The sequence below is a fragment of the Schistocerca nitens genome, chromosome 2 (genome assembly GCF_023898315.1).
Source record: "Schistocerca nitens isolate TAMUIC-IGC-003100 chromosome 2, iqSchNite1.1, whole genome shotgun sequence".
NCBI classification, from domain to species: Eukaryota; Metazoa; Arthropoda; class Insecta; order Orthoptera; family Acrididae; genus Schistocerca; species Schistocerca nitens.
The window spans coordinates 825,779,594-826,039,105 of NC_064615.1; the positions used below are offsets into that span (position 1 = coordinate 825,779,594).

The following is a 259,512-nucleotide window of genomic DNA, read 5'->3' on the forward strand; positions in this document are numbered from 1 at the left end:
CGAGTAGTTGATCGGAACTTGTGTAGTGTGAACACACCACATTTTGCAGTCATTTATTCCATGCACAGGCGTTTACACAGATATCTGCATAGAAAGATAGTTGCATTTGAAAGGGGCTTCAGTTTCTACTGACGATCATGTCAGGGTGTTTTCAGAGTTTATTTATTTATTTGTTTATTCGACAGCTTTGGATGTACATATATGGATCAGATCAAAGTACATATTTGCAATGTAAGTTTATCGAGAGTAACGATCATATACACTAATTAATTATCAAGGTACATAATTTTTAAATACAGTAGCGTCAGACATAATTATATAGTTTGTGTCTACTTTGCATTCCACCTACACCTATTTTATTTCTATTCTATCATACATAAGAATGCATCTCCAATTTATTACATATCTATCTATGCACATTTGAGTTCCATTACAGAGTATGCGTATTTCTTTTTTTGCAATTAGTATGTATTCATTGACTGAACAGAAAGGACTTTCTATAGGCAATAGTTTTATTGTTTGCTCTTCTCTTTCAAGCTAATTTTGTCAATATGAGATGGTAAGCAATTGTATGGTTTTATTGCCACTTCTTTCTAGTTTAGCTGTATTGTGTTGTGAAGATCATAAGTTCATAGAGCTTCTGGTCACATTATAACGTATTTCTTCATTTTTATTGAACTTGTTTTCATGTTTCCACACAAGCTGTACTATTGTATATACATATATATTGTAATAATTTAAAAATTACAGTTGTTTGAATAGTGGACTACAGCTATTTGTTGTTCTTGCATTACCATTATTCTGTTGGTTACTTTTTGCGGGTTGAATTTTTTTTTAACTCAAATGACTCTATATTTCTATTCCATAGTGCACAATGGCATTAAAATATGAGAAATACACCATTTGCGCAGCACCTTCTGTTACTAATGGTTTGATGTCTCTGAGAATAAATATACCTGGACTGAGTTGGCTTGTTACAGTAACAATGAGGTCTTTCCAGTCACTGGCGAGCCCTACGAATTTTTTGACTTGTACTGCATTCATATCCAGTTTTTGCGGTTGTGTAATTACTCTATACTGCTTCTATTGTCATTCCTAAATAGTATTATTTTAGTTTTCTTTTGATTGAGAATCAGGCAATTGGTTCTGACGCCCTAAGTATCAACTTGCCTTTTGTTATGATGTTATGTAAATTTGCGTCAATGGTTATGCCAGTGCTACCATCTGTAAAAATAATAATTTTGTTTTCAGTGTTAATTCATATATCAAAAACAACAGGGGTCATAATATGCTGCCTTGTGGTACACCATGACTTATTTGTTGAAATTCCGATAAAAATTTCTCTCGTTCAAATTGTATTTCTGCTACTTATTACTATTTTGCAGGTATAATGTAATGATATTAAAGCTGTTCCTCTAATTCCTTAGTGATCAAAGTATTATGGCCAACCAGATCAAAAGCTTCCGATAAAACACAGAATAAATCAAGAGCCTCTTAGCTTTGATTTAATTTGTCTGAGGTTATATTTAAACCCTTCAAATGATACTGAAGGTGTCTACCAATTATGATGCCTTGTAAATCTAGTGTATATTATTTCTTCAATAACTTTTGTGAAAATGGGCAGTAGGCTAATTGTTCTATAGTTTTCAGAGTGCAGTAGATCTCCATTTTTGCATTGTGGTAAAACTCTAGCTATTTTTATTCTATCTGGAAACTACCTTCTGTCATACAAAAATTAACGAAGTGCTAGAGCAGTTTGGCCATTTCATATGTCATTATCCTTAAAATTTTATTAGAAAGCCCATTTACGTCAGTGGAGGTTTTATTAACGAATTTCTTTATCATTGCTATGTTTTAGGAAAGAAATAATAAGAGTTGATGGTGGAGTCTTCCTTATTTTTAAGCAGCTGTAGAACTTGCTGAGGATCTTTTTTGTCATTTTGTGTAAGCCCTTGGCATATGCTGGTAAAATATTAATTGTAAGTGCTACTAGCAGCAAAGGGATCTTCTATTTTTCTATTGTCTAATATCAGCTTTAGGCACTTGCTGTTATTGTCTGACAGTTTTCCTGTTTCTTTGTTAATTAGCTTCCATGCGCTCCTGGCTGTTCAATAATTGAGCAGTCATGCTTCTTACAAAAAATTTTTGCAGCTTTAAGCATCTTGTTATAAATATTTTTGTAGGGTTTATTATATTCATCAAAATGATCTGATGTGTGCTTATTTTTGCTAACTGTATAAAGCTGTTTTTTACAGTATACAAGTAAACCCTTCATCAGTCATGGCACATGCCCTCTGTTTTTCTTTCACTGTCCTTGTTTTACTCCACTGGATTTGGAATGCTTTTCTACAGAATATTTGTCAATGGGAACTTTTGCCACTGGGCTGTTCAGGCTTTCCTTTACCAACGTGCAACTGCTTCCATTACTGATCTGTTTCCCACAAAAGTGTGATATTAATTTGTGGTTTTCTAGATTTATTTATTTAATTTCATTCTCAATGACTCAGTGATCTGTTACACATAGATCTGTGAATATTAATTCGGTAGCAGTGTTATTTATGGCTGCCTATGAGTTCAAAAGTTCATTTTATATGGACTACATATTTCGACATATTATTACAAGCACATCTGGTGAGGCTTTTATTATCCTTGTATTTATTTTAGTGTTGTTTTCCTGTGGTTGTGGACTAAAAAAAATCGATGAAATAGGATGGCACTGATTCTTTCTCTTTCTACGTTGATGGCCATTTGATGGAGCTTTTTCTTCCTCTGCAGGTGACGTTAAGCCTGTAGGTTTCGCTTTTCCTGTGGTCTAAGAAAAGTTGTTGAGGAATTCAGGAAGCACTGTTTCCCTTTCCCCTATTGAACTTCTTCTTCAAATTCATCTTCAGTTGAATATTCTTCTTTGACTGGCTTCCCTATTTGTTCAGTTGCTTCTGTTGAATTCTTCTTGATTTGGGATGAATTAATTGCCATCCTTAAGCGCTCTTTTGCTGCAGCAGGTTTCGATTTTTATTTGTTTACGACATTTCTGCTACAGAGATCGCACAGTTCACCTTATTTTTCTGAACTATATTTTGGGTAAATGTTTGGTTTCCATACATATGTTTGCTGTTCTTTATGAATTTTTCTCTGTTACGTAGATCAGCTCTATTTTCTGTCTATTACAAAACGCTGTTTTTCCTTCGTACACCAGATGTGGCCCTTGCCTTTTACAATCGTTTCTGATGAGAAGTGATGAGGCTAAGATGGGTGAGGGTAAAGACAGGTGGGAAGTGGTAGCAAGGAAGAGGGGCCACAGAAATAGAAGAGTATGATAGTTTCATCATTCGCACAAAAAATAGATTTGCCTGCTACCTCAATAACTAAGGAAGAGGCTCAAGTGGATGTAAGTGTAATCAACACTCAACAGAATTTTACTAGGAAACTGTTTAAAAAAGTAGAAAGTAGGAGGAAAGTTCTATTGTCAGGTAGTAGCCATGTGAGAGGTGTGGGCCAGATCCTGCAGGAAAAATTAGGTGACAGGAACCAGGTCACAAGTATTTTCAAGCCCAGTGCATGTCTTATCCAAGTGTTTAGGATCATTGTGCAAGGGTTTTACAAAGCAGAATCATGTGGTAGTGGGTGGAGTGGGAAACAGTATTTATAGGTATCAGAGCTACAATATTGAGTGTGAACTGCTAAAATAGCATCTGCCACGAAACATTCAAATGTTGGCTTGGATCCTGCTTTCATGCGGTATGATCAGCCGTAATTGAACAGCTCTGGAGCTAGATCAGCTCCTTCAGGTAGCTACTTTGTCAGGCACACGTTTGGTTCCTGTTGATGGTATTGATAGGTGGGACTTCACAAGACATGACTTGCTTCTTAATAGGAAAGGGACAGGTGAGTTGGCTAGGACGATAGCAAAATCTTTAAAGGGGGCCACTGAAACTCTTAGGAGTACTTCTTTTTTAGGCTAAGATCAGTGTCGAATCATCCAGCATTCATTGAAATTAAGCTTAATGAGAAGCCCAGAAATAGAGACACTAGAGATGTTAAAATCGCACAGTATATAAACAGTACAGTGAAAAATAATGTTAGCACGCCACAAGATTCTCATAAAAGCACAGTGAAAAATAATGTTAGCATATTGCATCAGAATATCATGGAATTAAAAAAACAAAGCAGATGAACTTCTTGTTTGTTTACAAGATTTAGAAAGTGGAATAGATGTACTATGGCTGTCTGAACATCATATAGTCACAGGTATGGAAAAGGTAAATGTAGGTAGATATAAAATTTCAGCACACATAAGTAGAGACACTACGGAGAGAGGAGGAGTTGCCATATATGCTAAAATATGCCATAGTGAGAAAAATTTGGAAACTAAAAAATGTTGTGTAGAGCAACATATAGAAGCATGTGCATGTGGGCTTAAACTAAATTATAGTACTTTTATAATTGTGGCCATTTATAGGTCCCCATTGGGAAATTTTCAACTATTTTTAAAAAAACTTGCATCCTTTGTTGTGGTATCTGCCAGATAGAGGGAAGCAAATTATTATTTGTGGGGATTACAATGTAGCCTCTAAAATAGTGCATTCAATTAACGATTTAACAAATCAAAAATTTAGGGGAAGCTTGCAACAGCTAGACTAGGATGAGGTGTACAGGGAACCAGACACTCATTTAAAATTTAATTTGTTTCATGATACCCTTGTGAGTATATTTGAAAACAGTTTCCCTAAGAAAACAGTAAAATATAATTTTAAGAAACGATGTAAAAAGCCATGGATTACGAAAGGGATAAAAATAAATTGTAAGTGGAAAAGAGAAATGTATCATATAGCTAATAGGAGTAATGATCCCAAGACAACGAAACATTATAAAAGCTTTTGCACTGTATTAAGAAAACTTATTAAAAAGTCCAGAAGTACAATATGAGCATTACATCTAAGATTAGCACATCTGATAATGAAAGTAAAACGGTTTGGAATATTGTTTAAAGGAAAACAGGGCAACTGAGAACACAGGAAGACTCTATTTCCATCAGACCCAATGAAAAGTTTGTTGACAGGAATTCATAAATAGAAAATATTTTTAATAAGCATTTTTAAGTGTTGTTTAGAAAATAGACTCCACCTATTCAGTAGGAAATGAAAGGTAGTATATGGAATAGGCAATACCTATGGAGTTTGATCAAATTGAAAGTCAGCCCACCATTCCAACTGAAATTAGGTAAATAATAAATTTTCCCAAAAGTAAAAGCTCACATGGAATTGACGGCATTTGCAACAGAGTACTAAAAGCTTGTTATCAACAAATAAGTAGGATTCTCTGCCACACATGTAGTAGCTCACTGAAACAGTGTATTTTTTCAGGTAGACTGCAATACTCTATTGTTAAATCTATTTTTAAACCATTTCATAAAAAGGGGATACTTCTGATGCTAACAACTACCACCCAATCTCACTTCTGACAGCTATATCCAAAATTCAATAGTAGTATTACATATCTGTAAAAATGAACTACTAAGAAAATGTCAGTTTGGTTTTCAGAAAGGCTTTTTAAGAGAAAATGCTATACATGCTTTCACTGATCAAAGATTAAATGCCCTGACTAACCAAACATCACCGACTGGGATATTTAGTGGTCTCTCAAAGGCTTTTGATTGTGTTAACCATGAAATTATTCTAGATAAGCTTAAGTATTGTGGTATGAGTGGGAGAGTACACAAATTGTTTGAATTAGAAGGTTGAAATTAACAGTACAGATAGTCTGCAAACATCAGCAGAGTCCTCTAACGGGGAGGTATCAAGAATGGTGTCCTACATGATTCAGTCATGGGTCCCTTGTTTTTAATATACATTTATGATTTGCCACTCTGTATTCATGATGATGCAGAGTTAGTTCTTTTTGCTGATGATACAACTATAGTAATCACACACAACAAACAAGAATCAACTAAGGAAATTGTAAATAAAGTCTTACAGAAAATTATTTGGTGGTTTTCTACAAAAGGACTCTCACTCAATTTTGATGGAAAACAAGATGTACAATTCTGTACAGTAAATGGCAAAATACCATCGATAAATACAGACTTTGAACAGAAGTCTGTCGCTAAGGCAGAATATTCAAAATATCTGGGTGTGTACACTCTTGAGAAATTGAACTGGAAGAAATAAATTAATGATGTGCTGAAACGGTTAGTTTCAGCTCTTATGCTATTAGGTTTACTGCAAATTTTCGTGATAAACATATCAGTAAATTAGCCTACTGTGCCTATTTTCATTCACTGCTTTCATATGGCATCATGTTTTGGGATAATTCATCATTAAGAGAAAAAGGATACATTACATAAAAATGTGTAGTCAGAATAATAGCTAGTGCCCACACAAGAATTCCTTGCAGACATTTAGTTAAGGAACTCCAAATATTCATAGTACCTTCGCAATACATATATTCAGTTATGAAATTTGTTATTAATAACCCATCCCAATTCAAAAATAACAGTGAAGTGCATGGCTATAATACTAGAAGGAAGTATGATCTTCACTATTCGGGATTAAATCTGACTTTGGCACAGAAAGGAGTAAATTATGCTGCCAAAAAATCATTGGACATTTTCCAAATAGGATATAAGTCTGACAGATAGCCAACCAATATTTGAAAATAAATTAAGAGAATTTCTGAATGACAACTCCATCTACTCGGCAGATGAATTTTTAGATATGAAGTAGTAACTGTAAATATATATATATATATATCATTTTGAGTAAATAAAACTTATGTTAAAGTGACACATTCCACACCATTGCGAAATGTCATATTCATGATCCATGATACAGTATTAATGCATGTAATCTGCATATATATTTGTTTTTGTTTGGACTGCTGTATCTGCATAAGATTGTATGCATCATTAAATTTGTCTGAACTATAATGTGTATTATTTCAGTAACAAGTTGTTGAAACTGCTACACAGTTTCTTCACTGTCCATAATTAGCTTAGCCCAGTGCTGAAGGTTGAAACTGAGGTTATGAGTTACCATCTGTGAAACAGAAAGTCTGAGGATAGTATTGCATTGAGGAACTAACAACGATTAAGTTTTTTAACAGCTAAAGTAATCTTCATAACGTATGTTCTTGGTCAGGTTTGTGTGGTAAAGGGCAGCGAAGTGAAACAACATGTGAAAACAGCGACATTTATTTGCTAGTGAACTTGTTTACATAATAGCATATCAATCAATATTTGTAAGAAGATAAATAGAGTCTGTTTATGTGATCCATCATGTTTTTTTCCTTATGTAAATAATAACATCAGTAACAACTATATTTTTCTACTTCATTAGAGCTGACTTTTACCTAAAACATTATTCAATGACCATTGCTTCACCAATGTTGGTTCTTATTTACTTCAGTGTGGGCATCAGCTATGTTCTGTTATTGTAAAATCTAATCAACTTTTGCTTTCAGATCTCTAAACATTCAATAGAAAAATATCCAGTTCATCAAGGAATGTTTGCAATTTGCCACGAAAACAAAACATAATGATAAAATATCGGTTAGGAAGACATAACAGCACAATAGCACAAAATCTACTACTGTATCATGCATAAGTGCGACACTACATCACTACAACAGCAGCAGCAGTGGCACACGATATATTTGGGTACGACATACAAGAACTCTTCTTCCAGAATTTAGAGTTCCGCTATAACCATTCCCTGGACTGTTACCCTGGCATACCTTGTCTATCTAGATGATGTTATTCTTTGTGTCATAAATCCAAGTGTAGTGGTAGTAAACGTGTGGTTATGGGCAAATCTCCAATGATGAGTTCAACATATTGATACTGTATAAATCCCCGTTTTAAAGGCGTGAGAGTGATGCTTTCAGGCTTTGGATGGTAGGAAATAAGCAAGAATTCGGCATAGACAATTATAATGTCCAGTACTCAAATTGATCCAGGTGTTACTGGTATGTCAAACACTTTGCATTTGGGGCTACCCAAAAACGAAACATCTAGCAACGAAAATATCACGCAATGTACTCAGTTTTAGGAATCAACGTTCAGAAACTTGATGTGTGTGGGCTCAGCCATCCAGTGTGCTGTAAACGAGCGTCTCGAATGGTGGGAGTATGTGTATGGATTTTTTTGGAAACGTATGGTCTGTGTGTACAAAGCTCATCCATCAGAACAATTCAGAAGACGTTTCTGCTACTAATCGTTGCCCTGATTGGAAACTCCAACTCTTTTTTGGTCATCAATATTCTGGTTGGTTTTGTGAGACCATAAGTTCTTTCCCTGTGACCATCTCTTCACCATGGAGTAACATCTTTATACCAAATGTTTACGATTATTTGTTGGGTATATTCTAACCTATATCTTTCGCTACTGTTTTTATCTTCTATAGTTCTTCTTACACCCATGGAAGCTATTCCCTGATGACTAAACAGATGTTTTAACCTTTAAATATAACCGTGGGGTCCAGCGGACCCCACCCTTTCCTTTTTAAGTTATTTCTATTTGAAAACAGAAGATAGGGATATTTTACTCCTATGTAAATTCTATTGGCATCCATGTGATGATTTTGCACTATTGCCTGCCAGCTGTCAGTCTGCTCCTGGCTGCCTGCAGAGCAAACAACCTGCTGTGGGGTCTGCTGGACCCCAGTGTTATGTTAACGTCTGCGTTTTTTAAGTTGTACGTTTTTCATCATTTTGTACTATCAAAATGGCAGAAAATCTAGGTGATAGGCCACACTTAATTCTAGCTTTGTTAGAAACAAGTGAGGAAGAATATTCAGAAAGCCTATTTGGTGATGACAGTGATTCTGATCCAGATGTCGTTCTTGAAGATGAGGATTTAGATGATGAACTGGTTGCCAGTAATCCTAATGATGCGCTGAATAGTGGTGAGCCTCATGAAATAGAAAATGAAGATAGTCAAGAAGATGGTGAAGAAGATGATAGCAGTGAAAATGAGGAACACCAACGACATAGACATCTGATTCAGGGGAGGAACAAAAAGACGCCATATACTTGGTCCACCTAAGAGCCAGTACGCCTTGGAAGAGTTGCAGAAAGAAACCTGGTAACGCATTTATCTGGTCCTAAGGGAGCTACTGAAGAGGTAGGAACACCTGAAAATGCTTGGAAGCTTCTAATTGATGGTGCGATGCTAGAAGAGATAACCATGCGAACTAATGAAGAAATAGACCGACAAGTATGTAACATTGTAAGGCAGTTGTATCAGCGGAACACACGTAAAAACGAAATGATTGCGTACATAGGGCTTTTGTACTTGGCTGGTGTGCACAAAGATTCAAAAAGGAATTTAGATGAACTTTGGTTAACTGAGTTAGGGTTTTCTATTTACAGAGCTACTATGTCCTTACCTCAATTTCGCTTTATAACTACTTTCTTGCGCTTTGATGACAGAGCCACTAGACAAGAGAGAAAAAGAGACGATCGTTTGGCTGCGATACGATATTTGTGGGACACTTTTGTGGAACACTGTCGTGCTTATTACACACCATTTCAGCACTGCACCATTGATGAACAATTTATAGGCTTTCGTGGTAGATGTGGATTTAGGGTATACATGAAATCAAAACCAGGCAGGTATGGTTTGAAAATAGTTATGCTGAACGATTGTAAGGCCATTTACATGTTAAACGCAATTCCTTACATTGGAAAAGAAAAACCCTGAACAGTGAATCTGTACCCACATATTATGTGAGAAAGCTGTCTGAGCCACTATATGGGACAAATGGTAATATTACGACAGACAACTGGTTCATGTCCGTCCCGTTGTTCAACAAAATGCTTGTCGACCAGAAACTGACGATGGTTGGAACAATGAGGGCTAACAAAACTGAGATACCTGCAAAATTTTTGTAATCTAAACCTGCAGGAGAATCGTTATCCGCTTTCGACCATAACAAGACCTGTTTTCTATAGCCCAAAAGAGAAGGAAAATGTTATTTTGCTCTTGACAATGCATCACAGTGCAAATGTAGGTGCAGAGACCAAGAAACCAGAAATAGTTCTAATCTATAACTGAACAAAAGGAGGGATTGATACTTTTGACAAATTGTGCCATGGTTACAGTGTCAGCTGGAGAACGAAACGTTGGCCAGTAAGATTCTTTTTCGGGATGTTGGATCAATGTGGCGTCAACTCTATGGTTTTGATCCTTTTGAATGCAAAAAATCCTAAACTCAGCCGAAAGAAGTATTTGGAGATACTGGCAAAGTACTTGATAAAACCATGGCTCTATGAACGACTGGAAATTCCAACGATTCAGAGAGGAATCAAACTTGCTATTCGAGAAATACTGTAGATTCCAGCAGAACGTCATGTTGCAAATGACGTCGAGCCACTTAGAGACAACGCTGCTCCTTCTGCCCTCGGGCAAGAGATTGGAAAACAAAATTCCTCTGTTCATCATGCTGATCTGCTATGTGTGATGAACATCGTGCAATGGTTTCCAGAGATTTTACAGAGTAGAAAAAGGACATAAACCACTTCAAGGAAAATAATTAAGTTCTCTTACATTTTTCACAACCACTTCAAGGAAAATAATTAAGTTCTCTTACATTTTTCACTTAATGGTTAATTTATTTTGTTAGAATTCAATGATCTAAAATTTATTTAACGTTGTGTGGAATAAATGTAGTTTATAGTGTGTAAATAAAAGTCCTGGCAACAGATTTAATTAGTTTTCAATTTATGCCTATTTTATAAGAGCCTATAACTATGATGTAAGAGGATTTGGGTAATTTTTGTAGTAAAAAGTATCTTTATACTGTGGTATTATAAGAAAACCTTTAAATACTTTCACTGCACCAAAAACACTAAATTATTCTACTTTTTGTGCACTTTCTGAAAATATAAGTAGATTCAATCCAGTTTCTAAAATTTCAAATTTTATTTTTTGGAAATTAATAAGTTTTAGTAAATAAGAATCTAACATCTTTGAAAATTGTTACTAATTCGATAAGACAAGTTTTCAAACCAAAAATTGTTTCAGCACGTTTAAATGTACGTGAGAAATATGTAAACAAAATATTTTCAAAAATTTCAAAAAAATGTGGCAAATATAAGAAGAAATACATTGGGGTCCACGAGACCCCAAGGTTATATTTGTGTATCTTCTAATAAGTGTTATATTTAAAGGGTTAAGACCACATCCTGCACCCTCCAGCAAAGATTATGATGAAGTAGAATATTGAGAGCACTTACGGAGAGTACAGTATCTGAAGGAAACAAGAGGAAACCGTAATATATGTTCCACAAAATACCGTTTGATATGCTCATAGTGACTGGCAAAATGAAACTGCAATGCTGTGCAAGGCATTATGCAACCATCTGTATATATGTTGTCTTACCCATTTTATTTTCTGAGTTTAACAGGCTGCTGTGACTGTATACTGTGAAGCGTAATATACTTCAAAACAATTATATTAACAGTTTTGACAGTTAATTACTGTTACTGTTTTATTACGAATTCTACGTCGCTGCGCGAAAGACATTTGTCCAGTTTTCCGTCTTTGTCTTACCAAACTAATCTGATCTTTCCTGTATTGATACAAAGTACGATACAAAACGTCAAAATACAGCCAAAGATTACAATGTTGTCATGTAGTATGTACGAATTTGTAAGAGCGCTGCCGGCAACAATATTCTGAGAGTGACGTGCGGGTTATTGGGAGTAGAAAGTGGTCACGAATGTGTGATTTATGTAATTTATGGTTGGGATGCATAAGTAGTTGTTTGTTGTACTAATGGAAATTTTGTGAATGGAAACAAACGTAAAAACTGTATTGTCTGTAGGTAGGTAGGAAATAGATGTGAGAGGAAATCATTCGAAGACAAGCTATCTCCTTGAACATGCCCCGCAGACAACGGACAGAGGTATCATAATTTTTTTATGTATAACAAACCGTTTTTTATGTCTGACATTTAACTGTCTAGGAGTTCAGGTTTGATCAGAAATGTTGAATAACAACACAATATATTGCCTTGATCATTCATGCTACTAGGATATCTGCGAAACCTACGGAGAGCGTATCATAGAGGGGGAGAAAACAGCCACTTTCCACGAACAGAAATATATTTTTGGCAGTGTGAATTCGTCATAACATTTCCCCAGAATAAAATAGAGCGCACAAGTCTTATAGCGCGTGTCGCGTAATTAATCACACGTTAGTTGGCTCATTTTATTTCTCACCTCGGATATACATCGACAGCATTACAATCGGTGATACCCGCATTGCTACTGTGCTTGTACATAAGCATTCATATGTACCAAAAGAACACTTTTCTGTTAAACACATTATCTGGTTAGCACAGATTATTATCAACAAGGTTTGATTTGGGCTTTTATCTGTTGCCAAAGTAGAGTATTATTTGATGTTCGTATTTATGTTTTACTATTGGAGCTTGATGTCTTGCTGCACTTTTGCAATATTTGATGATGGTTGCAGGGATAGCAGTCTACTAGAATTTTCCCAATGTTAGAAGTTTACCAGTAGATTGCTTCCACATTGTCCATTTACTCATTAAATCAAAGGGATAATTAATTACTTTCATTGCGCATCTGAATTTTAGTGCCATATTGTACCATATAATGATTATCTAGGAAGTATACAGTTTCCATCTGTGGGACAACTAGCCTGTCAAAGATATAGTAATAGTGAGTTATTGGTTTTATGAGAGCTGTGTCCAAGTAAAAGTCTTCTGCAGTTTTCATTTACGAATAGATGACTTCTTGTCCAGCTTGAACACCCCCCCTGTACTGACAATGTTGTTGATAATCCTGAATGTGGGAAGCCAACATGTATATGAAAATATATCTACATGCTTTCAGTCACCATGTCTCAATTCGGATGTAGGCCTATACAGTTGAGGAGTTCACTGTACTGACATAAGACTCCTGCTGTAACAGGGTATCTGAGATAGGCATAGGTCAAGTTGAGTAAACTATTCAGAAAAACATCAGAATTCATCAGCAAACCTCTCCTGCCATCCTAAGAATGTCATACAGTGTGAACATGTTGAATAACAGTGCAAGAAACTTGTACGTCTTCCATATTTAAGGCTCGTTGATGGAAAACGTTATATATTTGGAAAAAAGTAAGACCAGCCTTTAGTCCTAAAAACGAAGGGGAGCTTATGTAAAGTTTGGACGGTAGGGGACGAGGTACCGGCAGAAGTGAAGCTGTGAGGATGGGGCGCATGTCGTGCTTGAGTAGCTCAGATGGTAGAGCACTTGCCCGCGAAAGGCAAAGGTCCCGAGTTCGAGCCTCGGTCCGGCTCACAGTTTTAATCTGCCAGGAAGTTTCATACCAGCGCACACTCCGCTGCAGAGTGAAAATTTCATTCTGGAAACATGTCCGTGTGTTTGCAGTTCAACAAACAGCATTTCCGAAAACCTGGACCACATATCCTCTTGTAGATCTTCATTTCCCCAGTCAGAATCAGCATAACGGAGAAGAGCATTTGAATTTCCTCTTTTTTTAACACAGACCAACATAAAGTGCTCCTTTAATATACCGAAGAATTCATTTCAAACCTTTCCAGTAGAATTCTGTTGGTTTATTTTGATGTGTACTAAAATATTTAACTGAAGCACTTGTGTCTGGTCTTGTAGTTGTCATTTCATACATTAAGCAACCTATTAATTCTCTGTGTGGTCTAGTTTCAACCATTTCGCCACAAACACCCTCACTGAGTTTGACTTCCATTGACGTTTTAAAGGGTTTACAGTCTTCCTTGTTGAATCTTTTCAATACGTTTTCGAGATAAATGTATTGCCTAAGAAACATTTTGTATATTTATTCCAAGGAATAGTTTTAGTTCTCAAAGTTTTCACAATTGAAGTCTAATTTTGACTTCTTCTTAACATGTGTGATTTTGCTTTTACAATTCAAAACAATTAGAATATAATCCATGAACAGTAGCAAAAAAAGTGTTATAATCATCAGTGTATTCAGCATGGAGACATCCACGGACTTCAGTTTATTGAAACATGATTTCCTTCATAAATTTATCAGATGTAGAGTTCCAAGTCCTTGGTGCCTGCTTCAGACCACATAAAGCTTTACTGAGGTTGCATACCTTAATCTTTATACCTTGAGGAACTTTCATACAATTTTTTTTTTCAGTCAGTTCTCCATGCAAGAATACATTCTGTACATCAGTTTGTTTCAAATCATGCCCATTCACCACACTAAGAAAAGTCCTCAGTGTTGAGAGTTCAGCGACAGGAGCACGTGTCTCCTCATAATCATATCATTTTACTTAAACACCGTCTTCAATAACTAAATGTGCCTTATGCCTTTCAGTATTTCCAGATGCATCTCACTTTACTTTGAATATGCACTTATTGTCAATGATTGTTTTATTTGTTGTAAGTGATGAATAAGTCTAAGTTCCGTTAGATGACAGAGAATTCAATTCTCCCTATATTGCTTTTGTCCTTTCTTCTTTGTCATGCCAACTATTCGCAGCTTTGTCATTCAAGGCTAATCCTCCAAGTATCTAGGTTTTCTTGTTATTGTATTATTTTTCCATAGAGGCTCTGCTTCCATAGTTTTTTTTCTGAAGGCACAGACTTTGATTTATCTTCAACACTTTGTTCAGTTTCCTCTGAGTTAATTTCATTCTGATGATGCCCTTGATCTTCTGTTATGTTCTGCATTATATTGTCCATTTGAACAGTTGCCTTCAAGATCCTATCACCGCTACTTTCACTTTCGATTAGAAACTCATCTTCTCAAAAAATTACAACTCTTCCAAACACAATCTTGTGTTGTTTGGGGCATCATAATCTGTAACCATTGGGCCAATATCCAGTCGTGAACCATTTTAGTGATCTGCAGTAAAACTTAGTTGTCAGTAGTGCCTTTGGAATGTGCAAGTATGCAACACATCCGAATATATGTATTTTCTTCAAATTTGGCTTTCTTCCAGACCATAGCATTGCTGAGATTTCTGTATCTAAAACTGAAGTATGACTACAATTAACGATAAAAATAGCTGCCAATACCACTTATGACCAAAACTTCATCCTAAATTTGCATTCAAGAATCATACAATGAACCTTTTCAATGATGTCTGATTTAGTAGTTTTATCAATCAATTTTGCTGAGGTGTGTACCTTGTTATAAACTTGAACTGTACTCCCATTTCATCAAAGAAATGTACTCACGGCCATTGGCACTTCCGATCTTCTGATTTTCATGTTAAAATGAGCAGTAGCGATTCCATAGTATACTGTGAAATAAACGAACACTTCAGTCTTCGACTGAAGAGTATAAGCTGCTATAAAGTGAGTATGATCATCAGTGAAAGTCACTGTATATTTCTTTCCATCAAAAGACACAGGCATTTATAGGACCAAGTACATCTCTTCGTTTCAGTTAAAGTAGTTGCTTGGCTCATTTCAGTTCAGCTCAAGCATGAGACTGTGTATGACATAATCATGTTGGTTTACCCTCTGTGTATGTCAAATATTTATTTACAAGTTCAGAAAAGTTTATTTTGTCCAATACCTTGGCTAGATAATGAAGCTTCTTCATATTTTCAAGGTTCAAATATCCTAAATGTTTATGCCACAAGTCTACATCACTGTTTGAAACATAGACACTATATATAGAACTCTTAATACATATGAATGAAAGGGTATACACACCTGGATCTTTTGTGTGTGATAGAACTCTTAGTACCTTTGAACGAGAGGATATACATGCCTGAATCTTTTCTGTGTGAGCTACAGTGATAACTGTTTTACCCTTTTAGTTTGAACGTACAGAATTTTCAGAAGTAATGCAGTATCCAGTCATTTCTAGATTAAACACTGACAATATGTTACTTAATAAACCTTATACTACATGCACATCTTTTATTTATTTCTTTCCTCAAAAAATGCTTTCAGCATCAACTTCTCCAGCATTTCTGGTAAAGAAAAATGTATCTGTTTGGCAACCCTTATTCTTTTTGGATTTTCTAGTTCCCTCACATTCTCCAAAGGAACAGATTCATTAATTAAATGTTCTGTTGCTCCCCCCTTCCCTCCCCATGTGTCTAGAAACCAATCGACCTTGCCATGTGGAAAATTTCCAGTAGCAACTGAGAAAGAAAAATTATTTTAACTGCCATCTATTTCTTGCACATTTTTCACTAGTTTTGCAGAATTTATACTTTTATGCTTTGTGACAATTTAACTTTGTATTGTTCCCTAATATGACCCAGTTTCTCGCATCTGAAACAAATAATTTAGATCGATATGAAGCCTAAACCCAGAAGATATGATAATCAGTAATGCTAATATTATGACCATACCCCCCCTCCCCCCCCCCCCCCAGACTTCCCCGAACCAGATCTCCCACTACTCCCTCTACTGTGGTACCTTCTCTGGGAACCACTTCCTGTACCTTGCTGGAATGTGTTGTTCTTTGGTGCCTACTAATGACGCCAAAGAGTGGCTGAAGGAGCCACGGCCGCTGGTTCCCTGGGCTGTCTGCTCTTCACATGTCCCTCCCTCTACGTGGATAGCCCCTTGAACACATCTTGCCCAACAAAGGTTACAAAGGAAGAAAAGAAGAAGAAGATTCGGGACAAGGCTCCTCTGATGTCCCTGGAGGCTTCACACACCCCACACAGTTGGAATCTGAGCCAGTGTTTGTGGATGTGGTTCCAGCCCCTCTGGTGACAGGCAGTGATCCTGTGGCATGGCCAGTCCTCCTAGCTCCTTAATGACTAACCTGGCCATCAGTCACGTTATCATTCAGTGGAACTGTAATGAGTACTTCTGTCAACTGTTGGAACTGCAGCGCCTTATTTCCTCTTCTTCCACAGTTTGCATTGCTCTCCAGAAATGCACTTCACTTCTCCAACGCTCCATAGCTATTGTGCATTATGTCGGAACAGTGCTGGTCCTGAGAGGGCATCTGGAGGGGTCTTTACATTTACATTGGTACGTACAGATGGCATCCCCCTTTTGAACTTGTTTGAAGCAGTAATGATACAGGTGCAAATGACTTCAGAGTCACAATTTGCAATGTTTATGTGGCTCCAGACAGACCTTTTACTTCTGTTGAAGTGACCACACTAATCAAACAACCCCCCCTCAACCACCACCACCACCACCACCACCACCACCACCACCACCTCCCCACCCTCCCCCTTTTCTCCTGCTTGCAGACTTCAGCGTGCACACCACTTCATGTGGTAGGAGCCTTCTAACCTTCTAGCTTCTCACAGACCAATGCCTCCTCAGTGATGGTTCTCCTATCTACTTCAGTGCTGCCCACGGCTATTTCAGCTATAAATTGAATTATGTCTCCCCCTAATCTTGTGGCTTCGCTACGTTGGTCAGTAATGATGACCTTAGTGACAGTGACCACTTTCTGGTGATACTGTCATTTACTTGCCACTGCTGGACAGATCAGCTACCACACTGCACACTTCACAGAGCCAACTGGCCTTTGTATGACTATGCTGTTATATTCACTGCCTCTCTGTCAGATTTTATTAATGAGGTTGTGCAAGGCGCCTCGGATACAATCATCCACACATCTGGAATTGCTATTCCTCTTTCTACAGGTTCCATCCCGGCCCCCACTCCCACCCCATCATTGACTAGTTCTGTGATGGACCAAAATCGACAGTAGCTGTGACATACCTTGCAGACCAACCTGATCACTTTTAAGCTACTTCTTGCTAAGACTCACTATCTAATCAAACACAGTGTAAGAAGCAATGGTAAGAGCACTGTGTCTCCTCCCTGGGGATGTATGCCTCTTTATCTTGTGTGGGCTAAGCTCCGTAGTATTATGGGCCTCCAATGATAAACAGCTGTTCCAGAGCCTGTCCTAAAGAGTGCTCTTTGTATGGACTCATCAATTCTTGCAGAACAACTTGCGACAGCATCAGCATCCTCTTCATTTCCCGCTACCTTTCTACTGCAGAAACATGAAGTTGAAGATATCCTCTTAGTCTTTACTCCCCGCCAAGCTGAGTCCTATTATAATGAATCCTTCATTGACTGGGACTACTTCAGGCTCTTGCCTCATCCCATAAGACAGCTCCAGGCCTTGATTCAGTTCATAATCAGATGATCCAACACTTGAATGTTCCCCAAAGGCAACATCTCATCAGGGTCTTCAACTGTCTTTGGCTCCAAGACATCTTCCCCTTGCAAAGGCAAGATAGCATAGTTATTCCAGTCCTTAAGCCAGGCAAGAACCCAATATCTCTGGACATTTACTGGCTGATTAACCCAACCAACATACTCTGTAAGCTACTTGAAAGTATGGTTGCCCAAAGGTTGTGCTGGATTCTCGAATCTTGGGGCCTTTTCCCCCTATCAGTGAGGTTCCTGGGAAGGACAATCCACAACCAACCATCTGCTTACATTAGAAACGGGAATCTTTTTTGACCTGCAGAAGGTGTATGACACTGCTTGGCACCATTACATTTTACTCATCCTCCCATGACTGGGGCTTTTGTGGCCCTCTGCTGATTTTTTATTTGTAAGTTTTTATCCCACTGCTTGTTGCAGGTTAGAGTTGGCAGTTTACTCAGCTCCCCACAGGTCCAAGAGAATGGCATCTGTAGGGCTCTGTCTTGAGTATCACTCTCCTCCTCATCACCATCAATGGGCTAGTGACCTATGATGAGCCATCGGGCACCCCTGCATTGTATGTCATCAAATTTTGCATTTGGTACAGCTCCAGCTCAGTCACCTCTGCTGAATGCCATCTTCCAAGGTGTCAAGTGGTGGGCCTCTGCATGGGCTCTTTCCCATGGTTTCTAATTCTCTCATACAAAAATGCAGGTCTTGCATTTCTGCTGTCGTACTATGGTCCATCCTTATCCAGGACCTTACTTAGGTACACAGCACCTAGACGTTTCTTGGGGCCCCTTTCTGATAAAAGGCTGACTTGGCTGCCTCATATTTGCCACCTGAAGACAAGCTGAACGCAGAAGCTTAAAGCTCTCTGCTTCCTTGCCAACACATCTTGGAATGCAGAGCATGCTACTGTTATCCATATTTATGGAGCATAGTTTCATCCCGACTGGACCATGGTTGCCAGGTTTATGGCTCGGCGGTTCACTCAGCTTTGAAACTGTTAGACCCAGTCCACTGTCGTGGCGTGCATCTGGCCACTGGTTGCTTTCAGATTAGTCCCATAGACAGTCGCTTCACCAAAGTGGGAATCTTCCCTCTGCAAATTTAACTGTTCCAGCTCTTGGTCTTTGCGCAATCACTGTTCAACAATACTGTGACAATCCCATCTATCCCACTCCTTTTTACATATGAGGAGTGTTATCCTGCTGATTCCCGCCCTCTGGTGGTACTACGAATTGGAATGTGCTTCGCTTCCCTGTTTAAGATCTCCATCTTGCGTACTCTCCTTTGGAGGGTACCCAGGCCACAGATTAGGACTGATCTCTTCCAAAGTCCTAAAGTCTGTCATCCCCAAGACCTTTCAGTGTCCATTATATCCTTTTCTTCAAGAGTTGCAGGGTGCTACCATCTTTTACACTGATGGCTCTAAAACTGTGGATCAGATAGGATATGCTTTTACATCTTCAGCTGGTATGGAGCATTGCCGGGAACGTGTAGTGTGCTTATGACAGAGCTGACAGCACATTTTATTAACTGTGCCTCCATTGACAATGTTTTTGTGTACTGACTCAGTGAGCAGTCTCCAGACTATTGACCGATGCTATTCTTGCTACCCTATGGTCTTTGCTATTGATGACCTCCTTGCTGACCTTCATCGCACTGCCTGTTCAGTTGTCTTTCTGTGGGTCCCAAGTCATGTAGGTATCCCGGGCAATGAACTGGTCTACCGTTTGGCTAGAGGAGCACTTGCTTGCTCCCTGTTTGCTGTGCCAACCCCATGTGTGGATTTGTTGGTTCACATGAGATCTCTGCTTGCTTGGAAATTTAATAACATCTGATGGGCTACTGCAAGTGTGGCACTCTTCATTCCATTGCTCCTCGAAGGAATCCACAGTCCTCTGTCATCTCCACAGCAGTCATACCAAGTTTAACGTGTAATGAGCCACCCCTTCACATCATGGTTGTGAAGCCTTACAGACAATAGCTCATATCTTGGTGGAATGCCTGCTCCTTTTGGACCTCGATGCTAAGTATAGACTTTCAGACTCATTGCCTCTGATGTTGGCGGATGATTCACGAGTGGTTGAACAGGTACTCAGTTCTCCTTGAAAGTGGCTTTTAATCTCAGTTATTAGGTTTTAATTTACCTCTGGAGCAGAGCACGATGGTTGGGGACGGGACGGGCGGGACGGGGCGGGACAGCACAGCACATCACGTCTCCCACTATATGCTAGGTCTGGGGGATCCCCGGACCTATCTCCTCGACCAGGATACTCTCTCATCCCTCTTTTACTCTGTTGTAATCACTTTTAGAATCGGTTTGTGTGCTTTCTGGTTCGCCCAATTTTCTATTCGGAGTGTTGCACTTCGTTGTGTAGTCGGCTGTCTTGAGTATAATGGATCAGGAGTGGGACTGATGTGGGTGGAATGTTTCTTGTTGCATGCAGAGCCCCGAGGCTGCCCACCTGCTGACTTCCCTGTTTCCTTCATATAGCTCTTATTATTGATGGTGCAAAAGATGTCCATTACAGTTTGAACCTTTTCGCTTTTACTGTTATGAATCCCCCGACTAGATTAGAAAACATTCTTAGTGGACGTCACTACCTCCGATGCACCACTCTTGGATCGAGGGACTGATGACCATGTTATTTGGTCCCTTACCCCTTCCCCCCCCCCCCCCCCCCTCCACCCCTCTTGCCCTTCCACCAATGAACCAACCAATCAACTAGTGTACTAGACTACCCTTTATGAAGCTCAGTTTCAGTTGATCACTTGACAAGTTTTCCAGAACAGTACCAACAACTTTGTATTCTGGAGGCATTGTTTGTAACTAATTGCACACTATATCAGTTTCTTCAGTATTAGCACTCAGTTCTTACAAATCATGTATTAACTTATCATACTTAAAATAATTACTTTCAAAAATATTGTCATTTGGAGTAAACTTTATAGTCAGAGTCTTTCTTGATATAAATCCCAGAAACTAAGCCAGTGAAGTCCTCCCGGCCAGGGAAACCCAAGGAGCAGCAAGAAAAATCCAAAAAGAAAACCCCTAAGACCAAGGAAATTGCGGTGGCATCCACACCACCACTACCTACAAGCTCTGCGGCTGAGGATGGGGTGGAGATTTTGGCATCTGCTGAGGACCTAGATCTCGCCAGACTCTGACACAATGGATTTAGACTGCTCAGGCATAAATCAGTGGCAGCAGGTGACTCTGAGGCGTAAACTGCCTAATTGAATGTTCCATGCCTTCCTAGTCACACGATGTCATCCTCCAGTGGAATTGCGGCGGTTTTTTCCACCGCCTGGCTGAGCTATGACAACTGTTAAGCTTTACACCTGCTATCTGCATTGCCCTCCAGGAAACCTGGTTCCCAGCAATGCAGACCCCTGCCCTCCGTGGCTATAAGGGATATTACAGGAACTGTAGCGACTATAATCGAGTGTCAGGTCTCGGTCTGTAGTGAACATGTGACACTTCAAACCCCTCTTGAAGCTGTGGCTGTCCGAGTAAGGATGACGCAGGAAATAACTGTGTGCAATGTATATCTTCCTCCAGATCGTGCAGTACCCCTGAATGTATTAGCTGCACTGATTGATCAACTCCCTAAACCTTTCATACTTCTGGGAGATTTTAATGCCCATAACCCCTTGTGAGGTGGTACCAGGTTTACTGACCGAGGCAGAGATTTTGAAACTTTACTGTCGCAATTTGACCTTTGCCTCTTAAATACTGGGGCTGCCACACATTTCAGTGTGGCTCATGGTAATTACTTGCCCATTGATTTACCACTTTGCAGCCCAGGACTTCTCCCATCTATCCACTGGAGAGCATATGACGACCTGTGTGGTAATGACCACTTCCCCATCTTCCTGTCACTGCCCCAGTGTCAGGCACGTGGACACCTGCCCAGATGGGCTTTGAACAGGGTGGACTGGGGAACTTTCACCTCTGCTTCCACTGCTGAATCTCCCCTACATGTTAACATCATTGTGATGGTTGAGCAGGTGACTACGACAATTGTTTCTGCAGCAGAAAACGCGACCCCTTGCTCTTTATGGTGCCTGAGGCGTAGGGCAGTCCCTTGGTGGTTGCCAGAAGTCGCTGAAGCAATTAAGGAGCTCGGTGAGCTCCACAGTGGCATAAGTGGCACCCTTCCCTGGAGTACCTCATAGTCTTTAAACGGCTCCGTGCCCGTGTTCGCTACCTCATGAAACAATGGAAGTAGGAGTGTTGGGAGAGATACATCTCCACTATTGGGTGCCACACGTTGCCTTCCCAAGTCTGGGCAAAGATCAAAGGTCTTTTCAGGTACCAGGCCTCAACAGCTGTCCCTGATGTTACCATAAATGGCGAGTTAAGTACCGACGCAAACGCGATTGCCGAGCACTTTGCTCGAGCCTCTGCATTGGAGAATTACGCCCCGCCTTTTGCACACTCAAACGGCGGCTGGAAGGGAACGTCCTCTCATTCACTACACGCTGCAGTGAATCCTATAGCGCCCCATTTACAGAGTGGGAGCTCCTCAGTGCCCTTGCACATTGCCCCAACACAGCTCCTGGTCCTGATCGCATCCACAGCTAGATGATTAAACATCTATCATCTGACTACAAGCGACATCTTCCTGTCATCTTCAACGGGCTCTGGTGCGATGGCGTCTTTCCATTGCAATGGCTGGAGAGCACCATTATTCCGGTGCTCAGACCCGCTCAAAACCCGTGTGATGTGGATAGCTATTATCCCATCAGTCTCTCCAACGTTCTTTGTAAGCTGCTGGAACGTATGGTATGTCGGCGGTTGGGTTGGGTCCTGGAGTCACGTGGCTTGTTGGCTTCATGTCAGGGCTGCTTCTGCCAGGGTCGCTCTACCACTGATAATACAGTTCCGCACTGTCGCCTGATAAACAAAGTAAGAGCCTATGGAATATCAGACCGGCTGTGTGGCTGGATTGAAGAGTTTTTAGCAAACAGAACACAGCATGTTGTTATCAATGGAGAGATGTCTACAGATGTTACAGTAACCTCTGGCGTGCCACAGGGGAGTGTTATGGGACCATTGCTTTTCTCAATATATATAAATGACCTAGTAGATAGTGTCGGAAGTTCCATGCGGCTTTTCGCGGATGATACTGTAGTATACAGAGAAGTTGCAGCATTAGAAAATTGTAGCGAAATGCAGGAAGATCTGCAGCAGATAGGCACTTGGTGCAGGGAGTGGCAACTGACCCTTAACATAGACAAACGTAATGTATTGCGAATACATAGAAAGAAGGATCTTTTGTTGTATGATTATATGATAGCGGAACAAACACTGGTAGCAGTTACTTCTGTAAAATATCTGGGAGTGTGCGTGCGGAACGATTTGAAGTGGAATGATCATATAAAATTAATTGTTGGTAAGGCGGGTACCAGGTTGGATTCATTGGGAGAGTCCTAGGAAAATGTAGTCCATCAGCAAAGGAGGTGGCTTACAAAACACTCGTTCGACCTATAGTTGAGTATTGCTCATCAGTGTGGGATCCGTACCAGATCGGGTTTACGGAGGAGATAGAGAAGATCCAAAGAAGAGCGGCGTGTTTCGTCACAGGGTTATTTGGTAACCGTGATAGCGTTACGGAGATGTTTAATAAGCTCAAGTGGCAGACTCTGCAAGAGAGGTGCTCTGCATCGCGGTGTAGCTTGCTCGCCAGGTTTCAAGAGGGTGCGTTTCTGGATGAGGTACCGAATATATTGCTTCCCCCTACTTATACCTCCCGAGGAGATCACGAATGTAAAATTAGAGAGATTCGAGTGTGCACGGAGGCTTTCAGACAGTCGTTCTTCCCGCGAACCATACGCGACTGGAACAGAAAAGGGAGGTAATGACAGTGGCACGTAAAGTGCCCTCCGCCACACACCGTTGGGTGGCTTGTGGAGTATAAATGTAGATGTAGATGTAGAATCTTGTGTCCATCGAGTCTGCCATCCGAACAGCCTTTTCCAGACGGCAACACCTGATTGCCATCTTTTCTGACTTACGTAAAGCATACTACATGACTTGGTGACATCATATCCTTGCCACATTGTATGAGTGGGGTCTCTGGGGAAGACTCCCGATTTTTATCCAAAAGTACTTGTCACTACATACTTTCCGTGTCCAAGTTGGTGACTCCTATAGCTCCATCCATATCCAGGAGAATGGAGTCCCGCAGGGCTCTGTATTGACTGTCTCTCTATTTTTAATGGCCATTAATGGTCTAGCAGCAGCTGTCTGTATGCAGATGACTTCTGCATTTCGTACTGTTGCTCCAGTACTGTAGTCGCTGAGCGGCGCCTCCAGGGAGCTATCCACAAGGCGCAGTCATGGGCTCTAGCCCATGGCTTCCAGCTTTCAGCCTCAAAGTCGTGTGTCATGCACTTCTGTCGGCGTTGTACCGTTCTTCCAGAACCCGAACTTGACCTTAATGATGATCCACTTACTGTAGTGGAGACATATCAGTTCCTAGGACTGGTTTTCAGTGCTCGATTGACTTGGCTCCCTTATCTTTGTCAGCTTAAGCAGAAGTTCTGGCAGCACCTCAATGCCCTCCGTTGCCTGAGCAACACCAATTGGGGTCCAGATCGCTGTACGCTGCTGCAGCTCTACAGAGCCCTTGTCCAATCCCGAATTGACTATGGGAGTGTGGTTTATGGTTCGGCAGTGCCTTCAGCATTGCATTTACTCGACCTTGTGCACCACTGTGGGGTTTGATTAGCGACAGGAGCTTTTAGCACGAGTCCAGTGACCAACGTACTGGTGGAGGTTGTGTCCCTCCACTGCAGATGAGACGTGCGAAACTGCTCGCCAGTTACGCAGCTCACATTCGTAGTTCCTCTGAGCATCCGAATTACCGCCTCCTTTTCCCACCCGCGGCAGTTCATCTCCCGCATCGGCGGCCCAGATCGGGGCTAACGATTGCAGTTCGCATGCGGTCCCTTCTCTCCGAACTGGAGTCGTTCCCTTTACCACCTCTGCTTGCAGGCCATTCATTTACGCGTCCATGGTGTACACCTTGGCTGCAGCTCCGTCTGGACCTTTTGCATGGCCCTAAGGAATCCGTTAACCCCACCGCTGTCCGCTGTCACTTCCTCTCGATTCTTGATGTGTTCCGGGGCTGTGAAGCAGTTTACACCGATGGCTCAGTGGCTGATGGTCACGTAGGCTTCGCATATGTTCATGGAGGACATACTGAACAGCACTCCTTGCCAGATGGCTGCAGTGTTTTCACTGCAGAGCTGGCGGCCATATCTCATGCTCTTGAGTACATCCGCTCACGCCCTGGCGAGTCATTTCTCCTGTGTACTGACTCGCTGAGCAGCCTACAAGCTATCAACCAGTGCTACTCTCACAACCCTCTGGTAGTGTCCATTCAGGAGTCCATCTATGCCCTGGAACAGTCCCACTGTTCCGTGGTGTCTGTGTGGACCCCAGGACAGGTCGAAATCCTCGGCAATAAAATTGCCAATGGGCTGGCCAAACAGGCGACCCGGAAACCGCTTCTGGAGGTTGGCATCTCTGAAGCTGACCTGTGTTCTGTCTTACACCGCATGGTTTTCCGGCTTTGGGAGACGAAATGGCATAACAGCATACACAACAAACTGCGTGTCATTAAGGAGACTGTGAATGTGTGGAAGTCTTCCATGCAGGCCGCTCGCAGGGAATCAATTGTCCTCTGCCGGCTCCGCATTGGACATATGTGGCTAACACATGGTTACCTATTCCGTCACGAGGACCCACGTCAGTGTCGCTGTGGCTCTCAAATGACAATTGTCCACCTCTTGGTGGTCTGCCCACTTTTAGCTGCTGTGCGGCAGACTTTTAACTTTCCCAACACCCTGCCTTTGGTGTTGGGCGAAAATGCCTCCACAGCATCTGTAGTTTTACGTTTTACCTGTGAGAGTGGGTTTTATACTTCCATGTAGGTTTTAGCGCATATTCTTTGTCCCTCTGTGTCCTCCACCGTAGTGCTTTTTGGGTGGAGGTTTTAATGTGTTGCAGAGTGGCCTGGCTTTTCCTTTTTATTCTCGTGGTTGGCCAGCCACTGTAATCTGCTTTCATGTTTTACTCTCTTCTGTTTCTAGTGTGTCTCTGTTGTTTTCTTGTCCTCTTTCGTTCCTTTTAGTGTTCGTTGCCTTCCCTTCGTTCTTGTGGCTTTTTCTTTCTTTCCGTTTTGTGTTATATGTTTCGTCCATTTTATTCTCACACTTGTGGCATTGTTTTATTAGGAACAAGGGACCAATGACCTCGTAGTTTGGTCCCTTTTCCTGCCTTTAAACCAACCAACCAACCTTTTTCCACCTTTATTTGTTGTACTGTAAAACCTGGAACTTGTGTCCATAACTGTTGTTAATGCTAGAAATTACCAGGCATTTAGATAAGTATCAATTTATTACGTATCACAATAACAATTAAAACCACAGTGCAGCCATAAAAACAAGATACAGACAGAAAAGACAAAACAAGTATTGTCGTACATGAATTTTTTCGTTGTTTGAAAACAGTAGCTGGTTCTTTTGCTGTTTTTATTTGTGCTCTGCCAGCTACATTTTCTAGGGAAAAATGTTGAGTAGTTTCTGTGGCTAGTTCTCAATTTATTTAGTATTTTATGTCATGACTATATTATAGTTTTGTTTAAGTGTGAGGGAAGGGCTTTAACATGCATTTAGACATACACACTCTCATGGATGATTTTTATTTTTCATTGCAGTATGTTGTTAAGCAACCATGGGCCATTGTCCCAACAAGATTGCTTACAAGGAAAAGCTTTATTCTCACTAATGTTTAGTCAATATTCTGCAAGAGTGCTGAGAACCATGCTTTTGAGTGCTCTGAGATCATCATCATCAACAACAACACATGAACTTGTCTTGCAGCATTCTTAAGTGTTGGTTGAATCATACCTAAAGTTCACTCTTCTGGGTTTTTACCGTGCTAATTTTATGGATACACTCTTGGACAGTGGTTACGCCTTCTTTTAAACAGTTATTTCATCATTTGACATTGCTTTGTAATTTGCAGACAGCTCACTACCTTCAATACTTCTGCTAAGATGGGGGCTCCTCATCTTTTGGCTCGTGGTGTAATAGGGTAGCTACTCACTTGCAGTGTAATTGCTTTCAAAACTCTAGTAAAATACTGTATCCATCTGTTCAGACTATTTTGTTTATTTTTAATCAAATTTTCCTTTTTGTGATTAAATACTGTTATTTTGTGTCTATATTTTTGGGTTCTTCCTTTAATTTTCTTAGAAAATTTTCTTCTTTTGTTCCTATGGTAGGCTAAATGTTTTTTCCCTCTCTCTCTTTTTCCCTGTGGCTTTTCTGTTTTCCCTATGTACATACTTCTGTTGCCTATCTTCTCTTGCTTTGTATACTACCTGATTAGATCTTGTATTTTGTCATAAGCATTTCAATTTTGCTATGTTTTTCTGTTCCACACCCAGCATCATACAAGTCTTCATTTGTAACTCTCCTTGATAAGCCCAGTATTTCATGTGCCATTACCAGAACAGCATTTTTAACAAAGTTCCATTCTCTCTCGATATAGTCTCTACAGTCCTCTGTAAAAGATACTCTTGAACTATAGACCTGCCTTTCAGTTGTTGTATTTTCCATGCCTTTATTTTTGTGCTGTTTCCCTTTGCAACCATGATAAGTTTCTAATGGTCAACTCCCGAGACAGTGCACACAATTCCCGTATAAGACATCCATCTTTTTGATACCAGAACATGATCTATTTGTCTTACTTTATCCAGTCCAGATTGTTACAGGTCTTTTTGCAGACATTCGTGCTTGGGGAAACTGGTACTTTCTACCTTAAAATGTTTTTGGCAGTGAACTGTGTAATTCTCAGACCATAACTGTTAGTTTCATCATGCACATTTACTTTACCAGACACACTGTTGAAAGCCTCTTTCTTGCTCAGTTGGCATTATAGTGACAAAGGACTGTTTGAGGTCGTATCTAGTTTCTTTATCACAGACCACCTACCATCTGCAGATGATCATAAAAACAATCTGTCACATCACATGATTCTTCTATTGGAGAATATACACTATTTGACCAGAAAGTATCTGGACATCCCTATGTAATGTAAAATTGACCGTTAGAAGTACAAGAGAAGGACCTACCAGTATTAGAGGAGGAGGGAAGTATTGTGTTGCCAGTAGAGAAGCAGGAACAGCAGAATGGATCGGTTAGATGACATGAACTAGTGATTGGATGTCACCTGATTAGCAAATTGATGACGGACATTTCATCTCTTCTAAAGCTGGCCAAGTTAACTGTTGGTGATGTAATTATGAAGTGGAAATGCGAAGGAACAATCACAGCTAAACAAAGACCAGGCAGACTTCATATACTGAGGGACAGGGGCAATTATATATTCCAAAGGGTGTTTGTAAAAAATCACATTAAATCAGCAGGAGGAATGTTTCATGAGTTCCAAAGTGCTACCAGTTGTCTTGCTACCACAATGACTGTGCATGGGGAGCTAAAAAGATGGGTACATATCTGTGTTCATTGCTAAGTGACTCTTGAGGTGGTGTAAAGAGTGATGCCACTGGACAGTGGATGACTGGAAACAAGCAATTTCGAGTGATGAATCACGTTATATCTTGTGGCAGTCCAATGAAAGGATTTGGGTGTGACAAATGTCTGTAGAACATTACCTGCCATAATGTGTAGTGCCAACAATGAAGTATGTAGGAGATGGTGCTATGCCATGGGGTATTTTCGTGGTTAGGGTATGATCCCCTTATTGCATTTTACAGCATTGTGTACTGCATATTGTAGACAAACAGTTCATGATACTTGCATGAAAATGCATCCTGTCATAAAGCAGCAGTTGAGAGTTAATGGTTTGTGGACAGTAACATTCCTAAAAGGGACTGGCCTGCCCCAAGTTCCAAGCTGAACTCAATGGAAAACCTTTGGAATGAGTTTATAACATCGGCTTCACTCCAGACTGTGGTGTCCCGACTTTTGTAGTTTTGACTCTTGAGGAAGAACAGGCTGTCATTCCTCCACATACGTTCAAATAAGTCATTGGAAGTCCCTCCTCAAGCTGATACAAAGGCATAGGATGGACAGACCCCATGTTAAGGTCCACTAATAAGTGCCCTGATACTTTTAATCAGATAATGTATGTTTATGAATGTCATATCAGTTTCCTTTTGATACATAAAGTACGTATGCTTTCGTTATTTGAAGTAAAAGCAATAACAGCTCGAAGCATGCTTTGGGCTCTTTAAACCTTAACCTATGCTTCCTTCTCTCCCCTCCTTTCATGAGTAATGTAGGTAGAATTTCTGCTTATGTATCTCTCCATTTCCTGAGCTACAATAACTCTTGTTCAGCATCCTTGTATGGTCGGCCAACCACCGTCACTCTCTGTGTGTTTTAATTTGTTTTGTCTGATCTCTGTCGGAGTCTTTCTTGTCCCGTGTCGTCTGATGTCTTTCCTGCTGTTCGTTTTTCTTCTCTTTGGGCGGTTTTAATTTTTTTTGGAAAAAGGGACTGATGACCATCGCAGTCTGGTCCGTTTAATCCCACAAACCAACCAACCAATCAGCATCCTTGTACCAATACTGTAGCTTTTGTCTGCAATGAGGTACAGTCATTCCATATACCAAATTTAAGCATAGTTAAGTTCATATTTCTCTTCCTTGCCACGGATAGTCTATGTAAGGACAGACTGACTTTCCTCGTTAAAGTATTCACGACGGTGGACATTTTACGAGAAAGGTGTATGAACCCTGTGCTCAAACTCAAAAATGAATGACCGGGCTTTCATTTCTGGGATAGCTTCCCATAAAGTGTTGATAACAAAGTGTATAAAGCCTTCCCTTGTCCTGTGTTGTAGGATACACTTCATGTGGCTCTTCAGCTGAGACCACCCTAGCAAGGGTGACCATACCAGTAGCCATACTATTGTCAACTTACACGCAGCTTCTGCATAACTCACGAGCTTTGTTGCCCAACACTGAAGATGCCTTTGATAAGGTGGTGTCCCTTAGTGGACAATGAAAACTTGATGGTGCCCCTTAGTGGACAATGAAAACTTGAGTAATGTCACTTCAACAGTTCATTCTGTTCTTGACCTTTGCACTTGAAGTACACCAGTTGTCCTCTTTAGTAATTGCAAAGAATTTTTATGGTTGGCTGATGTAGTACATTTAAACGTCCAGCACTCATTACCATTTAATTTCTTGGACTTACCAGAGGAGTAATTAAGTGTACCCCCCCCCCCCCGCCCCCCTCCGTGAGCCATGGACCTTGCCGTTAGTGGGGAGGCTTGTGTGCCTCAGCGATACAGATAACCATACCGTAGGTGCAGCCACAACGGAGGGGTATCTGTTGAGAGGCCAGACGAATGTGTGGTTCCTGAAGAGGGGCAGCAGCCTTTTCAGTAGTTGCAACGGCAACGGTTTGGATGATTGACTGATCTGGCCTTGTAACACCAACCAAAACGGCCTTGCTGTGCTGGTACTGCAAACGGCTGAAAGCAAGGAGAAACTACAGCCATAATTTTTCCCAAGGGCATGCAGCTTTACTGTATGGTTAAATGATGATGACGTCCTCTTGGGTAAAATATTCCGCAGGTAAAATAGTCCCCCATTCGGATCTCCGGGTGGGGACTACTCAAAAGGACGTTGTTATCGGGAGAAAGAAAACTGGCGTTCTACAGATCGGAGCGTGGAATGTCAAATCCCTTAATCGGGCAGGTAGGTTAGAAAATTTAAAAAGGGAAATGGGTAGGTTAAAGTTGAATATAGTGAAGATCGGTGGCAGGAGGAACAAGACTTTTGGTCAGGCGAATACAGGGTTATAAATACAAAATCAAATAGGGGTAATGCAGGAGTAGGTTTAATAATGAATAAAAAAATAGGAGTGCGAGTAAGCTACTACGAACAGCATAGGGAACGCATTATTGAAGCAAAGATAGACACGAAGCCCACGCCTACTACAGTAGTACAAGTTTATATGCCAACTAGCTCTGCAGATGACGAAGAAATTGAAGAAATGTATGATGAAATAAAAGAAATTATTCAGATAGTGAAGGGAGACAAAAATTTAATGGTCATGGGTGACTGGAATTCGGTAGTAGGAAAAGGGAGAGAAGGAAACGTAGTAGGTGAATATGGATTGGATTTAAGAAATGAAAGAGGAAGCCGCCTGGGTAAATTTTGCACAGAACACAACTTAATCATAGCTAACACTTGGTTCAAGAATCATAAAAGAAGGTTGTATAGATGGAAGAAGCCTGGAGATACTGACAGGTTTCAGATAGATTATATAATGGTAAGACAGAGATTTAGGAACCAGGTTTTAAATTGTAAGACATTTCGAGGGGCAGATGTGGACTCTGACCACAATCTATTGGTTATGAACTGCAGATTAAAACTGAAGAAACTGCAAAAAGATTGGAATTTAAGGAGATGAGACCTCGATAAACTGAAAGAACCAGAGGTTGTAGACAGTTTCAGGGAGAACATAAGGGAACAACTGACAGGAATGGGGGAAAGAAATAGAGTAGAAGAAGAATGGGTAGCTTTGAGGGATGAAGTAGTGAAGGTAGCAGAGGATCAAGTAGATAAAAAGACAAGGGCTAATAGAAATCCTTGGGTAACAGACCCAGTTCTAAGCAAAGAAGGGAAATCAGAAAGATGGAAGGAGTATATAGAGGGTCTATACAAGGGCGATGTACTTGAGGACAATATTATGGAAACTGTAGAGGATGTAGATGAAGATGAAATGGGAGATATGATACTGCATGAAGAGTTTGACATAGCACTGAAAGACCTGAGTCGAAACAAGGCCCCGGGAGTAGACAACATTCCATTGGAACTACTGACAGCCTTAGGAAAGCCAGTCCTGACAAAACTCTACCATCTGGTGAGCAAGATGTATGAGACAGGCGAAATACCTTCAGACTTCAAGAAGAACATAATAATTCCAATCCCAAAGAAAGCAGCCATTGACAGATGTGAAAATTACTGACCTATCAGTTTAATAAGTCATGGCTGTAAAATATCAACACAAATTTTTTACAGATGAATGGAAAAACTAGTAGAAGCCGACCTAGGGGAAGATCAGTTTGGATTCCTTAGAAATATTGGAACACATGAGGCAATACTGAACCTACAACTTATTTTAGAAGCTACATTAAGGAAAGGCGAACCTACATTTCTAGCATTTGTAGACTTAGAGAAAGCTTTTGACAATGTTGACTGGAATACTCTCTTTCAGATTCTAAAGGTGGCAGGTTGAGGGGCATGAAAGGGAAGCAGTGGTTGGGAAGGGAGTGAGACAGGGTTGTACCTCTCCCCGATGTTATTCAATCTGTATATTGAGCAAGCAGTGAAGGAAACAAAAGAAAAATTCGGAGTAGGTATTAAAATCCATGGAGAAGAAATCAAAACTTTGAGGTTCGCCGATGACATTGTAATTTTGGCAGAGACAGCAAAGGACTTGGATGAGCAGTTGAATGGAATGGATAGTGTCTTGAAAGGGGGACATAAGATGAACATCAACAAAAGCAAAATGAAGATAATTGAATGTAGTCGAATTAAGGCTGGCGATGCTGAGTGAATTAGATTAGGAAATGAGACACTTAAAAGTAGTAAAGGAGTTTTGCTATTTGGGGAGCAAAATAATTGATGATGGTCGAAGTAGAGAGGATATACACTCCTGGAAATGGAAAAAAGAACACATTGACACCGGTGTGTCAGACCCACCATACTTGCTCCGGACACTGCGAGAGGGCTGTACAAGCAATGATCACACGCACGGCACAGCGGACACACCAGGAACCGCGGTGTTGGCCGTCGAATGGCGCTAGCTGCGCAGCATTTGTGCACCGCCGCCGCCAGTGTCAGCCAGTTTGCCATGGCATACGGAGCTCCATCGCAGTCTTTAACACTGGTAGCATGCCGCGACAGCGTGGACGTGAACCGTATGTGCAGTTGACGGACTTTGAGCGAGGGCGTATAGTGGGCATGCGGGAGGCCGGGTGGACGTACCGCTGAATTGCTCAACACGTGGGGCGTGAGGTCTCCACAGTACATCGATGTTGTCGCCAGTGGTCGGCGGAAGGTGCACGTGCCCGTCGACCTGGGACCGGACCGCAGCGATGCACGGATGCACGCCAAGACCGTAGGATCCTACGCGGTGCCGTAGGGGACCGCACCGCCACTTCCCAGCAAATTAGGGACACTGTTGCTCCTGGGGTATCGGCGAGGACCATTCGCAACCGTCTCCATGAAGCTGGGCTACCGTTAGGCCGTCTTCCGCTCACGCCCCAACATCTTGCAGCCCGCCTCCAGTGGTGTCGCGACAGGCGTGAATGGAGGGACGAATGGAGACGTGTCGTCTTCAGCGATGAGAGTTGCTTCTGCCTTGGTGCCAATGATGGTCGTATGCGTGTTTGGCGCCGTGCAGGTGAGCGCCACAATCAGGACTGCATACGACCAAGGCACACAGGGCCAACACCCGGCATCATGGTGTGGGGAGCGATCTCCTACACTGGCTGTACACCACTGGTGATCGTCGAGGGGACACTGAATAGTGCACGGTACATCCAAACCGTCATCGAACCCATCGTTCTACCATTCCTAGACCGGCAAGGGAACTTGCTGTTCCAACAGGACAATGCACCTCCGCATGTATCCCGTGCCACCCAACGTGCTCTAGAAGGTGTAAGTCAACTACCCTGGCCAGCAAGATCTCCGGATCTGTCCCCCATTGAGCATGTTTGGGACTGGATGAAGCGTCGTCTCACGCGGTCTGCACGTCCAGCACGAACGCTGGTCCAACTGAGGCGCCAGGTGGAAATGGCATGGCAAGCCGTTCCACAGGACTACATCCAGCATGTCTACGATCGTCTCCATGGGAGAATAGCAGCCTGCATTGCTGCGAAAGGTGGATATACACTGTACTAGTGCCGACATTGTGCATGCTCTGTTGCCTGTGTCTATGTGCCTGTGGTTCTGTCAGTGTGATCATGTGATGTATCTGACCCCAGGAATGTGTCAATAAAGTTTCCCCTTCCTGGGACAATGAATTCACGGTTTTCTTATTTCAATTTCCAGGAGTGTAAAATGCAGACTGTCAATAGCAAGGAAAGCGTTTCTGAAGAAGAGAAATTTGTTAATATTGAGTATGGATTTGAGTGTCAGGAAGTCGTTTCTGAAAGTATTTGTATGGAGTGTAGCCGTATGGAAGTGAAACATGGACGATAAATAGTTTGGACAAGAAGAGAATAGAAGCTTTTGAAATGTGGTGCTACAGAAGAATGCTGAGGATTAGATGGGTAGATCACATAACTAATGAGGAGGTATTGAATAGGATTGGGGAGAAGAGAAGTTTGTGGCACAACTTGACTGGAAGAAGGGATCGGTTGGCAGGACATATTCTGAGGCATCAAGAGATCACCAATTTAGTATTGGAGGGCAGCGTGGAGGGTAAAAATCGTAGAGGGAGACAAAGAGATGAACACACCAAGCAGATTCAGAAGGATGTAGGTTGCAGTAGGTACTGGGAGATGAAGAAGAATGCACAGGATAGAGTAGCATGGAGAGCTTCATCAAACCAATCTCAGGCCTGAAGACCACAACAACAACAACAATTAAGAGTAATGCTTTCCTGTCATGTACCATTCCCAGGGACATTGTTAACATTGGCTTAGGCATGTGTAACTGTTCTGAAATTTCTCTAATAGAATGTGTGAATTTATGGACCCCCTAAAATTGTTTCATTTGAACTCCCGGTTATCCCCTTGACTCATCTGACGGTATGGTCATTTATCACAGTGAAGTGTAGTGCCTGCACTTATTATTCAGTGTTGATTAGCAAGATTTCACACAGAGGGAATACACTGTGATGCATAGACATGATTGACAATACAGTGTATATAACAAAACAAGCAGCCACATTTCTGCAATAGTGTCAAACAGCCTGCCCACTAACAAACTGGATGCTCCTACCTCGGACCATTTGCCTGTTATCTCTTGAATTTAATGGTAGATGTGGCAGATGTAGAAAATGGGAAGATATTTGCACATTCAGTTCCAACTCCTCCCCCCCTCCCCCTCTCTCCCATAGCCTCAACCTTTTTGTTTTTGTGTCCCTCCAGCTGCATGTGTGTTTTGAAGTATTTACATTTTTTAGGGATCTGGGAAGATCAAAAGTAGCAACATAAATTTGTATAATTTCAGTTCTGTGGTGTGCTAGTGAAAATAAAAGTATTTCATCTGCCACAGTTTATACCCATGTGTTGTGAAATTTGGGTAGGAGTCAGTTTTCATGTGTAATGATAGACAGTAGAATGCTGCCAGCCAACTCGTGTACATAATTTGAAGGTAAAATAGGAATGCTTCTTTCGCAATGGATCACTGTCATATCATCTGCTACTGATACTACTCAAGGTCATATACAATCAGCTGTCATTCTTATACGAGCACTTTAAGATTAGCTTCTGTAACTTTTGCTTCAGATTACACCCAGTTTCAACTTATTCTATCTGTTATCTAATGAATGGACTCTGATCAGTGGAATCTGTGCGTGTAATATCCTGTACCATTAAAAAGAAAACCGGAATACACATTCATGAAAGTTGTTACACCTGCAGGGTTTGTTGTTTTTGTGATGTGATTTAAACTGAAGTACAGTTTCATCAATGAAACTTACATATGTTGAGGAGGTACATAATTATTAAAGGGAATATTCTTGTGGGAGCAAAAAACATTTACAGAAAGTAAGGTAATAACAAATGTAAGACTTGTGTGGCCAAAATCTGTGTTAACGGAAATATTTTATAGTTGGCCTACAATGTGTTGTGTGTTCATTGCTGCAAATGACATAAGTGTTTTGACATTCACTCCTGTTTGTTTGCAGTGTTTAAAGTAGCTCTGAGTAATAATTTTGTAATGTTTATACACAGATCAGCTTGTGTGCACCTTCTTATCCATTTTGCTTGTACATGAATGATGTTTCTTCCAGTCCTGATCAGATATTATAAGTGCAGTATGATATGTTTAAGGAAGATAGAGTCCAGACTATAAAAGCGTTGTGTAAGTTTCTTGTTTACTGTCGTCATTTAGGCCAGGCTGTTTTATACAGAATATTATGCAATACCTACAGGAACACTCATACAGATAGTCACAACTTAAGTTGGTAAATACAGGAGAAGGAGCTTACTATATTAAAGAATTCTGGGCAACTTGATATAAAAGTTTTTCTGAAAGTAACATTTTTGACATTTGTGGGAAGTGTAACACTGCACATAAAAGCTGCTATTCATCCTCATACTTGTAAAGAAAATTATACAAGAACAGCTAAATTATAATCATGTCACCTATTCTGAAGGCACCAACTTCGTTAATAGTGAGCTTCCAGGTGTTCAGCTGAGTTTTCCCATTTTCTGCTCAATATTTTGACAACTGAACCAGCCATCTTCTTTAGCTGTTTTTTCGAGCCAGGCAGCGAGTACACATAGCAGCAAAGCTCTCAGCACCTGAAGAAGATGACTGGGTTGGTCATCGAAATATTGTGCAGGAAATGGCACAACAACTCAGCTGAACACTTGGAAGTTCACTATCAATCAGTCACTCCGAGAAAACCTAAGAGCACCAGCATTATGTTTGAATTTACTAATACTTGCCACTTGCCATTGTTGGACAAGATGTGTTACTACATTTTTTGTATCCAATTCATTTCATATCCAGCAGTGTTTTATACCCTGTGTGATCTATTGGAAATGTGTGTGTGTGTGTGTGTGTGTGTGTGTGTGTGTGTGGGTGTGTGTGGGCGCGCGCGTGTGTGTGCGTGTGTTAACTTTTTGTGAAGTGGGGTGCAGCAGGGCAAGATGGGGCAGTATGTACTTAACTTTTTATTGATTAGTAAGTGGAAAGTTATTTTTTTTATATGTTTCAGATGTCTGAAGTCGCAAGAAGATTACAAAAAGCAGCTATTCGCCTGGTGTTTAGGGTGTTGGAATTAATTGTATCAGGATTTTTGCAGTTGGTTTATCATGGGAAAGGTGAAGTAGTTCCTCCCATTAACAACCTGTTGCTTTTAGAGCCTGCATCCACACTTGCACTGAAAATAAGAACTAGAAAGGTATTTTGACAGTCTGTATTCCTTATAAAAATTCCCATTAATTGCTATTTGAGAGTAATAAATTGGGAAGTACTTTTATTTTACGCTATAAAGAAATTTGGTTCTTTGATATGATTATCCATAGATGAAACTTAAGTTGTTGATACTGTTTGTTTAGAAATAAAAATGAAGTGTCAACTAGATCTAATATTCAATAGCTGGACTGTTAAATCAAAGGCTTCATTTGTTGATGAATGAATGGCAAGAGAAAGGAGGTGAGTAAGGTACCATAGAACAAAATTGTACCTACTCCTGTTTTGTGTTTGTGTTATATTTCCTGCAACTCAGGTTTACCTGTGATTAACATCTACATCTGCATCAATACATCTACATCTATCTCTACCTACATTTGCATTAAGGCGAGCCATTGTACAGAGCACTGACAAAGGTAATGCATACTAATGTTAGCATTTTTCTGTTCTGTTCCATTTTGTGTACTGAACAAGGGAAAAATGACTATCTGTATGCCTCTCTCCTCCTCCTCCTCCTCCTCCTCCTCCTCCTCTTCCTCCTTTGATCTCTACACGAGATATACAATGGTCGCAAAAGAATGGGCACACAGCCTTCATTAAATACAGACTCTAAAACTTCTGCCCCTAACCCACCATTGCCCTCTTTCTAAAAACATGTCTTGTTTCTTTATGCATACCCCTCTGATGATGCTGAAGATTAGATGGGTAGATCACATAATTAATGAGGAGGTATTTAGTAGAATTGGGGAGAAGAGAAGCTTGTGGCACAACTTGACAAGAAGAAGGGATCAGTTGGTAGGACATGTTCTGAGACATTGAGGGATCACCAATTTAGTATTGGAGGGCAGCGTGGAGGGTAAAAATCGTAAAGGGAGACCAAGAGATGAATACACTAAGCAGATTCAGAAGGATGTAGGCTGCAGTAGGTACTGGGAGATGATGAAGCTTGCACAATAAAGAGTAGCATGGAGAGCTGCATCAAACCAGTCTCAGGACTGAAGACCACAACAACAACAACAACAACAACAACAACTTGATGATTTCAACTATTGGCAAATTTTATGCTTTCAGTTATTGGCAAATAAAAGTGTAACAAAGTGTGCATATTATTTAGAACTACAATATTGTATGGGATAGTAGAGGAAAGTGTGAACTAATAACTCATGTAAACTAGTAAAACAAGTTTCCTTCACTTCACATCTATCGTCATAAATTTTTATGTCGTCAGTCTACTGGTTTCTGTCTATAATGACCAACTTCAGATCTGCAGTAAAATATACACATACAACTAGCAGATATATCTTAAAACAAGAAAATAGACCGTCATGAAAAGTATTACTGACATACTTGTGAATTTGTGCGTTTTAAATATGATGACACATATCTTTTTTATAAAAACATGTCCTAATATACTGGAGCCGTAGTGGCATTGTCAAACATATATAAATCATAGTAAACACAATAGTCATCTTGTCAGCAGCACTGCTGTTCAAAACAAGTGTTAGTAAAAAATATAACCTTTGGTTTTAGATTGCTTCCCATAAAAAAGTCATGCTGCCACTGTCAGTTTTACATGTCAACAGCTTGGAAAAAATTTCATCTCTATAACATGCTTAAGAAATATGAACTTTTTTTGGTGTTTAAAACTGCCTTTTTTTTTTGGCACAAATTGTCATAGCAAGTTAGAAAAAATTGAATGTGTACAAAGTACTGGCATAGCTATCATCAGTGAAAGTGAAGAAGAATTACAGGATCTATCGAGTGGAATGAGCAGTCTAGTGAGTATAGGCTGTGAAATGAGAGTAAACAGAAGAAAGAAAAAATTAATGAGAAGTAGCAGATAAGAGAACAGGGAGAAACTTAAAATCAGAATGGGGGATCAAGAAGTAGATGAAGTTGAGGAATTCTGCGGTGTTTCCCCTCTAAGTTTGTGTATGGTGACCTGACTGTCACACCACGAGCAGGGAACACTGCATGACAGATCTGTCAGTTTGATGTTACCTAAGTTGCCTTTAACTGTCCTTTTTCAAATACTGTCAACTTTTCGTTTTTTTCTCGTGGTCTTTTTAGCCTGTACTACGGCCGTGCATTTGCTGGCCAAAAAAGGTCGCTTCTATTTTTGTGTTAGCAGATGGTGTTTTGTTTACTGTTAACCTAACCTCACTTTCCCATTCCCTGTACATGTGCTCAGTACAATGTCTAATCATGGTTATAAAAACTCTTCTGACAGGTTTTGTTATATTTGTGGCGAATTTGTGATTAAAAAACACCAAAGAAACATTACAGACTTTGTGAGAAAGGTGTATTTGTCATACTTTGGATCTAAACTTGGTGATCAATATAAATCTTGGGTGCCGCATAAGGTATGTTATGTGTGTGTTGAAGATCTGAGAAAAGGGTCCAAAAAGGAGAAAAAAAGCCTTTAGATTTGCTGTTCCTACGATATGTAGGGAGCCAAAAAATCATTCTGATGATTGCTACTTTTGCAGTGTTGATAATACTGGTCATAATTCGAAAAACAAGAAGATAATAAGCTACCCTAACCTTCCCTCCGCCATCCGATCAGTAGGGCATGTTGTAGATTTGTCGGTTCCTGAACCACCAGATGATTTAAATTCTATTCCAACAGAAGTATTTTCTGATGTACAGTCTGATTTAGATGAACCGCTGGAACACCAACATGATGGGGGACTACTGTTGGTCACTTCACCGAGAAGTTCAGCAAGCAACTCATCATAGAAAAAGCTACACAAGAAGCTTTTTTAAAAAAAGAAAGAAAATACAAACCAATTCCAGCTGACAAGTGAAACCTTTATTAACACACATCATTGTTTTAAGTAGCTTACTGTAAATGCAAATCATGCTTATGTTGTAACAAAGCGTTTCATTAATTTTCCCATTTACCGTATAGCATAGGATTTTTATACTCTAAAATAAAAAGCATACTGCTTGAAAACAATGGGTTATATATAAAAAAAACATAAGGCTAGATTTGGATTCAGCTCATAAAAGTCTATCAATATCAGCTATCAAAGTAAAAAAAGTTTTTGAAAAAAATTTTTTTGTTGGCCTGTGTAATCACCTGTATTGTTTCAGCTGTGTACATTAATTGTGAAGAAAGATCTAATTATCAATGACTCGTAACTTCAGATACATTATTCAGTACATATGACCACACCAAACTCAACTTCAGATCTAAGATTTACAGTCTTCATGTGGCTTGAGTTTTTACATTGTAATATGGCCGTTTTCTCTGAGATGTTCATGACATCTTCAAGGGAAATTGTCAAAGAATAAATGCATGTTCAGCAAGCGTTACCACACTCACCATGCTGCACCTTATCCCTCTTGTCACGTCACTGCAGTTGCACCATCTGCACAGATCACAGATCAGGGCACACACAGTATATTTCACATGCTACATAAAACATTTATGAAAGACTCAACCACCTTCCTTCAGCATGAGGGTTCTCTGTGGAACATGCATCATTCTCGTGAATAACTTGTGTTACATTACAGATTCCCCCACTGAGAGAAAGATGTCATTTAAAACTCCTTTAACACACTATTTACAATTAAATGTCACATATTTGATTAATTACAATTTGTTATCCATTTCAGTTTTCCTTGCTAAATATAGTGAATGTTTTCTTAAATGTTCTTACATGATTATTTATTTGGTCTCGAAGAGTTAGCATGAATTATTTCTCCAGTAGTGGACCACACCATTGTGTTCAGGCTTGTTTGTTACACACTCTGAAACAATAATTGTGCTTTTAGGTTATAAGAGCGTGTGATGTGTGTTCTTCATTTAAACTGAAATACATTGTTAGGCTACAGCAGTGGTTTAACATTAGTGATATGATATACTTAGCTTCATCCTTAACCATCCAAATCTCAGATTTGAAAATGTCAACATACATGGAATGAATATTACCACACATTGGTTCCTGAGTAAATTTGTTTGCCACTAACTAGTTTGGATACCCCCTTTGACAAAGTGACCAGTTGTCACTTAACATGTCATCCCAACTTTAATAATTGAGTTCAACCTTTTCTTTGAGCAAGTACTGTACACCCATTCTTCCTTTCAGATGAAAAGTGTCCCCTATTCATTTCCTAAGAAAAACTGTTCAGGTTATCACTCTGTGGCTTCATCTAACCAAAGGACTAGGCACCTCTGTTTGGTATACCCATCCGCAGACTCCTCTGCAGAAAATACGGTACAGGCCATTCCTTCTTGAATGTACCTGACCTTAGGTGTTGGATAGCTTCTCTATAGGTGCCTACCCATTTCAGCTCCCTCAGTTTACCTAATGCTGGATATACTTCATATATAAAATCTGTCTGCTTAATACCTTAGTTTCATTTCTCACATCCTGACAGAAAGGGGGTCCTTTACTTCTGGCTTGCCTTTATCTCAGTTTTAAAGCATACCGCACCATACTTCCTATACAAAATTGCTTTTACCCACATATTTGCACTAAACGAAAACACATCTGCATTAGTGTACAGCTTTAGGTAAAGATATTTCCAAGTTCATTTCTTTTTTCTTAGGATCATTTAGATCTACTGTTATGTTTGTACTTAAAATTATTCCAAGCCAACACATATAGCTCACTTCATTATTAAAAATTCCACAAGGCATCCTAAGTAAGGACTGAAATTGCCATTTTCATCTGGATTGTATATTTGATGACAAAACCTGCTAGGGTAGGGGAGATAATTATATTTTCTTTTCTCTGTTGTTGCTTATTTTGTAAAATATTTACATTATAATATATATCTGTGTGATTAAATGTTGTCTGTCTTCTGACACTGTTTGAATGTTATGTTACTTAAATGTAGCCTAATTTTCGTGTCTGCTGCTAAAATGATCTTATTTTACTTATCACGCAACTGTGCTAACCATTAATTGATTTCTCACTAGATGACATTGTTATCTTCTTCTCATTACACTCACATTTGCACGTCATATTCCATACTGTTGTGCTGCATGCAAGGGCTTTCCCTCTTTACCATCCCCCACAATGTGTGACATGCCTAACATGCAGTGTACTGATACCATACACAGTGTATGTATGGTGTGATAATTGCGTCCACTTCTCCATGTCATATTGTCACACATGTATTGCTCCGCTCAGCCATCCTGTGACAACAGGTTGTGATAGAAATATGTGGAAAAGAGACGGGTTTCACCGATAGAAACTTATGAATATGTATAGAGGGAAACAGAACTGGTACACCTGGCAGAGAAGGAAGAAATGGAAGTAATGAATAGATATATCAAGTTCGAAGAAGGAAAGAAGGTAGCCGTGAAAGACAGAATCTCTTACCACCACCTACCCTAAGAAATTCCTGCTTATGCTAAAGTCATTCGTTGTGAAGCCGGAGGGAAAGTTGTTCAGCATTTAATGCAGAATGGACTTGTCACAACTTTAATGTCACAGACCCCCGAAACTGACATTAGCATATCTCTATTGCAAGTGTGGAAAGAACAACAACATGGGAAGAAGGGGGGGGGGGGTGTAGGGGGAACTTAATTAATCATCAGTTGCCACCATCACAAGTCAGTCTTTCTGTTGTCATCTCCACCATCTACCTGTAAAGAACCTCCCGTATGAAACCAATAGAAACAATATCATTTTATATTGTTCTTCTTAAAAAAATATAAAATTGTAATTGTACAGAAGTCTTTCCGCTCCCGGGATTGGAATGACTCCTTACCCTCTCCCTTAAAACCCACATCCTTTTGTCTTTCTCTCTCCTTCTCTCTTTCCTGCTGATGAAGCAACCTTGGGTTGCGAAAGCTTGAATATTTGTGTGTGGGTTTGTGTGTGTTTTTTTTAATTGTGTCTATCAACATACCAGCACTTTCTCGTTTGGTAAGTTACAGCATTTTTGTTTTTTATATATATTTTTCCCACATGGAATGTTTCCCTCTATTATATTCATATCATTAATTTGAACCCAACAATTACGTTTGTTATTGTCACTGTTGCATTTCGAAATCTTTTCTGTCATCTTACTTTCTCTTTTTGTTTGTGCAAGTAGTTTCACTTTGTATTCACCTTCCCTTTTTACCGTAATCTACCATACAATTTTATCCTGCCTATTACACTCAATAATACGTACTTCCAAACAAAAAAAAAAAACAAAAAAAAAATTACCGCTTTCAACACTATCGCTGCTATAAAATCCACCATTCCCAGTATACAAACAATTCTCGTGTAACCTCGTGAATACTATTTCACAGCTTCAGTTCCTTTCACCTATTAAACAACCATTTCAGCTAGTTCTAACAACTTTCGCTTTATTTCCATTCCCGTTTTTCCCACATCACCGATCATTTTTTAGCAGCTTTCCACAGGTTTTAACGTTATTATTTCTTCGTCAGACAATTGTTAGCCTCATTTTCATAATCTGCCACCACATAACCAGTCCTTTTAATACATTTACACGCATTTTTTTCGAAATTTTCCCGAATTTCTCCACCCTTTAACGTGTTTTGGAGGCAATACAACTCCTTAACCTTTGTGCACATCGTTGTTTACCAACCTAAGTTCACCACAGGATCAACTTAGCTCAGCTTTAACCAACACTTTTTCGACTTTTTTCACACCAGAACTCCAGTTGCTTTCTAGTTCACCTTTATCTCTCCCCATATACTTTAATTTTTATTTTCATTTTAGCTTCATGGTACACTTTCCACCTTCTAAATAACATGTCACCCTCACAACATCCCCACAACAACCCCATTAAGTTTTATTTACATTCCCTCCGCAAACATGCCTTCGCCCTAGCCAGATTACGCTCCCATATTTTATTTACTCAGGCTTGTCTGACATTTGGCATTACCCCCAAATGCCTCACACTTAAAGTTCCCATCTCTGGCTGTAACCCTTCTTTCCATCAGTCCCTATACCAGTTCCAAACCGAACAATCCATAGCCCTCACCCGCCTAATCCTTCACCTACACATCAACTCAGCCAATGAACCCACCTGTCAACTCCTATCCCTAATCAAAGTCCTCAATCTTTCCCCTCCCACATCCACACCATCTGTTCAGAGCATCCTCCTACAGGCCAACCGCAAATTAGAACAGCATGCCACCCTTCACCTCAAAAAACTATCTAATATCCTGGTTTCCCACCTCCGGAAAGGCAACTCACTCACCCTCCACAACCTTTCCAGCAAACCTCAACCTCCTCTCATTGCACACAAACCCAGTCTCTCCCATCTACTCAATCTCCCACTTCCAGCTCCACTCCCTCCAAAACCTCAAAATTCCAATCAACACAATCTGGTACCACAACACCCTAATTCAGTAGTTAACCTTTCCTCCAAACCTCTCTCCCAATCCGAAACCTCTGTCCTATCCAAAGGCCTCACCTTCAGCCCCACTCCCAGATTCAACCAAACAGCCCTCGTCAAAGATTTACTGTCCTACACTCGTACTCTCTGCTGGAAGTATCACTTTGCCACGAAGAAAAATGATCCTAATCCTACCCCTAATGATCCAACTCCCCAAGACACTATCCAAATTCAACCCTGCCTGGAACAGTTCCGTCCTCCGTCACAGCGGGACCCACCTCCTCTTCCTCAAAATCACCCTCTCCAAACCTTCCAGGAATTTCTGACTTCCAGCCTTGCCTCTCAATCTTTCTTGAAAAACCTTAATCCTACTCCCAACATCACCACAGCTGAAGCCCAGGCTATCCATGATCTGAAGGCTGACCGATCCATCGTCATTCTTCCGGCTGACAAGGGTTCCACGACCGTGGTACCTGATTGTCGGGAGTATGTGGTTGAGGGACTGCGTCAGCTTTCAGACAACACTACATACAAAGTTTGCCAAGGTAATCCCATTCCTGATTTCCAGGTGGAGCTTCAAGGAATCCTCAGAACCTTAGGCCCCCTACAAAACCTTTCACCTGACTCCATCAACCTCCTGACCCCACCGACACCCCGCACCCCTACCTTCTATCTACTTCCTAAAATTCACAAACCCAAGCATCCCAGCTGCCCCATTGTAGCTGGTTACCAAGCCCCCACAGAACGTATCTCTGCCTACGTAGATCAACACCTTCAACCCATTACATGCAGTCTCCCATCCTTCATCAAAGACACCAACCACTTTCTTGAACGCCTGGAATCCTTACCCAATCTGTTACCCCTGGAAACCATCCTTGTAACCATTGATGCCATTTCCTTATACACAAATATCCCGCACATCCAGGGCCTCGCTGCGATGGAGCACTTCCTTTCACGCCGATCACCTGCCACCATACCTAAAACCTCTTTCCTCATCATCCTGACCCACAACTTCTTCACTTTTGAAGGCCAGACATACCAACAACTAAAGGGAACAGCCATGGGTACCAGGATGGCCCCCTCATACGCCAACCTATTCATGGGTCGCTTAGAGGAAGCGTTCTTGGTTACCCAGGCCTGCCAACCCAAAGTTTGGTACAGATTTATTGATGACATCTTCATGATCTGGACTCACAGTGAAGAACTACTCCAGAATTTCCACTCCAACCTCAACTCCTTTGGTTCCATCAGATTCACCTGGTCCTACTCCAGATCCCATGCCACTTTCCTTAACGTTGACCTCCATCTGTCCAATGGACAGCTTCACACATCTGTCCACATCAAACCCACTAACAAGCAACAGTACCTCCATTATGACAGCTGCCACCCGTTCCATATCAAACGGTCCCTTCCCTACAGCTTAGGTCTTCATGGCAAACGAATCTGCTCCAGTCCTGAATCCCTTAACCATTACACCAATAACCTGAAAACAGCTTTCGCATCCCGCAACTACCCTCCTGATCTGGTACAGAAGCAAATAGCTAGAGCCACTTCCTCATCCCCTCAAACCCAGAACCTCCCACAGAAGAACCCCAAAAGTGCCCCACTTGTGACATGATACTTCGCAGGACTGGATCAGACTCTGAATGTGGCGCTCTCCAGCAGGGATACGACTTCCTCAAATCCTGCCCTGAAATGAGATCCATCCTTCATAAAATCCTCCCCACTCCACCAAGAATGGCTTTCCGCCGTCCACCTAACCTTCATAACCTCTTGATTCATCCCTATGAAATCCCCAGACCACCTTCCCTACCCTCTGGCTCCTACCCCTGTAACCGCCCCTGGTGTAAAACCTGTCCCATGCACCCTCCCACCACCACCTACTCCAGTCCTGTAACCCGGAAGGTATACACGATCAAAGGCAGAGCCACGTGTGAAAGCACCCACGATTTACCAACTGACCTGCCTACACTGTGAAGCTTTCTATGTGGGAATGACCAGCAACAAACTGTCCATTCGCATGAATGGACACAGGCAGACAGTGTTTGTTGGTAATGAGGATCACCCTGTGGCTAAACATGCCTCGGTGCACGGCCAGCACATTGTGGCACAGTGTTACACCATCCGGTTTATCTGGATACTTCCCACTGACACCAACCTATCAGAACTCCAGAGATGGGAACTTGCCCTTCAATATATCCTCTCTTCCCATTATCCACCAGGCCTCAACCTCCACTTATTTCAAGTTGCCGCCCCTCGTACCTCACCTGTCATTCTGTACTTCCGCCTCGACTGACATCTCTGCCCAACCTCTTTGCATTTACATATGTCTCCTTGTGTCTGTATATGTGCAGATGGATGTGTGTGTGTGTGTGTGTGTGTGTGTGTGTGTGTGTAGGCTTACCTGTCCATTTTCCCCCTAAGGTAAGTCTTTCCGCTCCCGGGATTGGAATGACTCCTTACCCTCCCCTTGAAATCCCATATCCTTTCGTCTTTCCCTCTCCTTCCCTCTTTCCTGATGAAGCAACCTTTGGTTGCGAAAGCTTGAGTATTTTTGTGTGTGTGTGTGTGTGTGTGTGTGTGTGTGTGTGTGTGTTTTCTATTGTGTCTATCAACATACCAGGACTTTCTCGTTTGGTAAGTTACAGCATGGTTGTTTCTTACATATAATTATACAGAACAATATACATATGCATGTATGTTTTTCTGTAAGAAACAAACTATGTATTATTAATACCTAAAAAAATAATTCCAGTTATATTTTTGTTTTTACAATGTAGTTATTAAAAAAGATAGAGTAGTAAGAGGTCCAGAATACAGAATAGCTTAAGGGCAAGGAATTGCTTCGGAGAAAATGAAAGAAGAAATACTGAAGCTATTAACTCGGACTTCCAATGGGAAAGTGTGCAATCTCCTGGGGATGTACATTTCTTAACCTTATCAACATTGTATAGTCCCTTTTCCTGGCCTTCAGCTGTATCAACCAGGAGCAGTGCTTTAGGATGTGGTATTCCTACCAACTTAGAAGGTCCACAATACCATTGAAAGAACTCACTTTTCTCTTTCCTTAAGTTGGAACTATCATGGACATCTTTTACTAAAACTAAGTCATCTGTGCTAGAGACCACGTGGCCCAAGCCATGCCTTATGTGATGTCAGTGCAGTACTGTGCTGCCGCTCACAGAGATGTCCAGAAGTTCCACACACAGAGAGCATCCCAGGGTACCAATGTGTAGACTGATAAGATTTTTTAAAATTTTTTCATTTGAAAAAAAAAAAAAAAAGAACTGATAGGGTATAAAGAAAGGAGAGGTACTGTATTTCAGCTTCTATAATAAAAAGACTTTAATTTTGCTGCAGACTCCACCTCCTTTAAACCACATAGCAGTCAACTCACACTCATTTATTTTACAATGATTCCTTGTCTTCACTACAAATTGCATCTCATTTTTGTTTGTTGTTTCCATCCAGGAATTTCTATTAGTGATATTTAATGACATGAAGGATGAGACTGTGTAACTGTATTATTTATTCCACAAATAGAATAGAAAATGTGCACGAATATCCACTCTATTGTCGCAAACCAGTAATCACTACTACCTTCACCATCACCATGAAGCTAAAGTGATTCTATGTAGCTGAAAGGTAAAATGTGGCCATAGGATGGCAGTTTTTTTTACCAGCCAGCTGTTTGCTTTGTTTTAGATTGCCTGTTTTCTTTCTTCTGCTTCTATACAGTACATGATATTGTGAAATTCGTAATATTTTTAGATGGTTAACAGGGCCTCTTGGTTCTACTGAGCAATGTATTCTTTCTCATGAAAATTTCAATTGTTCACTTATTTGTGTGAAATGAATACTCTTCATGGAGATTCCTTTCTTGCAGAGCACATTATTCTAACTGTATTTATATAATTTTTAATATAAGCCCTGCCACATTCATTATGTATTATGATGTGTTGCATTATTTGGAGAACTTTACTTTGTTCGAGTCTTTGATGCTACTTAAATTCTGTAATTTATTTTTAATTGAGTGGAAGTAGGGACATAAAAAGTAGTTTACACAGTGTGTCCACTGTTTTCTGATTCGTCCTGTAATGCAGTGCACTAGTGTGCAATTTCAAAACATAATATTTTAGTGCAGTGGAAAAGATGAAAATAAGAAAAGGGGGCTGGAATTGGAACATCCAATCCTTTGAGGAAACAGAGGCAGTGCATTCAGTTGTAGCAGTTGTAGCAAATTTAACACAGAGGTATAATGTTTTCCATATGCTTGCATGGACTGAATCTGATGTAAAAGGTAAACAGACAAAGGCTGTGTTTATATAATTCTAATATTCCTATTAGACTAGATGTACTTTTCATTCTTGTATCCATAATGAGGAGATCCTCAAGGATGTAGAACATGTCTGGAAACAAGGATACACAATTTGCATACACAAAGAAAAAAATATATGCTAATGTACCTTCCACAGATCCCAAGTGAAATGAGCCTAGTAGATGTGGAATAAGTCAAAGAAATGTTCAGTTTAGAAGGTAATAACAAACTTGTTACAAAACATGTAAATGTACAATACACTGATGTGCTTATGTAATTGAAATCTGATTTTTCATAATACTCACTTTATTTGGCATTATTAATAATGTATGCACAGCATGTGGTTTTATTAAGAAATTCGTCAATGGAGAGGGAGTTGGCCACCAATTAATCGTTTAGGCTCCTCTTAAATTGAACTTTACCAATAGTTAATTTTTTTACGGCTGATGGCAAGTTATTGAAAAAGTGTGTTCCTTAATATAAAATTAGAGAGAGACAGAATGGCAGATCGATATTTACTGCCAGGAGACAAAATTCAAATACTGCTGATACAGACATTTCACAGTGAAAAAACTATTCTGATAACACCCCCACCCCCTAATCCCCATTTTCATCTTTGTTTCCCTCACCTTCGCAGTAGGTAAGTCTCTCTCACACTGGGGTCGATATGACTTGCTGTTCCTCCCGTGTATCCCTCTTTCCTCACTGAGGAAGGAACCAATAGTTACAAAATTTAGGAATAGTTTCTTTCCACTTTAAAGTGTTTATTGGCAAGACACGAATTTCCCCCACTAAAGGTAAGTACTGGCTAGTCATTCTGCCTCTTCGTAATATTTTACTTTTCTCTTGTGAATTTTCCTTTTGGCACAATTAAACTGTGTTGTGGCTACTTTTGCTGACTTGGCAGCTTAAGCCAACACTGTATGCAAATCAGGTTTGTTTTCATCAGGAACAGTGTGTTCCACGACCATGTTAATGAGATCCAAGATAGTAGGAATGGCAGCATCAGTCATATTTTTAATATGTTTATTGCAGATCAGTTTTAGCTAGCTGTAATCTGTCATATGAAGTGGTACCAAGTGCTGTTACATTTATGATGAGTCATAATGACTTAGATATAATGCACTGAAGACAGCTACACAATAGGTGAAATTGATCTGCAACAAACAGATTGAAAATTTACTTCCAATGCTGCCCCTCCTTCTATTTTGGCTGTACATATAGATAATATACATAAGTAAGCAAAACAGTAAACTAATCCAAAGATTGACTGCAACACCATTCTGTTACTGGCTGCTGCACTGTAGTTTACTGTGTGAACAAACATGTGCAGCCAAACATGTACAAACACAGGGGTAGAATACTCCTGCCAAAATGGAAGACTCACCAAGCTGTGGACAGTCATGTAAAAAAAGGATGGAAGCAATCCTTTTGTTCATTCTAGACCCTGTCTGTTGCTCACTGTCTCTCTTGTTTGATATCTAGTCTTGTATCCTCATATATATGTTATATTCCATCTGGTTTTTTCCTCAGTGTATACGTATTTGTAAATTCATACATTTATCTAAAAACAAAGATGATGTAACTTACCAAACGAAAGCGTTGGTATGTTGATAGAGACGCAAACAAACACAAACACACACACAAAATTCAAGATTTCGCAACCCACGGTTGGTTCATCAGGAAAGAGGGAAGGAGAGGGAAAGACAAAAGGATGTCGGTTTTAAGGGAGAGGGTAAGGAGTCATTCCAATCCCGGGGGTGGAAAGACTTACCTTAGGGGGAAAAAAGGACAGGTATACACATCCGCACATATACAGACACAAGCAGACATGTGTAAAGGCAAAGAGTTTGGGCAGAGATGTCAGTCGAGGCGGAAGTACAGAGGCAAAGATGTTGTTGAATGACAGGTGAGGTATGAGCGGCAGCAACTTGAAATTAGCAGAGATTGATTCCTGGTGGGTCACGGGAAGAGAGGATATATAGAAGGGCAAATTCCCGTCTCCGGAGTTCTGATAGGTTGGTGTTAGCGGGAAGTATCCAGCTAACCCGGACAGTGTAACACTGTGCCAAGATGTGCTGGCCGTGCACCAAGGCATGTTTAGCCACAGGGTGATTCTCATTACCAACAAACACTGTCTGCCTGTGTCCATTCATGCGAATAGACAGCTTTCGCATCTCGCAACTACCCTCCCGACCTGGTACAGAAGCAAATAACCAGAGCCACTTCCTCATCTCCTCAAACCCAGAACCTCCCACAGAAGAACCCCAAAAGTGCCCCACTTGTGACAGAATACTTTCCAGGACTGGATCAGACTCTAAATGTGGCTTTTCAGCAGGGATACGACTTCCTCAAATCCTGCCCTGAAATGAGATCCATCCTTCATGAACTCCTCCCCACTCCACCAAGAGTGTCTTTCCGCCGTCCACCTAACGTTCGTAACCTCTTGGTTCATCCCTATCAAATCCCCAAACCACCTTCCCTACCCTCTGGCTCCTACCCTTGTAACTGCCCCCAGTGTTAAACCTGTCCCATGCACCCTCCCACCACCACCTACTCCAGTCCTGTAACCCGGAAGGTATACACGATCAAAGGCAGAGCCGTGTGTGAAAGCACCCACGTGATTTACCAACTGACCTGCCTACACTGTGAAGCTTTCTATGTGGGAATGACCAGCAACAAACTGTCCATTCGCATGAATGGACACAGGCAGACAGTGTTTGTTGGTAATGAGGATCACCCTGTGGCTAAATATGCCTCGGTGCACGGCCAGCACATTGTGGCACAGTGTTACACCGTCTGGGTTATCTGGATACTTTCCACTAACTCCAACCTATCAGAACTCCGGAGATGGGAACTTGCCCTTCAATATATCCTCTCTTCCCGTTACCCACCAGGCCTCAACCTCCGCTAATTTCAAGTTGCCGCCGCTCATACCTCACCTGTCATTCAACAACACCTTTGCCTCTGTACTTCCGCCTCGACTGACATCTCTGCCCAAACTCTTTTCCTTTACATATGTCTGCTCATGTCTGTATATGTGCGGATGTGTGCATGTGCGTGTACGTGTGCGCCCGCTGAGTGTATACCTGTCCTTTTTTTTCCCCCTAAGGTAAGTCTTTTCGCTACCGGGATTGGAATGACTCCTTACCCTCTCCCTTAAAACCCACATCCTTTCGTCTTTCCCTCTCCTTCCCGCCTGACCTCAGGTAATGAGGTCCTTGTTGATCCTGTGGCTGTCTCCAACGCCTTTGGCCGCTTTTTCGCGGAGGTTTCAAGCTCCGCCCATTACCATCCTGCCTTCCTTCCCAGGAAAGAGGCAGAAGAGGCTCGGCGACCTTCCTTCCACTCGCTGAATCTGGAAACTTATAATGCCCCCTTTACTATGCGGGAACTCGAACGTGCGCTTGCACTGTCCCGGTCCTCTGCTCCGGGGCCAGATGCCATTCACGTTCAGATGCTGGCACACCTTTCTCCGGCGGGCAAAAGCTTCCTTCTTCGTACCTACAATCGCGTCTGGACCGAAGGTAAAGTCCCCATGCGTTGGCGTGACACCGTTGTTGTTCCTATACCCAAACCCGGGAAGGATAGACACCTTCCTTCTAGTTACCGCCCCATTTCTCTTACAAGCTGTGTCTGTAAGGTGATGGAGCGCATGGTTAATGCTCGGTTAGTCTGGATTCTTGAATCTCGACGACTACTTACTAATGTCCAATGCGGCTTTCGTCGCCGCCGCTCCGCTGTTGACCACCTTGTGACCTTGTCGACATTCATCATGAACAACTTTTTGCGAAGGCGCCAAACGGTAGCCGTGTTCTTCGACTTGGGAAAGGCTTATGATACCTGTTGGAGGGGAGGTATCCTCCGCACTATGCACAGGTGGGGCCTACGCGGTCGCCTGCCCCTTTTTATTGATTCCTTTTTAACGGATCGAACGTTTAGGGTACGTGTGGGTTCCGTATTGTCCGACGTCTTCCTCCAGGAGAACGGAGTGCCTCAGGGCTCCGTCTTGAGCGTAGCCCTTTTTGCCATCGCGATCAATCGAATTATGGATTGCATTCCACCTAATGTCTCAGGCTCTCTCTTTGTCGATGACTTCGCGATCTACTGCAGTGCCCAGAGAACATGCCTCCTGGAGCGCTGCCTTCAGCGTTGTCTAGACAGCCTATACTCATGGAGCGTGGCAAATGGCTTCCGGTTCTCTGAAGAGAAGACGGTTTGTATTAACTTTTGGCGATATAAAGCATTCCTTCCGCCATCCTTACATCTCGGTCCCGTAGTTCTCCCATTCGTGGACACAACTAAGTTTCTAGGGCTCACGTTGGACAGGAAACTGTGTTGGTCTCCACATGTCACTTATTTGGCGGCCCGTTGTACACGTTCCCTTAATGTCCTCAGAGTTCTTAGTGGTTCATCTTGGGGAGCGGATCGCACTGTCCTGCTTCGCTTGTATCGGTCCATAGTCCGATCGAAGCTGGATTATGGGAGCTTTGTCTACTCGTCCGCTCGGCCATCCCTCTTACGCCGGCTCAACTCCATCCACCATCGGGGGTTACGTCTTGCGACCGGAGCCTTCTACACTAGTCCTGTCGAGAGTCTTTATGCTGAAGCTGCCGAGTTACCGTTGACCTACCGGCGCGACGTACTGCTGTGTCGGTATGCCTGCCGGCTGTTGTCTATGCCCGACCACCCCTCTTACCAGTCCTTCTTCGCCGATTCTCTCGATCGTCAGTACGGGTTGTATGTGTCTGCCCTGCTGCCCCCCGGAGTCCGCTTCCGTCGCTTGCTTCGACAATTGGATTTTGCCCTCCCTACCACCTTTAGAGAGGGTGAGAGCCCGACACCACCTTGGCTCCAGGCTCCGGTTCATCTTTATCTCGACCTCAGCTCACTCCCGAAGGAGGGTACTCCGGCTGTAGTGTATTGCTCACGGTTTGTCGAACTTCGTGCTCGACTTGCCGGACACACCTTTATTTACACCGATGGCTCCAAAACTGACGATGGTGTCGGCTGTGCCTTTGTCGTCGGGGCCGCCACCTTCAAATACCGGCTCCTCGACCAATGTTCCAGCTTTACGGCCGAGCTTTTTGCTCTCCATCAGGCCGTTCAGTATGCCCGCCGCCACCGCCATTCATCGTATGTACTCTGCTCTGACTCACTCAGTGCTCTTCAGAGCCTTGGAGCTCCCTATCCGGTCCATCCCTTGATTCAACGGATACAGCAGTCCCTCCATTCTTTCGCTGATAATGGTGGTTCTGTCAGCTTTCTGTGGGTTCCCGGACATGTAGGAGTGCCTGGGAATGAGGCTGCGGATGCTGCAGCCAAGGCTGCAGTCCTTCTGCCTCGGCCAGCCTCCCATTGTGTCCCGTCATCGGACGTTCGGGGGGATGTATGTAAGAGGCTTGTGTCGTTGTGGTGGGATGCTTGGTCATCCCTCCAAGGAAACAAGCTCCGGGCAGTAAAACCGCTCCCAACTCCTTGGACAACATCCTCCCGACCATCTCGGCGCGAAGAGGTCCTTCTGACCAGGTTGAGAATTGGGCATTGCCGGTTTAGCCACCGCTACCTGCTCTCCGGTGACCCAGCCCCGCAGTGCCCTTGTGGACAGGCCTTAACAGTGCGCCATGTTTTATTGTCGTGTCCCCGTTTTAGTCAATTTCGTGTTGTCCTGTCCCTGCCGTCTACCTTACCGGATATTTTAGCTGATGACGCTCGAGCAGCTGCTCGTGTTCTGCGTTTTATAACTTTGACTGGCTTGTCCAAAGACATCTAACCTTTTTACTTATTTTATCTGCATCTTTGTCAGGTCTTTCTGGTGTCCCCCTTGAGTTTTACTAGATCCCTTGTGCTCTAACAACTGTGACTGGGCGCTAATGACCTCAGTAGTTGAGCGCCCTTAAACCCAATCCAAAAAAAAAAAAAAAAACTCTCCTTCCCTCTTTCATGATGAAGCAACCGTGGGTTGCGAAAGCTTGAATTTTGTGTGTGTGTTTGTGTCTCTATCAACATACCGATGCTTTTGTTTGGTAAGTTACATCATCTTTGTTTTTAGATATATTTTTCCCACGTGGAATGTTTCCCTCTATTATATAAATTCATACATTGTAATTTGTAACACTATTATTTTATTGTAGGTTTCAAGCGTCCAGGTGATAGAAGCTTACATAGCTCGTATAAAAGAAATAAATCCTATCTTAAATTGCATGGTAGATGAGAGATTTTCGGATGCCCTGAAAGAAGCAAGGGAAATAGACAGTTTTATTGCATCAGAAACAAAGAGTACTGATGAAATTGCAAGAGATACACCCTTTCTTGGTGTCCCGTTTACAACAAAAGACTGCATACAAGTAAAAGGTAACTGACACATTATCTTGCTTTGAAGCAGTTCTATCTTTCCAGTGCTGTTAAACCCATTAGTTTAAAAAAACACAAAAGTTACTATTTGTAATTCTAGAAATGGCAATGTTTCACATACTGTTTCATAAAAATTGTGTTGCATATTATCCCTACAAATTTTAGGTAAAGGAGAATGAGATTTTACTAAAAATGGGTAGTTGCCTGAGGTGTGGAAATGTGGGGTTGTTAAGAGACTCATTGCCAACATAGTTGGTTGATGGTACAGAGTCATGGGGTAAGAACTCTTTTAATTAATTAAATTTATTTATTGGGATGGGCGGTGGGGGGGGGATCATAATTTTGCTCTGCTGGACTGTTTGCGTTTCACATTTCTGTCCAAACTGTTAGTGTGCAGGTTTTGAGAGATAGTAATCTGTCTTCTTTAATTTATTATCATTCCATCTTTCAATCTCCCATTCATCATGCATCCAATTTTTTCAGTAGAAATGATAAATTTGGTCTACTCGTGATTATCTTTCTTTGCCGTAAAATGAAACTGTGTGTAATTGATGTACTAGTGTTTAGACTCCCATAGCTGTTGTCTTCAAAGACTTCAACTATATAGTAACAATATATGATCGCAGTGAAACCCCCATCTGATAAACATATTGTGTTTAATCTGAGGGGAAGGCTTCCAGCTATGTTGTTATATGCTGAAGGCAGATTTTTTCTGTCTTTCCTTCTCAGTGACGATTTTACACCCATGTCCTGCTGCCAACATGACAGGAAAGTGAGCTTTGCTCTACACTCTCCACAAGCTGCTTCAGAACTGATGAAAGTTGAAAAATGGTCACCACTGATATGAATAAGAATACTGCCTTATAATAAAGCAGAAATAGTGGTGTATATCCATTCTAGTTATGGGCTGTATGGTACTGCTATAGTTGATTGTGTATTGTACAACACAAGGTTATTATGAAAGATATCAAGAAGACTTTTGGTCAGGTCTGCACCCATATTAGAACATCTTAAGAAATCATGTAAATGGGTATTATACTCCCATTAAATGTAGTTTGGAACCTGGTAGGCAATCCTAATGAGCTTTAGGTTGGCTTTATTCATCTACTTAAGCTGATAAACTGTAAATTATAGAAAACTTATATTATTAATGATTGTGCTCGTACTATGGAGCCAGTCAACATTAGATCAATGTTTATTGCTGTAGCGAGTCTACACTTTAGAAACAGAATTTTAATTTGATTTAAACTGCAACTTCTGGAATAAAAGTACTGTTGTTTGATTCTGTGAGTAGTGATTGGATATGTGGAACTTTTCCTGAAATTCTTTTTTCAATTTTATTCTTTACTTCTACTGCTTCTAAGGGTGATTATACAAGAAAGTATTTGTTTACTCACATAAAAGAGTGATTTTTCTTTCCATACTGTAGGCCTGTCAAACACTGCTGGATTGTACAAAAGAAAAGATATAAAAGCTCTTGAAGATGCCGAAGTCATTGCCCTTATGCGAAAAGCTGGCGGAATTCCGTTAGCTGTTACAAATATTTCGGAATTGTGTATGTGGTGGGAAAGCTCAAACACAGTCTATGGGAGGACAAACAATCCTTACAATACAAACCATATAGTTGGTGGCTCTTCAGGTGGGGAGGTAAGTATTTTGATAGTTTACTATCGTAAATCTCAAAGTATTATGTTTATTTTTTGTCTATTCTTTCAACACGGGTTTTTACACTGTACTTAATTATTTTTATTAGTGAATTGCAAATAATAAGAACTTGCCAAAATAAATAGGATGAATACTAATTATGAAGTACAACTTGCACTAATGTCATTGCACTGGGCATAATACAATACTTTTGGTTTTAAAAATTCAACACCTGGCACAAGTGATCAATGCACATTCAGGAGGAACTAGCTTCAAAACTCAGTAGATTATTTAGCATTTCCCTGGAAGCATTTAATGTAAATGTTTGCACGATCCCTTGAAAAGGAATCAGTCAATTCATTTCTCCTTTATCGTCCGAATAACTAATTCTCAGTGTCTCATCACATCGTGGCTGTCGTGATGTTAAACCCTAATGTTACTTCACCCTTTCACAGATGACGATCATTTTATTCCAGGGGCACACTTCGCATTAGGTCTTGCAAGCCTGTGGCAAACAGTGCTGGGGATTAGATATCCTTCAAGGCTGCCGAGTAGAAGAGTGGTCCCTTCTCACAGTGGACCACACACTATGAAGATATTATAACTAAAAGTTTTTGGTGTGCAGATTTCTAATCCCAGTTGCAAAGCAGGCAGGTGCTGACAGGTGTGAATATCACCAATAATAGTTGAAGGACATAAAAGGATTGCAGCAGTTGAGAAAGGAGACAGGCAGGATTGCCCTCAATGCTATTCAGTCTGTACACTGAGCAAGGAGTAAGGGAAACCAAGAAGAAATTTGGAAAGGGAATTAATGTTCAGGGAGAAGATATACAAACTGTGAGGTTTATAAATGACATTGTAATTCTGTCATGGACAGCAAAGGACTTGGAAGATCAGTTGAATGGAGTGGATTGTGTTTTGAAAATAAATCATAATACGAACATCAACAAAAGTTACACAATAGTAACTGATGGAATGTAGTCAAATTCACTAAGCCAAAACTGAGGAAATTGTATTAGAAAATGACTCCAAAAGTAGCAGTTGAATTTTGGTAAAAACTAAGTGATGATGGCTGCAGCAGTGAGTATATAAAATGCATACTGGCAATAGCGAGAAAAGCCTTAGAGAGAAAGGGAAATTTATTAACATTGAATGTAAATCTAATTACTAAAATATAGTTTTGTGAACCATGACAAAATGGTGTTTTAGTTTGTTCACATCATATTTCACCAAGAACCCACAGTTGAACCATTTAAAATAAATTTAAGTGTAAGGAAGTTGTTTCTGAAGGTATGGAATGCAGGCTCATACAGAAGTGAAACTTGGATGATTGGCAGTTCTTATAAGAAGAGACTAGAAGTCTTCAGTGTGTAGTGCTAAAGGAGAATGCTGTAGATTAGATGGGTAGGTTGGATAACTTATAAGAAGGTACTGAATTCATATGGGGAGAAAAGAAAATCATGACACAATTTGGCTAAAAAAGGGGACCAATTGACAGGACATATCCTGAGGCATCAAGATAAGGGAAATGTCAGATTAGTAAAGGAGGGAAGTGTGGTGGTAATATATGTAGGGGGAGACCAAGGCTTAACTACAGTAAGAAGATTGCTGTAGTTACGCAGAGATGAAGATACTTATGTAGGATAGACTAATGTGGACAGCTGCATCAAACACATGTTCAGACTGAAAAGTGCAAGCCACATACTGTGATCTGCTTCCTACTCGTGGAAGGAATAACACCTATTGAATTTTTTTCACGAATCAAAATGATTTATGGCGAAGGTGCTATGGACAGAACAAGTATGTTCAAGTGATGTCAGGCATTTAGTGGAGGTAGAACAAATGTTCATGATGATTGGAGTAGTGGAAGGCCTTTCATTTTGACCGAAGGGTTGGTGCAAAATATTGAGGAAACTCTTTGTGAAAACCACTGATAGACAGGGGATGAAATTTCTATGATGTTTCCACAACTCTCCAGAACTGTCTCACAAAAGACACTTGCAGAAACACTGAGATACTGGAAACTGTGTGCAAGATGGGGCCTAAAACAACTGACAGGGAGGGCAGCACGTGAAAAACTGTAATTAGCACACGTGAGTTCCTGGGGCCACTTGAATAGGAAAATGAGGACTTTCTGAGATGTATTGTGTCTGGAGATGAAATGCAGGTGGCTTATTACATGCCTCAGACAAAAAGACAGTTGTTACAGTGGCATCACACCAATTCAACATCTGCCCAAAAACGCAGAACCACAATTTTGGGCAAAAAAAAAAGGTCATGGCCTCAGTGTTTTGGTCTGAAAAGGCATCATTTTGGCGAATTTCTGCCTCAGAAGGAGACTATCCACACACAATTATGTTACGAAACCCTAAAAAAACTCAAAAGTTGTATTCAAAACAGAAGAAGGTGAATGCTGATGAGAGGAGAGGGTGTGTATACATCTTTTTTTTCTGAATAGCTCATATATTGAACAGTTTCTTTATTGTTTGATTAAATATAGTAACTTCATTTTGTAGTTGAATTTGGTCTTTGCCAAGCCTATTTCCTGGTAGTCTTCTTCTGAAAGAAGAAAAGCGAATTTTGTTCTTCTCAGCATTTTCTGATACTGAATAACCTGTGCCATTTCTTGTATTACATCCAGTTTCCCATGGATGAATTATTCTGTAGTTTTCATATTTAAATTCTCCATTGTCAAATTGTTGTGTGATTAACTGTCATTTGTCAACTTTCTCTTCGCAAAGTCCTCATGTGCTTTATCATAATGTGAACACATTGGTGCATATACCATAGTAGCAAGAACTTCATTGTTGAACATGAGTGAGCTGTGTAGGCGACAGTTGCATGAACTGTGCGAATGCGCGCAGGTTGCCCAAACTCTTACGGGAATCGCCAAAGCGTGCGCGAATAATGAGTGAATGGGCAAATGTCTATAAGGTACATTACATATGTAGAATTGGTGGACAGTTTGGAATGTGAGTCTCACGGGTGGCGTGCAAGGGATAAGCCCCTGCAGTTGCGCTATTCATATGTGTCCTCGGTGGCTCAGATGGCTAGAGCATCTGCCATGTAAGCAGGAGATCCCGGGTTCGAGTTCTGGTCGGGGCACACATTTTTCAGCTGTCCACATCAAGGTATATCAACAACACCTGTCGGCAGCTGAGGGTTTCAGTTAGTCATCATTTATTCCAGGGAAAAGCTGCACGGTCATCAACAGTATTCTGTTCTTTCGAGAACAGTCACTGTCTTCATATATATATTATCAGAGTATTTATTAAACTGACATTCCTTAATGATTATCACAATTAATTCCTCTCGCTTAAGTTAACTTTCATTACTCACACCTCCTTCTTATGTATACTCGATGTGAAATTGTCACAGTAGATAGATAGAGAGAGAGAGAGAGAGAGAGAGAGAGAGAGAGAGAGAGAGAGAGAGGGGGGGGGGGTTGATGTAGAACCTGTGTACACACATTTTTTTCCCTACAACTCCTGGCAGTTCTCACATCGCGACAGGTTTCTAGTCAGCAATCTCATTGTTTGTGTTTAAATGTAATTTTGCGTGTATGTGATGTGTGTTCGTGTTGTCTGATTCTTCTGCCTTCTTATCTGAAGATAAGATTTAGGTTATTTGAAACTACGGAAACTATGTAGGACTTCTGCGATAGAAGTATGTGCATATGGATAGAGAGAAGAAATAAACAGCTTCTCAAATGAGAACTAAGAAAGGAAATAAATAAAAATGGTTGCTAAGATCGAAGAAGAGAAAGAAGATAGCCCCAAAGACAGGAAACCCTTCCCAACCCCCCTTCCCCGGGATCCCTACGTCGCCGGAGGATGTTTTGTGTTAAATCGTCTCCTACAGAACAGACATTTCCACCTTCACCCTTGAGGTCCCCGAAGGAAATTTTAGCATTCCTATGGAAACGGCAAATGATGAAGAATCAGGCACACTTGTTTGTAAGGGTTGTTTGTGAAAGGTGTGGTGTGTGTTTTGTGTTAGTCACGATTTATGTGTTCTCATAAACCGTGCTTTTATTCACAATACCCACCCCGTTCAAAACTGATTCAAACCCTCCCATCTACATCACGTCTCATAAAAGTATAAAATAGTCTGTAAAAAGTAGAAAATCTATATACTACGGTATCATAGTTGTTTAGCTCTTCATATTATACTTTATACACACGTAAAATACTCTGTCCATTTTATTTTATGCTGTATCACTTTCTTTCTTATTCTGTGATTTTCCTGAGTTGTAGTCATATCCAGTTTTCTGTTTAGTAAGATTATAGGATAGTTTAAGATTTTTGAAATAGATGACAGAATAGTTTCAGATTTTAATGGAATTCTGTGCAGGAAAACTATTGTGGAAGAAACACCGAAAACACCTCGGGATCCGACAGTCATCACTGCGCCTGTTAACTCAGAATGTTATCGCCCCTGGGGGTTAGATAACAGAATAGTTTGATAGGAATTCGGTGCAGAAAAACTATTACGGAAGAAACAACGAAAACAACTCGGAATCCGACGGTCATCACTCCTCCCGTTAACTCAGATCGTTAACATCCCTGGGGGATAAACAACTTTATGCCTTTTACTTTGTACTTCCCTTTCTCTGATCCAGTTGTAGGATCTACTAAAAATAAGGTCTTAGGAAGGATCACTGTTTGCACCCAGTATGGTCTTTCATATTTCTGGAAAAATTTACGGGTCTCCTCCTTTAGTGTTCGAGCTTTGAAGATGTTGTTTTATGAGAACCAGGTCATTCACTTGGTATTGAGGTTGCATAGCATTTTCATTATGCTTACTTAATCTTTGTTATGCGTTTTCAATTAAATTTTTTAAAACTATTTCCTGATTCTTTTGATAATCGACACTCGGTTGTTCAGGCCAATTAAAACATTTAATTAGAGGTTCTCCTATGAAAGGTTTACCTATAACTTCTAAAGGTGTTAACTCAGTTGATAGATGTGGTAATTCATTCAGAATAAGTTCAAAATCGTTAACCTTTGTTGCCCTCAAAGTATGTTTCTCATGACAGTAAGTACAGCATACGAGGTGCTTCCAAAATTTTCGGGACTGGTACTGCCATCTGTTGAAAACCTTACTTTTGGTCTAATGGTCACCATCAGCCTCGAAGTAGTTTGCATCCACACGTACACACCAGTCCCAGCACTTCTGCCACTGGTCAAACGTTTTCTGGAAGTCCTGTTATTTGAGGGTGTTTATCACCGCCAGCGATGCTTCTTGAATCCTCTCTAGAGTGTCGAACTGACAGCCTTTCAACTTGGGTTTCTGTTTTGGGAATAGTGCGAAGTCGCAAGGTGCCAAATCTGGCGAGTATGGTGGGTGGGGCACAACCACTATGTTGTTTTTGGACAAAAAGGTCCTGGTGAGCAAGAGCGTGTGACAGGGCGCGTTGCGCATTATAGTGATGCAGCAGCCAGTTCCCTTGACATCAAAGTTCGGGCAGTCATCGCCACATGTTTTCATGGAGCCGTCACAAAACGTCACAGTAGTATGCAGAATTCTCTGTTTGGTTGGGTTGGATGAATTCTTTGTGCACGATTCCCTTGGTATCAAAGAAAACGATGATCATGCTCTTCACTTTGCTCTTCACCTGTCTCGCTTTTTTGAGTCTTGGAGAGCCCGGGCGCTTCCACTGGGACGATTGTTGCTTTGTCTCTGGGTCATAACCGTAAATCCAGCTCTCGTCGCTGTTAATAACCCGTGACAAGAAGAAAGAATTTGATACACACGCGCTGTTCTTTTGTCGTAAATAGCCACACAGAGTATCACGGAAATCATTGTGGACATGCAACACGACCTCCCAGCTGAATGCCACTGCGCACACTGCCTCATCAGATATGCAGCTCTTGCCACCTAGCGGTACAAAGATCTACTACTACTTTCCAGATGGCAGCACCAGTTCCAAAAATTTTGGATTCCACCTGGTAACTTCCCAATTTCCTTCATTACTCTTTCACACGGGTTTGATGACGGGTTATAATTGGTTATTAACACCTGATGAATATCTTCCCATGCCAGGAATTCTTTAAATTCATTACTTACAAACTATGGTCCATTATCTGTAAGAAACCGTTTCAGTTTACCTACTTCTAGGAAGTATTGTTGTAAACAGTGTATAACTGTATGCGTATTTGCTTTTTTTAATAGGATATAGTTCAACATATTTTGAGCACCACTCTATGATGACCAAAATGTATGATACCCCTCCTTTTCCTTGTGGAATTGGTCCAAAAAAATATGCCGCTGTGGGGTCGTGGAATGACTTGGGAATAATAGGGTACATTTTGAACTTCACGTGAATGTTATTCTCTTTCCCTTTCTGACAAATTTCACAGGTTATAATTAAAGATGCTATTTTATGTCCTAGCTTCTTAAAATAGTAAGACTTATTCATATGAGTTATACACTTTTTGATTCCGAAGTATCTATATCCTGTATGAACATACCACTCCAGTTTGTCTTCCACTACCTTCGGAATGCATAAACACCAACGCTGTGATGTTAAGCTCTCTCTCCAAAACAAGTTATGACCTATAATTTTCCATTTTCCTATTTGATTAGGAGGCAATGAGTTCTGGATACACAGAGAAAATGTCTCTGTAAAGTAAGGATCATGATGGATATTTTCAGTTATTCTTTGCGCCATTTCGTGTAATCGGATGTTCGGATTCTGCCGATATAAAATTAATGGCAAAAATAACGCCAAGTCCTTCCATGCGTTTCAATCCTGCCATTCATGTGGGTAACCTTGACAAAGAATCAGGGACAATGTTCTCGGAACCTTGTATGTACTGTATCTTAATATTGTATTCTTGTAGGAAAAGCATCCATCGCATTAACCTACTATGCAGTAAATTGGTCTTTATAAATGCAGATTTCTGATCCACATACTAGTGTTTGAAATTTTTGAATACTCCACACAATTGCTAATAGTTTTGTTTCAGTAGCCATGTAATTTAATTCATGCTTATTTAGACTATGGCTAGCAAAAGTTATGGTTCGATGTTCTACATTATTCAGATTCCACTCTCCTTGGAAAAGTTCTGCAGCAATTCCATAATCAGATGCATCTGTTGAAATGTTAAATGGTTCGCCCATAACTGGATGATGTAAAATTGGTGATTCATCAAGCGCACTTTTGACGTTTTCAAATGCATCATTGGCACCTTGATCCCAAGTCCATGGCACTCCCTTCCTTAATAAATATAAAATTCTCGGGTCATTTAGTTTTTGCCCTCGTATGTACCAACGATATTATCTGGCCATCCCCATAAATCCTTTTAACTGTCTTAAATTTCTGGGCTATGGTCATTCTTAGATAGCTTTGATGCATTCAGGGTCTGGTCTAATTCCTTGTATCCCTATAATATGACCTAAGAACTTAAGTTCTTGGCACCCAAAGTACGATTCAGACAGTTTCACCGTAATACCTTTTTCTTTAAAGTTTTTCAAAGTTTTGCACAAAGTTAAACAATGTTCTTCCCAAGAAGCCGATATTATCAGGATATCATCTACATATATTATCAAGTCCTTCAATAACTCTCTCCCTAGTGCCTCATCTAATGCACGTATGAATGCGGCCATAGAGATATTAAGTCCGAATGGCAATACATTGAAATGATATGATTTACCATCAAACAAAAATGCTGTATACTTTTTGGATTTTGGGTGTAATTTTATTTGCCAGTATCCCGCAGTCAGGTCCATAGTGCTATATAATCTTGCCTTTTCAAATTTGGATAGCAATTAATCAATATTAATTGGTCGGTCTCTCTCTCTGTCTCTATATGCCGATTCAGTGTATGAGCGTCTAATACTAATCGTACTCCGCCTGTAGCTTTCTTTACCACGACCAATGGATTATTCATGATGCTAGAACTTCATTCTATAATATTATTATCAGTCATTTTATTGATTTCATCTCTACCCTGCTTCCTTTGAACTCACTGCTACTGGATACGGCTTACAGAAGAATGGAGAGTCATCTTTGATTTTAAATTTACAAATATTGTCGCTGATATTACCCGGATGATCGAAAAATACTACTTCATACTCCATTAAAATTTTATATAAATCTCGCTTTTGTTGATCGGTTAATATTAGGGACTCGTTAACTTTGTCTTGTATGTCAGTTAGAAGTGATACTTGATTTACATTATGGACCTTTGGTGACAATTTTGCTGTAGCTGTTAATCGCAGACACTTACACTCAGTTGTTTGTTTCCTAATGCAGTTATCTGTCACAAACTGTGTCCAATATCTACTGTCCCCTTTACCAAAACAAAGAAGGCTCTCGTCAAAGTTTAAGATGACTTTAAATTCTAATAACCAATCTAAACCAAATAATACATCTCTATTAATATTTTATACTGTTAATAGTGTTTGCCGAAATAATATATCTCCAATACGACAACTCACTTGAGTTTCATAGCTCACGATTTTACTCTTTGTTCCTGTTATCTCGACTATGTAAACTCCCGTTACTGGCAATAGCGGTAAGTGCTGTTTAGTCTGTAATGAATTAAAGAGTGCATTGGGGATGAGTGATACCTCACTCCCTGAATCTATAAATATGTTAACCTCCGCAGTTTCCACTGCCCGTGCTATTATAGGTTGTGGGTTATTGGTATCTAAACTCGGTTCTTCAAGTAGTAACTATTCCTTTGCGGGTATTTTGTGGGTAAAGTTAACATACTTATATGGAACAAGGCCTCCTAATGTATCTCCATGACCTGGGCCTCGGCCCTGGGTCTAGATCGCCTCGTGTTCTCCTCATTATTACTAATTACAGGCTGGTTACCGAAACAAGATATCACACATCCATTTGTGCTCTATTGTTACTCTGTACAAATTCCTGAGAAGTTACTGGACCTAAATTTGAAGGTGGATGCTTCTTCTGATAATTGTTCCATTTTTCCAGTTGCATTGGTGTACTCTTGCTAGGTTTGCCTCATGTTTATTGACATTATTCCCACTATTCCTTTTGTAGTTCAGATTTTCGCATTGGTGCAAGTTTTCATTGCGGTCCTTATTTAAGGCATCAAGTGCATCTACAAAGGACAACTACTCTTCTACTGTCTTCCACCTACTACATAAGTTTCCTCGCATATATGGGTAATCATCTAATTAAAATCTGCACTAATCCTTCTTCCTCCATCGGCTTATCTAAGTACTTTGCACGTGTTAGATGCCAATCGAAATACTTCCTCATTGTACCCCAAGTATTATTGTAATATTTTGGGTCCCACAAATCTGATATTAACTTCTCCTGGGCACTTGCAGACCAATACTTCTCTTTAAATTTCTTTTGAAAATCTTCCCAAGAGGAAAAGTTCTCAATATTTACTGTTCCCCTTTCGGAGGCTTCTCCTTGTTCCTGGATAAGTTTGAATTCTCTCCAGAGTTAGTCTATGCCCTTCCTGGTATCAGTAAGTTCAAAAGAAGCCATAGGTGACACATTCCCAGATGTTATTCTCTCAGTAACTCTTCTTTCTATAATTTCTTTGACTTGTCCTTCCAAACTACTTACATTTACGATATCAGAGTTTTGTCTTTTCTCTTTAAAGCTTCTTTCTACGTTATCCACTCGTGTACTTACACCTGTAAGTTGTGATTGAATTACAGGTATTAACTTGCTCTGCTTATCTGCACTTTCTTTTAAAGTACTCAGTCCCTGCTTTACAGCATTAAATTTAACATTACACACATTTTTGAAAGATCCTAATTTTTCATTGATTTCTGATTCTACATTATTATATCTGTCCTCAATCTCAAATTCTAACTTTTTTGATAGCTTCTAGAAATTATCATTCTGTTTACTACTAAGGTCAGTGAACATTTGATTTACTTGAGTGTGCAGGGAACTAGTCAATTCATTCTTTAAATCTATCTTAAAATTCTCTAGTTTATTAATTAAAGTGTCGAATTCATTCTTCAAATCTCCAATGCCTCCACATAGAGTACTAAATTTACTTTGTGAATCTATCTTGGCACTTATCAATCCTGAAGTTTAATTCTGAGCATCCAATTAATCATTTAAAGTTTCACTCTGAGCATCTAATTTAGCATTTAAAGCTGTACTATGTGTGTCTAATTTAGCATTTAACTACAGACTCTGAGCATTTAAGGCTTCATTTAATTGAGTTTTGATGACATTTACCAACTCGGACCAGTGTGGCCCTTCTTTACTAATTTTCATAGCCATGACTGGTTCTGAAGTTTCCCCAATTTGCTGTTCGTTATCCATATTTTTACCAGCTTTAGACCTTGTGAGCACTTAAAAATTAACTTTAAATATAATAACTACACTAATAAAGTTCACTCAATAGTTTGTATCACTTCTTGCGAAGGTACTAAAGTTTTGTTTTGTGCTCACCCGGCGGATGTGACGGCAGGTCAACATCGGTGAACAGCAGCTGGTGCCGACGACATGATACATAGGCTGGTTTCCACGTCTGCGTCCCCGTGATGCGTGTGAGAGCTGTATCCTCCCTGCAGCAGATCTTCTTAGTCGTATCGTTCTAGTCATATCTCTTCTAACAAGGGGAGGCCACGACGTTTGGAATGCGGATTAACTGCAAACTTCGTACACTCGTAGTACTCCATTAGGACAACAAAATGTGTAAGCACTAGTGTGTACTTCACAGCGTTATTGAGAAAATCGCAAGATAATTTCAGCCGTCACATGTCGTCAAATATATACACCTGTGCATGGCCATTTTTACCAGGAAGCACTGGCAGCCAAGTGGTTAGCGTTCAAGTCCTGTAATCGCTGGATCGAGTCCCACTAGTCAGTTTTTTTTTCCCTAACACAGTCATTTTCTTTACTATTTATATTACAATTGATGTAACAGGAAAAATACGTGTAATCGGATGAACTTTTATTAAATTTACAATGTTATTTGGCAGTCTACAAATTTTTATCATCACAAATAATGTAATGTTCATAACTACCGACTAGTAAATGACCAAACACATAAAGTGATACTGAAAATGTATGCTTGCTGTGTCTTCAAAATTGTTCGTATTTAATCGAAAGAGAACGAGAAATTGCTTCTCGTTAAGACGCTGTTAAAATACACCCGATACTGCATGACCAATGATCAGCACCGATATTTAAGGAAATACTGCGTTATGTATGGTTTGCTTCCAAATTATCGGCTGAAAGAGAGGTTTTAGAAAATGTTAATGAGGTTTGTTTTTCCACGGAAAACCTCAAAACACCTCGCGTGTGTGGAAACATAGCATTTATTCAATGCAGCTGGTGCCGTTTAACTTTGTTTTTCATGTTTTTATGAAAAATACCATCCCGCAACTTGTACTCGTAATGTCGAAAGCAACCATTAATTGTACATCTTTTGAAAGCCGTCTGTGCTGGTCAAACTTGGAGGTAACAAGTCGTTTCGGGCTCCTTCCAGGTATAAGGGATTTCTCAAATCACGGACAAGCATACATTTTCAGTATCACTTTATGCGTTTGGCCATTTATTAGTCAGTAGTTATGAATATTATATTATTTGTGATAATAAAAATTTGTATACTGCCAAATAACATTGTAAATTTAATAAAAGCTCACCCGATTACACATATTTTTCCCATTATAACAACTGTAACATAAATAGCAAAGAAAGTGACTGTATTAGAAAAAAAAAAAAAACTGATGAGTGGGACTCGATCCAGCGACCCAGCGACCCAGCGATTACGGGGCATGAACGCTAACCACTCGGCTGCTGGTGCTTCCTGGTGAAAACAGCCACACGCAGATGTATATATTTGACGATCAAAATTATCTTGCGATTTTCTCAATAACGCTTGAGAAGTACGTGCTACTGCTTATTGTGGCCTTCCCTTGTTAGTCTAATACATCGAGATCTTCTCTGCGGTTTTTAATGTAGTGACTTTCTTATGTCTTCTCCTTCTTTACATTCACAAATTTTCTCCATCTGATACTTTGGGTTTAATTAAATTTCTTGGAATGATTCTTTCATCTCATAATGCTTGGTTGCTATGGCAACACATGATATCTTCTTATCTCATTTTTGTCTCAAAATTCCTGTTTTCTTCTGTCCTTTCACACTGTTCGCCCAGTTCTAACGATTTGACGACTAAGAGTGTGAAGTGTATGTGCAAACGTCCCACTTCTCTTATACAAGTCAACTTACTTGGTGTGCACAGCCAATCTTCTTCTCTGGATAGCCGGCTGCTGGAATCTATAAACTTCTTCTTCAAAGAATAATGTTAGTTACAGGAACCTTAAAGACTCTCTCTCTACTTGAGAAATAATTAGGTACTCGAAGAATACTTTTCAACAATTATCGGTATATCTGAGCTTCATAAAGAACAAAATTATAATTTCTCATGTAAATATTTGACTTCTTGAAAGTCACCTGTATCGTCTCACATTAGACACAATTAAGATTCATTTACAACAGAGTTGGTTTAACAACCACAGAAATCATAAACAAGTCTTGTCTCTAGCAAGCCTGTGTTAAGAGGCTTTTTGACTTCCGAATCTCGATTGTTCTTGTTATTTTTAACAATGGTCACTGATATGATTAGCACAGAATAACCTAGAAGTTCCATGGTTCTTTTGTATACTTTTACTAGAACTTCCATGAATCACCAGACAAGTACTTGTCTGTGCCGTTTGTCCGCCGCGGCTACCTTTGCTCGCGACTGATTTCACACCTGCACACACAAACATGTGACGCGCAGTAGGTAGGGTTCTAGCATCCCACTCTCACTTCTAAAATATCGTGTGTTCAAGATGGTAGGAGGCCGAGTTCTAGAATTTACGCAGAAATTCTCAAGACACAACCTTTGAGCAAAATTTCAAACTTAACCATTGCAGGGTTTAAAAAAAAGTGATCCCTTAATTCTGTTGCACCGTGTGGTAAAATGTGAATAACTTAACATTCAAACTTCAGTACCAAAATAGTTTTAATATTCGTGGTGGCTATTCGTGTATTATTTATGTCCACTTTATACCTATTAAATATAAAATATCATATAATAATTTGTTGTTTACCAGTGTTTTTCTTTTGTGTTTTTCTTTATCACATAGGCCTGCATTCAAGCTGCAGCAGCTTCCCCAGTTGGAATAGGCTCAGATATTGGAGGTTCAATAAGAATGCCATGCTTTTTCAATGGCATATTTGGCCACAAGCCTTCTCGATGTAAGTGCAAAATCTCTCTGTATATTTAATAATGATTGTGATGACTGATAAATGGAAGTTGTTAGTGTTTCTGTTTGTTTATTTTGTCATATTTCATTATTCTAATTATGTGTGTGGAGCTCAAATTTTGACAAACTGTTGTTGCCCAGAGAACATTGTGTGCCTAGGAGAATAGATACTGCAAAACTTGTGGTACTGACCACATTGAGGTCCCGGGCATCAATAATCAAAGAAAATATGGGATTGCATTCTGTATTACCTTTCAGTGACATATAGTCGATGAAGAAAACTGCTTCAATATTTGCATTTAAGCATTGCTATTACGTATGCAGCTGCTTGTATTGAGGGTCACTTTGAAATATTGAAAGACACTTCCATTTTCCATTTCGGCTGTTACACAGTCTCTTTCATTTATATCACCTAATTTCAGCTGTCAGCAGCAGGAGCAATTCAAAACAGCCACTGGATGTAACCTTGAGTGTGCACGAGTGCGCGCTCGCGCGCGCACACACACACACACACACACACACACACACACACACACACAAACACAAATCACCTGTAAATTAGAAACACTAATAATTTGTAAATGTATTGTTCATGTCACATTACTCTTGCAGACTTTTGTGCCTACCTATGGTGGAAATATACTTACTGATAAATTTATGACTGCACATGGTTTCTTATCCTTTCTACATTAGCTGCTGCTGCTGCTGCACACTGAGGTTTTATCAAAATTTAAATTGAATGAGTAGTCCAGGATGGATGTTGATAAAGTGTAAATCGAAGATTTATGAAAGGGTCATAAAATACTGTACTCATTAACACGAATCTCAAGGAACTGAGAAATCGGAAGTTATTCTTAAATAAATTTTTGTTAACCAGGGAGTGCAGTTTTTTGTGTACATTAACAATTTACGGTATATATGTACATACATCCATACTACAGCATATTATCTATCTCATCATAGAAAACCATACAGTACCTACTATCTATTATCTCAGAAGATTAAAAAGAAACTTTATAGTGTTATCAGGTACATCAACCATATTTACAACATCAGTTTGCAATAATAACTCTGAAAATGAACAAGAGAAGGAAAAAGGTTTACATTAATTACTGTACCATAACTTTAAAAAATGTATTTAGAGAGCACTTTCTATGGAAAAAATCCTGTATATTGCACTGTCACAGATTGGAATAAACTGCATGGTAACTTCATGACCAACTGTACTCATCTCATGGTTTCCATAAAACTAACGGTAATCTCAGATGTTGCAGCAAAATGTTCTAAAGTGTCCAAGGCGTGTAGCAGTTCCTGATAGGTGGGTGGACTGCAGTTCAACAAGTAGACTGGAGTGAGGGATTGTTTTGAGTGAGGTGGGTAGAGGGGGAAAAGAGGTAGAAATGGCTGTGGTTGGGTGACTGACAACTCTGAGGGAGGCAGAAGGTATGGAGACAGGCACCACATCAGGTGTGTTTGTGCGGTGCTCAATGATGATAATGTGGAGCAGTGGACTGGGAGTACTTGATAGGCAGGGAATGGGTAGAGGTTGTGGGTGCAGTGGCTTAGCAAGGATTGAGGCCAGGAGAATTATGAGAATAAAGGATGTTTTGCAAGGATAATTCCTATCTTCATTGTTGAGAAAGGTTAATGTTTGAGGGAAGGGTCCAGAGGATATGGGTTGTGAGGCAGCCATTGAACTTGTGCATGTTGTGCTCAGCCATGTACAGTTTATTACCCACTGGGTGGTCACTTCTGCTCTTGGCCACGATTTGGAGGTGAACATTCATTCTGGAGGGCAGCTGGTTTCATTCCCATAAAAAATGCATTGCAGAAATTGCAGTGGAGCTAGTATATGATATGGCTGCTTTTGCTGGTGGCCCTGACTGATGGGCTGGGATAAACCTCTGCCAGGGCTAGAGTAGGACATTCTGTGTGGGTGAGTTGGACAGGTCTTACACCTGTCTCTCCCATTGTCCTTAAGAACAAGCTGCAAAGGGGTAACCTTCTCCCATTATCATCTTAGACTGGAGCAATGGAACCATATCTGTCTCTATGCTTTTTATTATCTTTTTATGATTTATCATCATGTCAAGAAATGAGGGACATCTTACCCTTCAATGTTTTCATCCCTCTAAAGTGGTATTCCACTGCCCACCCAACATACAACCTGGTCTGTCCCTGTGGAAGACCCAGAGGCAAGATGTGTCAAATTCACTCATCCAGCACATCCTACCCACATTCTATCATAGGGTTATTCTATGCCATCAGAGCCAGGACTATCTGTGAAAGCAGCTTGTCATATGTCAGCTTTACTGCAATTTCTGCACAGTATTGTATGTGGGTATGACCACCTACCAGCGGTGCACCAGAATGAATGGAGACTGCCAAACTGTGACCAAGGGCAGAATTAAACTCACACTGGTGCAATATACTGCTGTGTACAGCATGCTCAGGTTCAGAGGCTGCTTCACAGCCTGTGCCATATGGATCCTTCCTCCAACACAAACTTTTCTGAATTACATAGGTGGGTTTACATAGGTTGGGTTTAGAAAGGAGGAGCAGTTCACTCAGACCCCAGGATCAGAAGGACTCGCCTGTTGTGAGGATGAGGGGAAACAAATAGGAAAGGGAAGGCATCAAAAAGAGTAGAAGCTCTCTGACAGTATGTCGGAACATTCTTGATTCCTCTCCTGGCCTCAGTCTCTGCCAACCCACTGTGGCAGGGGGCTAGTGGATAATGAGACCAGTAGAATAACAGGAGTGAAGGATGCACTTTAAAACCAGTTACCATTATTAACATTCAGTAGTCTCTCAGATCCCATGGTATTGATACCAGGTAGAGCAAGTCTTGCAGCAGCTGTACCCTTAAGTTTGTGTATTGCTCCTGGTTTATTGTTTACATAAACACATCCTAGTATTGCACCTTATTCCCCTACTTCTTTTTGTCATTGAAGTACACCAATAGATGTGACTAGGTTTTGTGGCTATTGCCAGATCATTATGAAGGAGTTCATTTTTGTTTGTGTTAGCTGCTGTTAACTGGCTTCATATGGCCATTGTTAATTGCCCTGGTGGTGAGTGGTTAAGCAATGTCCCATTGTGAAACCATTGTGGAGCTTGTCAGCCCCTGTATTTATTGAGTTTTCTGTAGAGAACCTCAGGCTGGCACCAGGCAGGCATCTGATGATGGCTGATAGGATGTGCCCAGATCTGGAGTTGTTCTGTGAGAAGGGTAGTATGTGACTAATTGTCAAAAGGCTAGCCACTTATCTCTAATGAAGAGACAAATAGCTTTGAGACATTGCCTGCTGCTAATAATGGGACAGATAGGGGACTTGTGCATTGATCTCACCTTTTAATGTGGTCAGGGCATTTGTAGAGGGGGAAAAAAGATCCTATTAGTGGTAGGCAGTTCCAGTGTTAGATGTCTGATGGCCCCTCTTAGGAAAATGTCATCTTGAGAGTGGAAACAAACCAAATGTGTGCTTGATGTACCCCAAGATGAACTGCCTACCAGGTGGAAAAAGCCTTTATGGGAGCAGTTGATACCACATGTTGCAGTCAGATGCACATCTGCAGCTTACTCATGTTGGCACCATCTATGTCTGTCACTTGGATTTTGAGACTATTATCAGTTCTTTCTGGAGACTTGGTGAGGACAGCTATATTCACTTGTGAGGTCTCTGCACAAATGTTGATTAGCAGCATTGTTCTGAGGACTGAAAGGGCCCTCTGTTCTGGAGCTGAGAGGAGGGTCTAAGCCAGAAGCTTTCTGATGCTGTGACAAGACCGGCTGTGGCTTCGTAGGCCTACACACATAATGGATTCTTGTAAAGTTTTTCAGTATCAGACAGGTATACATCAGACACCGTAAGGGCACTAACTTAGTATTCCCCCCTCTAAATTAGATAAAACTCTGAGGCCCCCAGCTGATAAACCACAGTCGGACATTCACAGTAAAGTCCTAGAGCTCCTACTTCTTATAGCAAGCTGTCAATCCTCACTTAGTACTGTACTCAAGCAGCTGTAAGAAGATCCCTGACAGCTTGTAGAACTGTTGCCAGCTTTCAACTTTGAAGGGAAAAAGGCTGCAAGCGAAAAAAATTGCTATCTATAAAACTGTGACAACACTGAGGCTTTATGATGGAGATGTTTATAAAATCATGTCATATTATTGGTTGAGGTAGACGTGTGAAGCTTCTGCGTCCAGACTACCGCAGCTGTCAAGAGATCAACTTATACCAACTCAACTATAGGAACTAAGAGATGTTTAAAATCTCATGTTTTGACAACACATGGAATGAATATCCTAAGATAGATTTAACTCCCCCACGAAGAGGAGTGTTTGCTCTGATAAATAGAAGCATTACATTTAGTGAGGTGCAAAATGAATCCAACTGCGAACTGATATTGACGAGATTAAGCAGGATTGATGGATTTAATTGATAATCAAATATTCTGCCAACTATCAGATTCAGATCCATTGATCATAGAGACACTCCAAGATAGCCTAAGCCTGACAGTAGAGAAATACCCCAAGTATGTGGTAGTAGAAAGTGGTGACTTTAATCTGCCCACTGTCTCCTGAGAAAGCTTCGCATACATTGTTGGTGGTAAGAACAAACAGTGATACTTAATACATTGTGTGGAAATTGGCTCACTGCCCACACAGGAAAGAAATATTTTAGACATTCTGGCTACAAACAGACGTGATTTTTTATTTATTTATTTATTTTCGAGAGTGACACCAATACCAGAGCATGAAGTTATTATTGGAACAGTGGTCATAAAGGTGAAAAGATCATCAAGAAAGCTACGAGAGTATTTTTGTTTGGTTGAACTAATAGAAAGTCAACTTACTTAAATGTTGAATGAGAACACTTATTACAGGTCCACCAAATGCGGAAAAATTATGGTTGAAGCTAAAGATGTTGTAAACTGCAGTCTAAATGTGTACATTGCAAATAAAATTATGAAATATGCTAAAAACCCATGACAGTTTAATGATACCATTCAGAGGAATGTTGCAAAAACAGACTACTACAATCTCATTAAAAAAGAGACTGCAGGGAAGCTTATAGAGAATAGCAACTCAAGCATTTGTAGGGAGTGAGGTTCTGGCCACAGATCTGTCAGAAAATCATAGGAAGTTCTGGTCCTGTGTAAATTCAAAGAACAGGTCCAAACCTACTGTTAAATCTTTCATGTGTCTGTCTGGTGTTCTAACTGAAAACAGCAAACAGATAACTGAAATATTAAATTCTGCATTTAAAATTTTATTACACAGGAGGGCACTACTGTAACTGCCTCACACACTCACAAATTAGATTTTATTAGCACTTCCAGTATTAAAAACAGTGAAGACTACATACAGCAAAAAAGGCAATAGATTCTGACAGAATCATAGCTAGATTTTACATTGAATATACTGTTGATGATATACCTAGTGTTCCAGATATACTCCCATCGGAAGTCAAGTGTGCTCTAGATAGCATGAAGAAGGGAACAGTGCCGGGTGATGATGAGCTCAGCGTTGACATCCTCAAACTGGCAGGAGAGGTAATAATAAATCACTTGGCAAAAGTATTTACTTCCTGCCTGCACTATGCTTCAATCTCACTATCGTGGAACAAGGCTAAGATTTTTTTGATACACAAGAAAGGAAGTATTCACAATATTAAAAACTACCGTCCTATCAGCTTGCTCTCAATTTTGTACAAAATTTTCACAAAGATCTTGTTAAACCGAATTAGTTCCACCCTAGACTCAGCCCAACCTATAGAACAAACTGGATTCCGAAGCAATTTTAGCACTATTGACCACATTCTGACCGTTAGTGAAGTGATAAGCAGAGAGAATGAATACCAACTGCCTCTCTGCATTGCCTTTGTTGACTTTGAAAAGGCATTTGACTCTGTTAGCCATGTAGCTGTCCTCCAAGATTTGAGTGAGCAAGGAGTGGGAGCAGCATACATTGAAGTGCTCAGGAAAATCTACGAGAATTCATCAGCTTATGTTAACATCGGCGAATCAACTCAAGAATTCGGCATCATGAGAGGCGTCAAGCAAGGCGATCCCTTCTCCCCAAAACTGTTCTCTGCTGTATTGGAAATTGCTATGTCAAAGCTGAGCTGGGAAGGTAAGGGAATTAGAATCAATGGAAGAAGGCTTACCAACTTGAGATTTACTGATGATATTGCCTTACTGGCCAAAGACTTCACAGAGCTCCAAAACTTAGTTACAGATCTTGCATCGGAATGTCAGCTGGTTGGCTTGAACATGAACCTTTCCAAAACAAAAGTAATATCCAACAAATGGGTCCCAGCTGGAGATGTGAAAGTCAAGGACAGTCTACTAGAAGAGGTCAGTGAATATGTCTACCTTGGCCAGATTATAAATATGAAGGGAGATATAAGGCCAGAAATCTATCGACACATCAAGCTTGGCTGGCAAGCATTTGGGAAGAATTCAAAAGTATTCAGATCAAAAATGCCAGTAAATGTGAAGAAAGCAGTATTTGATCAATGCATTCTTCCTGTGATGACGTATGGCTGCGAGACATGGACACTGAGCTCATTCACAAAAGGGCAACTTAGGACAGCACAGAGAGCCATGGAGAGATCAATGCTGGGCTATACAAGAAAGGACAGGAAAAGGGCAGATGGCATCCGGTCTGTGACGAAGGTTAATGACATCTTAGAGTAGGTTCCTTGAAATGGCAGTGGGCTGGCCACGTTGCAAGAAGAAAAGACAACAGATGGTTGCAAGAAGAAAAGACAACAGATGGACGAAGCTAGTACTGGAGTGGGGTCCGAGAGAGCACCGGAGGCCTAGAGGAAGACCACCAGACAGATGGGACAAAGACATCAAGAAGATCGCTGCTAACACCTGGCAGAGAACTGCCCAAGACCATCCCACTTGGAGAAGACTTCTGAAAGCCTACCTGAATCCACGACTCGAAGAGGCCACATCATCTAATGATTGAATTGGCTGATGATGATGATGATGATACTGTTGATGAAATAACTCCCTTCCTTCATCATATTTATTGAGAACCTCTTGTGCAATGAATAATCCTATGTGACGGGAAAGAGTAAAAGATCAAATTTATGAATGCATGGTGTCTGTTCTTTTGGACATGATCAAGAAAACAGACACCACACGCAATCCGCAGCTGTGAAGCAGTTGCGATAATGCTGTGTCATGGCTGGTGCAGTGGTTAATGCACCTGCCTAGTAAGCAATAGATCCAGTACACATTTTCATTCATCGCCGTTGATTCTGCGTAATGTCTCACTGCAACTGACAGCAGTGATCCCATTGCAGTTTCTATTTAAGATCAAGTATTCAGAGCTACAGACGGCTTTCACCGATGTCCACCTGTTGCAGGATTGTAGAGCATAGTCTAAGCTCTAACATCACAAAATTTCCGGGGGAAATGGGTATTGACTGAGGAAAAACTGCTTGTAGGAAACGCAAGTTGCTGTTCGTACATGAAATCTTGCTAGCAGTAGATGCAGGTGAACAGGTAGATTCTATCTTCTTGGGTTTCCAAAAGATGCTCATCAACTGCTAACAAAGATATGCTGAAGTGGTGCATCTTCAGAAATATTTGAGTTTTTTGATATGTTATACTGAATGGCATATGTTCCTCAAAATGAAAATAATTTCAGGTTTGCCCCAAGGAAATGTTACAGGATCTCTAATGTTCTCAACATATGAAATGAATTATCAGATTGGATCAGAAGCACACTGTAAGTTTATTCACTAGTGATGTCGTTGCCTACAGAAATTCTGAAGGACTTGGTGTAATGAAGTTCTTTGCAAGTGTGGATAGCTGTAAGATAATGCCTATAATAATGGCTGTAACAGAATAAGGAACCAGGCTGTATCTGATTTCAGGATTAGTGGTTGAGCATCATGACCATGTCACTTCATATGAGTATTTAGGGTAATATTTGGAAGTGATATGAAATCGAATGATCCTGTAAAATCAGTATGAGGGAAAGCAAATCGAAGACTTAGGTTTGGTGGAGCGGTTCCGGGAAAATGCAGTGCATTTGAAGGAGAGTGCATACAATTCTTGGGTAATGTTTTCAGAGTCCGTATCGAATAGGCAGAACAACGGACATCAAACAAATGCAGAGTGCCACTAGGATCATAATATTCAGAATAACCCATGGGAAAGTAACAGAAATGCTTGGAGAACTTAAATGGGAAACCTTGGAGCAAAGATTATGTAATTCTCACAAAAAATATAAAAAGAAAGAAGACTCAATCTAGCAAACGAACAATAAAGCATAATCATTAAAATTAAGACCATAAAAACAAAAAAATTAGAATGATAAGAACTTAAATAAACTGAACCTCTAGCAGTAATTATTAAAGAACAAATTCAAAAACTAAGCAAAATCAAACTAAAACTTCTATTATATATATAATAGAGGGAAACATTCCACGTGGGAAAAATATATCTAAAAACAAAGATGCTGTGACTTACCAAACGAAGTGCTGGCAGGTCGATAGACACACAAACTAACACAAACAAACACACAAAATTCAAGCTTTCGCAACAAACTGTTGCCTCATCAGGAAAGAGGGAAGGAGAGGGAAAGACGAAAGGATGTGGGTTTTAAGGGAGAGGGTAAGGAGTCATTCCAATCCCGGGAGCGGAAAGACTTACCTTAGGGGGAAAAAAGGACAGGTATACACTCGCGCGCACACACACACACACACATATCCATCCACACATATACAGACACAAGCAGACATATCTGCTTGTGTCTGTATATGTGTGGATGGATGTGTGTGTGTGTGTGTGTGTGTGTGTGTGTGTGTGTGTGTGTGTGTGTGCGGGTGCGCGCGCGAGTGTATACCTGTCCTTTTTTCCCCCTAAGGTAAGTCTTTCCGCTCCCGGGATTGGAATGACTCCTTACCCTCTCCCTTAAAACCCACATCCTTTCGTCTTTCCCTCTCCTTTCCTCTTTCCCGATGAAGCAACAGTTTGTTGCGAAAGCTTGAATTTCGTGTGTATGTTTGTGTATGGCATCCTTGTCAGATTCTATACAGCACTTGTGGCTGAGTGAGTTCCTTTTCAACTATAATACACCATATATCCCTTGAACAAAAAACCGTGTCCTGTAATTTGGAGAAAGCACAAGTCACCCCATCTCCAAAACAGGTAGTGGAAATGACCCACAAACTACTGTCTAATACCTTTGACATCCATTTGCTATAGCATCTTAGAACAGAGTCTGAGCTCAAATATAATGAAGTATTTTGAACAGAATGATTTCCATTCCAACCAGCATAGCTTCAAAAAGCATTAGTCGTGTGAAATCCAACAAGCGCTGTTCTCACATAATGTCCTGAATTTCATGGCTCAGGACATCCATAGCAACACTTATTAAAAAAAGAAGAGTCATATAGGGTATCAAATGAAATTTGTAACTGGGATGGGAATTTCCTGTTCGGGACGTCACAGCATGTCATCTTGTATGGAGAGTCAATAACAGATGCAGAAGTAACTTCAATTTGACCCAGGGAAGGTTGTTGGTATCCTTGTTTTTCATATAGTGTATTAATGACCTGGCAGATAATATTAGTAGTAACTTCTAATGTTTTTTAGATGATGCAATTATCTGTAATGATGTACTGTTTCAATAAAGCTGCAGAAATATTCTGTAAGGTTGTGATAAGATTTCATGTGGTGAAAGGATTGGCGGCGTGCAGTAAATGTTTACAAATGTAAAATTTTGCACTTAGTGAACAGAAAAAAAGTAATATCTGAATGCAATATCAATGAATTACAGTTTGAATAAGTCAGTTCATATGAATACCTGCGTGGAACAGTTTGCAGGGATGTGAGTGAAATGATCACATATGCTCAGTTGTACATAAAATATGTGGTGGACATCAGTTCATTGATTTGATACTGGGAAAATACTATTAGTCTACAAAGGAGATTACCTACAAACACTTGTTTTTTTCATCCTAGGATATTTCTCAGCTGTGTTGTGCCCATAGGACTAATGGGGAATATTAATTATATATAAGAAAGGACAGCACGAATAATCACAGGTTCGTTTGACTCATGGGATTGTGTCGTGGGGACACTGAAAAACCTTGAACTAGCAGATGCTTGAAGGTAGACACACTGTACATCAAAAAAAGCTACTTACAAAGTTTCAAGAAGCAGCATTAAGTGAGGAACCTCAGAATATGCTACAACTCCCTGTAGGGAACATGAGATAAGGTTAAACTATTTACTATGTACACAAAGGCATTTAAGCAGAAAGGCATTTAAGCAATTATTCATCCCACTGCCCATATGTGAATCTTTTTCTTGTGTGCACTTCGCAGTTGTTTGCGGAATATAGCTGCAGATGTAAGAATTTTAACTCAGAAAGAAAATAAGCACAGGTTCTTTATGTAATCATTCTTATGATTAAATATAGTAACATTTTCTTTTAATACTGCACCTGCTTCTTTAAAAATGCCATGTATCCATATAACTTTTTTTATTTTAGGTATTGTATCTAATCAAGGAGAATACCCTGTGCCTTCTGAAGAACAAAATACCTTCCTGGGAACTGGTCCTATGTGTCGTTATGCAGTAGACTTGCTGCCTACCTTGAAAGTAATAGCTGGGAAAAATGCAATTCACTTGAAGTTGGAGGAAAAAGTAAATACTTAGTTAAAAAACATTCTTGTACTTAAAGCCACAGACAGTGAAAAGACTGGTATAGATTTTAGTTTTCAGCCTAAAGGCCTTCCTCTGAAGTAGAAAATACACATTCCCACAAGCACAAGTGTCGCAATCATTGTACCTGGCTGCTATGGCTGGATGCCACCCACAGCAACCAGACACAGTGATTATGTGTGAGTGAGTTGTGCTTGTGGGATTGTCTGTGTGGACTCTGACCACAGTGGCCAGAAATAATGGTCGTGTGTGTGTGTGAGAGAGAGAGAGAGAGAGAGAGAGAGAGAGAGAGAATCAACATCTCCTCTATATGGTGAGGAGCGATTTATCCTTTTCATAATATTATTATTATTATTATTATTATTATTATTATTATTATTATACCATCCTGGATGTTCCACTGTCAGATTGTGTACTAAAGGCATGATTTGTAACAATTTGTTGTGTTTCATGTATAAACATGTGGCTAGCATGTAGATACACTGCCTGACAAGAAAGTGAAGTGTCTAGAAGACATGGTATGATGACAGCATAACTTCATACACATACGCACCATTGGAAGATATGTTAAAGATTAGTGTTTCCATTCTCGGAGACAGAACTGCTGCGGAGTATGTTAGTGTAGTTTGTGTTTAGTGGTGTTATAAGACCTAGTACGGTATATAAGGGGCCTTAACAGTGTCAGATGTAGAGAGGTCACTAAGGAGGACACAGAGATGCAATGTTGTACTGCATGGGAATGTGACGGCAGAATACTTGTCATCGAGGTTCCAGTCAGCCGCGTCGGACCACCATGAGGGAGAACTGCCATATTGTGCAACAAGCACTTTGGAACTACTTCAAATCTGCAGCTGCCATCTGAGAACAAATAATGGGCTTCCAGCAAGATTCTGCATCATCTTGCACCATTGATCAGAGTTGAGCAACAGCCAAACAAGGGAATTACCGTCATATATGTAGGCTGCCACAAACACAACAACACAAATGAGAGCACTTGGAATGATGCTGTGACCAGGAAGTAAGGGTTTCTGGTGGATGACATCACATTGTGTTGTGATGAATCATGGTTTTGCATTATCCTGTATGACCATTGTGAACAAGTATGGTAGCGTGCTGGGGAGAGGTCCTATTCTTCCAATGTTTTTGAGGGGCACAGCGGTGTTATTCCTGGCATCAAGGCATAGAGACACATCGGGTATGACTTTACATAATGGCTAATAGTGGTTGAGGGAACTCGGCTCAGTGGTATGTCAGACATGCTTGCTTGCTTGCTTACTTAATTACTTAATTATGTACGTACTTACGTACCTACTGGTCAGTACTACAGTCATTGTAGAACTTCGGCATCCTTTTTCAGATGCCTTCATTTGTCTCTGTCCATTGCTTTCCTTCTTCCGTTTCTGATTCCCTTTGCTTTGAGGTCCTCTTCCATATTTTCAGTCCACATTTTCGTGAGTCTTCCTCTTCTCCTCCTCGCCTCGAGCTTTCCTATAAACACTTTTTTAACACACTGATTTTCTGGCATTCTCTGTATGTGACAGGCCCATCTTATTCTTCCTTGCTTGATTTTCACTACAATATTCATCTTTCCAAAAAGTCTGTAGTTTTGTGTTGGTCATTCTCCAGCTATTTTCCACTCGGGGCTCCACACATATCTTTCAAAATCTTCATTTCCTATCTAAGTAACCAGCCTTCTTCATGAGTAGTTATCACCCACCCCTCTGATCCATATCTTAATAAAGATCTTAATATAGTTAAATACACTTTGATTTTTATATTCCAACTAACATTTCTGGATCTGAATATATTCTGCAAGAAATAATAGCAGCAGTCTCCAAGTGCTATCCTTTCGTGAATTTCTACTGCTGTCCTATTGCCTCATTTTATTCTCAAACCTAGATACTTAAACACTTACACTTTTTGATGTTCTTTTCCAGTTATTTTTATTGAAGTCTCTTTTCCATTACAACCATGATCTCACATCATACGGTTTGTTTTGCCTCCATTCCTATTCCGAGCCACTACTTCAAATGCAACAAAATTATCGTTCAAAGCTCTGATATTCCTTGCAGTTAATGCTGCCATCAACATATGCCACAACGTAGTCCTTCCTGGATTTGTTGGCATTTGTCGAATTACCTTCTATAGCCAGCACAGAGTTCACATCTCCCGGTCGCCACCTCTTCCCTACATAGAACTCTCCTGACACCTCTTGTTCTGTTCTGGCCTTGCAGACTGTTGCTTTCATTGTCATTTCTGTCAGCCTTTCTAACTTTAGTGGGACTCTAAAATCTTTCTTACTTTGGAAAATTTTATTCCTGTGTAGACTGTCATATGTTTGTTTACAATCAGTGTACAACTGATGAAGTTGCGTGCAATATTCATAAAACTTCTGTAGCACTTCTCTAAATTGTGAATATTAAATGTGCTGTACAACAATACGAAAAGCATAGATTGCTACTTACTACATAGAGGATGTATGGGACAGGTCTTGCATCTAAGTCTATTGCAAGAATATGAGCCATGAGGCAAGTGATTGGGAGCAGGGGTGGAAAAGGGATGGACAAGGATATTTGGTGGGCGATGGTATCTCACTGTGGGATGTAGTAAGCGAGTAAGATATTCCTCATTTCAGGACACGCTAAGAGGTAGTCGAAATACTGGTGGAGATTGTGATATAGTTGCTCCAGTCCTAGGTGGTACTGAATCACAAGAGAAGTGTTCCTTTGTGGCCGGACAGTGGGTGTGTGGGAGGTCATTGGTGATTGGAGAGACAAGACACAAGAAATCTGTTTCTAGACACAGTTGGGAGGGTAATTACAGTCAGTAAAGGACTCGGAGAGACCCTTATTATGTTCGGAGGGGGACTGCTTGTCACTACAGATGTGATGACCTTGGGTTGCTGTGATATGGATGGAGGTACTGATGTAACCCATCCTTGACATGGAGGTCAACATTGAGGAAGGCAGCTTGTTGGGCTGAGGAGAACGAGGTGAGGCGATTGGGAGATGTGTTGAGGTTCTGGTAGAATGTGTATAGGGTGTACTCACTTGTATCCAGATCATGAAGATGTAATCAATGAATCTGAATCAGTTGAGGGAGTTTGGGATTTTGTTGTTTAGGAAGGATTGCCTTAGATGGCCTGAGAATAGGTTTGTATAGGATGGTACCATGTGGGTACACATTTCTGTACCACAGATTAGTTTGTAGGTGATGCCTTCAGAACTGTGGGTGAGGATTTAGTTGGTCATAGTGTCCAGAAAAGAGGTTATAGGTTTGGAGTCAGTTGGACACTGGGGAAGGTAGTGTTCAGTAATTGGCAAGGCTCCTCCATGACTGTGTTTTGGATCTGTTCAGGTTCTGGATTATGTCTGGTGGTGAGATGGAGTTTCTGAGGTTATGGTAAATATAGTTGGTCTGCGAGGCAGGTTGTCAGCTATGAGAAGGTATAGGGGAGGTTTGATGGAGGCTCTTGTGGTGGAGATGGATTGTGTTAGTCCAAGGCAGGAGTAGGATGTGAAAAGGTTGCTACTCAACTGCAGGGATTACCTGGCAGAGGGACTCAGTCAGCTGTCAAATATGTCCACCTACAAACACTGTCACAGTATCCCCACTCCAGAAATCCAGCTGGATCTCCAGTTCCTCGTCAAATCCATAGGCCCATCCCAGAACCTTTACCCTGAGTCTATGTCTCTTCCCACCATTACCTCTCCCTGCACTCTTATCTACATGCTTTTGAAGCCCATAAACTCAACCACCCAGGACACCCAATTGTGGTCAGAACTGTGCCTCTACAGAGAGAATCTCTGCTTTCATGGAACAATGCCTTCAAGCCTATTACCTGAACCAGCCCACTACATAAGACACCAACCATTTCCTCCACCAACTCTTTACAGTACGTGTTCCTTTACCATCCAGTGAACTGCTCTTCATTGTCAATGTCACCTCCATCTGCATTAACATCACCAGTTCATATGGTCTTGCTGTTATTGAATGCTACCTTCCTCAATGCCCGGCTGACTCCAAACCGTATCCTCATGTACAGTTACTTCTTATTTGAAGGCATCACCTACGAACTAATCTGTGGTACAGAAATGGGCACCCACATGGCACCATCCTATACACACAAATTCATGGACCATCTAGAGTAATTCTTCTTAACCACCAGAATCCAAGACCCTCTCAACTGGTCCAGATTAACTGATTACATCTTCGTGATCTGGATGAGAGTGAGGACATCTTATACACATTCCTCAAGAATTTCAGCACCTTCACCCCATTCGCTTCACCTGGTCCTCCTTAGACAAGAAGCCACCTTCCTTGATGTTAACCTCCACCCCAAGGGTGGTTACATTAGTACCTACATCCACATCAAACCTATGAACCACAGAAATACCTCCACTTCTGCAGCTTCTAATCGTTCCATAACAAAAATGTTCCTTCTATACAACCCAGCAACCAGAGGTTATCACATCTGTAGTGACAACTGCCTCCTTCCAGATATAATAAGGGTCTCACTGAGGCCTTGACAGACAGAAATTATCCTCCCAACCTTGTCCAGAAACAGATTACTGGAGCATTGTCTTTCCACTCACGTATCACCTCCCAAGTTCCTATTGTATGGCCACAAAGGAACACTTCTCTCATGACTCAGTAACACCCAGTACTGGAGCAACTGTGTTAATTCTCTGCCAGATTTAGGAATACCACCACCCACCAAACCCACACAATATTCTTGTCCATCTGTACTCCACCCTTGCTCATGGCTCATGCTCTTTATGCAAGACCTGTCCCATAAAGGGCAGTTCTACTTTTGAAGGCACCAATGTAATCAACAAACTAAGCTACAACAATTGTGCTGCTTTCTTCATAGGCACGACAACAAACAAGCTGGCTGTCCCCCCCCCCCCCCCCCCCCGCCCCACCCACCCACCCTTCCCCCTCACGGTTTTTCCTGAGTTTGTGCGTGGCGCACATGGGGCCCCGACCTATTGCAGCCAATTCTTCCTTCCTGGCTGCATTTCCTTCACCCTGCCCTCCCTCCCTATCCTCCCTCCTTCCCCGTTGCCCCCTTCATCCTCTCTGTCAGTGCTCTGATTTATATCGAAATGGGTATCCACCTGGTTTCCTGTATTGGTTGCAATTTTGTTCCTTCTGCCTGTTCTTTCATCCTTTTTGGCGTTTAGGTCCCTGCTTGAGGTTTGACCTCCACTTCAAAATTTCCTATTTCAGTGTGAGCCATTTGGGAAAGAACTCCCTCCCTTGCATCTATGGTGTGAATTACTCTGCCCCCTTCCTTCTCCTCTCCCTTCCCCACTGTAGCCCTCTCCCACCCTGCTATGTCACCAGCACGTGTAGCCAGCCGATGTGGTGGGGCTGTTATGTGCCCATATGGCTGAGCCCCCTGACAACACAGGTATCACACTACTTATACCTGAGCTGTTCCCTCCCCATATATGCCAAAGAGTGGTTGCTTGTCTTCTTGGATCGTCGGAACTCCCGGCAATGGCCGCTGTGCCAGACAGATCTTGCTGTGGCTGGGTGGCACTCGTGGGGAGAGCCCCTGGTCAAAGTGGGTAGTATCATGGTGGATGCTTGGTGCATGAAGCGTATCAAGCTGCAAAAATCAGACCGTTCTCAAATAGCTGTCTGTTCAAATGGTGAAGGCTCATTGAATGCTGCTTCATATGACCTGGCAACCTTCCCTTCCCTGGCTACACCATGGGAGGACTGCTAGCTTGCTGTCTTGGGATGAAACCCTTTCCTCGCTACCTCATCTGTACTAGGACGGATGAGGACACATTCACTGCCACAAAGCCATTGTTTTTTGAGGAAAATATTGAGGACAAGTTTGATGAAGTGGAGTCTCTTAGTAAGCTTCAGTGGGGCTCCATGTTGATCTAAGCTGCTTCTTCCACCCGATCCATGCCTCTTTATGCTTGTGATTGTCTTGGCAATGTCCCAGTGCCTATTACTCCTAACCAATCTCTGAATATGGCCCAGGGAGTGATTTTTCGGAGGGATCTCATCCTGCAAACTGATGAGGAACTCCGGGTTAATCTGGAGCGGCGTGGCATTCATTTTGTTCGACATGTGTAGAAGGGTCGCAAAGAAAACCGCATCGATACCGGTGCCTTCATTCTCGCTTTTGAGGGGGATACCCTCCTGGAGAAGGTCAAGGCTATGTGTTACAAATGTGACATGAAGCCGTACTTTCCTCCACCTATGCAGTGCCTCTGGTGCTTGCATTTTGGGCATATGTCTTCCCGCTGTACGGCGGACCCTCTGTTTGGTGACTGTGGGCATCCACTCCATGAGGGAATCCCCTGTGTGCCGCCACCTGCGTGTGTCACTCGTACTGATCACTAGTCACCTTGCTCACCAGATTGCCCAGCGTACAAGAGAGAATAGAGGATCCAAGAATACAAGTCCCTGGATCGCCTGTCTTATGCAGAGGCTCGCCAAAAGTATGAGAGACTCCATACAATGTCACTATCTTCAACTTTTGCCTCTGTTACTTTATTTTCTCCTCCTACCTCTTCCTTACTCCAGCCCTGTCCCCTTCTCTCCCCCCCCTCCCTCTCCTCCTCCCACACCCCCTCCCCTGCAATTTCCGTGACCTCCCATCCAGGAGCCATTCTCCCTCATTTTCCCTCCCCGCCCGAAGAACTGCCCCCTTCTTCGGCACCTGCCAGTGATCGGTCTTCCTCCTGGGACCCCTCTCCCCGGTGTCTCTCAGGCCGGATGACTCCTACCATCACTCGGCCACAGGATGCACCATCTGTGCGCCCCAAGGTTGCCCGCTCTCTTTTGATTCGAGATATTGCCGACGCCTGCAGTTGGTGACAACTACTGATAGAGTGCCATAACTTCCTCTTGGCTTCTTTATGTCTAACCTGGAGTCTCGCCACACGATTATCCAGTGGAATTGCAATGGATACTATTGTCACCTACAGGAAATGCAACATCTTGTCTCCTCCTATTCTGCTTTCTGTCTTGTTCTTCAAGAAATGCATTTCCGTGATGACCACTCTCCAACATTTCGTGGTTATTTGGCATTTCGTAGGAACCTTGCCAGCCCCAGAGTAGTCATTAATGACTGGATCCCCCTAAATACTAACATGGAAGCAATAGTGTTTAGAGTGCAAATGACTCTGGCAATCACCATTTGCAATGTCTACCTCCCTCCAGGCAGGCCACTTCCTTACATTGCACTGTACACCTTAATCCAGCAACTCCTGCCCCCATTTTTCCTCCTTAGGGACTTCAATGCCCGCCACCCACAGTAGGGTAGTGTCACTTCAATGGGTAGTGGTCCCCTACTAGTGTCCTCGGGAGAGGCCCTATTTTTCCAATGTTTTTGAGGAGCACAGCGGTGTTATTCCTGGCCTCAATTTGTCTCTCATCAGTGATGATTCCCCTACCCACTTCAGTGCCGCTTGGGCACCTTACTACTATTGATTTCACAATCTCCTCCCCTGCCCTCATGGCTTTTCTACATTGGTCATCCCATGATAACTTTCGTGACAGTGACCACTTTTCGGTGATTCTGTCATTTACCTCGCTGCTGCCAGGCAGACAGGCCCCCACGCTGGGCATTCCACAGAGCCAGTTGGTTTTATATATGTGTGCTCTGCACTTCGACACCTCCCTCTCGAATTCCATTGATGCAGTTGTGCAAGCCGTCTCTGCCTCTATTCTTCATGCTGCTGGCATTGGTGTCCCACTATCCACAGGTTCCCCTCATTGTTGACTGGAACCGTGGTGGACCAAGAATGTCGCATTTGCTGTCCAGGACCGCCTATGTGTGCTGCAGGGATTTAAGTGACACCCTTCACAGATCAACCTCCTCGCTTTTAAGTGTCTCCATGCTAAGGCTCGTTACCTTATTAAGGAGAGTAAAAAGGAATGCTGGGAGCACTATGTTCCTCCCTGGGGATGTATGCCTCTTCAGCGCAGGTTTGGTCCGAGCTCCATAGCCTTCTGGGCCACCAGCGACAGTCAACTGCCAAGGGTCTTAACCTCCAAGGTGCTCTGTGCACTGATCCCTTGGTCCTCTCAGAACAACTTGCGACACACTTCGCAACACCCCCTGGAATGCCGGTCGTTAATGACACCACAACAGGTCGAATCACCTGACTGACATACATATTTGCAGTCATTGTGTTTGGAGTAACCACTAGAGTGCTCCTGCTGTCATATGATATTGCACTCCAGACCATAATTCCAGGTGTAGGTCCAGTGTGTGTAGGCCCCAGACAGAGTGGTTGCCAGCTCTCACCTGGCCTCCTCCTAACCAACATACAGTCATCACTGGCACTGAGGCACCGATAACCTCACCATTTAGCGCCCGTCCACCCCAAAAAGAACAAAACAACTGCCACTGATGCTTTCCAGCTTTCATCAGAAAATACAACAGGCCTTCACTCCATCCTCAAATGAGCTCTCACTTGACACTACTGAAGTCACAAATGGTAGTGGCTTGGGGTCAGTGGAATGGATGCTACAAGACATCGGGCTTGAATCATTCCTTGAAGTAATTTATTTATAACAGTTCCTTGTGTCACTGTGGTGCCAACTGCTGCTCAAATTGTTGCTGCAAATGCAGTATGATGCACCACAGCTATACACTGATCACGACAGTCTCCTCTCTCGGTAGTGCCAAGTGACAGTCTCCTTGGACACTGATGCCAGCAGTCATGTACAGTGGCTACAGTACTGCCAAGTCTTTTTGAAGTATCATGTCCAACCTAAAAGGTAACTAATGCTCATGACTGTTACAGCGTGTGTTTAAAGGAAACCTGATTTGCATAATCATAGTTGGCACTACCAGTGCAAAATTTTAATAGACGTCATATTTCAGTTATAGAAATGTGCCTACCAACTTTTGTTTATCTTGCACAACTCCTTTTTTGTGTTGGCATTTTTTCCCTCCATTGTATAGCCACAGGCATTACACAAACACTTTGTTACTTTCAAATACAAAACAAAATGTGCCCCCATATCTACTCTTCAAATATAATACTGTTGTGGGACAATTTGTTAAAGATGATTCTGAATACAATTTGATAGAGACTTTTTTTATTAGATCTCATATCATATCACAACCTACTGAAGCAATTCTGAACCACTGTTACTGCTGCTGTTTTTGTCATTTATAGGTATGGTTTACCTCTCATTTTGATTTGTGATGATGCTATGTTTACTTTTCATTTTATCTTTAGTTATCTTTTTTCTATACTTTTTCATAATAATCTTTATTTCTTCATGCCATAAAATTAAATATAGGAACTGGAGTCACCATCGAGTGCACTGTTTAAGCCGCTTTTTTTACTACTACATACCAGGCACAGTTTGTTAATTAGTTTCTCCCACATTTTTACTTCAGAAGTTGATCATTATTGATGTTTTGTTGACATTGTTTTAACAATTTATAATTTAATCTCATTTGTTTCAGGTCAGTTATGATAAAATGAAATTCTATTACATGGAAAGTGATGGTGGTTCACCTGTAGTTTCTCCTGTACATCCAGAAATAAAAGACGTTTTACTAAAAGCTGTGAGTCATTTTGAAAGAGCATATAACATAAAAGCACAAAAGGTAATATCTAACTGAGCTTACTTTATTTACTAAGGCTACTTTTCTCTTTTAGTTGTGGCAGTTGCTCTAAATGTAAACTCTGTAAGTTGGTGAGCTGAAGAGATTTATGATCTATAACACAACAGAAAAAGGAGTGGGGAAAGATTTTCATATTATATTGAAACATTTTGTTACTTATAGGTTTGGTTTGCTGACAGAGTTAAATATTTAAGAATGATAATATTAATTTATTAGCTGCCAACAAATGTAAAGTTTGTGGAGAAAGCACTGTGAGACATAATGTGTCTGTCACACAAAAATATAAAATAGTAACAGTACCACTAGAGTCTTCTTCAAAAATACACACACACACACACACACACACACACACACACACACACACACACACACACACACACACGTGCCGCCCCCCCCCCCCCACACACACACACGCGCGCGCAACTCATACACACGACTACAGTCTCAGGCAACTGAAGCGATACTGCGAGCAGCAAAACCAGCGCATGATGAGAGTGGCGACTGGGTGGGGGTAAGGAGCAGGCTGGGGAGGAGAGAGGGATGGAAAGTAGAGTAGGGGTGGAGGACAGTAGGGGTGGAGGACAGTGCAGTATTGCTGGGGAGCACACAGGGATGAGGTGGAGAGAGGGTAGGGCAGCTGTGTGCAGTTGGGAGGTTAGACAGAGGGAGGGGAGATATGGGAAGGGGGGGGGGTAGCAGAAAAGGAAAGAAGAAACAAGACTGGTTGCGTTGGTGGAATGAGCGCTTTGTAGTGCTGTAATGGGAACAGGGAAGGGGCTGGATGGGTGATACAATGACTAATGAAGGTTTAGGCCATAAAAATAGGAAATAAGAGACTTCCTTTCTGGTTTCTTGAATAAGTGCCAATACCACTCTGATATTCATTTAATAGAGTTAATAATTAATGTTAAAGGGAAAATTTACTTAAGAAAACGGAAAATTACAAGGAGACAGACTGGCTGGCGATTTCTAGATCTCCAGGAGGCAAAATTCCTTGCACTTAGACAGAAATATGTAACATATAAAACAGTAATGCTAGCTTGTGGTACTCAATGTTCCTTCCTCAGGGAGGAATGTGGCATCAGTTGGTTATGTGTGAAAAGTGGGGCACGTCTTAACATACTCTAGGAAAGATGGAACCACCTATTGTGAGGATGAGAATGTTGTGTCGATTCCCTAAGGTCTCGACACAATGAGTGGCTAGGTGCACGCGAAACTAACGCAGACGGGCGTAAATTCTGAAACAGGAGACTGGATGAAAACTATAAAGAAAAGAAGAGAGATTTTAATATACTTAACTTTAATGTAGTCTTGTTCTTGTTGAAATACATCTCTTGCATAGTAGTAAGCAATTAGCAATGATACACATGGCGCCTTGCTAGGTAGTAGCGATGGACTAGCTGAAGGCTAATTAATCTGTCTCTCGGCAAATGAGAGGAATACTTGGTAGGTCTAGTCGCAAGCTATGTCGTCCGTACAACTGGGGCGAGGTCAAGTCCGTGTCTTGTGACCTGCCATGTGGTGGCGCTAGGTTTGCGCTTACACAGTGGCGACACGCGGGTCCGACATGTACTACAGGACCGCGGCCGATTTAAGTTACCACCTAGCAAGTGTGGTGTCTAGCGGTGACACCACATTCCTCCCCCGCAAATCGGCGAACGGTCGTGAGATAAGGCTTCCGCCCGCCGTGGGGAGGACCCCATGTTGACGTATGCGATGAGGTGGGGAGCCTAACAACAGGCGAGGCTGTGCCACCCGCACCCGGCCATTCGGTCCGAGGGGAGCTAGGAAACGCCTGCAAACCTAGTCCAGGGTGCACGTCAACATGAGGTGTATGCGCACGTAATGAGACAGAAGGGTCGACCTCCATGTGGTCGGAGCACCCGACGGGCGAAGACGACATCTGGTCCGGAGCGGGCAAGAAGTCCATGGCGGAGGACGGCTGGTCACGGGAAGCAAGCGGCGGCGCGTGACCCAGGGAGGCGCGAGGCGGCTGCAGCGAAGCGTCCGCTGCTGGCGGCGCCGGCGGCGGCTGCGGCGGCGCGACGCCATGAGGCAAAATGGAAGGCAGCGTCGGTAACACCTGGGGATGAGGCGAGCCAGTAGATGGGTCCCCAGGGCGCTGACCTGACGGCTCCGTCGCTGAAAGCAGACGGGGAGCGGCAGAACCCAGGCGACGACAGAGGCGCAGCTGATTGAGATGCCGACGCACCTCACCAGAGGCCCCCAAAACCAAATACATCGCGCGGCCGAGGCAGCGAAGAATGCGCCCTGCGAGCCAACGCTGTGAACCGCGATAGTTGCGATAATAGACAACGTCGCCAGGAGCAAAAGCAGGAGTCTGCCGCTGCACAGGAACCTGATGTGGCGGATGCAGCAAAGACATCAGAGTTCGATGAGGACGACCATGGAGCAATTCAGCCGGCGAGCGACCATCGCGGGGCTGAGAGCGATATGAGGACAAAAAGAGCAACAAAGCGTCCTCCCGAGAATGCGACTCTTTCAACTTCAACATCTGTGACTTGAAAGTTCGGACCAATCGTTCAGCGGCACCGTTTGACTGAGGCGAAAACGGCGCGGACGTCAGATGTTGAATACCATTGGCCTGGCAGAATGACTGAAATTCTGCGGACATGAATTGTGGGCCATTGTCGGAAACAATAGTCTGCGGAAGACCTTCAATGCAAAAGATAGCAGACAAGGCTTGGATTGTGGCAGAAGACGTCGTGGAAGACATCCGGACAACAAAAGGAAAATTACTGAAAGCATCAACCACAACCAACCATCGAGCATTCCAGAATGGACCAGCAAAATCGATGTGCAAGCGTTGCCAAGGGGAAGTGGCTTTCGGCCAAGCAAAGAATTTCCGCGGCGGTGCGGATTGTTGTTCGGCACACGCCACGCAAGAGGAGCACATATTCGTAATCGCAGCATCGATTCCGAACCAAGTACAGTGCTGTCGAGCAAGTTGTTTCGTTCGCACTATACCCCAATGTCCTTGGTGAAGAAGCCGTAAGACAGAGGACTGTAACGAACGTGGGACTACGACTCGGGATTGATCATTATCGGAACGCAACAACAAAACACCACGTCGTACAAAAAGTCTCTCCTTGTGAGCAAAAAAACGGCGAACCAAAGGATCCTCGATCCGTGACTTTGACAAGGGCCATTGCGTAGCAACAAAACGCAAAACGGAAGCAAGGACAGGGTCAGCAGCTGTGGCAGTAGCTACTCGACGAAAATCAATCGGAAATGACGCGACCACGTCATCGGCTTCCGAATCAATGAACATGCAAGCAAGTTCGGAAGAATCGAATGCTTTATCCTCAGCAACAGGCAAACGGGACAACGCATCAGCGTTGCCGTGCTTAGCAGTGGACCGATACAAGATATCGTAGCGGTACTGCGAGAGAAAAAGTGACCAGCGAATGAATTTCTGCGCTGTACGTGGAGGTACAGGCTTGTTCGGATGAAAAAGCGATGTCAAAGGTTTGTGGTCGGTGATGATTGTAAAGTGACGACCATACAAGAAGTCATGAAACTTGGTAACACCAAACACAAGAGCCAAAGCTTCCGTCTCTATTTGTGAATAATTTCCTTGCGCAGATGAGAGCAATTTGGACGCAAAGGCAATAGGGCGATCATGCGAGCCATCTTTGTGCGCAAGCACAGCACCGATCCCGAAATCCGATGCATCTACCATCAACAAAAGGGGTTTTCGGGGATCGAATGGCGTAAGGCAAGTATTGGAAAGTAACGCCGATTTCAACTGGCGAAAGGCGCGTTCGCATTCCGTCGTCCAGACGAACGGAACACCTTTACGGCGTAAGCGATGAAGCGGAGCTGAAATGGAAGAAGCATTGCGCACAAATCGGTGATAATAATATACCTTACCCAGCACACTCTGTAGCTGTTTTAAGTTCTGCGGTGACGGCAAGTCCTGAATGGCACGAAGGTGCTCTGGACTCGGATGTATACCTTGGGCATTTATGACATGCCCCAGGTACGGTAAGTCACGAGCAAAAAACACACATTTGTCCTTCCTCAAGCGAAGACCATTCTGACGCAATACCTGAAATAATGTTCGGAGATTCTGCAAATGTTCTGCTTCTGTCTTTCCTGAGATTACAATATCGTCCAGATAGTTCGCAGCTGTAGGGACCGACGCACAAATAGTTTGTAAATATTGCTGAAATAAAGCAGGGGCGGATGCACACCCGAATGGCAGTCTTTTGAAGCGATACAAGCCAAGATGCGTGTTGACCACTAAGACGCGCTGGGATTCTTCGTCCACAGGTAGTTGCAAGTACGCATCTGCTAGGTCCAATTTTGAAAAATATTTTCCCGGGCACAGTTTGTCAAAAAGATCTTCCGGGCGGGGCAAAGGAAAAGTAGCAGTCACAAGTTGTGGATTCACAGTGGCCTTGAAGTCCACGCAAAGTCTCAATTTTCCGGAAGGTTTTGGCAAAATGACTAAGGGTGAGGCCCAGAGAGAAGCCTGCACACGTTCAATTACACCTTGAGATTCTAAATCGTGCAATGTTCTTGCGACCTCATCACGCAATGCGTGGGGAACATTGCGCGCTCTGAAAAATTTCGGTTGCGCGTTATCTTTCAGTTCCAAATGCGCTTCATAGTTCTTAGCGCAACCAAGGCCCGGTGCAAAAATGTCTGCAAATTCTTCACAAAGACTAGAAACGCTGGCGGAAGGCACAGTCTGATTCACTGATAGGACCCGATTTACAATAGACATATTAAACAATTGAAACAAATCTAAGCCAAACAAGTTCACTGCACTAGAGGAACGAAGAACATAAAATGACACAAGTTTTGTCTGTCCCTTGTATGTTGCAAGAAGGCTGCACTGTCCTAACACAGGTATATGCTGTCCTGAGTAACTAGTTAACGTAACATTTGCGGCACGCAACGGCGGGGCGCCCAGTTGTTTGTACGTGTTGTGATTGAGCAATGAAACTGCAGCTCCGGTATCGAGCTGGAATGGTATCACTTTTCCTGCAAAGTCTAAGTCCACAAAAAGTTTATTGTCTTGTTGACGACAAGAGCGACTGTCTCGTGCAATTTGAATTGATACAGGTCCAGAAGCACTTGCAACTTTACGGGATTTCCGGCGACGTCGACGCACACTTTGGGTGGGACGAACACAGTCACTGTGAGCTAAAGTGTCACTGGACGGGTGGGAATGTACTACATGGATGTCCATGGGTGAAGGTCCACGAGCCTGATTGTCCTGGGTTCGATTCCGGCGCGAAGCAAAGGGCCTGGAATTTGCGTGATTGTCTGATCTTAACTTTTTCTGGCAAACACTTTGTACATGTCCTTTCTTGTGACAGTAAAAGCAAATAGCTTGGCGTGACGGGCAATTTTCACGCGAATGTCTAGTTGCACACCGCGGGCAAGATTTCACTGCATTTGCTTGCGTACGCGGCGCACGTGGTTGCAAGCTAGGCTGCCGCTGCGAAGTCGGGCGCGAGGGCCGCTTAGCGTCCCGTGCAGCGGGCCCGGCGGGCCGATTAACGTGACACACTGCTGGCGAAGATTCAAATGATGCCTGAGCAAAGTCAAGTGTGTCTTGCCTGTCCAATATGTCTATCACTTGTTGCAGGGAGGGATTAACGAGTTTCAAAATCTGTTCCCTTATGCGAACATCAGAAACGTTTTGTGCAATTGCATCACGCACCATAGTATCTGAATATGGGAGGCCACATTCACAGGCAAACGCGCAGTCTCTAGTAAGGCCTTGCAAAGTTGCTACCCACTCCCTGTTAGTCTGACCGGCCGTACGTTTTGTACGAAAAAACGTATACCGTTTGGCAACTACATTTACTGTTTCTTTGAAATAGGCATCTAAAGCCGACAAAATTTCCTCGTAGGTCAGAGTTGCTACGTCGCGTCGGGGAAACAATTTCACTATCACACGGTAGGTAGACACACCTACACAAGAAAGCAAAAACGGCTGCCGCTCTTTACCTTGAATTCCATAAGCTGTGAGGTGGAACCGGAACTGATCGGCCCACTCAGTCCAGCTCTCGGTTGTGGCCTCGAAGGGCCTAAATGGCGGTGCGACAGCGTTGTGTGGCTGCGGTAGCGAAGAAGCGGCTGCCGCCGCATCGGTTTGCAGCGCACGTTGACCCTGGACGAGCTGTCCAAGGGCTTCCAATAACGCCTGCGTCTGCTGATTCTGCAAGCGAAAAAATTCGGACAGTACATCTGGAGAATGCGGCGAAGCCATGACACAAGCAAATTAGAGCAAGTATAACACAAAGACTGCAACGTGGGCGCGGCACCACTCCTCGGCGCCAAAATATTGTTGTGTCGATTCCCTAAGGTCTCGACACAATGAGTGGCTAGGTGCACGCGAAACTAACGCAGACGGGCGTAAATTCTGAAACAGGAGACTGGATGAAAACTATAAAGAAAAGAAGAGAGATTTTAATATACTTAACTTTAATGTAGTCTTGTTCTTGTTGAAATACATCTCTTGCATAGTAGTAAGCAATTAGCAATGATACACATGGCGCCTTGCTAGGTAGTAGCGATGGACTAGCTGAAGGCTAATTAATCTGTCTCTCGGCAAATGAGAGGAATACTTGGTAGGTCTAGTCGCAAGCTATGTCGTCCGTACAACTGGGGCGAGGTCAAGTCCGTGTCTTGTGACCTGCCATGTGGTGGCGCTAGGTTTGCGCTTACACAGTGGCGACACGCGGGTCCGACATGTACTACAGGACCGCGGCCGATTTAAGTTACCACCTAGCAAGTGTGGTGTCTAGCGGTGACACCACAGAGAAAGTGTCTGAGAGAGTAGGTTGTTAAAAATGGATGTATTAAAAGAGGAAGTGAAATGAAAGGTAGACAGAATAATGCATTTAAAAAATAGGAAGAGAGGAGAGGAGAGGAGAGGGGTGGGGAGGGGAGGGGGGGAGGGGAGGGGAGGGGAGGGGAGAATGAAAGTAAATATTAAATACTAATTAAATTCTACCAAATCTGAAAAGAGGTGAGGAATGTTGTTAGGTAGACTGAGTGGAAGAGGAACATGGGACAAGAGGATGTGCATTTCTACAGAGTTTTAGGGAAACCAGTACAAGAAGTAAGGATCCAAGTGGTCCATATGGTGTAGGGTATCTTGAATCATGCTGCAGGGCATGGTCAGCAACAGGGATTGGTAGGCTTCAAGGCAGACACTCTTTCATTCATGCTTTCAGCCAATTTAGTGGTGGAAATTCCTGTATAAAAGGCCACGTAGTGGGCACATGTAAATTGGAGAGTGGCTTTTTATGTTTGTTCCATCCTTTGACATTGTAAAATTCACCAGTGATGGGGCTGGAGTTGTGGTTGTGAGTGGATGCATGGGGCAGATTGCAAGAGTAGGATTCTTGGAGGACAATAATGGTCTGGGAATATCATATGATTTGATAAGTTTGTTGCAGGAGAAAGGTGGTCAATGAGGGGTGGGATAGTTCGAGAATATCAACGAGGGATGATCTGATTATGATCTGATTTCAGAACAAGTCTTAAGAAAATAATAGCTCTGGAAGAGTAATGTATTGATCCATTCAACGCCTTTGAGGTACAGGGTGATGAAGCAGCACTTTTGGAATATTTGGAAGTGAGAGATACGTTTCTTGAAAGGCCAGAGGAGGAGAGTGCTTTGGAGAATTGTTTGAGATTCATTGTGCTTTTTAGTGTCTCATTCATCATGGAATGGTACTGAGAAGGTGAATGTGGCCAAATAGGGTGCTGTCGTAGACATCTCTGAGGAGATTCCTCCCGGGATCTGGGTGTGGCCTATACTTTCGTTACAGAATTCTATCAAAATTCTGACAATCATTATCTGCAACTTCACTAACCTGCAATTTAATGTTGCCAAATGCATCAAGAATACTGTAGCTTTACCAGTCACCACATATATCTTATTTTTCTTAGTTGTCACTCTGTTCACAGGAAATTATGCTGATTTCTTGGGGCCGCTGCACTTTCGACAATCAGGATGGGTGCAAACCTTTAGAGAATATTACTGAAATAAAATAATGACTTGAAGGTTTTTTTGCAGCCCTTACCATGCTGTAGTGAAGAGTCGGTCCATTTCCCATATGTATGGAATCCATTGCCAATTCCCATCACATCATAAACACGGCAGAAGCCTTTGTGCCAGTCATCTGTTCCCGATTCTCTTAATGATGCCCTTACATTACAGTGGAACACAGAGGTAGTTTGCCATTGTGTTTTTTACATGACAAAGCTACATATTGTAGTACACTCAGATGAGCAGACATGCCATAGTATAGATCTGTTTAGCTATATTTAATCTGTGGACCCAAACACATCAGTTGGAAACAGCAAAATCAATTTCTTGCTCTAGAAAAGAGGAGAAAAGATAGAAATTTCAAGGTGGAAAAATGTGCTCTCCAGGATTGGGTCGTTTTCAAAGTCTTTGAGTACAATATAGCACAACTTGCTGTCACAGAGCTATGAATTCTGCATCCCATTTGGCATAGCTGCACAATAATGTGACAAACTGGAGAGACAAGGATTACCTCAGTGCATTCCTAAGCACTTGAAAATTGATCCTGCTGGCTAATTTGAAGTTGGTTTTGGGAGTTAGTCACATCCACCTAGTAGTATATTGGCCCTGGACTACACTTCATCTAACTAACCCAAAAAATGTGGCTTTCAAATACACTTTGTTCAAATTAGTAATGCCAGTCAACATAGAAAATTTATACTTTGAATACTATTGAAATATGCTTACTGTTTAGGTACCATAGTAACTTACTTTAAAAATACAAAACAGACAACTGTTAATCTTTTGAAAAACAGTAAGTATTTTATACTTCGTGTCAAATATAGTTCTAGGGGCACAGTATGTTACCAAACTTACAAATCAGTTTCATCAAAAATGATAGTTTTGAATTTTGCTGCCCTTGTGGAAAAATTTTTGTAGATGCCTATGGATGCAGTCTCTGCTTCCATATTGTTGGAGATTTGATTTAGGTCTTATATCTGTGTACCAGCAATAAGGCGAGGTAAGAACATGTCACTAATCCAAATTATGTACCGTGACCAAAGAACTTCACTGATTACATTTAGTGACCAACAGACAACCTGTGGGTAGCTATAACATAAAACGTAAATGGTTCTTGCAGAGCTCACTATCATTCTAGTTCAAATTTTTTTGTTTAGTGAGAAGTGATTTACTAGTTTGTGATCTGAGCTTGCAGCTTGTGTGCCACTGTGTGGCTTGAGACACCATTCCTTTAAGCAACTCACTAGAGCACACATCCAAATCCAGTAATTCCAGGACATTCTTGTATTCATAGTTACATCCAAACTGTGATAATGAGAGTGCACATCTGAGTTTACTTGTTATCGTATGGCATGTTAAATTTTTCTCCTTGATTAATTATTGTTGAAGCTTGGGAAGAATTATTTCTTGAATACTTACGTGCAAACTATTATTAGTCTGGTTTTATATTCAGGTACACAAAAGAATATGAAAAGAATCATTTCTGAAAACTGGTTCTTGTTATTTTATAAGTATGTATCCACTGCAATATTAAACATTATTTTTTCTTATTGTCTGCCAATTAAAATTTTGCAGAGCTCACTATCATTCTAGTTCAGTTTCTTTTTTGTTTAGTGCCCATATATGCTCTTCATTTATCATCACGTTCAATGTGCCCTGTTAATCTAACATGATGTGGTACAGATGTTTCAACTGAAGATTTGGTACCTTAACTGTAGGATGGGAAGCAGGCTCTTTCCTTGCAAACATGATGATGAAAGACCAAAATAAGATATCAGTGATGTTGTGTACGTATTACCTGACATGTGCTTTTGGTTAAAAAGGTGCCACATACAAAGAATCTGATGGTACTCAAGTAATTTTCACCCTTGAAATCATAGTTGAGGTATGGCAGAGAGATTTGTTGTGTGTTGAACATACGTATTTTTTTAATGTAAATTGTTTTACAAAATTGTGCAATTTATGAATGCTGTGCCTCAGGTAATGACAGATGAGTGAAAAAGATCTCTGTTTGGTTCCTGATCAGTTCAACTATATTTGATGAAAAATAACAGAACTTTCAGCTCAGGCAGGTCTTAGAATACAATGAAAATGCCAAACTGCACCCCAGTTTGGATTCCACATTAAATTGTAGTCTCCCTCTCATCTGACTTGGTGAATTGGTTTTTGGGTGAAGGCAAAAATATACAGCGACTGATAAAAAAATGTGCAGTGAAACACTTGTCTCTTGTGAAGCAAAATAAAAAATGTTTTTTACTTAAATTGTGAAGCATTGAATAGATTTCTTATCACTCTTGTTTTGGACACCTGCATATATACTCCGTAAGCATTCATAGAGTGCATGGCATAGAGTATCTTGTACCACAGTTAGTCATTTCCTATCCTGTTGCACTCACAAATAGGGCAAGGAAAAAACTACTGTCTGTATGCTTTCGAATGAGCACTAATTCCCCTTATCTTTGTGGTCATTACGTGAAATGTACATTGACGGCAGTAGAATTGTTCTGCAGCCAGAGTCAAGTGTGGTTCTCTCGGTTTTCTTAATAGTGTTTTGCAAAAAGAACATCTTCCCTCCAGGGATTCCCATTTGAGATCATGAAGCATCTCCATAATACTTGAATTTTGATTGAACGTACCAGTAACAAATGTAGTGGCCCACTTCAGAGTTGCTTTGATGTCTTTCTGTAATCCAACCTGCAGGGGATTCCAAACATTTCAACAGTATTCAAGGATGCGTCACACTGGTGTTCAAACAATGGAAAATCCAGGATGGAATGTAACAGTATCATGAAAAGGATAGTTTCTACTCACCATATAGGGTGATGCTGAGTCACAGATAGGCACAACAAAAATACTGTTGGAAATTGAGCATTTGACCAACAAGGCCTTTGTCAAAAATAGGCAAAACACACACACACACACACACACACACACACACACACACACACACACACACACCCCTCGCACACACACCCCTCGCACACTCATGACCACAGTTTATGGCGGCTGAAGTCAGATTATGAGCAGCAGCACATGATGGGAAAGACAGCTGATTTGTGGAGATAAGGAGGAGGTGGGGAGGCAGAGGGATAGCACGGTAAGAGTGGGAGACAGTAAAGTGCTGCTTGTGAGAGCGAGCTGGGATGAGGTGGAGAGAGGTTAGGACAGTTAGGTGCATTCAGGAGATTAGACAGAGGGCAGGGAGAGGGAGGGCTAGCAGAAAAGGAGAGAAGTAAAAAATACTGGGTGCGTTGGTGGAATAGAGGCACGTTTAACGCTAGAATGGGAACAGGTAAGGCGCTAGATGGGTAGGGACAATGACTAATGAAGGTTGAGGCCAGGAGGTTTGTGGGAATGTAGTATATATTGCATGGAGAGTTCTCACCTGCCCAATTCAGAAAAGCCGGTGTTGGTGTGAAGGATCCAAATTGCAGTCTGTGAAGCAGTCATTGAAATGAAGAACATTGTGTTGGGGGTGTAATCAGCAACATGGTGGTTCAACTGTTTTTTGGCCACAGTTTGTCGGTGACCATTCATGCGAGGGTTTTTTTTTTTTATATAAGGGGGGGGGGGGCAGGATATCAAACCAGCTGACTGGGAGCAGGAGAGGCGCTACAGGACATTTTAATTTCCACTGTCCTGAAATGGTTTGATGGCATCCATTACAAAATATACACGTTTGAGTTCCACAGAGCAAAATATAGTGACGTGCGGTATAACAATGTTGTTTGAAGATGCGTGGCTCTCCACTGCACACTTAAGACCAAATAATGTGTCTTACATATCCTCAAAGATATATCTTTTATGTATCAGACTCTTCAGAAAGATGTGCGCTACAAAATGAACTTATTTTCGAAAAGTATTTTTTCTTAATTTTTGACGTTCTGATGTGCAGAGGAGTCTCAGTTATAGTTGAGGCGGGGGTAGTCTCCACGTGACCCGTTTTTGCATTTAGTGATATTTCTGTTTCCTTTTCGTTTACTGTTCTCACGTCAAATGAAAACGAGGGATTTCTGTGGCTGGGAGCTATCAAGTGAATTAAAATAAATTCACATAATTACTGAAGGGTATACTATGCTACTAGTTTCAGATTTTATTTTATTTCCACCTTTCTGACAGTCAAGCATTAATCGCCTTACAGAACAACGAAGTTGTTTTTGTGCCTACCTATGGTTGAAATATACTTACTGATAAAATTTATGACTGCACATGGTTTCTTATCCATTCTACATTAGCTGCTGCTGCTGCTGCTGCACACTGAGGTTTTATCAAAATTTAAATTGAATGAGTAGTCCAGGATGGATGTTGATAAAGTGTAAATCGAAGATTTATGAAAGGGTCATAAAATACTGTACTCATTAACACGAATCTCAAGGAACTGAGAAATTGGAAGTTATTCTTAAATAAATTTTTGTTAACCAGGGAGTGCAGTTTTTTGTGTACATTAACAATTTACGGTATATATGTACATACATCCATACTACAGCATATTATCTATCTCATCATAGAAAACCATACAGTACCTACTATCTATTATCTCAGAAGATTAAAAAGAAACTTTATAGTGTTATCAGGTACATCAACCATATTTACAACATCAGTTTGCAATAATAACTCTGAAAATGAACAAGAGAAGGAAAAAGGTTTACATTAATTACTGTACCATAACTTTAAAAAATGTATTTAGAGAGCACTTTCTATGGAAAAAATCCTGTATATTGCACTGTCGCAGACTGGAATAAACTGCATGGTAACTTCATGACCAACTGTACTCATCTCATGGTTTCCATAAAACTAACAGTAATCTCAGATGTTGCAGCAAAATGTTCTAAAGTGTCCAAGGCGTGTAGCAGTTCCTGATAGGTGGGTGGACTGCAGTTCAACAAGTAGACTGGAGTGAGGGATTGTTTTGAGTGAGGTGGGTAGAGGGGGAAAAGAGGTAGAAATGGCTGTGGTTGGGTGACTGACAACTCTGAGGGAGGCAGAAGGTATGGAGACAGGCACCACATCAGGTGTGTTTGTGCGGTGCTCAATGATGATAATGTGGAGCAGTGGACTGGGAGTACTTGATAGGCAGGGAATGGATAGAGGTTGTGGGTGCAGTGGCTTAGCAAGGATTGAGGCCAGGAGAATTATGAGAATAAAGGATGTTTTGCGAGGATAACTCCTATCTTCATTGTTGAGAAGGGTTAATGTTTGAGGGAAGGGTCCAGAAGGTACGGGTTGTGAGGCAGCCATTGAACTTGTGCATGTTGTGCTCAGCCATGTACAGTTTATTACCCACTGGGTGGTCACTTCTGCTCTTGGCCACGATTTGGAGGTGAACATTCATTCTGGAGGGCAGCTGGTTTCATTCCCATAAAAAATGCATTGCAGAAATTGCAGTGGAGCTGGTATATGATATGGCTGCTTTTGCTGGTGGCCCTGACTGATGGGATGGGATAAACCTCTGCCAGGGCTAGAGTAGGACATTCTGTGTGGGTGAGTTGGACAGGTCTTACACCTGTCTCTCCCATTGTCCTTAAGAACAAGTTATTTTTGTAGGTTTGATAAATAAATTTGGCTTTTATTAAGCTTTCCTGCTGAGGCAGTCAATTTATTCCACACTATTGGCTAGTTTCAACTGTTCGCTGCATGTCAGGTGCACGTTTTCATCTTCTAGCACGTATGGCATTATGCCATAATAAAGAATCAAACATGAGATAATACAGTACTGGTACTCCAAGAAAATTTACGTTCCAAAAACCACACTGAAAAGCTTCATAACTGGTCGAGGCCTACGTCATTGAGAATCTGGACATGCTAATGTGCACTGTAGTGCGAACTATGCATTTTAGTATGGTTCATGAAATTCTGATGCTCTTGCAGTATCCTCTGATATCTTGTGTCTTTTATGACGTAATGTATGCTCTTTCAATGTTTTACACGTACGAACATACGGGCTTCCTACATCACCGTAGCTGCGCAAGTGTGATGGCGTCTCTTATCTGGCGCTCTCTGACAACTGCTGAAATGAATCTATTTCTAACAGGTCACGGGAAAATATTGCGAATTTTTGTTAGGAAAGCGTTATTTTCAAAGTAAATTTCCTTTTACGCAGGATGAACTATGTGCGAGAATGTATGATGGATTTCTTAAACCACAGTGTGTTTGGTCTCTCTTAAAATACAAATCTTTGGTGACGAGCTATTTAGAAGAGTTTTGAGGCCAGAAGATCAGAGATTTATGTCGGTATTAAAAATTTTGCTGGCGTATTTGTGTGATGTATATTAAAGTGTAACATGCACTAAACAGATCAACATTATAAGTGAAAGCTTAGCTTCTCTTGTAGCTTATTAATCTTAGAGACAAATATTATATGCGAGAGCTTTGCTTTTCTTGTAGCAACACTATGTATATTAATTTAAACCATTAACTTTTCCTGTTGGTGGTATTCGAATTTACACTTTCGTAACACGAAAATATGCCGCGTACATGTTGCTGCACATCAAAGACCCCCCCCCCCCCCCCCCCCCCCCCCCCGAGTATCGTTTTCTAAATTGCCGGGAAATTCTACGCTGCTGTATAAAACCATATCCTATCAAAGGATAAGTTTTACAGTTCCAAGGGAAAGTATACTGTCACTTAGCATGGCAATAGTGTATTTTCACCCAGGAGAAAATGTAATTTTAACCAGGAGATCCGGGAAAAGTCTGGGAATTTTTTCTCCTTGTCCGCGTATACACCCTGTAGCAGTAAGGCCATCACTCTGCAGCGGAGTGTGCGCTGAAATGAAACTTCCTGGCAGATTAAAACTGTGTGCCGGACCGAGACTCGAACTCAGGACCTTTGCTTTTTGCGGGCAAGTGCTCTACCATCTGAACTATCCAAGCACGACTCACGAACTGTCCTCACAGCTTCAGTTCTGTCAGTACCTCATCTCCTAACTTCCAAAATTCACAGAAGCTCTTCTGCGAACCTTGCAGAACTAGCACTCCCGAGTTCGAGTCTTTGTCTGGCACACAGTTTTAATCTGCCAGTAAGTTTCATAAGGGATGTTAGTGTAAAGGGAGGTTGCGTCAGTAGTGATGAAGAGAGCACCTTGTGGTAAAGGAAAAGAAACTGTGGAGAGTCGGTGGAGGAAATGGTTGGTATCTTTTATACTGGAGGATAGGTTGCAGATAATAGGCTGAAGGTGTTGGTCTACGAGAGCAGAGATTCTCTCAGTGAAGACACAGTAATTGGTTACATGGAGGATCCTGGGTGGTTGTGTTTATGGATTTTAGGAACCATGTGGAAGGTAGGAATGTGAGGAGTGGTAGGGGCGAGGAGAGAGATGGACTCTGGGGAGAGGTTCTGGGATGGGCCAAAGGACTTGAGGAGACACAATGGATCCTGCTGGATTTCTGGGTTGATTTCACTGTGGCAGGTTTGTAGGTGCATGAATCTGATAGCTGGCAGAGTCCTTCTGCAAGATAATCCTTTTGCTTCAAAACAACAGTGGTGGAAACTTTGTCAGCACATAGAAAATAAGGTCTTTCTGTGGATGTAAGGTTAGTTTGCATGTTGAGAATTTTGGGGAATGATGGTGAGGCAAGGTTTGAGGTTGAGAAATTCTGGAAAGTTAACAAGGGGTGATTTGGGGGCAGTGGGGCGATCACTGTTGGATGAAGGAGTGAACTGAGTCAGGCAGTGTGATTGGTGGCATTGGTGATGGAAAAAGTGTTTCCACTGTAAGGACCAGGAGAAGAAGAGATGATCTTTAACAAGTCCTGCATGATTGAATTTGGGAATGGGGCAAAAGGTGAAGCTTTTGGAAAGGACTGATACTTCTGCGGGGCTAAGGCTTTTAGAAGAAAGGTTCATGACTGCGTTTTGGGTCTGTTTAGGTTCTGGATTCTGTGTGGTGGTGGGAGGGAGTTTTGGAGGGTGGGGTAAATGTGACAGGCCTGTGAGACAGGGTTTCTCAGCTATGAGGGGATGTGGGGGAGGTTTGGAGGTAGTTGTAGAGATGGTGGATAGTGGTAGTCCAGTGTGGGAGTAGGAAGTGAACAGTTTGGAGAGTTTTTTGAGGATGTTGTTGTGCATGCTTTTCCAGTTCCTGGAGGGTAAGAGTTTCAGTGTGTAATGTGAAATCTAGGAATTTGGGATCGCATAGCAGGAGAATTTAGTGATGGAGAGAAGCTATTGCAAGTAGGCTTGGGCCTAATTGATATGGTTTTGTAGGACTATATTGGTGAGGGTTAATGATTGGCAGAATCTGAACAGATGGAGATCATTGTGGTAGGAAGGGTGATTTGGAGATGGGTAATTTGATGGTAAGGATATTTATGGGGATTCCATGTGCCAAATAACAATACAGGAACATCATGTGGGACTGGGTTCTGGTTAGGGATAAGAAAATTGTTCTGTATTGTTGCAGATGGAAGGAGCAAGGATCCATGGTGGTGAATACAAATATGTAAAAATACGTAAGTAATGTAGAATTATGTCTGAAAAAATTTGCAAAAATACACCCAAACACATGGGAAAAATCACAAAAAAGATGAAACGAATGAAATAAGGGAAAACCAAGATGAAATCTGAGGAGTAGGCCGATAGTGAAAGGCGAAAATCGACTGGAATCGGCATGAAGACACAATGAGATAAAGGCAAAAACAAATAAAAAGATTGTAATGTGGGTTGCAGGTCTGTGGGTGGGTAAGTGTGACAAAGGGGGATGGCAGATGAGAGTAATTAGGTGAAGTTAGTAGGTGAGAACTGGAATAGAGAGGAGAAGAAGTGGGGGGGTGGGGGGGGGGGTCGCCTCGTAGCTGACAACCCTGTCTCGCAGACCCTAATATATTTACCCGACCTTCCAAAACTCCTTCCCATCACCACACAGAATCCAGGACCTTAACAACTGAAATATAGTCATGAACCTTTCCTCCAAAAGCCTTAGTCCCACAGAAATATCAGTCATTTCCAAAGGCCTCACCTTTTACCCCACTCCCAAGTTGAATCATGCAGGTCTTGTTAAAGACCTTCTCTCCTTCTCCCGGTCCCTTCTCTCCTTCTCCCGGTCCCTACAGTGGAAATACTCTTTTTTTGCCTCAAGCCCTACCAATCACTTTCAACCAAACACCAATATTGAACCCTACCTGAATCAATTTACTCCTGCATTCAATCGTGATCCACCGCCACTGCCCCCAAATCACCCCCATTAACTTTCCAGAATTTCTGTACTTTGAACCATGCCTCACTATCATTCACGAAATCCCGCAACATGCAAACTAACTTTATATCCTCAGAAGAAACTGTGATCTACCACCTAAACACTGATGCTGACCATATAATCTGACCTGATGCTGACCGTATAATCTGACCTGCTGACAAAGGCACCACCACTGTTGTTTTGAAGCAGGACGACTCCACCAGGTGTCAGATTCATCCACCTACAAACCTTGCCATAGTGACCCCATTCTAGAAATCCAGCAGGATCTCCAGTCTCTCCTCAATTCCATAGGCCCATCGCAGAACCTCTCCCGGAGTCCATCTTTCTCCTCACTTCTTCCACTTCCCGCACTCCTGCCTTCTACATGCTCCCTAAAATCCATAAACCCAACCTCCCAGGAAGCCCCATCGTGACCAGTTACTGTGTCTCCACTGAGAGAATCTCTGCTCACATAGACCAACACTGTCAGATTATTACCAACAACCAACCCTCCAATATAAAAGATAACAACCATTTCCTCCACTGACTCTCCACAGTTTCTTTTCCTTTACCACACAGTGTGCTGCTCGTCTGTGTTGATGCCACCTCTCTTTACACTAAAATCCCTAAAGCCAATAGCCTTACCGCTATTTATTGAGCACTACCTGTTCCAGTGCCTGGTGGATTTCAAACCAACCACCTCCTTCCTAGGCACCATGAGCAAGTATACCCTCGCCTACAATTTTGAAGGCATTGCCTACAAACACATCCGGGATAAGGCTATCAGCACCTGCAAGCACCGTTCTATGCCAACCTATTTGTGGGCCACCTAGACAAATCCTTCCTAAACACTTGGAATCCCAACCTGCTCACCTGCTTCAGATTCACTAGTAACATTTTTGTGATCTGGATTCGCAGTGAGGACACCCTATCCACATTCCTCCAGTACCTCAACACCATCCGTCCATTCGCTTCACCTGGTCCTGCTCAACCCAAGTCACCTTCATCAATGTTGACCTCCACCTTGAAGATGGCCGCATCAGTACCTCTGTCCGTATCATATCTACCTACCACCAGCAGTACCTCCACTTCGACAGCAGCCATCCATTCCATACCAAGAAATTCCTTCCATACAGCCAAGCCACTAATGCCTGTTGCATCTGTAGTGATGAGTGTTCCATTTGGAAATATACAGAGGGTCTCACAGAGGCCTTCACAAACTATAATTAACCACCCACCCTTTTACAAAAACAGATCTTCCGTGCCTTATTTTTCCAGTCACCCATCACCTTCCAAAGTCTCACCGTCTGGCCACAGATATGCCATCACCTTGTGACTCAGTACCGCCTGGGACTGGAGCAATTGAATTACATTCTCCGGCAGTGTTTAGAGTACCTATCATCATGCCCTGAAATGAGAAATGTCCTACCCACTAACCTTCTCACATTTGTATTACGCTACCCACCAAACCTACACAATACCCTTGTCCATCCCTACACAACCCCTGCTTCCTAACCCTTGCCTCATGGCTCATATCCCTGAATTAGATGCAGATGCAAGACCTGTCCCATACATTCACCCACCATCAGCTACTCCAGTCTGGTCACAAACATCACCTATCCCTTCAAATGCAGGGCTACCTGTGAAACCTGTCGTGATCTACAAGTTAAGCTGCAACCACTGTGCTGCATTCTATGTGAGCATGGCAACCAATGAGCTGTCTCTCTACGTGAAAGGCCACCAACAAACTGTGGCCAAGAAGCAGTTGGACCACCATGTTGCTGAGCATGCTGCCCAACATGATGTCCTCCATTTCAGTGACTGCTTCACAGACTGGGCCATTTGGATCCTTCCCAACAACACCAGTTTTTCTGAATTGGGCAGGTGAGAACTCTCCCTGTAATATATCCTACGTTTCCGTAACCCTCCTGGCCTGAACTTTTGTTAGTCATTGTCCTTACTCAACTAGCCCCTTCCCTGCTCATATTGCGTCACTACACAGCCCTCTATTCCACCACACAAGTCTTTTTACTTCTCTCCTTTTCCCCTTTCCCTCTCCCCTGCCCTCCGTCTAATCTCCCAACTGCACCTAGCTGCCCTGTCCTCTCTCCGCCTCGTCCTTGTTCGCTCCCACTAGCTACACTTTATTGTCCCCTATTTCTACTCTATTATTTCTCCCCCTCCCTGTCCCAGCTTCCTCCTTCCCCACACCACCTGGTTGCCTCTCGTAACATGTACTGCTGCTTGCAGTCTTGCTTCAGTGGACAGAGACTGTGGTGGTGGTGGTGGTGGTGGTGGTGTGTGTGTGTGTGTGTGTGTGTGTGTTGTATATTTTCAACGTAGGCCTCATTGGCTGAAAACTCACTTTCTGACAGTGTTCTTGTTGTGCCTATCTCAAACTCAGCATCTCTGCTATATGGTGAGTAGCAACTATTATGTTCATAATATTTCTGCACTAGTGTTCTATATGCTGTCTTCTTATGGATGAGCTACACATTCCTAAAATTCTTCGAATGAACCAAAGTTGATGATTTGCCATTCTTACTAATGCCCATACTTGCTCATTCCATCTCAGGTTGCTTTGATAGTTTATGGTTAGATATTTAATCAGTTTGACTGTTTCAGTTGCTGCTACCAATGCTTTATTTGAAATTGTGGGATTGTTTTTGCTACTCATCTGCATTAACTTACTTTTTTGTTCGTTTCGAACAAGCTGCCATTTATCACACCAAGTAGAAATTTTGTCTAAGTCATCTTGTATCCTTCTACAGTCACTCAGTGATGACACCTTCCCATGCACCATATCATCATAAGCAAACAGCCGCAGATTTACGGGATATGTCTGTTATCAAAACATTTGACTTTATCATTGTGAATGTTTTGCTGATTATATTTCTTTCTAACAGTATCAAATTTTCCAGCAGACAAGACCATATTTAACTCTGTAGCTGTGTGTGTACAATGTTTCTTTTGAAATGTATTGGTTTCTTCAGCTGACATATTATGTATACTTAATTTTATTGTCATTGCTACTGTTCTTTAATCCTGTAGTCAACCCCCCACCCCTCCCCATGAGTAGTGGCACCACTCAGCATTACTGTGGAAGCTGAGTAGGTGGCACAATTACTATCGACCACTGTGGTGGTACTACGCAGATGGTGTTCATGCTCAGGTGCACCCTGTTATAGGATCATGCCAGACTCTTACACATAAACCAGCCCACAGCCATCCAGCCAAAGTCATTATTGATGTCAACAGTGGAGGGCAAGCCATGAGTGTTATAATATTGACTGTGGTGCTGTTCTGGTAGACTCTGTTTGTAATAGATGGAACATTGATACAGCTTGACTGGAATTTGCTTGGAATATGGATGCTGTGTCAGCGTTGTCTTGCATCCATATTTCTAGTTGCAGATATAATAAATCAATAGTGTGTGGCAGATCTCTTTTTACAAAAGTGCAGATCAGGATGGGATATCTGATGCACGTGAATTGGAGTTTGAACATTTTTGTAATTAGATGATAATACAAGTTTACAACCACATGGCATTTACAACAACTCCAAATGAAAACTGTGCAGTGTTATTGGGAGCTAGCTACATTGTTTATGAATGTTGCATGAATATCTCCTTTCAGCCATTTGACAAACAATGTGAAGAGTGGTACACTTAATGCTAACAATTGCAGTTAATTTTTCATTTTGTCAAACTCCGATACGGGAAGGCAAAAGGTCTTGTTCTTCTCAGGAAATCCGAATTGTATCAACTAATAGAAAAACAATGTATCTGGCAGAATTCCAATCAGTTTTATGCAGACTGACCTGCTGACCCACAGAAATTAAGTAAGAAATGCAATTTTAAATGTTTGCGATAGGACTACAGGGATCCTGGAGCAACTTATGACTAACACTGCGGAAATGTGGGAATGTGTATACTTAGATTTTTTCTGGCCTTTTTTTGGGCTCCATGTGGTTGGTTTTGTTTCATTCCATTTCTCACTTCCTTTTTGTGTTCCGCATGTCTTGGGTCACTACTGCTGCTACTGTTGTGATCTCGGAAAATGTCTCTTCCCCTCGAAGGCACCCCATGCGTCTTTGTTTCTGATAATGGTGCGGTGTTTACCTCCTATGACTTTGAATAATTTTGCACCTGTAATGAGATTCAACATGTTGGCACGGCACCTTTTCACTCAGCCTCCAACAGTCACACAATACACTTTATTCACACCTTTAAAATACAGCTGCACAAGAAAATGATATCAAACACTGGATCTAATGCTCTGTGTAGCTTTCTAGCAATACAGTGCCACCTCAATCAAGGACTGCAGCCCAGCAGAATGGCTTCACGGACGTCCCCACCACAGTCTTTTGGATATGCTGCACCCAACTCCGACACAAGTCATCACCGAGGTCTCTCCCTTCCGATGGACACCCTACTGTGGGCGCATCAATTCATGTGCCACCCGACCAGGCTCTGTGGGATGTTCTCTTCTCACCAAGGGTCTGTGTTGTATGTTGTGACCTCCACTCGCAGATTTCTGTGGTGCTATCGAAACTAACTTCATCTCCACCATTCTGGTCTGCAGCCACTTTATTCTCTATCCCCAGCAGACCTGCAAGTCTCGTGGTGCCATGATTATCTCCCATCAATGCTTATCCCGCCTTCATTTTCCACAGTTGTGCCCGTGGAGATCGACCTGCCTTCACCCAATGGAAGGTCCTCTGGACCCAGCACCACTTTTGTTTTCCTACCGAGCAGTCGCTTTTTTCGGGGAGGGGGTGGGGCGGTGCTGTTCCTTTCATCTATTACCTGCACCTACCAGTGAACATAGCACCAGCACATCACTATAGTCCTTTCATCACATACATTTCCTGGGTTTTTGATTATGGCACCTTTGCATTGTAGTGTCCTAAACATTCATCCATTCTCCGTATATCAGTCCTTCGAGGGTTTACATGCAACGTTGTCCCTGAAACAATAATTCCGTCTAAGACTACTTTCTTTACATACATCCTAATACGCAATCACTTTTCATTACAAGAAATTATTTAGAAATTTTATATTTTGTTTAACTTGACTTCAAATGAAAGTAAATTAACAGAGTGTTGGTTTCTTTATTTTACTTTAATCAGCAAGATCAGATCTACTAGAAAATTTTTTTCAAGAATTTATTTCCTTTAAAAGACTTAATACTTGTTGTTATTGAAAACTTTTTCTTTACTTTTACACAACTTGAGGACATTTGTGAAAACACATTTCACACAAAGTACTTATTTACAAACTTTTTATAATGCATAGTTACCACTTTAATGCAGTGTCTCTTTGCGTCACTTCTTCTTCATATTTTTTTTTTACTGCTGTTGAACAGAAATCTATATAATGTATCTAAAAACAAAGATGATGTAACTTACCAAACGAAAGCGTTGGTATGTTGATACACACACACACACACACACACACACACACACACACACACACACACACACACAAAATTCAAGCTTTCGCAATGGTTGCTTCATCAGGAAAGAGGGAAGGAGAGGGAAAGACGAAAGGATGTGGGTTTTAAGGGAGAGGGTAAGGAGTCATTCCAATCCCGGGAGCGGAAAGACTTACCTTAGGGGGAAAAAAGGCCTTTACATATGTCTGCTTGTGTCTGTATATGTGCGGATGGATATATGTGTGTGTGTGTGTGTGTGTGTGTGTGTGTGTGTGTGTGGGCGCGCGCGCGCGCGTATACCTGTCCTTTTTTCTCCCTAAGGTAAGTCTTTCCGCTCCTGGGATTGGAATGACTCCTTACCCTCTCCCTTAAAACCCACATCCTTTCGTCTTTCTCTCTCCTTCCCTCTTTCCTGATGAAGCAACCGTTGGTTGTGAAAGCTTGCATTTTGTGCGTGTGTTTGTGTTTGTTTGTTTGTGTGTCTATCAACATACCAACGCTTTCGTTTGGTAAGTTACATCATCTTTGTTTTATACATACAAACAAAAGCGTTGGTATGTTGATAGAGACACTAACAAACACAAACATACACACAAAATTCAAGCTTTTGCAACCCACGGTTGCTTCATCAGGAAAGAGGGAAGGAGAGGGAAAGACGAAAGGATATGGGTTTTAAGGGAGAGGGTAAGGAGTGAAAATAAAAATATATGGGGAAATGTTCCATATACAACAACGACACACAGTGCTCATGCAAGCGTCTGCCAACAGCAAATTGTGTCAAAGGCTTTAGGAAGACAATGCAACACTTCATAGCTACAAATTGCCTCCAGTGAGCGTGATGTCACAACTGTTTACTAGTTTACATTAGATTCGTTTCAGCAGTTAAGAGCGGGCTCATGCGCATGCACAGTTGAGTCGCGTTTGAGTAGTAGATTCTCCCGCTTCTGTCTAGAGGAATGCGGCTGTTGGTTGTGCAAGCAGTCACAGCAAGCAGCTAGATGCTACCGGGAAAAGGGGGCGCCAAATTCATATTCTTGAGGAAAAATACTTGTTTCACAAAGCGCCTAGCATCCAGCGCACGTTTGTCTATCAATTATTCATATGATTTCGAAACACTTCCCTGTTGGTTTTTGAACATTTTTGAACACATTTTAAGTTCATTTCTGAATGAACCATAAGTTGATTTTCGAATGTATGTATAGTGTATGTGATTTCTCTGTCAGGAGAATCCTCATCGCATCTAGAAATAAACTTTCTGCAGACAAAAGGGGATGGGGCTATACGAGCTGAGCGGTGTAAAGCCGAACGGATGAATGCCAATCGCTGTCAGATTGGGTTTGTGAATGATCAGCGTTGTTATAATTACTAGCGAAATCAATAGATTCAGACTACCAGAATGGAAATATATGACTGACACGAATAACAGGTTAGGAAGATTATGTATTATCTTCATGGTGTATCCAAGAAAATGACATTCTGACCGAAAATTTTTGGCCAGATCGCTACACTAGTAAGGACCAGTTGTACAGTCCCCGGCTAGCAGCCGGATAAGTTCTATTCTGGAAGTAATGCAGAAAATGTGTTGTACGAACACGTAATAATGCCTAACCGGAAAATAATCGCGGGATAACTAATCCTGTGATCCTGGCAGCGTTAGTGAAGTTAATCGGCGAACAAATTTTGACAATGGCACGAATAGCTGCAGAATTGATGATGACAAGCTTGTTTGTTAGATCGAGGAAGGAGAAGAAACAGGGACATCACACAAATTATGGATGAATAAGAAGATTCCAAATTTATATAAAGATTTCGTAATACTACTTTTCGATCTCCTGCTTGAGAAACTGGTGCATACTAATGAAATGTGAAACTATTTCCTAACATAAAGCTTTTTGCTTGTAGTAGGCCTAATAGTCATTTGATATTGGTACTTCATGAATTATATTCTGTCGTGTTATAAAAATGGCCATTTGTGCCAAAACAGTCTTGTTTATTTGTTGTGTTACAAAATTGCTGCCATATTAGAAAGGCCTATTTTGTTTTATCTAGCAGACAGTGACAAAATATACGTAATCAGATCGAGAAACCACACCAGTCTTGGGGTAGTATTTGTGTTGACAGCTTTTTCAGTATTAGATAATGACATTTTGATTTTTCATGTAGCAAATGTTTGACGAACTTTGATGAAGTAATAGATCCTTTCGCAGAAAGGAAAAAAAGCCATGTAAAGTTCTAGCAAGATTAGAGAGAAAAAAATGCTAGGAGCTAAGGATTGAAGAAACTTCTAATTTCTTGCTTATTTCTTGTCTTTATTGGTTTTATGTATCCTATATTTAATTTTATGTCACACAAAACTGCAAGTTATTAGCTAATAGGCAATAAAGAGTGCAAATTTTCTGAAGAGTTCTCGTTCTCCTGATTACAGATAATCCCATCCGCTATTAATTGCGAGATTTTTGTTTAAGAGGGGCAGGCTGTCAAACCGGCCGACTGGGAACAGGAGAGGCACCACAGGACATTTCAATTTCCACTGTCCTGAATGTAGTTTGATGGCATCCATTACAATATATATACGTTTCAATTGCACAGTGCGAAATACAGTGACGTGCGGTAGAAGAAAGCTTTATGAAGAGATGTGGCACTGCACTTTGGCATACTTAAGACCAAATGATATGTCTTAAATTACCTTCAACACATATGTTTTATGTTTCAGACTTTTCAGAAAGATGAACATATTTTTGAAAATAAGATTTTTTGTAGTATTGACCCGGTTGATGCGCAGAGAAGTCTGAGTTACAGTGGGTAGTCTTGACGTGACCAGTGTTTACATTTAGTGATTTTGCTGTTGCCCCTTTGTTTACTCTCATGTCAAATGAAAACAAAACGGATATCTGTGGCTGGGGGTTATCAAGTGAATTAAGGAGCTATCAAGTGAATTAAAATACATTCACATAAATATGGAAGGTTAAAATATGTCATTAGTTTCCACCTTTCCAACAGTCAAGCATTAATCGCCTTGCGTAACAATGAAGTTATTTTTGTCTGTTTGCTAAAGAAATTTGACTTTTATTAACCTTTTCCACAGAAGCAGTCAATGTATTTGAAACAAATGTTTAATTCCACAGTACTGGCTAGTATCAACTGTTCGCTGCATTTCAAGTGCACGTTTTATTTTCGAGAATGTATGGCATTATGCCATAATAAAGAACAAAACATGATACAATACAGTGCTGGTGCTCCAAGAAAACTTTCATCCTGAAAACCACACTGAAAAGCTTAATGTCAGATCGAGGTCTACTTCATTGGGAATCTGGACATAAGAATGTGCACTTTAAGTATGCACTTTAAATGTGCACATTTTAATATGGTTCACGAAATTCCGATGCTCTTGGAGTATTCTGTGATGTCTTGTTTCTTTTATGACATAATGTATGATCTTTCAATGTTTTACACGTACGTACATACGGGCTTCCTACGTCATGATATCTGCACAAGCGCAGTGTCACCTGTTATCTGCCCTCTCTGGCAACAGCTAAAATGAACCTATTTCTATCAGGTCGTGGGAAAATATTGTGAATGGTGGTTTGAAAAGTGTTACTTGCAAAGTAAATAACCTTTTACATAAGTTGAACTATGTGCAAGAATGTACCATGAATTTATTAAATCACAGAGCGTTTGACTCTCATTTAAAAATCAACTCTTTGATGATGAACCCTGAAGGTCAGACATTTATGACATTATTAAAAATTTTACTGACACATTTGTTTGATATATCTTAAAGTGTAACATGCACAACAAAGATCAACATTATATGCGAAAGCTTAGCTTCTTTTGCAGCTTATTAACCTTAGAAACCAATATTATATGTGAAAGGTTTGCTTTTCTTGTAGCAACACTTATGTATATTAATTTAAACTATTAACTTTTCGTGATTGTGTGTTCATGCTACTTAACAGTGACGTTGCTGTTGGCTGACTACATCATGTGTCCTATGCTCTGAATATCCTCTGTTATCGATTGGTGAGATCAAGTGACATGAGCTATGACTGGCTTACAAAAGCGCATCACAATCTTGATTTCAATTATTTGGAAAGTAACTTGTGGTGTTTGGTGGAATCCCAATATATGCTTTCGTAATATGAAAATACGCAGCATACATTTTGCTGCACATCAAAGATATTTCCAAAACGTGTTTTTTTCCCTGAGTTTCATTTTCTAAAGTGCCGGGAAACTCTATGCCCTTGTATAAAACAATAATCATTCAAAGGATTGATAAGTTTTGCGGTTACGAGGGAAAATATACTGTCACTTAACGTGGAAAAAGTGTGTTTCCACTTAGGAGAAAGTGTGTTTTTAACCGGGAAAATTCTGGGAATTTTTTTCCTTGTCCACGTATACACCCTGATAAATCACTGTCACTATCTGCTAAACACTGTACTTCTTCGTTACACTCTCACAGACTAATTATTGGGTGAATCAACACCCTCCTTTCATTGCTGATGTCAGAACCCTCCTCCAACAAATCGTTCACAACCTCCCTTCTATTGGAACCTTCCCTGTTTCCATTTTTGGGGAAGTACCCTCCTCACTTTTCTTACCCATACTAACTATTCTGTCCACTAATGATGGCTCGAAAAAAAATTTTCCAGCATTTCGCCATTCTCCCTTTCACTTCTCCCTCCCTTTTTTCCCACTATCAATTGACTGACCCCCATTTTGGTCACCATTTTCCTGCTTCTGCCTTATGGCCTCACAGATGTCATCATTTATAGATGCTAGTATTTCTTCTGCACTGACATCACTGATGTTCTGCAGCTTCAGTACTTTCTCCTTCCCCAGAACATGATTCATCTTCAACGTGGTTGCTGAAGAGTTTCTGGCAGTCAGGTTCTGTCACATTTTCCGCTAGTACATCACCCATTTCATCTGCAATACAGTGCTTATTATGCTTTTTTCTGTACAAAAAATCCCCTAAACCTCTGTTAAATGTACAGATTTTTATGTAGCTTGTTTCATCTGTTGTTACTACCTTCTTCTGCTCCTCACTTATAATCCCTGCCTGTTCAGTGCTAATGCATACAAAGGATTTTGCTAGTGGGTTCAAATTACTACTTCCCCTCTTGTAAATGCTAGTCCTTTCACAGATGGCATTTAGTTTGATGGATTCTGGGATTCTGTACCATAACTTTTATTTACCCCCATTTGCCCGTGACCTTGGCGCAACGTTATCCTCTCGCACTGGAGAATACAATTGATAATTGTGCACTTGCTCCCCATTATTCTGCCTATCATTTGCTGTATAGCGCCACCTCCCGACACCTCTGCTCCTGGGTATGTGCCATTTCTGTCAATGTTTACATTCTGCCATGGTTCTGCATTATTTGGTGGTTTGACATTACGATTTGCATGCTGCTCCTCATGCAGCAACTTCTCAGCTCTCTCCAAATATCTAATGAATTTATGAACGTCATCCCTCCGAGCTGCAATAATTTTGTTTCGCCAGTTCATGGGTAGTTTACCTTCCAGGCCCAGAACTATTTGTTCTGGCTCAACTTTATTGTTTAAATATGACAAATTTGTCATCCACTTTAACACGAACTTTCTTACGCTTTCCCCAGCCCAGAAGCTATTTAGCAACTCCATTTATTTTTGCTTGCTCCAATATTCTTTAAAAAATGCCTCTTTAAATTTATGTAGAATGTCATACTGTTCAGTAGTGATAACCCCCAAGTTCTAGCCTCTCCCAAGAATTTAGACGTAATAAACGTTATTTTTTTCTGTCTGACCACAAACTAGGTAGAATACCTTCAAAGTCATTCCAAAATTCTATTGGATTTATATTTCCTGTTGGATCAAAATGTAAAAACTGCCTGGTAATGACATATGATATTTCAGGCAATTCTGCTACAAAACTACACCCACTGCTGTTAGCTCCACGATTGAAGATAGTTTCAACTTGGCATAATCTACTGCTATGTTCATCCAACTTATTTTTAACCTCTTCTACCTGGTTAGTTAGTTGAAGAACATTTTCTTTTTCATTCATACATTTGGCACATTCAGAACTGATTTTTCTCTAACAATTTGTGATCATTTACACATATAGACTCTACCGCAACTATTTTGACCTCTACTTTCTTCACACTTTCTTTTATCATATGTACCCTATGTTTGTTTCCAATAGCAACTTTTTTCAAGGCATCTGTTAATTAACTTTTTACAGTTATAATGAATTGTTGGCAGTTATTCTCAACTTGAAAAATTTTGCCATCCACTTTACTTTCTAATGACGTCAAATCATTTTTCCACATTTCTTTTAAAACAGCAGTCTGCTTTTCCAGTTTTTCATCAAGTTTACTAATGTTCTGACCAATCGTTTCAGCCAAATTAGTATGTTGTTTGTCTCTGTCTTTTATAGAACCCATTAATGTTGCAGATATTTCTTGCATACTTCCAGGTTCTATTCTCTGCATTACTGTTCCTGTTTACGTTGTTCCACCGGTACTATACCATATTTGGTATCCGCAATTGACACATTTGATTCAGTAACACTAACAACACTGTCATCACACAATAGGTTGTTACTGATTTCATTCTTTAATGTCACTTTCATGATTTACATTATCCCCACTAGTTATATTAACTGATATCCTTGAAGCAGTTTCTACTCCACTGTCCGTAACTAACACAGAAATATTGTAAAAAACCACCTCTTTTACTTCAACATCTACTCCTTCACTCTGTTCAGGCATGCTAGTTTGTGAAGCACTAACACTGAATGGGATTTCTTCCTCTTTTAACATATTTACAAAATCTTTATCACTTTCCATGTTACTCAGTCTTTCAGCGCGCACGCGTACACACACCCACACCCACACCCACACACCCACCCACCCACCCACCCACACACACACACACACACACACACACACACACACACACACACACACACACACAACAAATGTAACAAACTTGACTTATCTTTTGTTCGGTGGTGCCTCAGCAGGCTGAAACTGCGAGTCCGACTTTCTTCGTCTGCTGTACCAGTTTCAGGGACCCCGCTCTTCGTGTAAGTTGGCAGCCCTGCCCTGCCATACTGCTGCTCTTTGATACCACTATGACGCTGTCTGCTGCTTTGATGAGCCCATATTGTTATTGTGACTGTTTAACATCTTCTTCTTTCTTGTAGGTCTCTCCAGCAACTCGAAACAGGTTCTGTTCAAAATTTCATATGTACCAATTTACTTAACTTTTCATTATCATTCAGTATACGGTCTTTCACAAAATTTCTCTCAACCACGGATTCAGTGTACTGCGGCTTTTTAACTGTTTTCCTGGCTGAACCGTGTGCAGCGGCGCGGTTCCTTTTGTCTATTACCTGCGACTACCTGTGAACTCATTGCAGCAGTTCGCCGGTGGGAAAGCTGAATGGAAACCTGCCGTACTGCAACTTGCACCAGGCTGTATACAACTTATATATTCCAAGAATTGGTCTTAATTTTGAATGAAAGGTGAAAATACCCGCAAAACTTTGGTATATTCTGAACCTTGATGAAGTACACCTTCACTGCCAAGCCTTCATGCACGAACCCTTCCATTCATGTTAGCAAGTTTATGGTAACGTATTTCCCAAAATCTGAACAGCTACTAAGCATCGATTGTTTTTAAATGAAAATGCTCGCCATACTATTCAATTTATTGGTGTCTAATGCATTCAAGTTTTTAGTCACCGATCTGCTCGATATACCTCGCAGAATTTCTCTCTTTTCTCATACACAGAATTACTTGATAAGTCTGTACTTTCTAAAAAGCACAACGGAATAAATATGCTTTTTTAAAACACTTTTGAAACATGCAGCACAACTAAAACTGGCAAATTATAACTTCCTTCGGAGCTCATACTACACATGACCGTAAGGCTGGGCTCTGACTACTTAGACTGCTGTAAGCATTCTATATCTCCAAGAGAAAAGACGCGCGAAGAATACTACGTTCTGATTGGTCAGTTTTCTTTAAGGAATTAGAACTACATACTCGACTGAACCCGCTTCAGACCATCTGTCATTGTGCACGCATGAGTCATTCTCCCGATACACAGACTCTAGACAGGAGTGATGTAAGGTGCTACGCATGGGGGGATATGCAGTAGTACCATCCAGTGTTACCATTGAAACGTAACAGGTGCAACATTGCTATCGACCACCATGACACCACTACTCAGATGGCAGTGGTACTCAGGTGTGTTCTCTGAGATGATCACACCAGACTCTGGCATACAAGCCTGCCCAGAGTGAGTGTAAGCTAGTGTGAATGTGAACAGTGGAGTGCACATTGCGAGTGCTGTTGTATTGCCTACAGTGTTATTCTGGTAGACTCTAGTTGTGGTAGATGAAACCCTGATACGGCTTGGACTGAACTTTGCGTGGGTTACAGACTCCAGGTAGATTATACTGTTTATGAATAGTATCTTGTATCCATATCTCTTGTTTTGAGTAAACGGTGCTAATACTGTGTGGTAACTGTCATTTATAAAACTGCTCCTCCCTCCCCCCCTGTATACCCCCCCCCTCTCCCACCCTCTATTTATTCTCCCTCCCCCCTTTCCCCCTCTGCCACTCTTACTGTATATGCACCATGTAATTAATTTAAGCCATCTTCTTTCTGTTGACACCTTTTTTTTCTTACTGTGATGCATGAGGTATTTGCAGCTATTTATTACAAGTTAAACTCATTCGTTGACATGCATCTTGCCACATTTGTTGGAAAACTGTTGCTAATGCAGGAAGTGCTAAGATGAACGTAACCCCATCACAGAAAGAGTCCATGAAGAGACATGTTAAAGAAAGTGGAGGATGGAACTGAGGAAGTCCAAGATCTTTTGACCAGAAATCTGACCATGGGTGGATAGATTCTCTTTATGTGTGATATTCACTCAACAGAATGATGGGTTGAGGAAGTTGGGATTTTGTTATGGATGGTGCAGACACAGTGTGTAGCTCTTGTCACCCATGACCCGACCAATACCACTTGTAACAATGCTGCTCTTTGGACCATCTGTGTGCAAAAGAATTATTTTTATTGAGCAGTGATAATGTGGCTGCTAATTAATCTAAAACTTTGTGCCCATTTCAGAAGACAAATCTCAGCTGTTTCTTAATATTAGTAATCTATCTTAGTTATTTATTTTGTCTTCAGTTTTTGAATAACTTTTTTTCTTCTTGCCTGTTTGTAAATATTACCTTTTTTATCTTACATTTTGTGCTTGATGTATCTTACATTTTGTGCTTGATGTATGGAACCACGGATTTCAAATCTGGGTATTCATTATTCTTAATTTTTTTCTTGTTCCAGTCAACCCTGTCTTCATTGTTTCTGTTTCAGTGATGCATAGTAGATATATTACATCTGTCTTATTATTGTTATGGTTAAATGTGCACTGCAAAAAATCTTTAATGTATTTCCTATTATACAAGCAATAATTTTATTTGTTACAGATTAGACTGGAGAAGATGAAAATGTCTATTGATATATGGCTTGCGAAAATGAAAGTTAAAAATGGACCTACTTTTTGCGAGGAACTGGCAAATAGAGAGGTAAAAATCTTGTCGCATTTTTGCAGTTGAGAAGATTTTGTAACAATCTCGGAGTTGTTGTGTATAGTCTGCCGCATGCTTCTCCCTCAGCTGTGAACCTGTATGTAGGCACAAGTACATTTGTTACAGTTACGTGGATTCGAGGTGTTCCGCCTGAACTGGTTGTTTGCAACAAACTTTGGAGCCTGCTTGTCGTGTGTGTGACTTCTGCCTCCTTCTTTCACTGCTGTACAAGACTACTGTGTGCATAGGCATTCCTTACTGTTGTTTCTGGTATGTCATTGATTTTAGGTCCCCCCTCTATTCTATGGCATGCTATTTTGCATGTGCACATTCTTGCTTTCATATCAATTTTTATTGTATTGTGTATCCTTCTCTCTTTCCCTCTTTCTTTGCTTTTCATGTTCCACTTTTATCATATGACCCTGCATTCTAAGGGCAATGAGGTACATTTTTCTTGTTGTCTTTATATTCAGAATTGCATTACATAAAGAAGGCGATGAGTAGCAGACATGCACATTGAAAAGACTGCTAGATACGTGCAAGTTACCAGACTTAAGCCCTTCATCAGACATAGACTAAACAAAACACATGCACACATTTGCACATTCACGACCCATGCACACATGGCTGCTGTCATGTACAGGCACTAAAGCCATACTGTGACTGCATCTGAGATGAGCGGTCATCATTGCTGGGTTGGGTAGTATAGAAGAGGGGTGCGATGGGGAGCCATAGCAGTGTAGAGGTGGGGGAAGGTGCTAGTGGTGCGTGTGCATGCTTGCGTGGATATGGTGAGTGTAAGGTAGTGGGCTGCTAGGTTCAGCATCAGTTGACTGTGCTTAGGGAGGAGGGGGAGGGGCAAAGGGGAGGGGAGAGAAGAAGAGAGAAGTAGAGAAGGGAAGCGACTGGCAGGGTAGAAGGTATGTGTGAGGGATCTCCGGCTGCTTCTGGCCAGTGCACTCAGCCACCCCATGCCAGTGCGCACACCCACCCCACTGCATTTTGTTACATTTCACCATCTGTTTTCATTTTCGTATAATTTTACTTGCTTCACCTGATGTGAGCGTTAAGCCTGTATTGTACAGTGACTGGGGGACTGATAGTCTGATGCGGAAGTTGACCTCCTACCGCAGGCCAGACCTATAGGGGCAGGGAGGGGATGCTTCAGCCCAGGAGAGCTCTCTCATTTAATCATAGTTTCTTACTTGATGTTTTCTTTCTTTCCATCTGCTTTTTCACTGGCAGGTTATGTAGCAAAGATCAAATTAGCAATCTGTCTTGTTCTTCCAGATATCTTTAGGCTTCGATTGTTAAAGGAAAAATGCTCGTAGTGTTCAGACCACGTCCAATCTCCCCAAAAAATTCATTCCTATCAATGCTTCATTCAACATGTTTTCAGTGATTGCTAGGTTTATGAACAGCATGCAAGCAAGCATCCCACTCCACCCGGCGATCTACTTACTATGAAGCATCATGGTGACTTGATGATGTGTAGCATAAGCTGATGTTATTGCATTGGCCTCATTATAACTCTCATTACACCAGTTGTGGCCAGAGATTATTGCACATATATAATTGACTACCCTGCTAGTGTAGTAGTGATTTGTTTACAGGTGAATATAATGGTGTCCCTGTCCATGTCCCCATGGTTTGATGAACAAATGGATAAAGTTCAATGTTTTCCCTGTTTATTCAGTCACTCTACTGAAAGTTTCCGGATCATTTCTATCCAGTTTTCGTGAAGACATTTCCTCACTGAATTGAGTGCTGAACTGAAAGGTAAATGGTGCAAAATTCCTTTACAGACATACCATATACTACATACTACCAGATAAATCACAGCTATTGTACAGGATAAAAATCTGCATCTACACCATTACTCTCCAACTCACACTTAAGTGTTTGGCAAAGGGTTCAGACAACCACTTTCAGACCATTTCTTGACGATTGCACTCTCAAATATTATATGGGAAAAATAAACATCTAAAACTTTCCATGTGAGCTCTGATTTCTCTTATTTCGTTACAGTATACATTTATCTCTATGTAAGTGGGAGCCAACAAAATATTTTTTTTTTCCATTTAGAAGAGAAAATTGTTGATTGAAATTCTGTGAAAAGGTCTTGTGCGAACCAAAAAAAAAAAAAAAAAAAAAAAAAAAAATCTTCGTTTTAGTGACTGGCAACGCAGTCCACTTACCGTGTCTCCCCTATTTCTAGATAATACAAAATGGCCAGCCCTCCTTTGAATTTTTTCAATGTCCTCTGTCAGTCCTCTCTAGTCAAGATGCCATACCACACAGCAACACTCCAGAAGAAGACGGAGGAATGAGGTGTAGCTGGTCTCTTTAGCCGAACTGTTCTGCCAGTGAAACAGTCTTTTGTTCACCTTCACCAAAACATTTTCTGTGTGATGGTTGTTCCTCAAGTTGTACAAAGTTGTAATCCTTAGGTATTTAGTTAAACCAGTAACCATAAATTTGTGAGATTTATCATGTAACTGAAATTTAACAATTTAATTCATACTGATGTTGAGTATCTCTCACATTTTATTGATTAAGGTCAGTTGCCACTTTTTCAACAGTCAGGTATCTCTTCCAAATTGTTATGCAATTTGTTTTGATCTACCGATGGCTTTACTAGACCATAAATGACAGTATCATCTGCAAGCATTATATGGCGACTGTTCAGATTGTCACTTAAATCGTTCATATAAATTAGGAATAGCAAAGGGCTATGACACATCCTTGAGGATACCATATACAACTTCAGTTTCAGATCACTTCTTATCAGTTACTACAAACGGTGACCTCCCTGACATGAAATCATGAATCCTGTTGCACAACAGATACAACACTCAGTAGGCATGCAGTTTGAATAGAAGTTGTTGTGAGGAATGATTTCAAAGGCTTTCTGGAAAACTAGAAACTAGAACCATCAAAGGCAATCATTACATAATGTGAATAAAGACCCAGTTTTTTGAATCTGTGCTGATGGTGTTCAGAGGTCATTTTCTTAGAAATATTTCCTGATGTCGGAATACAATATTTGGTCCAAACCCCAACTGCAAATCCAAGTCAGTGACATAGATCTGTAACTCAGCAGATTACTCCTGTTTCTTTTCTTTGCATTGGTGTGACCTGTTCAAGTCCATTCTTTAGATATGGTCCTTTTGAAAGTGAATGTTGTACATGATTGCTAATAACTGGACCTGTTCCACCTAAATGAACCTAATTGGTTTACTGTTCTGATTGGCTGGAAGACTTGTTTTCATGAAGTGTCTTCAGCTGCTTCACTACACTGATGGTATCTACTTCCAAATTATGCTTGTTGGCAGCTCTTTTTGATTTGAATTCTGGAATATTTACTGCATCTTCTTTGGTGAGGAAATTTTGGAAAAATATGTTTGTTGAGAGGAGTTGGAAAGCCCTATCTCAACAATGTTAAATTTTGTCATTTGTCTTCCTTGTATTTCAGAAACCACTGAAACAACTGACATAAAACTTTTACGGGATATTACATGTTATATTCTGAGTTTACTGAATTACAATCATTGCATTTCAGCCACTGCTTTTGGAAATACGAATTTTTAATTACATGTTTCAAATTTTGTGTAATTTTTTGTACTTTCTCCTAAATAATTTTAATTATATTTAATATTATGTTTTTCTTTTAGTTCAGTAGACTCAGGATGTGTGCATTGCTACACCTAGAAAATTTGAATATTCTACTCGAAGTGGTTTCTGAGATTTGGGGAAAAACGCAGCAGAAAATGTAAATTTTCAGGAACAGCTTCTAAAGCTTAAAAAGACTGAAACTTAATATATGCTTTATTTTTTATTCTTATTCTCTGAGAAGCACTCTGCACCATACTGTGTATCATTCTCTTGATCTTTTCCCAAGGTTCTTATTCTTTTCTTCTTTCTGGACTCTTTAGTGGCTAATTGTGCTGCATACTCCGCTTTATCGATGCAAACCTTGTCAATCTGTTAAAGTTCTCTGATGTAGTTTGCTCCAGAATTAATCTCAGTATGTGTAGCACTTTCACCCTACCAATGTTGCCATCATTAAAAGCAATAACAGCATCACTGACCTCCCCCCCCCCTCCCCCCCCAATCCCCAATTCAGTGCCTTCACTCCAACAAAAACATTTTTTTGTGAATGAGCCCATATGAGATTATTGGAAGATTCATTTGGATTTTGAGTCTGACCATGAAGACACTTCAGGAAATCAGGATTTGCCATGTGTCTGTAAATAGGTTTTATGACATTCAAGACTGCTGCTGGGATGGAATGTTTATGGATGTATGAACTGTTTGAGTAATGGGCTTTGTGATAATAGAACCATGAATCTGGTCTGGTAGGGCGAAGTTGGTGTATTGGTTTTTCATCTCTTGACAGTCTGTGGAAGCTGATATTGCCTGCTTCATTTTCAACAAATCACTGTATTATTTCTAATGACTATCCCATAATACTGCTGTAGTTCATCAGTAATTTTGTCGGTCACCATGACTCTTTTGGTTTTACCGTTAGGAAGTTTCTTGTCTCTCAAACTTTTTTCAACTTTCTCAACCTGATGCCTGTCCTCTTCTGGACATGGCCAACACACTCTAGTTTTGTGATAACCTTGTCACCATAAGGCTGAATGGCTACCAAAATATTATGTGTTTTTGAGTCCCCATCACCTAAGAACTTAGTGTAACAGACACCCCTTTCATTCACAGATTGACTAGAAATTTCAGTAGCTGCAGAGGCCTCCATACCATCACTTGTTCCTTCATAATTTCTGTCAGATTTGTCCTCCTTCATTCTTTAGCTTATATTTATAACAATGTTATGTTACAATGTGGAAGTCTATTATCTTGACAGTATCCACAGTAGACACTGAAGCAACAGAATTCCTAGAACTGTAGTTCCACTTCTGCCAACTATCACCAAAAGCTGCTGATATATCAGTCATACCATCATTTATTTTCCAGCATGCTTCATTGACTTACATGCAATAGGTTTCACAGCAGCTCCAATAAATCCTGTGTACTTGTCGATTTTACAAGGTGGACATATGGCATATTCATTACAGCACACCTCATTTCTGCTGAAGTGTGTCCCATGCCAATAGATCTCAATCCATAATGCTGTCTATCATTTACTTCAAAAACTTACTTTTGCATTTAACAGAATTCCAGAATAAATGAGTATATTTACAACTAGCACAATCAATGATAAGTTTTCTGGCTAGTCCATTTGATACCTCAGTGCCTTCACATAAACTAACTGGCCCTCTGCATACTTTACAACACACACCTTCACATAACACATTTGTTAGGATGTTTAAATCTATCAGAACCTAAACAAACTTACCATTTACGTCACTTTCTTTTTCAGAAAACCTGTTTCACAATGTTTTATTTTAATATTTGAAGCACAAATTGGTGATTCTCTAGCTACTGGCCAGTTGGGCTGTGTTTCACTGTCTGTAACTTCGCGTGCTACATGTTGAACAGAATGTTTTGCCTTTCTTTGAAAATCTATTATCATGAAACCCATGCTTTTAAAAACACATTGTTTTAGTGTTATACTTCACTTTGTGAGAGATGTAGCTGTTTATTCGTCACCTTTCCTTGAAGGGGGGGGGGGGGGGGGAAAGCACTTCCACATACGATGCATGTTTATACTATGAAATGATAAGATACTTTTTTCAATTTCACCTTTATAACACTACAATCTACAGCCTTCTATATAAAAAAGCACTGATTTTATTAAATCTGAAAGTAAAAAATTGTAACATTTTCAAGCATTGTTGACAATATTAAAAAAAATTTTAAAAAAAAGAAAAAAATTTTTCCTTTCCAACTCCATCAAACCCACTTTAATGGTGCTGTTATCAGTAAAATTTCCATTGGTATCACAGAGTGAAGATATTGACTGTGTCTTGCTGCTGGTATACTTTACACATGACAAGAATCTCTCTTGATTTTCTGCTAGATTTCCAAACAGAGTTTTTTTTGTGGAAACTATGTAACGCACCTTACTTTGAAGTATGCATTATGTTCAGAGTATCTATAAACTGTAGCCAGGCATACTTTTTTCATTGTTTCTCTAACATTATCCAGGCATGTTTTCTGTGCCATGGGGGATCTGTTCCAGCTATTATTAATTTTTGTGGTATAAAACTCTCAATTGCCATCAACACTATTTCTGTGAATTTAAGCCAGTTTAGTCGACACTTGGCCTAGTTAGTGAGGAAGGAATGGATACCGCACTTCAAGAAGGCATCAACCGAATTTTATCTGCCTCTTTAAATAGATATATTTTTTGTTTCTTTTTGGTGGCTTTGGATGTTACAGTATTCAGTCTTAACTACAATGGCCTTGTGGTCACTAATTCCAGTATGCAACATAACACACTCTATTTACCAGCATTGTTTGTCACTAAGAAGTCTAGTATGTTATATAGCAATTATTTAGTCTTCATATGGGCTCTTGAACTAATTGCTCAGAATAATTGTTTGTTTTTAGTAGCATACTGAGGGGTAGCTTGAAGTCTCCACTAAGTATAATTGTATGAGTTAGGTCCTATTTGAAATTTTTCTTTAAGGTCTTATTTGAAATTTTTCTTTAATCTTTTAGCAACTATATCATTTAACACAGGGGACAGTAAATTGAAGTAATTATTAAACAGTGGAAAGTCTGTGATGGAATAACAAACAATATGATAAGAATAGATTGCTACTCACCACATAAAGGTGGACTGGAGAAACTGAATCACATTCTCCAACAGGAATTTGGCCATCTGATGTCATGCACTGAAATGAGGAATATCCTTTCCACTATCGTCCCCACCACTCCTACAGTGGTATTCCATTGCCCATCAAACCAATGTAATCTCTTGTCCATTCCTACTCCATCCCTGCTCCCAACCCTGTGCCTTATAGCTCATATTTCTGCAGCAGGCCTAGATACATACATTCTCCCACTACCAGCTACTTCAGTCCTGTCAAAAACTTCTTCTATTCCATCAAAGGCTGGGCTACATGTGAAACCAGCCATGTGATCTACAAACTAAGCTGCAATCACTGTGCCGCTTTTTGTGTGGGCATGACAGCTAACAAGCTGGCTGCTTGCATGAATTGTCACCACCAGACTGTGGCCAAAAGACACAGGACCACCCAGTTGCTGAACGTGCTGCCCAACATGATGTCCTTCACATAAATCACTGTTTCACAGCCTGCACCATCTGGATTCATTGAATTGCGCAGGTGGGAACTCTCCCTAGAACACATTCTTTGTACCCTTAACCTCCCCAGGCCTCATCATCTGCCGGTCCCTGTCCTCTACCTACCTATGCTCTTCCCTGCTCCCATTCCAGCAGTATAAATGCCTTCTATCCCACCATCACATCTAATACACTTCTTTTCTTGCCCCTCTCCCATTACCCCTCTCCCTCCCCCGGCCCCCTCCCATCTTGCACAGCCACCCTACTGCGCACCTAGCAACCCATTCAGACACCACCACATACCTGCATGCTTCTACAGACAGCACATCTTCCTCCATCCTCCCCTGCTATTCCTCCCCCTCCCTGCCCCATGCTGCCACCTCTCCCCCACCATCTTTCCTAATAAATTGCTGGTCACATCAGATGCCATTACAGTCTGCAGTCACCCCAGTGCTGGGTGACAGTGCCCATATGACTAAGAGTAGTGTTTGTGTGAATGTGTGTGTTTTCTATATTGGGATGAGCACTTTTTTTGTCCAAAAGCTTAAATGTTTAGCAATATACTTCATTGTGCCTGCCTGTGACTCAGTATGGTGAGTAACAATATCCCTTTTGTGTTGTTTAATCAGTTATTAGTTTATTCCAGTTGTTTAGTATAATTTTGACCCATATTTACTCACAGCAACTACCTATTTCAATTTCACTACAAGATAATATATCTAAAAACAAAGATGATGTGACTTACCAAACGAAAGCGCTGGCACGTCGATAGACACACAAACATACACACAAAATTCTAGCTTTCGCAACCAATGGTTGCCTCGTCAGGAAAGAGGGAAGGAGAGGGAAAGACGAAAGGATTTGGGTTTTAAGGGAGAGGGTAAGGAGTTATTCCAATCCCGGGAGCAGAAAGACTTACCTTAGGGGGAAAAAAGGACGGGTATACACTCACACGCGCACACACACACATATCCATCCACACATATACAGACACAAGCAGACATACACAGAGGCAAAGAGTTTGGACAGAGATGTCAGTCGAGGCGGAAGTGCAGAGGCAAAGATGTTGTTGAATGACAGGTGAGGTGTGAGTGGCGGCAACTTGAAATAAGCGGAGGTTGAGGCCTGGTGGATAATGGGAAGAGAGGATATATTGAAGGGCAAGTTCCCATCTCTGGAGTTCTGATAGGTTGGTGTCAGTGGGAAGTATCCAGATAACCCGGATGGTGTAACACTGTGCCACAATGTGCTGGCCGTGCACCGAGGCATGTTTAGCCACAGGGTGATCCTCATTACCAACAAACACTGTCTGCCTGTGTCCATTCATGCGAATGGACAGTTTGTTGCTGGTCATTCCCACATAGAATGTGTCACAGTGCAGGCAGGTCAGTTGGTAGATCACGTGGGTGCTTTCACACGTGGCTCTGCCTTTGATCGTGTACACCTTCCGGGTTACAGGACTGGAGTAGGTGGTGGTGGGAGGGTGGATGGGACAGGTTTTACACTGGGGGCGGTTACAAGTGTAGGAGCCAGAGGGTAGGGAAGGTGGTTTGGGGATTTCATAGGGATGAACTAAGAGGTTACGAAGGTTAGGTGGACGGCGGAAAGACACTCTTGGTGGAGTGGGGAGGATTTCATGAAGGATGGATCTCATTTCAGGGCAGGATTTGAGGAAGTCGTATCCTTGCTGGAGAGCCACATTCAGAGTCTGATCCAGTCCCGGAAAGTATCCTGTCACAAGTGGGGCACTTTTGTGGTTCTTTTGTGGGAGGTTCTGGGTTTGAGAGGATGAGGAAGTGGCTCTGGTTATTTGCTTCTGTACCAGGTCGGGAGGGTAGTTGCGGGATGCGAAAGCTGTTGTCAGGTTGTTGGTGTAATGGTTCAGGGATTCCGCTTTCAACACTACCATTGCTATAAAATACACCGTTTCTAGTCCACAAACAGTTCCTTTCACTTATTAAACAACCATTTTGTATAGTTCTGATAACTTTCGCTTTATTTCCATTTCCGTTTGTCGCACATCACTGATAATTTTTAGCCGCTTCCCACGGGTTTTAACGTCGTTATTTCTTCGCCAGACAATTGTTAGCCTCATTTTCATAATCTGCCACCAAAAAACTACTCCTTTTAATACTTTTACACGCAGTTTTTTTGAAATTTTCCCGAATTTCTCCATCCTTTAACGTGTTTTGGCGGCAACACAACCACCTAAACTTTGTGCACATTGTTGTCTACCAACCCAAGTTCACCACAGGATCAACATAGCCCAGCTTTAACCAACACTTTTAAGCGTTTTTTCACAACAGATCTCCAGTTACTTCTCCAGTTATTTTCATTTTCATTTCTACCTCATGTTACACTTTCCACCTTCTAATACCATGTCACCCTCACAACACCCCCACAACGACGCCATTAAGTTTTATTTACATTCCCTCCGCAAACATGCCTTCACCCTAGCCAGATTACGCTCGCATATTTTATTTTCTCAGGCTTGTCTGACATTTGGCATTACCCCCAAAGGCCTCACACTTAAAGTTCCCATCTCTGGCTGTAACCCTTCTTTCCATCAGTCCCTATACCAGTTCCAAACTGAACAATCCATTGCCCTCACCCACCTAATCCTTCACCTACACATCAACTCAGCCAATGAACACACCCGTCAACTCCTATCCTGAATAAAAGTCCTCAATCGTTCCTCTCCCACATCCACATCGGCTATTCAGAGCATCCTCCTACAGGCCAACCGCAAATTAGAACAGCATGCCACCCTTCACCTCAAAAAACTATCCAATCTCCTGGTTTCCCACCTCCGGAAAGGCAACTCACTCACCCTTCACAACCTTTCCAGCAAACCTCAACCTCCTCTCATTGCACACAAACCCAGTCTCTCCCATCTACTCAATCTCCCACTTCCAGCTCCACTCCCTCCAAAACCTCAAAATTCCAATCAACACAATCTGGTACCACAACACCCTAATTCAGTAGTTAACCTTTCCTCCAAACCTCTCTCCCAATCCGAAACCTCTGTCCTATCCAAAGGCCTCACCTTCAGCCCCACTCCCAGACTCAACCAAACAGCCCTCGTCAAAGATTTACTGTCCTACACTCGTACTCTCTGCTGGAAGTATCACTTTGCCACGAAGAAAAATGATCCTAATCCTACCCCTAATGATCCAACTCCCCAAGACACTATCCAAATTCAACCCTGCCTGGAACAGTTCCGTCCTCCGTCACAGCGGGACCCACCTCCTCTTCCTCAAAATCACCCTCTCCAAACCTTCCAGGAATTTCTGACTTCCAGCCTTGCCTCTCAGTCCTCCTTAAAAAACCTTAATCCTACTCCCAACATCACCACTGCTGAAGCCCAGGCTATCCGTGATCTGAAGGCTGGCTGGTCCATCGTCATTCTTCCGGCGGACAAGGGTTCCAGGACCGTGGTACTTGATCGTCGGGAGTATGTGACTGAGGGACTGCATCAGCTTTCAGACAACACCACATACAAAGTTTACCAAGGTAATCCCATTCCTGATGTCCAGGTGGAGCTTCAAGGAATCCTCAGAACCTTAGGCCCCCTACAAAACCTTTCACCTGACTCCATCAACCTCCTGACCCCACCAACACCCCGCACCGCGCACCCCTACCTTCTTCCTAAAATTCACAAACCCAATCACCCCGGCCGCCCCATTGTAGCTGGTTACCAAGCCCCCACAGAACGTATCTCTGCCTATGTAGATCAACACCTTCAACCCATTACATGCAGTCTCCCCTCCTTCATCAAAGACACCAACCACTTTCTTGAACGCCTGGAATCCTTACCCAATCTGTTACCCCTGGAAACCATCCTTGTAACCATTGATGCCATTTCCTTATACACAAATATCCCGCACATCCAGGGCCTCGCTGCGGTGGAGCACTTCCTTTCACGCCGATCACCTGCTACCCTACCTAAAACCTCTTTCCTCATTACCTCAGCCAGCTTCAACCTAACCCACAACTTCTTCACTTTTGAAGGCCAGACATACCAACAGTTAAAGGGAACGGCCATGTGTACCAGGATGGCCCCCTAGTATGCCAACCTATTTATGGGTCGCTTAGAGGAAGCCTTCTTGGTCACCGAAGCGTGCCAACCCAAAGTTTGGTACAGATTTATTGATGACATCTTCATGATCTGGACTCACAGTGAAGAACTTCTCCAGAATTTCCTCTCCAACCTCAACTACTTTGGTTCCATCAGATTCACCTGGTCCTACTCCAGATCCCATGCCACTTTCCTTGACGTTGACCTCCATCTGTCCAATGGACAGCTTCACACATCTGTCCACATCAAACCCACTAACAAGCAACAGTACCTCCATTATGACAGCTGACACCCATTCCACATCAAACGGTACCTTCCCTACAGCCTAGGTCTTCGTGGCAAACGAATCTGCTCGTCCGGAATCCCTGAACCATTACACCAACAACCTGAAAACAGCTTTCGCATCCCGCAACTACCCTCCCGACCTGGTACAGAAGCAAATAACCAGAGCCACTTCCTCATCCTCTCAAACCCAGAACCTCCCACAGAAGAACCACAAAAGTGCCCCACTTGTGACAGGATACTTTCCGGGACTGGATCAGACTCTGAATGTGGCTCTCCAGCAGGGATACGACTTCCTCAAATCCTGCCCTGAAATGAGATCCATCCTTCATGAAATCCTCCCCACTCCACCAAGAGTGTCTTTCCGCCGTCCACCTAACCTTCGTAACCTCTTAGTTCATCCGTATGAAATCCTCAAACCACCTTCCCTACCCTCTGGCTCCTACCCTTGTAACCGCCCCCGGTGTAAAACCTGTCCCATGCACCCTCCCACCACCACCTACTCCAGTCCTGTAACCCGGAAGGTGTACACGATCAAAGGCAGAGCCACGTGTGAAAGCACCCACGTGATCTACCAACTGACCTGACTGCACTGTGACACATTCTATGTGGGAATGACCAGCAACAAACTGTCCATTCGCATGAATGGACACAGGCAGACAGTGTTTGTTGGTAATGAGGATCACCCTGTGGCTAAACATGCCTTGGTGCACGGCCAGCACATCTTGGCACAGTGTTACACTGTCCGGGTTATCTGGATACTTCCCACTAACACCAACCTATCCGAACTCCGGAGATGGGAACTTGCTCTTCAATATATCCTCTCTTCCCGTTATCCACCAGGCCTCAATCTCCACTAATTTCAAGTTGCCGCCACTCACACCTCACCTGTCATTCAACAACATCTTTGCCTCTGCACTTCCGCCTCGACTGACATCTCTGTCCAAACTCTTTGCCTCTGTATATGTCTGTATATGTGTGGATGGATATGTGTGTGTGTGTGTGCGCGCGAGTGTATACCCGTCCTTTTTTCCCCCTAAGGTAAGTCTTTCCGCTCCCGGGATTGGAATGACTCCTTACCCTCTCCCTTAAAACCCGAATCCTTTCGTCTTCCCCTCTCCTTCCCTCTTTCCTGACGAGGCAACCGTTGGTTGCGAAAGCTAGAATTTTGTGTGTATGTTTGTGTGTGTATCGACGTGCCAGCGCTTTCATTTGGTAAGTCACAACATCTTTGTTTTTAGATATATTTTTTCCCACGTGGAATGTTTCCTTCTATTATATTCACCACAAGATAAACTATTTCTAACAGCATCAAACATGCCACCACTAACTGCATTTAGTCTGTCCTCTCTGAACATCGTTAGTCCTTGGTAAAAATTTCACCTGAACTTATCTTTGGCTTTAACTAACTTTCAGTATCTATAATAGTTTATGCCACAATGCTTTCTGTGTCTGCTTGGATCTCTGGTTCTTTCCCAACACAGCTATGATAATTTACAACTATGAAACTGATGTTTCCTAGGTCTAATTTCATTCTGTATTTCACCTTTTTTATTTCTTTGTAAACCTTTAATCTTAAAAACTGCCCAGTCCTCTTCACACAGCCCCTGCTACTCGTGTAGCCATCCCGTGTGTACTGTAGATCTATTCTGTTGAGACCTGTTCTAGTAAGCCGATCCCAACATCTTGCATCATATGAAACCAAGTCAAGGAATTTACAGTGTACTCGGTCTCAAAACTGCTTGACTATCTGATTCAGACCCTCCACTCAGCTCTGTACAAAAGGTGTAAATCGGTCCTGTCAGTAATCCTCCAGATAGTGAGCTCTGTCTTCATCTTACAAGCAAGACTGACTGTCTTAACCATTATGGATAGCCACTGGAAACCAGAGAGAATCTCTTCTGATCCGAAGTGACACACATCCTGGATACCAATCACCATCTGCAGTTAGTTGCAATCTGTGTTCTTGATTGCATAAATTGAGCATATTACTTGTAAATATACAAACACACAAGAAATTAAATATTATACTGCAAAAATGCACAAAGCTGAATAAGTGACACACTTCTATTTAGAAGGTCGCAATATAATCAACAAACGCACACTCTGCATAGCTGGTGCTGCTTGAACAGAGATGGGTACCTTACACTTTCATATTGTATTGATTCATTTCCCATTATTTTGAAAACCACCTGTGCACTTTCCTTTTCTCTGTTATCAGCTGATTTTACGTTAAAGGTAAATTTACTTGCTGTGTGTCAGTTTGACTCTCAGTAAATGTGTTTACATTTTTGTTTCTTTGATAAAGAGTGATGCTGTAACTGTTTTCTCCTTTTATGTTGGTACTGTTTCCATGCAGTGATTGTGTGCTTAGCTTGATGTTATTGTATGTGGCTTTCTTATTTCTTTTAGTTAGCCGATTGATGTTATGATATTACAAATGAAGATATGTAGAGAGCAGCAGGCTGTTCATCTCCAAAATTTTCTGTCTTTTTTTTTATGAACATGTCAACACACATCCAGGGCTCATAAGCAAAAGAAAACCTATCAAGCAAAAGAAAAAGATACAATCTTGACACTGACTAGTATTACACTCTTAATATTAATGTACAGGAAATAATAAAGGTATTGATAGTGACAGTATGGAACAAAATATCTCTATGGTAGCAATTCCACATGACACAAGCACATGATAAGGTGCTACAAATAAAGGGTTTGTATGACATTTATAGTTTATAGCGGAAGTAATGTAGAGCGTATGTACAGATTTGTATTATTTTTTGCTTACCTGTGGACTTGGCTTTCATGTGCTGGAATATTCTTAAGCTCAGCTGGCAATGATATTTTTCTCTGCATAATTTAACAGTTACTAGGGCTTTAGAGTGAAGTATTTTGTCATGGAGGATATACCAAATTAATAGGTTGACCAACATGCTCTGTACTTGTATTTAATTTAACCGTTGGAATAATAACTGCTGAGAATTTGTATATGACATTCTGACTGCTTTGAAATGCAGGCAATGATTTTAATTTTTGCTTTAAACAAATTATCTTATTCTTGGTGAGTAAGAAAGCGGAGAGTTGACGTGATAGGATACTATGTATATGTTGGCATTTGAACACTGCTGTTTTTGTTGACTACAGGGTTATTGTAAGGAAGGTAAAGGTTTAACACTCCATCAACAATGAGGTTATAAGATGTGAAGCACAAAGTCAGGTAGAAGAAGGCTGGAGAAGAAAACAGGTGCTTAAATTTAACTGATACAGGAGGCAATGAAAAACCTAAATCTGAATGTCAAATGGGCATTTCGACCCCACTAAGCCGGGTTTACTGTGTACTAATTTTGACAATATACTGAAAAATTATGTTAATGGAAATAATGAGACTTTTATTTTTGTGTTGCATTGTGTAGTCTCTGGAAACCCAACAGAACTGTGACAATTTTTTATATAGTGGTTTTGATATCAATTCCCATTCTTTATCTTAATTTATGGTGGATGATAGATTACTGCTTAACTGCAGGTACAAGGATCAGATAATCTCTCAAAGTTTTCAAGCTGTGAATGCTTCCAAGTGTGTGTGTGTGTGTGTGTGTTCACACGTCATGCCACGAAACGCACAATTAAACAGGAAGATGACATCCTAGAATTTCCTTTCTCTTAATGTAGAATATGTGATATTGCACCAAGTGGAAATATAGTTTTCTAAATCATTTTAATTTACAGTAGTTATCGTCATAGGGGCTGCTTATCATTTTGACAAAGCTGTCATGGCAGTGCACGTTGTTGATTGTTACTGCACCTCAAGTTAATGTATTGATACTAAAATCATCATTTTAATGCTACAAGCATGAGTATTGAGCTTCTTATTTATGATCCATTAAATGAAATCCCATGGGTATACATATAACTATGAAAATGTTCTCGAAACTGAATATGTTTGTCATTACTAAAGTGCGCGTCATATATCTTGGTGGCCGAGTTTAGGTTCGTTCTGCGCATCTGACGTCAGAAAACACAGTCAGCCAATGAACAGAGAACGACGTTGCCAGATCTCGACTGCAGTGCAGAGCACGGACGAGTCTCTTCAGTTTTAGAAACGTTCAGTCATAAATACAGTAATAGAACAAAAGCAATGTCTTGATAGCAGACTTTCTTTTATAGAAAGTTTGGAAAAAGCATTCTTTATACCAATTGCTTCATATTCTATTAATTAATTAAACCAAACAAGCAATAAGACTCCTAATTCAGGCGATAGCAAGGAAAGGTGTTTGTTTGAATCTCACGAACTGCTTTTTCGCAATAAAGAACAGTGGTAATTGTTTATTTCCTATTGTACTTCGACGAAGCGTGAGTAATTCATAGTCACACCAACAGTGTTTATAAGTAGTTGCGTGGAGTGTTAGAGTCCTTATGGAGTGACACTGTTCGATGAGCCGATGTAGCGGAACGGTTAAGGTGTTGGGCTGCCTAGTGAAAGGTTACGAGTTCAAACCTTGTGCGGTGCTTAATATTTTTTCTTCATTTAAAAACAATATTGGAGTGCCTTACTTCACGATTTTTATTCGTTTGAATGAAATTTCTAGTGCTTTGCCTCTTCATTAACTTTTTCGCTGCTGCAGACACGTGCTCCCCGCATTCCGCGCTGTGCGCGATTTTGTCATCACTGCACTTCTCGCCTGTGCAGACACATGGTGTTCCCACTGCTTTGACACACTTATCATTCGATTTCACAAAAACTATTTGGCCAAAAAATTTGATTTTTACACGTCTTCTTGACTGATACCTTCCCCCCATAAATGACTTAATTTTGTTTTGATGTGTAGCATTAAATGTAGTAAACCATTGCACGAAATTTTGAAGAGTTTGCAGAGGTAAAAGTCCATAGCGTATACTTTCCGTATGGTCGATTTTAGTTGCCACAATGTTGAGAATGAAATGTGGACAAGATACCTAAATTTCATATAATATTTACTGTATAACAATATCTCATTTAATTTAAGTACCACGTAGGTGTCGTATGTAATATTGAGAAATATTCCGTCTTTCGCGACTGTAATAAAAGTTTTATTTACACAGGGCGCGTTTGGCTTTATTTTAAAGTGAAAGGTGAAAAGGTATGGCACATACACAATGGTATTCATGTTCTATTTCTTGTTTTTGTTCCACAGTCGCAGTTTTACCAATGGTATTGAAATATATCCCTCTTCTGCAACTGTAATAAGCGACTTATTTAGACCAGATGCGTTTCTCTCTTTTGAAGCATCATAAGAGGACTGTATTTTGTGTCCTCCATTGCCAAGTCACATTTCGTAGTTTTGTGCCACGGTAGCACAATATTCAACGTTTGTGTTGGCTCATCAGTGTTTTAGCAAATAAATGCTGTTTGTGTGTGCCACACACAAAATTATATTTGACATAGCTCTGAGCACTTCACTGACAGACGGTATATTCAAGTCCTAATGGTTTTGTAAGTCCACAGTTTTGTTTAATGTATTTTGTCTACTTCCTTTTGATTGATTGAAGTGCTTTAAAATAAAGCCAAACGTGCCCAGTGTAAGTAAAACTTTAGTTACAGTCGCGAAAGGTGGAATATTTCTGAATATTACATACGACACTTATGTAATACTTAAATTAAATTAAATATATAGGTATCTTGTCCACATTTCATTCTCAACATTGTGGCAACTAAAATCGACCATCCGGAAAGTATACTCTATGGACTTTACCTCTGCAAACTCTTCAAAATTTCGTGCAATGGTTTACTATATTTAATGCTGCATAGTAACTGCGTTGAACATCGAAACAAAATTAAGTCATTTATGGGGGTAAGGTATCAGTCAAGAAGATAGGTAAAAATCTAATTTTTGAGCCAAATAGTTTTTGTGGAATCGAATGATAAAAGAGTGTCAAAGCAGTCGGAACACAATGTGTCTGCACAGGCGAGCAGTGCAGTGACAAAATCGCCCACAGCGCGGAATTCGGGGAGCACGTATTTGTAGCAGCGAAAGGGTTAATGCGGCCGTGGTGGCTTTACTTCATGAACTGCGCGCTCCCCCCTAAACGTAAGCTTGCGAACTATGCTGTACTATGGCGCTGCTTCTCTTGGCGCGTGCGTCATGTGCAACTGGCAACGCAGCAATCTCCCGCGTCTAGGCGGGCATGCGCGAGCCGCCAAGATAAAAGAATTGAACTATAGTTAATGTTGATTTTTTTTTTTTTTTGTTTCAAAAGTAATCTTAATATGCTAGTTTCTTTTGCTTTTGAATAAATTACTCCATAAAGTCCTTCATTTATTCCCTCTGCATCTCAGTAACCCATTTCGTCTGTATCTCAGTAACCTTGATCCAACATCTTGGAAGATCTACAGACTTTTTATTTAATCACTTGGTGTATCTGGTGACTACTCAAGAAGCCTCTGTCAGGAAGGTAGCACATCACCCAGACGGATCCTCATTCAACTTTGAAAACAGTTCAGAATCTGGATTCGTAACTGGCAAGTGAGATAATATCTCTGACTTGTACTTGATCGACAGGTTAATGAAATGCAGGTCTGCATTAGAATGGAAAATGAATAACTCATCTTTGATCTTTGGAGATGGTGCACAGATACACACTGGAGTGTAAGGAAGAAATCTGTTGTCATATCTACTTAGAATAATTCAGATCATCTAGCATGATTCCATCTGGAAATATCACTAGTATTATTTCCCTGCTAGTTGAAAATAAAGATCCTCACTTGCTTTTTTTCAGATCAGAATGCATACTAATTTCATCCACTTTAGTGCAGTATGGAACAACTATAGTTACGACTTTGTTAATACATTGTGTTAGGTATGACCATCCAAGTCAGTAGCACTTGACTTGCAGTGTCTACTACTAAACTGAAAAAAAAAAAAACTGAATAATGGCTGTTTTTGCAAACAGACTATTCATACCTCAAAAAATAACTCAGAATTTAATCATAACTTATTTAACACTAAATTGGATACATACTTCAGGACTATGGCCTCACCATTAACTCTTAAGGACATTAGATGTAGATTTGCATGAATGTCATGTGGAAACAACTGAATTTTGGTAATTTTTGGTATTACCTTAATATCACTTGATAATTGCTGTCACAAAATTGTGTTGCTGCTTTTCTATGTTGCTAATTTGTTAATGATCCTATTTTACCATCATCATATCAATGATTATAAGGTATTTGAAAGTTCTTCAAACACATGGCAAATGTCATATATCATTCAGAATATCACTTCTTAATTTGTAAATCTTTTTGATCACAGTGTTGATTTTACTGTGGAAGATTTTAGTAGGAATTTTGTATTCCACTTTCTGAAGACGGTATTTGGGATCGGAGATGTTACAGGTGCCTTCTTAGAGCCACTGCAAAAAGTATAGACCAGAATTTGCAGTGGAGAATTACATCCCTATTGTTAATAAGTGCTAATGAAATATCCTACATATACTGCAAATTACTGCCGTGTAAGCTATAAAAGCCCAAGCTGAGTCCATACAAAATACCTATGTGAAATGATAATTAAATAGACACCCTAGCTGCAAACAGGCGTTGATATACTTCACTGGGGACATGTTGAAAAATGTGTGCCCTGACCGGGACTCGAACCCGGGATCTCCTGCTTACATGGCAGACGCTCTATCCATCTGAGCCACCGAGGGCACAGAGGATAGTGCGTCTGCAGGGACGTATCCCTTGCACGCTCCCCGTGAGATCCACATTCCCAACATGTCCACACCACTACATTCGTAGTGCGCCTAATAGATGTTTGCCCATCATACTCATTACTCGTGGCAGATTAATCTACCAAGTCCCGTACGAGTTCGGGCATAGCGTGTGCGTTCACACAAGAAGGTCAATGGCCGGGAAGCCATATTTTTTAACTATATATGACGGTAGTATCTGTTCTCGAAAGAACACATACCGTGGATGACCATGCAGCTTTGCTAGAAATGAAATAATAATTAAATAGACACCCTAGCTGCAAACAGGCGTTGATATACTTCACTGGGGACATGTTGAAAAATGTGTGCCCCGACCGGGACTCGAACCCGGGATCTCCTGCTTACATGGCAGACGCTCTATCCATCTGAGCCACCGAGGGCACAGAGGATAGTGCGTCTGCAGGGACGTATCCCTTGCACGCTCCCCGTGAGATCCACATTCCCAACATGTCCACACCACTACATTCGTAGTGCGCCTAATAGATGTTTGCCCATCATACTCATTACTCGTGGCAGATTAATCTACCAAGTCCCGTACGAGTTCGGGCATAGCGTGTGCGTTCACACAAGGTGGTCAATGGCCGGGATAACTATATATGACGGTAGTATCTGTTCTTGAAAGAACACATACCATGGATGACCATGCAGCTTTGCTAGAAATGAAATGATAATTAAATAGACACCCTAGCTGCTACCATCATATATAGTTAAAAAATATGGCTTCCTGGCCATTGACCTTCTTGTGTGAACGCACACGCTATGCCCGAACTCGTACGGGACTTGGTAGATTAATCTGCCACGAGTAATGAGTATGATGGGCAAACATCTATTAGGCGCACTACGAATGTAGTGGTGTGGACATGTTGGGAATGTGGATCTCACGGGGAGCGTGCAAGGGATACGTCCCTGCAGACGCACTATCCTCTGTGCCCTCAGTGGCTCAGATGGATAGAGCGTCTGCCATGTAAGCAGGAGATCCCGGGTTCGAGTCCCGGTCGGGGCACACATTTTTCAACATGTCCCCAGTGAAGTATATCAACGCCTGTTTGCAGCTAGGGTGTCTATTTAATTATCATTTCATTTCTAGCAAAGCTGCATGGTCATCCACTGTATGTGTTCTTTCGAGAACAGATACTACCGTCATATATAGTTAAATACCTATGTGTGAATATGGAAGCTAACGTTGTTATCAATGTTCTTAACCAGTTTCCTCGGCACTGGACAGAATTTAGTTTCATCCCAATGACTTGTACAAGGGTAAGTCAGTTATTATCCACAATTTAGTTATATTTTTGTTTATTTTGGTAGTACTGTCGTTTTACATTGATGACGCATGCTTTGATTATTTGTTGTTATATCTTTGCAATTTTCAAGCTTCTAGGTTAGTTTCACTGCTGTGCTGTTCATCATTTCTGCTCTGCTTTCTATTTTCTCCAAAGAAGAGCAACGTTCAGTGATCCATTTTTTGTGGTTGTAAGGCGTATCAGGGGCCGAAATTCATCGAAGACTTTCCGTACAGTACAGGAACAGTCTTTTGCCACAACAGAGTGTCTGCGAATGGATTGAAAAATTCCAAAATGGTTGCACAAGTGTTACGCATGATGGAGCTAGACGACAGTTTGCCGCCACAAATGAAGAAACCATTGAGCGTTCATGTGAAATGATTCTCTTAGACGATTAACTATTGACAAAGTGGCGCATCGTCTGCAAATTAGTCACAGTTCTGCCTACGAAATCATCTACAACAGACATGGGTTTCATAAAGTTTGTGCAAGATGGGTCCCAAAACAACTCACACAGTTGCATAAACAAATGCTCTTGGACATCTGCACAAAACATTTGGATCGCTGTGGTAAGGAAGGGGACAACTTCTTAGACAGGATCATTACTGGTGACAAAACATGGATCCACCATTACGAGCCGGAGACTAAACGACAGATTATGGAATGGAAACATCCAAATTCACCATGCAAGAAAAAGTTCAAGACCCATCCATCCACAGGAAAATGGGTGCTTACGGCTTTTTGGGACGCACAAGGTCCAGTACTGGAACATTATGGGGAAAAGGCACAGCAATAACAGTGTATGTTACAGTGAGATGCTTACTGCCAGGCTAAAGCCTGCAATTTGAAGCAAACGCTGAGGAAAGTCAAATTTGAAGTACTGGATCACCCTCCATATAGTCCCGATCTTGCCCCTTCTGACTATCACTTATTTGGTCCACTCAAACAGGCATTAAGGGGCCGTTGATTTGCTTTGGACGAAGCAGTGAAAGAAGCAGTGCATTCCTGGCTTGCAGCTCAACTGAGAACCTTCTTTTATGAGGGCATCAGGAAGCTTGTACGATGATCAACCAAGTGCGTTGAAATGCAAGAAGACTATGTCGAACAATGATGTTCTTGTAAGTTTCCTATTTGATTACAATAACATTTTATAACTACTTTGCAGATAATAATTGACTTTCCCTCGTACCTTTCTATGCTGTGGCTGATGGAGGATGTTTGCATCTTGAAAACTATTTCTTGCTTTTCTCAAATTTTCAGTACACTCTCTGATATTCTGACCATTGAAAGTATATTAAATGCCTAGAACCCTGCCATCACATTAAATAATTCTCTGCTTCCACTTTTGAGGAGAAGTGGATTTCACCTATATCTGTGCTTCATAAGCCATCTTCATGTGTTGCCGACGGAGTTTTGGCATTGCAAATCCCCACCACCATGTTCACCTTTTCTCATCCTCCCCTTTTCATATTCCATTCACAAATTGTGTGTGGGAAGAATATGACAGGCAGTAAACCCCTTCAAAAACTCAAATTTCTCTGATTTCCTATCATGGCTGTATCATAAGATGGGCAGGGGAGAAATAGTAAGTTTCCTGGCTCTTCTTGGAATGTACACACTCAAAATTTTAACAGTTAACCTCACTGTAATGCACAATAATACTCTTGTTGTATCTTATCACTGGAATTTGATGAGCAAATCAGATGATCTCATGTTTACGAAGTGAACCTTTGACAAAATATCCCATACTTCTTTGGGATCTTCTCTTTGTACTCTGTTAATCTTATTTTGTAAGGAGAATGATGAGCAGTATTTATGAATTGGCCACGGGTTTTGTCGGCTACCTCTTTCATTAGTAAATGTCGTTTCTTTTGGATTTGTCCAGTGCATCTCCGTCTGAAATCTGTTAGTTTTAATGATTAATTTTGCCCATATACATACTCCTAGATAAATTATAGTTGTTACAGTTTTTGGTGATTGATCTACATGGGTTTTCCACCAATTTATGTGCAATATGTTACATTTATTTATGTTTAGGGTCAACTGACAGTTCATTTACTGTCAAACCTCAACATTTATTTCCATATTTTGCTAAAATATTCTGGTGTTGCAACTTGTATGTACAACAGCATCATCCATGAATAGCCCACTGAGCTTTCACCCATGATTTATCATTGCCATGAACAGTAACTGTCTTCAGAATGAGATTTTCACTCTGCAGCGGAGTGTGCGCTGATATGAAACTTCCTGGCAGATTAAAACTGTGTGCCCGACCGAGACTCGAACTCAGAACCTTTGCCTTTCGCGGGCAAGTGCTCTACCATCTGAGCTACCGAAGCACGACTCACACCCGGTACTCACAGCTTTACTTCTGCCAGTATCTCGTCTCCTACCTTCCAAACCTTACAGAAGCTCTCCTGCGAACCTTGCAGAACTAGCACTCCTGAAAGAAAGGATACTGCAGAGACATGGCTTAGCCACAGCCTGGGGGATGTTTCCAGAATGAGATTTTCACTCTGCAGCGGAGTGAAAGGCAAAGGTCCCGAGTTCGAGTCTCGGTCGGGCACACAGTTTTAATCTGCCAGGAAGTTTCAGTAACTGTCTTGTAACATTCCTTTGGGGTATGCCCGAAGTTACTTCTACATGCGATGATATAATCTGTTTAAGAACATTGTATTCTGTCTCCTAAGAAGTCTTGAATACAGTCTTGCATCTAGTGTGACACTCAGTAAGCTTGAATTATGTTGAAACTTCTGGCAGATTAAAACTGTGTGCTGGACCAGACTGTAACTTGAGACCTTTGGGTTTCACAAGAAAATGCTCTACCGACTAAGTTAGCCAAAAGTGACTCACAACGTGCCCTCAAAGCGTGACTTCTTCCAGAACCTCCTCTCTTATCTTCCAAACTTCACCGTAGTTCTCCTGTAAACTTTGTGGAACCAGCATTTTTGAAAGAAAGGATATTGTGGAGAAATAGACTAATGACATTCTAGGGGATTGTTCGCAGAACGAATTTTCACATTGCAGCAGTGTGTGCACTGATTTGCATTGTGCAAGGTATGCGGGAGAACTTCTGTGAAGTTTGGTAGGTAGGAGAAGAGGTACTGGCTGAAGTAAAGGCAAAAATAATACTGTGAGGGCAGGTCGTGAGTCGTGCTTGGATAGCTCAGCCAGTAGAGAATTTATCCTTGAAAGGCAAAAGCCCCAGACTCGAGTCTATCAGGCACACAGTTTTAATCTGCCACAAAGTTTCATTCAGCACACACTCCAAGGCGAACTGAAACTTCGTTTTAAAATTTGTTATTGAGGCAACAGCATGGAGCTGCATCAGAAACATTTTGGAAGTTAAGCAACAAGTTTGGATGCCTTTGTTTATCGTCTTTTGGGTGTGTTATCACAGTGATAAGGAGCTGTCATATAAAAGGAATATAAATGCTAGAATGTAGAAGTGAGTAAAACCTGCGTAGATCAGGATATAGAAACATGTGCTTGTGAGTTAATATTGGGAAATGTAATACTTGTGATTGTTATGGTGCACTGGTCCCCATCACTGAGTTATGGTGAAATTTTTGTTCTGTCAGACAGAAGGAGGGTGTTATTAATTTATAGTTGTTTTACTGTAAATTTTTGGAAGAATGTGACAGGAATAGGGTTTAGAGGTGCTGATAGACACTTGTAATTTATTATGTCACAAATTTGTCTCACTGAGTTTCTCAAGATATTAATACCCTTATAGATAATAAATTCGTAGAGCAAGAGGAGGGCACAGATATTCATGCTGTATTCTGGAGCTAATGGTTTGTCAGATAACAATGGACAGTTCGTCACATTACATAACTTAGCTGTTTGTACAATTCAGAAACACTGAAACAGTGAGACTGAGGCTGATGAATGACAAAACAACTGATGGTTTTTGAGATAGTCAAACAAAATGTTGACTGGAGTGAAATTTAGCTTAATGTTAGTTTTAAATTCAACATATTTCTTAATAAGTCCCTATCCCTTTTTGAAAGTAGTTTTCATAAAACGATAATTAAATCCAATACTGGAAAGCCATTAAATTTAACTTTTGCGAACTGCAGGTATCGGAGTATCTTCACAACGAAGGGGAGACATGCATAGAATAGGCAGAACTAGTAATGATCCAGAAATACATTCATACTGTAAATATTACTGTAACATATTAAGACAAGTTTCTTCTTAAATATTCAGGAGTACACATATCCTGTCTGCAATTGACAGAAGAGACAATATAGTCAAATCAATGTGGAATATTGTTAAAAGAGAGATACTATAAAGGAAGCCACAGAAAACACATTATTTCTGTTAAAGAGAATAAGGGCATTGTAAAAGACAGTTCATTTATATCAGACTTTTTAATAATTACTTTTTAAAAATAGATGAAAAAATTGGTGCAAATAGTTCAGAAGATGCAGTAAACTGTACACTGAAGAAGTGTTATAGAGTACATTTAGCGAAATAAAAATTCATGTCACATTCCCATCTGAAATAACAAAGGTCGTCATGACTTTAAAAAGTGAAATTAGATAATATTGCCAATAATAAGACTTTAAATAGTTGTGGCCCTATAATATGTAATGTTCATAGTCACTTGTGTGATGCATAATTAATTCTGAGTGATTCACAAACATAGTAAATATTATATGGGTAGGCCTCTCTACATCCAGGGTGACTCCATAGAAATCAGTAACTACTGCCCTAATGCTGTCACTCCATACATGATTTTCAAAAATGTTTGTAAGGTAATGTACTCAGCAGCTGTTACCCACACATGTAATAATGGGATACTTAGCGAATCACAGTTTGGATTTTGTAAGGGTCATTCTACTGTGGCAGCTGTCTACACAGTTATTGAACACACAATAAAATATTTGTAGGGTAAAATATCACCATTCTTTGGCTTATTGACGTATGTCAGTCATTATACTCGGTTAGAAAAATTAAGTTTATGTGGAATACACAGTTCAGCACATGCTCGGTTTAGTTTGTATTTATGAGACAGGATGCAGGAAGTCACCCTAGGCTCTTTGAGGGATGCCACTAATCTTTGTGGGGAGGAATTACAATGAGAGTCTCATGATTCGAACAATAGCACACTGCCATTTTTTTTGTACAACCATTATTATGAAGCAAAGAAGCATGAACAGAGAAAATAGTAAATGATGTTTATGTGAAAGTTACTGACTGGTTTTGCACAAGTGGGCCAGCTTCAAATTTTGTAAAAATGCTGCTCATCCCTTTTGTACTCTCAGGACTATGCCACCTCCAATTAACATGTTTGTGTCACAGGTGGAGAGCTAATGGGGGCACTGTCTGTCTGACCCCACGCTTTCACCCCAGTGTTTGCTAGTTACCAAGAGCTCCAGTATTGGGCACACCAGGGAAAGAAGCGGTCCTGGGCTGGAAAGAAATCTAATGTTTGCTCAGTATGTCTGCCAGGAGGCCTCATCCAGGTAACGGCTTTCATGGATGCAATGTGCAGTCATCTTCAAATTGTGGCTAATGTCACCACCAATAATAATCCATCCAGGTTGAAATTGAGCCTTGACTGCAAAGTTATCTGGACATGAGTAATTGGCCTAAGTGAACTCAAGTTAATCATCGAATGTTTGTACCAGCCGCCCTATTTCACGTAACAGTTGTACAGTCACTCAAAGAAAGTGTACACCCAGTAGCGTGAAAGTATGCCAATGATGCAACATTACTTGGAACTGACTTCAGCCTACCGAGTAGAAACTGAAATATCTATAGGTTCATTGCAGGTGGTATGGACAGTCTTGTGAAGTAGTTCTGAACATATTTTCCAAAAACTGTCTTGACCAACTAACTCTACAACCCACATGCAGCTAAAAACTACAAAGAGGTTATTGACAGTATCAGTATAGAGACAGGGATTAACGATCATTATGATATCACAGTGCCAAGTTAATAAAACCATCAAGAAGTCTAGGAGAGTTTTTATGCTTGAAGGGCAGATAATAATTTTTTGATGTTTTGAGTAGAAATGAGTGGACATAATTTAGTTCCAGAATGACAGACTTAGAGGAATTATGGGTAAAGTTTAAACTGATTGTAAATCATGCTGTAGAGAAATATGTGCCAAGTAAGGGGATTAAGGACAGTAAGGACCCACCATTGTTTAATAACAAAATTAAAAAAAAGGCTCAGGAAGCAGAGATTTTGTATTTAATCAGTTGTCTACCAGTGTGGTGTGGCAATAGAAGACAGCGAAAGGAAAGCTGAAACTTTAAATTTCGCATTTAAAGAATAATTCAAGCATAAGACTCGTACAGACATATCGTCATTTGACTATTGCACAGGCTCCCATATGGAAGACATAGAAATAGGCATCCAGGCTTTGAGATGCAACCGAAAGAGTTGATGATGTGAAATTCACCAAGTCAGGATAGAATCCCAGTTTTGTTTTACAGAGATTCTCTTGCCCTGTGTCAAGTCCTAAGGGATTTGAAAAAGCGCAAGTGACTCATGTATATAAGGAGGTCAAAAGAACAGACCCACAAAATTACAGACCAGTACCCTTAACACTGGTTTGCTTCAGAATTCTTGAGCGTTTTCTGAGTTCAAGTATAATAAATTTTCTTGAGACAGAAAAGTTTCTTTCCACAATTCATTCCCGATTTAGAAAGCATCATTTGGGCAGAAGTCAGCTTGTCCATTTGACACACGATGTCCTGTGAACCATTGTTGAAGGGCAACATGCAGATTCCAGGTGTTCCTGGGTTTTCAGAAAGCATTTGACACGCTGTCCCACAGCAGACTGTTAACAAACGTCCAAGCATACTCAATGGGTCCCCAGATATGTGAGTGGCTTGAAGACTTATTAAGTAACAGGACCCAGTACATTCTCCTGGATAGCAAGCATTCATAAGAGACAAGGGTACCATCAGGAGTGCACCAGGGAAGTGTGATATCACCACTTTATTCTCTATGTTCATAAATGATCTGATGAACAGAGTGCTTAGCAATCTGCAACTGTTTGCTGATGACACTGCAATGTATGGGAAAGTGTTATCGTTGAGTGACTTTAGAGAGGTATAGAATGACCCAGAATTTCTATTTGGTATAATGAATGGCAGCTTGCTTTGGATGTAGAAAAATGTAAGTTAATAATGATGAATAGGAAAAATAATCATGTTATGTTCAAATACGGTATTAGTGGAGTGCAGCTTGACACAGTCACATCAATTAAGTATTAGGGCATAACATTGCCCAGTGGTGTGGAATGGAATAGGCATACAAAGTCGGTAGTAGGGAAGCAAATGGTCAACTTACGTTTATTGAGAAAATTGTAGGGAAGTGTAACTTATCTACAAAGGACACTGCATATAGAGCACTAGTGCTACCCATTCTTGAGATTAAGAAGCTATTCAGGAGCAGGCTGCCAGATTTTTTTACCAGTGGGTTTGATCAACACATGAGTATTACAGAGATGGTTTGTGACTCAGATGGGAGTCCCTGGAGGAAAGATAATGTTCTTTTCAAGAAACACTTTTGAGAATATTTAGAGAATTGGTATTTGCAGTTGACAGTAAAATGATTTTACTGCTGCCAATGTACATTTCGCACAAGGATTGTAAAAACAAGATGGATTAGGATTGGTATGGAGTGTAAACAGTCTTTTTTTCCCCTCACTCCATTTGTAGGGGGAACAGGACCAATGCCATGCACCATATGGGGGATTGGAGAGAGAGAGAGAGAGAGAGAGAGAGAGAGTGTGTGTGTGTGTGTGTGTGTGTGTGTGTGTGTGTGCAGATCATTGAACACCAACGATAAATAATAAACAGGGCAGAAAGATATAAATTCTTGAGCAGGAAAGATCATCTTGTAGCTGTGCTAAAACATTTAGATTTGGCTACTTTTGCCATAAGGATAGTTGTCAATGTGGGGAACACAGATTAGTGAGTTTGCATATTTTCATTCACTGCTGTCTTGCATGATAATATTCTGGGGTAACTCCTGACTGAGGCAAGAATTGTTCATTGAGCAGAGGAAAGTAATTAGAATTAAGTGCGAGATTCACACATGTACATCTTGTGTGCAGCTCTTTACGTAGCTAGAAATATTAACTACAGCCTCACAAAAAATTTATTCAGTTCTGAAATTTATTATCAACAGTCCATCCAAGTTTGAGAGTAACAAAGATATTCAGAAATACAACACTAGAAAGAAAAACGATATGCATTATTGTAAATTTATTTAACTTTCACACAGCAGGGGTAAAATATGCCCTTTCAAACAAAATGTTTGCCAGACAGCAGGCCGGCCAGAGTGGCCGAGCGGTTCTAGGCGCTTCAATCTGGAACCGCGAGACTGCTACGGTCACAGGTTCGAATCCTGCCTCGGGCATGGATGTGTGTGATGTCCTTAGGTTAGTTAGGTTTAAGTAGTTCTAAGTTCTAGGGGACTGATGACCTCAGCTGTTGAGTCCCATAGTGCTCAGAGCCATTCGAACCATTTTTGAACCAGACAGCAGAAGTGTTTTCAGATGTAGACTAAAGATGTTTCTGTTGCGAGAAAGTTCTTGTGGAATGTGAATACTTTAGGATTAAAGAAGACCACTCACCGAAAAGCAGAAGCATTGAGTTGTAGATAGGCACACACAAATGGAAGAAAACTCTCTAGCTTTCAGTGTTATCCTTTGACAAGCTTGAGTAAAACACACACACACACACACACACACACACACACACACACATCTACCTAAGCTCCTAGATGGTGCCAGCCGGACTAAGAATGCAGTGCCAGTTTGTATTTGGACTGGTTGTGGTGGGGATAGTGTCTGGTAGGGCGGCTAGAGAGAGAGAGAGAGAGAGAGAGAGAGAGAGAGAGAGAGAGAGGGTGGTGGGAGGCCAAGAGACAGACTAGGGTGTGGGTGGCTGGTGGTTCAGAGAGAAGCAGTTGATTTGCTGCCTAGGAATGTGGGAGGGAGGGGTGGCAGATATATTGGCTAGCCACATAATGCATGATTATTGGGGACCAGTGGGGAGCAGCACACAGTGAAGGCAATGTACTGGCATGAATTGGGAGGGTTGACAGTACAGAGGAAGAGGTCACTGATGCATGGATAGTGCAGAGAGAAAGTGGATTAGCTGAGATTGAGGCCAGGGTGGAGGATGTGTTTTAAGGGTAACTCCCATATGTGGAGTACAGAGATGCTGGTGGTGGTGGTGGTGGTGGTGGTGGGAAGGACCCAAATGCCACACATTATGAAGCAGCTATTGAAACTGAGCATGTTGTGCTCATTTAGATGTTGTGCCCCCGGGTGGTCAACTCTGATCTTGGCAACAATTTGACGATCACTGTTCATCCTGGTGAACAGTTGCGTGGTAGTTTTGTTGACATAAAATGATGTGCAGTATTTTCAGCAGTGTTGGTATATAATTTGGCTTCTTCCACAGGTGGTCTGGCCTCTGATAGGGTAGGATATAAGACTGTGACAGGACCGGAGGAGGAGGAGATGCTGGTTGGCTGGGCGGGGCAGGTCTTACACCTTAGTCTACCACAGGATATGATCCCTGTATCCTGGGATTGGGAGTGGGAATGGTACAGGGATGAACCAGGATGGTGTTGGTTGGCAATGGATCACCACCTTATGAGGAATGAGAAGGATCTTTTGGTGAAAGGTATGATTCAGTTGTTTTAGTCCAGGGTGATATAGGGTGATGAGCAGAGCAGTCCTTTGTAGGTTATCCTGGGGGCATTTGAGGACATGACACAGGAAGTCTTTTGTGAGCTAAGTTTGGGTGGTATTGCCTGTATGTGAAGGCATCCATGAGACCGTCAGCGTACTGGATGAGGTATTTCCTCTCTCTGCAGGTACATTTTCCACAGGTGGCTAGGTTCTTTGGGAGAGATTTTTTAGTGCAAAAAGTGCCAAAATACAGGTGTTATTGGTGGTTATTGGGTTTAATGTGGATGGAGGTAGGGATGAAGCCATCTGAGAGGTGGAGGTCTTTGTCAAGGAAGTTGGCCCTTTGGGCAGAGAAGGGCCAGGTGAAGTGGTTGGGACAGAAAGTGTTGCGGTTGAGAAGAAATTTGGGTAGGGTGTCTTGTCTCAAACTCCAGATCATGAAGACATCGTCAGTGAACCTGAAGCAGATAAGGGAGTGGGAGTTGTGGAAGGTTAGTAAGGTTTCCACTAGATGACCCATAGACAAATAGGCATTGGAAGGTGCCATGTGGGTGCTCATGGTTGCGCCACAGATTTGTTTTTGTACATTCAAAGGAGTAGTAGTTGTGGGTCAGGATATAGTTGGTAAGGTGTAAGTAACGAGGTGGAGGGTTTGGAGTCTGAAGGATGTAGTGTTCAATAGCAGCAAGGCCATGGGCATTAGGGATATCAGTGTTTAGGGAAGTGACATCAGCAGTGATTAGTGGGAATATAGGAAGTGAAGGGATTATGGTAGAAAGTTAGTGAAGTAAGTAGTTAATGTCTTCGATGTGCGAGGCTAGTTTTAGGGCAATGGAGCGTCCAAGATTGTTGGGTTTGTGGATTTTAGGGAGCATTTAGGAGGTGAGTGTGTGGGATATTGTTGGGGTGAGGAAGGAGATGGTCTCAGGAAGGAGGTTCTGGGAAGGGCCTATGCAGATCAGTAGGGAGGTTATGTTGGACTTCTGGGATGAAATTGCTCTGATGAAGCTTGTAGGTGGCGGAATCAGACAGCTGGTGGAGGTCTTCTGTCAGGTAGTTACTGCGACTCATCACGACAGTGGTGGATCTTTGTTTGCAGGGAGAATGATTAGGACAAGATCTGTTTTCCAGTTGTGTATGGCTGTCATTCTTCTGCTGGAAAGCTAGTGATCTCAAGAAGGGATATCATGCCACAAAACTGTCCCGTTGCTCCCAGCATGATTCTTCTGTCCTTGTCACTCCCTGAACTCATGCCATATTACCTGGTTCCCCTTATAACTATCTAATGCTTTCACTTGCTATTTTCTGCATCATTTCCCGTTTCCTAAAATCACCTGTACCCTAATTGACAATTGCTCCATTTTTTTTTGCATGAGTTCAGAGAAGTATCCCTTTCGCTGGCTAAAACCCGTTCCCACATCCTGTTCCTTTAAAGTTGTCTAGAACATGGAATACCCCCCCCCCCACCTCCCCCTCTTCATGCCATCCCAACAGCTTAACCATAAAAATTCCTTCTGTGGATCCCACCCCTCCTTTCACAATAACTTTCACCTTGTCGGGTTCTGCCAGTCTCTCTCCCTCATAAACCCGGTACTGCAGAAACATCTCTCCTTGACACAGGAATCCCAGAACCAACTCTATTCCCTTAGCAAGGTACTATTACTGTGCAATCCTTACTACACACACACACACACACACACACAGAACGTATTCAAAATAGAAACCCTTGCATTCCAATACGTGTACAAACATTCCAGAAATCACCTTCATAAACTGTCTGACCTGTTGACAGCCTGCACCCACATTGAGGCACCACTGCCCATCAACATTTATCCTACTCACAGCAAACCCCTAATAGCATGTAGACCCTGCCTAGCTGACCTTTTCGATTTACTAAATCCTCCAGAACTCCCTCCCAACAACCCGCAAAACCCAGAACCCAAGCAAACCCAAAACCCTGTTGTTAATCTTGCCACCAAAATCCTCAGTCCCATTTTATACCACCATGCAGCCATAACCCTCCCACTTAACCACACCCTGGTCGCCTTCCAGGAATTCCTTACCTCCAAGGCATCATCACCTTCCTAATAACACTAACCTTTCAGCAGAAGAAAGGACAGACACTCACAACCACAAAACAGGTCTTGACCTAATCGTCTTGCCTGCACACAAGGGCTTCACCATTTTCATGACGAATCACAGAGATTACCTGATGAAAGGTTTCTGTCAACTATTTAACTCTTCCACCTACAAGCTTTGCCTTAGTGATCTCATCTCAGAAATCCAGCATAACCTCCAATCCCCACTGAAATCCATAGGCACTTCCCAGAACCTCTCCCCTGAGTCCATCTCCCTCCTAACCCCAACAACATGTTGCACACCCAACTTCTACATGCCCCCTAAAATCCACAAACCCAAGCATCCTGGATGCCCTATCATAGCTGGCTGTTGTGCTACCACTGATAGAATTTCCGCTCTTGTTGACAATCACCTCCAGCCAACTGCCTTAAACCTAGCCTTGCACACTGAAGATACTAATCACTTCCTTCACTAACTTCTCACCATCCTGATCTCTTTATCTCCTGGATCCCTACTAGTTACAGTTAATGCCACTTCCCTATACACCAACATCTTCATGCCCATGACCTTGACACTATCGAATAGTACCTGCCCTGCATCCTTCAGACTCCAAACCCACCACCTCATTCCTTGTGCAACTGAGCAACCTTATCCTGACCTACAATTACTTTGCCTTGGAAGGGAAGGTACACAAACAAATCAGTGATGCAGCCGTGAGCACCCACGTCACACCTTCCTATGCCAAGCTATTTATTGGCCTTTTAAAGGAGGCTTTCCTAACCTCCAAAAACTCCCCACCCCTTGTCTGGTTCAGTTTCATTGATGATTTCTTCATGACCTGGACACCCTATCTATATTCTTTCAACAACCTCAACATCTTTTCTCCCATCTGCTTCATCTGGTCCTCCTCTTTGCAACTTCCTCAATGTTGACCTCCTCCTCTCTGATGGCCCCATCCATATATCTGTCCACATTAACTCCACTAAGCACCAACAGCACCTGCATTTTTGAAAGCTGCCATCCTTCCCACAGCAATAAATTCTTCCCATACAGTGTAGCCATCTGTGGACAACATCTGCAGTGAACAGAGCTCCCTTGCCCAATATGCTGAAGGCTTTACGAAGGCCTCCACAGTCAGCCAGTACACCCCAAACCTAGTCCACAAACAGAGTTTTCATGCTATATCCTCACACACACACAGGAATCATCCTATATCACCTTGGACTGGAACATATCCTTCATCAAAACTTTGTTTATCTTTCATTCTGCCCTGAAATGAGGGACATCGTACCCTAGGTCCTGCCCCCCCTCCCCCCCACCCCCACCCCGCCAATAATGTGGTGGTCTGTTTCCCACTGATCCTACACAACATCGTGATCCACTCCCACTTTCAACTCCAGATGACAGGGATCATATTCCTGTGGCGGATCAACCTGCCAATCCTGCTGTCCAGCCTCCTACTCCGATCCTGTCACAGGCTGCTTGGAATATTTATGGAATATTTTGTTGCCCTAGCAATCTATGATAAACCTTTGTTAGGGAGTAAGTTCTTTTATATGACATGTGTAGAATTGTACATTTATTGTATCAGATCCACTTATCTTTACTGTGCTGAGCAATATTAGTTGGCACTTTATTCTGTGACAACTTATATCAAGAGCTGCATCTCTGGTAAACTGACTGTAGAATTGTATATGTGTCATACTAGACCCACTATCTTTACTGTGCTGAGCAATTTTAGTTGGCTTTCTGTTCTGTGACCACTTATATCAAAAACTGTATGTCTGGTAACTAACAGTTTTCCAATACTCATGGATAGAGTTAGAATAACCGACTCTGTAATGGTGTTATTTTGTATTACTGTTTGAGTTCATTTTAAGTGGTAGGAACTATAAATTTGTTTATAAATTTCTCTTTTACAGGGTTCTATAACTTTATGGTGGGAGTTAGTTAAATGGTTTCTTGGATTCTCTAACCACACATTTATTGCTTTAGCAACAGCCCTAACTGAAAAACTTGGGGTGCAGCCGGGTACCCCAGAATATGCACATTTGTGTGATTTGTGTGATCAGTTACACCAAGAGTTCCAGGTAAGAGGAAATGTGCTAAATAACTTTCACTACATCATATAGAATTTCATTGTCTTTTCTAATTATACAAATTCACACTTTCAGGATATGCTGGGAAGCAACGGAGTACTTTTTTATCCAACACATCCTACTCCAGCACCCTACCACTTAGAACCTCTCGTCAAACCTTTCAATTTTGCTTACACTGGAATAATAAACATGCTGGGATTTCCTGCTACACATTGTCCACTTGGTCTTAGCAAAGGTGGATTACCCATTGGAATCCAGGTATGAAAAACTTTAGGAACATAATTTTGTTGCATGTATTTTCTTTCTAATAATATCATAAAAAGTGTGAATTTATGGACACTTTGTGCCAGCAACAGTGTCTCCTTTTTCATTTTATGGAAGCTGCTATGGACAGAAGGACAACACAAATACTTCATACAATAGCAGCATTGTTGCCACAACTCTCTGATCTAAAAGAAAATGTTCCTTCTGCATGTTCTAACTACTTTGTTATCATAATTGCAGTTTCTACACATTTTGCCAATGGCTGTTGGAGATTGATGACTTTTGTTTTAAGAAAGATGATACCACCTTTGTTCTTGCAAAGTTGATTGAGGACAGAAAACTTGGAGCTCAGAGTGCTCAGGATATAGCAGCCCAACATAATTTCACAGTGTGCTGCATTGTCTGTGGCTAGCATTGGTGTGTCCCAAGTGAAAGGTGGTCATGCTCTCTGGTCGAATTGTGGTAACTGAAACTGCCGGCTGTGCGGTAGCAGTTAGAATTGATCACTTGTAGGTCTGAGGTAACCCAGGTGTGGAACACTCATATTATTCCAGAATGTTGTGCACATCACTTTATCTGCTGAAGTCCACATTGTGGTTCTTGAATAAAATTGCTGTTTCCCTAAGTGCGTAAAGCCCATCAGTCTGTACTCTGCTGTAGTAATGATCAGACAACTTGCTTGTTAAGCTATTCAGTCTTTCATAATGTATGCAACAGTCAGAAAAGTGGATATGGTTTTTGTGTAAGGCAAATATTGCCAAACTTTTTGAACAGCTGTGTCGTTTGTTGAAGAGTGTTCGTATCAAAACAAATCCTTAGGATCTGTCTTTGCAAGCATTATAAAAATAAAAAAAAGTAAGTAAAAAGGTTCAGGAAACTACAAATGTGAAGAATAAAATGAATCAAAGAAAAAGAAGAGTGAGTGGTGAGGAAAATGGAGCTAACATTTAACCAACAGGAATCTACAATCCACATGCCACTACAAGGCACGCTGAATGTGAAAATACGATCAGCCAAAGGAGTGTTATACTACTTTCTAGTGCATTTATCCTCCCCATGTTTCACTCCGTCAGCAGTTTTGTGGCAATGAATTTCAGAGTTGGTGTCTACAAAAACTGAAAAGTGGTGCAGTGTTTCTATGCAAGATTTTTTTAAATAGGTAAAGCATTGTTAACAAAAACCACGGACAAATGAATATTCACACTGTGCACAAATGGTCAGCTGAAAATCCATGCTGGCTGAGAGTGGTGTATAAACAGCCACCTTGGTCTGTCAAAGTGTGGTATGGGCTTTTCAGAAATTGCATCATTAGTCCCTGTTTCATTGATGGGACTGCAAATAACTGCAAGTATCTACAATTTCTAACAGAGTCAAATGTTGCAGTTTTATCCCAGAGACCATCTGAACAGAAAATGTGGTGACTGTTGGATGGTTGTGTAGAATACACAATATTGCCTGCATGTTCACTAGAAATTCGTCTGGACTTTGTGTGTGTATGTGTGTGTGCGTGGGTGGGGGGGGGGGGGGGGGGGTCTACAAGGAAGCACCCAAGAGAGACACATATGTGAGAGATACTACGTATCACAGTCCTGTGGTGTGATCAGATGAAATAAATACAGCGTGCAGAGTCCTGTGCTGTGATAAATTTAGATGAAATAAATGCAATGTGCAGTGTTATATATTCAGAAACACTTTACATTTAAAAATGCACAAATTGTATGTGGGTTATATATTTGTTTAAATTTAGTACAGTAGAGCTGATTTATTTGTGGGACTGCTTCTGATGATCACCTGACAGCTGTTTGTGGTGCTGTTATCTTATTACTGTTTGATCAAGTTCTGAACGCTATTTCACTGAAATCCTCTTTGAAAGCTCTTTCCAATACCACAGTCATCTAAATTTTAATTTATGGCCTCTGAGATTTGATCTTGGTGAAACTTGATACCATGAGTCTATGAAACAAGATGTAAACAGTGCTAATGTTTAGGAGATATGCAGCAGATTTATTATTAGTGTTTTGCAACTGACTCAAACTGTGAAAACAGTCTTAGTTGCATTCAATATACAAAAACTAGTGGTACTGATTTTAGCATAAAGCATTGCTTATGTTCACTAACAGTGTGTCTGTTTGTGTTGCCTAGTTTTAGAAATGTATCTAGAAGCAGCAAGTAATGTTATTTGTTTAAGAACCTGCTCGAGGTAGGAATATGTAAGTTTTGCCCTTACTGCCTTACCACATTTAGATGATGGTATATTACATTATAGTCTACCATTATGTGCTTATGAACAAATCTTTCGTCTTTCATTGTGGGCTTATGAGTAGAGTAAATCTTAATAATTGTAGATGCTCTGCTATGATGGTTATGTTAAGATGCATTCCTTTCCTTTCCTTGTCACCAGTGACATCATTGTTACTGACATGTTCAACAAGAATCTCAAAAAGGAAACTTACCTGCATTTCGTTGGTCATCAGTTGCATCACTTTTGTTGAAACTATATAGTGTGTACCATTCCTCCGACTTTTTGTGGTTATTAATTCTCTTAACAGATCTGACAGTGAGTCATATTACAAAGGGAGCGTTATGTTACTGGTTTAAACAGTAGCTCTAATTTTCGTTTGTGGTGGAACATTAATAAAAAATAATAATATGGAAAAAAACTTGCATTGATGTACACAAAAAATTTATAATTCATAGTTTAAGGGAAATTGTATAGATCTTTGCAGAAAAAAAGAATTAGCTTCGTGTATTCTAATCCTACAAGAGAACATCACACAATGACTAACACAACTTTATTTAATCTAGAAAACAACTTATAATGGGTATACTAGTTATGGAATGGCTCGCAGTAACTGTGCAATAACACACATGCATCCACAAGTGGCAGCCTCTGAAGCCTGTCAAACTTCTGGCTACATCTGCCGACTTACTTGGCACACCTTACGTTTTAGCACCTGGATCTCGGGTGTGATCTATGTGGGTCATTATACCATGAATGTCAAGAACTCAGCTTGCAATCCAGAACTAAGCAGAGAAGGCCAAGCTGAAAGGTGAAAGGGATGTATAGAAGGGCCATACAAGGGAAATTAACTTGAAGGCAATATTGTGGTGAGGGAGGAGGAAGCAGAAAATGAGGGGAGAGATATTATACTATGAGAAGAATGTGGCAGAGCACTTAATGACCTAAGTCAAAACAAGGCAACAAGAGTAGACAACAGTCCCTCAGAATTATTGAAATCCTAGGAAGAGTCAGCCATACAAAACTGTTCCATCTGGTGTGCAAACGTAAGACAGCAAAATATCTTCAGACTTCAAAAAGATGTAATTATTCAAGTACCAAAGAAGACAGGTACTGACGCATGTGAATATTATTGAACTACCAGTTTAATATGTCATGCTGGCAAAAAACTGACTTGGACAGAATGAATGCAGAGCTGGGAAAAACCAAGCTCACGGAAGATCAGTCCGGATTTTGGAGAAATGCTTGAATATGCGAGGCAAACTGACCCAATGACTTTTCCCAAATAAAAATTAAAGATGTGTTAACTGGGATACACTCTTTGAAAGTCTGGAGGTAGCAGGGATAAAACATTATTTATACTTCGTACAGAAACTAGACTGCAGTGATAAGATTCGAAGGGTGTGAAAGTGCAGTAGTTAAGATTGGAGTCGGACAGGGTTGTAGCCTGTCTCCACTTATTCAGTCTGTACATTGAGCAACCTGTAAAATCAACCAAGGAGTATTTTGGAAAGGAAATTAAAGTTTAGGGGTAAGAAATGAAAACTATGAGGTTTCCTGAGGACTTTGTAATTCTGTCAGAGACAGCAAAGGACTTGTAAGAGCAGTTGAATGGGATGGACAGTATTTTGGAAATAGGTTATGCAGTGAACTGCAGCAAAAGTATAACAAGAGAAAATGAATTTAGTCAAATTAAATCCTGTAATGTTGAAGGAATTAAATTAGAAAATGAGACACTAAAAGTAGTAGGTAAGTTCCGCTATTTGGAAAGCAAAGTAATTGATGATTGCCAATATCTAAAATGTAGATTGGCACCAGCAGGAAAAACATTTTTGAAAAAGAGGAATTTGTTAACATCTAATTCCAGTTTGTGTTCAGAAGTATTTTTTGAAGGTGTTTGTCTGGAGTGTAGCCTTGTATGGATGTGAAACATTGTCAATAAGGAGTTCAGGCAAGAAACGTGATGATTCAGTGGGTACATCAAATAACTGATAAGGAGGTACTGAGTCAAAATGGGGAAAAAAGAAAAATATAGCACAATGGAAAACCCAGGATGGAATGTAACAATAATTATGAAAGGGAAAGTTGCCACTCACCATATAGTGGAGATGCTGGGTCACAGATAGGCACAACAAAAGGACGGTCACAAATAAATAAAGACTGTGACAAGTAAATAAAGCTTTGTACAGAAACTAGACTGCGGTGATATGAGTTGAAAGGTGAGAAAGTGCAATGGTTAAGATAGGAGTCTGACAGGGTTCTGGCCGAAAGCCCTATTTCTGACAGTCTTTTTGTTGTGCATGTCTGTGACTCAGCATCTCTGCTATATGGTGAGTGGCAACTTTGCTTCCAAAATATATAGCACGGATTGACAAAAAGAAGTGAGTGGTTGATAGGCCACATCCTGAGGCATCAAGGAATCATCAGTTTGACAATGGGTGGAAGTGTGGGCATTAAAAAGTGTAGGGGAAGACCAAGGGATGAGTAAGCAGTTTCGGATGGGGGAGAGCTGCATCAAACCAGTGTTGGGACTGAAGATTAGAGCATCAACAATTTAAGTTTTGCACATATTCAAGATGGGTGGATGAGTGGGGGAGGGGGGGGGGGGATGAAATGTATGAGATTACCAAAATGAAGCTAGGCATTAGTTTCTTATACACTATTTAAGGGAACATACTACTGATCATCTAATACCTGCAACTCTCTTTGTCAGACATTTTGGCATTCCTAGACAATCATTCTTTTGTTCTCATTTCTACTCATATGAATTTCACTGTTGGTGAGTTTCCACATTCTCTAACTTATCGTGACCCGCTACACTTTCGTGCAGTGAGTGTTGGGGCAATGTGTGATCCGCACGAACACTTTGGACTGTGTTACACAAACGTGTAATATTATGTCTCTGAACTTGAAGTATTAACAGTTGCAATGGCTGAAATCATGTAGTCATCTGATGAAATTGATGTACTGTGAATAACTTGGTTTTATTATATTTATTTGAATTCCCCATAGATGTAATCTGCAGTGTGTACCATGCACTTTCAATAATGAATATCTAACAGTTATGACATCTCCACTGAATGGAAGTTCATCACTTTTGAGTGAAATTGAAACGCATGCCCACTTTGATAAATTGTGAATTTAGTTTTTATGTTGGCTTCATTGTCTTCTTCTCTGGGGTGTGACACTATTGAGTTCTCAGACAACTAGTTCAGATAACACACAACTTCCATGTTAATAATACACATATGCTCACGTGAGCTACAAAATTCTAACTGTTCATTACATTTGCAAAGAGACTTGTCTGACCATTTCAAGGAACATCATCATAAAAATCCTTTCTACAAGTGCTGAGAGAGAGCTCAACAATTACATTTGTAGGCCAGAGTTTAAATAATTTACATCACTGGCAAAGACATTATTTAAATAAACAGAAACATATTGTTTGTGTAAATTTAACAAAATTTGTTTGTAAAGATTTACATGGTTTTGTGTTAAATAACTTCAAAATTATTCTGATCACATAAAATGTTTTACACAGTTTATATAAGGTTGTATTATAAATGAAATTATTGATACCAGTTGGTACTGGAAAGTTCATAATATGCATTAGGCTAAATTACATCTCACTACCCCTCTAGAATTCCACATACAAACATTATGAGTGGGACTCTACTAACACAGTTGTACAAACAAGCAGATATTAATGAGATTTTAATAAATTGTCTCAAATATTGAAAATTTTTCTTTAGATAGATAGTAAAATAGGCAGCCTAAGTTTATGTAATAAACAACTCTTTAATCACTCTGAATATATGGTTTCAGTTCAGTAACATTCCTTAATCCAAGCAACTTTCTAGATTTCTGATAAGTTAACCTGTATGCATTGGGGTGTGGATTTTCTAGTATCTAAAATGGACCTATGTAAACTACGTGACTGTGTAACTCGACTGTCATCAGTTTAGCTCTCTATTTATTTCTTTTCTTAACAAAAACCATGTCTCTTATTTTCAACTATGTCACTTTAATCCTAGCATTGTGTCTTTCTTCATTTGCCCCCTTGTTTTTTCATGCATTCTTTTACAATGTATTCTCTTTCTTGTACTGAAGAGGGGTTACACTCTGAAAATTCAATGAGTTCATTGATAAGATTAGCTGGTTATTCATAAGATAGTATTTAATGTAGTGAAAAATCTGTGGATGAATGTTGTAAACTGTTCATCACATCTTCGAAACTGGCTAAGTGTTCAATTCAAGATGGGTGTTTGTGACTGTAGTAAGTCTGGACAGCCTACCAATTTCTTTCATGTACCTCTTCGCAGGGTTAGTGATTGTATGATAAGCAGATATTAAATGTGTTTTATTCCTGACCTTTAATTAAATGACTTCCACGATTTTGAGACATTATCACTTCAGGTTTACCGACATGTGTAATAGTCTCTTTCTATTTTCAAAATCAGTGCTTTATGTGTTGCTTTTATGATAAGATATAATTTGATGTATTTTGAAAATATGTCTAGCCCTTCTCCTCCTTCCCTCCCCCTTCGCTCTTGTCTATACAAAACAGTGGCACTAGACCCATAGGTTTCTGTGGAAGTGTGTTCTCCATTTATCCCTGACAAGTTCTGTTACTTACCTGTATTTGTTGACATCTTTCACATATGGAAACCTATTTTTTGACCCTTTTTACCACATTGTAAAATCATACATTTTCTTACAGTTTCTTACACATTTTTGAGCACCAAAATGTCCATAACTTTCATGAGTGTACATAATAAGATTATCGGTGTACTACTCTGGCCAGCACAATTTCCAATGGTCTGATTCTAAATTTGTTCTTATAAATTCCCTTGTGTATTTTGTAATATGTATTAACTTTGTCACAATCCTTTTTCCCAAAATAACTCTTCACTAGTATTCACTTATCACCATGATATTGGTTTTTAGAACACCATTACAGATGGTCCTAATTACCTTTTCATCTTTAATCCCTTTCAAATACACTTCTTGGACCCTCTGTCTTTCTCCTCAATATAACTTTGATTTACTCCTACAAGCAATGGAGACAGTGCATCTACAACAAGATATTCAGATGCCATAACATAGTCAAATTGTTTAGGAACATGGCCCATCTGCGTAACCTACTATGGTGGTCTGAATACACAATTGTCTTATGTCCTGACAGATGATTTTGAAATTTAGTGAAGGCCCAATGTACAGTACGTAGTTCTTTCTCCTTTACAGTGTAAATTCTCTTACATTTTTGTAGCATCCTCTTAGCAAAATCTATTGTCTGTCATTTATTTCTCCATTCACAATTTTTATTTGAAATAAATGTGTACCAAAATCTTAATCACTAGCATCCCAAGATAAACAAATCGGTAGGATAAGTGTGGTCTATACAAAATGTTACAGGTGCATACAGCATCTTTTATAGAATCAAAAACTTCTTGACACTATTGGACCCATATACAGAGTTCTTTTTCAACAAGCTACACAAACATGGTGCATACATAATTTGACTGCTAATGTATTTTCTATGTTATCTACTTGTGCCAAAGGAAGGCTTATTGTGTTCCTTGTTATTAGGCATTGGAAACTCACTGCTTGCTTTAATTTGGTCAGAATCTGGCAATATACCCTTTCCTGTAATGGGGTGCCCTCAGAATTTTAATACGTTAACCACAAATTTACATTTTTCTGATTTCAGTGTCACTCCTAGAAATTCCAATTAAACACTTCTTGTAGTAATAAATAATTCTCATGGCTACTCTGGCTGCAAAGTAAAATGCCATCAGCGTGTATGGTTAATTTAGGAGATAGTTCCAGACCTAGAACATGATCTGATACTGTGATGGACTCTGCCACAGAAACATTTAAACCAATGGGCACAACAGAATACTAACATCATTTACTATTGTACAAAAATGAGTTTTACTTCCTAGATACTGGAACAAGTGGAAACTGATGAAATCCAGAAGTTAAATCTAAATATGTGAGCAACTTAGTACATAGAGAAAGGAGCCTGTAACCAAAGGAGGTATTTTATTAATTATTTTACTTTCAAATTTACATTTTCTTTCAGTATTTGATCAACAACCTCCACAAACTATAAGTCATGTTCTAAAAATATGTTTTGTTTTTCTCTACTAGATAATCCAACAGGTTACCCCAATCCTGCAACACCACACATACTACCAATTTAATACACATAAATCCACCTTACGGAGCTTTAAACCTTTGAAATGCCTTCTGAAAATAAGTAAAGAGTGATGGGTAACAGTAAAATTACAGTGAAACCTCTATATAACATTTTTCAAGGGACGACAAATTCTGAACAATGTATAGAGGAAAACACTATAAAGAGGAAGGCTTCCGAATAATAATTATAGGGCATTGCTGAAGATTGGGATACCGCTAATCAGCTTTGACAAATGGTGCCATAGATGACATTTTAAATTTTCACAACAATGTAATATGAAATTCATCGCAAATGATCAATGTATCAAATGATTAGTTTTTTGTAATTAAAACATGGGGCCCGGTAGGTGGATGGGTGAAAGTAAATGGCGCCAAAAAGATCGCAGGCAGAATGTGCGTCACATGTCACGTGACCAGGTTCTGCCGCTGACATCTGAAACACACTGAGCGCGCGCTTTCCGAGCCGGTGCAAACTGTGAATCCACAGAACAGAAAACGATGTGTCTACATCCAGTCACTTAAATGTTATAAAGAGGTAAGTAATTGACTAGAGTTCCAAAAATATGAGCGTTACATGGAGGAAATTGTAATATAGAGGAAACGCAGTAAAGAGGAAAATTTAACATTGTTTATATGGGCTTTTAGTCGGGACCGAAAAAAACAGATGTAACATAGAGGAAAACATTATATGGAGGAATGTTATAAAGAGGTTTCACTGTATTTCATTCTGTACCAGACATTTCCACCTTTTGCAACTCCTTTTCAACAGCTGATCTTATTGCAGTTCATACATTATATTGCTTTATAAAGATGGCTTTTGAGGTTTCAGTTTTAGTACCATTCAAAATTGTTTACAATACCTAGTACGTTACTGCATACGTCCTCATATTCCTTTAACAAACATTCTAGCTCATTCTTTTGATCATCATTCGGCCCTTCAGTTTTTCTGCAATAGTTTTTGTTAACTCTCTTCAATGTCCAATCTTGAAGTATCTTCTACTAAATGACTTCCCTCTTTTATAAGTTACAACTTACTGATTTTTTTTTATAAGCATCTTCTTTTCCTTCCGTTATGCTATCCATTGGAATTTTATTCACCTTGTTATCTGCCATACATAATTTTTTCTCCTTGTATTTTCAATGCACATTAACTTATGTAACTGGTCCATTCCTGAAATAAAATCCTCACTTAGTTCTGGTATTATCAAACAACAATGTCAATTTCTACAACTTCAGTTCTGAATGTCAGTAATTTTTCCTTTCTTGCTACTTTGCTATGTCTACCAGTAGCCCCTCTAATCCTAATTCCTACTACTGGAATATCAATATAGTTCTTATTTGTCTAATTTCATTACTCAGAGCTTCTGATAGTTCAGAAATTCACCTGCTTGAATAAATTAAAGTTTTTTCTTCCCAGTTACCTATTTTTACATAAGCAAAATGGGTTTTTTACTTCATCACTTGTCACTGCATTGATGCCTTCATCTAGAAACCATAGCTTCACTTAATTCTAAATCAATACCAATGTGAATACCTTTCTTCTTTCCTCTGTTCAGGTCACTTATCTTCTTCATCCAGTTAATATCAAAACCAGAAGGAAACTACCACTTACGCTGTTATGGTTATTACACATGTCAGCAAAAAATACAATCAAATCTTTATTCACCCCTGCCTTTCTCATACATGATTCATAAATTTCATTACAATTTTCTTTCCACCAATCCGGATAAAGTCTTTTCCACAAAACTGCTATTTTTTCGAAATTTAGTCATTAAATAGTCCTTCCCCAACATGTATACAACTTTGCACACAAATCTATTATTACTAACTTTAGGATCTAGAATTAAAGACTGATCAGACAACTTACTAACGAATTTGTTCCATATACCTTTATTGGCTAGACCCTGAACATCACTTGACTTTTACATAAGATAATTAAAATTCATTTACATTTGATTTTCCTCAGACAACTTAATGGAAAACCCAGAAGCAGCATCTTCCTCCTCCAACAAAATAATCTACTTGTTCATTCTGATTTATTTCGTTACTCTTAATCTTTCCCCCATTACGAACGTCCCTTACATGACAAGTAACAACTATATCCTCATCTACCATATTTTTATCACTCTGCTTATGCTCTACTACCAATTCGCTTTCAGAAAAGATCTCATAAATATTTAAGTTATCACCACACTCTCTAAAAAATTGCCCCATATCCATATTGTCAAAGTTGTCTACGCACCCTTCCTGCAGTTCATAATTAGAATTTTTAGTTTCTACTTCACTTTGTTCTTTAACCCCATTTTGCCAAAAATTTCTCCAAAGCTCTTGATGCACTATAATTGTATTAACCTGGTACTCTTATGTGCTTACATTTCTGCTGTCACAGTGGCTATTCTTGTTTAAATATATGCCACAATTATTTGTTTATGTATGACAATTATTATTCCTTGTTCTTGGATTGTGAAACTCCAGTGAATTGACCATTAATTTTCCTGCTCAGTAGTTCTCTCACTATGTGAGAAATGCTGAAACGGATGCTGATTAAGATTCCAGTTTCTATTGCCTCTTTCATGTTCCCTGTTATATTGTCTTCCTCTGTTATTACATTCTCTTGTTGGTTACTTTCTTGATGATGTCTGTAATTATTCCCCTAATTTCTTCCATGATAATTTTTACCTCCCCAATTCCCATTCCAGCGTCCCTGTGTGAAATGTCTTTGATCAAAATCCTGTCTGCTATTTCTCTCCAAAGCTGTGTCCAACTTGTCTACATATGTTAGAAATTGTTCAACTCATTCATCTGACCCATACACCAACCCCAGTGAACATTTTCAGGTAACCTACACTTCAGTGCATCAGTTTGTGTCAATTTGTCAAAAGGTTGGTTCAAATTGACAAAGTGTCACTAGTAAGTTATTACAAAATTCTTTCGTGCCTACATTGTGTTCCCTGTAACTTGGGCCATTGAGGAATTCATTCGTATTTCCAGCTTGTTCAGATTCTGGCCAAATTTTATTATGGGAAATTTTATCAAAACCTTGGTATGTTAAACCGTGTGTACAAGTCTGATTTGTCAAGGTAGTGCCTCCCCATCCAAAAAACATTTTCACTAATGTAATTTTGAGATTATCAGGGATGTTAGGTCTGAAATTGTTTTGGAATAAAAAGATTGCAAACTACCAGTTCCAGTAAAACTTTTCACATGCAAGTTGGACAAGACATTGCAAGCTCCACCAAAAAGGTTTTTACAGCAACCTCTTCATTGAAATCATGTAATTGATTTTGAACGTTAAGAAAATTATTCTCAATAGTTGATACACTATTCTTACATTTACTGTCCCTTTCACAAATGGCTGTCCCAACTCTAATAACCTTTCCATTTAAATTACATAAATTTGCCTCTCAACTATTGTTAACATATTCAACTTTATTACATAACTTATGTTGTACATTTGGAATTTGTCACAAGTCAACATCCTAGTAAGTTACTCTTTGCTCAACCATTGTAAATCTCATTTCTGTAATGATGACTCTTTCATCTAGTGTTTAAATTTTTAAGTTTACATTTGCATTGTAAATGGCTTGGTTTGTTTTACTGCGAGAATTTGATTACTTAGCTCTTCCCTCAGTGTCAGAATCTCATTCCCTAACTCCAGTTTAATAAAAGCACAGTTTTCAGAAATTCAATTCTCTAACTCATTTTTGATCTCATAGCTGTTTTGTGCTAAATCATTTTTAAAGCTTTACTGTTTTTTGGAATCTGACTCTTTGTTTCAGTAATTTGATTGCTTATTCAGAAATTTGTTTTTCTAAATCTTTTTAACTCACTGTTTAGAGCATCGCTACTTTTGGAAAATTGATTGTTTTTTATAAAACTTTACTTTCCTAGAATGTCACTATTTTCAGCAGTTTGATTTTGTAAATCATTTTTAACTCACTTTTTAAAGCATTATTATTTCTAGCCATCTAACTGTCTTGCAGTCTTACTATTTTTGACGACAACTTTGCCGTATCCCTCATAAATTGTTCTAATAGTAGCTTATTTATTGAAACCATCAAGTTTTCAATACTCTGATTTAGTTAAAGTACTGAATCGTCCCTTTCAGATAAGCCCTGACCTGAACAACTTTTCTCTTTTAATGACGTTTTCAAAGTTTTAATAATAATGGTAGTCTAAAATTGTTTTTCACACACAAAAGAAGAGTCGCAACTCAGAGAATTTCTGTCAGTGTTATCTACACTGATGAAACAATTAAAGCAGAAAACTGAAAACATGATATTTAACTATCATGTAAGGTGCTTTTGTAGGTTCAGTTACAGCCACTTTATTGTGCATTTCGATTGATCAAGATTTTGTTTGGTTCCCAGTCCAGTCTCCACAATGTTGAATTTTGCATCTATTTTAAATCTCTTGTATTAGGCTATCTGAAAAATACACATCCCTGATTAATAATTTCTTCGTATGATACTTGATCATGGATGTTGCCACCAAATTTAACATGCACTTGGAAGTTTTGAATATCTGTCTGTTATAAATTATCCACTGCAAGGATGTTCATCTTTTTGACTGAAAGTGAAAGGAATTCCCACTGTGATAAATTGTGAATTTTCTACTTAGCTGGCTTTTACACTGGCTTCATCATCATCATCTTCTTCTTCTTCTTCTCCTTCTCCTTCTCGGGTGTGATGGTCTCAAGTTTTCCCTGTATGAAGAAATTTTCCAGGATTGTCCGGTTTTTTTGACTGCATCAACTACAAAACAATAATTGTTTTTTCCTTTATGCTGTATTTTAGAATTCTCAGCCAACTGGTTTACCAATAATTTTAGTTTTTTCAAAAATACTTTGTCGTTTCTTGGCTAGTCCTTTGGCTCATTGGTATCCTTTGGTGATTATTTTCTTCAGTCCATGTATCAAATAAGTTTTCTGCTTTTGTCATTATGGTGCTTTTTCAGCAAGTTAATTTTGAAACATTTGAATGTGTTTTGGTTTCTTCTTTTCTGTCCCAAATACGATGAACAGTGGTCTTCACCACTGCCATTGAATTGCAAGTGTTAACAATTTTTTCACCAACTTCTATGCAGTATAAAACTTCTTGTCTGGTCTCTGCAAAGTAAAACTTCTTGTTTGGTCTCTAGCATGACAGACTTTTTTCTCTTTTTGTCAGTACTATTCTCCAACTTCAGAAGCTTTCGTTACTTTTTTCCTAAAAAAGGAACGACTATATTTAAAAGAATAATGAATTAATTATGTACAATGAAAATACAGTCTTTATAATTCACATGCAGAAAATATGCTTATAATTCAGCAGTTAGTTGAAACAAACAAAATAGAATCTAAAATTTCAAACTGCAAAGAAACTGGAAAACAATCAAGTCCTAACACAGTAAATAAAGTGATGATCAATGCAAAATTATCACAATTTGAAAAGGCCAATGTAGTGAAATGCTATACAGGGTGTGCCATTTATCTTGACCACCCTAAATAACTGTTTGTCCAGATGCAAATTACAAAATGTTTCATGCATGTGTTCTATATCTGTCAGGTAGACATCAATCAGCATGATTGCTTTCGTTGTAGCTTTGTTTCTCTACAAAGATATTGTTTATTTGGTAATTCATTTCCTCTCCTAAAGACCTATTCAAAAATGTACCATTCACTGAAACACAACATTATTAATTACATAACACAACATTATTAATTACATAACACAACATTGGCTTTGAGACCAGGATCACAAACTCGTCCACTTGCTGGAGTTGTCAGAAAACAAATGAAAACCAGGTAAAAACGGAACACAAAATTGACTTTGACTCTCCTGTGCCATTGCCCAGGAGTAGAACATGCAAAGGTGCTCAAAGTGATGACCCTGGACACCGATACACTGGTGCACTCATTGAATGAAAGAATTATTTACTGCTTCCAGTGTTGCCTGCCGAAGAGAGTTACAAGCAAGCACGATACTTTCCTGCATGTCCTCTGGAGTTGCTGGAATATCGCGATAGGTAACGTCTTTAATGTACCCACAAAGAAGAAAAGTCTAGATTATTTAAATCAGGAGACCTAGCAGGCCAAATAACTATTCCTCCTCGACCAATCCATCTGACAGGATACCTTCGATTCAGAACACGCCGTACACTCAAGGCATTAGCTATTGAAAATCCATTGTGTTGATACCACATAAGCATTCTGGTTCTTAGCGGCACTTCATCCAGAAGAGGAGGAAGAATTCGTCTGAGGAAGTTGGCATTCACTGTGCTGTGTAGACTACCATTGATGAAATAAGGGCCAATAATTGTAATACCAAGCATCCCACACCAGACATTAACTCTCCATTGATGCTGATGTTCCACCTGTCTAAGCCATCGTGGGTTGTTGCTGGACCAATAATGCATGTTCCTTGTATTTACCTGTCCTTTGTTTGAGAATGAACATTCATAGGTGAATAGAACATTGGAGAAGTAGTTCGGGTTGGCGAGGATTTGCTGCTGTGCCCAGAACTGTACATGATTCTGGAAATCATTCCGATCCAATTCTTGATTTACACAGGTTTTAGGAATGCCAATCTTGTGTTCAAGCTGCTGTGTGCTCACATGTGGATTTATAGCAATGGAAGCTAGATCAGTAACTTCGGCAGCTTCGTCTGTGCGAGTGCTATGACAATTGTGTTGTCGTGGGTTGAAATTTCCCGTTTCCTGAAGCGTCGCAACAAGACGAGAAAACATCCATTGGGAATGTGGGTTCTTGTCAGGATATCGCTCTCTGTTCAGTTGCGCTGCCTGTGTAGCATTTCACCTACCTTCAACAACAACAATAAAAGAAACATTATGTCGATGCAGTTTGTATGAAGGACAGTCTTTACTGTATGCCTACTCTACACAACAGTATTTAAAAGGACTAAACTACTGTACTAAATGTACCCATACATAAGAAAACAGTATTGCAATTACTGTTCTGCTAACTTTCATTCCCCATAGATGAACAGCATTTCTACCTTCTCTTTGTTAGTGTACATTTTACTCACACAGCTCTTCATCTGACGATGGTTGACGGAATGACGGGTGTGCATTCTACTTTTGTTTACATTTGTCCTCTGTCAACATCAGCACATGGATGTGTTCCATTACCCCGAGTACCTGCACTAAGTGCTGGGAGTGTCAATGTCAAAGTTGTGTTGTGTAATTAATAACATTGTGTTTCAGTGAATGCTACACTGTGACACGTTTTAATAGGTTTTTAGGAGAGGAAATGAATTACCGAATAAAAAATAAAACGGGGTGCCATTTAAAAAAGTCATACCGCTGTTCATATCTTTGTAAAAAAACAAAGCTACAACGAAGGCAATCGTGCTGATTGATGTCCCCTGATGGCTAAAGAACATTTGCTCGAAACGTTTTGTAATTTGCATCTGAACAAACAGTTTTTTAGGGTGGTCAAGAGAAATGGGACACCCCGTATAAAGAACAACTGTATTGTTGTGTATAGGTGTTTCTATGTGCTCTCATAGCTGAGTGGTCAGCGTGACGGATTGCCTTCCTACGGCCCTTGGTTCGATTCCTGGCTGAGTCGGGGATTTTCACCGCTCAGGGACTGGGTGTTGTGTTGCTTCATCATCATTTTATCCCCATCCGGCATGCAGGTCACCCAATGTGGCATTGAATGTAGTAAGACCTGCCCCGTAAGGGGCCTCCCAGCCAATGATGCCAAACGCTCATTTCGTTTCCATTAGCTACAGAACTCTTGATAGGTCTCCCCAGAAACATGTCTTTCAACTAACTTCACAACACTTCTTTCTATAGCTGCTCTTCCTCCCAAGTGCAAAAGAGAGATCAACAATGACATTTGTAGGCCAAAGAGTTTGTCATTTACATTATTTAGATTAACTGGTATATAATCTGTGTGAAAAAATTTAGTGCAAATATGAGTCATATAATTTCGAGTTAAGTAACTTCAAAATTATTCTGATCACATAAATAGTAAAACAACATATTTGAAATATGACATTTTTAAGCAAATAGTTTTGCAAGAGGTTATCATCTTACAAATGAAATTATCAATACCCATTGGTATTGGAGAGTTCATAAGGTGCATTAGGCTCGATTATGTCACAAGTGGCATGAATCAGTCCGCACATGACGACTTGAGAATGCTTCAGTTTAGTTCCTACTCTGTCACTGTTCATACTCAACACCATTATCAAAAAATCACCATTATTTAAATAAATCCAATTCCAACAGGTAGGGTAAAATATTCTTGGTTCGACTAACACCAGACGTGATTCTCTCTCCATGCTACAGATCACGTGGCCTTTCTGTACTGCCCTCTCGTAGTCTATTACTAAAGCACTCCACCACTACTTCACACATCAATGAACTCATCTCACCTCATGTTAGTACAAAAGTAATTGCTTAATATAGTTAATGTAGAAATTTGGTAATAGCATGTGAGACATGTGCTAATGTGCTGATCAGAATGGTATGTTTATTATGATTTTACAGTGAAAATCCTCACAAAATCCCAACTGATACTCATAAAGCTGAAAAAGTACAGTAACAATATAATGAATAAGTGCGTCACATTAATCAATACTGGTTTTGTCTGCTGGTTTCGTTGATGGAACTAGTTTTTGCATATCATAGGCCAAATTTGATTTATTATAATTGTTTGATTATTAAATTTGCAGTAATGCAAAATTCACTCAAAACACTGAAAAGAAAGCACATTACAATATCTTATTTTAAATCTGTGCTGTGCCTACATGTTGTAGCTTGTTTTTAAGGTGATGTATAAATTATATTCCATAATCACATGAATGTAATAGAAGGAAACATTCCACGTGTGAAAAATATATATAAAAACAAAGATGCTGTAACTTACCAAACGAGAAAGCCTTGGTATGTTGATAGAGACAATAAAAAATACACACACAAATTTCAAGCTTTCGCAGTCCAAGGTTGGTTCATCAGGAAAGAGCGAAGGAGAGGGAAAGAAGAAAGGATTTGGGTTTTAAGGGAGAGGGTAAGGAGTCATTCCAATCCCGGGAGCGGAAAGACTTACCTTAGGGGGAAAAAAGGACAGGCATACACTCGCACGTGTCATTCTGTATAGTGGTGACGAATGAAGAACTTGCTATAAGGATAAATAACCACTGGGATATCCTAGTACCCCGTTACACAACATTCTTCACAGCAAGCGGAAGTCCAAGGCTACCTGACGAACTATTCTTTTTGTCTAATTTGTTGTGTGTTGCAAGCTGTCACTAGTACGGAAATGAGTATGCACGTCATGATGCACACTTTACTTTTCATGATCGTGTATCAGTGGACACTTGTTGCCTCATACCACATCCAGTTCCCTGTCTAGACCCTGTTGTGCCCAATAAATAAATAAATAAATAAATATCCTTTTCTGTCTGCTATTCCTCCCAATCCTCTGAATATATTTTTCTTTCTCCTATACCATTTATCTGTGTTTTCATCTGACTGACAAATTTCCACTTTTCCTTCCTCTTGTATGCGAAGTGACTTGTCATACTGTAATCTGATGCTGATTAATGGGTGTTTTGCTGAGCCAATTCATTTTATGCACAATATTTCGTTGACATCTAGCCATGTTCTTCAGGTGCTGTGAGTTTTCTGTTGTGTGTACTTGCTGCATGGACTCCAACCAGACTGTGTACCGTTGATGGTCTTGTGCTACTGTCCATAGCTAAGTTCAATTCCCAATGTCAAAGATGCCCTTTGATGCTCTCTCTTTTTTTCCAGAGCACACACTGAAATTCCATGAAATGCAAATGCTCTCAGCATTTTCCATCTTTGGTGTATGTGATGTCTTGCAAGATTTTAATAAATTGAGTGCCAAACCCGAAGCGTTCTTTAAATTGGAACCTCCATCACTGTTTATTACATTTTCTAACATCTTCAGTTTGACAGGCTCTTTATTACATCATCCCAGAACCTTGGCTTTTGCACCATAGTATTGGTCTCATCGTATTTCGATTCTTGATTGTATTTGAGGCAGTGCTCAGTGACAGGTGGTTTGCTTGGTTGTTTTAGTTGGTTGTATCACTGATGTTTCTTGCATGTCTCCTTGACTGTTCTGATAGTCTGCCTCTTATAAGACATGCCACATTTGCATTGAATGCGATAGACACCCAGCTTTTGGCAACCTAGATCACCTTTAACATTGCAAAGAAGACTTTTTATCTTAGTTAAAGGGAGCGACATACACTGGATGCCAGGTTTCCACAGGAGTCTACCAATATTTATGCATATTAGGCCATCATAAGGTAGATAGCAATTTTTGGCTCCTCTTCCTCAATCTCAGTCTCACCCTGTTTCTCAGGAGTTCTAGATTTCGTCTGCGACATTCTTCCAACCTAACTATCTGAGTACCAATTCCTTCAGAACACTATTTGTAGGTGTTGTAATTCTTTGATGAGGCTCTCCTTGTCTGAAAGTGTTAAAGCTCTATGGACCAGAGTCTTTAGCACCAGATTTGTTTGTGACTGCTCGAGGTGTGGAGACAGGAGTCAGTATGCCCACATACTCCATGACCCAGGGACCCACTCATTCTTCTCTGATCTAATACTTCAAGTAAAGGCAGCTGCCCTTCTTTTTCAAGATTCACCATACTCTTTAGTTTTTCCACTCTCTTTAGTTTTTCCACTCTCTTTAGTTTTTCCACTCTCTTTAGTTTTTCCACTCTCTTTAGTTTTTCCATTCCTTGTGGCCACACCAAAAACATGTCATCTACATGCCAATAGAAACATCTTGGTTTCAACTAGTGGATTCTAGTGCCTTTGCTTCAGTGTTCCATGCATAGGTTCTCTACAACAGGCAATAATGGACTACCCATCACCACACCATTGGTTTGTTCATAATATTTTCCACTGAACAGGAAATTAGTTGACATATGAATGCCTAAATGCTCGACGAAATAATCATCAGAATTTTTTGCAATTAGTTCCAAGGAACCAGAAAGAGGGAGACTACATCCAAACTGATCATAATATCCATATCCCAGAGCTGCAGCTGACTGTGATGTTTTACAAAGCCAGTGGAGTTTTGATTGTAGTTTTCATACTTCCCCACATATTCACTTAGAATGAGTTTAAGGTATTTTGGCAGCTGGTATGTGGGTGCACAAATATTACTAACTGTGGGTCTCGGAATCTTTCCTTCCTTGTGTATCCTAGGAAAGCCATACAGTTGTGGTGGCACTGCTGCTCATGTTCTAAGACCGTTAATGATGTTTTGTGATAAACATGACTCGTTGAGAAAAGTCATCACCTTCTTGATTTTATTTGAAGGAGGAACATCTATCTGCCATTCTAAAGATGAAAAGTCTTCTTCTTATAGTCCATATGTGTCATTAGGACCGTAGCATTGCACATGTTGCCTGGCAGAACTAAAGGTTACTTGTCCTGCTGCTTCTGAGAGGAGAGAAGGTGCAACATGCTGCACAGATTGATTTAATCTGTTAGTAGTAGCAATTTTGGAGTGGGCATGAAATTTAGCCTTTTAGTGTCATTAATGACACTCGATGAATGCTCTTCAAAGAAGGTTAATCATTCCCAAGTTTACATGCCAGCTACATTCTCTGGGATTGTTGGGAATTGGTTCAGAATGTGGCATTGGCACAAGCAGAACCGATGCAGATGAAAATGTCTGCACATCAGAAAGCAAAATCTGATTGCCTCCGCAAAAAGCCAAGATAAGATGCAGGGGGTCATACTGTAATTTTTTTCACTGACAAACATCTGGACAAGAATGCAGTGACGCTCCTTGCAACCAATAGCAGATTACATCACTCAATAGAGCATATTGCAGCTTCTCTGCTACCAGAAGCAATTCCAGATGTTCACTGTGAAGTCTCTGGAGCACTTACCAAGGCGTGAGTGCTAAGATCCAGCATCTCTAAGGAAGTTCAAGTAGAAATCTGTGGGAGGACAAGGAAGCTCAAGTTGTGCCAGTCAGTCAGGGCAATGCTACAGTTCTGACATGTTTGGACTATAATAAGAAGATTTTTGATCCTTTGAATGATGTTGCCTACAGAAAGGTGGATGTTGATCCTTCGAATAAAATGGAGATGATGATGATGATGATGATGATGATGATGATGATGATGATGACGATGATGATGATGACGATGACGACTATTCTCAATGAGTCAGGCTTGCCACAAAACACTGTTACATGTCTTAGAACACAAGAAGCAGTGCCACCATGACTGTATAGCCTTCCTAAGGTCTGCAAAAAGGAATTCTTCTAAGATCGATAGCTAGTAATATTGATGCATACACATACTGGATGTCAAAATACTTTAAATGCACTCTCAGTGAATACGTGGGGAAGTACAATCATCACCTTCGCAACTCCATTGACATTGTACACTGCCTCAGTCAATTGCAGCTCTGGGATATGGATATTATGATCAGTATTGATGTAGTCTCCCTCTTTATGAAAGACCCACTTTCTGATTCCTTGTAACTAATTGTGGAAAGGTTTGACAATTGCTTCACAGTACTTTTCAGGCATGTTCTGCCATAAACTTTTTTCCTGTTTGATGAAAAATTGCATGAACTAAGCAATGTCATGGTCATGGGTAGCTTGTTATCGCTGTCACGGGGAACCTATACATAGGGCACTTCAAAGCAAAGGCACTAGAATCCACTAAATTGAAACCAACATTTTTCTGCTGGGAGATGAAACATTTCTTGTGTGCCCACATGGAGCAGAAAAACTTGAACTGTTTCTGGAACATTTTAACTCTATCTATCGTAACATAAAATTCACGATGATGCTTTCCTCAATGTGTTAGCTAAGAGAAGAATTGACAAATCCTTTGGTCACTGTATGTCTATAGAAAACCTATGAACATTGACCTCTCTCTCCATGCCTTGAGGCATAATCATCCATCACAAAGAAACTTGGCTCTTACGACTCTGGTCCATAGAGCAATAGAGCTTGAACACTTTCAGACAAGAAGAGTCTCACCAAAGAATTAAAACACCTACAAATAGTGTTCTGATGGAATAGGTACTCAGGTTTTAAGATTGGATGGGTGTTACAATTAAAATCAAGAGCTTCTGAGAAAGAGGTCGAGACTTGAGTCCAAGGAAGAAAAGCCAACAATTGCTTATCTACCTTATGCCAGCCAAATATCGGAATGATCAGTAGACTCCTTCAGAAATATAACACCATTGTATTTTGCACCCTTCAACTAAGATAAAAAGTCCTCTATATTATGTTATAGATGATCTAGTTTTTCTGAAAGCTGTATGTTTATCACATTCTGTGCATATGTGGCATGTTTTATATGGCGCAGACTAACAGAGCAGTCAAAGAGAGATACTAGGAACATCAGTGACACACCCGACTAAAACAACCAAGCAAATCAGTTGTAACTGAGCACTACCTCAAATATGATGATGAAATGAAATGCAGTGAGACCAGTCCCATGGTGCAAATACCAAGTTTCTGGGATGGCATTGTTAAGAAGTCCATAGAAATAAAGAAGTTAGAAAAATCTAATAAACAAGGATGGAGATTCTTTTCAAACAAGGGTTGGGGTTTGCCACTTGATTTGATGATTGAAATGTTGATGAGATCTTAAGATCTCACTGGACATGACATCCACCAGAGCTGTACAACACTGACAGATTTTACATTTCATGGAATATCAGTGCATGTTCTCAAAAACAGAAGTGCTTCAAAGGGCATAGTGGGAACTGCGAATTGACAGCAGAACGAGCCCAACAATATTTCAGTCCAGTTGGTGTCGAGATACCAAATACACAAAACAGAAAAACTTGCAGCACCCGAAGAAGACGGCTGTGTTGGTCATCGAAATATTGTGCACAAAACTGGAACTATGAGGTCCATTCAAATAAAACCTGGACAGTTCGTCTACTTTTTCCTTACACCTAAGGTGGCACCACGTAACTACAGGTATGGTTGCGCCATCTATTGGTAGAGAGACTGACATGTGTGCACCATTTGATGTTGGATAGCGCTATTGTGGTTTCACGCCGAAGAGAAGACGGTCACACAAGTTATGGTCCACTAGCAAACATGCAGGCCACTAGAGCCCACTGTTTGTTGAGTTTCTGGAATGGGCAACCTCCAACAATCCTCAGTGTTATCACGCCACTTTACAGAATCTTAGATGAGCCATCAAGTCGAAACATCGTTGCATGTTGTCCAATAGTGTTAGCCTCCTGCATGATAATGCCCACCCGCACATGGTCAATGCGGCGAAGACGACATTGCAGCAGTTTTGGTGGGAAATGCTGGAACATCCACTGTACAGTCCCGACCTTTCACTGTGTGACTTCCATGTGTTTGGACCTCTAAAACAAACTAGTCGCAGACATCGATTCGCAACAGACGACGAAGTGTGTGACTGGGTCCAGGCTTGGATCCGGCAACAGCCTGCTAGCTTCTTAAAGTATGGAATCGATCAGCTAGTGTTGCAGTGGGATAAATGTGCCAAAAGTATTGCGACTATTTTTGAGTATGTGTACTGTGTATAACTACATTTTTGAGCTAGTAAAATCGTTGCCGTTACTTTACACTAGTGACCAGGTTTCATTTGAATGCTGCTTATACAACAGCTTGACAGGACACATGGAAGCACACCATTACTTGTAATTCTATTTGCTTCTCCTTTATCAGTTACACCTCTCCCCACATATTTTTCATTCTTTGTCCTTTTATTAGGTTGGTAATGAGTTTGTAGCATTTTACCATAAGTTTAATAAACACAACAGATACTAAAATGTAGACTTTCACGGCCCGAAATATCATGTGCATTATAATTATCCGGGCTGTTATGCCATGGTCGGTTGATGAATTCTGTGTCGATTCCCAACGTTTCGTCTCCGACTGTGGGAGACATCTTCAAGGGGTAACTCGATGGAAGGTCCAACACACCCACTGGCTGGCTCGCGAGCCAGTGGGTGTGTTGGACCTTCCATCGAGCTACGGACCCCCTTGAAGATGTCTCCCACAGTCGGAGACGAAACGTTGGCAATCGACACAGAATTCATCAACCGACCACGGCATAACAGCCCAGATAATTATTATGGACATGACACAACATATACACATAACAGAGTCTTTAGTCAATAATAATATGTTATCTTTCAACACTGTAAGAAAAAATAGATTGCTACTCACCGTAAAGAAGACACTTCAGGTTGCAGACAGGCACAATTAAAAGTCACTCACTTAGGGCTTTCAGATACAGCCTTCATTTTTGTCTGCAACTTGAAGTGAAGTATCTTCTTTATGGTAAGTAGCAGTCTGTCTTTTCCTACATTGATGATATTCATGTGTGGAGTTTCCATTGTTTGATTTATTCTCTTTCACTATTTACAACACTTTGCCATTGCTGGGGCAACTTTTCGATTTCGCAACTGTAGAAATCACATGGTTTTGAGGTGAAGAATTTGTCGAGCCATGTTGAGCACATTTTCATCCAGCGAGGATATTCCTTTAAGGTTGTTCGATAGAAATTGGAAAATGTGAAAATCTGAGGGTGCGAGATCAGTTGAATAAGGTTTTTATCAGTCTAGCAGAATGCAGGCAGACAATATTGTGGAGTAACATCACTTCATGCAGTCGTCCTGGTCATAATTATTAGATTGTGTATGCAAGATGTCTCAGTTGTTTACAGTAAATGACAGAGCAGTGATGGTTACACCCCGGGGAAGCAATTCGTAGAGCACCACAGTGTCGCCGTTCCACCAGATGCATAACATTATCTTTTGTGGATGTACTCAGGAGAGTTGTTGCTCAAGCATTCCTTTCTTTTCCTTATGTTAGCATAAAGACACCATTTCTTGTCACCAGTAACTATACAGGATATGAATGCTTGCTGTTATCCATGAGCCAGTTGATGATAGGCAAGCAAAGATGCACATATGGCCTTCTACTGATTTTTGTGATTTTGGCTTAGAGCATACGGTACCCACACATCCAATTTTTATATCTTTCCCATTGCACCATTGCATGCAAATGTCGCACAATGGTGGAATGATCAGTCATCACATTTGCTAGTTCTTGAGTACACTGACATGGATCATTGAGAATTAATGCGTTTAAAGGGCCAAGGCCCCAAATGCCTTCCTGACTGTAGAGACTCACTAATGTCAAAACGATCCTCCTTAAAACGAAAAATCATTTTCTGGCTGTGACCTGTCCAATGGCATTATACCCACACACTGCTGCTATCACCCCTCTGTTGAACTCATACAGAAGAATATGTTGGAAGTGTTCCAATTTCCCCAGGCGCTGCATTTTCTAGCGTCCACATCACTATTCACTATCTCCAAATGACAGAATGACAATATGGAAGCTCAGATAATCACTCCAAGAAAATACCAAAACACTTCCCCAATTAAATGACATAAAACATTCTAACATTGTCTGTGTAGCTGATGTAAAAGAAAAGACTGTCATCTGAAATTCATAAACAACAGTAAAGATTAAAATATACCAAAGAAGCAGAAGTATTGTTGAGATGAAAGAAACATTTTCACAAATTACTACACATGAATTGCAATAATAGTGGCAACGCAGAACGGTGAAAATGATGAGAAGCTGGATACAATGTGGATAACAGTTCAAAATGTAAAAAATGAACAGGTGTCGGGGAGAAATGTTATTCCACAAGAAATGATTAAGAACTTAAGAAAGGTTTTGGAAAAATTTTCTACTCAAGGCTATTGTACATGATTAAAATACAAATACAAAAATACGAAAAATGAAAGAATGTCCCTCCTGACTGGAAGGTTGACATTATCAATCTCTCTCTCTCTCTCTCTCTCTCTCTCTCTCTCTGTCTGTGTGTGTGTGTGTGTGTGTGTGTGTGTGTGTGTGTCAGTTATATGACCATGTAGGCTACTGAAAAGTTATTTGAGAAAAATTTCGCCTATACTACCTTTATATATGCAAGTCACACATTTTATAGGGTTCCTAGAGCAAATCTGTAGAAAGATCTGAAGGAATGTGTTTGTTGTGTGTAGCCTGCAAAGAAATTTAGAAAGTGTGTGTAACCAGGAAACCAAAGGCCACGAGAGATTTATTAAAAGGTAACAAAAAGGAACTTATTAAATGAGAGAGAGAGAGAGAGAGAGAGAGAGAGAGATTGAAGTGAGAAGTGCTAGCCAGTTACAGAACAAGAAGAGAACAAGAGCAGAATACAGGCAGTGTAATATCTCCAGCAACTTGGATAACAGGAGAAAATGGACATACCATGTCACTAAGTGTGGAGCCTCTGGAGATCACTCGAGGATTCTGTGAAAGTGGTTTAAAAATTTACTGTGAGTGACAGAAGGTTATTTGCCAGAATAGAGGCATAACTGTTTATGATCTGATGAGACTTCTAACTCCCACTACAAAAATTAATTAAAGAAAGTGCATGTAATGTTCTCTATCATTTGACTGCAATGCCCTGTTTATTGTTAGTGTGGTACATTATTAACACATCACAGAACTTTAATGGATAAATTATCTGTGGCTCCAGGCAGTTTTAATACTAGCATGCACAATCCTAGTGCTATTGGTTGTGATTATCTGTAAGTTGGTAATTCTGTGCTTGATTTTGAGTATTTACAGTGATAATACATTCTTCATATTTGTTCCCCATTTTGTGGCAAGTCTGTCTGTGCTAATAATTACCTGAAGGTACAAAATATAGATTTTTTGGAAAACTTTTGTATAAAAATTTTGTACTTGTGAGTCCAATCAGGCATTATATTTTCATCAAGAAAGTTGAAAGATAAGAAGGCACTGGAATTACTTCGAGAGGGTTTTTCATCTGATACTGATGTAACAAGTGAGGAAAGCAGTGATTGTGAAACAAAACATATTCCTGAAGAATTATAACTTGACAATTTACTGGCCAAACAAACAAAAAAAAGACAAATAACAATATTATGAAAAGGAAAGTTGCTACTTACTATACAGCAGAGATGCTAAATCGCAGATAGGCAAAACAAAAAGACTGTCACAAAGCTTTCGGCCCATAAGACCTTCATCAAACTCTCACTCTCTCTCTCTCTCTCTCTCTCTCTCTCTCTCTCTCCCCCTCTCTCCCCCCCCCCTCCCTCCCTCCCTCTCCCTCTCCCTCTCCCTCTCGCACTGACACACGCACGCACGCGCACACACACACACACACACACACACACACACACACACACACACACACACGAGACTGCAGTTCCAGGCAACTGTATGGCTACAGTTGCCTGAGACTGCAGTGTGTGTGTGTGTGTGTGTGTGTGTGTGTGTGTGTGGTCTATTTTTGACAAAAACCTTATGAGCCGAAAGGCTTTATTTGTGACAGTCTTTTTATTGTGCCTATCTGCGACTCAGCGTCTCCACTGTTTGGTGAGTATAAACTTTCCTTTTCATAATATAGATGTATTCCATCCTAAGTTTTCCATTATTTGAAAAATGATAAGTTACACATATTTGCCAAAAGCTCAAGAAATTCATTTTGGTGGTAGCAGTGGTAACAAAAGACACCTCCCAGTTCTTTTCAGAACAAAAGAAGAAAGAAGGAATTTTCACTTTCAGATGAAATTCAAACCCAAAATCTTTAAGCTCATGGCTAGATTGTATTGCTAATTATGTAAGATGTGAAAACTGTGCTATTTACAGCAAACAATCGAGCCCTCATACAAAATGTTCTCAATATGAGTATTTGTGTGTCAAGAAAGAAATTGTTTTCAACCATACCACTTCTCATGAAATAATGTTTGTCGATGACTACACCATTATGACCTGACGGAACTAAGTAGACCTTTTTGAAAAGAAGAAAAAATGAAATAAAGCACAGAAAAAACATTTTTCTGAGTTCTTTTTGTTAAAGAAATTTCCCGTTTACTATAATGACAACAAATTGAGATTTGCTAACGGCAAAAACAAAAATTTACGGTAAGACATAAATGGTTAAGTTTGGAAGAAACGAAAGGACAAGGAATATCACAGAAACTCAAAAGAAGATATATCAAGAGAGGCATCTTTTCAAATCTATGTTTAGCTGTCAATAAAGTAACAAAGACTTTGTTATCCATCTGAAGATGAAGGATCAAGCCCTTGAATCAAATTTTTACTATCATGCATTAAGCCTCGTCTGAAAAACATCCCCCTCCCCCTCAAGAGATTGGTTGACTATCAGGGAGAGTGGATGTGCAGTACTGTGACAAACTATTTTTATTCTTCTGGTGGGAACCTCATCGCAAAGCCTGAGTTGAAAATTTTTAGGGACATTTTGGTTTTCATAATTTCAGAGCTTGAAACGGGGGAAATCTTAATGCTTGAGCAATCTCTCTCTGACATACAAGGATTTGTACGTACTTGGTGGACAGCAGTTCCAATTTCATTAAAGGGAATGAAGAAATCATTGAAGGATTCATGTATGGTACTGGGGTCTGTAACAGCTCTACCATTTATCATTAGATTAGAGGGTCATTTTCTCTACATTTCATTGCCAGTTTCACTTCTTACAACAGACCAAACAACTTTGGATTTGTTTTTAGCATTTGAAATGAATGTATTGTTTGCAGTACGCTTTGCTAGTTTAACTACTTTGTCAATTTTTTTGTATGTGCTTACAAATTTAAGAAATTCGGGACTTCGATTAACTTTTACCTTCATATGCAGTTTCTACTTCTTTAGGGTAGACACACTAATTCCTTTTGTTATCCATGCTCTGCTTTTATGAGACGCAGTCCATACGTTTACAAAAGGGAAGCATTCATTGAATATACTCAAGAATTTGATTGAAAAATTATTGTAGCTGTCATTTGTTGAAGTGTGTTTGCTGACCAACCACATGGCGAGGTTTAGTTTTTTTAACTAATACCTCCACATCTTTTTGTTGTGCAGCCTGAATTTAAGTTTGATAATGGAACAAATATTGCTCCGATACTCCTAAATGAAGACTACAATTCTCTTTGACACTGTAGTTATAACTACTTACAATATTATCAATACATGTTGTGGTTGTTGCTGTAACTCTCGCATATTTGTCAAAATTTAGATTTAGGGTTTTTTAAATGTGAAGAAAATTTGTCATAGTTCTTACATCCATGTTGTAGGCAGTATTTAGTTTCTTACACAGTTTTTTTAATATTCTTGTACACCCTGTAAGTTCTGTACAACAGCTTTCAAATTTAAGTTCTTCATTTAGATTGCTAAAATTCTCTCTGATTTCATATTTTACTGAGAAATGAGCAAGAGCCTCCTTGCTTGCTAGTTCTACAAAAGGTGGTGTCCAGTTTGTAGCCAGTAAGGTTATTGAGAAGAACGATATTTGCATTTTTAAGGCAACGCTCATTTAGACAGATTTCCTTTATTGATTGTTTCATACTTTCTAAGCGAATTTGCCTAGCATAAAGCTTGCTGATCATTCCTTCAGACAGACCTCTAATGTTCAGATGCATAATGAAATTGCTACTACATTTGTTATCAGGTAAAGCAAAGGAACTACCAACTGTGTATTGAATACACCATCTGGATCATTAGTGTTGGGTCAGAACCGGTTGCAATTGGCCCCTTTCAGTAGTTTCCTTGTGTGTGAGCCCTTAGGCCAATGGCTTGTTTGGTTTTGCAGCAGTTTTTGCGCATTATTTTGTCAGTAGCCTCTGATGTGGGACTCTTCTTGCCAGATTGATTCAGATGTTTTCCATACATTGTGAAACTAGCTTTTTCGTAACTGTTGACATTGAGAAGTCTTAAAGTTTTAAACTTTGAACAGAAGTGTTTTAATTTTTCATTCTTTCATCGAATTTCATTATTTATGCAAGACCATTCTGCCAGACTGTACCTCAGAGGTAGATACATCACTATCACATTTGTAGTAGACAGCAACTACAAAATATTGACCAATTTTTTTAGAAATGCATTGGCCTAATTACAGTAAAATCATTTGATCCTGCTGTGAGGACAACATAGTCACTTTTAGTAGAATTGGCATTTTCTTTTTGACATTGCTAATCATGTTTTTGAATTTCTCTCCTGGCTTAACAATAGTTGAGACACTCACAGTTTCTGTAGCAGAGTTTGATACAAAGTTTGAAACATTAAAAGCATGACGCTGTCTCTGAATTTTTGACTTTTGTTCCATGATGCACTTGGTACAGTGTTGCTGCAGAACTGTTCTTTGCAGATTTTGTATCTGTTTTTGAGTGTCCACTTTTGCATGTGACTTTCAACACAGCAGTGCTGTCTTCTTCATTCTCAGATGCAAACTTTTTATTGGTACATTTTCAATATGTGTAGAAAGCTGTAAGTAGTGTACTATCATTTTTGTCAACTTTTGAATTATTACTATTCCCCAGCATTCTGCATCTGTGTTCTAAAGCAGCACATTTCATTTTTAACACTTCAATATCATTTTGCAACACTTGCATTGTTGAACCTCATCTCTACTTTTTTCACATATTTCCATTACACAGGTATGATACAACCACTAGTAGCCCACAGTTACCAATTTTATGTCTATTTTGCAACAGTTTTAGTGAAACCATCAGTTATAGCATTTACACTGGATACGTTTCTAGTCCTTTCTGTAACACAATTTACAAGTACTACCACCTTTTACTTAACTTTTATTGGAATAAAACATTCTCTATGCATTTACAGTGCATTCCTAACAACACAAGGCGTCAGCAGACTTTCTATTAAAACCTGTCCTTCATACTTAATACTCTGTGCAAATGGAAAATTCAGAAAGTTATTAATTTTTCATGTTGTATTTATTGTTTATTGTTTAATCAGTTATTTATAACTGTAATACCTTCCTTGCTATGTATTCAAAATATGCTGGCTTTCTTTTTCTGCTAATATTAGAAAATGCTTTTGTATATTACATCGGATGAAGGAAAATAATTGTTTTGTAGCCTAATGCTATTAAATATTTAACTTAAATGTTTTTTTTGTTCACATGGAACTACTTTAACATTTATCTAATTGTTTAATTAGGTAATTGGTGGAATGAATCAAGATCACCTGACAATAGCTGTTGCAAATGAGTTGGAAAAGGCATTTGGTGGCTGGGTTCCACCATCAATTGCTGTGTAAGGACTTGCCAAATTGTTCATTCGTTGGTGGTTGGTAATATGCATTACATAATTTAATGTGAGTGGAATATTTGTGGTACTTTTTAATGGCTGAATTTTTAAGCTTATAAATAATATATATATTTATAGTCTGTATGATTGATATGCTGCATGTACTTGAGGAACTGCGTCCCGTGCTCGTGCTCACTGCTGTCACAGCCCTTTTTGTGGACTATCAACTGCACGTGAATCATCTTGTGAGGAGTTTTTCAACAAGGTCTTCCCTTGGATGCGGTTTCAGCAAGGGCTTGCTCAGCCTCATAGAGCACAGTCAATTCCATCATTCATATGCACAGACACCAACATTCTTAGTCATTGTGGGGCTCCATTTCGCCTACTCTTCACCAAGGTGCCTCTTACAGAAATTGAACTGTAGGAAAAGTGGGTGGATATCCTGTGTAGGATCAGTGTACTCTAGGGGCAGGTCCACGAGTGCGTGTATGCTCCGCCTTCACCATCAGTACTTTAAAGTAGTATATGCATAGACTTATTTCCTTCAAAGGCAGCTCTATGAAGTGCTGTGCATTCACAGTGGCTTTGCTTACATATAATCAAAATAAATCATGAAATTGTGTGTATCTAGTGATATATTCTGGAGTGAAATTGAATAGCACAGATTTTGAATGTCTTATTTGTTTGTAAACAAAATTACCATTATTTATGTGTGCAAAGCAGTTGCCACAACCAGTTTGTAACCAAATGTAGTGTGTTTGTTGTGTCATTTTTCATGTGGTCCTATATTATTGTTTGCCTGGTTACATTCCTACAGTATCAATACTTAATTTTTTAGTGTATCTATTATGGTTTATTTTGTCTTCGTTTCATTTCCATATTGTTCTTGGAACATCTCTGTGTCGTCTTGTTATTTTCATGTGGTTTGATCATCTCACAACTGTGTTTCTGAGCAATATTTGGCTCAGACCATTAGTTGGTGTGGTTTACAGATTTGTCATGACAGTTCCCTCTGTTATCACAATGTGCTTGTACCCACATTTTAAATCTGTACAAAGGAGTTTAATAGCTATTAAATGCGACTATAATAGGTTATTCTTGGACTGACTGGTGATTGTCAATCTATTTTATCTGTATTTATTCCTTATGTTCTCTTGAGTTCTTAATTACGTTTTTTTTCCCTCTCTCTCTCCAGCTAGTTAATTTTGTTGCTTTTCGTAACTTCTATTTTTTAAACAGTGGCATCATCTTGGTGAATTACATTCCATACAATGCCACATGACCAATGTTGTTCCTGATTCCTGCCATAGAATATTTCTTCAAATCCTGTAGAATTACTTAGACTCTCTCATTGTGGTCTCAAGTGCTGTTGATGCTGTGTTTGTCATGAACAACAGCATTGCCTCCATATCATATAACAATGTTATCTCTTATAAACTTCATAGGCCTTTAAGTGGCAGTATTATGTCAGATATTGACTTGTGTTACGTAAGTGCCTTCTGCTTGCCTCTCAGCTTCTTGGTAAGTTGCTCCTTTGTTTGATTTTGCATTGCCCTGTACTTGTCTGTTGTTGAATCAGTAATCCATTTTCCTTTAATTAATGCCGCTTCCTCAGTCTAGTAAAAGGTGTATCATTGTCAGCATTGCAGATACTGCTTCTGGTTTTTCCTCTCATTCTTCATTTCTTTTAAATTACTGTCTACCTGCAAACCTGGCACTGTGTAAATTTCTTCCTCTTTTTGTGTTGTACAGTTTTCTGTACTGGTTCTGTATTGCCATATGTTACTTAAGTGCCAAAGGTATGCACAAAAAAGTTTTACGGTTAGACTGATCTGTTCTTTGTGTGCCAGTTTATGGTATATTTACATGCTATGTACTTTCTGAAGTCTGAGAGAGTACGTTCTAGTTCATATTACCCAAAGATCAAGTTTGTTCCTAAATTTGAGTTCATATTTGGGTTCATGCTGTTATCATCTGCAACTGACTTGTGAAATTTGGAGTTAGTTTATATGTGGTCATAGAGAGTATTTGTAACAGGTGCAGGAAACATTTAAAATCTAGCTTTTGTTAGAAAAATATCACAATTTTGTCTTCTGTGTTCTTTCAAAATTTACGATTTTTTTTACATCCATTTGCCACTAGCTATAGATGTAAGCATTAGTTCCCTAACATTTAGCATTGCACTGGTAAGAATCCTGAGCTAGGAAGTCTCATTTCTGTTAATTGAACTTAAGATTGTTTGTGAGGGTAGTCCATTTCTGCTAAGATCTACATGCTGATCATTCTTGAAGAGCATTCAGTTAGGTTCTAAGTTAATGCTTTAAAAAATATGCTTTTTTAATTCACTCTAGTTAAGAAAAGGTAGTGTAAATGTGAAACACTCATGTATTTCAGTAACATGTGAGAAGAAATATGGCTCAAGCATGTCCTTCATCACGAAATACGAAACTGGAAAAAAGTTTGCAATTTTTTGTGATGATGTCTCAACTTGTTTGTTAATTCCTAATGTGCTATTTAAAGAAGATTGAACATGCCAATTACCATAAGCACTATGTCCTTTCCAGTTAAGAAATTCAAAGAATTTGGCAGTGATGCTTTTTATGCCAGTGTTGAAGTGTTTGTTTGAAAGATACAGTTATAACTGTAAGACTCATAATGAATTTGATTCACTTACTTTTTTCCTTTTGTGATGCCATATGGAATGATTTTTATGATACTTTGATTCTGTGACCAGATCTGATTAAAGAGAATGCCACAACTCTGCCCTTAGAAATGACACGAAAGTTTTTTTTTATTTTTTGAAAGCCTATGACAACTGTTTGTATTTAAGGTTTCATGACACTCTTTGGTACTGTGGCACTGCAACATTATATACCTTAAGGGGAAAGATATCTGGAGAACTGTAAAATTTCGATTATAATTCACTAGTTGACAACTTGTGTGAAATGAGTTAAAGATGACTGTTGAAGGTCTTTAGTTCTTTGCTCTATTTCTTTCAGCCAAAATTAGACCTTAACATCTGTCTCCACCTTTTCCATTTTACAATGCTGTTTGTTTCCATGTTCATTTGAAATGAGAAGTCATGGGATATGATTATAACTCTGCAAGTTCACAGTGAACTTGTATATTGTTGTCGAATATGACGAACATGTTATTTTGAAAAACATAAAATTAGGTGCAATGAGGATCTTAATATTAGATAAATGTCTGTTATTTATACCATGTCGAATGAAATGAATGTTGTGCTTAAGTGACAGTGCACACCCTCCATGTTGTTTTTAAGTCACCCAGAAACTGTAATTATTGTTCTAGAACTGTCATTAAAAATACTGTTGGACTTTTTCTGAAGAGTTTGCAGTATTTTTGTGCAGGACAATAAGAAAAGAGAGATATTTTTGTAACACTTATCTTAGCAAACTTATCTGCCTATCTGCTTGCGAGTCAAAGTGTAAACTAGGGAAGGCAAACTTTCTGATCTCCATAGCTTTCTGTTGTGCACTTGCTTGGGTAGTGATGCATTGTTGAAACACATGGAAGGGAAAAATAGTTTTTCCCATCATCCATGTATTCTATTACCATCTTATGACTGAGATGCAGGTAATATACTTGCCATGCAAGACTTATATTATAGGTTGAGAAAAAGACATGAAGGAAGCACTGCAGTTCTTATGAATGCATAAATGTGAATGACAAGCGGCGTGCGCTTTGTGTGTGTGTGTGTGTGTGTGTGTTTTTTTGACATAATAATCTTGTGAAAAAAATTATGCTGCCTAAAAATGCAAGGGACCACAGCAACATCACTTTGTCATAGCAGATTTGGTTTTTATTGTGTACCAAATTTCTGTAAATGCGTGTAAATGAATAATTCATTGTATACAAGATATTTAACTGACAGAGGCTTACAGAATTTTTAGCACAGATGTAATGATGGAAAGCACTCTTTCCTTAAGCACTTAATGCTGTAACATATTGTTAATGTTATCTTGTTATTTATATGTGTTTTAATAACTGCATTTGCAATACTTCGTAAATAAGCAGTATTTTGTATGTTGTATTTGTTATACTCTGCTGCATGTCTTCCTAGCAATTACTATAAAAGTTATATTTTTGCCAGAAAAAAACTGTGAATACTTAAGAAAGAATCCGCTACAAATGTATTTTTTTATTCATGCCTCAGTATTAACAATATATTTTATATGCATTATGTGTCATTAATTACTTGAAACCCTTCCATTCACGCTGGAGAAATGAGATGTAGCAGTTGTTTGTAAAATATTTCTACTTTCATATTTGGAAAATAAGTTTTATCTTCTATCATATTATTGTTGCGGCATATAAAGGTAAGTCTTTCAAGAATTCTTTTGGCCATAGGATTAAGTATCATAAAATAACCATTTAGCACATAAGTTATATGAGAATGGTAGAGAGCTGTTAACTACAGGATGATCAGTGTTTGTTATACATACAGACACACTAGTCAGAATAGATTATGGGCTTTAGCTGGTTTGCATTGTTTCTTGGGTAACATTTAAGCTGCACTGCAATGAAAATGCGGAATGGATAAAAAACTGTTCAGCATATCAAATTTGGTGAGAAACTATTTGTCTAATGTGCAGAAGAATTATCATTTGAGAGGAAAATAATGCCCCCGTTATTCTTTGATACTAAATTTTTAATTTCAATATCAGATTGTATAAGAAAGACATCATGTAGAGATGATCATGGTGAGCTGTGGATGGACGTAAACCAATTCTCTCTCTCTCTCTCTCTCTCTCTCTCTCTCTCTCTCTCTCTCTCCCCCCCCCCTCAATTCCCCCCCCCCCTCCATGTTGAGTAAAAGACAACTTGTATTTACAATAATTTTTTACTGTTTTTCTTTAGTGTGAAACCCAGCTTGGATCTGTTCATGTAGATAAGTTCCACACTGCCGCCTGTTGAAGAAAATATGAGTGTACGGAATGTCAGACCAACTGGGTTCATTTAGTAAGCCCAAAAGGTTGACAGAAATGATCAACCAACTCCAATGGCAGATGCTGCAAGAGAGTCATTCTGCATCATGGTGTGGTCTACAAGAGCGTACATTCCTCGAAGGGTCAACAAATATGTTGCTTTCTCCTACATACTCTTGCAAAATACCATGAAGATAAAATTAGAGAGATCTGAGCTCACTTGAGCTTACTGGCAATTGTTCTGCCCTTGAACCTTTTGCGATTCGATCACTGCAAGGTGGCTTATGGGGAATAGATTTAGATGACCACCGTGGCTAGTTAATTGCTGCTGGATATGTGGTTGTTTTATGTAATAATTTATTTTGGATTCAGCCAAATATTTTTTTAATGCAAAGATGTTTGTGCCATCCTCGTACATGCTTTCACCTCACTGTTGAGGTACAGAGTCAGGCATCAGTGAGAAGAAGAGTGGCTGGAAGTAACAGACAATAAGCTGAGTATGGTAAAGTCAACAACTTGACCATGGCTTACCTCCTTCCAGTCAAGCAGATGGGATGAGGTCCTTCTCACATGTCTTGGTATAGGACACAGCCTTATGGTGCTTGGTTTCTTGCACAGTGAGAGGTCCTTTCGATATGTGGATCTTGTGGCATATGGATCATGGTGTGTCACAATTTAGTAGAATCTATTTTATATATTTAGACCAGATGGCAGCAGCTCCTTCGCCAACAGATTTGCACTTTGTTTTAACTTTCAATCAGATGTGTGTGGTACTACTTTAAGCATTTTGTGAAATGTCTGACTTGTTCCCTAAAATTTTAGGAAGTACTTTTTAATGTGGCTGGCTGGCTCATTAGGCTGCTCCAATTCAACATGTTCTGTAATTTTTTTTTCTCTTCTTATACATATTGTTTGTTACCCATCTCTCTATAGCCTATACCTATTTTTCTTAGAATTTCAAACGTCTTGTACTATTTCCCATTTTGAAATGCTTATTCTATGGTGACAAATACTTTGAGTGTGTCTTGATTTTTTTCAATTCCTGCTTCCATGATCAAGTGCAGTGTCAAAACTGCCTCTCTAGCACCTTTACCTCTCCGAACATCACACTGCTTGACATCTAACAGATCCTCAATTTCTTTTCCTTTAATTATGTATAATATCCTTCTCAGCAAGTAGAAGGCATGAGCTGTTATGGATAATATCTTTCCAAAGTCTGATGATACATCTCTAATTTCACAGATTCCATAGAACAACTTAAATATTTGTTTGCATTATAGAAATTCTGTAGGAATGTTATCTATGTCTTCAGCTTTGTTTTATCACAAGTCTTTCGAAGCTCTGTCAAAGTCTGGCTGTAATAGTGGATCTCATGTGTTTTCCATATTCCCTGGAGATATAAAAGAGCATAAAAATCATAATACCACCTGTCTGGCCCTGGAGAATATCCTACTAGGCTCCTGAATGGAAAGAAGTCATTCTACTAAGGCTGAGAATAGTATACTACCCTCTTAACACATCACTGGCTGTCCTGATGAGAGACCCATAGTTAATAGTGATTGTGTTGTACCAGTCTCACTGCACAATATTTTAATGAACTGCATTTTATATGCTGACCAGGTGCCTTCTATAGATTTGATAGGGCACCTTCGTAAACACTCTCTCTCTCTCTCTCTCTCTCTCTCTCTTTCTCTTTCTCTTTTTCGCTCATCGCCTCCCTCTCCATTCTCTTCATCTTTTATAGTTATAGTCAGAAGCAAAGAATTGGAAGTTGGAGAGGTGGAATAAATTGAATAAAACTACTAAATGTAATCAGCCCTGTGTAGTCACTTCAAACTACCTTCAGCAACTTACAGTTTTTATATCAGTTTCACTGGTTTGTTAAGAATTGTATCAACAAGTAAAAGAAACATTAATGCATCTGCAGAAAAAGAAACACACAGTATAGAAACTTTTACTTGTCATGAGGTTAGACAGGTTTATGCTGAATCCATGAGGGATGTTCAAAAGAAAAGATACAAAACAACACTGTGGGTATAGTTGAAGTCATTATTCAGAATTAATCATCAGAAACCTGAGCACAACTATCCCACTGTTTCACGAGCTGAAGGATTCCCCGTTTCTAGAATTCTTGTGGCTGTGACAGAAGCCAGTCCTCCACTGCATCCTTCAGTTTTCCATCTGAGTTGAAGCAATTCCCTTTGAGATATTCTTTTAGGAGACCAAACACATGGAACTCACAGGGCTATATATTAGGACTGTAGGGTGGATACTGAAGCTGCTCCCACTTGAACTTGACCATTACACTTTGTGTGACATTGTAGATGTAGTAGAGCAGAATCACTCCCTCCATCAGCAGCCCATGCTGTTTGCTCGTGATGGACTTGGATAGACTAAGGAGTGTCTCACATTACATGTCACTGTTAATGGTTTTTCTACACTTCAGGAACTGATGGTTAATGGACCCTGGAGTCGAAAAAGACGGTGAGTATCATCCCGCCTGCTGAGGGCATAGCTTCCCATTTTTTATGGGGAGTTGATGACATAAGCTTCCATTAAGTACAAGTCTCACTACATTATACTAAAGCGGCATATGCAAATTTCATCTGGTTTCATTGTTCTGTCATTTTGCACCTCTTCATTCGAACACCCCTTATATAACTAAGAACAGTCAGTTTAAAAGCTTTAAAACTGACCAGATCTGAATGCTCATATGGAGTTCACTTTCTGTTGTAGTCTCCCGTCCGAAGACTGGTTTGATGCAGCTTTCCACAGTAGTCTATCCTGTGCAGGCCTCTTTATTCCTGCATGGCTAGTACAATCTACATTGATTTCAACCTGCTTACTGCAGTCGTGCCTTGATCTCCGTCTACAGTTTGTACCATCCAGACTCCCAGCCATTACTAAAGTTACAATTTCTTGACTCCTCAAGATGTGTGCATCCTTTCTTTTAGTAAAGTTGTGCCATAGAAACAGAAAATCAGCGTTAAGTGCTGTTATTAATTTCTCATGGAATACTGTTAGTGTTTATTGCTGATCACCATTACAATTTTCTATTGCTTCTGGGTGCTTTTAGATGTTCACCATGCTTGGACTTCATTTTTATTTGTATGACAGTGTTTTAGACTCTAATTTTAGGCACTTTTTCTGATGGTGCTCAGTTACATATTTCAGTGACTGCTTAGAGTTTCGTAATTGGCTGCCACAGACTGCCACCAGAAGAACTATGGAACATGAAAAGCAAATTAAAGCAAAAAAATGAATATCAACTATTTTTGGTTGAAACAGAAGGAGTAATCTCAACTAGAACCACAACAGGAACAGTGCTGAAAAACTTCAGAACCAAAAAAGAATGTGTTGAGTTTTATTCAGTTCATTAAGCTACAGGCATTGACTTTATACAAGAATAAGTACACCAAATCATTTATGACATTTTTAGAGCATGGCTAATGTATACCACCTGATTGAAAGAACCTAGACACCATTTAGTAAGCTTTAATACGATGGCTTGAACTGAGCTGGTGCCACTTCCAGTGAGGTATCTGAATGTCTGTGGAGGAATGGCAGTTGATTCTTCCTCAAGACCAGAAACCAGAGAAGTTACTGATGTTGGACTCAAGGGTATGGAGCAAAGTCAACATCCTAACTCATTCCGAAGGTGTTCCATAGGTCAGTCCATTTCAGGAATATTGTTTTCCACAGACACAAAGATGCTACTTTATGACAGAGTGCATTGTCATGCTGATACAGTCAGTCATCACCTCTGAACTGTACAGTATGCAGTACACAATGCTGTAAAATATGTTCATATCCTTCCACATTTAGACCTTCCTTAAGCTCAATAAGGTGACGACACATTCTAACCATGAAAAACACCGCAATACTATGGCAACACATTCTCCGTACTTTACTAGTGGCACTACACATGATGACTGGTAACATTCTCCAGGCATTTACCAAACCCAAACCTTTCCATCCAATTGCTGCCTGGTGCAGCATGACTCAGCACTCCAAATCATTTGTTTCCAGTCGTCCACTGTCCAGTGTCAATGCTCTTTACGTCACCTCAAGCTTCACTTAGCACTGACTACAGAAATGTGTGGCTTATGAGGAAGCAAGAGGAAACTACAGCCGTAATTTTTCCCGAGGACATGCAGCTTTACTGTATGATTAAATGATGATGGCGTCCTCTTGGGTAAAATATTCCGGAGGTAAAATAGTCCCCCATTCGGATCTCCGGGCGGGGGCTACTCAAGAGGACGTCGTTATCAGGAGTCATGAATCATAAAAGAAGGTTGTATACCTGGAAGAATCCTGGAGATACTAAAAGGTATCAGATAGATTATATAATGGTAAGACAGAGATTTAGGAACCAGGTTTTAAATTGTAAGACATTTCCAGGGGCAGATGTGGATTCTGACCACAATCTATTGGTTATGAACTGCAGATTGAAACTGAAGAAACTGCAAAAAGGTGGGAATTTAAGGAGATGGGACCTGGCTAAACTGAAAGAACCAGAGGTTGTAGAGAGTTTCAGGGAGAGCATAAGGGAACAATTGACAGGAATGGGGGAAAGAAATACAGTAGAAGAAGAATGGGTAGCTCTGAGGGATGAAGTAGTGAAGGCAGCAGAGGATCAAGTAGGTAACAAGACGAGGGCTAATAGAAATCCTTGGGTAACAGAAGAAATATTGAATTTAATTGATGAAAGGAGAAAATATAAAAATGCAGTAAATGAAGCAGGCAAAAAGGAATACAAACGTCTCAAAAATGAGATCGACAGGAAGTGCAAAATGGCTAAGCAGGGATGGCTACAAGACAAATGTAAGGATATAGAGGCTTGTCTCACTAGGGGTAAGATAGATACTGCCTACGGGAAAATTACAGAGACCTTTGGAGAGAAGAGAACCACTTGTATGAATATCAAGAGCTCAGATGGAAACCCAGTTCTAAGCAAAGAAGGGAAGGCAGGAAGGTGGAAGGAGTATATAGAGGGTTTATACAAGGGCGATGTACTTGAGGACAATTATGGAAATGGAAGAGGATGTAGATGAAGATGAAATGGGAGATAAGATACTGCGTTAAGAGTTTGACAGAGCACTGAAAGACCTGAGTCGAAACAAGGCCCCGGGAGTAGACAACATTCCGTTAGAACTACTGATAGCCTTGGGAGAGCCAGTCATGACAAAACTCTACCATCTGGTGAGCAAGATGTATGAGACAGGCGAAATACCCACAGACTTCAAGTAGAATATAATAATTCCAATCCCAAAGAAAGCAGGTGTTGACAGATGTGAAAATTACCGAACTATCAGTTTAATAAGTCACAGCTGCAAAATACTAACGCGAATTCTTTACAAACGAATGGAAAAACTGGTAGAAGCGGACCTCGGGGAAGATCAGTTTGGATTCCGTAGAAATGTTGGAACACGTGAGGCAATACTAACCTTACGACTTATCTTAGAAGAAAGATTAAGATAAGGCAAACCTACGTTTCTAGCATTTGTAGACTTAGAGAAAGGTTTTGACAATGTTAACTGGAATACTCTCTTTCAAATTCTGAAGGTGGCAGGGGTAATATACAGGGAGCGAAAGGCTATTTACAATTTGTACAGAAACCAGATGGCAGTTAAAAGAGTCGAGGGGCATGAAAGGGAAGCAGTGGTTGGGAAAGGAGTGAGACAGGGTTGTAGCCTCTCCCCGATGTTATTCAATCTGTATATTGAGCAAGCAGTAAAGGAAACAAAAGAAAAATTCGGAGTAGGTATTAAAATTCATGGAGAAGAAGTAAAAACTTTGAGGTTCGCCGATGACATTGTAATTCTGTCAGAGACAGCAAAGGACTTGGAAGAGCAGTTGAACGGAATGGACAGTGTCTTGAAAGGAGGATATAAGATGAACATCAACAAAAGCAAAACGAGGATAATGGAATGTAGTCAAATTAAATCGGGTGATGCTGAGGGGATTAGATTAGGAAATGAGACACTTAAAGTAGTAAAGGAGTTTTGCTATTTAGGGAGTAAAATAACTGATGATGGTCGAAGTAGAGAGGATATAAAATATAGACTGGCAATGGCAAGGAAATCGTTTCTGAAGAAGAGAAATTTGTTAACATCGAGTATAGATTTAAGTGTCAGGAAGGCGTTTCTGAAAGTATTTGTATGGAGTGTAGCCATGTATGGAAGTGAAACATGGACGATAACCAGTTTGGACAAGAAGAGAATAGAAGCTTTCGAAATGTGGTGCTACAGAAGAATGCTGAAGATAAGGTGGGTAGATCACGTAACTAATGAGGAGATATTGAATAGGATTGGGGAGAAGAGAAGTTTGTAGCACAACTTGACTAGAAGAAGGGATCGGTTGGTAGGACATGTTTTGAGGCATCAAGGGATCACAAATTTAGCATTTGAGGGCAGCGTGGAGGGTAAAAATCGTAGAGGGAGACCAAGAGATGAATACACTAAGCAGATTCAGAAGGATGTAGGTTGCAGTAAGTACTGGGAGATGAAGAAGCTTGGACAGGATAGAGTAGCATGGAGAGCTGCATCAAACCAGTCTCATGACTGAAGACCACAACATGAGGAACTGCTCAGCCATTGGACCCCATTCTTTTTAACTCCTTATGCACAACCAGAGTACTAGATGGACTACTGGATGACAATCCCTATCCATCAATACACGAGGTCTGCCTGGTCTTGATTTAGCTGTGGTTGTTCCTTCACATTTCCGCTTCACAGTCACACGACCAATAGTCTACTTGGGTAGCTTTAGAAGGGTTGAGATGTCCCTGATGGCTTTGTCACTCCTGTGACATCCAATCGCTAGTCCACATTTGAAGCCACAGAGCTCTTCTGACTGCACCATTCTGCTGTTACTCTTTCTGTACCTACAACACAATGTGTGTGTGTGTGTGTGTGTGTGTGTGTGTGTGTGTTGAGTTGTGGTTGGGGTTGTGTGAATTTGTGTGTGTTTTCTATTTCGAAAGAAGCACCTTGCCTGAAACCTCAATATTTTACCAGTCTCTTTCATTGTGCCTGTTTGTACTCAGTGCCTCCTCTATGTGGTGAGTAGTAATCAATCCTGTCCGTACTGTTGTTATTCCAACCAGGACTTTTCATTGTTTGAATAACTACTTTAGTATTTTCAAACAATGGAACATATCAATACTATGAAAAGGAAAGTTGCCACTTGCGCGGAGAGGCTGGATAGGCACAACAAAAAGACTGTCACAAATAAAGCTTTTGGCCTGTATGGCCTTCATCAAAAATAGACCCCCCCCCCACCACACACACACACACACACACACACACACACACACACACAATCACTGTCTCCGGCTGCTGAGGCCAGACAGTAGGACTGTAGGATCATTCTTCACACTTTCACAAATGCCAGTTTCTAAACTTTCTCAGTAGGGTTTCACAAAAAGAATGTCGTCTTCCCCCCAGGGACACTAATTTGAGTTCATGGGGTGTTTCTGTAATACTTGCATGTTGATCAAACCTATTGGTAACAAATCTAACAGTGCACCTTTGTATTGGTTCATTGTCTTCCTTTAACCCAATCAAGTGGTATTCTTTATTGATTAACTATGCTGTCTTAGAACACACCCAATAAACCGAAGTTAACCAATTGCTGTCCCTACAACCAACCTTAAATATTTGTCCCATTTTGCATTGTTTTGCAACATAACCCTAAATATTTAGGAGTCATGATTATGTCAAGCAGCACATGACTAATACCATATTCAAACGCTACAGAAATGTTTTTCCTACTCTTCTTCCACATTTAAAGCAAAGTGCCATTCATGACACCAAATATAAATGCTGTCTGTCATCTTATATCCTACTAAAATCACCCATTGATGATACTTTCCCACACACTACAGCATATTCAGCAAACAGTTACAGATTGCTGCTCACTCTATCTGTCAGACTGGCTATATGTATATGAAAAATGCGAGCAGTCTTATCACACTTGCCGGAGCACTCCTGACAATCGAAGAATACCATCCAGGAGAATATACTGGGTTCCAGTATTTAAAAAGTTAAACCTCCTGGTAATTCATTCTGTTTACTTAAAAAGTCTTGGAGTCACTCTTGTATCTGAGAACCCATTCCATATGGTTGTACCTTCTTTTATGGTCTGCACTGTGTAAAATGTTTTCTGGAAAACGAGGAATATGGAATCTGCTTGTTTTTCTTCATCCATGGTTTACATGATATTGTGCTGCTAGACAAGGGCAAGTTTTCACACATTAGCTACTTTCTAAATCTGTGCTGATTGGTGGACAGAAGCTTTTCTGTTACAAGGAAATATTTTGTATTTGAATTTAGAATATGCTCAAGGATTTTCCATCAAACCGATGGTTGATAGTCTGTAATTTTGAGGGTCCTTTCTCCTAATTGTTTATATGTACATGAGTCACCTATGTTGCCGCCCCCCCCCCGCCGCCCCCCCCCCCCCCCCCCACACACACACACACCTAGTTGCTTGGGGTTTTCCACGGGGCAAGAGATACATGTAAGCCAATTAACAGGCCAATGCTGAGGAGTAACTATTTCCACTAAACTGAAATGGGATTCCATCTGGCCTTAATGACATAATTGCTTTCACCTGCTTTTCAGCAACAGGGTTACCTGTATATATTTCCTCCATATGGGAGTTTGTGCAGCAGTCAAATGGTGATACGTCCGTATGATCCTCCTGTGTGAATTGTTTTTTAAAAATGAAATTTAAATCTTCATCTTTTTGTTAATTGTCTTCCGTTGCGACACTGGACCAGTATACAAGTAACTGATAGAAGTTTTCAACCTGCTTAGCAGTTTTATATAGGTTGTAATTTTCTAGAATTCTTGGTAAAATTTTTTGGTAACATGTGTCAACAGAAGTTGTCGTTTACTTTGCACATCTACCTTTTTATTGCTGCACAAATTTCTGTTAACATGCTGGTCTATATTTGGCATTCTTTTTGAAATGAACTTACAAGAATCACTGTTCTTCAGTAATTTTAAAATTTTGTGGCACCCTAATCCACTTACTCGGCACATGCTTCCTCAGAGCACAGTTTACATGTTGCATATAATTCTTCTGTGTCCATCATATTGGAACTAAATGGTGTCTATCCATTGTCGAAGTAGGACGCTAACGATTGCTTATATCTGCTCTTTGCAGCATAACCATTATCCTAGCCTTCTTGGTGGATTTATTGACTTTAGTAACCATTGTGGCTATGATGACATCATGATTGCTAATCCCTGTCTCTATATTCACAGTGTCAATAATGTAAGGGCTGTTTGTAGCTACAATCTCTAAAATATTTCCGTTGCATGTAGGCTGTCACACTAGTTGCTCAGGAGAGTTGTTGGAGAAAGCGTTCATATTTCTTTGCAGGACTGTCTGTATGTACCACCTGTAATGGATCCATAGATTTCCCAGTCTGTACTTGATATGTTAAAGTCACTTCCAACTTATATTGCAATACAAGGGTACTACAGTGTTAGTGGACAAAGACTCTCCTTCAGCAATTTAACAACTGTTTGATCAGAGTTGGGTGGGCAGCATAAACATCTGGTGAGTAATTTGGGTTCACTTAAGGCTGTTGCTCGTGTTCATGTTAATCAATTTTGACCTAGCTAGACGTAATATTTTTGTCAACTGCAATGAATGCTCCCCTTCCTTTCATGCCTGATGTGTCTTTCTGATATATGTTCAATGCCTCATTCACTATTTTGGGTCTTTCTACTTTGGTTTCCCCCAAGTGGGTCTGGGGGTTAGAATAGGCCTGAAGTATTCCTGCCTGTCATAAGAGGCGATTAAAAGGAGTCTCGCATATTTCGGCCTTTATGTCATGGTCCACTGTAGGATTTGACCTCCATTTGTCAAAATTTTCCCGAAGAGCGAGCCAATTGGGAAAGGGCACTCTACGTGGTGCATAGTGTCCGTCGTGCACTCAGACCTTTTGCACTCTTTGTCAATGTGGATCTGCACTTCCACTACTGGGTGCGTTTTCTGCCATCCTCTGTGCAGTATTACTTTCTGCGCTGTTGACGATAATGGACTTCTTAGCTCCTTTGTGCCTGATACACAGAATGGTAGCCAGTCCAATTGTGGTGGGGCCGCCATGTACCCTGTTTGTTGTAGCCCCTTGACCACACAGGGATCGCTCTGCTGATGCCTGCACCGTTAACTCCCCACATACACCAAAGAGTAGATACCCATCACCTTGGGGCATCAGGAGTCCCGGCAATGGCCATCTTGCCAGGTGGCCTTTGCTGCAGCTGGGTGGCACCTGTGGGGAGGGCCCGTGGTTGGAGTAGGTGGCATCTCTTCCTTGTGGTCAAACACCATAAGTCTCTAAGCAGTCAGGCCTAACTTCAATGCTAAGAAAAATGACCCCAAATCGGTCCCTCATACCCCCCACCCTCCTCCCCCCCCCCACTTGCCACATCATGGGAGGAACGCCAAGCTAAGGATGGCAGCTTATCCATCCTAGTATCTCATATGTACAAGATCTGTTTTTTTGGAGCATTTAGAGGACAAGTTTGGGGAGGTGGGGGGCTTGTCCAAAGTGCGGTCAGGATCGGTTTTGATCAAAACAGTATCCTCTGCTCAGTCACAGGCACTACTCACCTGTGACAAGCTGGGGGATGTTTCTGTTTCCATCACACCCCATTGTTTGTTGTGGTCTTCAGTCCTGAGACTGGTTTGATGCAGCTCTCCATGCTACTCTATCCTGTGCAAGTTTCATCTCCCAGTACCTACTGCAACCTAATTCCTTCTGAATCTGCTTGGTGTATTCATCTCTTGGTCTCCCTCTACGATTTTTACTCTCCACGCTGCCATCCAATACTACATTGGTGATCCCTTGATGCCTCAGAACATGACCTACCAACCGATCCCTTCTTCTAGTCAAGTTGTGCCACAAACTTTTCTCCCCAATCCTATTCAACACCACCTCATTAGTTATGTGATCTACCCATCTAATCTTCAGCATTCTTCTGTAGCACCACATTTCGAAAGCTTCTATTCTCTTCTTGTCTAAACTATTTATCGTCCATGTTTCACTTCCATACATGGCTACACTCCATACAAATACTTTCAGAAACGACTTCCTAACACTTAAATCAATACTCGATGTTAACAAATTTCTCTTCCTCAGAAACGCTTTCCTTCCCATTGCCAGTCTACATTTTATATCCTCTCTACTTCGACCATCATCAGTTATTTTGCTCCCCAAATAGCAAAACTCCTTTACTACTTTAAGTGTCTCACTTCCTAATCTAATACCCTCAACATCACCTGACTTAATTCGACTACATTCCATTATCCTTGTTTTGCTTTTGTTGATGTTCATCTTATATCCTCCCTTCAAGACACCATCCATCCCGTTCAACTGCTCTTCCAAGTCCTTTGTTGTCTCTGACAGAATTACAATGTCATCGGCGAACCTCAAAGTTTTTACTTCTTCTCCATGAATTTTAATACCTACTCCGAATTTTTCTTTTGTTGCCTTCACTGCTTGCTCAATATACAGATTGAATAACATCGGGGAGAGGCTAAAACCCTGCCTCACTCCCTTCCCAACCACTGCTTCCCTTTCATGCCCCTCAACTCTTATAACTGCCATTTGGTTTCTATACAAATTGTAAATAGCCTTTCGCTCCCTATATTTTACCCCTGCCACCTTCAGAATTTGAAAGAGAGTATTCCAGTCATCATTGTCAAAAGCTTTCTCTAAGTCTACAAATGCTAGAAACATAGGTTTGCCTTTCCTTCATCTAGCTTCTAAGATAAGCCATAGGGTCAGTATTGCCTCACGTGTTGCAATATTTCTACGGAATCCAAACTGATCTTCCCCAAGGTTGGCTTCTACTAGTTTTTCCATTCGTCTGTAAAGAATTCGCGTTAGTATTTTGCAGCCGTGACTTATTAAACTGATAGTTCAGTAAATTTCACATCTGTCAACACCTGCTTTCTTTGGGATTGGGATTATTATATTCTTCTTGAAGTCTGAGGGTATTTCGCCTGTCTCATACGTCTTGCTCACCAGATGGTAGAGTTTTATCAGGACTGGCTCTCCTAAGGCCGTCAGTAGTTCTAATGGAATGTTGTCTACTCCGGGGGCCTTGTTTCGACTCAGGTCTTTCAGTGCTCTGTCAAACTCTTCACGCAGTATCATATCTCCCATTTCATCTTCATCTACATCCTCTTCCATTTCCATAATATTGTCCTCAAGTACATCGCCCTTGTATAGACCCTCTATATACTCCTTCCACCTTTCTGCTTTCCCTTGTTTGCTTAGAACTGCGTTTCCATCTGAGCTCTTGATATTCATACAAGTGGTTCTCTTTTCTCCGAAGGTCTCCTTAATTTTTCTGTAGGCAGTATCTATCTTACCCCTAGTGAGATAAGCTTCTACATCCTTACATTTGTCCTCTAGCCATCTCTCCTTAGCCACTTTGCACTTCCTGTCGATCTCATTTTTGAGACGTTTGCATTACTTTTTGCCTGCTTCACTTACTGCATTTTTGTATTTTCTCCTTTCATCAATTAAATTCAATATTTCTTCTGTTACTCAAGGATTTCTACTATCCCTCGTCTTTTTACCTGCTTGATGCCTTCTCTACTTCATCCCTCAAAGCTACCCATTCTTCTTCTACTGTATTTCTTTCCCCCATCCCTGTCAATTGTTCCCTTATGCTCTCCCTGAAACTCTGTACAACCTCTGCTTTAGTCAGTTTATCCAGGTCCCATCTCCTTAAATTCCCACCTTTTTGCAGTTTCTTCAGTTTTAATCTACAGTTTATAACCACTAGATTGTGGTCAGAGTCCACATCTGCCCCTGGAAATGTGTTACAATTTAAAACCTGGTTCCTAAATCTCTGTCTTACCATTATATAAGCTATCTGATACCTTTTAGTATCTCAAGGGTTCTTCCACGTATACAACCTTCTTTTATGATTCTTGAACCAAGTGTTAGCTATGATTAAGTTATGCTCTGCACAAAATTCTACTAGGCGGCGTCCTCTTTCATTTCTTACCCCCAATCCATATTCACCTACTATGTTTCCTTCTCTCCCTTTTCCTACTACCGAATTCCAGTCACCCATGACTATTAAATTTTCGTCTCTCTTCACTATCTGAATAATTTCTTTTATTTCATCATACATTTCTTCAATTTCTTCATCATCTCCAGAGCTAGTTGGCATATAAACTTGTACTACTGTAGGAGGCGTGGGCTTCGTGTCTATCTTGGCCACAATAATGCGTTCACTAAGCTGTTTGTAGTAGCTTACCCGCATTCCTATTTTTTTATTCATTATTAAACCTACTCCTGCATTACCCCTATTTGACTTTGTATTTATAACCCTGTATTTGCCTGACCAAAATACCCCATAAGAGCTTAAATATGGTGTAGGGTATCATATTTCACAGGGACCTTATTTTGCAGTCTGACAATGAGCTGCATGCCACTTTAGAACGGTGAGGTGTCCATTTTGTCCCAGCACATCCACCGGAGTCTGAGGGATAATGAAGTTGACACTGGTGCCTTCATCTTGTCATTCAAGGGTGACACATTACCTGAGAACGTCAAGGTGATGGTCTACTGCTGTGATGTAAAGCCACATATCCCCCCCCCCCTCCCTCCCTCCCTGATGCGGTGCTTTAAGTGTGGAAGTTCGACCACATGTCTTCCCACTGTACTTCCAGTGTCACCTGTCGGGATTGTGGATGTCCTTCACATCCCAATACTCCATGTGCTCTGCCTCCCATCTGTGTCAACTGCGGAGAGCACCATTTGCTTGCTCACCAGACTGCAGGTTTCTCCAGAAAGAAAGAAAAATAATGGAATACAAGACCCGGGACCGACTGACCTACACTGAGGCTAAGAGAAAATATGAGAGGCTACATCCTGTGCATATGACAACAACCTATGCCGCCGCTACGACAACAGTTCTACCATCTTCCGTTCTGTCGCATACAGTTGGCTCTCAGAGCCGTCAAGACTCCACCTGCCCACTTGATGATGGGGGGAGCACTTCCCTCCTTGTTGCTCCTGCATAACCTACTTCAGGAGCATCACCCCCCCCCCCCCCCCCCAACCATTTGGAATGTCAGTCCCCACATCTCAGCCGTAAGTCTTCTTCATCTCCTCTCGCCAAGAGGGGATCCCTTGTGTCACTCCCATCCCAGATTCCTACCAGTGGCAAAGCTGACACCCGCCAGTGGCTGAAGCAACCACAGGTAGCTGGCAGTAGGACTTCACAGTCCTCCCTAGTCCCTGAGACTGAATCAGTGAAGCCCTCCCAGCCAGACACACCTAAGGAGCAGTGAGAGAAACCTAAAAAGAAAAAGACCCCAAGAACAAAGGCACTGCAGTGGCACCCACACCACCACTACCTACAAGCTCTGTATCTGAGGATGAGGTGGAGATTCTGGCGTCCACTGAGGACCTAGATCTCGCTGGGCCCTCAGAAGCAATGACTGTTGGCCGCACAGGTACTCATCTGGTGACAGCAGGTGACCTTGAGACATAGACTGCCTCATTGCGTGTTTCATGCCTTCCCAGTCTCACGATCATGTAATCCTCCAGTGGAATTGCAACGGTTTTTGCCACCACTTGGCTGAGCTATGGCAATTGTTAAGCTTTACACCTGCTTTCTGCATTGCCCTCCAGGAAACCTGGTTCCTGGCAAGGCAGACCCCTGCCCTCTGCGGCTATAAGGGATATTAGCTATAAGGGATATTACAGGAACCGTAGCGACTATAATACAGCGTCAGGTGGAATTTGCGTCTGTGTCCTGAACTTAGTATGTAGTGAACCTATGCCCCTTCAAACCCCTCTTGAAGCTGTGGTTGTTGGGATAAGGACGACAGGAAATAACTGTCTGCAATGTATATCTTCCTCCAGATGGTGCAGTAACCCTGAACGTTTTGGCTGCACTGACTGATCAACTCCTACTTTTGGGAGCTTTTAACACACATAACTCTTTGTTGGGTGGTGCCATGCTTACTGGCCGAGGTAGGGAGGTTGGAAATTTGCTGTCACAACTCGACCTGTGCCTCTTAAATATAGGTATCCTCGTTCTTTATGGTGCCTCTGGTGAAAGACAGTACTTTGGTGGTCGCTGAAGCAATTAAAGAGCGTCGGGGGGCTCTATAGCGACATAAGCGGCACCCTTCCCTAGAGCACTTAATAGCCTTTAAGCAGCTCTGTGCCCGCGTTCGCCAGCTTATAAAATGATGGAAACAGGAGTGTTGGGAGAGGTATGTGTCAACCATTGGGTGCCATATGTCACCTTCCCAAGTCTGGACGAAGATCAGACGTCTTTTTGGTTACCAGACCCCAATAGGTGTCCCTGGCATTAACATCAGTGGCGTGTTATCTACCGACACAAACATGATTGCCGAGCACTTCACTGAGCCTTTACCCCCCCCCCCCCCCCCAGCCTTTCGCACCCTCAAATGGCAGATGGGAAGGAAAGTCCTCTTGTTCGCTACACGCCACAGTGAACCCTATAACGCCCCACTTACAGAGTGGGAGCTCCTCAGTCCCCTTGCACATTACCCTGACACAGCTCCTGGGCCAGATTGGGTCCACTGTCAGATGATTAAACATCTCTCGTCTGACTACAAGCAACATCTCCTCGTCGTTTTCAACAGGATGTGATGTGATGGTGTTTTTCCATCGCAATGGTGGGATAGCACCATCATTCTGGTTTTCAAACCCAGTCAAAACAAACTTGATGTGGGCCCATAAGCTGCTGGAATGTATGGTGTGTCTGCAGTTGGGTTGGGTCTTGGAGTCATGTGGCCTAGTGGCTAGATGTTGGGTGCCTTCCGCCAGGGTCACTCTACCACTGGATTGTGTCCCTCAAGTCTGGCATCTGAACAGCCTTTTCCAGACGCTAACATAACCTGCTGATATCATATCCTTACCACATTGTGTGAGTGGGGTCTCCAGGGCCCGCTCCCGATTTTTAGCCAAAACTTCCTGTTGCTCCAGACTTTATGTGTCCATGTCAGTGCCTCCCATAGTTCCTCCCCCCCTGTATTCAGGAGAATGGCATTCCTTATTGAGTGTGTGTCTATTTTTATTGGCTATTAATGGTCTAAAAGCAGCTGTAGGGCCATCAGTCTACCTTCTCTGTATGCGGATGGCTTCTGCATTTCTTACTGCCCCTCCAGCACTGGTGTTGCTGAGCGGCGCCTACAGGGAGCCATTCACAAGGCGCAGTCATGGGCTTTAGCCCACGGCTTTGTTTTCAGCCGCAAAGTTATGTGTTGTGCAGTTCTGCCGGTGTCGCACCATTCATCCAGAACCAGAACTTTACCTTAATGATGATCCACTCACTGTAGTGGAGACATATTGATTCTTAGGACTGGTTTTCAATGCCCAATTGGCTTGGCTACCTCACCTTCGTCAGCTTAAACGGAAGTGCTGGCAGCACCTCAATGCCCTCCACTGCCTGAGCAACACAAACTGGGTTGCAGATCGCTCTACGCTGCTGCAGCTCTATGGAACCCTTGTTCAATCTCACCTTGACTATGGGAGTCTGGTTTATGGTTCAGCAGTTGCATGTACTTGGCTCAGTGCACCACTGTGGCGTTAGCCTAGCGAAGGGAGCTTTTAGAACCAGTGTTCTGGTGGAGGGCGGAGTCCCTTCGTTGAAGGTTACACGTGCACAACTGCTCGCCAGTTATGTTGCACACATTTGTAATTCTCCTACACATCCGAATTACCATCTCCTTTTCCCAACCATGGCGGTTCATCTCCCGCATCGGTGGCCTGCATCAGGGCTTAAGATTGCGGTTCGTGTCCGGTCCCTTCTGTCTGAACTGGAGTCCATCACTTTACCATCTCCCCTCAAGGTCCATTCACATACATTTCCATGGTGTACACGTAGCCTGCAGATTCTTCTGGACCTTTCGCATGGCCCTAAGAACTCCGTTAACCCTGCAGCTCTCCGCTATCACTGCCTCTCGATTCTCGACATGTACCGGGACCATGAATTGGTTTACACAGACGGCTCATATGGTCATGGAGGACATATTGAACAGCACTCCTTGGCAGATAGCTGCAGTGTTTTCACTGCAGAGCTGCCAGCCATATCTCGTGCTCTCGAGCACATCCGCTTATGCCCTGGCGTGTCATTTCTCCTGTGTACTGACTCCTTGAGCAGCCTACAAGCTGTCGACCAGTGCTACCCTTGCCATCATGTGGTAGTATCCATTCAGGAGTCCATCTATGCCCTGGAACAGTCCCGTCGTTCAGTGGTGTTTGTCTGGACCCCAGGTCACATCAGAATCCCAGGCAACAAACTTGCTGACGGGCTGGCCAAACAGGCTACGCAGAAACCGCTTCTGACGATGGGCATCTCCGAAACTGACCTGCCTTCTGTCTTATGCAGTGGGGCTTTCCAGCTTTGGGAGACGGAATGGCATAACAGTACGCATAACAAACTATGTGTCATTAAGGAGACTACGAATGTGTGGAAGTCTTCCATGCAGTCCCCCCGCAAGGAATCTGTTGTCCTCTGCTGGCTCCGCATTGGCCATATGTGGCTAACGCATGGTTACCACCTCCATCGTGAGGACCCACCTTGGTGTCGCTGTGGCTCACAAATGACAGTCGTCCACCTCTTGCTGCTCTGTGATGGTGTTTTAACTTTCCCAGCACCCTACCTTCAGTGTTGGGTGACCATGCCTCAGTAGCAGCTTTAGTTTTATGTTTTATTCGTGAGGGTGGGTTTTATCATTCGATCTAAGTTTTAGCACATATCCTTTGTCCCTCTGTGTCTTCCATCCTAGTGCTTTTAGGGTGGAGGTTTCAATGTGTTGCAGAGTGGCTGGCTTCTACTTTTAATTGTCATGGTCAACCAGCCATGGTAATCTGCTCTCTTGTTTTGATCTCTTTTACATGTTTCTTGTGTCTGTCTGTCTGGTTGTCTTGTCCAATTTTGTCCGTTGTATTGTTTGTTGCCCTTCTGTCATTATTGTGATTTTCTCCCTTCTTCCAGCTGTGTTTTGTATGTCTCGATTACTTTACTCCCACCCTTGTGGGATGATTTTAATTGGAACGAGGGACCAATGACCTAGCAGTTCGGTCCCTCTTCCCCTCTTTTAAACCAACCAACCAACCAACCTACATTGGTTTCATACATCTCACACTTCAGTATAATTTGAGCAAAACACCTTTCCACAAGGGTGTTAAGTTCAGGGACTTTGTTACAAGTGCTTTGGCAACTAACTGTTAAAATCTTTACACTCAAAGTGCCTCTATCTTTTGCAGTCAGGTTCACTCTCTGTGTAGTGATTGGCGACCTCAAAGCATCAGCTATCCTGAGGGGTGGGGTGGGGGGAGGAAGAGGACATGCGCGTCCCCCCCCCCCCAAACACACACACGTGTACTCCATATGTACTCTGTTGCTTGGGAGGCGGAGGGGGGGGGGGTCTGGGGGTCGGTAGCTATAGCATTTACAATGATAGTTGAGTTGGTTTGGTTGACACACTATTCGAATCTTTCCTCTGTCTTTTCCTCATAAGATCACATCAAGCTGCAAAAAATGGCTATTTAACATACTGCCATCTGGATTCCAGCACTAATTCTGAGCACAGCATAAACATGGCTGCAGCATCTGTCCCTGATTCCCACAAGGACACCCTCTCTCTGTGCTGTATATAATATTCACAACAATGGTTTTTAATTGTCTGTCGACAAGTAAGACCCAGGATAGTTTACATAGTCTCCATTCAGTTTTACAGAGCTGCTGTAGCACACTTGGAAGAACACGACCTACCACACCATAGGCGTGTACAGCTGAGGGCCCAAAACCATCAGTTGAGAAGAAAGGAATTGTGACATCCTCAGAAAGCATAGTGCAACATGTTGTCATAGTTACGAATCTGCAGTGTAAGTGGCATGGCTACCCAGAATGTGTCAAACTGAGGTGGTGAGGACCTCCTCGGTTCAATTCTAGGCTGTTAAAAATAGATTCATCAACTAATTTGAGGATGGTTTTCCACAAACAGCTTGTTGAATGCTGGTTCTTTGTTACTCTGTATTTTTCAAAACACACTTCTTTCAACTGTAATAAAACCTTAAAAAAAAGAGAAGTATTCCTGGTAAAAGAATACATTCGCTTTTGTGAATTACCCCGGATTAATCACATGACAGATGTAATTTCAGATTGTTGAATCAAAAAGTTGGCATTTATATTCATATTGATAATATGCAAAAGATATGCTTTCATAAGTGAAAGATGTTTATTTCGTGAGTGTCAAAGTATGTTGTTGTTGTTGTTGTTGTGGTCTTCAGTCCTGAGACTGGTTTGATGCAGCCCTCCATGCTACTCTATCCTGTGCAAGCTTTTTCATCTCCCAGTACCTACTGCAACCTACATCCTTCTGAATCTGCTTAGTGTATTGATCTCTTGGTCTCCCTCTACGATTTTTACCCTCCACGCTGCTCTCCAATACTAAATTGGTGATCCCTTGATGCCTCAGAACATGTCCTATCAACCAATCCCTTCTTCTGGTCAAGTTATGCCACAAACTTCTCTTCTCCCCAATCCTAATCAGTACTTCCTCATTAGTTATGTGATCTACCCATCTAATCTTAAGCATTCTTCAGTAGCACCACATTTCGAAAGCTTCTATTCTCTTCTTGTCCAAAATATTTATCGTCCATGTTTCACTTCCATACATGGCTACACTCCATACAAATACTTTCAGAAACGACTTCCTGACTCTTAAATCTATATTTGATGTTAACAAATTTCTCTTCTTCAGAAACGCTTTCCTTGCCATTGCCAGTCTACATTTTATATCCTCTCTACTTCGACCATCATCAGTTATTTTGCTCCCCAAATAGCAAAACTCCTTTACTGCTTTAAGTGTCTCATTTCCTAATCTAATTCCCTCAGCATCACCCGACTTAATTCAATTACATTCCATTATCCTCGTTTTGCTTTTGTTGATGTTCATCCTATATCCTCCTTTCAAGACACTGTCCATTCCGTTTAACTGCTCTTCCAAGTCCTTTGCTGTCTCTGACAGAATTACAATGTCATCGGTGAACCACAAAGTTTTTATTTCTTATCCATGGATTTTAATACCTACTCCGATTATTCTTTTGTTTCCTTTACTCCAGTCAACATTGTCAAAAGCTTTCTCTAAGTCTACAAATGCTAGAAACGTAGGTTTGCATTTCCTTAATCTAGCTTCTAAGATAAGTCGTACGGTCAGTATTGCCTCACGTGTTCCAACATTTCTACGGAATCCAAACTGATCTTCCCCGAGGTCGGCTTCTACTAGTTTTTCCATTCGCCTGTAAAGAATTCGCATTAGTATTTTGCAGCCGTGACTTATTAAACTGATAGTTCGGTAATTTTCACATCTGTCAACACCTGCTTTCTTTAGGATTGGAATTATTATATTCTTCTTGAAGTCTGTGGGTATTTCGCCTGTCTCATACATCTTGCTCACCAGATGGTAGAGTTTTATCAGGACTGGCTCTCCTAAGGCTGTCAGTAGTTCTAATGGAATGTTGTCTACTCCTGGGGTCTTGTTTCGACTCAGGTCTTTCAGTGCTATGTCAAACTCTTAACGCAGTATCATATCTTCCAATTCATCTTCATCTACATCCTCTTCCATTTCCATAATATTGTCCTCAAGTACATCGCCCTTGTACAGACTCTCTATATACTCCTTCCACCTTTCTGCTTTCCCTTCTTTGCTTAGAACTGGGTTTCCATCTGAGCTCTTGATATTCATACAAGTGGTTCTCTTTTCTCCAAAAGTCTCTTTAATTTTCCTGTAGGCAGTATCTATCTTACCCCTAGTGAGGTAAGCTTCTACATCCTGACATTTGTCCTGTAGCCATCCCTGCTTAGCAATTTTGCACGTCCAGTCGATGTCATTTTTGAGACGTTTGTATTCTTTTATGCCTGCTTCATTTACTGCATTTTTATATTTTCTCCTTTCATCAATTAAATTCAATATTTCTTCTGTTACCCAAGGATTTCTACTATCCCTCGTCTTTTTACCTACTTGATCCTCTGCTACCTTCACTACTTCATCCCTCAAAGCTACGCATTCTTCTTCTGCTGTATTTCTTTCCCCCATTCCTGTCAATTGTTCCCTTATTCTCTCCCTGAAACTCTGTACAACCTCTGGTTTAGTCAATTTATCCAGGTCCCATCTCCTTAAATTACCACTTTTTTGTAGTTTCTTCAGTTTTAATTTACAGTTCATAACCAATAGATTGTGGTCAGAGTCCACATCTGCCCCTGGAATTGTCTTACAATTTATAACCTGGTTCTTAAATCTCTGTCTTACCATTATATAAGCTATCTGATACCTTTTAGTATCTCCAGGGTTCTTCCATGTATACAACCTACTTTGATGATTCTTGAACCAAGTGTTAGCTATGATTAAGTTGTGCTCTGTGCAAAATTCTACCAGACGGCTTCCTCTTTCATTTCTTAGCACCAATCCATATTCACCTACTATGTTTCCTTCTCTCCCTTTTCCTACTACCGAATTCCAGTCACCCATGACCATTAAATTCTCCATTCACCATCTGAATAATTTCTTTTATTTCATCATACATTTCTTTAATTTCTTCATCATCTGCAGAGCTAGTCGGCATATAATCTTGTACTACTGTGGTAGGCGTGGGCTTCGTATCTATCTTGGCCACAATAATGCATTCACTATGCCTTTTGTAGTAGCTTACCCGCATTCCTATTTTCCTATTCATTATTAAACCTACTCCTGCATTACCCATGTTTGATTTTGTGTTTATAATCCTGTAGTCACCTGACTAGAAGTCTTGTTCCTCCTGCCACCGAACTTCACTAATTCTCACTATATCTAGCTTTAACCTATCCATTTCCCTTTTTAAATTTTCTAACCTATCTGCCCGATTAAGGGATCTGACATTCCACGCTCCGATCCGTAGAATGCCAGTTTTCTTTCTCCTGATAACGATGTCCTCTTGAGTAGTCCCCGCCCGGAGATCCGAATGGGGGACTATTTTACCTCCGGAATATTTTACCCAAGAGGAATGCCCTCGGGAAAAATTACGGCTGTAGTTTCCCCTTGCTTTCAGCTGTTCGCAGTACCAGCACAGCAAGGCTGTTTTGGTTAGTGTTACAAGGCCAGATCAGTCAGTGATCCAGACTGTTGCCTCTGCAACTACTGAAAAGGCTGCTGCCCGTCTTCAGAAACCACACGTTTGTCTGGCCTCTCAACAGATACCCCTCCATTGTGGTTGCACCTACGTGTACAGCTATCTGTATCGCTGAGGCACGCAAGCCTCCCCACCAACGGCAAGGTCCATGGTTCGTTGGGGGGGGGGGGGGCTCAAAGTAATGTACCTTAAAAACGTTGAGTTGATACTTATCGGTCTGTGGGATACAATAAGTTTTCTGTACTTCCTGTCAAATTTAGTTCTTAACCCCCATACAGACAACTTGATAATTTGACACTCGATAATTTGAAACTCTTAATAATTTTAAATTTCTTCCCAGTCCCTTGAAATGTATTCAATAAATTGAAAAAAATCAATGTGTTCTGGTCGTCTCAAAAATTTGAAGCTGTAGCAGTGAGGCGATCTCGCCAATACTTTATAGTCTGAAGTCAGAACTTCTGCACTGTCTGTCAATTGAAGTCCCCTAATTCTTTGATTTCCAATGAACTCCTACCTACTTCTGTGATTACCATTACAGGCTCAGACTACCGGTCTTCCAATAACTTCAAATGGCAATTCAAAAACTATAATGATGCTTACCAGTTAGGGGTCCAAACTCAATCTTACCAGACACAGCTGAGATGATAGTTGAATAGAAACAGTCAAGGACTACCATATCAGAATCTCAAAAAAATTAAGGTTATATGTAAAGGCTGTTAGTGGCACCAAAGTTAGTGCCCAGGTACTCATGAATGACACAGGAGCCAAAATTAAGCATTTCAAAAGCAGAAATGGTGCAGTTTTTTTTTTTCAAATATTCCTTAACAATGGAAGATACAGTTGTGTTGCACCAGTTTCATTCTCACACCACAGTAAAAATGAGTGCTATCGATATTAATGTCAGTGGTGTTGAGAAACAGCTAAAACCCTTAAACTATACAGGGCTCCAGGGCCTGATGGAATATCTCTCAGATTCTACACAGAATTTGCAACTGAGTTACATCTCACTTTAACCATGATGTACCACACAATTGCCCAGTAGTTGGATGAGAGTACAGGTTATATCTGTGTAATAGAAAAGCAGGAGTGGTCCACAAAATTAATGTCCAATATCATTGACATCCATCTGTTGCAGACTCCTAGAATATATTCTGAGCTTAAACATAATGATGTATCTTGAACCTCCTCCATCCCAAACAGTGTGGATTCTGAAAACATTGGTCACGCGAAACTCGACTTGCGCTTTTCTCGCAGAACATCCAGAAAGCCATCGATCAAGGCAATTAAGTGATTTCAGTATTTCTTGACTTCTGAAAAGCATTTGAATTAGTACAACACTAATATTTATTAGTAAAAGTACAACCATATGGGTATCAAATGAAATCTGTAATCAGAATGATGACTTCTTGGTAGGAAGGACACAGTATGTTATCTTGGATGTAGTCATTGACAGTTGTAAAAGTGACTTCAGAAATGCAAGACATGTATCAGGGAAGGGAGATGGGAGCAGCGGGGCGGGGGGTGGGTGGGGGGGGGGAGGCTGGGCTGGGCTGCACACTTGCTGTTCATATCTTTATCAAAGACCTGTCATACTAGTAACTTCAGAGTTCTGCAGATGATACAGGTATATATACTGAAGTACTATATAAAAAGGCTGCACAAATATCTGGTCAGACCATGATCAGATTTCAAAGTGTTACAAAGACTCAGTAATTAAAATTTCCGGGCTAAGAGGCCGTGGTCCAATAGTAGAAATACTTCTCCCTGACGTTTCGTTGCCAGCTGCGGGCAACATCATCTGAGGTGAGTCGTAGGCTCACCTCAGATGATGTTGCCCGCAGCTGACAACGAAACGTCAGGGAGAAGTATTTCTACTATTGGACCACGGCCTCTTAGCCCGGAAGTTTTAATTACTGAAGACGCCGGCCGTGAAAGCCTACACGCTATGATTGTTACAAAGACTGGCAGTTTTCCTTAAATGAACATAAATGTAGATTGTGACTTCACAAAATTGCAGAATAGTAGTATCCTATTGTAACATTCTACTACAAATATTTAAACATATTGATGAAAAAATCAAATTTTCTATTTTTCTAATTGATTTCGAAGCACATTAGAAAACAATGGAATTCTTCTGCAGGACAGTACTTTATTAAGATTTTCTCCATTGTTGTAAGTGTGATAAGGATGATATTACTCTGCTGAATTTCCCTCTTCCTAACAGGTTCCTCATGCATTAGGGAATATAAATGTAGCACTCTAATGAAATAATGTACACTTGACTCTGGTTTCATCTTCACTGTATTATCAGATATTATTAATCGATTGTAAGTTTTTTTCATACACCCTGTGTTTTAATAATACCATTTATTGTGTGGATTGTTGAACTCTATGTAAATTACGGTAGCGGAACCCATCAGGGCAGTTAGTTCTGTTAAGTCTTCAGTTCAATCTACTGTGTATTATTTCTGTATGAAAAAGTTTGTCAGTGTTGATATAAACAAACTTTTTCATGTTCAACAATCCACACGTAAAATGGTATTGTTATAACGTGTATAAACAAACTTACAATTGTGCTTTTACGTGGGTCCAGGTATGGAAGTGTGCTCTACAGAAAATGGACATGCCTTGTCTTTGTCAAATGTGTCCTGTATGAAATTTTACCGAAAGTATTACATTGTCAATTAATTCCAGAAAACCATAATTTACTTTCTAATTACAAAATCAATTTTATTACAAATATTTACTCTGAAGTTTAGTCTAGTAACTGACACTATGTAGCAGTTGACTCAAAAATTAAGAATTTTTTCCATGTCATTTCATGAACTGCTGTGAAACCAGTTATCTCAGATTTCCTGTAAAAGTAAATTTATGTAAAATAAAGATAATTTGAAAGCAGAAACAAGCCTACTTAAGTACAAACACAGTTATAAACTTATATTCAAATGAAATCACATAGGCAATGTCAGCAGTCATTTATGAAGTACATTTTCTATATGTGACTTGTGTATGGAAATGTGCATCAGTCCTGGCATCAGTAACTTCATTATATTGTTTCCTCGTCATCTATATTACGCTATGACTACTATGTCAACAAGCCAGAATTGGAACCAGTCAACTTATACAAATAACTTGGTGTATCAATTTTATGGCTATGAAATGGAATAATCGCATAGGCTCAGTCATAGGCAAATCAAATTGATTGAAAAACCTGAACTGGCAGGTACTTGAAGTTGGACACTAAATATCCTGTGAAATCCTGCCAGAGCTTGCATGGAATAGAGCAGGAAATACAAAAAAATTAATGTTTATTAGCAATTTGTTACAAATTTTTGATACAGCATGGGCAATGGAATCACTCATCGGAAAATTTCTGTGGTAGTTGATGTTAGAGAAGCATGTTTTTTAAAAAAATATAGATATCCCTGCTTAAGGGAAGTTTCTCTTACAAAGAACCCACTTTTAAAAAAGATGGGTATTTAAGTAATGAAGGAATTAGCATATTTCATCAGAATATAGTGTGTTAGAGAATATGTTAGTGAACCAAGACAATACAGGCACTTAATATCAAAATACTGAGATAGAAAATGAAGCTGTATCAAGATTGTTTGGGCAAGATCAGTATCAGGGCTGGGCTTAGAATGATAACTGGAGCCTGAGTCATCTCATGACGTAAAGAAAACTTTACAGAAAACCTCAGTTAACTTTTACATAAATTCCCCAATCATATTTTTAATCATCAGTGGAGACTCTAATTATCCAACAATTAATTCATTGGGGAAATTATAGTTTTGTTAGTGTTGGGCATGATAAGACATCCTGTTAAACTTTACTAAATGCCTTCTCTGAAAACTACCTAGAATAGGTAGTTAGGAACCCCACTTATGATGAAAATATGTTGGATCTAATGGCAGCAAATAGACCTGTCGTCTTTGAGGATGTTCACATTGAAACTGGTATCAGTGACCATGGTGTGGTTGTGACAACAATGGTTTCCAAAGTACAAAGGACAACTAAAACAAGCAGAAAGATATATCTGTTCAGTAAACTAGATAAAAAAAATCAGTAGTGTCATACCTCAGTGAGGAACTTGAAGCTTTCAGTAAAGGGTAGGAGAATGTAGAGTAAACCTGGTTCAAGTTTAAAAGAGTAGTTGACCATGCACTGGGATAGATATGTACCCAGTAGAACAGTCCACAATTGGAGGAAGTCTCCGTAGTATACAGTCACTGTAAAGAAACTTCTGAAGAACCAGAGGTTACTGCACAATCGGTGTAAAATAAAGTGTAGGGCTATAGATAGATAGATAGATGCTGAATGAAACATGTTTGGCTGTCAAGAGTGTGATACCTTCAATGACCATCATAGCAGAATATTGTCAAGTGATCACTCACAGAACTCAAAGGAAATTCTGGTCATATGTAAAGGCTATTAGTGGCACCAAAGTTAGCATCCAGTTCATAGCAAATGAGACATGAACTGAAATTGAGGGTAGCAAAGCAAAAGCTGAAGTGCTGAACTCCCATTTTCAAATGTTCCTTTACAAAGGAAAACCCAGGAGACGTGCCCCAATTTGATCCTGATACCCCAATTTGATCCTCATACTGCTGAAAAGATGAATGAAATAAGCATTAGTGTCAGTGGTGGTGTGTAACAGCTGAATTTTATTAAAATTCAACAATGCTCCAGGCCCCAACGGAATCCCTGTCAGATTCTATATTGGATTTGCAGCTGAATTAGCCCTTCTTCTAAATATAATCTATTTGAAAAAATAACCCAAAGGGATGTGGAAAAGGAAATATTGTCTCTAAAAAACAAAACCTCACATGGGTGGGATGAAATAACAACATCTGTAATCAAGTATGTGTACAATATTATTTCCCAACCACTGTCAACTATTATAAATCAATCTTATGAACAGGGATGCTTTCCAGAGGTATTGAAATATGGTGAGATCAAACCTCTATTCAAGAAAGGATTGACAGAAGATATGGGGAATTACCGCCCTATCTCTCTCTTGCTGGTCTTCTCTAAAGTGTTTGAAAAGATCGCAGCAAAACAAATTAATAACTTTCTTACTGTAAATGATATAATTTTTAAAAACCAGTTCGGATTCCAACAGGGTAAAAGCACTGCGAATGCTATAAATGAGTTTATCCAAAGAATATGCTCCACGTTAGCTAAAGGTAGAAAGGTCACAGGTATATTCTGTGATCTGACTAAAGCTTTTGATTCAGTGAACCATGCATTACTCCTCCACAAATTACAGATGTATGGAATCAGAGACACTGCTTTAAAATGGTTTAGCTCTTACCTGTCAGGTAGGAAACAAAGAGTAATTTTAACTTCAAATGGAACCAATTATTCATCAGACTGGAAAACAGTTCCCCAAGGAGTCCCACAAGGTTCGATATTGGGTCCCTATCTGTTTCTTTTTTACGTAAATGACCTACCACTTGATATTGATGTTCATTCAGTCTTATTTGCTGATGATACATCAGTTCTAATTGAAAATGAGGTATTTGAAAATATTCCAGAAAAAGCCAAAAATACTTTAGAAAAACTTGAATCTTGGTTCTATCAAAATGGACTAAAACTAAATGTAACTAAAACCAAAATGATGCAATTTGAAGCTAAATCAGTAGAAAGGAGTGAAATAAAGATAACTTGCAATGATCAGGATATCACAGAAGCAAACGACGTGAAGTTCTTAGGCCTAAATCTTGACAAAAATTTAAATTGGAAGGTACACATAGATTACTTAGCAAATAAACTGAACAACTTAGCATTTGCAATGTGTATTTTGTCAGGTGCCACAAACATGGATACCAGAAAGATAGTTTATCACTGCTACTTTGAGTCAGTTATTCGTTATGGCATAATCTTCTGGGGAAATTCAGCAAATGTCACTAGGCTCCTAGTATTACAAAAGAAAGTAATTAGAAACATGTGTGTTGCAAAAAAATGGGAATCCTGTCGACCACTGTTAAAAAATTTAAAAGTACTATCTATCCCCTCACTTTACATATATGAGATGGTGGTGTTCCTATATAGAAATCAACATACACTAGACAATTTCCGTTTTGACCACAACTACAGCACTCGCCACAGAGATAACTTCAAACTTACAACACATCGTTTAAAACTTTATGCCCAAACGCCAGAGTATATGGGGTTAAAAATTTTCAATAAAATAAAAGGCAGTAATATATTTAAAATGGAGATTGGTTCACTGAAAATATTGCTCTTTACTCTCCTGGTGGAAAAGTGTTATTATTCTGTCGATGAATTCATTGAGGACAGCTTCACAATCTGAACACAGGGATTGTAATACATTTATTATATTATGTACATGTGTAGCTGTAACTTAGAAATGTAAAATATAATGTAAACTTTTGTATTTCTCTTAAAAAAAAGTGAAAAAAGTTTCTTTTGTAAACCTTGACATGTCTCCTGTACATCAAATCAAATGATTTGAAAATTGTATGTAATGAGATGAATAAACCACATAACATAACATAGGTCCCTCAAAGAAAAAACTGTGCCCATTTCTTGGAAAAAGGCAAAGGTCACACCTGTCTACAACAAAGGTGGTAGAAGTGATCCACAAAACTACTGTTCAGTATCCTTGACATTGATTTGTTGTAGAATCTTAGAACATATTCTGAGCTCAAAGATAATAATCTTGACCTCCTCAGTGCCAACCAGCGAAGATTTCGAAAACATCGATCATGTGAAACACAACTCACAGTTTCTACCAGGTAGAGGTAGATGCAGTATTTCTTGATTTCCAAAAAGCATTAGATTCAGTACAGCACCTACACTTATTGTCGAAAGTATGATAATATGGAGTATCAAGTGCTAGTTGTGACTGAATTGACGACTTTTTGGTAGTGAGGATACAGCATACTATTCTGGATGGAGAGTCATTGTCAGATGTAGAAGTAACTTCAGGTGTGCACCAGGGAAGTGTGTTGAGACCCTTGTTGTTCATATTGCATATTAATGACCTTGCAGACAATATTAATAGTAAAATCGGCCATTTTGCAGAGGATGCAATGTCTATAATGAAGTACAACCTGAAAGAAGCTGCATAAATATTCAGTCAGATCTTGATAAGATTCCAACCTGGTGCAGAGGTTGGTAACGTAGTATAAATGTTCAGAAATGTAAAATTTTGCACAGCACAAAAAGAAAGAAACCTAGTATTCTATGACTATAATATCAGTGAGTTACTGTGGGAATCAACCAACTCATACAAACACCTGGGTGTAACACTTTATAGGGATATGAAATGGAATGATCACATACGTTCAGTCAAGGGTTCAAAAAGGTTCAGTCATGGGTAAAGCAGGTGGTAGACTTCAGTTTATTGGTAGAATACTGGGGGAGTGCATGCGACCGGTTCTAGCATATTGCTCAAGTGTATGGGACCCATACCAGATAGGACTAACAGGGGATACTGAACATATACAGAGAAGGGCAGCAAGAATGGTCACAGGTTTATTTAATTCATGGGAGAGTGTCACAGAAATGTTGAAGGTACTGAACTGTAAGACTCTTGAAGATAGATGTAAACTATCTCGAGAAAATCTGTTAACAAAGTTTCAAGACCTTCCTTTAAATGTTAACTGTAGGAATATACAACAAGCCTCCTCTCCCCCCATGTATCACACACACAGTGATGATGAAGATAAGATTAGAATAATTACTGCATGCACAGAGGCATTAAAATAATCATTCTCCTGCACTCCATACGTGGACAGGAAGAAACATTAATGACAAGTGTAATGGGACGTATCCTCTGCCATGCACAAATATAGATGTAGATGTAGGTACAGATTAACTGCCTTTTTTCAAGGAGCTCTCTGCACAATTGCAGGGGGAAAGGGGGGGGGGAGGTGGTGAGGATTGGTGAGGATGAAGGGGCACAGCAAGCATTGACATGAAAAACAGTATTTCATTTGAATCTATTGATGTATTAAAGTGCTGAACTGAACACATCACTGAATGTTGTGCAGGAGCAGTAGAATTTAATGAAACTAAACTTTTACTTATAGGTATCGATGTGTCCCCTAACTCTGAATTCAGGACATCTCTGTTTGAGGTAGAGAGAGTTTGTGATTCAGTTCACAGAAAGTACCAAAAATTTGTTGCATTTGGTGACACAGAGCATAAATATAATGCTTTCCTCAACATGTTTATCATGCTCTTTGAAAGTTGCTTCTCATTAAACATTTAAAACAGGATACTAGCACTAGCAGGCAACCTAGGTGGGTGACTAATTAGTTATCATGTAGAACGAAGTGGGAAGTCTGTCAAAATGTAAGAAATAGTCACAATTGAGCTGCAGTAGCCCATTACAAACAGTGTTTAAAAAGGCAAAAAGCATGTGGTATACAAATAGAATAGCTAATTCTCAAAATTAAATTAAAACCATATGGTTAGTCATGAAGAAAGTGTCTGGGCAGCAGCCCAAGGTTAAAGATGTATAGTCCTAGCTACCAGAGACGGCGGTCATGTATGCGTGAGCTGTGCTTGCTTGTGTGAATAAACTTTCCTGAAGATGGCTTTGGCCAAAAGGAAAATATGTAACAGTCTACTTTTGTTACTGATAGGTTAGATATGTGTATAGTATTTAAGAGTCACTTTCTGAAAATAGCACGTAAATTAAATAAAAACTTAGTTTCTACAGTGAATCATACACTGAAGTGCCAAGGAAACGTATAGGCATGCGTATTCAAATACAGAGATATATTTTTATTTATTTATTTATTGTTCAGTGGGACCAAATTAAGGAGAAGTTTCCATGGTCATGGAACAAGTCAATACATGAAACTAAAACACGATATTAGAAACAGATAAAATGAAATATAAAAAACATATTCAGGTGACAAGTAAGTTTAAATAAAGAAAATAAACAATGTAACACTGGAATTTGCTTAATTTTTTAGATCTTCCAGGAGCTCCTCGACAGAATAGGAGTGAGCCATGAGGAAACTCTTCAGTTTAGACTCAAGCTTTTGGGCTATTGCTAAGATTTTTGAGTTCTTGTGGTAGCTTATTGAAAATGGATGCAGCAGAATACTGCACTCCTTTCTGCACAAGAGTCAAGGAAGTGCATTCCACATGCAGATTGGATTTGTGCCTAGTATTAACTGAGTGAAAGCTGCTAACTCTTGGGAATAGGCTAATATTGCAAACAACAAACGACATTAAAGAAAATATATACTGTGAGGGCAATGTCAGAATTCCCAGACTATTGAATAGGGGTCGACAAGACGTTCTCGAACTTACACCACATATAGCTCGAACAGCCCGTTTTTGAGCCTAAATCAGAAGAATTACCCCAAAAAATAATACCATACGACATAAGCGTATGAAAATATGCGAAGTAAACTACTTTTCGTGTTGAAGTGTCACTTATTTCAGATACTGTTCTAATGGTAAATAAAGCAGCATTTAGTTTCTGAACAAGATCCTGGACATGGGCTTTCCACAACAGCTTACTACCTATCCGAACGCCTAGGAACTTGAACTGTTCCGTCTCGCTTATAATATGCCCATTCTGTCTGATCAAAATATTGGTTCTTGTTGAATTGTGAGTTTGAAACTGTAAAAACTTAGTCTTACTGTGATTTAACATCAAATTATTTTCCACAAGCCACGAACTTATTTCATGAACTACATTATTTGATACTGTTTCAATATTACATACAAGATCCTTCACTACCAAGCTGGTGTCATCAGCAAACAGAAATATTTTTGAATCACCTGTAATACTAGAAGGCAAATCATTTATATAAATAAGAAACAGCAGTGGCCCCAGCACCGACCCTTGGGGAACGCCCCACTTATCAGTGCCCCATTGGGATTGAACATCACTACCACTCTCAATATTGCGGAGAATTACCTTCTGCTTTCTGTTCTTAAAGTAAGAGGCGAACCAATTGTAAGCTACTCCCCTTACTCCATAATGGTCCAACTTCTGCAGTAATATTTTGTGGTTGACACAGTCAAAAGCCCTCGTTAAATCAAAGAAAACTCATAGCGTTCGCAACCTTTTATTTAATCCATCCAAAACCTCACAGAGAAAAGAGAATATAGCATTTTCAGTTGTTAAACCATTTCTAAAACCAAACTGAACATTTGACAGCAAATTATGTGAATTTAAATGCTCCAGTAACCTTGTATATACAACCTTCTCGATAACTTTAGCAAACACCGATGGCATAGAAATAGGTCTATAATTGTCAATATTATCCCTGTCTCCCTTTTTATAAAGTGGCTTCACTACCGAGTACTTTAATCAGACAGGAAACCGACCACTCCTAAAGGAAAAGTTACAGATATGGCTAAGTACTGGGCTAACATACAGAGAACAATACTTCAGTATTCTGCTAGATACCCCGTCATATCCATGAGAGTTCGTGGTCTTTAGTGATTTAATTATTAACTCAATCTCCCTCTTGTCAGTATCATGGAGGAGCATTTCAGGTAACAGTCTCGGAACACTTTTTTCTAAGAGCGCTATATGATTCCCTGTTGGGACTAGGTTTCTATTTAGTTCACCTGCTATGTTCAGAAAGTGATTATTAAATACTGTACATATATGCGACTTATCAGTAACACGGACATTCCCACTACACACGGATTCTATATCCTCGACCTGTCTCTGCAGACCAGCCACTTCCTTTACGACTGACCATACGGTTTTAATTTTATCCTGAGACTTAGCTATTCTATCTGCATACCACATACTTTTTGCCTTCCTAATAATATTTTTAAGCACCTTACAATACTGTCTGTAATGGGCTGCTGCATTTAGATTCTGACTGTTTCTAACGTATTGATATAATTGCCACTTTGTTCTACAAGATATTCTTATCCCTCTAGTCAGCCACCCAGGCTGCCTGTTTGTGCTAGTACCCTGTTTTGAACGTTCTAACGGAAAGCAACTTTCAAAGAGCACGAGAAAAGTCTTGAGAAAAGCATTATATTTATCGTCTACTGTATCAGCGCTATAAACATCTTGCCACTCTTGTTCCTTGATAAGGTATATAAACAGGCACAATATGTCACTACGGTCAACGACGCCTATATAAGACGACAAGTGTCTGCCGCAGTTGTTAGATATGTTACTGCTGCTACAGTGGCAGGTTATCAAGATTTAAGTGAGTTTGAACTTAGTGTTATAGTCGGCGCACGAGGGATGGGACACAGCATCTCCGAGGTAGTGATGAAGTGGGGCTTTTCCCATACGACCATTTCACGAGTGTACTGTGAATATCAGGAATCCAGTAAAACATCAAATCTCTGACATCGCTTTGGCCAGAAAAAGATCCTGCATGAATGGGATCAGCGACGACTGAAGAGACTCATTTAGCATGACAGAAGAGCAACCATTCCACAGATTGCTGCAGATTTCAGTGCTGGGCCATCAATAAGTGTCAGTATGTGAAACAGTCAATGAAACACCATCGATATAGGCTTTTGGAGTCGAAGGCTCGCTCATGTACCCTTGATGACTGCATAACACATAGCTTAATGCCTCCCCTGGGCCCGTCGACACCGAAATTGGATTGTTGATGACTGGAAACATGTGGTCAGACAAGTCTCGTTTCAAATTGCATTGAGTGGATTTTTGTGTGTGGGTCTGGAGACAACCTCATGAATCCATGGATCATTCATATCAGCAGGGGGGGCTGTTCAAGCTGGTGGAGGGTCTGTAATGGTGTGTGGCATGTGCAGTTGGAATGATATGGGACCCCTGATATGTCCATATACAATGCTGACAGTTGACACATATGTAACCATCTTGTCTGATCATCTGCATCCATTCATGTCCATTGTACATTCCAATGGACTTTGGCTATTCCAGCAGGACAATGCGACTCCCCACATGTCCAGAGTTGCTAAAGAGTGGCTCCAGGAACCCTCTTCTGAATTTAAACACTTCTGCTGGACACCCAACTCCCCAGATGTGAACATTATTGAGCATGTCTGGGATGCCTTGCAATGTGCTGTTCAGAAGAGATGTCCATCTCCTCCTACTCATACAGATTTATGGACAGCCCTGGAGGATTCATGCTGTCAGTTCCATCCAGGACTGCTTCAGACATTAGTCGAGTCCATGCCACATCATGTAGCAGCACATCTGTGTGCTCGCAGGAGCCCTACACAATATTAGGCAGGTGTACCCGTTTCTTTGGCTCTTCAGTGTACAACTTAAGAAAATGGCTTTCCAAGACTGCTATCTGAAATACACCTCCATGGTACTGACAAGGAGGATACTGAGTCAATAATTAAATCACTGAAGACTAAAGACTCTCATTGATATGACAGGGTACCTTGCAGAGTACTAAAGTACTGCGCTTCATTTGTTAGCCCAGTACTTAGGCACATTTCTAATTTTTCCTTTAGGAATGGTCAGTTTTCAGAATGATTAAAGTACTGAATAGTGAAACCACTTTTTAAAAAAGGAGAATGAGGTAATATAGACAATTTTAGACCTATTTCAATGCCATTGGTGTTTGAAAAAGTTACTGAAAAGGCTGTATATATAAGGATAAGTGATCATTTCAGTCCACATAACTTGCTGTCATATGCATATTTTGTTTTTAGAAATGGTTGAACAATTGAAAATGCTATATTCTCTTTTCTTGGTAAAGCACTGGGTGGATTAAACAAAAAATTGCAAACTCAAGGTGTTGCCTTTGACTTAACTAAAGCGATTGATTTTGTTGACCACAAAATATTACTGCAGAAGTTGGATCCTTATGAAATTGGAGGAGTAGCTCACAACTGGTTCCTCTCAAACTTTAAGAACATTCTACACATTAATGAGAATGGTTATGAGGTAACATCTGACTGGGACATGGTTTGGTGGGGGATGCCTGAAGGGTCAGTGCTGGGGCAGTTGCTGTTTCTTATAAATATATATAAATGGTATGCCTCATAATGTGTCAGGTGAATGTAAAATATTTCTGTTTCCTGATGATATTATAGTGATGGGTTTTGAGTGCAACAAAGGCAGTGTATCAAATAGTGATTAGGACAGAAGTTCATGGCTTGTAGGAAATAATGGTAAACTGATGATAAATCATGGTAAGTCTCAGTTTTTACAGTTTTAAGCAACTAAAACTTACATTTTAATTACACACATGTGATTAGTGAATATGAACAATTAGAATTCCTAAGTCTTCAGACAGACAGTAAGTGGTTATTAGCAAGAATGTGTGTCTTCATCATTTAAAACTTCTGGCCTGAGAGGCTATGGTTGACATATAAAACTGCTTCCTGACATTTCATCTACAACTGTGGGAGTGATATAAAACAGCTACTGAAAGCCTGCATTGTAAGAATATGTGTCTTCGTATGTAAAAATGTGTGTACTTTTACTAGGAAAAGAGCAAAAACTCAAAAGATAGCTTGAAGAGTGTTTCCTGTTACATGTTTCTATGCTTCATGTATCAGTCCACTACAGGTGAGTTGTTGCATTTCCCCTTTAGATATTGTTCCACTCAAGAATTTCCATTATAGCTTTACAGCAAAAACTTATCCTAAACAACATGGTTAGTATAAAATACAGAATAATAGGACATAAAATGATCAAAGATAAGAATCATAACTAAGTTTTTTAAGAAACTCAAAGCTTTACTAACTTCAGGTTAAGAACCTCAACAGGCAACCTTAGTGTAAAAGACAGAATAATAGCATATAATATGATCATAGGTAGAAGAGAAATTTGTTAACATCGAGTATAGATTTAAGTGTCAGGAAGTCGTCCTGAAAGTATGTGTATGGAAGTGAAACGTGGATGATAAATAGTTTAGATAAGAAGAGAATAGAAGCTTTTGAAATATGGTGCTACAGAAGAATGCTGAAGATTAGGTGGGTAGATCACATAACTAATGAGGAGGTATTGAATAGAATGGGAGAGAAGAGAAATTTGTGGCACAACTTGACTAGAAGAAGGGATCGGTTGGTAGGGCATATTCTGAGGCATCAAGGGATCACCAATTTAGTTTTGGAGGGCAGCGTGGAGGATGAAAATCGTAGAGGGAGAACAAGAGATGAATAAACTAAACAGATTCAGAAAGATGTAGGTTGCAGTAGGTACTGGGAGATGAAGAAGCTTGCACAGGATACAGTAGCATGGAGAGCTGCGTCAAACCAGTCTCTGGACTGAAGACCACAACAACAACATGATCATAGGTAAGAAACACAACTAAGATTTTCAAGAAACATAAAACTTTACTAATGCAAGGTTAAGTACCTGTACAGGCAACCTTAGCTCCCCTTCCTTAGTCATATTCATCTAAATTATCTTTGTTGGTTTACGATTTGCATTTTTTATATGGGTGAAGTCATTGTGGTGTATTACAGTCCCTACTTCTATGTACAACATAGTAATAATCACCATTAAGTCACTCTACCATTTGTCATAGCTTTTATACAATTAACTCCCTAGTATGAGCAGTAAATTAATCACCATAAGTCTATAGTATGCAAATCAAAGAGTCCCTCACTCTAGATATCACTTAGTACAATCTGTTAGTTCCTAAACATAACAAATTTTTGACAACAACATAATGCAGAACAGTCTATAGCATAAAGTCCTACATAATTTTTAGCACTGATTTGTGTCACAAGTAAAGTAAAAGTACACAGTATTCATATTTCAACATCATAGTTAACTCCAGTAAGGCATAAAATAGTAATAAATGATTATTATTATATTCACAGTATAGTAATGTAAAAGTTAGGAGACAAAGCAATGACAAGACTTTTCTAAATAGGACGTAGTATGTCTGACTAGACAACTTGTTGAGCTGCAAACTGCAGAATAATACAAATCAGGAATAATTGTCTACACAGGTAGCAGGTAGTTTGATTTCGTTGGAATTTAAGGAGATGGGCCTGGATAAACTAACTAAACCAGAGGTTGCACAGAGTTTCAGGGAGAGCATAAGGGAACAATTGACAAGAACCGGGGATAGAAATACAGTAGAAGAAGAATGTGTAGCTTTGAGGGATGAAGTAGTGAAGGCAGCAGAGGATCAAGTAGGTAAAAAGACGAGGTCTAATAGAAATCCTTGGGTGACAGAAGAAATATTGAATTTAATTGATGAAAGGAGAAAATATAAAAATGCAGTAAATGAAGCAGGCAAAAAGGAATACAAACGTCTCAAAAATGAGATCGACAGGAAGTGCAAAATGGCTAAGCAGGCATGGCTAGAGGACAAATGTAAGGATATAGAGGTTTATCTCACTAGAGGTAAGATAGATGCTGCCTACAGGAAACTTAAAGAGACCTTTGGAGAAAGGAGAACGACTTGTATGAATATCAAGAGCTCAGACGGAAACCCAGTTCTAAGCAAAGAAGGGAAAGCAGAAAGGTGGAAAGAGTATATAGAGGGTCTATACAAGGGCGATGTACTTGAGGACAATATTATGGAAATGGAAGAGGATGTAGATGAAGATGAAATGGGAGATATGATACTGTGTGAAGAGTTTGACAGAGCACTGAAAGACCTGAGTCGAAACAAGGTCCTGGGAGTAGACAACATTCCATTAGAACTACTGACAGCCTTGGGAGAGCCAGTCCTGACAAAACTCTACCATCTGGTGAGCAAAACGTATCAGACAGGTGAAATACCCTCAGACTTCAAGTAGAATATAATAATTCCAATCCCAAAGAAAGCAGGCGTTGACAGATGTGAAAATTACCGAACTATCAGTTTAATAAGTCACGGTTGCAAAATACTAACGCGAGTTCTTTACAGGCGAATGAAAAACTGGTAGAAGCCGACCTTGGGGAAGATCAGTTTGGATTCCGTAGAAATATGGGGACACGTGAGGCAATACTGACCCTACGACTTATTTTAGAAGCTAGATTAAGAAAAGGCAAACCTACATTTCTAGCATTTGTAGACTTAGAGAGAGCTTTTGACAGTGTTGACTGGAATACTCTCTTTCAAATCCTGAAGGTGGCAGGAGTAAAATACAGGGAGCGAAAGGCTATTTACAATTTGTACAGGAACCAGATAGCAGTTATAAGAGTCGAGGGGCATGAAAGGGAAGCAGTGGTTGGGAAGGGAGTGAGACAGGGTTGTAGCCTCTCCCCTATGTTATTCAATCTGTATATTGAGCAAGCAGTAAAGGAAACAAAAGAAAAATTCAGAGTAGCTATTAAAGTCCATGGAGAAGAAATAAAAACTTTCAGCTTCTCTGATGGCATTGTAATTCTGTCAGAGACAGCAAAGGACTTGGAAGAGCAGTTGAACGGAATGGACAGCGTCTTGAAAGGGGGATATAGAATGAACATCAACAAAAGCAAAACGAGGATAATGGAATGTAGTCGAATTAAGTCGGGTGATGCTGAGGGAATTAGATTAGGAAATGAGACACTTAAAGCAGTAAAGGAGTTTTGCTATTTGGGGAGCAAAATAACTGATGATGGTCGAAGTAGAGAGGATATAAAATGTAGACTGGCAATGGCAAGGAAAGCGTTTCTGAAGAAGAGAAATTTGTTAACATCAAATATAGATTTAAGAGTCAGGAAGTCGTTTCTGAAAGTATTTGTATGGAGTGTAGCCATGTATGGAAGTGAAACATGGACGATAACTAGTTTGGACAAGAAGAGAATAGAAGCTTTCGAAATGTGGTGCTACAGAAGAATGCTGAAGATTAGATGGGTAGATAACATAACTAATGAGGAGGTACTGATTAGGATTGGGGAGAAGAGGAGTTTGTGGCACAACTTGGCTGGAAGAAGGGATTGGTTAGTAGGACATGTTCTGAGGCATCAAGTGATCACAAATTTAGTATTGGAGGGCAGCGTGGAGGGTAAAAATCGTAGAGGGAGACCAAGAGATGAATACACTAAGCAGATTCAGAAGGATGTAGGTTGCAGTAGGTACTGTGAGTTGAAGAAGCTTGCATAGGATAGAGTAGCGTGGAGAGCTGTATCAAACCAGTCTCAGGACTGAAGACCACAACAACAACAACAACATGTGATATTAATGATAATCAACACAATATTTTGAGAAAATCTATTAACTCGTGAGGCTATATTTACGTGAAATATGAATATTCATTCTGGATATATTTACATTATTCACATGATCAGAATAATAATTACTCGAGATTGCTAATGTAGGAAGCACTTTGATAGAAGAGAAGAAGATGCAGCATAGAAAACAAAAAAGGAAATGGTGCTGCAGCAGCTCAAGGTCATACGTACATCACTGCATGTGATATACAAAGTGTTTATCACTCTATGAGTGTAAACAAAAGTGTACCCTCACCTTTAATGCAACCATAAAGTATTTAATTTCAAATTTTACCCAAACACTTCACCTAGCACAGTTTTTGAATCGTGCAATTATCAAGTTACATTACATTCCATGTCATTATTAAACATAAACTGAAGGTCCACCAATATTGAAAATTCTTTCCTCCAGCACAGAAAATAAATAAAGCAATATAGAACTAGTAATGTTATAACTTCAAGTTGAACAAATATATTTCAAGGAAGGCGCAATACATGAAAGTCACAGATCAAGTAAACAGAGTAACATGTGTGTACACTTTAACAGTCAAATCATAACTGAGTCCAAGTCTAGCGGCCGCTGGCTGGCCACTTAGGTGGCGCTGCTGCTGCTGCATGGCTGGCTGGCAGCGCCCCATGTAGAGGACACGCGTAACTGCGTGGCGGCACTTTGAAAGATCAGCGAAATTTTTGCACTGGTCTTGATGGAGGTGGCCTGGAGATTGCTAACGTCCATAGGCGTTGTTTGACTGGCCGTAAAGTCTCGAGGAGGAGGCTTCCCGTACGGACAGAAATGTCCCCGATGATAACGGGTCGAGATGACAGGAGACGTGGGGGTCAAATCTGCCGGGGCCCCGTGCACCAATCTGGCCGTTGCGGCAAGTCCGGTTGTTATAACAGGAGACATGGGCGATGTGTCCGCGTCCGTAGGAGAAGGAGGCGAGTAGAGTTGCTCCGACAGATGATGGTCATCTGGTTCCTGCATGGGCATGTCTCCTGGTGGCGTCAGTTCTTGTGCTGGCACCGATATGATGGTGAGAGGACTGTGTTGTGAGTAATGAGAGATTCCAGTATCCCGAGCGGCAGGTAGAGCCGAAGGTGGTGTAGTGGCATCTGGATAAGGCGTTGCCGGCACATGAGGCCGAAGCTGGTCCGAATGACCCACTGCAACACCCGTGTCCATCTGAATTTCATACAGGCGTCGGCCACGGTGTCATAAGATGCGGCCAGGACTCCATTTTGGCCGCCTGCCATATCCCTGTACCCATACATGGTCGTCGGTGGCGAACCGGCCAAGCGAAGGCACCCGCGGCCGTGAGGTGGAAGGCCGCAGAAGATGAAGTAGCGTGCAGGGCTGTCGGCCATGTAAGAGTTCAGCCGGGCTGTGGTCGCCCATGGGGGTGAAACGGTAAGAAACCAGAAATTGGAGAAGCACATCATCAGCAGCAGAAGAAGTCAGGAGTTTCCTCATCTGAGCCTTAAATGTGCGGACCAGTCGTTCAGCCTCACCGTTTGACTGTGGATGGAATGGTGGGGCCGGACATGCATGACGCCATGACGGGCACAAAAATCCACAAAATCTGAAGAGGCAAATTGCGGACCAATATCAGTAACAAGAGTAGAGGGAAGGCCTTCCGAAGAGGAAATGCGAGCTAGAGCAATGGTGGTTGCCACGGTGGTAGGCGACGTGCAACGGACAATGAAAGGAAAGTTAGAGTAGGTGTCAATAACAAGAAGCCAATAAGTACCTAAAAAAGGTCCCGCGAAGTCAGCATGAATACGCTCCCAGGGCTTCTCAAGTGAAGGCCACGGTGACTTCGGGGCGGCGGCCTGTGACGCACAAGGGCTGCAGGCAGCGACCATGTGTGCGATTTCAGAGTCAATGCCGGGCCAGTACACATGACGGCGCACAAGAGATTTTGTGCGGGAGACACCCCAGTGCCCTTGGTGAAGAAGTAGGCACAAGACTGAAGCACACAAAGACACAGGTTCCACAACATGCGGCGAAGCATTTTCGGTGGAAAGGAGGGTAACACCATCCCTAGCCGTGAGGCAGTAACACAAAGCGTAGTAGCTCCGCAATGGATCAGAAGTCTTAGTGGACAGACGATCTGGCCAACCCTTCTGAATACAGCGTAAAACCTGGGAGAAGGTAGGGTCAGAACCCGTGGCAGCCGCCAGCTGGTCCCCGGTGATGGCAAACCCGTCCACAACCCGCTGCTTGGCAACATCCAGGTGGAAACACAAAAGTTCATCCCTATCGAATGCCAGATCAGGACCCATGGGAAGGCGAGACAGTGCATCAGCATTCGCATGTTGAGCTGTTGGCCAGAAATGAATCTTATAATTGAAACGAGACAAGTAAAGAGCCCAATGCTGCAGGCAGTGTGCAGCCTTGTCGGGAAGTGACGTTGATGGATGAAACAAGGAAACAAGTGATTTGTGATCCGTAACAAGATGAAATTTGGATCCATAGAGAAAAACACCAAACTTATGAAGAGCATAAATAATGGCCACAGCTTCTTTTTCAATTTGAGAATATTTTGTTGGGCATCCGTGAGTGTTTTGGAGGCATGAGCAATGGGTTGTTCAGAAGCGTCAGAAAAGCGGTGCGCAAGGACTGCACCGACCCCGTATTGAGAGGCATCCGTGGCAAGAACAAGATGTTGGCCAGGTCGATAAGTAGCCTGGCATGGGGCCTGTTTCAGCATAGTCTTCAATTTCTGGAAAGCCGCATCGCATGACGCGGACCAGTGAAAAGGCACGTTTTTATGCAACAGGCGATGCAACGGCTGAGCCACCGAAGCAGCAGATGGTAAAAACTTGTGATAGTATGCTATTTTCCCCAAGAAGGCCTGCAGTTCCTTAACAGATGTAGGGCGAGGAAGGGCATCGATCGCAGCGACAGTTTGCTGAAGCGGACGAATACTATCCCGAGAGAGTTGAAACCCCAAGTTCGTGATAGATGCCTGAAAAAATTTTGATTTCTGAAGAGTACACTTAAGACCGGCAGTCTGTAAGACATGAAAATGTGTGCGGAGATTCTGAAGATGTTCGTCAGTGGTGGAGCCAGTGACAACAATATCGTCCTGGTAATTTATACACCCAGGGACAGTGAGCAATAATTGTTCGAAGAATCGCTGAAAGAGAGCAGGGGGCGCTGGCAACCCCGAATGGCAATCGTTGGTATTGATAGAGGCCGAAAGGCGTGTTAAGGACCAGAAACTGCCGGGAAGCAGTGTCGAAAGGAAGTTGATGATAAGCTTCTGACAGGTCAAGTTTAGAAAAATACTGGCCAAGTTTAGAAAAATACTGGCCTGCAGCAAGTTAAGTGAACAATTATTCAGGTTGCGGCATAGGGTGAGTGTCGATAATGCACTGAGCATTTGCAGTGGCTTTGAAATCGCCACAGAGACGAATATCACCATTTGGCTTAGCAACTACGACAGGAGAGGACCACTCACTGGAAGTGACAGGAAGCAAGACCCCTGAAGCAGTAAGACGATCCAGCTCCCATTTGACCTGATCACGAAGGGCCACAGGAATGGGCCGAGCCCGAAAAAACTTAGGCTGAGCAGTGGGTTTGAGCATGATATGAGCTTCAAAGTCGTTTGCAGGGCCTAACCCAGGAGAAAAAAGGGACAAAAATGTCGTTGACAAGGAATCCAATTGAGCATAAGGAATAGCATCAGAGACGATATTGACAGAGTCATCTATGGAGAACCCAAAAACGCGAAAGGCATTGAAACCAAAAAGATTCTCCGCATTACTATGGTCGACCACAAATATGGGAACAGTGCGAACGACAGATTTGTAAGATACCTCAGCATTAAATTGTCCCAAGAGAGAAATCTTCTGTTTATTGTAAGTCCGTAATTGCCTAGTGACAGGTGACAGGATTGGAGAACCCAACTGAAGATACGTCTGAGAATTGATGATAGTGGCAGCAGAACCAGTATCCATCTGCATGCGAGCATCTCGACCAAGTATTTGGACGGTGAGGAATAAGTTCCCTGAAAGGGAAGAAGTACAATTGACAGACAACACAGAATCAGAATCAGCGTCATGTTCATGAACATCATGTATGCAATCGGATTTGCACACGGATGACACGTGACTTTTTTTTTTTTTTTACACACACGGCCCAACGTTGTGGACAATCTTCTCGTGAATGTTTCGTAAAACACCGCGGACATGAAGGAAGTTCCCATGGGTTTTGGTGCAGTTTGTTAAAGGTTTGTTTACTGTTAGGCCGAGGCTGCGCTTGGGAGCATAGTGCGGCCACGTCGGCCGGTGGGGACACGCCACACGCTTTGTCAACATCGCACAGATGTTGTATTTCCCCTATGTCGCCCCATGCCTCTATTTGCGCTCCAGCAGCGCAAGAAATTTCAAAAGACTGAGCAATGGATAGGACTTCATCTAGAGTCGGATTTGCCAACTGAAGGGCACGTTGCCTAACTTCTTTGTTGGGTGCCGATCGGATAATAGCATCCTGTACCATGGAATTGGCGTACGATTCTTTGTGAACTTCAGTAACAAATTGACACTTTCTACTGAGGCCGTGAAGTTCAGCAGCCCAAGTGCGATAGGATTGATTCGGTTGTTTTTGACAACGATAAAAGGCAACACGAGAGGCTACCACAGGCGTTTGCTTTTGAAAATAGATGGACAGAAGTGAGCACATTTCAGCAAAGGACAAAGACGCAGGATCTTCCAAAGGAGCCAATTGTGACAACAATCGATACATTTGAGGTGAAATCCATGAAAGGAACAGAGACTTACACGTTTGTTCGTCCGCGACATGAAATGCCAAGAAGTGCTGTCGAAGACGTTTTTCGTAATCAGACCAGTCTTCCGCCGTCTCGTCGTAAGGGGGAAGTGTAGGTAGAGACAATGACGAGAGTTGCCCCGCATTTTATGCCGCGACGAAATCACGAATCGCATTTGTGAGAAGCGTTTGCTGTTCTATGAGACCTTGCAATAGTTGCTCTAAAGTAGCTATGGAAACATGTGGGTCAACGATGGAAAAGAAAAATCACTACCTCGTCGCCAACTGTTATAACGTCAAGTTGAACAAATATATTTCAAGGAAGGCGCAATACATGAAAGTCACAGATCAAGTAAACAGAGTAAGACGTGTGTACACTTCAACAGTCAAATCATAACTGAGTCCAAGTCTAGCGGCCGCTGGCTGGCTGGCCGCTTAGGTGGCACTGCTGCTGCATGGTTGTCAGACCCGCTTGTAGAGGACCCGCGTAACTGTGCAGGGGCACTATGAAAGATCGGCAAGTCACAACAAGTAATCATTGGCTCGACATCTGATTCTACTACTAAATGAACAAAAGCAATAAAAAATTAAAATATGTTGTTGTTGTTGTGGTCTTCAGTCCTGAGACTGGTTTGATGCAGCTCTCCATGCTACTCTATCCTGTGCAAGCTTCTTCATCTCCCAGTACCTACTGCAACCTACATCCTTCTGAATCTGCTTAGTGTATTGATCTCTTGGTCTCCCTCTACGATTTTTACCCTCCACGCTGCCCTCCAATGCTAAATTAATTAAAATATAGCATAGTAAATTATCATCAACAGTCCTGTACCAGACTCCATTCATGAACCATCAGGAAAGTAGATTGTTTGTTTGTGTGTTATATTTAGGAGTTTCTAAATAGAAGCAAGTTAATTATTTAGCTTTTTCTCTGTGCTTTTTAGTTTAATTTGAAATTCCTTGCATGTTTGTGTTTTTAGAGGCATAATATCATATTTTAGTAACTGTGGAGTGTAGATTTACGCCATCTATAGTGCCACTGTTGTTTGTTTTGAACAGATCAGTAAGGTGCCAGCTTCCATTCATCAACCACCAGGAGAGAACATTGTGTCTGCCAATGTGCAGTGAACCAGTGTCACTGACAGGATCAGTGTTTTCTAGTACCTCCCATCTGTCTTTTCAACAAGTTTGGTAGTGCAAATCTTTATCAAAAAGATGACAGGTCTCATTTTTATCTTATTCTTGCCTAATGTTTACGTTAAAATTTTAGTAATAGGATGGGTAGTGAATGTACATGCTGTGCATTAACACAGAAAGAGCTGGCCACAGTTCACAAACAGCTGAAGACAGAGTTGGCCACAATCAGCTATGTGCAGCCTGCTGCCTCATGGTGCAGCACCAGCAGAAAAACTTGCACCTCACATGGGACACCTCGGGTGTTACTTGTTTCACCCACAGGCTCTGCCACCAAGGCACCTCTCAGCATAACCAATGCAGTACGAGTGTTAGGTTGCAGCGTGTTCATTTCGCTCTAGATGGAGAAGTAACATGGGGGCTAGCTGTCTGGTCTTCCCCATTCACCCTGTCAGCGGACAGGTGGCATCTCGCTCGGTAGGGTCTGGGCAAACACACTGGGATGGGGGTGAGAGGGGGGGGGGGAGTGTTTGCTAGATATCAAGAGCCACAATGTTAAGTGCATTATGAAGACCCTGAAGCTAATAGCGTGCAGAGCTGAAAAGATTGTCAATGTGCACTCGGTATGTCTGGTGAGAGGGCCTCAACTGAGATGTGCAGGAGACCCTGCTTGAGGCTGTTGTGGTGTAGTCATCAAGTTGTGACTCATGTTAGCACCAATGACATCTGTTGCTTGGGTTCTGGGACCATCCTCAGTTTGTATGTGCATACAGTTCACAGTATCATAACCAGACGTGACTGGGGCCCTTTGCTTCAGTGCTGATTGGAGGGTCTCACCCAGAGGCTTAGTTGATTCTGTGACTGTCTTGACTACAGATTTCTGGACCTGTATTATGGGGTGTAGAAGTTCGAACTTCCCTCAAGAGATCATGGGTGTGTTACAAAGAGGAAGGAGCTACCCTGGGAGAACAGAACTTGTTAATGCACAAGGGTTTTTTTAGGCTAGGCAATAGTTTGAAGCCCTCTGACAAACACTCGCCATTAACAAAGTTTCTGAATTTATCACCCTCTAGGAAAGGTGTAACACAGGACTGAGACCTGCATGAAACCTGAAATATTTAATGAGTCATGGAACATATATAAAAAAGACAGGTAAGTGCCATAGGAGGGAGAGTGTTCATTGCAGTTGACAAAAATATTGTATCTATCTAAGCTGAAATTGAGTCTGATTTCAAAGTTGTCTGGAAGAGACTTAAGTGAACTCGTGTTGATCATTGGATGTTTTTACTGGCCACCAGATTCCATTGTAACAGTTGTAGAATCACTCAAAGAAAGTCTATGTTCAGCAGTGCAGAAGTACACTGATCACGCAGTACTGGAGGCAAATTTAACCTACTGAGTATAGACTGGTATGTTTATTAATTCATTGTAGGCGGCAGTGACAGATAGTCCTGTGAAGTAGATCAGAACACATTTTCTGAAAATTGTCCTGTGCCACTAGTTCAATAACCCATACGACATGGAAATGTTTCAGGATTGAAGCATTTTAGCTCTTGTAGCTATAAATAGGGCTAACCTTATCAGCAGTGTCAGTATAGAGACATCGATTAGTGATCATGATGTTATCATAGCAACAATGGTTACTAAAGTTAATAAGTCCATTAAGAAGGCTAGAAGAGGTTTTATGCTGGAAAGAGAAGATAAACAGTTGTCTCAATATTATTGTTATTCCATTCTGGACTTTTCCTTGTTTATTACCATCTGAACTTAGACAGTGAATGGGCATAGTTTAATTCCAATATGAGGATCATAAAAAGTGGACAAAGGTTAAACTGGTTGTAAATCATACTCTTGAGATGGATGTGCTGAGTAAGTGTTTTAAGGGCAGAGAAGATCCACCACAGTGTAATTTTGAAAAATGCTGAGGAAGCTGAGACTATTACACCCTTATGTCAAAAGAGAATGTAGACATGTGAAGAAAAGTTAGTAGAAATCTGTGCTGAGAAAATTCTGGTCCTATGTAAGATTATTAAGTGGCCCAAGGGCTTATATCTGGTCACTCGTCCATTGGTCTGGTATGGCAATAGAAAATAGCAAAAGAAAAGCTGAAGTTTAAAATTTTGCATTCAAAAAATGATTTACACAGGCATAGAGTTGCTTGATCATTACACAGTCTCACATACGGAGGACACAGAAATAGGCCCCTCTGTTGTTGAGAAGCAAATGAATGAGCTTGGAGAGGGATGGAATCCAAATTTGGTTTTACAGAGAGTACTCTTCAGCACTGCCCCCTTATTTAATTTGCATTTATCATGAATTTCTTGTCCTGCAAAGTCCCAAGTGACTGTAGAAAAATGCCAGAGACTCATGTATATAAGAAGGATAAAAGAATGGACCTGGAAAATTATAGACCAATATCCTTAACATTGGTTTGCTGCAGCATTCTTGAGCATGTTCTAAGTCTGAATATAATAAATTTCCTTGATAAACAAAAGCTTCTGTCTGCAAATTAACGTGGATTTAGACAGCATCACTTGTGGGAAACTAAACTCGGCCTTTTGTCACATCATATCCTGCGACCCATGTGCAAAGGGCAACAAGAAAATTCCATAATCGTATATTTCCAGCAAACGTTTGACACATGCCCCACAGCAGACTGTTAGCATAGGTCCTAGCATATGGAATGGGTTGCCAGATATGAGTGGTTTGAAGATTTGTTAACTAACAGAATCCAGTACATTGTCCTGGATAGCTAGTGTTCATCAGAGGCAAAAGTGTCAGGAGTACCCCAGGGAAGTGTAATAGTACCAACCTTGTTCTCTGTACATCCACACCACTTCTTCTCTTAATTTATCTTGTCCTTCCAATATGCAGCATGACTCCTAAGTTTTTCTAGTTTAATTTTGTTCATCTTTCAAAATGCCTCAAGTCTGCAAGTGGTTGCAAATCTGAAACTTAAAAACAAGATAATCTTAGTACAGATTCCTAAATTCTCCCCAATTCCACATTCTCCATAATACTACACCTAACAGCATGCTATAAAATATTTAAACATATTTAATACAACAAAACATTGAAACCATTCATAGTAGAATGCTACTTAGATTTTCTTCGTTGTTTTAGGGGTGATTAACAGTATCTTGCCTCAATGCATTAAATTCCTAATGGATTCATCACACATGAAGTCCGCAGCTCGTGGTCTTGCGGTAGCGTTCTCGCTTCTCGCGCACGGGGTCCCGGGTTCGATTCCTGGCGGGGTCAGGGATTTTTCTCTGCCTCGTGATGACTGGGTGTTGTGTGTTCATCATCATTTCATCATCATTGACTCGCAAGTCGCCGAAGTGGCGTCAACTAAAAAGGACTTGCAATACGGCGGCCGAACTTCCCCGCATGGGGCCTCCCGGCCAACAATGCCATACGATCATTTCATTTCATCACACATGAAGAAACATAAATGTAGCACTCTAATTAATGAAATAATGGACACAGGGCCCTGGTTACAACTTCACTGTATTATCAAATCTCATTAAAATATACTTATCTTGACAAACTTTCGTATACCTGCTGCCCTCAAGTTTAACAATCCACACATAAAATGGTGTTATTACAATATTTATATAATTAAAAAATAAAAATAAAAATGATGCTTTTACGTAGTCAAGATGCAGAAGTATGCTTAACAATCCACACATAAAATGATGTTATTACAATATTTATATAATTAAAAAATTAAAATAAAAATGATGCTTTTACGTAGTCAAGATGCAGAAGTATGCCCTACAAAAAACTGAAATACAATACCAGGGAAGGAAAGTTGCTACTCACCATATAGCAGAGATGCTGAGTTGCGATAGGCACAACAAAAAGATTCACACAATTAAAGCTTTCGGCCATAAGGCCTTTGACAGCAGTAGACACACACACACACACACACACACACACACATATATATATATATATCTCCAATCTCAGAGAACTGAAACCAGTTTCAGTTCTCTAAGACTGCAGACGTGTGTGCAAGTTGTGTTTGCGTTTGCGGAATTTCCGACATTCCCTTCTTAAACAACATAAAATCCATACTCTCTCCAAAGTCCAAGTTTCTATCCTTAGTGGTTTGGGCTGGGTGATGATGAGTCAGTAAATCAGTCAGACCCTATTTCACCCCCTTAGGGGTTGAATTTCCAAAAACAGTGATGTGTATGTTTTATTTATAACAGACAAGCTTAATACAAATTTTCATAGATTTCACTTCAAAAATGCTTAGACAATGAAATATTTCCATAAAAACTGTCATTCCTCATTTCACCCCCATAGGGCTCGAATTTCTAAAACTGGTGAAACTAACTTAGAAGCCAAATTTTAATTTTCACAGATTTAGATATAAAAGTGCTTTTATAATAAAATATTTTCATAAATAATCTCATCCCCTATTTCACCCACTTAGGGGTTCAATTTCTGGAAACACTGAAAAATGATTTTTTTAATTTGTAACCAAGAAGTCAAATACCAGTGTTCATAGATGTAGCTGAAAATGCTTTAGTAATTCTTTAATAGTGATATATTTACAAAAAAACCTGTCACCCACTATTTCAGCCCCACAGGGTTAAGTTTCCAAAAATGGTGAATCATGTATTTCTTTATTGCTGGCCAAGAAACCAAATACCAATTTTTGTAGGTCTAGCTTCAAAATTGCCTTAGTGGTGACCTTTTTTTAAAAAAAAACCTTCATCCCCTATTTCACCCCCTTAAGCTTGGAATTTAAAAAAATCCCTTGTTAAATGTTGCTTGTTGTATAGTATCCACATCTTTTTCAAACTTCAAGTTTTTATCCTTAGCGGTATGGGCTGGGCAATGAGGAGTCAGTCAGCCAGTCAGTCAGAAATGATGTTATATATATTTGAAAGCCAGAAACAAGCCTATATAAGCCTAAAGATAATTATAAACTGATATTCAAGTTAAATCAATTACGGCAATGGTAACAGTTATTTATGAAATACGTGTTCTATACATGACCCATTTATCTGAATATGTATCAGTCCTGGCATCAATAACCTCATTATATTGTTTCCAGGTCTTCTATGTTACACTTTGTCTGCAACATCCATGAGTCACATTTGCAGTCAGTCCATTCATACAAAAACTGGGTACACCAGTTTGTAGGTGTACGAAACTGAATAATAACAAAAGCTCAATTATAGGTAAAGCATTTTCATTGGAAAACCTGAATTGGCAAACACTTGAAGTTAGACAATAAATATCCTGTGAAAGTGTACTTACAAAGTTTCAATAATCAATATTAAGCAAAGAATCTAGAAATATATTTCAGGCCTCTACATATTGCTGCTGTAGCAACCATAAAGTCAAGTTTAAATTAATTACATCACGCAAACAGGGATTTAAGCAGTCATTCTTCCCATGCTCCAAACCTGAATGGAATGAGAAGAAACCCTAACATGTGGCACAGTGTTAAGTAACCTCTGTTGTGGACTTCAGTGACATTCAGTGCATTTATGTAGATGTACAACAGGCCTACAAATGGTTCATAGCAAACAGTTTTGAGTTTTAATCTCACACAGTGATATCATAAAATTTCAAATAAGCAAAAATGCTCTGCTAGCACCAGACATAGATATTAACGCTCCTATCAAAAATCAAACACCGAGTCTAACTGGAGAAGAGGTTAAAATGGAGTAAATACATATTGCAGAGTAGACTGAATTGAAGACTTAACAAAAACTAACTGCTGTGGTGGGCTCTGCTGCCTGACTGTACATAAAATTTGACAGTCCAAGCATTAAATGTTATTGTTGTAATATGTGTATAATTAAAAATTATAGTTTTACATAGACTCTGGTACAAAAATATACTTTCTAAAAATTTAAATAGCTCTTACATACAATGCATCTTTGTTATATACATTTCGCTATATGAAACTGAGTGAGGTGGCACAGTGGTTAGCTGCGTGGACTCATCATTCAGGAGGACAACGGTTCAATTCCCTGTTTGGCCATCCAGAGGTAAGTTTTCCATGATTTCCCTAATTCACTCCAGGCAAATGCTGCAATAGTTCAACATGTTTTGCCCTTAGTGACATTATCTAAAGACAAGAGTATGTCATATTTTCGCTCCTTCACACCTAAAGTAAACGAAGAGTTTTTCAACAGAAGTGAGCAATAAGAAAAATACCTAACCAACTGTATGTATTTCAGAAGCCTTTTTTCAGGGCCCTGCAACTGTTAAACTCATTTTCCAATACACTTATACCTTAATGGTTCGTTACTGATAATAAAAGTCACTATCAGCTGAACTGTGATTAGAAAACAAGATATAGAAATAATTTTCAAGTAGACTTGGCTGCCTTGTCTAGGGTTCAGAGTGGATTTATGTGCTCTGGTATAAAAGTCCTAATATCATGTCGGACCTCCTTTTGCTGGTGTAGTGCTGCAGCTTGTTGTGGCATGGACTCAACAAGTCATTGGAAGCCCCCTGCAGAAATATTGAGCCACACTGCCTCTATAACCATTCATAACTGAGAAAGTGTTGCTGATGCTGGATTTTGTGTGCGAACTGACCTCTCAATTATGTCCCGTAAATGTTCAATGGGATTCATGTCAGGCAATCTGGGTGGCCAAATCATTGGCTCAAACTATACGCAATGTTCTTCAAACCAATTGTGAACAATTGTGGACCGGTGACATAGCACAATTGTCACTATAAAAATTCCATCGTTGTTTGGGAACATGAAGCTGATGAATGGCTGCAAATAGTCTCCAAGTAGCCACACATAACCATTTCCAGTCAATGATCAGTTCAGTTGGACCAGAGGACCCATTACACTCCATGTAAAATGGCCCATACCATTATGGAGCCACCATCAGTTTGCACCATGCCTTGTTGACAACTTGGGTCTATGACTTTGTGGTGTGTGTGCCACACTTGAACCCTACCATCAGCCCGTACCGATCAAAATCAGGACTCATATGACCAGGCCATGGTTTTCAAGTCGTCTAGGATACAACCCATGTGGTCACGAGCCCAGGATAGGTGCTGCAGTCAATGTCATGCTGTTAGCAAAGGCACTCGTTTAGGTGTCTGCTGCCATAGTCCAATAACACAACTGCACTGTCCTAATGGATATGTTTGTCACGTGTCCCAGGCAGTGTTGCTGGTCTGTTAGCACTGACTACTCTATGCAGACGCCGATGCTCCTGTTCAGAAGGCCATCAGCAACTGCCATTGTCATGGTGAGAGGTAATGCCTGAAATCTGGTATTCTCAGCACTCTCTTGACATTGTGGATCTTCAAATATTAAGTTCCCTAATGATTTCTGAAATGGACTGTCTCATGCATCTAGCTACAGCTACAATTCTGAATTTAAAGTCTGTCAATTCCCATTGTGTGGCGGTAATCACATCAGAAGCCTTTTCACGTGAATCAACTGAAAACAAATGATATTTCTGCCAATGCACCATGCTTTTATACCTTGTGTATACAATACTACCGCCATCTGTATATGTGCACATCACTATCCCATGACTATAGTCATCTCAATGGAGAGCTAGAAATTGGGAATTCCAGCCAGTTCAAAAGGAAACTAAAAACATAACTCATTAGCCACTCTCTACAAATTATCTGATTTTTACTGTGCTGTTAGCTTCATTCAAAGTGACAGTGTTCATTGTGAAGCTGTATAGCAAGTAGTAATATAGCTATACACAGGACTCAGTATTTGCAAATGTGGGCAATGCTGTCCATTAAAATTTGCAGCACCAGGATGGATAGCAAATAACAAATTTTTTTCTTAAGTGGATATGCACTATAGTAGGAAGACTACATGATTGAATTTGTAGACCATTTGAGGATATGTAGAGTGTGAAATAAAGTGCATGGAATGTAAATATGCATAGCTGCCCTCTCTGGCAGCAAAAAATGGCTCTAAACTAACTAAATATGTTATTCCATGCTGCTTCAACTCTATGCTCAAGTTCATCCATTGTAGTATCTGATGACTGCATGCCTACCAGTCTCTCGGCAACCTGTAACCAGCTATTTTCAGTGGCTTAGAGGAGAACTGGAGAATGAGCTATCCAGGACAACAATCACTCTCTATATTGAGGTAGTTTAGAACAGTGTGTGGTCTCGTTATCCAATTGAAAGATAATGTTATGAGGGCACAGCTTAACCATAACACATCATAAATATAATGGTTACTGTCCAAATAGTGATTGCATTGTGTACCCAATGGCACCCCATGTATCCTCACAAGTAGAGGGCCTGAATGACTACAGTGAATACAGTCTGGCAACATTCATTCTGCTTGTAGCCTTAGACATGTCCTACATGACACTGTATGCAGAAATGGGGCTTGTCTGAAAAGATGCCATACCTGTGCCCAAAGTTATCATTGGACACACATTTGTCAGTGTGTGTATCTTTGTCTAATGCATCAAGGTAAGCCAAAACTATGGGCACCCTGCTGTCAGTAGGCAGTGCTTCAGATGTCATCACTCTGGCAGTGTGGTTACCTGTCTTAAAGTGAACAAGTCCATTTAAGGACTCGAGGTACTTGATGAGGCTGTACGATTCTAAACAGCCAAGCAAACGATATGCCTGTCCTCTTTAGGCACTAAGTCACCTATGACCATTGAGATTCTGAATGGTGTCAAGAATGACCTTCCCCAATCTCATTGATTCTATGTTCACATGACAGTCATGAGATTCTGATCAACATGAGCAGCAAAATCTCACAACAATAACTGTAGCCTTGATAAGCTACAATCCTGCCATTGTCGAATTCCAACACATGCAGTTGCACTGATCAGCCAGAACGTTATGACTGCCTACGTAATAGCCAGTATGTCCACCTTGGCATGGATAACAATGCTCACGTGTCATGGCACGGAAACAATGTAGCCTTGGTGAATCATAGGAGGGAGTTGGCACCTTACCCTCACACACAAGTCACCTAATTCCCGTGAATTCCGGGGAGGGGGATGATGAGCTCTGATGCCATGTTCAGTTAGATCCCAGATGTCTTTGATCAGGTTCAGATATGGCAAGTTGGGGGGCCAGCACATCAATTGGGATTCACCACTGTGTTCCTCGGACCACTCCGTCAAACTCCTGGCCTTGTGACATTGCTCATTATCTCATTGAAAAATGCCACTACTGTCTGTAAACATAATTGTTATGAAGGGGTATATGTGGTCTGCAACCGTGTATGATACTCCTTGGTCTACACGGTGCCTTGCATGAGCTCCACTGGATGCGTTGATGCCCACATGAATGTTCCCCACAGCATAATAGAGCTGCTGCCAGCTTGTCGGTCCCACAATACAGGTGTCAAGAAACTGTCCTTCTGGAAGATGATGGATTCGTGCCCTCCCATCAGCATGATGAAGAATGTATCAGGTTTCATCAGACCACACAACGCTCTGCACTGCACCAACATCCAGTTCCAAAGATCACAAGCCCATTTCAGTCATAGTTGCCTATGTCGTGGTGTTAACATTGACACGTGCATGGGTCATCAGCTGAAGAGGCCCATTTTTAGGAGAGATCAGTGCACTGTGTATTCACACACATTTATACACATTTTCCAGCATTAAAATCTGATGTTAGTTCCACCACAGTTCACTGCCTGTCATGTTTTACCAGTCTGCCCAGCCTATAATGTCTGACATCTGTAATGAGGGGTGGTCGCCCAACAAACGATGTCTGGATGTCGTTTCACCACATCTTGAAGACACTCACTACAGCATTCCTCGAACACCCGACAGGTTGTGCAGTTTCTGAAATGCTCGTGCCACGTCTCCTGGCCATCACAATCTACCCCCAGTCAAACTCAAATAGATTACATGCCTTCCCTCTTCTGCACACAGACAGCACACTCACTGATACATGCACTGTGCACGTGTCTGACAAGCAATCACTCCTTGTCAGGTGATGCTCCTATCACCTGGACAGGTTTATATCAATAGTAATTCGGTAGTCATAACATTCTGCCTTATCAGTGTAGATGTTTCTCCTTCTTAGACATGGCATAACATGATCTTCTCACAGACAACACTCAAATGAAATTCATACACAATAATTCATTGCATATTCTTTCTTTGTATACAAAATGTAGATGATGTTACATTTACTTACTCTCAAGTGTGATGGTGGTGAGTTGCTAATAATTTGCAATTCCAAGCATGTACTACACTTCATGCCAATTTGACCTTAGTTTCCAGTCCTTAGTTACTTGCAGTGATATAGCAATATGCAAATGGCTACTTGTTCCAGTTGTAGTTGACTTGGGAAATGATATGTGCACACAGTTACTGTCTTATAAGTGCATTTTAAAGGTACCCATATTTGTGTCGGCATCAGTGTTTTCCACCTGTATACGAGCAATATTCTTAGGTAGAGATTTTTCTTCAGGATTGTAAAAATGGAGGTAATAATGGTTGGAGGTTGCATTATCTTTAATGGTCTTTTTACTTCAATACAATGATTTTTACAATTCTTAACTACATAGGCCTTGCTACAGACACTATGACAACAATGGCAGTTTGTGTATTTCAGTGGTTTTGTACAGTGAGTTTCACATGCTGACGATCCACATGTACTGCAGTAAGATTTGTCTTTTCATTCAACAGTGGTAGGCTCAGTCACTGGAATTTGATTTACCTCTTAGGATTCAATACAAATGGCCAAACTCTTAGCACATTTATTTGATTTCTATGTGTGCTATCAATTCAGATGTATTGAATGTTGAAAAGTATCCTGCGGTTTCGATTGTCCCTAATTTACTTTCAATATATGATCATTCTTCTTGCATTCAGGTTTAACAACATTCTTACAGAAGCTGAATGTATTATGTTATTCACATATTGTATGATTATTAGCAATAAATTTGATGATTCTGGAATTGCAAATATCCCATTATACAGCTGTCAGAGTACTTATTAATTATTCTGAGTTTTTCTCAGTGTAAATGTGAGAATCTCAAAATTATCTCCTTTTTTTCCAACATTTAAAAACCAAATTTGCACAGCACTATGTTTTCACTTCTCTGCCCCAGGCCCTCTTGGTTGGTTGGCTATATCCCTCCCATGTCAATAAGTGTGTTTAAGTAATGATCACTATTCAAATGGCATGACAAAACATTAAAAAAGTGTTGAAATTTAAATTTTATATGCTAAGATTAGTTGCAGCTATCCTCTCAAGGCACATGGCTATTGGAACATAGAACTCCAATGGATAACGAAGGTATGTTCCCACCTCACATTCTTCAATAATGTTAAGTATGGATTGTCTTGGATCTTCAAAGTTGCAGTTTGCTGTTGGAAGTTTGCCCCAATTGTACATATTTTCTGCACAAACATTTTGTCCTGTGCAAATTCTGTTTAAGCTTTTCCACGTATGTGAAAGGAGTCCAAAACCACTGGTCACTTCTGATAGATCTGTTAGACCAGGTAGATAGTAGGGAGCATTTCATTCCACAAATCCATCCATTTGGCACTGATACTGAAGCTCTTGCAAAAAGCTGTTCAGCCAAAAAGCTATATATTTCCAAATAGTTTAGAAAACAAACTTATCCCCTTCAAAATACTCTCCATTACAATGAATACATTTGTACCACTAGTGCTTCCACTGTTCAAAACATTTTTTGTAGTTATCTTCAGAATTGTCTGACAGCTCCTCCATCATTTTTTTCTTGACTTCCTCAATGTTGTCAAATTGGTGTCCTTTCATGCCCCTTTTCATAGGTGGAAATAAGAGAATTTGTATGGAGCCAGGTCAGGCAAGTAAGATGCATGAGAGAACGAAACTATGCCATTTTTTGACAAAAACTGTTTAACAGAGATGGCTGCATGTGCAGGTGTGCTGTCGTGGTGGAAGAACCAGTCTCTTGTGTGCCACAAAATGGGTCTTTGAACACTGTTGCGCAATTTTCTTAAAACTTCCAAGTAAAAGGTTTGAATGATGGTCTGGCCTGTGAAGCAAACTCTGAATGAACTGTGCCCTTGGCATCAAAAAATCAAATCAGCATTGTTTTGATGTTTGATTTGACTCAACGACATTTTTTTGGACAGGGTGATGATGCTGTCTTCCATTGGCTTGACTGCTGCTTTGTTTCTGGGTCATAACCATAGCACCATGATTCATCACTAGTAATGGCCTTTGACAGAAAATCTGTATTAGTTTCAAGCTGTTGTTTCAAAGCACAACATGTTTCTGTTCGATGATCCTTTTGATTGTCAGTCTGAACCGGAGAAACAAACTTGGCAGCAACCCTTTTCAATCTCACATCTTCTGTTAAAATTCACTGAACCAAGCTCCAAGATAACCCACTAATCTTTGACAATTGATCAATTGAATGTCGAAAGTCTGTGAGAACAAGCTCTCAAATTGTTTCAGTACTTATTTTTTTTTTTGATGTCCAGAACGAGGTTCGTCATCAGTAAACATGTCACCACTTTTAAACTGAGCGAACCATGCATACACTTGAGTTTTTCTCATAGCGTCAACGTGGTAAGCTGTTTTTAACGTTAAAACAGTTTAGCAGCATTTTTACCGAGTAGAAAACAAAATTTCACAGCTGCACATTGTTCAATTAAACGTGCCATCATAAAAAAATGAAACACGAACAAAACAGCACTAGCAAAAACAATCAATGCAGATGAACAGAATAAGCCAGTCCAACAACACAGGTGGCACTGAATTGGCAATGAGTTGTGCTACACACTCCAAGCGGCAGTAATGTGCCCACAACAATGTTATCCCTTTGTTTCTTTTTTTGGGCACCCTCTCATAGGCTGTGATTTGGGATTGTAGCTAGGTTTTGACCTGGTGAATGTGCAGTTCAGGATTGTTCACAATTATCCTGTGTTCCCTTATGAGTGCTTCCTGTCTGTGCAGAGGGAGTGGAGCTAAATGGCTGAGTTTTGGGAAGCCAATACTTTAGAGTAGACTTGGTGTGCCCAGTAATCAAACTCATTGTCATATGTAATTGCTCTGGAGTCAACACTATTCCACCAGACTGATGTACAGCATTGACTACAAAGTTTGCCACACTTACTTGTTACTGTTGAAATTCGGTAATGTGTTTACCGAGCTCCCCATGCTGTGCCACTGAGCTTTCGGGTAATGTTGTAGTGTGTCCTTATCTTGGGAGCGGTGTTTAAAATATTTTGTTCAAAAGATAAGATTTTGTCGTAAGTCACTTCTAGATATATAGGGTGCTCTAGTTAGTGTTTGGGCACTATATTATTAAAAGAGATTTTCGTTTTTGCAATTTAGGAGAAAGCAACTATCTTTCTTGTCAAGTGATTCTATAATTTTTATGTTGGGCTTTAGCATAACTAAATTTACTTACAGCAGTGTTAGCAAGATCCGAGATATATAAACTGAATGAAGTGGGAGGCAGAACAGACCCCTATTGTTCAGCTTTCTCTGCCCATTTATAGTTGTGCTGCAAAACATGAAGGTAAGGTAGCATGCTACTGATAATCCTCATTATTGTATGGAGTGGAAGTACCTTAATCAGCTTTTACAGAAGACCTGTCTTCCACAAGCAACAGCTAAGTATACAAAAACTATTGATGTTTTTGTTTGGTTTCCTTCATGTGCGTGGTAAGACTTAAAACCTGATCTGTGTAGCTCCTATTTGGCTTATAGCCAGCTTACTTGTGAGGAATGATGGGTTAAATTTTTGGACCAATTCTGTTGATGAGAGCGGCTATAGAGGTCTAGCACGTGGAGCCCTACCAGGTTCAATCTTGGATATGGGTGGGCACTTTTCCTCATTTCAGTCCACCCAGGACTACCTCAGGTCCATTCAGCCTGTTATCAAATGAGTACCAAGTCTCTTTCCCAGGGGTAAAAGACAGCCAGAATGATGGGCCCACCATCCTCTTAGTGCTGTGGTGAAGAAAGGCTGCACTGTCTGCAATAAGGCCAACAACCTGGCCACAGACTTGTTGAGTAGTAATCTCTACAGCAGTTTGTTGCAGAAGCTTAAAAGAGACAATAGCCTATAGCTGCATGGCTTGTTTGGTTTTAATATAGCAATTATGTTTGTAGTTTTAAAAGCTTTTGGTAAGAGGCCTGTTGATAGACTGTTTGAATAAAGTTTGGCAAGCCACTTTTACGTGGTTTTGTATCATCAGACAGGAGACTCGGAGTATATTCTCTCACAGTGGGGTGCTTTGCCTGTTTTGATGTCTGTCAGAGCAGTTGATAGTTTTTTTCTGCTAAAAGCACCCAAAAACTCTGTGTTAAGTGGTGCTTCTTTACATAGTCTGCTACATTTCTGTTTAATTTGATGTGTGTGTTGTTGGTTTCATGGTGCTTTAGAGGGAGAAATAATTCTTAGGCAATGTGGTCTGGAGTGATTAATAGGTCTTTGCACTTGTGTGGACTGCTCCCTCCAAGCTTTATCAATAGGCTCCCTGCTTGACTCTTGGAAATTCAGTTTCTTCTTGTTGTCTCCACCTATCTTTCTCCGTGTGCATCATCTATTTTTTCCAGAAGGCCCTCAATGATATCAAGGTCACTGTTTTCCACGGGCATTATAGAGCTCTTTATTTCATTATTCCAGTCTGGAATATATTCCTTTCAGATGTCTCTTGTAATCCACGTTTTAGCTGTTGCAAAGGATGGCACTAACAAATCTGCCATATCATCCACGGCAACTGGAATATATCTTACACCCCTATCGAGGTCTTGTTAGAAGATATTTCAGTTTTCTTTCAAGCAATCTCAACTGGCCTCTCAATGGACCTTATTACCGATATTTGTGTTCCTACTCTGTACAGAATCTAAAAGTGCCCTTGTCTTTGGCATCAAATATATATATGTTAGATTTTTCTCTTCAGTCCACTTTACAACTTTATCTCCATTTTGATAATTGTTGTTGCATTTCCTCATGATGGCTATTAAAATAAAAAAATGTAGATTCTATGAGGGTTAAATGTTGGTAGGAATTTTTTGGTTGGATAATAGCCCAGTAGTGAAGACCAAAAAAGGTTGAATATGGGAAATAAGTGATGTTATAGCAAATTTTTGCATGGTGGTAGGAGGGATTACCATGAACAACATACTAAAAATCCTTATTGGTTGGGATAGAGTGTGGGGGCATTTGACAGTCACTTTTGTACATTTTCCTTGAATAATTAAAAAACCACAGCCTCTAGTGAAAATGTATCGCAGTAAATAATTGAACTACATTAAATTTCCTACAAAAAGGTCCTTTTCATTTTTTCTCTAGGACATATAGTTCGTGTGTAGAGAGCGAGAGAATATAAAACTCGCACATAAAGCACATGTACTGTACCTTAGGTGGTTTTTACAGGCCAATTTGAGGTACTTACCTGACTTGATAGATCACATGTGTATAAAACTGTTGTCTCAAGTTCCTCTACTCCATTGTGGTACTTTGTAAACAATTATCATTTACACCTTGGCTGCAATAAATCCATAGATAAGATGAAATGTGACTCCTAGAACTTCAAATCCCAATAGTGTCACCCCTCAACTTCACTATGTTAATACCATCTTCATGCATCTCTTGATGGTAACTATGTCTAGAAGGATTTTTATGTGTTTGGATTTTGATCGACTAAGTTCTTCGATACTGAGCTGACAAATACGGAGACAGGGACCGATATTTCTAAGAAGTACCATTCCGTTGCTCTAATGTATCCATGCAAATAATAGCCAGGAGACCTTGGTGCGATGATCTGGCTGCCAGTAACCACTCTGGCTCATTTAGCATCACACTGGGTGCACCATGTGGAGCAAGCTAGATTTACATTGTGCTGCAAGGATTTACCATGGGCAACTACAGAAATATAAGTCAACTCAGACAGAGTTTACACAGTATTTTTGCATTTGTCCTTGTTATTTCTCACAACTCGAATATTAATCAGTGATGCATTATGTAGTTTGGAATGTTTCCAATGTCCATGTCTCTAATTACTTGGTAGAACATTTCCTGTGTACAGCACCTGTTGATTAATTTGGAGTGAGTTGCTCCATTTCTGGCTTTTATCGTCACTAAAATGATTCCTTATTTGTCCATGCTCCTCTTATACACTTTTCTTACCATGTCACATGTCCATGTCCCCCCCCCCCCCCCCCCCCCATTGTTAAGCACTCGGTCTTCTTGCAAGTCAGCTGGAAATCTCATTCTGCTAGCTACCAAGTGTATGTGACACAAGGTTTTGTTGTTTCAAATATTATTTTGTATTCTTGGTGTGTAGCATCTGCATTATAAATTCATAAATATTTTAGTAAATCTTGTGGGCACATATGCTGGTAATCCTCCATACTCTCGAGCAAGTCGAATTCAACATGGCACTACTCACTAATACCTGTTTTACCTCAGCAGACATTTACCATGTTGGCATGAAGCTTACCTGGAGATTGAGATTTTTGTTTTGTTTTATAACGTTGTACCATCTTTGTGATCCAGACAGTTAGACCAGCAACTGTTCTGCCATTGTGTGCAACAGTAGCTGCTGAGGCATGCCCAAAGCTTAGGGTGATACAGGATTGGCAGAACTTACAAGACCCCAAACCTGAACTTGACTGATGTTTCCAAGACATTTACGCATGGATTTGCAGTTCCTGTAAATTATGGGTCAATGGTTTGCGAGCAATGCTGGCGCCTGATCGTGTCCTACATGCTGTCCTTCAGATTCAGATCAGTTGAATTTGGTGGCCAAGACAGCAACATGGGTTCATATCACATTCCTCAAACCACTGAAGCACATTTCTGGTCTTGTGACATGGACAGATATCCTGCTGGAAGATGGCATCATTAACTGAGAAGACATCAAGCATGAAGTGATGATACAGGTGGTCCATAATAATGTTCACACAGTCCACAACTGTCATACAGCATTCAATTGCTGTCACAGGTCCCATGGAAGCCCAGGTGAATGCCCCCATAGCATAATGATGTCTCTAGTGGCCTGTCTCTGCTGCAGTGCATGTTTCGAGTAGATGTTCAAACAGATGACATCATATCCAGACTCAACTTCGTGTAACAATAAACATAATTTATGCAACCATGTGACACATTTCCACTGATCTATGGTCAAATCTTGATGGCCTTGTTCTTAATGCAAATATACTTGACAATGTCGTTGGGTCAACATGGGAACACACAGGGGTCATCTGCTGTGTAGTCTGGTGATCAAAAATGTGCACTTGAATGCTGTGCTCCAAGGCAGTTGCATCTACACCAGCATTGTACTCTGTTGTCAGCTCTGCCACAGATCACTGCCTGTCCTCTTTCAGAGAGCAGGCCACATTCTTTGATGAGGCATGGACATCGAACACTGTGTCTCCTACTTGTCATTTCACTGTTTTTCAGTCACTTCCCATAGATGCTCACAACAGTAGCATGCAAACATCTAATCAGTTTCCCCATTTCTGAGATACTCGTTCACAGGTGACGGGCCATAATATTCTGCCATTTGTTCATGTGGCTTATTCGAGTGAGTTGCTCCATTTCTGGCTTTTATCGTCACTAAAATGATTCCTTATTTGTCTATGCTCCTCTTATACACTTTTCTTACCATGTCACATGTCCCCCCCCCCCCCCCCCCCCCAATTGTTAAGCACTCGGTCTTCTTGCAAGTCAGCTGGAAATCTCATTCTGCTAGCTACCAAGTGTATGTGACACAAGGTTTTGTTGTTTCAAATATTATTTTGTATTCTTGGTGTGTAGCATCTGCATTATAAATTCATAAATATTTTAGTAAATCTTGTGGGCACATATGCTGGTAATCCTCCATCTCAGAAGTCAGTTTCTATGGATAGTTTTAATATTATTGTGCATTGGGCACCAATTAGTTTGTGTTTACACAGTATTTTTGCATTTGTCCTTGTTATTTCTCACAACTCGAATATTAATCAGTGATGCATTATGTAGTTTGGAATGTTTCCAATGTCCATGTCTCTAATTACTTGGTAGAACATTTCCTGTGTACAGCACCTGTTGATTAATTTTACTTCTTTTTTAGCATTATATAGTTGTTTATAGGATAAATAATTAACTCAGAGAAGGAGATTTACTCAAGTTGCATTGTTAATTTTACTTGAAATGAAGCCTTCAGTCATACGTTAACTGAATCATAATAATATAGAATTGGAGGAATTATCATTATTTTACTTATTTTTCTGTAAAGTTGACACTCTTGGCACCTGTATTACAATCTAGATCACTTTTGAAATCTTGATATTCATTACAACTTAAATACAGTACATACTTTTCTAAATAGAGCCCTCTCTGACCATCATTTCCATGAACATAGTGACTGCCGCAACACTGACAATGGTGCAGCAGAGCTACCTGCTGTGGCCATCAATAGCCACGGTTAACAAGTTAAGGTGTGTCGGTACATCCTTGTAAATGTTTTATCACCACCATTGCATTTTCAACCTGAAGAAAAGGTAAAAAAGGTGATTATTATGTGGCATTGTTTTTAATACAGTCACTGCGTAATTTTGAACTACAATCACTAGAGTAGTCCTTTCTTCCTGTGTCTTTCATGAAATTAAAATGAGACTGCAAATCTCTGAATGTTCTTTAAATTGTGCCCTACTGCTTTGACATGTTATATGAAACACATTTTTTGTACCACCCAAAGCAGCTGTTAAATAACGGTTAATTCTGCTGCGACAAGTTTGGACATAGTGTCATTATCTGGCTGCCTTTACATATTAAAGTGATATAAAAAGCACATGTCCACAATTACAATTTACTTCAAGTATAGAGAGTGTGAATGATAACTGTTTACAATGTACAATAGTGGTGAATAGGAATCAAAGTGGACAATTTGATATAGGGCAACTGCAGTCTATCAAGCCGGGAAATAACCTCCAATTGGTCTGCAAAAGCCATCTAAACTATAGCGCGTGAATGCCACTGGCTTAATCAGCTATTACACTAAAGTTAAATTTAAACTTTCCTAGCATCTACAATCTGATCTAATTCTACAAGCAAAGTAAGTCTTCTAGTAAGAAGGGTGGACAAACAGAATAACTTAATTGTTAATTTTATACTGTCAAAAGTCATGATCTTTTGAGGCAAAATTTACACAAATGTCAATTTTACAGTGTGTAAGTGCAAGGCCAGGGATTTTTAAAATATTTAAGGTCTTTTTTAGCCAAAATCTCATGTGGCTTGCATGCCCTGTAGCTTAGATGGCTTTTGTACACCAATTTGAGGCTGTTTCATGGCTCAATAGACCGCAGGTGTGACGTGAAGTCGCCACTAGGCCTGCGACCATGATATAAACTTGAGGAGACTTATGCCACTGCTGAATACATTACAGAATAACTGGTCACTTGCTGTTCAAAAATTCTCATTTATTGACATGTTTTGGGCACAGTCCACCATCAGAACATCATCATCATTTAAGACTGATTATGCCGTTCAGCATTCAGTCTGGAGCATAGCCCCCTTATAAAATTCCTCCATGATCCCCTATTCATTGCTAATATTGGTGCCTCTTCTCATGTTAAGCCTATCAGAACACCTGCCAAGCAAAAATGCAAATCCATAAATCCAACATAAATGAAGGAAGTCATTTACAGGAAATTTACAAAAGGTGTAATAAAGAATGTTGACCAAAACAACAACAACAAATGCTCAAAGAGAGAACATACTAAGAAGAGAAGTCTTCATACACAGTATATAGTGGCATCTATCTGCCATCAGCATCAGGACTCAACCGGTAGATGCCATTAGGTCACGTGAATGCATAACAGTGACACTATAGTGTGCCCGTAGAAATAATTGAACAACTCTTGTTATTGTACTGTCAGTTGGTTGCCACACTGACAACTCTTCCCTGCGGATCTTACTATCCCTACAAAGGGCAAGATGTTGTATTACTGTGCCTTGTTGCCTAATATTGTGGATAAAATTTATACTGTGTCTTGTAGTTGTTAAGTATAACTAGGATCTCAGTTACTAAACTATTCATTTTCTGTATTTGTTTGTTTTAACTTGAAACAACTAAATATTTCAAAAATGATGCATTATATGAAAAAAACATTCTAAGTAAAAAGTTAATATTAATAAAGCAGACATCTGTCTGTGCTACATCTAGACACTTCCTAACTATCCCTCCTACACTGGCAGGGTTAGATTTGTATTTTTAAATGGGAACACCCAACCCCCCTTTTTATTGGATATACAGATTGTGCGCCAAAAATAAGTACGATTTCCACAAACTATATTTTCCACTTGTGGTAGATGGTGCTGTAATTGACAAATATCAAGTGTGCCTGTTTTTGCAATTAAGAAGTGACTCATTTGATTCTACAATTCATTTACAATGTAAATGTAAACCTTTCTGTTCCGACAGTTGATATTTATGTTCAAAATTATCTTTGGGGTTGCAAATTTGACTGTACAGTGCATTATGGTTAGCCGTTTCAATGTCTGGTTAGAAACTACAATTAGCATGATACAGGTATGATGACATGGATGTAAAAGTTTTCTGTTCCTTCAGGATGCTTGATATCAGTGAGTCCCTTGCCTCTCACCCTTGGGGTGCTTGATTTTTGGTGAGTATCCATGGCAAGCGTGCCTGTCACTATCACTTCAAGCACTATCACATCATGGACATTTTACCTTATTACAATGGTTGTGGTTTATACTCTGCCAGTAGCCATCTTGCAGCCAGCGCAAGAGTTATGGAGGCTGGATGGAAACGCATAATGACATCAACCACCACGATAGCAGAGTTTGAGAGCAGCCACAGAAATCAAGCATTCCTATGGTTTGGTATCTTACCACAATCAACCCAGAAGGGAACAGAAAACTACCATTACCATACAAATAGCTTATTTGCCAGAGTTTTCAATGTCTATTTTATTTTCATTATTAAGCTGTCCATTTACTTATGTGGTCACATGTAGGGTCACTGTATTAACTCATTCCTGCTGCCTGGCAGCACTTCCTGCCAACTAAGTTTCGTAAAGCCATTAATTGAATCTTGTGTGATATTTATGCACTACTGTGTATACTTTTGCTTTTATGTTTTTAGGTCACATTTACATCTTTTTTCTATCACACACTTTTTGGTTTCAATATTTGATTGTTACAGTTATTTCTGTGGCACAATATAGCACCTCTGCTCTGATGTATTCATGCCACCTGGTGACATTTTGTAATCAGTTTAGTTCTGATGCTGACAACGGATACAAGTGACTCCATACTCTGCATTGACTTCTCTTTCTAGTGTATTTTCTTTGCGAGCACTCTCTGTTGTGTCTTTTCAAATTTACTCTAAGTGGCTTTTGTAATGTATGCTTAGATTTATGGCTTTGTATTTTTCCTTGGCAGATCTTCTGATGATGGACTGTGCCCAAAAATATCAATAAATGAGAATTTTTGAACAGCAAATGACCAGTTATTCTAGTGACTTATTCAGCATTGGCATAAACCACCTCAACTATACTAATCTGT

The 259,512-nt window shown here is 40.5% G+C and overlaps 1 protein-coding gene and 2 non-coding genes across 5 annotated transcripts; 1 reads left to right on the forward strand and 2 right to left on the reverse strand.

Moving 5' to 3' along the window:
• Positions 1–11,203: 11,203 nt before the first annotated feature.
• LOC126237092 (fatty-acid amide hydrolase 2) lies at positions 11,204–191,664 on the forward strand. Of its 3 annotated transcripts, none has more exons than XM_049946895.1 (11): positions 11,204–11,338; positions 37,082–37,267; positions 55,045–55,264; positions 56,694–56,911; positions 69,998–70,109; positions 80,646–80,800; positions 90,276–90,419; positions 122,580–122,678; positions 156,958–157,125; positions 157,210–157,392; positions 187,838–191,664. In XM_049946895.1, exons 1-11 carry the CDS (start codon positions 11,276–11,278, stop codon positions 187,934–187,936), a joined length of 1,647 nt encoding a protein of 548 aa, XP_049802852.1. In that variant the 5' UTR covers positions 11,204–11,275; the 3' UTR covers positions 187,937–191,664. The 3 variants fall into 3 exon arrangements, with proteins under 3 accessions (XP_049802852.1, XP_049802853.1, XP_049802854.1); XM_049946896.1 differs by lacking the exon at positions 11,204–11,338 and adding an exon at positions 11,651–11,904; XM_049946897.1 differs by lacking the exon at positions 11,204–11,338 and adding an exon at positions 35,689–35,908.
• On the reverse strand, positions 141,864–141,938 carry Trnat-ugu (transfer RNA threonine (anticodon UGU)). Its single transcript has one exon. It is a non-coding gene; the product is annotated as a tRNA-Thr (tRNA).
• On the reverse strand, positions 142,307–142,381 carry Trnat-ugu (transfer RNA threonine (anticodon UGU)). Its single transcript has one exon. It is a non-coding gene; the product is annotated as a tRNA-Thr (tRNA).
• Positions 191,665–259,512: the final 67,848 nt, after the last annotated feature.

Coding starts and splice junctions, on each gene's coding strand:
- LOC126237092 (XM_049946895.1), top strand. CDS start 11,276: ATGTTCCACAAAATACCGTTTGATATGCTCATAGTGACTGGCAAAATG. Junction 70,110..80,645: donor TGGCCACAAGCCTTCTCGAT/GTAAGTGCAAAA, acceptor TTTTTATTTTAG/GTATTGTATCTAATCAAGGA. Junction 80,801..90,275: donor ACTTGAAGTTGGAGGAAAAA/GTAAATACTTAG, acceptor CATTTGTTTCAG/GTCAGTTATGATAAAATGAA.